We start from the raw sequence: 288,358 nt of genomic DNA on the forward strand, positions 1-288,358 counted from the left end.
ACCCACGCGCCAGATGAAATTTGATTCTTTCTTGTTCCTCATTCTCCCTTCTATACCATATCCAAAATGGTCTCCACTGTGTGTGACTTAGGGCAAGCCCCCAGCTTGCTTCAATGTTCTCATTTGTAAAATGAGCAATTTGGATGAGACCAGTGGTTCCAGCTTAAACAAACAAACAAACAAAAACAGAAACTGAGTGACGAGGTTCTTTGTTCCGACGTAGCTTGCACACAACGGGGCCTCACAGGGGGCTCCTGAAGTGAGTCCCTGAAGCTCTGGGACTCTGAGGGACTGTTTGGAATGCCCCCCGCCCCTCCCACTGCCCTTTCCTGTAGATATTTGCCAAGGCCTTTCCAGCTCCAAACACGACACTTCTCTTATTCTAAGTGCCACCTCTCATGAAACTCTGTCAGTACCCCGGTCTGTGCAGATCCCGTCTTTCTCTGTGCTCCACTAGCGTTTGGGAACACACCACACACACCCTGCCCCGTGTTTGCAAACTGACCTGGATATGAGGATTTGTCTTCCAGTGACGTTGGTGTATCCTTGTGTTTCTTTTGGGAACTGGCTCAGAGTTGCTTGAGAAACCGAATGTAATGGGAAGAACGGCAGGAACTGCGGAGAGAAGTTTTGTTCATAGACTGGGGAAATATGAATTTTTGCCCTCTGGGGCAAGTCTCCTGTGCTGACTGTTCCGGAGCACCTCCCAGGGCAGAGCGGGACCAGCAGGCTGGAGGGTCCTGCCTTGGTGCTCTGTCTAGAGCTTTTTTTTCCCCTGTGCACAGGCTGGCCCGGCTGTGGTAGATGGAAGGTCACGGAAGAGGTCTTTGTGAGCTGGGTGCTGGCCTCACATTTCAGCCTCACTGGGCCAGTTCCTGGAGTGGGAGATTAAGTTATTATTGGAAGCATCACCAGGAGGAAAAAGACTGGGCCAGTCACTTGTACCCCACCCGCCTTAGTCATTTCCTCAGCACCGTAAAGAGACTTCTGCTTTTCTGACTAGAGGGCCTTACCACTCTCGTCCTCACTCTGGGGAGCTGGGTAAATTTTATGGGGCTTAAAAACATACTTCATATGGTGCAATTTCATTCAGGTCTGGCCTTATCCAGTGTGGGGCCTAACCTAGGACAACGTGTAGGGTGAAAGTGTCCCTGAGGCTCAGGTAGAGACATTAATGTGTGTGCGCCATCTAGTGGTGATGAAGAACAGTGTGCGTGAGATGAATGACTGAGAATCTTTCCAATGGATGGAGAGCGAGGTAAGTAGCATTCAGGGATCTTTGATCTCCAAAAACAATTCTGCTGAGAATATGATTTTAAGCAACATTATAATAAGCGTACTAGATTATATATGTAATATATGCAAATATATTATATATATACTAATTATACTAACTATAAACATAATTTTAGTTTTATCTTGATGATTCTAAGAAGGGATGAGTGTCATCATAATGAACGCTAGTTATTTTTATAGAGTGCTATAAATGTGACAGATTGTAAAAATATATAAAACACTTTTTATCTCATCTAAGTTTCTATTTTTAAAAATCTGTACATCCAGAAATAATACAGCCTGTAACCATTAAAGAAAGAGGGTTATAGAAAGTGCTAGTTAAGAGGGGTGCCTGGATGGCTGAGCTGGTTAAGTGTACAGCCCTTGGTCTCAGTGCAGGTCCTGATCTCATGGGTCCTGGGGTCGACAGCCCCCATGTCGGGCTCTGTGCTCAGTGAGGAGTCTGCTTGGATATTCTCTCCTTCTGCCCTTCCCCCACTTGCTGTCTTGCTTGCTTATGCATGCTCTCTCTCTTTCTCAAATAAATAAATAAATTTTACCAAAAAATAACTGGCCAAGAAATATTAAAAGAAGGAAGATATAGAACAGTATCACTGGTGGGGCGCCTGGGTGGCTCAGTGGGTTAAGCCGCTGCCTTCGGCTCAGGTCATGATCCCAGGTCCTGGGTTCGAGCCCCACATCGGGCTTTCTGCTCAGCAGGGAGCCTGCTTCCTCCTCTCTCTCTGCCTGCCTCTCTGCCTACTTGTGATTTCTCTCTGTCAAATAAATAAATAAAATCTTTAAAAAAAAAAAAGAACAGTATCACTGGAATGCTGGATTTCACATGGGAAACAAAAAAATGTATGTATGGAAATACATATATACATACATGTATATATATATATACACACATACATATTTTATGTGTATGTGTATGATTTACGATATAGCAATACATATTTGTTTTGTTATCCTGGAAGAATACCTAATAAACTAATCATTCTGGTGGTCTCCGAGGAGAGGAACCAAGGGATTGGGGAAAGGAAGAAAACACACACACACACACACACACACACACACACAGATGTTTAATTTGTTGATGCTATTTCTTTTTATACCCTTTGCATTCAGGTAAGTAATATGTTACATATCCAAATAAAGAAAAAATTTAAATATAAAGTCTTTAATAGTACTTATTAATAAATAGAAACCATTATTATGATTATTGGTAGTAGCAGTATTAGGAATAGTCATAATATTGACATTTTTCATTTCCTTCTAGCAAAGCTGTGTGCAGAAAATAAATCTGGTTCTCTGAGCTCTCTGGTTATTTGGGTCCTGGAGAAGCGGGAGTTGAAGCTACTTCCCAAACTAATTAATTCAGTTGCCTGGAGCTCAGTGCTAATGAGTCTAAGGAAAGGGTTCTCAGTGACAAGATTCTTAATACCAGCCTATAAATGATCATCATCATTTACAAGAGAAATTTGGAGAAAGAATATAGCTGATTCAGTGGGAACTCACTGCTGAAAAATAATTCAAGCTGCCAGAAGCTCTTTTGAAATATTGAATCTTAGAATCTTTGTGTTGTAAAGGGCCCTAAGGATACTGTAGTCCTTTACTTACTGTGTTCTTGGCCATGGAACTCTTTATCCTAGTGAAATCTTACTTGGCCATCTATATTTAGGTTTATAACCCATAGACTTGGCAAGAAGGGAAGCCATGCGGTTGTCTATAAGCTTGAATTCAATGTTCGTCTGAGGTATGACTCACGTTGCATCACATGGAGTTTTCTAACAAACATACTGACATGTGTACACCTAAATATTATCATTAAATCATCTTGGGAGGCAGTTCCTTTATTCCAATGGCAGATCACTGATCTTTAAATTTTGGGGGCTTCTCTTTTGGAATTGCCTTATTAACAGTTTTCACTGGTGAGGTGAAAGTCACATTACATTATTTTGGGTGACACTCCTTTGGAGCTAAAAACTCCATTAGGCAGCTTAGCCAACTTTCTCAGTCATCAGATTAATCAGAGATTGTCGATTTCTAAAAACTAAATCTCCCCAAATGAGAAGACAATGTTAATGTTGCCTCTAAATCCAAGAGATGCTTCACTTTTGTTGGAGTTTAAGATGCAAGGAAAGGATAAAAGGGCAAACAATTGCAAATAATTTTCACTTAGAAAATGTTCCTCAGGGCTCCTGGGGGGCTCAGTGCATTAAGCATCTGCCTTCAGCTCAGGTCATGATCCTGGGGTTCTGGGATCGAGCCCCGTGTCAGGCTCCTTACTCAGCAGGGACCCTGCTCCCCCCTCTCCCTCTGCCTACTACTCTGCCTACTTGTGCTCTCTATCTTTCTGTAAATAATCAATCTTTAAAAGAAAAAAGAAAAGATAATATTCCTCATATGAGGTTTTAAGCTAGTGGAGTGGGTAAGTCTGGGATGGGTGGAGGGGCTGTCTGTGAGAAAGTCTTTATAAAGGGGGCCCCTGCTCCTTCAGGATGCTTTTGGTATAAGGTATAAGACTGTAGAGAGACAGACTTGGTTCCTATGGTGACAGAAGATGCAAAAATTAAAAGGCAAATATATCCTTTTCTTACCTTCATAAAATATTCAGCATGTACCAAGCAGTTTGTCAAGGTTAAAGGCAGATCCAAGTTAAATCTAGCATGTGGTCGTAGTATTACTCATGGCACTCTTTGAACTGATATTTGTTTGTTTAGTTTAGGTGAGATAGGGAAATCAGTTTGGTAAATATAATTTAAATAATTTGAATTATTTTACATAAGCAACGTATATCAATATTGATTTTAGATCTGCGCTCAGCTGTTGAGGGATTAAGCATGTGGGTTCTGAACTCTCCTGCCCAGGTTCAAATTCTGTCTTGACCTGGGGCAAATTCCTTAACATTTCCTGTGCCTTCATCTACTGCTCTGTAAAATGGGGAGGTGGGGGGTAATAAAACCTGCACTGTCTTAAAGGCTGTGGTGAAGAACATGAAGGAAAAGGTTCTGCTGGCCATGGTGCTGGCGAAGGAGAAATCACAAACCCCATGTCTTTCTCACAGCTGGCTCTGACCAGCTGGAGCTGATAAAGGACCAGGACCTTGTATTGACCTTGAGACCCCAGACTCTTAGTGGTCCTAACTGAAGGCTTTACTAAGGAATGAGCTTGGAGTATGGTTTGTTTCAGCCAACTGTATTTAAACTCCGTGGATTCCTTCTGTCCTCTCCAGAGTACTAGCTTTTATGCCTTAGTCAGCAACAACCACAGGAACACCTCCCTACCCCCAGGACTTTAAAAACTCTGATTTTTCCCTCTCAGTGAACCCTGACTTACTCAGTGAATTTTTTTCACTAGCCTGTGCTCCTTTGTCTGGCAAATCAGTAGACTTAGCTTTTTTTTTTTTTTTTTTTTTTTTTTAATCTATTCATCCATCCATCTGTCTCTTCTCCACTTCTTTATTACTTCTAATGGTCTTTTTAAATTTTTTTTAAAGATTTTATTTTCAAGTAATCTCTAATCTCTACATCAAATGTGGAGCTTTAATTTACAACCCCAAGTTCAAGAGTTGCATACTCAGGACACCTGGGGGGCTCACTCGGTTGAGTCCAACCCTAGATTTCAGCTCAGGTCATGATCTCAGGGTCGTGGGATTGAGCCTTGCATCAGGTTCCATGCTCAAGTCCACTTGAGACTCTCACTCCCTCTCCCTCTGCCCCTCCCTGCTCACGTGTGTGTGTGTGTGTGCACGTGCGTGCACGTTCATGCACATGCATGTGCTCTCTCTCTCAAATAATAAACAAATCTTAAGAAAAAAAGGAGTCACATGTTCACTGAGCCAGCCTCGTGCCCCTTACCTTTGATGACCTTTGTTTTACTTGTTGACGGGCACAAATAAATAAATGTATGTAAAGCACTGATATGTGACAACGGTTATTATCTTATTCACTCATGGTATCTTGTGTATAATAACAACATGTCACTGAGATATTTTAATTATATCTCTGTAAAAGTTTACATGAATAATAATGCGTAGACTTTAGATGGTAGAATGTTTCTAACTCAAAGTATGGGGTGCTTGGGTGGCTTAATCTACTACACATGCAACTCTTGATTTCGACTCAGGACATGGTCTCAGGGTCTTGGGATTGAGCCCTGCGTTAGGCTCCACACTGGGCATGGGTCCTACATAAGTTTCTCTCTTTCCCTTTCCCACCCTTCTATGGTTACCCCCCACAATCCCATGCATGCATGCACACACTGTTGCGTGCTCTCTTTCTAAAAAATAAATTGAAAGTATGATATAGTATTTAGGAGCAGGAACAGGAACCTCCTTTAGCATGGAGAGGAATGGATAATAAGATTTTGACCCTGACCAGTGGGAATAAGGCTAAAAATTTCAGGCCTAAGTTCAGGGTCAGACACTGATATTCAAAAGATTTGTCATTCTGATTCTTTCTAACTTATGAAACTTAGAAAATTTTAACTCTGAACTCTTTAAGGAAACAGGGTTAAGAGGTCATTTGTTGGTATATGAGCATCTGCAAAAAACCTGTTTCAAAAGCTCAGCACTGGCGCGTACTCACACGTCATAGCCTTGGCCTTTTGCTGTAGACAGCACAGCACACAAGGACGTGCCTTTGTTACCAAGGAAATGACTTTCTCAGAGCAAAGAGATATTGAGGACACTTCTCAGTAAGCAATACAGAACAAGGCCCTATTGTTTCTTAGACCTGCTATTCTCTGTAACATGAAGCTCTGTGTCCTGTCCCTGTCCACCTGGCCCATTGCTGCTACAGTGGCAGTGGCCAAGCCAGGCTTTCCTTGGTGAAGTCCACCCTGTAGCTGACAGTCCTCCTTCTCTTCCTACTTGCTTGGGCAATTGTGGCATGTGTTTGAAATGAGCAATGAAGAAACGTCTTAGGCAATTTTGAATCAGTCTCCGAGTGCTGCAGAAACTTCAAACACAGATGTGAACGGGGTCACTGAGGCCAGGACTCTAGATGTCATTGCTCTGTGGTCAGATCAGCTGCTTCTGCAGGCCAGGTATGGGACCACTGGGTGACTATATGGCAAAAATGACAGTAGGGACATTCAGAGCCAACAATCCACGCCCCCACGAGCTGGGAACCAGCTTTGCTTCACATGTGAGTTCTTCCTCTTTTAATTGTCCTTTTAATTGAAATTAATTAATTAATTATTTGGAATCAGAACTTCCTGACAGTTGCCCAACTGACATGGCTGAAGCTCCTTTCCCCAGATCAACCCTGAAGAAACTACAGAAGCAAGAAAGAAACATAGATTTTAAAAATTATGAACAAACTACCCACCTCCATAGTGCTTCTCCATAAAGGGGTTGCAGATGGGAATAGGGGCAATGGATCTAGTGCTTGGGTGCATGCCTCTTTTTCCTTAAACTCTATTCCTGATGTGCAGTATCAGAGGATAGCTGATTCCCCCTTTCAGTATGAGCTCAAAGGACAGAAAGTACCCCAATTTGGACAATACATACTATGCAAGCAAAAATACTAAAATGAATAGAAGGAAGATATAAAATGAGCTTGTTATAAATATCCTGAAGAAAATGACAATATATTAGTAATTTGAAACAAGCATAGGAGATCATGAAAAGATCTAAATAGAAATATTAAGTATTAAAATAGCTGAAATAACACAATATATAAGGTACATAGTAGGATAAATAGAGTTGAAGAATGAATTAGATAAGGTTAAGGGAACTTTCCCAGAAGGGAGCAAGAAAGGATAAAGAGACAATAGTATGAAAACAAAGCTAAGACATAAGGAGGAAAGAAGTAAAGATGTTAACATCCAGACCACAGAAGTTCCAGAGAAAGAGAAAACTAAAAACCAATACAGGAAATATTTGGGGAAATCATGGAGGTACATTTCCAAGAATTAAAGAACTTTAAAGGTCTCAGATGAACTAGACTTGTGGTGTACCACATGGAGAGATAAAGAAAAACCCACACCAGACAAATTGTAGAGCAATTAAAAGTTTTATAAACAAAAGTTTTAAAAACAAAAGAAAAGTCTAAAAGCTGCTAGAAAAAGATGCTACCCTCTTGTAAAGGAGCAAGAGTCAGATGACAGCCGACTTCTCACAGCAGTACTGGAGGTAGTCAAGAAATGGAGCAGCCCTCTTCCAACTTAGACACTTATATTCCAGCCACATTCAAATGGGAGGGTATTCTCCAAAAGAAGAAGGAGGTTCAAATCCTGGAGGAAGAGGGTGAATGACAAACGTGCACTTTGATAGCTTTGGCAAGTTTCTTTAGCTCTCTGAGCATCATTTCTCTAGGAAAGACAATGACCCTTTAACTCATCCATCCAACCATCCATTCATCTATCCATCCACCCAGCCATCCATTTATCCAGCCAGCCAGCCAGCCAGCAGCAAAGGTTCATTAAGAGCTATTCTAGTTATCTCTTATTTCATAATGAACTACCCCAAAGCTTAGTGACTGAATTAACAATTTTACTGTATCTCATGGTTTTGTGAGCTGGGAATTTACACAGGGCTTAGTTGAGTGATTATTCTGCTCTATGTGGAGTCAGCTGGGGTCCTTTGGGACAGGCAGATGGTGGCTGATCTGACCTGGATCGTTCAAAATGGCGCCATGTATTTGTCTGATTTTTTGGCAAGTTCGCCTGGAAGGCTGGGCTCAGTTGGGCTCATCTCCCTCTCCATGTGATCCCCACATGGACTCTCCAGTAGGGTAGCTGGATTTTGTATGTGAACACTCATGGCTTGAAGATACCAAGTTCTCCTTAAGACTAGGCTTGGAGCTGGCATAATGCCACTTCCACTCTACTCCATTGCTCAAAGCAGTCATAGGCTAACGTTACCAGATTAAAAGAAGGAGAAATAGATTGCATCTCCTGGTGGGAGATGTCAAAAAATTTGCAGCTACCTTTAATCCAACAATGGGCCAGGCATACATAGGCCATACGAAAACAAATAACACATGGCTCTGTCTTTGAGAAGCTCATAGTCACATAAGGGTCACATGGCAAATGAACAAAAGAAAGCAGGAAATGAGATCAATGCAAAGATTCACTGTAAACTGCAAAACACCTCTACTATGAAGATTTGCTCTAAAACTAGAATATAACAAACTCCTCTGATGCTCTCAAATACCAGTTACCATTTTTTGACCGGTTTGCCAGGAATCAGGAACTCAGTGAAGAGCTTTCCTGGCTTAACCTTCCCCAGTCCTCAAACCAGTACTACAACTAATTTCTATATGATTCTCCTTGCTTAATTATACAACATCTTGGGATCTTGTCTTATCTCAGCACCCATTACTCTCCTGACAGTCAATGCCATTTCCTGGGTGTTTCTAAAGATGCCCAAACAGGCGTCTGGCTACTTGGAAAGAGACTTTCAATTCACAGAGACCCATCCAGCTCATCCTTCAAGGCTCTGAGCCCTTTCTCTAACAATTTTTATTCGAATCTGCTGTCTTCTGAGCCGTGAGGCAACAAATTCTTGGGCTCCAAGGCTGACAGAGGTGATGACATATTTAAAGGTGCTTATGTTTTACAAGCAAAATTTATTAAGTTCCTACTGTGTATAAGGAACTAGACAACCAAACTCTTGGAGCAAATACATTTTCTGTCACAGAGACTGCCCACCCAGACAAGAATGTAAAACTGTACATTTATTTTTCCCAGTTGGCAAAGTGATATACATAGGTAAAAAGAGATAAAGTTAGAATGTAGAAAATTTGAAGAGTAAAAATAACAACAACAAAAAAGAAACTATTAATAATCTCACCATCCAAAAAACAGTACTGTTAGCATTTTAATTTTTTCCTTCTGGGTTTTCATTTATTTGTTTTTTAGTTTGCTAACAAAAGTAAAATACTATTCTTTAGAACAGTTTTAGGTTCACAGAAACACCGAACCAATACTACATACTTCCCATGCATACAGTTCATCCTGTTATTAATATCCTGCATGAGGTGTACAGCTGTTATAATTGATGAACCAATATTGAAACACTATTATTAGCTGAACTGCCTTCTTCACATTAAGGTTTATTTTTGTGTTATACAGTTCTGTGGGATTTGACAAATGCACAAGTTCATGTGTCCACCATTACCGTATCGTAATGATCACCGTCATCATTTATCTTTCCTACTATCTGACGCCACCGTAAGATAGTTCCGCCTGTGCTTTTCTCTATGCTTTTCTGTTAGAGCCTGACACAAGCCTTCCTTTACGTTATGGCTCTTCTCTCTGTGTTAATAAGCTCTTGTAAACATTATAGACTACACCAGCCTCTGCTTCACCATTCCCCTCATGGTAGACATTCATGCTGCTGGCGGTTTTTCACGTATCATAAGGTATTTTAAAATACCTTATGATATTTTAAAATCAGCTCATGGAGATAGCTTTCCAGGACTTAGATAACATTTAGGAGGAAAAAAAATCAATTTAGAAAGAAATATGTTGTATGGCGTCCCCCAGCACCTCCTAGACAAAAGACTTTTGTCAGAAGTCTTGAGGCTTGCGTCGCCTAGACTTCCAGTGTCCTTTTGGCCTGCACTGATGGGCAGATTGGGCCTTCTTAGGAGGGCTGGGAGAGAGACCAGCTGGGGCTTAGTGCCCTGCTTCCACAGGGAGGCCCTGGGCTCTGGCATTCACTCCCCTCTTCACTTCGTCTCTCCAGCGCTCCCCAGAGCCTTTTTTTCTTTCTTTTTTTTTTTTTAATTTTTAAAATTATTTTATTTTATTTATTTTTTAAAATTTATTTTACTATGTTCAGTTAGCCACTCTATAGTACATCATTAGTTTTTGATGTAGTGTTCAATGATTCAGAGCCTTTATATGTACACCTGGCACTATTTTTGTTTGCTCTTAAGACTGGCTCAATGGGGGAAGATAGCACTGCTTTTAGTAGACGTGAACTTGGGCCCCATAGGACGCTTTTGATGAACATGTCACTTGGGTTAGCCGGGCAGGTCAAACCACCTCACAGAAATCTCCAAGTGTATAATTGCCCAGAATTTTTATCGGAGGGCAAAAGACTGCACAGATAATATCCCTTTACCATTTCTCCAACAAGCACATGCCAGAATTAATAAAATATTTGTTTTGCTGTGAAACCGATAACCATACGTTCACTGTATCTGCAGAACCCTGGGGTCGACCAGCACCTTCTCACACACTGGGTCGCATGACCTGATGCCAGTTCAGCATGGAAGTCATTAATGCCACTTGAGAGTGAGAAGCTTTGGCCTATGTGAAGTTCTGGGAGATGACGCTGCCGAAGGCTGCCCTTCCTGGCCGTCACACAGCTTCCCTGCTGGTATGTGGCAGAACAGGACGCTGAAGGCAGGACAGTGTTTTCCTCATCCACCCCAGCTGCCTAAGAATGGGGGAGGCCACCTTTCACACCCTGTCATCCCAGCCCAAGACATGGGTGACAGCCCCAGCCTGTGGGCCCCCAAAAGGCACAGAGAGCCTTGTTTGTTTTGGCCCTGGGAGTCCGGGTCTGTCCTCTGACCTCTGATCTAGAACTATTTGTTCCAGCCATTCTTGGTCTGTCATCCTGGCTCAAAACAAAATGAACGAAAGTTCTTTCTTCAGGCCCTGCTTGGGTAGTCCAGGGGTCAGTGAAAATGACTGGTGTGGTCATGTGGTTGATGAGTCATTTTGGCCTTGAAATAACAAGTAAAATATACTATAGTTCACTGCCTAGTATGGCACTAACAGCTGGGAAGCAGTAAACATTGGCAACATAGTCTTTGGGCCAGACACATTTGGGCTTGAGTCCTATCTTTACACCTGATTTGGGTAAACTTAGGCCACTTAAACTCTCTGGGCCTCAGTTTCCTCATGTGTAAAGCAGGCTAAGCCTAGCGCTTATCTTCTAGAGTAGTTGTGAGGATTACAGAAGAAAAGAACAGGTAAAGTACTTATCCTACTGCCTGACATAAGGAAGCCCTCGCCATACTATTGTTTATATTATTCAGTCACCAGGAAAATCCAGAAGACTCAGTCTGTTGGGTCACTCCCTGGTGTTTCTAGGACTGTTGGTAGACACTGCTATCTTGCTAAACAGTGGCTTCTTCATGAAACATCTTTACTTTTGTCTTTCAGGCCTCCTGCTTCAACAAATATCCACGGCTTTAGGTCAGGAACCTCTGAGGGAAAGTCACCTCATAATTGTGACATATGTGAGTATATCTCTGACAAAGACCCACACGCACAGGTTTTCTGACACACCCGTTACAGCCTGTTGGAGGTGGCTGAGTTTTGACTTCAGATTTTTTCACACAGCTGGCTGGAGTTTACTTCCCCTTGGGGTGTGCTCTGGATCTCCTCCACAGTGATGGCCGGTGCCACCTGGCTGAGGGATTGTGAGTCTTTGCCTCCATGTGGGTGAAGTTGCTTGAGAGGGGGGAAAACTCATTCGTTTGCTGTCATCCTCACACGTGATGAGGTTATGAGTAATTCTTCTAGAGCAGAACCAGGGTGAGAGGGTTTTATCCCCTGCACAGAGTAGTAGGAGATTCATTGAGATAATTTATGTGAGAGTAGCTGCCCTCTGTAGAGCTCCTCACAGATCCAATACGGAGGATGAGGAGGATACACCTTACCAACCTTTAAGAGATCACCTCTGGACCCACCCAAATGCACAACCACACTATACCTTGACACACAGGCGTGTGCACACACACCACGTCTATAGTCGAGAAAGGATCGCGTGTGCCCCTGAGGGTGGGTTGGGATCAAGAGTGCGTATTTCTGCTAGTGTTTTTGTTCTCCTTCCAGTCAGGTCCGGTCGTTGCCTCAAAGCAAACAGGGCACCCATAGGGACTCCGGGGAGTCCGCGGTCAGCTCGGGTGCGGCTCTTCCGGGTGGCGTCCAGCAGGTGGCGCTGCACCCCGCGCGATCCCGGCCGGTCGGCCCACGCTCTCGGGGAGGCACCCCAGTTACTGGGAAGTCGGGAAGTAGGTTTTCACGCACCCTAAGCTGCAGCCGTGGCGAATGCAAGTGATGACACACCGGCTTGACGAGGGCCTTTGTCAGAGGCACGGGGGATCTGGCGTCACCGCGAAATGGAAAACAAAGTGCTTCTGCTTGCCTGGCCAGAGTTTGCTTTGCTCACCATTGGTTCTGGGGCATTTACAGGCAGAATGAGTTCATGTGAAATTTCAGGACCTCGCCATGACTCAGGTTCACTTTCTGTAAACCAGTCAGCATTGACCCTTTCCCCCTCGCTTTGGACATTGACTCAGACTTTTAGGGGACCAGTTGTATTTGTGCTCGCCGAAGTTATTTGAGTATTTCATAAGCACATCTATTTTTTCCAAGGGCACTTTTTTTTTTTTTAAAACCCAACTTGGGACAGATTTGTATTTTGAGATTTTTGTCACTCTTAGCTCCAAAAATAGGTCTGCCTTGTCTATTATTTATGTGTTCAGAAGTATGCTGTTTAGAAATTCAAGTGAAAACTGTAAAACATTATTCTGGCAGGAGGCCCAGGATGGGATTGTTCTTGGAGACCGTGAGTTGGTCAGAGCAGGAGCTGGAAATGTGGGTGAGGGGAAATGAACTGAGGGGAATCTGCCCAGAGTTTTGGTTTTTTGGGGGTTTTTTTGTTTGTTTTTTGTTTTCTGCACCTAGGAAAAAAATGTAGATGACTAGAGTTTATCTGTTCTGAGGATTATGGCAGAATTTTGGTGTTGGGGAAGAGACACAAGATGGTGTTAGAATTGGAGAGAAAACAGACCTGGAAAGTTCTGAAAGGTTTGAGCCTGACCAGGGAGCCTGAACGATAGCCTGGATTTGCAACAGAAGCACCTGAAGAGAATTAACTTGACTGGACTTGGGAGGGAGGAGACACAGGCCTGGAAAGCTTTTCACCTGCAGGAGGGGGATGGGAGCAGCTTCTGGCCTGGACATGAAGGTAAGCAGGGTAGGCAGGGTAGCGTCTGGACCACACAAAGCTGACTTTGTCACCTGACTCTCCCCAGCATGTTGCTCTGACTCTTCTCCCACATTTAGAGGGAAATAGATGCCAGAGAAGATACCCACGTCCTCATTCCAGTTTCAGCTAGTTGTTCTTCCGGGATTTTTCCTACCCGCGTCCAATCCCCTTTCCCACCTTGTGTAATCTCAAATCTCATTGTTCCCTCAAAGTTCTCCTACAGAAACCTCTATGCCTCGTTAATTTTTGTGTGTGTGCTTTTAATTGGGCTTTGTTTCTGGCTTTTGATGTTTGGTTCTTGAAGGTTTTTACTGAAAAAAAAAATGATCTTTGGGGGCTGGAGAAGTTAGGAAATACATGGTTTCTCTTGATTGCCTTTTTCCTTCCAGGGCTCACTGGTGGGGGATAGGGCGGGGGGGGGGGTCTCCAGCTGTCCCAGGGTTTCTGGCTTTAGTGGAATTGGGTGGGGGCCCACGGGAGTGAGGGGCGTGATGCAAGCACTGAGCACTTTCCAGGCACAGGAACAGGGACATTTCAGGTGAGTAAGCACACAAAAGCTTGAACACCTTGAAAACCAAGTCCAGCAGAGTTTAGCTTAGTCTAAATAAACTCACCCCTATCCTTACCCCTTAGGGCACACGGGAAGAATGATGCTTGTGTGTGTAATATATTCTCATGGATGCATGCAATATTATGAGTAATTCTTGGCTTGTGTTGTAAATTCTCTCCTGTTCTTGCTCACTCAGAGAAATGTACGGAAATTGAAGAAAATGAAAGAATTCGGAGTCTTTATTAGCGTGTGTGTGTACGCATGCGCGCGTGTTTTATGCGAGAGAGGAAACAAATGCAAAAGGAAACTTTGCTAAGAGATTATGATTGATCCTGAGTTATGAGGGTAGTAGATATGAATAAAGCCAGAAAACAAGAGTTCTTCACTCAAAGAACCATGCGCTGGTCTGGCATTTTTAATATGTGACCTTTGTAGAATAAAATAGGTAAGGTGAATTCACATCACTTTGGAGATGGTGAAACTAAGACTCAGAGAGGGCTTATGTGAATTTTTTAAGATCACGGGATATCACAGGTACAGTGAAGTACCCAGCTTCCAGTTCATGCCTTTAAACACCTCTTCCCCTCTGTGAGGTGAGTGGGGAAGACCAGGAGCAAATCTGATATGTGCTCATTCCATTTTCAGAGGGGCTGAGCTCAGGTGTCTCCCACCAGTCAAGAGGGCTTGCTGAGACCATGGCTACATCCCCTGATGCTCAGGTGAGTGTTCTCTCAATCCTATTACCCGAGGAAGCCACCATCTGTGAAACACGCAGGCTGAGAGGCTGGCGAGAATGTCGTTCGGTAGTCCCAGGTTGACAGCTTTGGTTTTGTGTAAATGGGGAGGTGTGTGGCCTGTTGGCTGGGGTTTTATCACTCACCCCCTTTGACTTCCTGAGAATTGTTTGTGTTGCGGAGATTTCCTGTCTGTATTTTTAGTGTCTGATTCTCCACGGTTGCTCAAGATCCGTGGCCATATTCTACTGACTCACCAGAGGCCCTGATGCCCCTCATCAAACCGAGGGCCGCTGCGTGGAAAGCACTCTGTGTGGAAAGCCCAGGGCTTGTCCCACAGCTTGCCTTAAGGGTTCCAGCTGATTTTTCACAACAGGGTTTGCTGATAGCTTCCCTTTCAGGATTACAGTTTCGTTGGTTCGCTTTCTCAATGCTGAATCAGAGAAAGGACATGTTCTGGGGGTGGAGCAAAAGGGAATGGGTGCAGTGAGTGGCCACACAGCCTTTTTTTTCTGTGTCCCCGCTCTTTGTGGATGCTTTTCTGCCATCTGGGCTTCCCAAAGCCCTGCGTCTGTGGGCAAGGCTGCGCAGGGAAGGAGCTGAGTCACAGCTTTGCTTCTCTATAATTACACGTTTTATCACCTCATCTGACATAGACGGGGTGTTGGTTGGAAATGAAATACACATTAGGAATAAGCTCTTTAGAAATAGAAGGGAAAAAAAAAAAAGTGAAAAACCCGGCTTTCACAATGTGAAGGCTTTTCTCCAGTAGCTAAGGTCATGAAGAGACAGAACAGTCATTTCTCCTTCTCACCCATACAGTCAGGAAAATGAAAACCTCAAAATAAACAACACTGTAAATTTCCCCTCAAACCCTCTCCTCGTCATTTTGTTTCGTGTCCTCGTTGTGCATGTCTGGCTAACACACCATGCCAGGTGCTCCCCACCCCATCTTTTCTCCCATCTTCTTTGCTATCGTGTCTCTCAAGACCTTATTCAAAACCACCTTCAGTATGAAATCCTGTCTCCCTAGGAGACATTATTTCATGGTATGTTATTGTGCTTCCGAAACCTGAGGATGGCTCTTGGGTCATTCTCTGTGTTCATCACATCACCAGCAGATTGGAAGTTCTTCCAGATGAGACGCAGTGCCTTCTGACGCCTTTTTTTCTCCTTGTGCTTCTTCCTTCCTCGGGATAGTCCACAGTATGAGTAGCATCCAATCTCAAGCCTCTTTTCCAACTTAGCCCAACCCAGCTCCCCCGCCTGCCAAGCTAAGAACAAACTCCCTTCCCAAATGCATGTGTAATCAGACCCCCAAAATAGCCAGGACATGCAAACTAATGAAGTTTCCAGTCCACCTCTACCCAAATATGACCTTGTTGATAGCATCTCCTTTTAGATGACAGATCTGGATGTTTCCATTGCTTGGTTGCTGTTTGCCACATGCTTCCTGGACAGGTTTCCAGGTAACCTTAATGGCTGTGCTTCTGGGGAAGGAGGAGTAGAAAATAATTCACCTCTTCAATAAGTGGTTGTAAAAATATAACAGCATTTAAAAGCTTTTAAAGAGCAGCTCTCTCCTTCCGGTGGCTCAGGCCCTGTTAGCTTTGTGCTAGGAGTCCCCATAATGCTTTGTGCTTGGCAACCTCTCAGTAGGACAGAAGGTAGATTTAAAGGTCAGGAGATTGATTTTTTTTTTTTTTTTTTTTTTTTTTTTTTTTGGTGGAGGGCTTTCCATGAGGGGTGTGGGAGAGGAATCACTCAGGGAAGCAGTGGTCAGTGAGGCTTACTTCTCCATCTGCTCCTCATTCGTGTGTGAGACTCAACAAGCTCCTTGTCCAACAAGTGAGAGTCCCAGACCACAGAGGGGAGCAGTTTATCCTAGAGGTCCCAGGGGAAGGGGGGACCTGGAAGGAAGAGGTAGGGACTGTCACTCCCTCTCCTCCCACTCACATTCCCATCAAAACTTGCAGGGCGAATGTCCCCAAATTGCATGTGTGTTTTGCTTTGATGTGGCCACACCGTGGCCACCCAGGCTTACTCTGGGGCAGCTGAATCCCATGGTTCAAACTAGGCCTGACTGTCCAATTTTGGAAACTGGGAGGCGTTTTCCCCGTCTGCCAGGCCTTGCAGTTTACCTTCCCTAGAGCATTGAGTAAGAAACTCATGTTTATAAAATCCCAAGCCCCATGATTTCGCCCTGCCAGGGCTGGAGAAGTGGTAGGCACATAATGTCAGTCAGACCCTGCAACTGCTGTCCCTTCGTTCCTGCCCAGCACAAAGTTACTGGGGGAAAAGTAGGGATACGTGGGGTGCAGGGATGTATTGGTTGTTTGAGCCCTGAAAATATAATTTAAAAATTGTCACCACCAATCAAGTCATGGGATCTTCTGCCTGTAATTTTCTTTTTTCTAAAATGATTTCTAAAAGCTATGTATAAATTAACTTTTAAAACCTACACTGTATTTTAAATGCTCTGGGTAATGGTTTTTTTCTTCCCCCCTAAGAATTCTTGTTGTGAGTCCTCTAAAAACATACACTATCCATGTATATATATATACATGTATATATACTTTTAATAAGTTTTTAAAAATCAAGACCTTAGTATTTGGCAGTATCTAACAGTTGCTAAATCAACTCCAGATCTTCTCTAGGTCATTTGTCCTTTGGTGTCACCTTGAGCAGAAAACCATTTTTGCATAGTAGCCACGTGTCCATCCGTGTTGACTCTCACAGACATACTGATGATGGGCTTTTCCACCATGACGTACAAAATGCTTCTCCTGGTTCAGAGAGAGCTTGGTTAGACAGCACCTCCTAGGTCTTAAAATTAAAAATATCAATGTCCATTTTATATAATGGGACCCAATTAAAATGTGCACTAAGTCCTTTGTAAGACATGAAAGGCGGGGGTCGTGCGATATTCTGTCTGTGAAGACATAACCATGTATATATTTTGGTGTCCATCAACTCCCTGAAAATGAAGATTCCAAGCCACCACCAAAATGTCATTTGGCTCTGAAGATGGAAAGTAGTGAGTTTCTACAATTTCCAGTTACTTGGGGGCATGCAAGGGTACAACGACAGGAGTGGAGAAGTTCATGTGAAGGCAGATTGAGGCTCACCACGTTCCACATTTCCAGTGGGGCTGAATTCTCTGAGTCATGTTGACTCTGGGTGGAAGATTCACGGAGGAGTGGGGCAGGGCAAAAACCTGTCTGTAGGACGCTAGGAAGTAGAGGCTGATGGTGACCCAAAGAGTCCCATGAGTCAAAAAAACTTTAAGATTCCTTCTCCAGCCCCTCTGCACATAATTCAAAATAGGCTATTCAGAGTCACGTCATAATTGTAAATAATTCTCCCATGGCAATTACCAGGTTGATTAAAATACATTTTAATTTTTCCTTTGTCCTTGAATTGCTGCCACAGTAAGCACGTGTTTGATCAGCCTCTTAGCTACCTTAGCACGCCAGCAAGGCTCGGGGGTACGGGGAAGGGCAGCTGTGGAGGTGGTCATTTGAGAGAATGACTAGAGGGTCATGTTCCTGCCAGTTCACAGGGCAAAAAGAATAAAGACCCAGCCCCAGCAAGAACTCTAGAGCGGGTGGATTTCAAAGTGTGTAGAGGAGCCCCTTGTAGGTCTCAAGGACTGGGTACTTTATAATTTGCACACATTCATTTTCTGGCTGGAAGGCTGGAGGCAAACAGACAGCTCATTAGGAAAATAACCGAAGAGCTAAATATAATGGAGGAAGTAGTCAGCAGCTTCCAGACAGAGGAGCATGGCTCACAGTCCTTCACGGAGATCAGAGGCCAAGCCAAACCAACCTGTCCATCCCTCAAAGGTCAGCCATCTAGGGCTTTGTCAGACCAGGAAGGGAACAGAGTTTCAAAGGGCCTTTTGTGGAACACACACAGCTCGGGCCCCTGAGATTCAAATCAGGATCTGGAAACCTGTGTAGCAACCGCTCACGTGCACAATGTTTAGAGACCAGTGGGGCCCTCCATCCTCCTTTTTGTTTTTTTGTGTTTTTTTTTTTCCTTTTTACAAGCATCAAGCTTTCCCTGTAGTTGGGTGAGAGAGCATGAGAAACAAAATAACCCAAAAATGAAGTTATTTACTTATTTTTGAATAAAGCCCAAGAATGTTACATAATTTTTGTTGGCTATTATTCAGAAAACTATATAGGAAATGTACTTAAAAACCATGGAAGATATTATTTGTACCACAGGTCCTGTTGCCTTGTGGGTAATACAATGTACATATATTATGCTTCAATGTATATGAACAAAAACTAAACCTATGAATAGATAAGCAATAACCTTTTAAAAAATTGAAATATAACTTCAAGTAGATTCTCAATGGTTTTTGACCTCCAGTTTCCTTTGCTAAATCCTGTCTTCTCTATGTATTACCATTTTTGTTGTTGTTGTTTTGCTTCAAATGGCCAACAATGTTTCCCTGTCCTTTTCGATCTTTGGTGAGTGTTATAAACATTAGGAAGTGCTGATGTTTACTGTTTTTCTCCTGAGTCTCATTTAGTTTTCGGCCACTATATAGTTCTATGTTTTGTTTCGTTTTTCTCAAGCAGTACCCCCGAGGACACTAGGCTTTTCAGATTTTGTGTTGTGTGGAGAAGTCCTGCCAAGAGTAGGGAGTAGAGGGCCTAGCCCCCTGGTCTGGCTTAAACCTCACTTTCCAATATGGGGCCTGTGGCCTGTCCTTAATGTTTTCTGAGATACAGTTTTTGTAACTGTTGGCTGGGTTCGAAGGACCTTGAACTGAATAATGACTAGACAAATCCCACTCACATGTCAATTATGTGCTATTATTATTTAAGTTTCTGTTTTATTCCAAGACAAAGGGCCTCTGGCAGTCATTCATTCCCTGTACAGTTTTCCTTTTATTCCTATCATCCATTCTACGTGCTTTCCCTTCTATTTCTGTCCCTGGCTCCCTTCAAATTTTGTAAGTTTAAAATGATGTCATCATCATTTGAGCCATGCCTCTGAGTCAGCCGTGGAGAATATGAATCAACTGAAATTAAGGGAGGAGTCATCTCAAGTCTGGCAGGACCTGACACTATGGAGTCAGCTTCTCTTGAAGACGAAGAATCATCTTCCGTTGTAAAGGTCTAATTGAAACCCTGAGTCAAAGGAATGAGCTAGAACTTCTAGGGCGAACAACCAGGGAGCTCAGTAGGCAATGAAGAAAGAGTCAGAGGAACTTACAAATAGCCACAGAGGACAGTTTTGAACCTGCAGGCCTCGTAACCTATGATCATTCTTGAAGACAGGGATATCATCATCTCAGCAAGCTGGATAAAGAAGGCCAACCAGCGAATCCAGCCTATGGTTATGCAATGGCTTGCTCTGCAGTTCTGAAACGCTTGCTGACAGCGGGTTCTCTTTCTCTCCGCCCTTTCATTGAAGTTTCTTGACCCAGGAGGGCTGAACACTTGTTAGAAGCCCATGCCTAAATCACATTTCTCGAGCATTAGTCATTATTGTTTGCCGTGCTCCCACTGGGATGATGTATATATAAATCGGCAACTCAAGGTCATCTGTAAAACCCTAGCGCAGGGAGTCGCGTTCTTTGATTTTGAGCCACGGCCCTGTTTGGAAGTCTGGTGGAGCCTGTGAACCACATCTTAGAGTGATGTTCTTGAAAGGAAAAAAAAAAAAAAGGATACTAAGGGAACCAATTATGTTGACGAAAATTTTAAAAACAGATGTGGTATAGTAATATAGGTGTTTCTTTATTAATACATTAAATAAGATCTGGTGGGTTTAGTAAGTGTTACACCTTCAAAGTAGGGATGAACGTTAATGATATTTCAAGGTACTGGCAACAACTAATGGTGACAAAGTCATAGGGAACCATTATAGTTTGTTGCCTATCTTCATAGTTAAAAGAAAAGCAAAATTTCAGTCACAGGTTTGGAAAATAAGTGTTTTTTTTCCTTCAAATGTATAGACCCGTGAAATTCTATCTAAGAGCCATCTGGGTGTTTGTGGGCCCAAGGGTAAGCACCCCCTGCCAGAGTGGCTTCTTTGCTCTTGGTTCTAAGGACAGCCATGTGAACTAAGAGCAGCTTTACTTATGTCTTCTTAATGTATCTACTTAATGAAATTCAACTTACCCAGTTCATTCCCAAATGCCATACTTCTGTTTAATGGCAAGAAATGAAGGTAAAATTCATTTGGGAACTAGAGTCAATATATACTTGTTTTGTGCTTTTGCTACGGTGATCAGATATCCCTACAACAGGGAGCCAAGGTTTCAGAGTACTTGACAAAACAAAGTGTTAGGGTCATCTTGATGTTATTTGAGTGTTTCCAGACCCCATAGGAAAGCCAAGGAGATCAGTACAAAGGTGGGCTAACAGCCAGACGAAGGTGAGTGAAGGCCCACATTAAGATGCGACATGGAAGTGGGAGGTAGAAGAGGCAGGAAATGTCTGAGCTCAGGCATTGAGATAAGCCTGGGCTGGGCATTCTCGTAACTCCAGCCCCCAAGCCTGGGTAGCCACAGGCATTTTTACCAGTTTCACAGCAAACACATACATAGTCACTTCCCCAGCATGAATGGAAATACCACATAATGGAAGTAAACACAAAACCTACCATTTCTTGGTTCAGGAGAATTGGGGTTTTTTGGGGGGGAAGGGAGGGGTGGCTAAAAGGAGGCAGAAATGTACTGATATCCACAATTTAGCAACATTAATATAGAGTGTGTGCTCAAGGAAGCAAAAGAATATAATAGATCCTAGAAATAACATGCTCTGTTTCATCTTTTCAGTGACATAGTTTTCCATTTCATTATTTTTGTTTCAGGAGACGTTACTACCATGCTTTCTTTTAACGTGTATGGTTGTTACAGATTATATTAGCATCAACCAGATTTTATATACGCACATAAATATGTACATGTATTACACATGCATGCATGTATGTAGGTAGGTATAGTTTTTGTTAGCAGATACCTGGAAAACATCACTCTTAGAAAATAAAGGACATCATCCCAAAGGGATGATACCTGCGTGCTCATGTTTCCTTGTTTCCTGAGTCACATACACAGTATTTCCAGACAAATGTCTGAGAGAGTGACACGTGCTTTGATAATGGCTGAGTCAAAACTAGATGAGGCAACTGCTATGAATAGAAAAAGGGAATTCAAGTTGTGTGGTAGCCTTAGGAAGTGTGGAAATGAGCTCATACACAGGGAACAACAAATGGTGAAAATAACTGCTTTTCTAAGATGGAGACTGCTGTGTGGTCTAGCCAGTGGCCAACACTCAGGGTGATGGAGGGCCTGCCAGTGTCTCTGGGAAATGGACTTCGTTGGCCGCTGCTGCAGGCAGAGATCTGGGAGCAGCTGGTGTTCCTCACGAGCAGCGGGAGCTCTGAGGAAGCAAGGAGGCAGCTTTGCAGGTTGGCCTCGCTGTCGTGTGTGTGTCTCATTCCACCCCACATCTCCTGTGGCGGTCTGAGGATGCCCCTTGGCATTCTCAGAATTTGTCTTCATTGCTGGGTTTCTGAGAAGTGCTGTCGTCTCACTCTGGTCCCCGCGTGGTGGTCACTGGATTTCGTGGGAACTCTCCAGCTGTGTTGATATCACCCTCTGCACAAGGTGTGGTGACACCAGCCCGTGGCATCCTCTCATTTGCCATGCTCTGTCACGGAGGGCTCGTGGTCCAACTTCCAGCCAGGGTTCTGTCCAGGGATGTAACTTCAAAATTTTTAACCACGGCAAGTAGACCCACATGAAGTTTCCCTCGAACTCCTCTTTATAGCGTTTTAAACCGAATTGAGAAACATGCAGGGTCCTTCGCTCTCATGAAACATCTGTTCCCTGCTTTTCTTTATAGAAGCCATTTCCTTCCCAGAACATTTCAAAACCCATTGCACACGGCGTTCTGGGAGCTGGGGGAGGATTAAGAATGACCTTTAGCTAAGGAAAGAGGCAGCACAACCAGAGGAGATTCTGACCTATTTTCTTTTTATGTGTATAATGTTGCATATCCACGGAAAACACTGGCAAGATCCCAAGCCAGCCTCCAGCAGACTCTAAATATTCTCAGAGAAATAGCCTTCGATCAATAGAGAAATTGTCTAAATGCACAGCAGGGTAGAACCCAGTTCGGGTCTGTTAAAGGTTTCTCCCATTCAAAGGGGGGCTGGGATGTTGTTTTAAAGGCCGAACCTAAGATAAGGTCGACAGTAATACTATTTCCTTACACTGGCTATTACTTAACAGTTTGTGGAGTACTTTCATGATTCTCTCTTTTGGATTTTTCAGAGAGAGAGAGAGAGAGTTAATAGAGCAATGATAATCGTTAAGAATTATGCAATTATAGGGGCACCTGGGTGGCTCAGTGGGTTAAGCCTCTGCCTTCAGCTCAGGTCATCTCAGGGTACTGGGATCGAGCCCCACATCCGGCTCTCTGCTCAGTGGGGAGCCTGCTTCCCTCTCTCTCTCTGCCTGCCTCTCTGCCCACTTGTGATCTATCTCTCTGTCAAATGAATATATAAAATCTTAAAAAAAAAGAATTATGCAATTATATAGCAGATAGAATTAACAAGGGGAAAGAACACTCAACACACACACACACACACACACACACACACTTTCCAGGACACCTGTGTGGCTCAATCAGTTAAGTGTCTGCCTTTGGCCCAGGTCATGATCCCAGGGTCCTGGGATCGAGCCCTGCATTGGGCTCCTTGCTCAGCAGGGAGCCTGCTTCTCCCTCTGCCTGCTGCTCACCCTGCTTGTGCTCTCTCTCTCTCTTTCTGACAAATAAAATCTTTCAAAACAAAAACAAAAAACTTTCCTGTGTGTTAAGTAGTTAATATAACAGCTATGGCAATTAAGGGATGAAACATGAACAGAGTTAATTCAGCAAGAAAATAAATGTTTTTGAAACAGCTACTGTGAGCCTGGCCCTGTGCAGGGATCATGACATGCATTATTCTGCTTGGTCCTTACAACAGATTGGAGGTATTGGGCATTTTACCAAAGCAAAACGGACAGAGGAGTGGTTTCATTGAGTCAGTACAGTAATTGTACAATCCGAGAGGTGAACCCACCTCCGTATGACTCCAAAGCCCAGTGTCTTGCTGTCATGCCACCCTCCCTCAAGTTACTTAGCATGAATGTTGCTCATCATTTCTTCTTTCCTTTTGATTTGCATCATCACTTCAGTTGGATGTGATCACACCCTCCATAGCTCTTTCCATCCTCACGATCACATCCCAATGGTAGAGATGATTCACTGACCTCATTCAATGCATCTAACTATGGTTACTTCGAGATCCTCATCTCACGTTATACCATAATATTCCTTGAAAGTAGGTCTTGACTCTTACTCATTTTTATATCTTAAGCAGCATCTTACATACTGTTCTGCATCTAATATTTACTCACTAAATTTTTAAGTTAGTAGTGTAAATGATTCGTGCCAACTTCATAATTCTACTACCGATGATTTGTGCTGGGGGAATGGAGCTTTCAATAGTATAATAAATGTTTAGCAAGTGATTTTGAATGAAACTAAGAGAAGCAAAATGCTCATAAGTGAGGGAGTAAAGTTCTGGTGTAAAGTTCTGTTGTCTTTATCCCATCCATGAAACCTACAACATGAAGTTTAAAATGGATGAAGTTTTATTATTTTTTTTTTAAGATTTTATTGATTTGACAGAGATCACAAGCAGGCAGAGAGAGAGAGAGGAGTTAGCAGCAGGGAGCCTGATGCAGGGCTCGATCCCAGGACCCTGAGATCATGACCTGAGCTGAAGGCAGAGGTTTTAACCCACTGAGCCACCCAGGCGCCCCCAAAATGGATGAAGTTTTGATAGGAAAAGTCCATCTGCATCAAAACTAGGAAGTAGCTAAAATCTCAGAGTACTTTATCCTCCAAATGGTGAATCTGAACTGAGTCAAGGGTGGCTAGAAGGAGCTGAAACATGCCTCTTGGGTTCCAATGAGGACTCTGAATTTTCAGAAAGTGTTACAAGGGTCCAGGTGATGCTCTTTTACTTAGTGCAAGGGCTGAGGGGGTTTGTTCCACACTGCCGAGAAGAGCGGGTGGTCAGACTGATGGAAGGACGTTACTGGGCAAGACGTGTTTATTTCCCAAAGTAGAATTCCTCTTTAGGAGGCGAGGCAGGGAGGGGGAGAGGGTGGAAGTCGGCTTAGTGGTGGTCGACTGATACAAACAAGCAGCTCCAGGTAAACATAAATCATCCAAATAAAAGATTAGAGAGCTAGGGGTCTCCCCCATGATGCTTACACTTTGCTGGGGCCATATGCTCACTCGAGAGGTCAGAGAATATGGCAAATACGGTTAAAAGCTACTGAAGCCCAATAAAAACCCAGTTTGAAGCCTGCCACTGTTCCACCTTACCCCTCGACTCCTCTCCATAATTCAAACAAAGAGCAGGTCAGGAGAGAGCCACATTTCCTGTAGAGCAGGGTCTATGTTTTTAATAGATGTAGGTCATTAATAACGTCAAAAGCGAATAAAAATCACAAAAACGAGCAGAGAAACTCAAAAACCAAAAGACAAATGAAGAATACTACTCTTAAGCAGAATTATCCTAGCAAACCAAGGAATTTCAGACATGTATTTGTCCACACTCCCAATTTTAAAAATACAGAAGGTCTTTGTGAAATAATCCTGAAATGAAATATCAGATCAAAGAAGAAGAGGCAAAAGAAGACAAAGTGAGCTAAGAGTGATGAATGAAATTGCAGATAATACAACTATCCTAGAAATGAAGATCACATTAGAACAGATATTGCTGAAAACATATTCAGTGAGGCAGAGGTCAGGCTGAAGAGAATAAAATGGCATTTATTGGGGAAGGAATCTCCAAATAAATAAAAACTAAGTATGAGATGACAGTCAGTCAGACAACAGTCAGCATATGGGATGACAGTATTCCTGAAGTATATAACAGAACAAATGACCCAGAAAATAAAAATATTAAAAATAAAATGAAAGAAAACTCCACGGGAATAAAATATGATCTGTGTGCTTTGGAGGAGATCTTAAGGGGAAGAAACTTGTAACAGATTAACACAAAGACACATGGTCAAGTTAGTTGAGCTTTAAGGACAATATAAGAATCCCATGGGCACGTAGGCAGAAAAAGCATGTTTCCTACAAAGGAGAAAAGAACAGACTGACCTCAAATTTCCCACTGGAGATATTTAATTAGGAATAAAAGCACACAACAAAATCTGGTAAACTATGAGATGAATCAAAATAAAGTCTCAGGAATGGGAAAGGCTTAGAGTCAAAGAATTAGTAGTGTTGAATCATTTAATTATAGAACTGAACCAAATATACAAAATTATGGTTAAAGAACAGAATGTAACTATTGTAAGTCCTCCTCATCATAAAATTTTAGTATGAATATAGATTAGTCCAAAATGGTCACTAGGGAAATTAGCTTTTTTCTTCTTTCCCCATTCATAGCATGGAGCCACAGCTACCATCAAAGGTCGTTGAACTTAAAAAAAAAAAAAAAGTTTGTTGAACTTAAGACTTGATCACTTTTAGAAACTGATGAGCAATAATATTTAAGTGTTTTGCATTTGTAAATGATTTCTGAACATCCTCTAAACAGTCTTTCTATTTTATATTTCTCTCATGCTTTAAGAGGATTTGGTGAGTAAGGCAAGGTAAGGTAGAGATTGTCAGCAAGGTTACTGACTAAAATGTCACACCATTCAGTTTAAAAAGAGAATTTTTTCCTCCAGGGGCTCCTGGGTGTCTCAATGGGTTAAGTGCCCAACTTTTGGTTTCAACTCTGGTCATGATCTCAGGGTCAAAAGGTTGAGCCTTTCATGGGGCTCCATACTCAGTGCAGTCTGCTTGAGAATCATTCTTTCTCTCCCTTTGTCCCTCTCCTTGCTTGTGTGCACTCTCTCTCTAAATAAATAAAATCTTTTTTTTTTTTTTTTTTAAATTTATGTGGTCGTTGGTGATTTCAGTTTTTCACTGTTAGGGATAATCCTTTGGAATCTTAAGAGTGATTAGATTATGAAATTATAACCCAAGTGCTAGAATACCATGCAGCTGTTAAAAAGAAGGACATAAATCCACAGGGACTAACATGGAATGATGGTCAAGCAGTGTTATTAAGTAAAAAATTAAGTTGGAGACTATAGTTTGATATGCTATTTGAACCAAAAAGAAGACTGCATGATACTGTGCATGTTTTGTGGCTACCTCTGGGGCCTGGTAGATGAGTGAGAACAGGGGACTTTTGCTTTTTATTTTATTTACTATGTACTATTGGACATTTTTGTCAAGAGTAGAAAGAAGTGTTGTTTTGTTTTGTTTTACCACAGATTAAGAAAAAGACTAAGGACAAATTTTAATATTTTATTGGATGACCATAACAGTCATGATTGGGGAGTTAGAAAGAAAATCTGGCGAAACTGACTTAGGCGTGTCATTTAAGATTCTCTTCCCATTGCCAGAAGACTTACTCTGGCTACGATGGAGGGCATCCCACCTCCTGGTAGAGAACAGGAGGAGGGGATGGTTAACAGCAGTGGGTGGGAGCTTGGAAAGGACACCCGTGATATGGAATGGCCTGAACTCAAGGGTGGTGTTCCAGAATGAGGCAATTTCATAGCAGACTGAACTGTTTACCTGGTTGAAGAAGCCAAGGCAGATCATAGACGGGGATCAAAATTTCTAAAAACAGGGGTTTAACTTCAGCACTTTTAGAGGAGAAACTAAATTTCAGGGAGGCAGAACATGAGTTGGCAGGGAGGAGACCTCGCTGGGTCCCCTTAGTAACTAGGTAGATCTTGGGGAACAGCACCAAGTCCTCAAGGGCAAGCTTCTGAGGTGTGCTGACAGGAAGTGGGGTATAGTAGAGAAACGAGACTGGTATTACTTGTCCTAGTGCTGGTACCATGCAACCCCTCTAGGCCTATTTTTTTCTGGGTGGGATATCCCATCTCATGCTAAAAGGGTTTAAAGGGAGGATAGAGAATATGTGGAAAAACAAAAAAAAGCCTGGAAGAGGCACAAAGCACTGTATGCCATAAAGTGGTCTCTCAAAATATCCACCTTGCTTCCCAACTTCTGCTCACATCGATTCCCAGAAGTGCTCCTTTTCAGCTTCTCTGACCTTTTGGCATCTTTCTCCATCCCTCTCTTTTGGGTTTCCTCTCTGCCCACCATTTACCTCCCCAGAGTCGCACCACACAGATGGTCTGGCGATGTTAATAGTCCAGGTGTTATTTCTTTTTCTCAGAGAAACTGCCTCCGGCTGATAGGGCTCTATCCCTGGGGCCATAACTTCTCACTGCAGCCCAGAAACCTTCACCAGTGCTCGGCACTTGGCAGGCTTGGCTCTTTAGGCATTCGTTCATCCTGTACTCGCCTCCAACTTCAGGGGAGAGGGTGGGCCGGCTAATTTCTGGGAAAGGCCGGTCACTTTCCTCCCCAGCTCAAACCGCCATGTGAAAGTTCTGGGACCTGGTTGGAGATCAGCAGGCCCCTAAACTGATAACAGTTTCTTTTGGAAACTTCCCTCAGAACTATTAGCAACGTGAGGAGGCCACGAGATAAGAACCCCAATGCCTGTGATAAGGCAGTAACTTCAAGTGCCTAGACTTCAGTGGGGAATCTTGTCTGGGCTTCGTCTCTGCAGAAATGCTTGGTAAAGGCAAAGCAGCAATTGAGAAAACAAGTTCAAGAACAAAAAAGCCAGACCTGAAATGCCTTTTGTTAATGAGAAGCCGTCTGGATAAAGAGGCATTCCATGAGGGCTAAAGGCCTTCTTCTCAAGGCTTTCCCACATGCTCACTCTTTCTGGTACAGTCTCCCCTCATCCAGTGCCTACTCAATCTCCAGCTACTAGTTTCTGTGCCATGTCCCCTGCTCCATTCCCTCACTGCCCGATGTCCCCATGTTATTCATTCTCACAGCTGCCCTTTCATTTTGCAGCACTTACCACAGCTGGAATCAAAGAATTTGTGTCATTTGCACGGGTCTGGTTCAGTGGTAGATGCTCACTGCCCTGCACAGTGCCTAGATGCACATGAATATTTGTCGGATTAACGCACCAGTGTTCCACCAACAGATATCGTGGGGTTTAAGGTGGGACTCTGACCACTTCAGCAGATGTTGCCAGGCAGTAGGCAGCTGTATGCCCACAACTGTAAAGCAAGATGCTGGACCACACACACAGGGCTGCACAGTGTCAAAAGACCCAGTTTTGGGACACCTGGATGGCTTAGTGGGTTAAAGCCTCTGCCTTTGGCTCAGGTCATGATCCCCGGGGTCCTGGGCTCGAGCCCCGAATTGGGCTCTCTGCTCAGTGGGGAGCCTGCTTCCCCCAACCCCTGCCCTGCTTGCCTCTCTGCCTACTTGTGATCTCTGTGAAATAAATAAATAAAATCTTAAAAAAAAATAAAAAGACCTAGTTTTGCTCCCCTTTGCTTCTGGCTCCACTCACTGGCAAAAGGGCTTTTAGTTGAGAAGTCCGCTGACGTGGGAAATCAGAGGGTTTCTCCAGAGGGTCGAGAGTGTTTCCCCTTACCACAGGCTAGTGAGAGATGATAGCAGCTTCACGAAGACCACATAGATGGTGGCGTGGACGTGCCGTAAAGGAAATCTGGGCCACTGCTGGTGGGAGGGGAGGCTGGAGCAGCCGGTCTGGAAAACTGTATGGAAGTTCTTTTGAAAATTAGAAATGGAACTACCATATGATCCAGTAATCCTACTTTTGAGTATTTATCCAAATAACTTAAGTTCTTCAAGAGATAGCTGCACTGCCACACTTTTCACAATAGCCAAGTTAGAAAAACAAGCTAAATGTCCATAGACAGAGGAATGGGTAGAGAAAATGGGCTATACACACACTCACACACACTGGAATATTTCAGCCTTAAGTTGAAGTCCTGCCATTTGCAACAACACGAATAGACCTGGAGACATTATGCTAAATGGAATGACCCAGACCGAGAAAGATACTCAATTTTGTCACTTGTATGTGTAATCTGAAAGAGGGACACTCATAGAAGCTCAGCAGAATGGGGGTCATGGGGCCTAGTAGGCGGGGGAGATGGCGAGGTGTGATGGTCAGAGGGTACCCAGTGTCAGTAGACAAGTTCTGGAGATTCGCGATACAGCACAGTGCCTATAGTTTGTCGTACTATATTGAGTACTTGAAATCTCTGAAGAGGGAGATCTTCTGTTAAGTATTCTTACCACATACACAAAAATAATGTGAGAGGATGGTTTGGGAGGTGGCTGGGTACATCCACAGCCATGATGGTGGCAATGGTTTTATAAGTGTATCCTTCCCCCAACTCACTGAGTTGTATGTATTGAATGGGTACAGCTTTTTACATGTGAGTCATATTTTAATAAAGTGGTTTAACTAAAACACCCCTGATTTGTTATTCCTCATTCTTGGGGGGCCCAGAAGCTGGTATCTGCCTGAAAATACATATAAAACAAAACACCCCTACAGTACAGTAAAGGATGCATTCAGTGCTTCTTTTTGTTCATGGCTGAGGTGGGAGGGTGGACGCGACACTTGAAGTCGCCATGCTGGCATGGTCCTTTAGAAAGAGGCCCTGAGCTACTAGCTTCCTTCCTGAGGAGGGGCGCGTCTGTGTGCATGCGTGTGCACGCGCACACACCCGTGTGCTGTTGGGGCCTGGCCAAAGGAGAGGTCCTGTTAACACCCTGAAAAGACTGGAGGAGCTTAGCGGGGCACTTTCTGAGGAACCCAGGATGGGTTTTGAAGGCGCCTGCAGGAAGCCAAGGCCAGATTCCAAAGGTGCTAGGATCTCTGTGGCCCTAATCTCTCCTCCTCACCCTCTCCTCCATCAACCCAGGGGTGGCTGTACGGTGGGCCAATGGGAAGCCTGGCAAGAATCACATGGCTTCCAGTGAGTCTAAGCTGGAGGAGAGGAGAGACTTTAATTTTTTTTTAAGATTTTTATTTATTTATTTGACAGACAGAGATCACAAGTAGGCAGAGATGCAGGCAGAGAGAGAGAGAGAGGAGGAAGCAGGCTCCCCGCCGAGCAGAGAGCCCGATGCAAGGCTCCATCCCAGGATCCTGGGGTCATGACCAGAGAAGGCAGAGGCTTTAACCCACTGAGCCACCCATGAGCCCCGAGACTTTAATTTTAAATGAATTTCAGAGTTTTGGCTATTATAGAAGGCTGGACTTCCTAGTTATGAAAAGAAACTTATGCTAGGAGTGACCACAGGACTTATCAAGAACAACTGTCCTGGAGGAATTGAGACCTGCCAGAGATTTCATTCCCGAAGGCAAGGAAACAGCCACCGAAGTGTGTTTGCAGGGGCTTGTGTGAGAGTAAATAGTTTTCTTCATCATTGCCCCGCCCAGTCCCTCTCACTGAATGCACACTCTGTTTAATCCTTGCATAACTATGGAATATAGGTATTATCCTAGTTCATCAGAGGTATTGGAAGGAAGAGCCAAGGGATTAGGCAAATGGCTCGGGGTCACCGGTAGGTAAATCTCAGAACTAGGACTCCAACCCAGGGATACTTCTATTCTTTATTCTTTGTACCGTATACCAAAGCATTTTCAATTTTACTTCCAAGACTTTTCATGCTTTGCTTACAGGTTCTTGGTTTTGAACTGGCTTTCTCATTATCTATAAGCCAAGTCATCTGTAACCGAAGACAGGAGAAATGATAAGTTACACATCTCAACTGAAGGGAGGAGCCATAATAGTTCATTCAGGCGAGAACAGTGAGTTAAGAGGAGGGAGGAGCAGATGGGGTGGTGATAATTGGCTACCACGCAATAAAGACTTCTCATCAGGGGCAGAGGGAGGAAGGAAGGATGAGGGAGGCTAGGCGGTGGCTTTGCCAACAGTCCCTAGTGTCCCCTTATAGCCTGTCCTCAGCTGCAGAGCTCTGAGGCTCAGGTGGCCACAAGACCCCTGGAGACCCTCTTGGCACTGGTTTGACAAGGCTGACTTAAATGAACTCTATCCTTGAGAAGAGAAGGAAAAGCTTACAGGTGTAAGAGAGTCATTTCCACAGCAGGATTTTCCCCAAAACATCTTACCTGAAATGAACTGTGCCAGCCCCCTCCAGTACCTGCATGGGCGAGAAGCACTCAGGCTTAGAGACCACAAGGCAAGGCTCTTTTAAAAATTCCCCTATGAAGACAAGTGGAAGAGAGGATTAATAGAATAGTCAAAGTGAAGCTCAAGTTTGGGACAAGTGCATCAGCACTGTTACTGGTAGCCATGATGTTAAGAGATGCTATGTGATACCTGGAAAGATTTACAGAGAAAACTTCCTTCACAAAGCAGTAAGGAGCAGGGCCTTAAGAATGTTCTGGATTGTGTTTATCTTACCACAGGGACTCAATCACAGTGATGCAAAAATCTAAATAAACCCCATAGGCTTTTTTGTCCTGGTTGGCTGCTTGTTTGTCAGGTTTATTGTAACAGAACTCTCCAAATCCAAATGAAAGATGGAAAGAAATAATTAGAAAATAAGCATATATATATATATATATATATATGGACACTAAGTGCCATGCACCATCCTGCCCATACATTATCCTAACGCCCTGAGGAAGGCCCTGCCCACTCGTGGCTCGGAAGCTGGAGCTGCAGGGCTTTATAAACCTGCCCATGGTCTGTAGTTGGTGAGTGGCAGAGCGGGACTCTAAGCCAGGCTGTCTGGCTTGCCTGCTCCAAACCACGTGTGTATGGTGCGTCTTGTCTGGCTGTATGACTCCATCTCTGGATTGTTTGCCATTGGTGGCTGCTGGGCTGTTCTTGCCCCCACCCCCCGAACCCAGGAGGGTCTGTACGCTCCTAGGGTCTCAGCCTGTCTGTGTGGCCATCATTTAAACATCTTCATTTCATCATCTATGGAATCCAGACAGTTGTTCTGGAATCAGTGGATGGGCTCTGCTAGCTCTGTCATTACAGGAATCCCACAGTCCTTCGATCATCCTCAACATGTCTATGCTTGGAAGGTGACAGAAATGCTAGGAATAAAACAAGTGCCCACCCCTTTTTAAAATCAAATTTAAAGAAATGTTAAGCTAAAGATGCTTTAATGAAGATAGAAAAATGATATGCAACATTATCTCTAGACTGCTGTCCTCTACCACATCTTTGAGGAGTGGGAGAAAAGCTACAGAAAAAAATACCGTAGGAAATAAAATCAGAACCCATCCGTTAATGATAAATAAAAGTCACTTTCAAAATAATTTAATTTTATATTACAAACCATTACAGACTATTGAGATGCCCATGTTCCAGAAGTGACTAGAGGTATGAATGCCAAATTGGAAAGACACATCCCCTTGAAGGTGTCCAGTTAGTTAATCATGGCAAAGGGACTCCCAAAGGCAAGTCAGTCCGCCATCAGCAACTAAATTCTAAATCATGACTTTGGAAAGAAATGGCAAGGCACGTAAACCTAAATGACACAGCAGGCTCTTGCAGTAATCCAAATCCTCTGGCCACATGAATCTTAAGTAGGACATATATGAATAACCTTCCTCATTCCTTCTTTGAATAAATTGTTACTGAGCACCTTCTCTGTGCCAGGTACTAGACGAGGAGCTGGGAACACCCTAGAGAATGAAACAGTCTCCACTCTCATGGAACTTAATACATCTAGTAGTTAAGTTCTAATTGGGATAAATGCCATGAAGGAGAAGTAGAAGATGAAACAGAGCATAGAACAGCATGACCTGAGTTCGTCAGAGAGGTTAGGGACAGCTTTCTGGAGAAGGTGATGTTAAGGGGAGATCTTGAGGGTGACGAGGACTTAGCTAAGTGAGGAAGGGGTGGAGGACGGATCCGGGAGTACAGAAGAGACAGCAAGTATTGAGTAAGACCTTGGGATAGGAGGAGCGGGGGTTACTGGAGAATCCAAAGGCGACTGGTGTGCCGAGAGAGTAGGTGCAGCAGGTGATGAGACTGGCAAGGCAGAGCATGCCGTCTGTCTACACCACAGTGGAATTCTGTAAGCCCTTAGAAATCCACGAACTATAGAAAGGCAGGTGGCCATTCCTCTAGAAGTCCCAGCTTTAGAACTCAAGTGTGGTGGCTAATCACGTGGGTTCATCTTTAGGAAGCACTCTCATCCATTTCACAAACCCAGAAATGGAATTCTTATCTTCCATCTACAAATGCCCATATTGTACCAAGGATCTAATTACAGTTAAGACAAACCAGCCTGGCTGGCCAGTTGAATTCAGCAAGCAGCAGCTGTAAATACACATCTCTGCTTCCACACAGAGCAGGATCATCTGACCCCAGCTTGAGAATTGAGCAATCACAAAATATCAGAGCTACTTCCTGCCACTGCCAGCCTCCTGTCCCAATCTCAGAAAGGTAAAACCAGTGGAGCAAGTCTGTGTAGGTCTCAGCATTCAATAAAACAAACCCCAAACACTCCACCTTGAAACCCTAAGCCTCTCTCTGCCTTTGCCCCCTCAGCAATCAGTCCAAAAGGATTTGTTCACCAGGAAACTAATGCTCCGACAAACTCTCCCTATTGCATCCAGCAGACAAGCCATAATTTAGAGAGCAGTTTCTCATGGAACTCCCCAGTGCGTTACAAACAACGATGAAGCCTCTTCCATGCCTTCAGTAAGAAGTCATGTTTCCACTTTACAGCTGAGGAGAAGAATGTGTTAAATGACCTGTGGGTGAGGGCTGGACACAATGATAACATTAGGAACTTCATTCACTCATCCACGAGGCTCCTCATAAACCTAACCAGAACCACTCCTGGCTCTGATCCATCGTTCCAGGTTTTCTGTATCAGTGTTTGGTTGAGGACTTCATCTTTCCCCTTTCCACTATTCCTTCAGAAAACTTGCAGAAAGCAGAGGTTGAGGACCCAGCTAGGAGAAATATTATATCTGTCTAATTCAGACTGGACAGTGCCTAAGCTGGAGTCTGTTACTGAGATAGCCTTTTACTACGAAGAGGAGACGGTGTGATTCTAGGACTGTACCCTGCCCTGAGCCTCTGTCTGCACAGCCCACCCTCCCTGCAACCCTGCCCCCGTCTTGCTCACATAGCCTGCTTGTTATGACTGCACACACTTGAAAACAAAAACATATTTTTTCTCAAAAAGTATTTTTGGCCTCTCTTCACATTTATCCATCATTTCTGAAAAAATCAACTCATTGAAAATAATCCACTAGATATTACCCCACCCCTCACATTCTAGTCTCCTTTGAATCTAGAGTCTGTCTAGCTTGTGTGGAGTTGCTGGAATGGTCACTGTGTGAAGCTCACGCTAAGGTGCCAGCATTATGAGGGGCAGAGGCGGTGAAGGACACAGACGCTGGGGTCAGGCTTCCCAGCTTCCACTGTTTACCAGCTGTGTCATGGACAGGTCTCTTAACTTCTCTAAGCCTCAGTTCACTCACCTATAAAATGGTCTAACAGGGCTGTGGTGAGGACTAATGGGACAGTGCATGCACTAAGTGTGTAAGCCACAGGAAACCCTTACATGGTAACTGTGATTATTGTTTTCCAAGTAGATGTTGCCTCTGGAGGGCATGCCATACACTTAGGAAACAGGCAGGATCCTGGAGTAAATACCCAGCACCTATGTCCTGGAGTCACCAATAAGTATCTGTGTCCCAGGAGGATCACTTCCATTAGAGCATCAGAGAGCACTTTGTTGTGGGTTCTTTTCTTTTTTTCTTTAGAGAAATTTAAGAGCCTTGAAATGAGACAAAGGAAAAACAATTGCCAGAATTGCAAAGTTAACATTTTTATTGAACTGAAATTGGTGTAGAACAAAAGGGACCACCACAGCTGCCAAGCTTAGTTACAACTGAAAAGTCCCTGCGACATTTTACCTTTGAGCATCCTAACATGGTTTGGGTGGAACAACTAAGAAACAGTGTAGAGATTATATATATGTGTATATATGTATATATACACACGCACATACATATATATACACACATATATATATTTTTAACACTTCAAAATATTTTGAAATGAGCCTCACAGCCTTGTTTAGTTTCAGAGTACAAAGAACATTGATAACATCTTCTGTTGCCTTCATTTAGTAGAATCAATTTGTGTCCTCTCACAAAAGTTTCCTCAAAATGCTGGCTATAATTCCCCCCCCCATCCAGTATACATAAGAAAAGGATTTAGTAACACTTAGGCAAGTAATAAACCGTAGGAACTTCAAAAGTAGTGAGGGCGGATACCAAGCGTACATGACTCAACACTCACACTGCCAGAAACACCATGAACTGGCCCAGGAGTTTCAGCCAAGTTCCAGAAGCAAAGACTGCACTAGTGGAAGGGATAAGGCAACCCAGGAGAGTGTCAGAACTATTGGACCACTTGTGTCTAACCCTCATTTCAGCATCTCGCTTCCAACATGCAGGTATGTGTTTGTTTTACATAATAGGGTGAAATACTTTAAGGGACAAGAAAACTATAAAGTTTAAAAGATCAATCAGAGATGAAAGGAAATACTGAATTTTTTCTGATCAGTGTGTGTGGAGCAATGAGATAAACTGATCATACCAGTTACTTTTGTGAGAGCAAGTACTGAACTATCGCTACTCAGAGCTGGAAGTTATTACCCCCTCTCAAATATTCCATGGGAAAAAAATGACAAGATAGGAAACAGAAACCCTACTTAAAACAAAACAAAAGCATATCTAGTCAATGTTCCTTTTGGTTTGTATTAAGTCAGATGCTAATTTAATCTAGAGCTAATCTGCTGTTGGTAAAAATTTTCAGAAGTCCTTCAAATTATTTTAGATGAAATGTGACCAAAAAAGTAACACAACTCATTGTCTCATCTTGATAATGTGTTTTATACTTGTGTCTCTCAAAACAACTAAATAAATTCTACCAGAGTAACTGGTACTAAGTGGCCACTCATTCCTGCAGCAGTTATTTGAGAGAATGTAAAAATCTTGCAGTAGGAGATAAAGGACGATTGTAAATATTTTAATAGGCTCATGCCCATCTTCAAAAGAGATGCAGCCTCAGGTAATAGCAGATTCAGAGATTTGTAACTCAAATTTGCAACTGATAGATACACATTTCGCAAGGATCTGCCCAATGTATACAACAAACATTAAAATCAAGGCTTTTATAGATAGGTGGTCAAGTCCATGGATGTGCAATGCTGAATTTTTATAATGTATCTCCAGTTTCCATTATTACCCAATTTGTAAACCAGAATATGTGCTGATGTGTGTGGGTGGGAGCTCCAAGGGCTAAGAACCAACTGGAAGCCTTGTTCATAAACAAGTTCTGAGATAAGGGCTGGCAGTGAAACAGTTGCGAGGTGCCTCAGATCACGTAGGGGACAGAGGGATTTGTGCCTGCTGACAGGGATGGGCATAAAAAAAAGCAAATAGTTCAACTTTAGTTCAAGACTTTGAGATTTAGAGACCCAAAGGTTTAACGCCTTATCTAAGCCAATGGTTCTCAAACCTTCCCTTGCAAAAGTCACCTGGAGGCTATTTACCGAAGCGTGGATACCTGGGCGCTATCCCCAGAGATTCTAATTTGGGTGAGGCAAGTGGTCCAAGCACCTTGCTTTTGAGAAACACTGTTCAGAGCAAATAGCAGCAGAAATCTCTGATTAAAAGGCCAAGCTGTCCAAGAAATAACACCAGTGAGGTCATCACCTACAAACAAATCCCTTAGGAAACTCCACCATAATACGAGGAACAAAGTTATCCCCAATTAAGTTTCCTTTCCTATCTTTTTACAACTCAAAGTTTGAAATCAGTGAACATTTAGTAATGATTGTTCCAATTCTGAGGTAAAAGGAAGAGCACCAGGGATCTCAATGCTAAAAGAAACCAATTCCTTAAGAGGTCCATGCTACACAGAATCTAATTTCTGTAGTAATGTTATAGAGTTCTAGTGCAGTCTTGTACCAGTCTTTGTACAGTCTTTTTACTTTTGTATACTCTTCGATATTATCTACTCTTTCCAGTTAGTGTTTTTAGAAGAACCGCCAAGAGGAAAGTTCGTCTATATGCTCTTTCTGGTTTTCCAGATGCCAACATTTTCTGGTCTACACTGATACACAACAAAGTTATTTTTTATTTATTTATTTTTTGGATGCTGGAGACAAACATCTTTATTAAAGATACTACCAAAATTTTGGCAAACATTTCAAAACAGATTTGTAAACATAATGCTTCCCTTTTCAACTGGCAGCACTTTGAAAAGACAATACGGTAAGACAACACAAATTGAATCAACATTAGTTCAAAATCCTTATATTTTTGACCACATAACTTATGTTCCCACATGATAAAACAAATGATAGTTTAAATCAACGTCAACAGATAAACTCCATGAAATGAAAGTTTGTGCTGTTTGATGAATCACAGTATGTTATGGTTAAATATATCTGCTCTTTTTTATATTCCTGGCTCCCAGGATGAAAAAAAAAAAAAAAATCTTTAAATATACATTTCATGTAGGTAATAGCTTCTTTGCATATCTCTCTTCAAAAAATACTTTATAGCAGTATATAAATAGGTTACCTACATGTTTAATTTTATAATTTTGCCCCAAAACTATAGATCTGTTTCATTTTCATAACATATTGATTTTGCCCAACATTAATAAAGCTGACAAACTGTTGAAATGGAAATGCTTTTGTCTTCCACAATAGAAGTAGCAATTTGACAGGAAAAAAACAAAAACAAAACAAAAAAAAACAACAACCCCTACAGTAACACTCATCAGTTGTTTAACCTGAGCGTTTGGCCTACTGAGAGTAGCAGCTTTTGTCCTCCATGCACGCTCACATCCACACCACCTCTGCACACACACCGGTCGAGCACACGCTTTCAGACGCTGGTAGGCCACGGTATGCTTCCCATTGCTCTAACCAAGTGGGAAGCAGTGTAGCTAATGATTAACCACACTATGTACACAACTAGCAAACACCTTAAGGCAACCATTGCAATGGGGGGTTAACTTGCAGGGCAGATTCACTGTCTGGATCAAGTCAGCCTGTATATACATATGTGTGTGCTTATTTGTACACATACACATATGCCTTTCTATTTCTTAACCCTCCAAAACAATGTTTAAATTTTTTTTTTGTATTTTGTGCAAATTTCTAAATATTCTACCATTTAAGGCAAAGAGTTTGCATTAAGAAAGATCAGAAAATAGGCTTATGTTTATCCAAAAGCATTTCACCTTGCACATTACTGTTTTTTTTTTTTTTAACACACATAACTTTGAAGTATGGACACTGGATCCCCAATATCTAAAAAAAAAAAATCATTTCTAATGACAAATACAAGTTTTTAAGGAAAAAAAAATTGATTTGAAGTATAGACACCGGATCCCCAATGTCTAAAAAAACATGATTTCTATTGACAAACATAAGTCTTGGGGGTAGGGTCGGGGTGGGGAGAAGGACCAGAAAAAAGGAGCTTCAAAAATGCAGGGAAGCAAAGTAAAAAGGGGGAAAAAATAAAAGTAAATTAACTCAAGTTTACTAATACTGAAACTTTCAACAAGCAAAGTTTCATTTTTTTTTTTTTTTAGAATCTTAGAACAACTCATTTGGAATTTTAAATAAATAAGCTTAAGTTTATTCACATCTTCTGGTCCAAGCAGATTTAGTGCCATGACTCTGCTTGCTGTTGGTCAAATTCACCTATTAGTCTTTTGATGTGAGCCAGCTTGTTATGAAGATACTCGCATCTATATTTTTCTTCATGATAATTGGGACTGGACTGCAGAGGAAAAAAACAGGGAGGAATTAGGTTGCAGAATGTGTAATACTTCCCAACTACGGGTCAGAAAACCCACAGTGATGATTCCTACCTGCTTGATCTTCTGATATTCTTGTAAGACTTCTTCGTGAACATTCTACAAAATGAAAATTAGAATCAGAAGGGAACGACTTTTCTTTTTCTTTTTGGCAATATAAACAGCTAAGACCCACTCAGTAAGGGTGTTGGAAATACTGATGATGGGAATGTAAACTGGTACCATCTTTAAGGAAGGCAATTTGGCAACTGCTATCAAAACAGCAAATGCAGAACTGACTCAGCACTTCTGTACTTCTCTTCCAGATTTGCTTGTGCCTGAGTGAAATGCTATGTGTACAAGGTTACTTGCTGCGGTAGCATGTGTAAAGCAAAAGACAGTACACAAAATTTCATTGTCCATTAATGCATGCAAAGGGATCCAAGGAGGCCATTAAAAAGGGGAAGTGCTTCATGCATTTATATAAAGTTCTCTAAGGTACATTATATTGTTTAATGAATAAAGCAAAGTACAGAATGATTTATACAGTTTGATATTAGTTGTTTAAAAGGGGGAAATAGAATAAGTCTAAGAATTTCATTACTTCCAAGATGCACATTTCTTCTCATTTTATTTTTTTTAAAGATTTTATTTATTTATTTGACAGAGAGAGATCACAACTAGGCAGTGGGGCAGGCAGAGAAGGTAGGGAAGGCAGACTCCCCGCCGAGCAGGGACCCTGATGTGGGGCTCGATCCCAGAACCCTGAGATCATGACCTGAGCCGAAGGCAGAGGCTTAACCCACTGAGCCACCCAGGCGCCCCATTTCTTCTCATTTTAATGAGATCAGATAAATAACGTATCAGTTTAGCTTACTGGGACAGAAGACCATGGTACATACTGCGATTGATGACATCTTAAATTCAATTACATATGGCACATACATGAATCTGCTTGTGTATATACATCTCACAAACACATACACAGACCTTTGAAAAAACACACTGGAAACCAGTACTACTGATTGCCTCTAGGGAGGGATATTAGGTGGCTGGAGAAAATGGCTAATATTTATTTAACCTTATATACCATGGATTTAGGCGGTTTCCAAATGCTTACATTTACTCGGCACAACTCTATAATCACCTTATTTATGGAGGGGGATTTTGAAGCAAGTAAGGTAACTGCCCAAGTCACACAAATATTAAATGGTACAGCTGGGAATCAAGGCCAGGCAGTCTAGCTCTGGAGCCTCCTCCTAACCACTAAGCAGTTCTTGGAATTACATTTTAGTTTAAATATAATCATGGTACAACGGTAAAGAGCTATATCTAAAAAAATAAACCCCAAACCACCATAACAAGAGCACCCTCAGACACTAATTCCTCTGAAAAATCTTCTGTAACTCTAGGCAGCCTGTTTAAAGATTAAGGCCCACTAATGAAAGACACCTGAGTCTTTCAGATCTGAGGAAGAGACCGGAGTCTTTTCTGTGCCTGTGAGCACAGATGCTCTCAGGCTATTTTCCCCACTGGGGGAAACCCATTCATTCTCTTATGCAGATTCCTGTCAGAAAAACAGTAGTAGGCCAGATGAAGGCACCATCTATGGTTGTGAAGTGTGACAAGTTATGTGGCCCACACAAAGAGGGAAACCTTCATTTAAAACATTAAACAGTTAAACATTTTGCTTGTTAACTATGAGAACAACCAGTACAGGGGTCTGGCTGGCTTCTACTGGTTTGTCAGCTGTGGTAATACTACTACTTAAAGTCACGAAGTGAAAAGAGATTACTATGTATTAACTGTCAGTCTTTGGAAGAGCTGGAAATACCAAACTTTTCACTTAAACCCCAAATCTCTGGAGTATTAAACCCCGTTTGTATTTTATGTCTGTATCTTCCCTATTCTATGCCAGACTGAGGTTTTTTTCTTTTTTAATGTACTTGAAATAGCAATTTTGGGGAGCAGCACCAGAACTAGCAGCTATATCTGAGTGGGCAGTTCAATCAAATATTTCAGTGAATCCCCAATCCAACTTTTTTTCCTAAAAAATATTTAGTTGTATTTGCTTTTTTCCTTGATACTCTCTTTAGTATGTTACAGTAAAGATTAAGCATATATTACATATTTTATACATACTTTGCCATATAAAGTTATTTTTTCCACTGACCGGAAAACAGTTCATTGTATTTACTTAGGTTTGAGAACTAGTTCAAATATTTAGTTTCCTAGCTAATTTTAAATGAAGACCAAAAGCTGAAGAGAGCCTGGTTTTGCCAGAAGACCTGCTCTGAAGGCCAGCAGATTGCCTGGGAATGGGCCAGGCAGAGAACAAAGAGGGTAAAATATGGAAGTCAGCCTATCTAGAAGCAAACATGTTTACCTGATACTCTTTTGAGCCTGGAGAAAGCCGCTTTCGTTGTGCATCTAGTTTGATAAATCTTCTAGCTACAGTCTCCATCCTGGCATGCAAGGCCCTGTACTCATCATACTCTGCATTGAAGTCATCCTTGTAATTTTGGCGTTGCTCATAGGAGACGATAGCAATATATTTTCTAATAAGAAAAAAGAAATAAGATAAATGGAGAGAGACTCTAGAATCAACATGATGCATAAGCCGGATATTTAAACCAAAAACTTGGAAACCATATCCAAGCACATATCCCAAGACTGAATGCTGCCTTGCCACTGTTTGCCCCCATGTCACTCCTTCAGATGACTTCCACGTGAAATTATCCCACAGGAGAGCTTAAGACCTCCAGTGAAAGAAAGGAAATATGAAAAAACATGGTGGCAATGGAACTGAAGTGTGACTAGAAAACACCACTTAACACAGATTTAGCTTTCCAAATCTTTCTTTATCCAAAATAATTCACTACCACACTAGTGGCAGAGGCCAACCCATCTGTCACGAGTCACATGGAAACAAAGAGAAGGCCTCCATGGGTAACATGAAACCAGGAGGGTGTTACACAGTCACTCAGTGCTGAAGTCAGAGCTCTCTGGAGATCTGCTGCTTTATGAGAGGAGGTCTGTCTTTCAGCAAGGTGCCTCTGGCTTGTTCCCTATACTTCTTTCCTCCCACGTTTGACTAGGCAAATGTATAAAATACAAAAGAGTAATTGTCTTCTTTTGAAATGAGAGACCAAGGGGGGAAAATGGGGCATATTTCTAGTTCTTTTCAACACTAAAATATCACAGTCTGTGTAACTGAACATCAGTGTATACTATCATTCTAATTTACTTTCTTAATTAAAAGGCCATAAATCTGTTTTACTTCAGGTAGTGAATAACTTAAGGAAACTGGTAAGTGAAGGCCATTTTCCCAGAGTGTCAAGTTTATTCAGTGGTAAGCAAATTAAAACAGCATTTTAATATTAAAACAAAGTTAGTATTATTTGTTTGTGGCTCTGGGAAGTGGGACCACACCAGGGTCTGGCCTGGGTCTCTGTTCTCCATTCCTGTCGTGGGATGCAAAATTCCCTCGACTTTTTGAGATAAAAATTGAGATTTCAAAGCAATTTCAGGCAAGTAGCAGGTGCCTCAGCATGCCTCAGGCATGCACATATATTCTTGACTGCAGGGAAAACCCTGGAGTTCAGTCCTCTACAAAAATGGATTCAGATAATCTTACCAGTTTTATTCAAAACGAGAGGGCAAAATGTCTAGTTGGAAATGTGAGAAAAGTGATGCAACTGTGCAACCGTAATGTCCTCATTAATATTTTTATTCATGCTGAGTTAGACACTGTGGAGGTTTATTTTTCTAAGTGTAACTGAGACAGCAGTAGTATGCTGATTTAGGGCGCCCTGCTGGTGTCTTTGCTGTAAAAGGAACGGGGCCAGCCAAGCAGAGAAGCAGTCCTCTCCTAGACAGCGCTGTCCTGACTGCACACCAGAGGAAGCCCAGGGTGGGAAAAGAGATTCCTGGGAATAAGTTTATGTAAGCAAAATGGCTAAACTGCTCATGAAACTCAGGCTTCATTTATTGTATAAAATATCCTGCTTTCTCAAAAATCACAAACAAGGCTACACACTCGGTATTTTAATTAATTTCCTTAGGGAAAAATACCAAACTGGCCAACAGTTGTGTTGCTATTATATAAGATTATTTGGTTATACTGGCATTCTAACAAAAAGCACTTCACTATTAAAAAAACAAACAAAACCCCCCCCCCCAAAACTGTTATGGTTCTCTAATTGGTTCCTACTGCAGGGATGGAGTAAAATTTTAAAGGGCTTGGCTATTTCACAACCACAAGTAACAGAAGTATTCTTATTATACAAAAATTAGGAATATTGTGGTTTAAGTATGAATTATTCAGAGACTGATCATTAAGGTTTTATTGTATATCTTTTTGGTTTTCTTCTGAAACAACTGAAGTTTAAGTTCTGTAATTTCGGTGTTTTTGAAAATTCATGCTTTCTCACCATTTTAAGAAAATTTGCTATATTTACATCAGATAGTCTTGGGATAAAATAAGTTAAACAATCACAGAGGTTACGTACTTTCATGATTTTTAAAAGCCAGAAACACAACAAACATACGTGCTGAGGAAGATGTAGCAACCATCCTTAGATGAGGGAGTTAAAAACAAGTTTTTAAATATAGAACTAACTGTTTAAGTCGACAAAACACAGCAACATCCTGAATCCATGGGGAAAGGGTTAGAATTATTTTTTAGTCTCCCCACATGATTTTGTCACATATAACTAGTCTGTGTCATTATTACAAAAAAAGGGGAATTCAAAATCCATCACAAGAGAACAAGAGCACAGTACTGCAGATGTCATTTGAGGGGGCAACTTTCACAAGACTTTTGAGGAGAAGTGGGTTTGCAAAAGGAGAGGTGAACTCCCTCATCAGTGGAGCCCCGCAGGCGCTGTCCCTCAACCAGCCCTTCCTGGGCCAGTTCAGTGGTGGCTGCTTTGCAAAACTCCCTCTCAGAACTCTAAAACTATACCACCATCTCAGATGAGAGAGGATTGAGCATGGTTTCTTGGCATCTTTTCAGTTAAGAGATGATAACGAGCATTATGGTTTCATGCTGTATCATTCCCCATTAAGTACAGCTTTCACACTACTGTTAAGCAAAAGTAACACATTTTAAGTATAAAATGTTCTCCACTTTAGAAATGAACATTTCGTGGTACACGGAGGGCTAAACAGCACAGTTTAACTTTGTCCACCATGCTACTAAAAGAGGAAAAAATGTTCATAATGCTCAGAGTTCATTTTCCAGTCTACATTCAAATTATTTTGTCCATTTGTTAATTTTCAGAGCTATCCTGCAGTCATATCTGTTCGCTCTTCCGCTCTCCATTTTTCCAGGCTCTTGCAACTTAATTATTTCTTCTTACGCAGAAGCCTCTGAGTCTATAAAAAAGCTAGAATTATGTGTACAAGTTATAATTTCTGTGATAACCAGTTACAAAAATGTTCCCAGCTCAGCATTTAGCCACTTATTGCCATAACAAGAAAAACATTAATAACTGGTACTAAAGTGAAATGATCAAATCTTACCATTCTCTCCTCTTAAAATTAATTCTATGGCAGAGCTTTATTTAAATGAAAATCAGTCTATCTCTACTTTGTACTAACTGTGGAGGTTTAAGCTCTTTATCAGTAATAAACTCTCTTTGGGGGCAACAAGTGAATGTGCACTGACAGACTGTCAGCTTTGAAGAGTCAGATCCCTGAAATCTTCCACAGTCAAATGCCTGGACTGGCCTCGGAACAAAGGACAGGCTTCTCTGTACTTAAAAGGCCATGGAGCAGAGCTCAGAGCAGGGAGAGGCACAACCTGCTCAGGCAGACAGGGGTGGATTTGGAATGAGAGGCTTAATGGCAGCCTTGCAAACGCAGGGGTGGCTCCAGGGCTCTATTTCTGGAACTTCTTTTCTTGATTTGCAAATTATGGGAAAAGAATTTGCAAACTTTCTAAAATTAAACAGTTCTCTCCCATTGGCAGATGTCTGAACTTACATCAAATAATCTGGGAGTTCAATTGTTGAAGAAGGCTCCGTGGAGGCAGTGCATCCCTCTTTAACTCCTATAACGAAGAAAAATGCAAGCTTTCACCGAACAGTATGGTTATAAAATGCCTATAATTCTAAAATAGACCAGAAACATCTGGAACACTCTTCCTCAAATTCTATTCTTCCATCTCAATAAGCAACAGTGAGCAAGGAATACAATTGAACACGAACAATAGAGGCCCTATGACCAGGGCCAGCAGAACTGACCCAGGCATTGAAAGCGCCCTGGCTACTGCAGTGTCTGCACAATAAAGGAATTCCATCTTAACCCAAGGTCAGTCTCCGATTCTTTCCAGAGCAGTTGTGGCATCTGCCCAGCAATTCAAAGACTGTGGTGGCAGATGCAGCCAGACAATGCAAGACACAAATTTTACATCAACATCTACTTTTCATAGGATTCAAACAAGGCAGATGAGACAATGAAGTCAGGTAGCAGACTGCTGCGGTCACTGTATTTTATTGCTACCCTTTTTGTATGCAGACCGCGGAAGCAGTGAAGAAGTTTCCCCGTTTATCAATTTAAAGTAATTCAAAATAAGGCATTACTGAGTCACGATTTATACTCCTCCCATCTCTATGCCTCATAATACTACAGATTTGTTTTTAAAAGGACAAAATAAATAAACAGACAAAGAGACTGCCAGCCATTCAAGGCTATGCTAAGTGTGTAAAATCCCTCAGTCAGTATTCTATTTGTGTGAATGCACCATTTCCTGAGGGTATGTTTAGACTTTATAGGGTAATTTTTTTATCATTTATAGTAGAATTAAATTAGTAACTCAAGTCCTAACCCTGCCTGCTGGCAAAACATGCATGTCGAATATAAAACAAAAGTGAAAATTTCATAATTTCTTTGTTTAATATTTTAAAAGACCAAGTATAGTAAATAAATTATGCAGACTCTGTGGGATTATTGTTTGTTTTTGTGTTGACTCACGCCTGAGTCTGTCTTTTTTTATGACAGCCTGAGTCTTAAAGGAAAAGGCATCAAGTGCATGTCACCTGGCTTTTTTGCTACAAACACCAGATAAATTCCAATAGATTCAAGGGCTGTGGGTCTGGATCTATCCTCAATATTCTGTGATAATCTCAACTGGCTTTGAGAGGTACTACATCCTCAGTGGAGGATTCAAAGACTAGGTTTGCTTCTCCAGGCCTCCAACTCGAACACTCAAACCCTGCTGTAGGTTTCCTAATACTGGGACCCAGTTGCCCCAACACCAGCCTGACTCAGGATTACCATCTCAGAGTGGGAAGTGTGGAGGCTGGGACAGAACCAGGAACGTGGCTTGCTAACTCTGAACACAAGGTTTCATTACCTCTTGCCATTTCCTGACCTGGCAAATTCAAGTACAGTAGTACTCGAGGGAAAAAGCTTACCCATACATTTTGGGCCACTATACAGTACCATACGGATTTCAGTGTTTCAACAGGTCAGCTTTGATGTGCAGTACACTTGACCCAGTGAAGGCATTGCATCATACTATTCTGCAAAGTTTCTCTCATGTGGTAAAAATGGTCAGTTAAATCTAAGGGTTACAGACTTGCAGTGTTATGGGCGAATTACAGAAAAGACAACACTCCTTAAATTCTACTCATTAAAGTAACTTTTCTGAAGTTGTATTTTCCTAGGGAATTTTGCTTTAGTTAAGCTGGGTTTAAAACTGGAGGCAATGCTAAATGATGGGCTTGAATCTCTGATATCCTGGCATGGGGGACGTTAAGTTTTAGAGGACAACTTTTTTTAAATAAGAAAAATAGAATTTTTGTCTCTGTGTTAAAGATCATTATACCTCAGGTAAGTGGTCTTTCTACTGATTAGCTTTTCTTCAGAAATAAAGCATTGTAATAAGCTTCTTTGCATCTCTACATATCTGGCTTTTAACAGTTTCTAAAAGCTTGAAATGGTTAAATTTTGCTAACAATTAATACTAGTTTACTAAAACAGTGTTCTTAAAATTGAAAAAGAATTCTTAAGCTCTGTCATGCAAATTGCCAATAGCCTTACATAAGACAAACTGCTTTCACTCTGAGTAACGATGATGTGATGGATTTCCATATGCAATCTTACCTTGCCTGTCTTACAAAGAATTTGACATTTCCCCTGTGTTAATATTAATTAAGAGAGGGGTGACCCTGTTTCTTTGGCAAAGAAGGAAAAGAATTATTTTTATCGCTAATTGTGTGTCTGGTTAAATTAGTTCAAGACTGGCACATAATAATAGGTCACATTGAGGTTGCATAGTACCCTGGCAGTTATGGGAAAGAGCAACACAGTCTACCTTCTAGAAGGGGCTCTCTGGAGGATAATAAAGTCATTTTCAGATGTTACCATCTTATTCTCAAGAAACTGTGTTTAATCGTTGGCTAAAAAGAGATGGAAAATGACTGCTGTTAAATACAAGAAAAATATCTGCTCTCAAAACCGCAACACTATGTAAGATTAATAGCAGAAAGTCAATGGATAAAAAAGCACTAGTAATCATAAACAGCATAATCTCACACTCATGATGAGTTTGCTCTGCCCGTTCACTGAACACGTGCAGCTGGTTTTACAAATGTAAAATATACCTTCATTGGAATCTGGACTGGAGTTGTTCAGCTTGGCAATTTCCTCTTCTCCTTTAAGGTTCTCTTCCTTTTCTTCTGTCATCTCAATGTCGTGCTTTTTAATTTGGTCCTTTTCCTTGTGTTTTTTAGACTTCTTTTTGGACTTTTTGTGAGACATTGAATGGTTTTCTTCCATAGGCTTTGGACACTTTAGTAGAACTGAACCAGGGGGTAAGGTTTCCAGAGAAGTCCTAGAGGTATATTTATCTTGCTGGTCCTCATAGATACTACTGTTTTGACTGAAACTGTCAACAGGTAGGTCTTGAGTCCCCCGGCCTTCTGGAGTGCTGGGGGAATTGGAGTTAGAGTTTACAGTCTGAGGAGGATTGGAGACGGGCAGGTGGGTTGGAGGCAGCGGTGGTGGGGTAGGGATGGCAGCAGCTGCAGGGGGCGGCAGGAGGCCTGCAGCAGACTTCTCACTGGGGGGATTCAAATGGCCATTTAATGTTGGCGGAACTCTGTTTGTCAGGTGAGATATTCGAGCTTTTTTATTCATTAAAGGATCGATGAAATCTGAATCTAAAAGCCGTTTCTGTGGGGAGGAGGGAAGCAGAAAAAAAATGAGCCAGTTCGTATGAAACCTCAACATCACTGGTTTGGTTACCATATGAACAACTGAGTAATTTTACTCATTCTTAAGTTTATCACCAGCATTGTGTCTACCACTCTGCAAGCTTAAGCAGGAATAGACAATCCACAGAAACAAAAGGGAGAATCTGGCAAATATGTTTTCTGAACTTTCTGATCCTATAGCCACACGCTAAGTTCTTTGGGAGACCATGCCAACTTATGTGGACTATAGCACTTCAGAGAGTATTAAATAGAGGTACCCTCCTTCCTCTGTGGGCCACAGCTGACCCAGTTACATTGAGAGGAGAAAGCAGTTTGTACCATTTCACGCTGTCAGGACTAAGAAGGGTAGGGAAAGGGCAATAAGAGCCTATACTTACTTAATCTCCCCTAATGTGCTAAGATGCTCCAGTTATGAATACTCTGGCTGTCATTTATTATTTCACCTGTCTTAAAATGAGAACAGCTGGCACCTTCTCTAAGTATCTCCATCCCTGCTGAAATGCTGTTCAATTTCTTCCCTGTAAATATACCTCTTCAATGGATTGGAAAATAAGTCTTAATGACAATGAGTCCGCAAAAATGATATGGAATTAATGTTTCAAAAATTTTAAAAATTATGCTTATACTAGCCAATCCAGCAACAGGAATATTTAAATGGAAAAGAAAATTCTGATAGTTGAAAAGTATGAAGCATATATCCAGTGTAATGAATGATGTGGCCTAACCTTCAGCCTGGAGGAAAGTAATAGTTAATCATCCCATCAATTTATTCTCTTTTCAGTTTAGCATCATTGATTTGGCAGCCATTATATAATTAGATCAGAGTATAAATAACTCCATGGTAGTTGGCACTAAAAGTGAGGCTTGTAGAGACAATGTCCATGCAAGGACAGAACTGCTTTTATTTTGTCCTTCCTCTGTTACTCACAATAGGTTTCTAACTTTTTTTGATATACGAACAGCCTTTTGCCCAGAGCATGCTTACCATTCTCCACACATCTGTCCCATCACCCCAGTCCTTGGGAGGATGGTCCAGAGAGAGGAGCATTTTGTCGGTAGCACTGGTAGATAGGTCTGCCCCAAACCAGGGAACCAAGGAATCTCTTGGGGGGAACTTAAGCTGGAAGGAGTGAGGTCTAAGTGGAGTATTCTGATTGGGATCTAACCGAAAAAAGTACATTAGAGAGACATGTCTGAAAATGACGGAATTTTTTCTTTGCTTATTTTAGAAACATTTTTCCCCAAGAAAAGTTTTCTCGAACATCTTTCAGATAATATTAAAGATCTTCAATTTTCTGTATAATTTGAGACTGGATATGGGACTAGATAAGTCTTCTAGTTAGTGACCTAATAGAAAAGTAGATAATCTTATAATACATGTAAACTTTAAATATGGAGAAGCAAAGCAGATATTAAGCACTTTGACAAGCAGTGCTGTGTAGGGAAAAAGAGGTCTGGGCTGTGAGCTGGGACCTGAATTCTAGACAGAGCTCTGCCACGATAACTAGTTATATGACTGGGAAGGCAAGCTATGCAGCTTCTTGGAGCCTCCTTTCTCTCATGCATAAATCAGACCACCTGAACTAGGTGGCTCCTGAGGTTCACTTCAGGGCTATGATTATGTAATTTTGTGAATACCTGAGGAGAAGATGCAGCATCTCTATTAGAACATACAGGAGATTCTGAACGGCTGGTGCTGGCAGCATTCTGAGATGGATTTAGTTTTCTGTAAAGGGGACACAAGTTCCAGTTATGGGGAGAATTTTCAAATGTTCCTGACAAAAAAGCTTACCTTTGTTTTTTCCTTCTCAACACTTAAGTAACAATGACTAAAACTTTTTTTTAAGGAAAAAAAAAAAAAAGATTTACCTTGAGAGCACGGACTCTAATGACCGTCTGTCTATTTCACTGTATCCAGGCCAGTCTCTTTGAAGCTCTTTAAAAACATAATCCTTTAAGGTATATGAGAGGTCCTTTGGATTCAGATTAGCTACCTGGTACATAGTATGAAAACAGAGCATTAGATCTTTTTGCTACTTCCTAACCCAAAATAGGCAGCATTTTGCTTTACACTGAAAACAACTGTACCAATTGGCCCCAAAGGACTGCTAGTTTTGCATATGCCAGATCTCAATTAATGCTATTTGACTTCATTTGGGAAATTTAAACTTTATATAAGTAGCTAAATATTTTATCCCTGAACATACACTGTATGTCATATTTCTATTCAAAAAGCCTACAGTAGGCAAAAAGTAGAGGGAGGTTTATTTATTTTATTTTTTTTTTTACTTTTATTTATTTTTTAAAAAGATTTTATTTATTTATTTGACAGAGAGAGAGAGAGAGAGAGATCACAAGTAGACAGAGAGGCAGGCAGAGAGAGAGGGGAAAGAAGTCTCCCTGCTGAGTGGAGAGCCCAGGACCCTGAGATCATGACCTGAGCTGAAGGCAGAGGCTTACCCTACTGAGCCACCCAGGTGCCCTCTTTTTTTTTTTTTTACTTTTTTTAAAGTTTTTCTAGTCTAAGGAGTGAGGTTTAAGAACTTCATTATTTACTTCTGGTCATTAACTCCATTACTTTTGAATCACAGTAAAATCCTTGGTCATTTGTATTAAGTAGAAACCAAAGAGTTCCCAAATGCTAGGTTATAAACTTTCCCTTCAGTAATCAGCAGAAATTATCTCCATAAATAGTATCAATTCTGATGCCCTTGTCTGTCATTTTCTTGGCTTGCTAAGCCTGCTTCTTGTGACTGCCAGTTCTCCTGAAGAACCACTTATTCAAAGTCCTTGAAATTCCTGAAAACCAATAAAAAGAAATAACCCTCAAATTACTGTTATTAGTCAACCAGTTTATTCTTAAGTGTAATCTTTTCCTACCATATAACTGCAATTCCTAGAGTGTCCAGGCCTCGATCCCACGAACAATACAAATATACGGATTCAGGTGCCAAACCAAGAGTCATTTTTAAGGCTGGCAGAAAGATATTTCTCCTGTCATTCTCTACTGGAATGGTCTTTTTTAAACAGCTTCACTTCTTTCTGTGTCCTTCTAAAGTAAAGTACTATCAAATGTATTATGGTAGTTTATGCTTTTCTTACAGTAAGGAAAGCTATAAGAAAAGCATTAATAACATTAACGTTAATGTTGTTATAAAGTAGAAAATGGTAGGCTTAAGATTCAAATTTGCAAATACATTAGAATGAGACACAACCAGATTTCTCAAAATGGAAAAATCGCCACAATGCTTAGCTTTCCTATTATCCTTGGGACGACATAGAGTTAAGACCCCATTGCTTCTCTAGGCTTCAAACTGGGATATTCTCCTGTTTTCCTCCTCCTCCCTCTTTTTTTCTTTTATTTTGTTTTGTGTGTGTGTGTGTGCACTCTTCTATATGCTAGACTGCTTAGGAGCTATCCTCTGTTTTCTTCACTGTCATCATCTTCACCTAAGATTATTTCATTCAGCCCTAAGGCTTTCTTTATCTTTTTTTTTTTTAAATTTATTTAAGTAATCTTTACACCCAACGTGGGGCTCAAACTCATGGTTTTGAGATCAAGAGTTGTATGTTCCTTCAAACTGAGTCAGCCAGGTGCCCCAGCCCTAAAGTTTTCTCGGTAGACAGTCCATATGTTGCTATCTCCTAATTTATAATTCCAGCTCCAACTGTCTTCTGAACACCAGACCCTTACATGTACCTAATGAATATCTATCACCACTTGGGTATGTCTAACAGACATCTTCCAAACAGAATTCCCGATTGCCGAACATACACTTGTTCCTTGCTCTCCCTCTCATCTCAGTCAATGGCTCAGTATCCATTTAGTTGCTCCATGTAGTTGATCTGGGTGGGTTAGAATCCAGACACTGGCGTTTTATTAAAGTTCCACAGAAGATTCTAACGTGCAGCTAGGATGAGACAATGCTCTAGATTCTGCCACATGATCAGTACTAATGACACTCATGTCCCATTTGCTGCTGAGTTAAGCACATCTACACTTTAAAATCTTCATGTCTGTATACATAATCACTTCACTACTGACATCACCAGTATCCTCTGTGTGAATCAACTGCCACCATTTTGCCATCTTATCCTCTAGCCTAGGAGGTTAACTTACAACTTTTCTGGAGATTCAGTCACCAGGTATTTTGTGATTTGTAACCTGAACCTCCCTCCTTCCCCAAATAAAAAATCGGAAACATATACACTCTCACCCTTATTCACATTCATCCTGTCTTTTGAGCTCTTAAAACTGTTATGTGACATAAGGATTTAAATTAAGTTTTTCCAAAAAGTACTCAAATAATTTAGTAAGATCCTTGAGACTGCCCAAGACACTTGGAGATTGGTTAACCCAGAACTGGAGATTTTGACTTTATTCTTTCATAATATTTAGTATCATGACTTGAATAGGAGAATAAATGAAAAAACAGACTTAAAAGTATTATTTTTTGAATAATTAATGAAAACATGCAGGTTTATATTTTTTAATGGCGAAATTTAAGAACTTTGGAAATGTTACTGCTTTAGAAAAAATTGCATTTGAATGCTATAACATTTATGACCCAAAATCAATACAAAAAATATACAGTTATAGTCTGACAAACTAGTACTTCAACAAAACTAATGATCTACTTTTATACTTAAGCTTTTGATTTTAAGGTAATTGATCGAAGTTAATACACACTCAAATCCCTTAATGAAGACAAGTGAATGATCTCAGCATACTCAGTGGTAGAAAAAGGCAGAGTAAAGAGCATGCAAGGCAAGACACACTTAAAACTTGTAGATAAAAATACTCTAGCTTATACCAACCGAAGACTGATAAAAATAAATTGTACAACTTCACCTATATAAACGAGTAAATACTACAGCAATAGTTTAGGTGATTCAAGACCAAAAAGAGACAACAGAAACTTATTTTTATGGAATTTCAGAGCAAAATTTGTTTAATTCAAATGACGATAATGACTTGATATTTACTTTTTTTAAATTAACAATTCAGTAGCCTCTAACTTATAAAACCTACTATAAATGCTACAGTTCAATTAGTTTTTTAATTAAATGTTTAAAACAAGATGACTTAATATTTAAGGACTTATAATTCATATACCATCGATCAAGATGATCCTGAAATTTCTCTACCTCAAATAGCAACAACAAGAAGCCTTCTTACATGAGCTTCTCAACAAGAAAGTACAAGGAAGGAACTCTCTCCAGGTATCTCACCTGCTGTAGAATTGCTCCGAGGGAGTTCTTGTCTTTTTGATTGACACCATCTTTCTGCAGTCGAGCCAGCAGCTCAGGTTTCTTGTAGGCCTTCAGTGCCAGTAAGTGAATCACTCTGTCCCTGTATGGCCGCTGAGAAACACTGCTGCTGCCATGTGTCTTTCGAATCGTATTTGCAGGGTTCATGGGGGTTGACCGTTTCCTCTCGGGTACTGCATCTGAAACAGCTTGAGGCGCTTTCCGAATCTGCACTCTTTTCCCTAAAGTCCAGTGGAAATGACACTGTTACACATTTGCAGTTAAGAACATAAGGAGCATCTCAGTTTCCTCAACTCTGATTTAGGTACTTCTTCATTTCTGGAGGGAATTAAGGCCTTTTTATTTCAGTTTTTACTCTAAAGAGATCTATAAACAGAAAGCATTTTGAATAAATGGCCTAAAATTATGGATTTGAAATTGTTTTGATAGAACTATTTACTGGAATAAATATGCATATAGAATTATTCTGGTCACTTAGCTACATATGGTACATTAGTGACACACTGTAGCAACAGACTGGAAATCTTAAGGTCATAGGTAGTTCATGTTAAGTGGAAATTTAATAATTTCTGTGTTTACCTGTGCTGTTTACAGAACTTATCTACATATTATATGTCATTTCTTTGGCAGACAGAATATAGCAAATGTGAAACGTGAGAAATACCTGTTGGCTCTCACTGAGACCATACTTTTGGCTGAGCTGGGGAATTATCTTAATCTCACAGATTCAGGAACCATGAAAAGGGGGTTCAGACATAATTTGGGATCAACATTCAGAAGGACGTCCACTAGATATTTTCCTTTTCAATAGGCCATACCAAATTTTAGGAGTCAAAAACCAAAACCAAAACTAACCAAACTAAAAACAATCTAAGAGGGCCAGACAAGCAGACATTTCCACTGCAAGGCTGAGGGTACACAGGTGAATTAGACCAACAGAAAAATGGTAAAAAGGAGGCCTTCACATCATTCCTGCCAGGCAAGTGCCATTTGGTAATTAACCCACTTTCTGCTTAAACTTAACATTGGTAAGTGGCAAGTGGCTACTTCTAGAAAGTATCTCTGGGCTGAAGTGACCAGGATACTGCATGCCCAGAGCTATCAGGACATAGCTGATCACTGACAAGACCAGAAAAAAAAAAAAAATTAGAATGACACTGTAGAAGACGCTCATTTTATCATTTCTGAGGTGAAATCTTTTAGCACCTTTAGTACACTCTAAACCTCCAACTCTGTGCCCTCTGGGCAACAGGTGGGGAGAACTGGTGATGACATGCAATGTGGGGCAAGTGCATTAGGAACAAGACTAGCAACTAGAAACAGTGGGTAATTCAGAGCAGTATCTTAAGTGCTATGGTCTGGTCTGGTCTGGTGTGAAAACAGCTTAACTGGGCAGGAGCTTTAATAATAATTCTGTCCATGCTGGGGTCCTGAGGCCTAGCCAGAGGGGCTGTCTACACAATCCTGCCTAGAAATAAAGGAGAAAGGACAGATATCTCACTGACTCTTATATTTCTCTACTGTCTGGACGTAATGAGTTATTAATATCAGATCAAAATATTGCACAACAAAGGAACTCAACATTAAAGGAACACTGCCTAGTAGTAGGAAAAGCTATTAAAGGTGTGATTAAAGTTTTAGAGATAGATCTGGTTTCTGTATTTTTATTAATGTAGAGATAGCTTACCCTAGTGCCAGATGGGCAGGGAACTAATATTTACCATGAACCAATTAAGTGGTGGTGGTGGGGACACCGTGCTAAGATCTGTACACACACTAAGTCTGTAACCTGATGAAACAGGCATGGTCGGTCACTCATGGCAGTCTCACATGGCACAGGTGAGAAAACTGAGGCTTTCTTTCTTTTTTTTTTTTTTTAATATTTATTTATTTGACAGAGAGAGAGATCACAGTAGGCAGAGAGGAAGGCAGAGAGAGAGGGGGAAGCAGGCTCCCTGTGGAGCAGAGAGCCTGATGCGGGACTCGATTCCAGGACCCTGAGATCATGACCTGAGCCGAAGGCAGAGGCTTAAACCACTGAGCCACTCAGGCGCCCCAAAACTGAGGCTTTCAAGGAGATAAACTCAAATGGTCTAAAGTGCTCACTCAGCACTTAGAAAGTTCTGTTATTAGTATGTGACTTTTCTTAGATGTATTTCTTTGTAGGAAAGGTTTTATGAACAAATGCCTCATGTCTGCCATTGCTTCCTGTTAGGTTAAGCTCCATTATGCGTAGGCTGTAGCCACTTTGTTGACAAGCGGACTTTGAATCAGCATTTGATGACTAGCAAAGTGTCAAAGTGAATGGCAGTGAGAGAACAAGTAAACAGCAGAGGAGCCAGAATCAATGTGGTCTGTATGTCCCCACATTGCGAGGATGCCAGCGTCTGAAGAAACACCGAAATTTCTAATGTGGCAACTGCACACCCTCCAATCTACCACTTCTCAGTTGTAACAGTATCAACAAACAGTACTGTTCCTTGAAATTTTAATAGGAACTTGGTCGGGGGGGGAAGCCAGGGTCACAAAAGTTTAGGAAATGTTATGAATTCCACATTCTGCCCCTTGAAACCTGTTTAGCTTACACTTCCCCAAACAAAGCTGGAGCCCTCCCAACCACTCTTCTCTAGGGAGGGGAGTAGACAGTGAGTTTTTTAGCTAAGCTCACATGTACCATGATTGATCATTTAGAATGAACTCAAGCCAGCAAGGAAGGCAAATAAAATAAAAACAAAAAGCCACAGTACTACCAGTGTGTTCCAGGCTGCCCTACCTCCTCTGTATGTCTGACCCACCTCTGATCCTCAGTCTCTGGAGAGCCCCAAGGTCTCATGAGTTTACCGCCACTCCTCCCTGAAGCAAGCATAGGGCAGACAAATAAGGGAGGCTCATTTTGCCCCTGAAAGGCGTATGATGTTTGACAAGAAATTAGAATCTGTCAGGGATATGACAGTAGTGGAGTCTCACCTGGGGCCTAAAGCTAGGCTGTTACTCATACATGAATTTCCTACCCCCGGTACATTCACTTTACCTTTATCTCATTTTTCCTTTACTCATTTTTTTCCCCTTTTTTTTTAAAATGTAAGCTCTATCCAACTTGAGACATGAACTCAGGACCCTGAGATCGAGTTGCGTGCTCAACTGACTGAGCCACCCAGATGACCCACTCTCATTTTTCCTTTAAACAGCCAGTTGTGGGAGTAACCCACTTCTTTTCAATGCTGACAGAGCAATCCAGACACACCGGGTCCCCGAGTTTTACGTAAAGATCACTTGCTTGCTGCCTCCCCCATCAGTCTGTGCCTATTCAGCCAGGAAGGAGTCCTCTGGTTTAACACAAGACAGGCTACAGGTGAGAAAACATCAGTGCTCTAAGTAGTTATGGAACTGAGAGGTTAAAGAAGAAAAATAGAAAAAAAAGTAAAGCAAGAAAACGGGAGGTTCAAAGTTGGAAGAAGAAAGGCTTTATTTTTATTTTTTCACATTTGCCTCAGAAAAGCCCTTTTAATAAAGCCTGTGGGAGAACCTAATTCTCTTCCCAGACTCAACTGCTAATCAATTCCCTGGGCTCCTTTTATAAACAGCAGCAGTGGGTCTGACGGAGATGTGTAATCTGGGACTATATCTGAACCGCTATTTCATAACAAGGAGTCCACTTCTAGCGTCTCCATTTAATATGAGATTGTAGAAGTATTTATCCCTTTGTCTAGTGGCTCTGATTAAACTCTCTGAAAGGAAGGTGTTAAATCAGTACATCAGAAAGAGCAGGGGCTGTAGATTATCTTCTGCAGTGGTTTTTCTGTTCTGTGGAACCTGACTAGAAGCCCTGGCAAACCAACCCAATGCTTTAAAAAAACACTGGCAGGATCTTGATGATGGGGTGACTGTCATGATTTAATACGTAATCCACTGCAGTGGAAACCATCTCCACCATTTGGCACTTATGCTCTTTTGTTTCAAAAGGTTTATTATCCAAATACACACACACACACACACACACACACACACACATAATGGTCACAAAATTTAGAACTACAAAGGACCTTTGATATTACCCAGTTCAAATACCCCTTATCTAATAATTGAGAACATTAAGGTCCACAGATGTTAAATGATTTGTCTAAGGTCATTTAAACATGTATCAACTCATTATAAATAAGGAGGATGGGGCAGTAGTTGGGAAAATTGGAGAAAGAATTCTAGAAATTATACTGGTTGGGTTATTTTATACATTTAAGTAAATATTAGCATGTATTAAAAATTTACAATTCAATAAAATTCCAGAATTTAGGTAACAATCAGTGAGTAGACATACACTGATAAAATGGAGCAGTGGTTCCTTCAAGTGATTCTTGAGGTTTTTTTTTTTAAAAAAAAAAACAAGGTAAAATGATTGTAACACAACAGTGCTCACCACTGATATAAATTTCATGACTAGAAGCATAAATATTCTGAAGAAATAATGATGTTTCATAGGTTAAAGACTCTCCTGCTCTTCTCCAGGCAAAATAAGTTGTTTTTTGTTTGTTTTGGTTTTTTTTTTCAGTCTACAAAAGGATCTCAAAAGCTTCTATTCCTGGGTGACTAGGCCAGGTGACCCAAAGGAGTCACAGGAGGGCTTGTGCCCCAATTCAGCTGCCAGAGGTCTGGCCTGGCATTATGCCAGCACAACCCCTCACCGAGACCAGCATTATTCCCATTTGTCCTCTATCCAGGCTGACACTCCCGAGAGAAGGCTTGTTCTGCAGGTACTTCTAAGGTGGCAAAGGTGAGCTTCTGGCATTATTTTATATGATATATTCAATTATGAACTGAAGAGGTATCTCCTATTGTCTTATGAAAATAACACAACTTGTTAAGGGGCCAAATCCATATCATTTGCTATTTGTTGATACCAACTAGGTGATATGTAAGATGGAGAGGTAATCATAACCTCCCTTACAGGGTGGTTTTGAGATCTAGAGGAGGAACTGCATGTAAAGTGCTAACCAGTGTCTTGTGCACAGCAAGCACTCCAGAAGTGTTTGGTAATATTAGTACCAGAGAGTGAAAGACTGCATTTGAAAGAAATGAGTGAGTCAGATAGTTCTGAAGTACTAAAAAAGCAGGAAGATACAAACAGAGCCACCTAAAAGGAAAGAAATATGGTAAAGGTCTAGCAATGGATAAGATTAAAATCAAAAGGTCAAAACATACCATAACAAAGCACAGTAAAAAAATCAAACACTTAAGGTTTGAATTCTGAGCTGAAGAAATGGAGGCAGTCCAGAGGAGAGCAATAAAAATAATTAAAAGGTTGGGATACAGCCATCTTAAGCAAAGTTAAAAGGAGCTGGGGTTATATGACCAAAAGTATAAAGGCTGAAGAGGTTATCGACAAGACTGAAGCCCAGAGAACACTGTACCGTGCTGGTGAGTGGCCAGGGCACAGAGGACCCAGCAGAGTGGGGTGTGCAGCCTGGCAGGGTCACTGTAGAGCTCTGTGGGGGCAAATGTATGTGTGCGCAGAGGGAGGCCACCCTGTCTGAGAATGGCACGGATGTACTCTGGCTCAAATTTAAACTTTAGATAACCTCAAATTTTACATGGTCACACCTAAAAAATGTAAATAAGTTATCTGTAGTGCCTATAAGAAAATTCAAAAGTTTGAAAATTCCTGCACTTTAGGAATCGTATGAGTTATATGATTCTGGGTGGTGTCAAGTCTGCCATGTAACATGCTGTGCAGATAAACTGCACCTGACCCTATCAAAACAAACACACACGCGAACGGAGGGGGACACCATGGATCATTCAATGGGAACGTACAGTGATCACTGCTGATCTGCAAACTTTGGAATAAATCAAGGTAAAGTTTTTCAGTCAAGAGGCAAAATAAATAAATAAATAAATAAATAAATAAATAAATCATTTTGGTGTTTTTGTTTTTTTTTTAAGATTTTATTTATTTATTTGACAGAGATCACAAATAGGCAGAGAGGCTGGCAGAGAGAGGAGGAAGCAGGCTCCCTGCCGAGCAGAAGCCAGAAGTGGGGCTTGATTCCAGGACCCTGGGATCATGACCTGAGCTGAAGGCAGAGGCTTTAACCCACTGTTTTGGTGGTTTAGTCTTCTAGTCCTTTGTCAAACACACCAACTTGCCTCACTGTTTATAAAATGGTGATACTGGACAGCGTAAAAAGAATACTTTCAAAGCAACAGGGACAGCAAAGTGCGGCAGATCTTGTGTGTTTTAAAAACAATTTGAGATTTAGCCTACTACAGAGAAAGTTAAGTTACTCATGAGGTAAAAGAGAAAGGAGGATGGAAGTTGTTACCTCACTCAGCAGGAAAGGGAAGGTGAAAAATCTCACTGCTAGTAACTTACTGGTTGGGACTGGGCCGCATGGGTACAGATACCTGGGGGAGCCATGAATTGTTGTTAAACCAAACTAAATGTATCTAAGCTAAGCACTAAGTCCCAGGAGCACTGGCTTTGTTCCAAAGAAATACTTATTAAAGACACCAGTGGAGATTCTCAAAGCTGAATGTACTATAGCTGGGTCAGCAATGGGAAAATACAGAAGTAAAATTATACCAAACCATAGAAGGATGTTGATGAAAGAATCTGGTTATTCACAAGACTGTTTTTGTGTGCATTTACATTTCCAAATTTCTATCTTTTCATCATTTACTTATGATGACTTATGTTATTAAACTGACCAAGGCCTCAAAGAGCTCATCCTCACTCTTGATAATTCTTCCTATTACTATTAATAGTCACTGCCAATCAACTCTTTATTAGGGCCAACTGCTCATAAAGGAGAGACTCGTCTTGCTGATCCAGTCTTACTTCTTCAGTCTGATGGATATTTGAGTGAGCTGATGAAGATGATAAAGATGATGGGGGTGGGCAGCCTCTTAATTAATGGATAGATGAGGATGAGAATGCATGAATGATATCACAATTGAGGTACCAAAAAGGCATCACCCTTTTGCTTTAAGCATATTTTATATTTTGCAATAAAAATTCCATGTGCAAAGATCCTCTGAAATTCTACTAATAGATTTTACTGTAAAAATAATCCTACAAAAATGCCAAAGAAAACCTATACTGTCCATCATTGTAATGATATCCAGTGTCCAAGAATACACAACAGTACCACTATTACAACCTCACATAGTAAAGTAACATGACCAGAACCCAGTATTGTAAAATAATAACAAATAGCTGACAAAGGATCCGGGATTTATGAAAGAAGTAAAACTTTTCGACCATTATTATTATTCAAAATGTTCTGTAAACTAATTCTGGGTTAACATTAGGTTAATATTACCAGTATTTACCTACAGTGGTCTTGAATTATTCCAATCAATCTGAGAAGGAAAACGATATCTATACAAACCTACATATGGTCCACCAGGTTTGATAACTTTTGTGCTTCGGTTGCGGGATTCCTCCTCTGCCTGGGTCATTCTTTCTCGTGTCATCTGATACGAGTCGTTTGTTGCACACACTGTAATTTTATCTTGTATAAATCCCAGACAATTGAGCTGGGAGGCTCCAGAGCTGTCAAGTAAGATGGTGGCTTTGTTAGAGATGTCCCTCATTTTGCAGAACAAAGGCAAGTGAGAAATGTATAATCTTAAAATCAGTAGCCCAAATAATGGCCTTGCAATCTGGGAATAACTAATATTAATAATCTGAAGTGTTGAAATTCAAAATTATTTAAATTCTTCTCCTTCATTTCATTATCACGTTTTAGTCATATTTTGAATAGAATGGGTAAAATGAACTCTCAGAGACCAAATCGGTAAAATTCTGAAAATAATTAGTATTTGTATTGAAGACCAGAGGAGTCTCAATGAGCACTGTAGTTTTACTTTCATTTTATAAAAAATTTTCTACCACTGATATGAAAAATGTTTAAAGTTTTCTTTTGGAGTAACCATAATATGCATGCTTTAGAAATGACTAGAAGAAACAGACCCACTGTGATGTTTTAATTTTTAATGAGATAATTCATTTTAAGGCCAAAATATTGCTGAACATTAGGATTTATCATAGCCCAAATATCCTAAACATTTGTAGCCTTTTATTTGCCATTTTGTTAAATCTCTACATAAGATGACCTATTTGTGTGGCAAATACCGAAGAAAATACTGGACAAGAAATTTTTGTAAATCTTTTTTGAAAAATTTTTATTAAAAAAAAAATCATGAAAATTAACTTTGGCCTGGAAGATGGCTCCATTTCAAAGTATTATGCTAATATTAGGAGATCTTGGTAGCAGTTACACTGGTATTTTATTTATATATTTATTTTAAAGATTTTATTTATTTATTTGAGAGTGAAAGACTGCGCAAGAGAGAGAGCATGAACAGGGGCAGAGGAAGAGGGAGAAGCTGACTCCCTGCTGAGCAGGGAGCCTGACACAGGGTTCAATTCCAGGACCCTGGGGTCACAGGTAGACACTTAAGGAACGAAGACGCTTAACAAACTAAGGTACCCAGATGCCCTTATGTTAGTATTTTAAAAAGAAATTACTATGGCCTTAAAACAGACTGGAATATAGAAGTAATGAAAATGTCACTCTACCTCTGCTACTCTATTTCCAAACTAGCTTTGTTATGAGGCTAAGAAATAGGGTTGATAAAATTTCTGTAGATTCCTAATAACTGTACAAATGCTATTTAAGAAAATAAACCAGTTCATTCATCTCATAAATATTTATTAGGCAGGGACTGCACACCAGGCAATATGTGAGGGTCAGACTGAGACAAGGGCGAAGACAGATGTGGCCCCTCATTCAAGAGGCTGTCTAATGGGTGACAAGCACTCTGGAATTCATGACACAGTGTGACAAATGGCAGGGAGGCAGGGAATCCCTAGGAAGGTACTTCACCTGGATTGTGGGCAAGACTAAAACTTCCTGGAGGAAGTGATGCCGAAGGTGATCTACAGGGATGTCTACAGGGTGTGTGTGTGTGTGTGTGTATGTGTGTGGAAGCAGGGGAGGATAGAAGTTTTCTGGGAGGAGAACCAACCTGTGTGGGGCCCAGGGGAAGCAAAAGTTTTCAGTATGGCCAAAGAAAGCTGGAAAGGACAGTTACAGATGAGACTGAAGAGGGCATGAAAAGTACATCATACAGGGCTTTGGAGGACTTTAGACTCTGTCCCAAGAAAAAGAGAGACTGAAAACAGGGGAGAGAAAATACTTATTTGTACTGTGAAAAGGTCAATCTGACGGAAGAAGGGACTGGGAGGTTGGGGGCACAAAAGTGAAAGCAGGAGACCGCTCAGGAGGCTACTGAAGGATTACTGGCAAGGAGCAAGAGCTTGAACTACTGTGGGGTAGTGTGAATGCAGAATAGTAAACAGAAAAAAAAAAAAAAAAGAATAGTAAACAGATTCCAGACACAGTGAGGAGGTAGAATTGACAGGGTTTGATAAGTGATTAGCCACTGGTGGAAACAGAGACAAGTTAAAGATAATACCAAGGCTACTAGGTGTACCTGTCTGAATGCTACAAGACTAGTGAAGGAAAGGAGGGAGGAAGGCTTAACCCATTAGGGGAAGTGGGATGGAGGAGGAGGAAAAACGGTAAGAAGAGACTACAGTTTGAAGTTTTGGTGGGAGGAAATTTGAATTTCAGCATCTCCCCCAGAAATTACTTATTAAGTAATTTAAATAGTGAGAATAAGCTAAACCTTTGCCAACCACAATGAAGTTACAGCTTATACCATTCAAAGTCAAAAAGACATCTTTCCACTAAACAAAATAAAGCTAAAACCCTGTAGGCAAGAACGGACTCCCTGGAATTGTCTACTCATCCCTTTTCAACTGAGTCACCATAAAAGTACCTTAAGAGTACCTTAAATACTCTGACATATAAGCATTTGACATTTGACATGTAAGCATTCCTAGAGCCTTTCCCTAGCCTAGCTCAGTTTCCTACAGTAGACTGTGCATTACTCTACGGGGCTGTCTGCCCTGAACCATGTATTTCCAAGAGGCCTGTGAATGGACAGATTTAAGGAATTTTTGAAAGGTAATTTTAACCTTGGGATTTCCTCCATTTTAGATATGATAAAAGTGACCTTCAGGGAGAACCTAAACTATAGTAGAGACAAGAACCAAGGGAAAAATAAAAATTCAACTGAATAGAAAAGGTGGAATGAAATTATAAAAAAACAAACAAACAAAACTTGCTTGCCAGGTTGAGAACTGAGAGTTTCAGGGCTTTTGTTTTCATAGTGGCAATTTCAATTTATACCCATGCAAGACCATTTTATAAAGCACCTTAAATCATACATTTATAATTGGATCATACTTTTATAAAACACACTTGGCTCGTACTAATGTATTTGCCCCAATTTTCTCACAATAACTGTTTCATTTCTCTTGCTGCATCATGTAGCATTTTGTAAGTGACTTTAAATCCTTTTCCAAACAAGCAAGGTAGGAAAAAACACACAGGGTGTTTATGATCTAAGGGAGAAACCTATTACCTATGGTGCTATCACTGGTTTTGAAGACGGGACTGTTTCTCAATAAAATTCCTAATGGGACATAGTTCAATTTGATGTCTAACTGCTTTCACTATAATAAAATAATTCTCTAAAGGCAAGCATTCTAAGTGAAAGCACCACAATTTGAAATTGGTGTGCTCTATGGTATGTAAAGAATACTGGTCTGGGAGTTAGGAGGGCCCAGTTTTTATTCAGCCTTATCACCAACTCACCAGCTGGATAACTATGAATACGTCATCTGTGCAATGAAGGGGCTGAACTACACAATCACCACAGACCCTCATGCTTGATGCTTTTGTAATCTTCTGCAGTGCTGTCCCACATCTCTTTCTACAATTGTGAAAATGTTTTGTATCTGTGCTGTCCATTATGATAGCCGCTAGCCATGTGGCTACTGGGCCTATAATATGTGGTAAATGTGAATGAAGAATGAAATTTTAAATTCTATTTCACTTTTATCAACTGAAATGTAAACAGCCATATATGGCCAGTAGCTATCACAGTGGATAGTACAGAAAAGTCTATATGATCTACAACATACACAATTTATACCAAGAAACATAAATTTAGGCGTGTGTAACTTTTAAAAAGCAAAATTAACATTTACTCAGGAAAATGGCATATTAAGATAGAACAGAAAGTTATTTAGTCACCCTAAATGTGAGTAGAAATTCAGAACTCCTTCAGTGAAGTGTCTTATTTTGTATCTCTGCCTCCCATGCTCCCTTGCAACACAGCTTTCCTTTCCTTTCTCCCACATACAGCAAGCGCTTACACAGTTTCAAGTACTGCACAGATGAGAGATAGGGATGGATCATGGCCTGGGACACTTTGGGCCCATTTCAATGTTCTCAGAATGCTGGGGGTTCTAAGGCCTTGTCTTTATCCAGGGGCAGAACAAACTCCCCCTACTCAAGGGGCCCATTCTTTAATCAGAAACAACCACAGCAAAGACAAGTCAAACAAGTAGCTTATTGTTTACAGAGGACCTAAGTAGATAAGTGTTCCATGGTACCCTGGGATGTGGGTGTATAGTCTTGTCTTCCTTCCTCCTTTTTTTGTTGTATTTTTTTCCCCTTTAAAATTAGAAGTTACTGCTCTACTGGGGTTAATTTCTAGTTTCCATCATGCTGCAGCATAAAAATTTCTGAAAATCTATCTTAAAACAAGGCTTGCACAGGGAAGAAAGAAAGGGATATACAAGATACACGTATTTTTTTTAAATTCCTTTACTCTGGAGTGTGAACGTTGAGTATATAATAAGGCACTCTTACTTAAATACAGTGAATAAAAACTTTTAAAAAATTCTTAAACTTGTCTTTAATTAAAAAAATAATTTTTTATAGATAAAAAAATCTGTACCTTAAAAGTTCTTAAGGGCAAGAACCTTAAAATTTTTATGATTATATCCCACAGTGACAAACATAACTGTTAGCACATAGTAGGTATTCAATATTTCTTAGTAAAAGAGCTCTATAATTCAATTCATAAACATTTATGGAATGACTACTATACATTTTATTGTTTAAGTGAAAAAAAAAAAAACCTCAAAGAAAAATTATTCTCTCTTCAGCATTATCTTGAAACATACTTACCTGGAGAATGTTTGCTGGATGCAGTCAAAGCTGCCCTGAGGGTTGTCTTTACCCACATTTGACAAATAGAAGTTAAAGGTATGCGCTTCATTGGGGGGATCATTTTTAGGAATTTTGACAAGCTAAAGGTAGGGAAAAAGAGAAACATCTCAAATTATATATTTGACAAACAATGATCTGATGACTCACTTAACTGTTTTTCAAGTGACACTCATTTTATAGGCAACCTCTCTTGAGCATTTAAATTACCAAATCACTGAAGGAATCAAGCATGTATACCTAAAAATCAAATCACTCATTTCCATTTTCTACCCTTAAGTGTCAATAATCACTTCTGATCAATAGTTTAAAGAGGAAACCTCTTCATTTCAAACTAGCAAATGATTATAGTTCACACAAAAGAGTCATTAGTGAATTTTCTAAAAAGTAAAAAGCTTTTCCTCTTTAGAGCTACACAAGGTTCTGTCTCTGGCTGGCATGTCGCCCTCCCCAACCCCACCACTGAATAGCTTCTAGATATTTCAATGATCTCTGGGACAGAGACTATATCCTAAACTTCATCCTCTTACTATATATACGTTTCATTTTCATTTTTGCTTCTCTGAGTACAGTTTTGGAGATGACTAGCAACATAAGGTGAATGCCATAGTTACATTCACAGCAAAATGCGGAGGGGTATTTCTCCATGCCTTAAGATTCTCCTACCCTCATATTTACAGAATAGGGTCAACAACCTGGAGAGAGGATTCTGTGGACTCTAAAGCTGAGCCCATTACAACACTGTGGAAAAGGCAAATGTTTTTTATGCTCTTACTCAAGGTCTAGGTTTTCTATATCAAAAGTGAAAGGATGGGGTTGCTCTAGATCACAGAGCCCCTGTATTAGGCACATTTTCCTGGTACATAGTAGGATCTCACTAAACATCTGTGAACAAATGAACTGAAAACTTCTCACTGTCTTTCAATGGTTCCACCCTTTGCAGCTCCTAAGACCTTGCTCCCCTTGGGCTTGCAGGGGCTACCATGGTTTTAGGTGATAATTATGAAAAGGATTCACTGGCGAGAATATAAAATATGACTTCCTGCTTTCCAGCCCCCAAATACATAGTCTTAGCAATTCAGGAGATGAGTAGGAAGTGGGGGGTAGGGTGGGGGAATGTTTCCCAGTTCTCATTCTTTCCCCACCAAATCTGCCCTTTCCAGTATGGTAAGGTGAAGATTCAGAACTAACTGGTTGCCAGCCAGCCAGACAGACAGACATATTCATGAATGTGCTAGTAAGCATAAACATGTGTCACTTCTGCTTGGTCAGGAAGGACACCCTGCAAGCAACTCTGACTTGCTCACTGAAACACACCAAGCTTCTGACCTAAGGAAGAGAATTTTGTTTGAAACTACCAAGCTACCAATTCTACAACTCCCTGCCACCCCACAAAAACCAAAACAAAAAAGTAAAGAAAGGCAAGAAGGGAGATAATTTGCAATGTCTAGTGCACAGCAGACATGTAATAAATGTTGAAGGAATGAATGAGGTAGGAATAAGTCAAAGAAAAACATCTTACTTATATGGGGTAGAAATAAATCAAAGAAAAACATCTTTTCAGAGGAGATTCAGAAAACGCATGTAAAGCTTGAGAGGCCAAATTTTACCAAAGATGTTGAGTATTATATTACTATACTCCATAGAGCCTCTGTCGTCTGTGAATTTAAACTATCTCTGACTCCTTCTTTTAAATTAGTTTCAAATTGCTAGGGTGATAAGTTTCTACACTTATTATCTACTTTATAAATTATACCTTTTTTGTTCCCTAAAGTTACTTTGATTTCTCAAATTTCACCCTAGTTCTAAAGTGCTGGAACTTTGAGAGCAAGTCTTAATTTACTCTGGGAGGACTCATCAGGCTGTATTACTGGGTGTGCAAAGTGAATGCCTAGTTGGCACACATACACTGGTGAAACAGAATGCTGTGTTTTACTTCTTAATTCTGTATAGGTATGGGAGAGCAGGAGCCGAAGGAATGCTGTGTGAGATAAAAGGGAACAAAAAGTCCATCCTCAGGCACTGAGTGTAACAGCACTCACTGACATTTGTCTGCTTTTATATTTTAAAGAATAGCAAGGTTCTGCTGCTAGAGAAGGAATGTGCCCTGTAGTTAAAGCCTCCTTGAAGACTTAGGAGAGAAGGTGGACAGGTAAAGACAGTGTGAACACCTGAATGCAATCCTCTCCTGCTCTAACTCACTTAACTTCCATTTTCCTTCCCCCTTAACCCTCACACAGATCTGTGGAGCCTGGGCGGGGAGATTTTCACAGTGGTGACAGGCTCATCTGCAGGCTGGGCTCTGGTTTCACTTGAGGTCTGAAGTCCTCGTTCCTGTGCAGCTCAGGTCTGGGAAATGCAGAAGTACTTCACCCAGCAAAATATGGAAGACTGTCCCTTTCGGGAGATTCTAAATCACATTTTTAAAAAGTGGAATTGTAGAGTTTTTTCTATCTTTATTTTTAAGAGTGACTAGACTTTTTACTCAAATTCTGTAAATGTTCGGTATTCTTTCACTAAAAACTTTTAATTATAGGAATTCTCAAGCTCAGACATACACTAAACAGAGCACTTCAGGGAAGCTCTTATCAAACCTTTATAATAATTAAATGTAGATTTTTTTCCTTTCTCATCCTCTAAACTGTGATTCTTCTGAAGTAATGCTTATACTTTTTAAGGTGAAAAATTATCTTCCTATACATTTCAAAAAATTTTAAACACACACAGTGTCTTGTGTAAATCTGGAAAGTTCAAAATACAAAAATATCTGGTATGCATTACTGTGCACACTCCTCAAAGTAATAGGGTCTGGCCTGATGGTGGACACAGAAGGTTTTCATATTCTCTTTAAAAGTGTCTTGGAATAGAAAACAAACAAACCAACCAATCCTACAGTCATTTAAAAAATATCACAAACCAAATAGGAAAGAATCAGATTAAAAAGAAAGTTAAAAAGAAAAGCACACACAACCCATGCCATATCCCCATGGAAGTGTTTGGAAGCATGTGTTGTTACACATAGATCAGAACAGCTGCTCTCAACAAGGGGAAGTTTTGCCTCCAGGGATGTTTGATCTGGGTGGGTGCTTCTGGCACCTCCTGGAGGGGAGAGATACTGTCCAACACCCTCTAGTGTGCGGGACAGCCCCCACAACGAAGGACTACCATGACATTCTAAAATGTCAGTGGGGCCAAGGTTGAGAAACTATGGATTAGAAATGGACGTGGGTTGGGGCGCCTGGGTGGCTCAGTGGGTTGAAGCCTCTGCCTTCATTCAGCTCAGGTCATGATCAAGCCCCAGGTCGTGGGCCTCTCTGCTCAGCAGGGAGCTTGCCCCCGACCCCCCACCCCCGGCCTCTCTTTGCCTACTTGTGATTTCTGTCAAATAAACAAATAAAATCTTAAAAAAAAAGAAAAGAAAAGAAAAGAAAAGAAATAGACGTAGGTCAATCTCTTAGAAGAGTCAGAGAATTCCGACTTCAGTGATTTCTGAATATTAATGAAATAGAAGGAAAAATAGTATCTTAAAAAAAAAAAAAGTCCCAATTAGTATCAAAGGGAAGGAACGGTTTTAACTTATTTCCAACACTATTCCATGTTTAAAACTTCTGATCATAAAAATATCGAAGGCAAGTAAGTGCACCGCACCGTATTTAAAGTAAAGAGAGTCAGAGAGAGAACGAACATTTAAGTACCTACTGCAAATGATTTTCTGCAACTTCCAAACGTCATGAGGTCAACAAATAACCAAATAACCAAAACAAAAACATAATGAAAGGTAAGAAGGGAGATAATTTGGGACCCAAAGGTGAATCTTGATGTATATCATAGTATTTCTTCCAGCTGTGGAGCTGCAGTGGGGTTGGAGGTTAAGGAATGATGACAAAACAGAGTTCTGGGTTTCTGTGTCACCTTTCCTCAGTGGTTTTCAGTGCAGCACCAATGCAGATGGTACAGCCTGGCTTAATCTCAGGCTTTTCCTGTAAAAGATCTCAGAGCAAGGTGTTGCCAAGCAACTTTTACATCTTTAATATCTCAAAAGCTTAAATTATGCTGTCTATAGATTTAGTGTGTCTCATATCCTGCAGGTAGTATAAATTAGGTACAAATTTTATTTGTATCAATAACTATGCTCTAAAGAATGAAAAGGATGTAGGAAGGAGCTCTTATGTTCACAGCTGGCAAATCTGCCTAACAGTTCGGCCCCCATGGGCAGTAAAGCAAGAGACTTAATGAAAAGAGCAGGTTGTGTAATGACAATTAGGGCAGGTGGGGGTGGGTAAGTGGGAACTTCAGAACTAAACTATGGGGTACCTCCTAGTGGACCAGAGCCTCTGGGACTGTTAAAGGCCACAGCTACAGTGGGACTCAAGACCTTGCCAAATCTAGAGCCATTTCAGAGACTAGACTTTCAGGGGAACTTGGGGATACTTATCACTCCTCTCTCTGATATATAGGAGCCTACTGCACAGCTTATCTAGATAGTGAACCAGTAGTTAGTTCCTTATTTCAGAATGGTTACAGAGCATTTTCTTATGAACTGGCCTTTAAATTTAGGAAATATGAAGGGGTGGGGGGATGAATGTGAAATGACTATTACTGGGAGCCCTCGCGTCAGCTTCTGGGGAATGAGGAAAAGAAATACTGAGGTCTGATTTAGAAACAATCTTGGAAGAGCATCCGTTTGTGTGACAGGAACTTCTCAATTTTAATTATAGTATTGTAGGCTTTTCCTGCAGGTCAGTGGAATGCCATTATATTTAGGGACACACGGTCTACTTGAAATTTTTAGCTAAATGCTTAAAGAATATTACTTAAAAAAATTATCAAAGACTATGATTCCAAACAGTTTCTTATTTAAGACAAATAATATAAAAATATGCCACCATATTCTGGGCAATCGGAAAAGTAGATTTTAACTTTCATTCCAAAAATGGGGGGCTAAAAATCAAAGGCTTGGGACCACAATCCATAGCCCACCTTCCAAATTCTAGTCTGTCTCTGATAAAAAGCTACAAAGTTTCAGAAAACTTCCAGACATTTATAATTAACATAAACACTGTATACCAAGATGTTTAAGTCAAAACTTCTAATTATTCTGAGATACAAGCTCAGGCATACAGCAATGGAATACTGTCTAGAAGGTCATTTCAACATCAAAATTTACACAAAGACGTGGGGCAGTAACACAATGTGCACACTGCTGCAAATTTTCATGCAGATATGCTAACATCTGCTTAAAAGCCACTGGTACTTTACAGCATAGGTTTCTTACCTTTGAGTACTCTGTACTCAATATTGGATTAAGGTACACGCTAGATTAAAAACAGGACCATCATGGGTTTTTTTTGTTTGTTTGTTTTTTGTTTTTTGCATTTATTTAAAAAGAATGAATGCTTTGTTCTTTTGTGGGTATTAACAAATGATTTAAACTTTTCCAACCTTGGTGATTATAAATGCTCAGTAAGATGCTCATGGCCCAGCAGTAACACAGTTGGATACACCTCTTGGGTGATTAAAGTAAACCCATAGTTCTGGCAGACCCTTTCAGATCAAATTAGTTGAATTTCTTCATTTTATAGATTAGGAAAACAGAGACACTCGATTGCTCAAGATTATGACTATTTAAAATTGCAACCCCTGTACTCCTGACCCCCTGACCTTGCTCCATGTTTGTCTAAAACACTTAGTAACTGTACTACTTACAGATTATGTTTACTGTCTTTCTCCTCTGATCAGAGTATAATCCTTGGAAGGACAGAGGCTTCTCTCTAGTTTGTTCCCTGAATATATCACCAACATTTCAAATAGTGGGTGCCATGAAATACTCCATACATGTTTGTTGAATGAATGAAAATGTTGACTAATGCCTGAGCCAGGACTAGAATTAAAGTATCTGCTTTTTTTTCCACCAGTATTTCCAAAGTATGCTGAAAATTTTCCTTCCATGAAAAGGTTCTATCCTGAAATAAATTTGGGAAATGCCAGGTTAAAATAATAACTGTTTTTGCTTTGTAGGCCCTTTCATATTGAATAATAGTTTCCCATTTTATAAAACCTCAGAACCTACCTCCTCCATTTCTCTAGTATCTTAGGGGACTAGCTGGTCTTTTAATACTATATTACTAATATTTCTATTATTTCCCCATATATAATCTATATGCCTTAGCTAAGATTAAAAAAAATTGCTACCAACATTCAAAACATTAGGATTCTCTGTTGTTCTTAAACCCTTTCTAAAAGAATTTTAATGATTCTATGATTTCCTAAAAATATTGAAAATTCAGTTTAGCTACAGAAATGTATTTGCATGTACTGTTCCAGAGTTAAGGTGCAGAATGAATAATCTAGAATCAGAACAGAAAACAGAAACCTCAACCTGAAACCCATAAGTCCTATTTTTCAAACCAGAGAGGCAGTTATGACTTTAGGCCTAACATTATGGGTTAGGGAAAAGAAAAAAAGCCTGTCAGATCAATCCAGATGTGAAAACCAACACCCGGGTGGATATGGGGGAGTAGGGAGGGGAGGCTATCGTTCACTGGCAATAGAAAACGTATTAGGGAAATCAGCTAAATATTCCTACTGACATAGAATAGCAGGGGTTGGAGAAGATCCCATGCATACTAGATAACATCTGAAATACTCACATGATAGATACTGTACTGAGGAGAGTAGTGCAAAATGCTAAATTTATCTAGCACAAAGAGAAATATTTGGCAGTTATCCAAAAAATTCAGGCCATGTAACAATTAATATGAATAATTCAGGACAAAATAAATCCATTTATTTCTTTCATTCTTGCTCTCTGTCAAGATGTTATAGAAAAAAATAAAGTAGCTTTCCTTATTTTTCTTCATATAGCTGCTTCAGATCCAGTATTAGAATTTCTTTAAAAGTTCTTGATGAAAGGGTAGAGTAGGACAATATTGAGCTTCCTTGGTTCTATTACTTCTGTGGGATAGTCTTTTTTTCCCCCCTTTTTTCTTAAGATTTTATTATCCGAGAAACAGCAAGAGAGAAAGAGAACAAGCAGGGGGAGGGGAAGAGGAAGAGGGAGCAACAGGCTCCCAGCTCAGCAGGGAGCCTGATGTGGGACTCATCCCAGAACCCTGGAATCATGACCTGCGCTAAAGGCAGACGCTTAACCAACTGAACCACCTGTGCCCCTGTGGCATACAGTCTTATTAGAAAAATCTTTCCTGAGAATTGCATTCTCATCTCTAATATATCCTTTTAAATTTATGGCCACCTTGGGGAAAATATCATTGACAGGAACATTTCAAAACTAATTTTAATTGGATACAAGTAAGCAACAACATATTAATTGAGTGCCTACTATGTCTACATTTCTGTGACACAATCATGAACAAAAGCTACAAAGATCCCTGCCATTACAGCACATATGTATAGAAATCCAGGAACGAGACAATGGTGGGTTGGATCAGAAATAGGGAGAAGTAGAGGGATTCAGGATATATTTTGCAGATAGATACAGCAGGATTCCTAGATATACTGAGTGTGAGGAATGAAAAAAAGAGAGAAATCAAGGATGACACCAAGGTGTTTTTCCCTGGAAGAATGGAACTGTTTTAGAGTATGAGTGTGCATGTGTCTGTGTATATGTGTGTATACATATACATATATACATGTACACATATATTCATATACACATATATGGTATCTTTGATATATGATGAGTACCTTAATATAACCCAATTCATATTATCTAGGTGCACTAAAAGACAACTGACCAGTGCTGGTTTCACCAACTAAAAAGAGGCTTCAAACTGAGTTTTGTTATGACTCATTTTGTAGCTTCATGGTTAAAAATTTAGAACAGACCAGGTGGCTGGGTATAGTTGGGTGGTAGCTGATTATTTCCAAGAAGAAAGGAGGGATGACAGTTATTGGCAGGGGAAAGATGCAAATAGCAGGTACTGGAGATACTGTATGAAGGAAAAGGTATACAAACTATGCAGCATAACAGAATAGAAAATTTAGATTTAAAAATGACTAAAAAATTGAGAAATGTCAAAGAAGCTTTTAGAAGAAAAATGAGAGAATCTAAGTTTTTTCAAACTTCATGGCTGGGCTAATCCAAAAGTCCTCCTTTGGCAGCAAAAACTAAAATCTCCCACCGAGTTCCAGAACTCTTATCATAAAACTGCTTTTTATTTTCCTCTTATTAACCAGTCCCTTCTAATATTTAAATATATTCCACAGAATCAGTACTTATGTAGAAAAGAATTCTCATCTTATCCCTAAATCTGCCCACCCTCCCACAGTGTTTATTTCCCAGTTAATAAACCACCATTTATCTAGTTACTGAGGTTATTGGCAGCCTAGGGAGTCAACCTTGACTCTTCTCTCTCTCACACCACCCCACCTCCTTCAATATCCAGATAATCACAAGGCACACTGCTTTCACTTCTTAAATGATCTCTCAAATATATGTCCTCATCTCTGTCCTCTGCTTTGGCTCAATACACCTTTTGCTTGGACAACTTGTCTTTCAGCCCCTACTTTCCTCCGTTCTTGAGCTCCTTCTTTAACGATCTGGCTGCCAAAGCTAGTTTCATAAAATGCCAGTCTGACCATGTAATTTCCAAGCATCATTTATTTCTTCATGATTCTCTCCTACCAATCATCTACCACCCAGTCTAAGCTCCTTAACAGGACACATGAGGTTCCTTCCCAACAGACCTGGCCCTCACTCTCCACCTTGTATTTGATGTCCCCACTCCTTGCCTTGGCTTGTGCTAACTGACCCCTCATTCAAGACTCAGCTCAGGAGCAGTTCTCTCAGGGAGTCTTTCCTTCTCCAGTGTGGTGAGTTTCAAGCTCCTTTTCTGGGTCTCCACAACCCCCTGGGCTCACCTTTAGTGCTGCCTTTACTATACCGCATGCTAAAGTACTTGCTTATGTATCTTCTGCCTCACTAGTTAGTTAGGGGCAAGGACCATGGTCTTACTTCCATATGTATCTGGAAAACAACAGATACCTAACAAATCTCTGTTGGATCCTTCTCACTTGGTACTGGATCACGTTCATTTAGATGAAGCCTTATGCCAGGGAGACTAAAATATTAGAGATGTATCTGAAATAGGTCACTACAGCCTGTGGAAAACCAGAGCTCCCCGGAGCACGCAAAAATAAGTAACAAAATGAAAGATGGAAAACAAAAAAGTCCCACACAGCTGCATGCTGTGTGGTACAAACATCAGGATGAGAAGATTTCTGGCCTCTCTTGTACTATGTTTAGCCCTGAAACCCAGGCCAAGTGGCTGCCTGGATCTGTGGAACTTAAATTTACATTATTCATTTTTCTTCTTAAAAAGTATCTTCATCTTTATTAAAATACTCACAGAATACTCTGTCCTTACCAAATTCCATTTGAAAATATGACTGTCTTTAAGACCATTCTGCATTTTATTTTTATTTTTTTAAAGATTTTATTTATTTATTTGACAGAGAGAGATCACAAGTAGGCAGAGAAGCAGGCAGAGAGAGGGAGAAGCAGGCTCCCCGCTGAGCAGAGAGCCTGATGCGGGACTCAATCTCAGGACCCTGAGATCATGACCTGAGCCGAAGGCAGCGGCTTAACCCACTGAGCCACCCAGGTGCCCCCATTTTGCATTTTAAAGAACTTAGGGAGACCGCACTAATTCTAAGTTTAGTCATTGTCTTGGTCAAGTAGAAAGCAGAATTTTGTTTAAAAAAAAAAAAAAAAAAAAAAAAAAAAAAAAAAGATTTGTTTCTCAGAAACAAAGCCCAAACCTGAATTCTACAAGAAAGAAAACAACAACAACAAAACAAAACAAAACAAAAAAACCCCAAATATAAATGCTACTTTCCAAATTCATCGCCAATCTTCTTTCCTTTTTGCTCTCCTGGAGTCTTAAGGAAAAAGCACTTTTTGCAAATGTCAGGAGGAACCGCTGCCAAAATGTGAGTGAGAACAGAATTCATGCGTGGCCATCAGCAACAGTTGTGTAAGTCTAGAGGGGACTGGTACTTAGCAGAGGTGAATCCTCAACATCAATATAAATTGCTAATAGTGGCCAATGCCCTGAATTTCACGGAACATTAAAATTTTACATGGTTTTATCCCAAACCAATCAATGTTACCGTGAAAGCTCATTAAGTTCAAAAACAAACAATATCAAAGTCTGAGAACTATTTTCATGTAGATTTGGAAGTATCTTCAACTCTTAATTCTCTCTTTTTCAACGCCAAGAATAATCATTTTTTTTAAAGCTAAATCTTTTTCAGAATAATCTTATGGGGAAACCCACCAGGTATTACAGGCAGAATCAGCATTGCTCTGGTTGAGGAAAGGAATGATGAAGGACTGGGACTGCTGAAGCAGCCACTGTGGTGACATCACAGAATCCCCAGACTCTGGGGACCCAAGACACACAAACCAAGGCTCTATGCCAAGGAAAGAGAAACAGCAACAAGATGTAGAACAGTTGGGGGCTATAATCTTATTAAATTTTAGTCACATCTTTAATGACATTACAATAGAGTGTACAAAATATAAACTCTTATGTGCCATTTTTTGAAGAGAATTAGTGTCAAATATTTGGAGGATACGAAAGATAAAAAATGGTGTTCTGCTTCTTTGTTCTCTTTGCGTTTTAAAATGTTTTATTGGATCCCTTTGTATTTCCAGATGTAAGGTAGATTTCCTCAAGCTTTTGAGAAGAGAAAAGTGGAACTCTTTTACACACAGAGCAAAAGGGAACAGTGCAAACAGCGTATCTCGTGTGCTACATAACGAGTTCTGGAGCATGCTGCCCAGTTTCTGACTTGGTTCTGGACTCTACCATCTGTGTTACCTTGTGCAAATAACTTAACCTTATTAATCCCTAGTTTCCTCATCAGCAAAATGAGGATAATGATATTCACCTAACAGGACTGCTGTTAAATTTAAAGAAATAACCCTTCTAAAGGGGCTTGGCACAATGTACGGCCCATAGTATGTGCCCCAAAATGTTCACTCTGGTGATGTAAAGACACTATTGGGGGAGCTCCCACTCTGATTTTAGCTTGTTTGATGCAAACACATATGTAATGATGTATTTGATTTTTGAAGTAATTTTCAAACGGCAGAGACATATAATAAGTGTCCTGTGGATCATCAAAAGCTGATAATACGGAGAGAAAAAAAAAGCCGACAATACTTATTTTGAATCTTCAGTATTTACAAAAGTAAGACACTAGAAACCTTCAAGGTCAAATTTTAGCGTTAGCTTAAATACAAATGAGAGAAACTATCTGAGAAAACAAACAGCCAAAAAGACTAGCAGTATTTCTAAATGTTTCAAACTCAAAGTACAGAGAAATTAGGTACAAGAACAAATCAGCTACAAGTATCCATGGAAGGCTGAAAAATTACAGATGCCTGCTGCTACCCTAGAAGGGGAGCAAACACTGCTTCCCTAGTGCCCTCTCTGTTAAAAATATGCTGTCTTCAGAGCCCTAGATACTAGCTACAGCACAACAAAGAAACAAACAGAATTAAGAGGTCTCATAAACACAAGGATTTTGTTACTTGAAAGCTTACAATCTTCATAAATTCAAACAGTATTTTAAAGTTTGTAGGGGGGCGCCTGGGTGGCTCAGTGGGTTAAAGCCTCTGCCTTCGGCTCAGGTCATGATTCCAGGATCCTGGGATGGAGCCCCGCATCGGGCTCTCTGCTCGGCAGGGAGCCTGCTTCCTCCTCTCTCTCTCTCTCTCTCTCTGCTTCTCTGCCTACTTGTGATCTCTGTCTGTCAAAATAAATCAATAAAATCTTAAAAAAAAATAAATAAAGTTTGTAGGGATTTTTAGTGTCAAATCTATAGGAAGCCCTAAAAAGGAATAAAGCCTATATAGTATTTTAATTTTTATGGATCTTCCTAAACACCTACCCTGAAAATACATTTCTGATATGGGGTCCATTTCATAAAATTTAGTTCTGTTCAATCTGCATAAGTCAAATTCATGTGCTAATTTTCTTCGGGACTCTAAAGGGAGTAAAATTATTTAACATGTAAAGCTATTGATATACTACTGATATATACAGTGCATCAAGAGCTAAATTAGAAACTGCAGCTCTGATTTCTTAGAGACTTAGCAGTCTAATGTAAATAAGAGGACCTGTCAAGTCTCTTAGATAAATTGATTTGTAATTTTTTTAAAAGATTTTATTTATTTATTTGATAGAGATTACAAGTAGGCAGAGAGGCAGGCAGAGAAAGAGAAGGGAAAGCAGCCTCCCCGCTGAGCGGAGAGCCTGATGCGGGGCTTGATCCCAGGACCCTGAGACCATGACCTGAGCAGAAGGTAGAGGCTTAACCCACTGAGCCACCCAGGTGCCCCTTGATTTGTAATTTTAAGAAATACAGGACTAAAAAGATTCATTTTTAAGGACAGTATGCTTGAGCTATTGGCAAAGCCATCAAACCTGCCTTCAAATAAAGGAATATAACTTGGCAAAGAAAGGGCAAAGACTTACCCTTTGCCATGGACAATGGACCATTAATGACTATATCTGGGTAATTTATAGCACAAAATTGTTGCTTAATTATCTTCTAGCTAGTTATGTAATTCTGCTAAGAGGCAGAACCACACACTATAAGTTCCTCTAGAACACTGAAACTACATCAAGTAGCAAAATATTTTTATCCCCTTGCCAATAATTTACTGTACTGCCCCCTAAAAAAAGATAATTCATATAAGCAGATTTCATGAAAATCTTGTAAAATCTTGCAAAATATTCTTTTAAGAAAGACCGGCATCCAAAGACGAGAGAGGAAACTCAAAAGCACTAAATTACTACAACCATCAGCAGTGGTAAGAGAAATGGCAAAATAGTAAAATATATACAAAGAGAAATAAGAGTAATTATTTTAAAAAGTTAGAGGAATAGAGTAGTTAATTCAAAGAAGGTCCTTGAATTACTAAAATAAAAACTTCTGCCCACTATATTGGGAAAAATACATAATTAAATGAAAAAACTCAAACCACTCCTAGTAATATCAGTGGAGACAGTAAACATGACAATACTTCAACAATGTCTTAAATGCATTTTACCTATGCCAGATATTATCAAGCAAATCACAATGTCAAACAGTTTTTAAACATTAGCAAATGATTTTTTTTTTTTTTTGAAATTAAGAAAAATGTGTATTCAGTATTGGCCAGGGAAAAACACGGGTACTTTCAAACAGCTGTGGAAATAAACAGCAAGAGGCCTTCTGAGGGTGGAGGAGAGCATGGGGGAGCAGCAACAGTTATCAAAAAATTTAAAAACATTCATACTTTGACCTAGTAATTCCACATCTAGGAATCTAGCCTGAAGAAATCATTAGAAATTAAATAAAGATTTACACACAAGATTTACTGTTAATTGTTACACAGAAACTATGTAAGTAATAGGAGGACTACTAAAGAAAAAAGCAGAATATAAAAAAGCAATAAATACGCTTATTTAAATGAAAAAATGTATTTAAAAATGTATTTGTGAATATGAAATTTCACATGTATTAGTGAATATGAACATTTAAAAAATTTTTAAAAAATTGTATTTGTGAATATGAAAAAAAAAAGACTTAGGAGAAATCCAACAACACTAGCTGGTTTTCATTGCTAAGACATTTATTCATCTTTGTCCTCGTATGTATTTTACATACAATTCTATAATGTACATTCATTAGTTTTTCAATCAAAAACAACAGACAGCTTTAAAAAAAATAATTAGATTTTAAATTATCACTATGACATTGGCCTTTCATGACTCAAATTTTTTTTTAAAAATTAGAAGTTTTTTGGTTTGTTTGTTGGTTTGGTTTGTTTTTTTACAGAATCAAAAATAGTGAAACATAAGACTATCCAAAGTTAATCCTGGATTCATAATTATCTTATGCTTCAAGTTCTCTAAGAAGGAACAGAAACACTACCTTAAAAAAACAAAACAAAATACCAAGCATCCCTAGAACAAAGTTTTTCTTTACAGCCAAATATAAAACTTTTAAATAAATGTGGAAACACATCAAATGCTACCCCTTATTTCTAGTCTGTAAAGACTGACTTTCATGAATTACTAGCACAATTAGATTAAGAGAAAACTAAAAAGCATTCAGATTAGTCAAATAATTTCTTGGTATTGATTTGTAGAGTATTACCACATTGGTGAATATGTCTATGCCTTACATTCTCAGTCTAAAATATCCCCAATATAACTTACTGAATTATTATTAAACACTAAGCATTTTAAGATTGTCCCTTTTCTATGGCTAATTAAGTACGAACCCTCGTACTGTGGGCCCAACTTAGTTATCCTTAATCAGTTTTATGCATTCTGAATTTCATTACCTATAAATCCCTAAGAATTTTAACTTTTTAAATTCAGCTGACTACTACTTTCATTCCCATAATTTGTCCTTTTTAGAGTAGACCCATTCCTAGGGCACATCACAATACTACTGCTCCAAAATGTCAACTGTTTACTCAAAAAGAAAAGTGGCCTTTCCTCTCATATCCTTGTTAACACCAGTAACTCTGCTTGTACCTTCCTTCCAATGGGGAGAAAGATCACAGATGGGGAGAAAACTTTCTTTCTCCATTGATAGATGACAAAGCAACTCTATCAAGTCTTTGACTAGCAAGATATTTAGCTCGTGTCCAGCACTAGATAACTTCTTAAGACCTGCCTTCTCTATTTTCACTGTCCACCTATTTTTTTTTCAACCTTTAATATTTAGCCTTTCTCTTAGATTCTTTACATATTTAAACTTGGCATCTCAAAACATTTACATGTACAGAGCAATCAGGAATGGAGACCAACAAATATATATGTAAAAAAATATCTCATATAGATTACCAGCAATGACATTTTGGTCTAGCGCATTTCATTATTTACTTCGTAGGTTTATATTTGTGTTTCTATATATTTTCTAAAATTAGTATAATGGTATATATATGTCCTTTACCTACTGATTAATCAGGGAGATGAAATGACAGTTTTAAAAGTTACTTACCTAAATGGACAGTCTTGCCATTTACCACTTACATATTCTCTTATACCTACCAGGAAAGTAATATAGCTCTTTAGACATATCTAGAATAACATGACCTATACTTAATTTTTGGTACTTCATTTTGGTAATTTTTTGTTGCTACCATAAATGAGATCATTTTTACACTGAAACACTAATTGCTAGTGCTTAAGGAGGCCAGTTATTTTTTAAAAATTATACTTAATAATTTATTGGGCATGTTCCATATGCCAACACATTCACAAGCTCTAACATTTAAGACTTTGGCCTATGTGTTTTGACTTTAGATCGAAGATATAGCCAAAGAAGTGGTCTAACAAACAACAATAATTTCAAAATCCGCACTCATATACATGTCTTCTTACCAGCTACCACAGATGAACTTTCTTTGCTCCTATCTAAAGCCAGTCTCTTATCAGATACCATTTCTCCAACCTACTCAGGGACATTGCTACAGCAAATCTTTCCCTCTCTCCTACATTATCAATTTTTGCTTTCTACTGGGATCATACTCCCATCAATTAAAAAATATCCTGTTTTTTGGGGGCAACTGGGTGGCTCGGTCTGTTAAATGTCCAACTCTTGATTTTGGCTCAGGTCATGATCTCAGGGTCAACTGGGAGTTCAAATCCTCTGTGGGGCTCTGCACTTGCGGTGGTGCAGGGTCGGGGGGGAGTAGTCTGCTTGAGATTCTTTCTCTCCCTCTTTCCCACCAGCTTGCACTCCAATAAATCTTAAAAAAAAAAAAAAAAAAAAAAATCCTGCTCTTTCTTTCATTTTGAGAAATGTCTTGTCACACCAGCCACCCAATATTAAGCCAGTGATTTTACAAGTTCTTTCTGAAGTTGACTACCTTACTGAAAGAAATCCTAAAGTTTTTCACTTGTGTACTTGGATTATCTGCAGATACTGGCAAACATCTATTATCTATAGCTTTTATTTCATTTTCTTATCCATTACTGAGCATTCTCAGAACAATGCTAAACTACAGAGTTGACAGTGGGCATGTGTACTTTATTGCTAACATTAATAAGATATTTCTATTGTCTTATCATTAAGTATGTAACTGGCTATTAGTTTCATAGAGACTTTTTTTTATCATGCTAAGAAAGAAATCTTCTATTCCCTACTTACTTATTTCCTTAAGTTTTTATTCAGATTTTATATGAATTTTTATCAAATGCCTTTTGGCATCTGTTGAAATATGTTCTGGCTTTTGTCATTTAATCCCTGAAGATAAGATGACAGATCATATTTGAAGTTAATGGTAATGAGAACAATCTTTATGTGATATTTATTTCTACAAAATAAATACAGCTGGATGATTTAATGAACACCTATGAACTCACTGTCCAACTTAAGAAATAGAACATTAGCAATGATCTAACCATGTGCTCCACTCCAATCCCTTATGCCTGCCTTTTTCTACCAAACATAACAACTACTCTAACTTTTTTGATGATCATTTCTTGTTTTCAATAATTTTATTGCATATGTGTATACCTACAATGTATTAGTTCTGCTTATTATTCAACTTTATAAAAACAGTGTGATGCCATGTGCAGTCTTCTGTCCACTTGAGTTTCCACTGTTATATTATTCTTCCACTGAAACAGTATGCACAGTTTAGTGCCATTATTCTAAATTAGTGTGAACAAAATTTGGCAAAAGGAGCTTTAAATTCCCTAAATGTTAATAATTAAAAGTACTAACACTCATTAGTTAAGTATTCATAAGTCAACCAGTATTTTTAACAGTTGAAAAAAAAATAACTCCTTAAATACAGCTTTATATCAGAATTCCATCAGTAAATACACTATTTTTTCCCCCTTCTTACTGCTAAACTTCCATGTATAATTAAATCCTATGAAATGTCCTTTGGAGTTGTTTCTTGAAAATCCTTTTGCTCTAAACTCCCAGATGCCACTGCCTCCCGGACAGCTCCATCTTGACAGATGAGAGATGGAGTGTTACCTAACCCCCTCACGTACAGCATGTCTCAAACAAAACACATCCCATGCCTCCTGCCTCAGTGTGTTTTTCATCTATTTCGGATTTAATAGCCCCACCATCCAACCAAATACTCATCATAAATACGGAGCCATCCTTGACTCTTTTCTTTTCTTCCTTCCAATATAAAAGGAATGACTAAGCTAGGGGAGCTACTGGATAAGCATGTTAAAATGCAAATCTGACCACATGAACCCCTGGGTAAAATTTTTTAAATAGATGATAATTTCCTGCAGTGCTTTTTAAAACCATGGACTATGATCCACTGGAAGGTCATGACATTAATTTAGTGGATTATGACCAGGATTCTTTAAAATGAAATAGAATATATCAGACTCTACTGATGAAGAAACAATATTGTGCTGTGAAATTTCTGTTTTAAGCTGGGTAAATGTGTATACCTATAGTGTAGAGGGTCATAATGTGAAATGTTTTTTCTTACCATGAATTGTTTCTAAATATGTTTGAAAGCACCTACTGCAATAGTTGCCACCCAGAAAATAATGAAAGTTGTGAACCTTCTCCTGAGAACAGAATGTATATACACCTATATATCTATATATCTGGATATTCTTATAATGTTCTTAATTATAGCAAACCTAGCTATCGTAAGAAAGCCTAGGGGAAAATATTTTAAAGTTGTGCTTCCCAGACCTCATCATAGACTCCTGGGAAAAAAATTTTTTTTTTTTAAAGACTACATTTTTTGTTTTTGTTTTGTTTTTTTTTTTTAAATATTTTATTTATTTATTTGACAGACAGAGATCACAAGTAGGCAGAGAAGCAGGCAGAGAGAGATAGGAGGAAGCAGACTCTCTGCTGAGCAGAGAGCCCGATGCGGGGCTCGATCCCAGGACCCTGGAATCATGACCTGAGCCGAAGGCAGAGGCTTTAACCCACTGAGCCACCAGGCGCCCCTCCTGGGCAAATTTTTGTAAAGAAGAAGTATTGATCTCCAAGGTGAAATTCAAATTCACTAAGAAAGTGGGAAAGTTTGACAAACCTGCTTACCACTTTGCTCATGCTGGACTATTGGACTGAAAAGCATTTTCTTCCTCTTTTGATCAGCCAACTCCTGGTAATCCGTCAAAGCCCAGTTCAAACAGCATTAGTTCCCTGAGACCTTCCTAACCGTTGCTCTTCCTCTTGCTAGTGGGAGAGGTACTGAACAGATGTTTACATGAATGTGAGAATAATTAAAATGCTTACTGAACATTTATTACAGGCAGGTGGGGATCACTGTAGTGATGAGAGCAGGCTCTGAAATCAGATATTAGAGTGAACTGTAGGCTCTTTTACTCTCACTGACTGTGTGAGCTTCAAAAACTAACTTCATGTATGTATACATGTATGGCATGTATACACATCAGCAAAATGGGAGTATCTGCTTCACAGCATTCCTGTGAGGATTAAGTGAGAATAATGTGTATAAAGTACGGAGTTCTTGGCATGTCATAAATATTCAATTAATTTTAGCTGTAATCATTGAAAAGTAACTGGAATCTAACAAAATAATCGAATAGATAACTGTTCCTTTATGCTAAATATGGTATAAATTGTAAGACTAGGCAGAGAGATTTGAGACTTCTTAGCCTGATAAGGGCAAATTCATTAGCCTCAAGTCATGTCTGTGGACTTTTGAAGTCTTTAAATCCACAAAACTCTTCTAAACTTGTTTTCAAAACAAGTTACTTTTGTAAGTAAAGGTTTTAGCTTAAAAACTAATTTGAGAACATTATAATTTCATACTTTTGTTCTTTCCAGTTAGATCACAATTCCAGAATGGTTATAAAAATATACCTTCCCTGTAAATTCTCCCAGATTTAACATATGGAGCTTACCAAGCAAGCTAGTCAAGGGTGGGGTCAGGAAAGAAAACTTTTGAAAAGATTTTATTCAGATAAAATCTTATCAGAACACACAGACTGTCTAAATACTCCCACTGCACTGCTGTATTTCATGGACTCTCCGATGCCAGCAATTGCTAAGACTATGATTTTATGTGCAACTGCATAACATAAAATGCTGACCAACTACGACACAATACCAAGATGCACTTATAATGAGAGGCACTCCAATTCCAACGACATTAAACATTAAACGGAAAAAATCTAGGGCTTTGGCATATTCTGCTAAATTTTTCCTGCTTACTTAAATTTCGACTTTTCTTTGTAATAAAAGTCTTCATAAGCTCATCTTATGTGCCTAGAACAGTGTCTTGACATAGTTAGAGGTCAAAAGATACTCAAGTAATGCTCATGGTAAGGCATTAAAGAATGGTAAAATACTATTTTCCAAGCTTAAATAAGTGAGTGCTATTAAAGTGACAATTTCTGTAACACTGGTGACTCAATTTCACAAGTTTCAGTTTTTGGTGAAAAACAAAAAGGCAATGCCATCAGTGGCAGATTTTATTGACAAACAGATACTGTTAGGAACAAGAGCTGGCATTTCAAAGTCCTATTTACCTTTGTCTATACAGTGTCAACCACGGTGCATGGTACACAGTGAGTATTCATGATGCTTGCTGAATGTAGATAGTAGGCTTAACTCACTGCTAAGAACACAATTTATGGCATTTGTGGCTGCTTCAGATTTCAATCACAGTTCCAACTGCAGCCTTCTAAAGTGACTGCAGTGTGGTAAAGAACAGAGCAGAATGCCTCAGGTCCTGTTGGTGATCATATTTTGGGAGGCTTGTCCTTTGTAGCCCACACTGACTGAATTTGTGTGAAGGTGTGCTCAGCAAGTACTCTGAGACAGTTTCTGCAGGCACCACAAAGAGAAAGGCCAAGTCATCCTCCCACCCTCTGCCCTTTGCACTCTTCCAAGGCAGAAGAGGGGCCTGGACCCCTGGTGCCTGTCCTGTTACTTAGCCAAGGTGTGAAACAATGGATGGTGAATTTAGCTCATTGCTCTCCTTTAGAAACACCACTGCTAGTTCTGATCCAGAAGAAAAGGAGGGCAGAGGGCTATGAGGATAAAATAGACCAATTGGTCAATTTACAGGAGCTTCAGACTATGATTCAATTATTGTTTGAGATAAAATGAGTTTCTACGATGTCAGCCCATACTCTTGGCCAAATGAGCTTTTATATATATATAAATTCTATGTTATATATTATAGGATATATGAAATTATAATATGTTAGCTATATCCTGGATATATACTGAAGTTAAGTATTTCAAATTAGGCCATTTATTGTCTTGGGCCATTATTGTTTGACACCTTAGTAAATCAACACATGGTTAAAGAGTTATGATTCAATGCAAATATTAAAATGTTATTTATACATGTCAACCACTGAAATATTAAAAAAATTAAAACAGAACTGCCATTACAAAAAGATATAATTCTAAAATCTTTCTAGTATTAATTATATTCAGGGCTGAATGTTTAAGGGTAGCTATTAGTAGTCAGCAACCTTTGAGCAGACTGACTAAACATAACCATTGGCAAAATCAGTGGGCTAGCCAAACCAAAAACAACAGGGGAAAGCAGAGTACAGGCATATCATCTACGAAGGAATGGCAGTGTTGGAGATTTATTTTTATCTCTGCTGCTGTTTCAAACGGATAGTTATCTTTGCTTCCCAGGTATCAAGTAGGTTAGAGAAGGGTAGTCTGCAGAAAGCATCTGTAGGTGGGTTGAAATTGCCTACTAATTTCAAATACTGTATAATTTAGTATTTCAGACCCAATCTTCTCCCCAACCCTGCAAAGCAAACCAAGCATTGACAAAATATTTCTGAATGGTTACAAGAAAAATGCAACCCTCTGTTCTTTTTAGTTAATGACTCTACTGTAAGAGTTTTACAGCATTATTCAAGCCTTTAAAAAGTTAGCAGTTAAATGATGTATCTAAATCTTCAGAAGGTCACAGTACCTTTTGGAAGACATACATTTAAAACTTGTTTGGCTGGTTATTCCTTGTTCATTCCTGGAAACGCACGTGTGACTCACTATTTTACAGGAGACACTATATGGTACTTACAGAAAATATTTTCTATTTTCAGTCCTCTTCTTAAAAATAATTTCTAAATTATATATGCCAAACAAACTTCTATTTTCTAAAGCCTCTGGGATTGCTAAGTCTGAAGTAGGCAATTAAATTAGAAAATTCTGGAACAATATTCTCATAAATACTGAGGTCTGGTTGGAATCGCATTTACTGTGACAAAGTTAACATTATTTCTCACTGCCCTGGGACACTCATTCTCTGGACAGGAGTCCTGAGGCTGCAGACAAGTGCACTCTGCAAGGCCACAAAAGGCCAGCAGATGCGGCCATTATTTGCTGTTGAAATTCAGTTTTTATTTAAATAATACCACAGATTTACGTTTTTGTGTATGTGTATACAGATTTTAATAGGCCTTCAGGAATTTTACATATCTATCACCAGGATGTATTTTGCATCCATTGACATCTTTATTTAAAATGCTGATTCAGGGATGCCTGGGTGGCTCAGTTGGTTAAACAGGTCATGATCTCAGGGTCCTGGGGATCAGGACCCATATCAGGCTTCCTGCTCAGTGGGGAGCCTGCTTCTCCCTCTGCCTGCAGCTCCCCCTGCTTGTGCGCACACTGCTCTCTCTCTGATAAATAAATAAAATCTTGGGGGGAAAATGCTGATTCATACCGATCAGAAATAACACATAAGCCTTGTTCCTGACAGTGCCATTTACATAGAAATTCTGAGTGGTGAGTTCTGGATAAGTCCTACATTATTAATTTTTTCCTGTAGTACTAGTCTCTATGTGTTTGTCAGACTCTGAGTTCCCTGAGGACAGAACCCACGTCTTACACATCCCTGTATCTACACACTAAGCACTTAGCAAAGTACTTGACACCAGTAAGGACTACCAAAATGTTTGTGAAATAAATAAGAAACAAATATAACAACAAACCTATTAGCACACCATTGCTTAGGCACCTGTTTATAATTTATTGTAAAGAATAACTAGGTCAGTAGATAACTGCACTAGTAACAACTGCCATTACTTGAAAATGATGAGTTCAGTTGCTTCCAGTTCCTGTCCCTTCCAAGCTGTACAGTATACTGAGGGGAACTTTCCTCTGGTAGTGTGAAGACATAGACTATAATTACAGCTCTGTCTCTATTGTGTCTTTAGACTAGAAGCCTCAGCAAACATAAAAATAGAGTGTAGTTATAAAAATTTTACTGGAACACATATTTTTGGAAAATTTTCACCTGCTACATTTTCAGTATACAGTTAAAATATACAGAACTATATTTCTGTAAATATACAAATGATCTGTGTAAAGTTTACCTGACAATCAAGAGGCAGCTTCTGAAAACCAGGTGCATTATAACAATACACCCCTCTGAACACTGTAATTCAAAACACCTTATTATTGTAGGCCCTATGAGTCTCACCAGCTACCTTTTCAGTCAATTAGAATGATCTATAGAAATTTATAATCCCAATAAACCTTCAGTTATGAGTGTCCTAGATGTGTTTAGGACTGTGAGGATAACTGATTGACCCTTGAGAGTCCACAAGGCATGTTTGGCTGATTCATTCAGCTCCCAATATTCATGAGTTTAGAAATCATACTCAACTGCTCCCAAGATATTTCCTTATCTTTCAGATTCCAGAAAATGCCTTCAATGACCACTCAAATTTACTGAGCACCGTCTTCCACTAAGGGAAAAGGGTGAGCAGGAATGTGAAAGACAGAATTTATACTTTTTTATGCTATAAAAGCTGCAGGTCAACTGTAATGATAAAAATCTAGGGAGTCAATGGTTCTCAGCAATTTCACTTGTTAACAGCATACTGCTATAGTTTGTTTAATGTTCCAGGCTGCATTTATTTAGAGGAAAACTTCAACCTAAGAGAACATGTTCAGGCACAAAAGTAAATAAGCTTAAAAGCTAACCTGCCAAGACCCAATCTCTGACCTTCTAAAGACATTACTGAAGCAAGAAAAATCCTATAATTAGTAACAAGAAACACCAATAACCACACAGTGCTTAGCATCAGGGAAACGAAATACCCTTAACAGTCTCTTAATGGTCACTTTTGAAATGATTTTTTAACAGTACTCCAGTTATGTTTCAAATATGCCTATATGACTATCATGATAGTTAATGTCTATTTCTGATCACATTTGATGTAAAAAGACTGTAAATTTTTTAGATTTGCCAAATCCTTTCCAGAAAAACTTACAAAATTTCTGAAACAGTGTATTAAAATTTCTTATTAAGAAAAACTAACTTTTGTGGGAAATCTAAATTTAAGCCTTTAAAGCCTTCTTAAAAGTCTTGAACATTTTCCACCCCAGAAAACTGTAAGCATACTTCTTCAGGGCTTTTAAAGCAATCAGCAAGGCAAGGTTAAATTATCATGGCTCTCGAGAATAACAGAAGAGCACTGTACAGAAGACCCTCACATTTGTGGCTCTGCATATTCCCTGTAGGCTGTGCCAACCCACTCTCTCCCCTGTAATAACTCTTTGTTTTTACTAAGTCCCAAAGGGCTGGTGAGAGCTCTGCAAAGAGAAGGTGGGGGGAGGGTGGATGGAATGCAGCTGCAGGCTCAGAAACAATGCTGAGTCCATATATTTTGTTCCCAGTTAGAATAATAAAAAGGGGGCTGGGGGTGGGAGTTGGGTGGGGGGTGTAGAGGAGAGGGCAAGCAAAGTAAGGAAGGTAGGGCCAAGTATTCCATTGCTCTCAGTCTATAGCCTCCTGCCCCTCCTCCCACTCTTCTAAATACAATAATCATCCCTTTGGGTTAAAAAAGGTTATCTGTTAAAATTCAAACACCCATTAAGATTTAAACCTATCAGTCATTTACATCTAAGTTATCTTTATCAGTGAACTACACCCAGGCAAGGAATGGAGTAGGAAGGGAGAATGAAGCTTACGAAGATAAACTGAGGAAGCCTGGACACGTGACACAGGAAAGCCTCGGGGAGGTAGGTAGAATTGAGAAAAGGTCTTCCAAGGTCTCAAATATCAACCACCAGCTTTGCAATGGTGCCTGGGGCCTTTTGGGGGTGTGCCAGAGAAAACCATACTCTTTCTAAGCCTGCTAAAAGCTGCTGGTGTCTGAATCAAGAGTTTGGAACTCTGCATATGTTGGTTTCTCATTATTCAGTCTAACTTGGTACCTCCTAAGAAAATGTTCTTCTCTTGCATTTCCCTAGCCTTTATGTCCTAACTGGGAAAAGAGAAAATTAAGTGAAGAGGCAGGTCCTAAGCAAGGTTAACAGCTGCTAGTGAGGGAAAAGCTCAAACCTTACTCTGGTCTGCCAGGTCTTCAATTCTCATTTCAGATAACCCTTTACTGAAAAACACTGGGGCCCTCCAGGGTTCACAGACTCAGGCTTGCCTCTGGAACATCCTTTCAGAGATTACCGATGCCATTAAATTTTGTGAGAAAACTTAAGAAGCCTGATGAAAATAACCAAAACCAACACCTCGAAAATAGTGCCAGGAGGTGCTAAGGACTACGTAAAAAGTGATAAAACAAAATGAAGAAGGATGCTTGCTGCAGTTAGGATCCCATTCATAAACACTCAGTTACTAGGGAAGAAAGAAAAAAGACTGCATTGTAAAGCTATCATGTAGAAGCAGAGCTCTGACATCCACACACTAACATCTCCTTCAAGTTAGCATTATTTAGAAGTACTCTTAGAGATGGTATTGAATGATATACAATTAAACTCCACTCTTGAAATGTTTTCAAGTTATAAAGTTAGAAAGACTGTACTGATTTACATTGAATTTTTGCATTTTTTTGACACAATAAACAGATTCACAAATGTAGATTTATAATAAGCAGAAATATGATCTCCCCTCAGCTTGCCTTTATTCCTAGAGCTCTAAAATCCATTTACAGATATTCCAAATCTCTGTGCTACAGTCCAAATATAAACACAAATTCAGAAATGCATATTAGAGGAATGATTAAGACTTTCTATTAATATTAAATATTTATAGTAATAATTTAATAATAATTCTGACACTAATCCTATAAAGTTTATCATCTATTTTAAACACAGAATTCATAGGTGTATTTTATTGGGAGTTTATCATTTATTACACTTTTAAATGCAGCAATAAGATACACAATATTTATTCTGCGTACTGGAAAAACTCAATTTTCTATTTACACATTTCTTAGTATGTACAATCAAATTAAGTCTACAGACAGCAAAAGTTCATCAATAGTAACAACAATCACATAATCATAACTTGACTGAAATTAGCAATTCCTTATGGTTAATTGTAAAAAAATTCTCTTAATACTGTGACACATATTATACTTCAAAAAAAGGTAAAAAATGCAATTATTCATGATTTGGGGAAAAACTATTCTTCAATAAGTACATTGGAATTATTTTCTAAATAAATCAGAAAAAGATAATTCAAGTGTATTAAGGTATTCGAAATTTACATTTGGTCATAAAGTTCACAAAATATGAGCGACCTTATATTGAGGCACAAGTAAAAACAAATTTTAAGAGTTTAAAAATAATAGTATGTAAGAAGATTAGATTTTCTTGCTGAATCAACAAGAGTACTCACCCCTTGGAGCCCTTGGAACTGAATCGAAGGTCGAAAAGGAATTAAATTCTATTGAAAGAAACATAAAGAAACACATAAGTCAACCTTCATTACTGTGTCACAGAACTAAATGTTTAAACTTTAAATCTGTGCATCTGTTCAGTGCCATAGTCTGTGAAAATATCTTTTCATTATGTAACTAGGTTTACATATCATCATATTAAGACGACTTAATGAACAAGGTCATACTGCTGACATTTCTCTGAATCACACAACCACAGGTACGTTGGGGGCAGTGTAGGCAGGTTTTTGAAAATGACACAATTTGGCAAAAAATGATTAGTATACTAACTCAATTTCACATGAAAAGAACACACTTTTGCTTAGTTTCTTAGTATATTTTTAAAAGGCTAAAGGGAGGGAAGAGATAATTGGAGGAACTTTACAAAACTCTATAGAAAATTGAAGTATTTGATAATGAACTGTGGTTTCCAGTTTCTCACATTTTATCATACGTTAGTTTCTAGTGGAGCGTCAAACAGGTTACCAGTTTTCTTATATGATCTTCACCAGGAGAAATGTAATTTCTAGAAGACTGTTTTGTTTTGTGACAAGCTTTGTCCTCCTCATAACTAATATTTTGTCACAGAGTTGTGTATTTAGAAGAAATGCTATAAGTATCTACCACAGTCTCAGGCACGATTTTCTATATCCAAAGACACCAATGTTTGTCTATGGGAATGCTTGTTCCAAACTCCTTTGAGGCTGGTTATACTTTCCTCCCTGACTTTTTGCAACTCAGAAGCTGTCTTCAGCTCACCATTGGAATTTGAAATTCTCTATCAATTTCATCAATTCTTCTTAGTCAAACAAATGCTAACTTTTCTCAATTGTCAAATGGCTCACTTCTCCCTGGATGTCATAGATTCCTTACACCAGACACCAGTCCTCTTAGCTCTTCTATCATGCCCTTCATTTCAAAAGCTAGCACCCTTCATTTCAAAAGCTAGCGCCCTTCACTTTGCTCTCTCTACATCCACATCCTCCTGGAGGTTCACTTTGCCAGTTTGGTGATGCTTTTTAATCTCTTCTCTATTTGTCAACTCCTTTCTCTCCACAGCCTTATCATTGTCTGGGGACATTTTGCATTAGAAACTCAATGGCAGCAAAACTGGCAAACGCTATACTAACTGCCCTTCCCCACTCCTCCCTCAACCAAAATGGCACCTCCTTCCTACTTTTCTGGCAAGCATACTTCTATCTTTTTGGTTTACTGGGCTCACAACCTTAAATTAATTTACAGTCTCTTTTCCCTTACCCCTAACCATATTTTCCCATTATACACTGCTAGAATTACAGAATTCTGAATCTTAGATAATACAGTCAAGGCAAGCATGCCAGTAGTAACTAAGCTGGAACCAGGAACCCAGGACTCAATCCTCCTATTCTCCCATGCCGCTCTTCTTCTACTGCCTTGTGCTCCACACACACCTGCTGTGGGACACTCGAAAGTATGATGGGGGCCTACTCCTTCATGCCAGAGTTCACATGTTAGTTGGGGAACACATGAGAATGATCAAATACTAGGCTAAGTAACTTTGGGGAGCGTCAGTAAGAATTCTAAAAAGGGAGAGAAGAATACAGGTTAGAAGAAACAGGAAAGCTGAAGGGCTTATGGAAAAGTGGATCTCAGCAGCAATCTTGAAAAGACAAACTCCAGGGAAAGGGAATGCCCTGAGCAGAAAAGCCAGGAGATAGGAATGGATATTGTGTAAGCAAAGTTAGGTCTGTGTGTGTGTGTACAGAGTTCTTTCACATTTGAAACACAACACAAAGGATAAGAACTGGACTTGGCCATCCCTGCCTAATCTTTCCTTGACCTCAAAATTTGTCTTCAGCTTCTATACACTACAGAATAAATAGGACAGTAATTTAAATTTTAGATCTCAGGATTTCAAAAGGTTTATCACCCTGTGAAATAACCCTGCCCTAATCTCTTCTATTACCCCCTCAGGGATGGCTTTTAAGTCCTGCCCTTGACATGATAAACAATTGGAAGGGGCTTCTGATTTTTGGAATAACAAAGTGAGTGGCTGAAAGAAGTGTTTTCAGGGAGAGCAGCTCCTTTGGTCCAGTGTAAGAAAAAGGGAGAGAGATGGATTGGGGCTAGGAAAAAGGATTTAGACATCAGCTCCAGATGATGCTTTATTTAGAAATACTCTAGTGATAAGGCTTAAATTAGTATGACTTCCCCAGAGCAAACAGGAGATGGTGGAATGAGCAGACTTTCCCCAGAAAGAATGATAAAATGTGCTGAAAGCTTTATTATCAGGCACCAAAGAAAAATGATGCAAAGGTGGCTTCACAGCTCTGAATCTTTATCTTTGGCCAGTCAGCCCCAGATTCCCTCAAATTAGGCTCTTAGTCTCTATTTTGAAAACCTCTGGACTGTTTTAGGCCCCTATTACTGAGCAGCTAGATAAAGGCCTGCCTTCTTCCCTTCAGTTCCTTCCAAATACTGCCCATCATTCAAAGAACTATCAGAAACTCTCCAATACCACCTTAGCAGTCATGAGAAGGTTCCTTCCCAGTGGGTTCTATCAGAGCAAAGCAAACTCCTCCACATGGAAAAGAGACCTTCCATCTACAGGACCAACCAATTTCATAATTTCATCTTCCACTGTCTCCCAACGGTGCTTCAGCTGTGTTAACCCTTTTTGTTTTATAAACATTTTCCTATCTTTTTTAAGATTTTATTTATTTTTATTTATTTTTTTATTTTTTTAAAGATTTTGTTTATTTATTTGTCAGAGAGAGAGGGAGAGAGAGCGAGCACAGGCAGACAGAATGGCAGGCAGAGGCAGAGGGAGAAGCAGGCTCCCTGATGAGCAAGGAGCCCGATGTGGGACTCGATCCCAGGACGCTGGGATCATGACCTGAGCCGAAGGCAGCTGCTTAACCAACTGAGCCACCCAGGCGTCCCTAAGATTTTATTTTTAAGTAATCTCTATATCCAACGTGGGGTCAAACTCACAACCCCAAGATCAAGACTCACATGCTCCACCAGCAGAACCAGCCAGGCACTCCTTCCTATTTCTACTTACTTCTTTTCCTTCAAGCTGGTATGCCTTCTCAGACACTATTTTGTCAATCCACACTAATAACTTACTTTTAACATTCTAGTTTAAGATTAGTTTCTTCAGGTGGGCCTTTCTTTGGATAAATCAGGAATCAAACACTCAATGGGTTTAAGGACCCAAGGCAGGTAAATGTGAAAGAGACTGATGTAAAGCAACAAGGAATATCAAGCACCTGGGGAATAAACGCAACTGAAAAAGGATTCAATTTTTAAAATGTGAAACCCTTACCAGCCAAACCACTGATGCCACCATTTTGCTAACTCTGAACTATGCCCACTTTTGAGTTAACTCTCCTTAAGTATTGTTTTTCCAGATGCCTGTGTCTAGGGTTCCACTACATTGGGGGGTATATTATTTTCATAGGTTGTCTTACTCCTAGTTGTTAGGATAGGGCCTAACATATATTAACCTAAAAGTATTTATCTACATTATGCTCAGCTAAAGAAAAAATCTGTTTTAAAATTATTTTGGCCATGTTTTTTTATACTACTTTATAGCAGTATATTACTATACACATCTACTTTACAGATTACTATTTATGGTTATATAGACAAAATAATAGAACCACACTTTATATTAGTTTAGGAATTTCCAAGGTAATTTTGACTTTAACCAGTTTTTTGTTTCAGGACTTGAATTTAGAACCTAACCTCCTGATATGTTTACAGTTCTATCTGTACCTCTTGATTCCTAAACAGAAGAAATTTTTGTTTATGTAAGTGTTGTAGTAGACAGGGCATTTTTATATCCATTGTCTCAAGTGAGCTCCTAAAACCAGCTCTGGGTGGTAGGAAGGCATCATTACCACCCATTTCAGAGGGAGATAAATGGCTCTCCAACAGGTAAAGGGTATTGTTCAGGAATACCAAGCTAGTGATTAGCAAAGTTGGACTTCAAAGCCAGCTCTCTGAATCCTAAATACTGAACACTTTCCTTCTCTTGGCTCTCTTAACAGGTTACTTCCCAGTGCTGAACATCTGAAAGTCCTTGACTGCTCAATTCAGTTCTGGCATTTTGTTTTTTTCTTTTCTTTCTTTTGTTTTTCTTTCTTCCTTTCTTTCTTTTTTCTTTGTGGCATTTTGTTTGCAAGGAAAATGAATTTCATAAAATCATTACAATTCCAGACTTCAGCTTCTGCTTAAATAAAATCTAAACAATAACTTTTTTTTTTTTTTGCTAGAAGGACCGTGTATAACAAAGGAACATATATAAACGTGTTCCTCATTTAAAAAGTAATAAAACGCTCATGTATGGAATAGTTATGGGTGCTTAGGACAAACAGGATAAACTAAGATCACTGTTACTAAAAAACTCCTTTAAGATTATCTGACAATCCTGAGGCGCCTGGGTGGCTCAGTGGGTTAAAGCCTCTGCCTTCGGCTCAGGTCATGATCCCAGCATCCTGGGATCGAGTCCGCATCCGGCTCTCTGCTCAGCGGGGAGCCTGCTTCCTTCCTCCTCTCTCTGCCTGCCTCTCTGCCTACTTGCGATCTCTGTCAAATAAATAAATTAAAAAAAAAAAAAAAGATTATCTGACAATCCAGAAGAGAAAAATACATGAAAGAAACTCCAATGCTTTACTGATGTTAACTGCAGTTTTAGACAAGAAGATGTTAGTAAATTACCAGATGTTACTAGTTCTAGAATGCTTTAAAAAAATGCAGTAAGAGGAGACAGCTGGAATTCTATACCACTTATCATGCATCTGACCACTGTGTTAATAGGGTAGCTACCAGGAATAAATTCTAAAAGTCAATACCATTACATGCAAATGTTTCATGCATGTCAGTTTTTTGTCTAAATGTTCGTTAGCCTAAGTTTAACTGCACAAACATGACCTCAACTCATTGTATATATATTTTTAATTCAATTTTAAAAGATAACATAATTACAGGTGATAAGGTATATTTTAAAATAAATGTTTAACTAAGTACATTCCCATTACAAATGAGTTTCAACAAGGGCTTCAATTTTTTATTTTTAGCTTTAATTAAATATTTGCACCAAGTAGCTCTTTTGAAAATCAAGTAACTCTAGAGTTTAACAGTTGAGCTATAAGTAAGAATGATCTTGCATATTCATACAGCCAAGAAACAACACAGACTGAAAATGGCTAGAGAAACTCCTTTTGACAAATGCTTCAACAACCTCATAAAGGTGGTGTTTTGTAGTCAAAAGGTTCTGTTAAACTCTTAGCTGTTTCACAGTTTTTAGAGCTCCTTGAATTAACCCTCTGTATCTCTTAGGAAATGTAAGACATTCTTAAGCACAGAACGTAGGCAATACATTTTGCACAAGTTTTGTTACATTCTTGACATTTACCGTTCCAAGACAACTTTACTGCAACAAAAATTACTCTATGACCAAAGAAATCTATGTCCATTTATTTCCAGAAACTCTTCCTCACAATTTATCAGGACTATAAAAGTAATATGTAATTTTCTAAGTAATATTATTAAGTAATTTTAATTTTGCTGAGTAATAATAATTTCTGATATGATACTTAGAGGGTGGTAGAGAAGGAGCAGAGCTAAAGTTTTCTGGGGTTGAATAGAAGAAAGTTATTTATCCTATAAAAGTTATTATAACTATCTCTTGATTATTTACATACTGCTTATCTATTTAGACAAATTAAATCTATGGTTACTTTGACTTTATCAACCACCATTGGTTTTAGGAATATACAGACATAACAAATAGCATTCTGGGCCTAGAAAAGAGTGATTTCTCTAAGAAACACACTATGGAAGGTCTAACTTTATTCCCTCAGTTTAGATATATTCTTCAGTTTTCCTTCTAAACCCATCGTGGAACTCTGACGTAACTCAAAGTTAACTTCAAATATTTATTCAATCAACAGGCATTTATTAAATATTTGGTATTTATCTGAGTGCCTAAGCTGCAATATAAATCATGATAAAGATAGCGCAAAAAAATTTCCAAAGTCAAATATAATTTTGGAACTTTGCCAAAACCAGAGGCTTTTCTAGAAATGGTGATGGGTCAAGTCATTGCTTTAAGTGGAATTGCTTATAGCTACTTAGTTACTATTTATTGAGTACTTAAAATATGTCAGACACTATAATCATTTTTACTGTCACCTCCAGTAATTCTGAGAACACCTTTGTGGGGTAGATATTATTATTTCCAATTCTCACGTAAGTCCCTGAGAATTACAAAGCTAGTAAGTGGCTTGGGACTCAAACCTGGTCTTAATTTAGGAAATGTGGTCTTATACACCACTTTACACAGCTAACCTCTCCTGCCACTCCTTAACAATGGTTACATAAAATGTGAAACTTCTTAAAGTTATAAATTTAAGAATCAATAAGAACTGGTAAGCATTGATAGTTTTTTTTGGTTCTGCACTATAGCTTAAGAAAAGTATCAGGTACTTGAATTTGCTGTCACTTATACAAGTAAATAATAAAAAGTAAAAGATCCTCTTTCTTTTTTTTTTTTAAAGATTTTATTTATTTATTTGTCAGAGAGAGAGAGAGAGAGAGAGAGAGAACGCGAGCACAAGCAGACAGAGTGGCAGGCAGAGGCGGAGGGAGAAGCAGGCTCCCTGATGAGCAAGGAGCCCGATGTGGGACTCGATCCCAGGATGCTGGGCTGGGATCATGACCTGAGCCAAAGGCAGCGGCTTAACCAACTGAGCCACCCAGGCGTCCCTCCTCTTTCTTTCTTAAAAGAAGTACTATACCAGTTTAAGAATTTGTGGTTGTGGTTTTTTTTTTTTTTTTTTTTTAGAAAGTAATTTTATTCTGTTCTTAAAACATTACCTGATAGAGAAACCAAAAATCACTTAATTGTATTTTAACCACTGTAAAAAAAAAAAAATATCTAGGCAGGGAAAGAAGACACAGAAAGAATATTGGAGCTAAAGCAGGAAATAGTGCAGGAAATCAGACACTTGATTCTGAAGAAATCAAATATATTTAGCTCTTGTCAAAAGCTGGTAACATTTAGAATGAGAGCATAAATGAAAAATTTGTTGATAATTGATAATCTAAAGCTACCTTAAACAGTGTCTCCTTCTTGCCCCAGCATTTTACTAGATGATAAGAAAGAGTCATCAGGTTTCACAAAATCTAGTATTTTGCTTTGTGAGTAATCCAAACTCACACATATGAGAAACTTCTCTATAAATTTGGAAGAACCAGACTAAAGTGCATGTGCAATAAAGAATAATGCATTTCTATAATTACAGCATAGAAAAGAATGAAATATAAAAGGATTGCCAAAAGAGTAGTGAGAAGAGGTAAAAAAAAAAAAACTAATTTATTTAACATAATCCTTGTTTTGAAAGATAGCTTCTGGAAAACTGTATCAATCTGATGCAGGCCAAATTAAAACACATACACAACACATACACACACACACACACATATATATACACATATATATACTATTTCAAATAGTTCTTAAAGAGATGTGGAAGGCAAAATCTAAACTGAAGAATCAGCTAGAAAGTTAGTTACTGTGAACCAGGCTTTAAAATAACAATACTTGAAGCATAATATCCCATCTTTTTTTTTTTTTTCTTTTCTGAGAAGGCTTTGTGATTATATAAAAAGCTTATGTGTCAAATCTGACTATAAATGCAAATGAAGATTTCTTCTTTGGGATCATAATCTCTGGAACATAAGGAGAAGCAGTAAAATTAATGTGGAATGGAAGACTGAGATTATTTTTAAAGTAGAAGAAATTTATAGGGGCGCCTGGGTGGCTCAGTGGGTTAAGCCGCTGCCTTCGGCTCAGGTCATGATCTCAGGGTCCTGGGATCGAGTCCCACATCAGGCTCTCTGCTCAGCAAGAAGCCTGCTTCCCTCTCTCTCTCTCTGCCTGCCTCTCCGTCTACTTGTGATCTCTCTCTGTCAAATAAATAAATAAAATCTTTAAAGAAAAAAAAAAAAAGAAGAAGAAATTTATAAACTAAACCATCTAAATCATGTTTACAAAGGGAGACATTAGAATGCTTGAAACCAGGAAACTACATGAATATACTAAATGTTTTTAAAAGATCACTGGCTGCTGTGTGGAGAAGCACGGACTATGGGGGTAAGACTGGAAGACTTGGAAGTCCATGGAAATCCTTGATAGGGGCGCCTGGGTGGCTCAGTGGGTTAGGCCGCTGCCTTCGGCTCAGGTCATGATCCCAGGTCCTGGGTTCGAGCCCCGCATCGGGCTCTCTGCTCAGCAGGGAGCCTGCTTCCTCCTCTCTCTCTGCCTGCCTCTCTGCTTACTTGTGATTTCTCTCTGTCAAATAAATAAATAAAATCTTTAAAAAAAAAAAAAAAAAAAAAAAAAAGGAAATCCTTGACAGATGACTGGGACTGGAGCAGTCGCGAAGGATGGGGTTAGACTTTGGATGTTTGGAGTTCACAGACCTGTTGACCTAGTAAGTCAAGAAATGAGGAGACAAATCAAGAAATACTAGTCAATTACTAAGCAACTGGTGACAAGATACTGCCACTTACCGAGATGGGGTACATTTCTGAAGAGGTAGGTTTGATGAGTGAAATCAAAAATTCTGTTTGTATTTGTTAAGACTGAGAAGACTGTTAAACTCTGATAAGGAGATGAAGTATTGTAAATAAGTGCCTGGAGTTGGAAGGTCAGAGCTGGAGATCAGTATTTGCAAGTCATTAACATATAGATGACATTTAAATCTATAAGACTAAATGAGCACACAGAGAGAGAATGAACAGATAAAGAGAAGGGAGTTGGAATCTCCAACATTTAAACACCAGTCAAACAGAGGATGGTCAACAGAGGAGACTGAGAAAGAATGGGCAAGGAGGTAGGAGGAAAATCAGTGAGGTATTTCATAACAGGAAGGAGTGGTTAACAGGATGGAATGCTGCTAAGGTCACGTAAGGGAGGAACAGAGAGATGACCAATGAACTTGACAGAGAGATGACAAGGAACCTAGTCAGGTGCAATCTCATAGGTGTGGTAGAGACCACCCAACCAGAGTGATATGAGCAGAGGACATGAGGTAAAGAAACAGACACTGCTTCTCAGAAACATCCTTAAATGTAATCCTTCTCGCTTTAGGTGTCCCCTTGAACAAAGACTTTATTGAAATTATGTGTTCACATGTCTGCTGCCTGTTTCTACGAGAAAGCAAAAGCACTTTCTTGATGGGAGGGACCATCCAGGACTTACTCAGATATGAGTATCTCCAGTGTGTAGTTCTATGCCTGGCACATGTCAGATAGAACAAGTGTTTGCTAAATGAATAAATAAGTATTTGGTTATTATAATTCTGACTCCTACCTCTTAATCTCTTAAAAATCTTAAGTTTTTTTTTGCCACTGAGTTTCTACTACATGGATATGTTTTCTGGTCCTCTGAGGCATCATGATTTCTGATAATGGAAATCAAAAGCAATGATATTAAATAAAAGGTATTTTAAAATATGCTAACACTTAAGTTTCCGGGTAAACATATCTAGATCCTGAAGTATCTCAGTGAATCTTACCAGTAAGTTTAAGCCTGGTTTCACCTTTGAATAAGCTCACTGTCAAGTGGAAATTCCTCAGACAAAATTCATCTCTAAGGACCATGAACTCAGCACCATTCCTGGTCCATTACAATGTATAACAAAAGCTTTATGTAGTTACATTATTTTTTTCCCCAATGAAACTAACAACAACAAAAAGAGGAGAATCAAAACACCAAAACAGAAATGGAGGTAATTTGGAAGTGAAGACATTGACTCTTTCAAGGTCTCCAGACTCATTTCAAAATGGAGCTTGAAATGTAAATCCAGGCACTTTTATATAGAGTTACTTAATGTATCAATAATCACTACGGACGGAAACAACAGAAGGTCTAATCTCCATGTTAGACTCAAATTATATTTTCATATTATCTGTGCTTGATGCTGGTCTTAAGTGCAAGTTATAGAGAAGGTTATTTTAAAAAGTCTATAAAAATACAAACAAAAAATCCCTACACAAAAGCAAAAATTTCTTTCACTTAATTTTAGCATCCGTCCAAATATCACCAATATTCTAAAGTTCCATCCAAATGTCAGAGTTAGTAGGAAACATGTCAACAATATAGCACTGTTCTAGTCTAGCCTCAGACCTCCAAATAAACTTCTTAAATATAAAAACAATCAAATCTAAGTGTCTTGATCACCAAACAAAAGACTGAACGTTCACTAAAATGGTACCCATCATCTTATCTTCCCTCTCTCCATCCCACTCTCCCAAATGCCTCTAATTCCCTCCCCCCCTTTTTTTTAACTAAGAATACCTTTAGTGCTGATGGCTAGAAATCTCAATTCAATCCTATTTCTTTCAAAACCTGCTGAAGTCTATAGATTGTATTCATCTCTAATGTCTCCCACAGCATCCTAATTTAGATTCCAAGCATCTTTAGCCTGAACCACATACCTCCTCTTAGCTTGTCTACTTCCTTCCAGATTCACCTTATATTCATTATGGAACGCTGAGGCCAGGATAATCCTAAAACACAGCTCAAATCACTTTATATTTCTAATCAGTATCTTCCCAGTTTTGACAGAATAAAATTTAACCTGCTCTAATCTCCCTTTCCTCTCTTAAATCCAATTGACTTCAGGTTAAGTAGAACACTGTATTCCATGGGATTCTCAGACCCAGCCCTAACTTTTCTACAGCTGTCCCTCCCTGTGCTGGAGAGGTAAATTCCCATCCAGTCCTTGCCTGTTAAACTCTTACAAAATCCTTTAAGATCAGAGGATGTTTTTTAAATGCTCTGTGAGTTCAATTCCAGGTGAGTTCAATTTGACTCATGAATGTTTAAGGAGCATATAGCCTAATTAATAAGATTCTCTCTTCTTATATCCTGTATTATTGCCAGCCATGGAAATACTAGGTTTGGCCTTTACTAGTAAAGTTAGTGGAGACACTTAAACCAGTTTTTCTTATTAAACATTTAACATAGAGCTCAAGGGCCATAATGCCACAATAGAAATTATAGATAGGGAGATAAATTGGAAGGAAGGGAGAGAGCAAAAGAAAAGAAAGAGCAATTTTCCTTGGTACATTTGTCCTGAGTTATGCTTTTTTTTTTTTTCCAGCTTCAATTTGGCTGTGGAAATACGGCCATTACTTTACTGTATTCTACTCCAGACCTGCTTCGTTACATTTTTGCATTAAGTCATGGAAAATGCAGTATGGAACTGAGGTAAGCAAGACAGTCAAATGTGGGGTTATATACAATATTTTTTTGTATAAAACTTAGCTGATCTTAAATAGAAATGCCCATATCATCACATTTTAGGGACATCTTCTCAAATTCTCCAAATACATTTGGCCCACTGGGCAAATACATGGGCTGGACCCTGGTGCAAGGCTCTTGAGCTGAGCCTCTCTGTAGCCACTGCAAATTGTTAAAAATGACCCAGCATTAGTTCGACTGAAATTCTAATTTTCCTCCCTCTGCTGGCTTTATCACAAATTACTTAGTAAGCACTATGATGAGCACTGCCTTCATGGTTTTTTGTTTTTTGTTTTTGTTTTTTTAAAGTACAAATGGAGCAAATGGAAAGGCTGGATCTGGTGACTATCTTCCATAAGCTTTCCTATAAATCATTCCAAGAATTCTACGCCCTTTTCCTTTTAAACACTTTTCTTGAACATGTTCCAATCCTTCACATATGTTCTTTCTTTCTCCTTCCAACTTGGGTGCCAAAGTTCCCTGTCTCTCTTTTTAGGCAATCTGGCTACTGCTTTTCACTGGGATGGGCACCCTTCTTTGTACTGAGCGCCTGATCATTTGATAAAAAGTTTCAAACACTTACTGCAACATGAGGTACAAATTTGACTTTATTTGATAAAAAGCATTTAAAATCAAGTTCAGCCTGAAGAAGGATCTAAGGGAAAAGTCAGTAAGATTAACGTTTTAAAATTAAACCTGACGACATTTAAAATATGCAGGAAAAAGAATCTGACAATGCAGTTAAATTAGCCAACATATAGTATATCATTAATTTTTGATGTAGTGTTCTCTAATTCATTATGTGAACTTAAAAAAAAAGTATCTGACAATGCAAACCTCTTTGTTTTAGTTAATAAACATGTCCTATGGCAGTGGCAATTCTGTGCTGACAGGTCTGGATGCTTGAGTGATGCCTTAAGAACAGGGTCTTCTGTATTTTATATGAACACATACACACATTCTCAAAACTGTTTGAGGACAGGCAGAAAAATGGAGATAAAGAAAAAGTAAGGTAGGAGTCTTTTCTGTACCTTAACCACAATGAATCAAATGCTAAAAAGTTCAGCTGATAGACAGCTGAGAAGTCATCTACCTCATGACCTATGGAATCAGTTATTTTAAAAGACCAAATAACACACAAAGGGAGCTATTGTGAACGACAGTAACTTTGTGGAGATTTATGCTTTGATTAGAAATAATTTTATCTGGTAACAGAGAGAAACTCAGTTCCTTATGCAAAATTAAATATAAGTGTATTTGTACAAATTTTCAAAATACTATCATCTTCCTAGAAGACACTTATCAAAGAAGGAATATGCATTTAAAGCCAATTAATTAGGGTTGACAAGAGAATGTGTTAACAGAATCCTTCTTAAACACATCTGCTTCCTCATCTTTAGGCACAGAGAATGAAAGGACTTGCCCCAAACATATCAAGGCTAGGTTTTTTATGTAATAGGTAAACATGGTGATGTTGTTTGAGCCACCATCTTTGAAACTTTAACCAAACAATTTTTAAAAAATAAATTAACAGGCTCAGCAATGACAAAATCTGCTAAAATATTTTGGTAGGATTTTTGTTACTAAAAATGTCAGAATAAGCCAGCCACACATTACTGAATTAGCTAAACTATATTGTAGAATTTGGGGTTTTAATTTTAAATACAGTTTTAGGATACTTCTGAGAGAAATACATAATTACAGTAATATATGTTCACTTAAAGTATGTAGCGCTTATATAGACCATGCAATCACAAACATCAATTTAGAATGAATATAAAGTTGTAACTTCACAAAGTTACAATTTGTAACTTTATTTAGTAACTTTCCTCTCATTTAAAATTATCTATAGTTAACAAAAAAAGTAGCTTTGCAATATATCCTAAATATCTGCATTAGTATGTCTAAATTTACTTTCCATTTAACACTTTTTAATATACAATCAACTTGAAACTGTTTCTATTTTCACACTGAGTGGAAGACAACTTTTAGGAGGTATTCACTCCAACTCTAACTCGTATTCCTGGACTCACAATGCCTCCTCTCTCCCTCAACCCAGTCCCTATTTTGGAAAGTTCTCAAGTTAGCATTTTTCGTTTCTCTAAAAATAGAAAACTTGAATAATGATAGTCAATTAGATTTGATTGTCTTTTCAAACAGTGAGGAATTGTTTCCTTTCTTTTTTTTTAAGATTTTATTTATTTATTTGACAGATCATAAGTAGGCAGAGAAGGAGGCAGAGAGAGGAGGAAGCAGGCTCCCTGCTGAGCAGAGAGCCTGAAGTGGGGCTAGATACCAGGATCCTGAGATCATGACCTGAGCTGAAGGCAGAGGCTTAACGCACTGAGCCACCCAGGCTCCCCTGAGGAATTATTTCCAATTAAAGATTCTGTTTCCATGAACCATTAACAATTTCGTGTATTTGTTCAATTCTATCTAAAGAACTTCTGTGTTGTGTTTAAATCAAAGTTTAGTAAAATCCCTGAACTTACCTCCCTGAAATCTTAGGTCAAGTGGATTAATTTAGAATAAATCTAGTGGGCAAAGTAATCTGGATAAAAATCACTTTCTGATGCTTAATTTAGGAAACTGTTGAAATTTCTGGCTCTTAGAAGGTCATAGAAGACGAGGAATAATAGTCATAACCTTGTACAGGCCAAAGCCACTGAGCCATTTGTCAGGCATCAACCTTCCATCTGGGCACAGGAATGGTGAAGGCAGTCTTAATGAAAATTAAAGCCATTCTTCTCCAAAGGGGAAGAGGCTTGACCACCAGAAACTTCTTCCCATTTAGCCAACATGTGTCAACATATTTCCTAACAGCTGGTACAATTTCAGGTCATAAGCTCAACTTCTGATAAGGGCCTAAGGTATAAGAGACCAAATAAGTTATCTTCCAACTAGAAGATAAAAGCTCAGACAGATGCCTACTGTTAGCAACTCCCTGATGGGGAAGCCTGGTCTGACCTGAGCCAGGAGGAAGGTCACCGAGAACACATTTGTAGGAGACTTAGCTGAATACACCAGAGTAAGTACAGTAAGTACCAATAAGTACCAACAGTGTAGTCACCCAAAAGGTGCCTCATTTGTTTTTCTACAACCTCTTCCCACTTCTTAGCCACCAGAGATGAACATTCTCACCCCAATTCCTGCTTTTGCAAGGCCCTTAAAAAGTATTTTGTAGCTGAAATGACAGTGATGCCTAGGGTGAGAAGTTGGTTAGGTCAGAAACAAGGCAGCGTCCAGCTGCAAAGGCCAAGTCAGCTTATTTCTTCCTCTCTTTGCATGCCACTGCTTCTACCATCAGCTTTTCAGGAATACCAGAAAAGGAATACCAGAACTAACTCAATCTACCTGGGTCCACCCTCAGAAAGATGGAAGGACTTGGAAAAGTCCTCCCTTTCTCTTCTCTGCTTCTGTACAGAATGACCAGACTCATTAATTTGCATGCACAGAGATGGAAAAATGTAGTAATGACATTAGTTGGCAAGAGAAGTAGTTAGTGAAAAAAGCCATGGACTTCAGTACCTTTGACTATAAAAAGTACAAAGGAAAAAAAAAATGAAGAACTAAGTGGCGGTTTGGGAGAGAATTTTTGATCTCCTGTTTCTTGGAAGATAATGGCTTATAAATGTGAGAACTTCAGGAATCAAAGCACTCCAACCTTAATCCCAAGCATGTCACAGTAAGATCTAGGAGGCATAATGAAGGTAGAAAAACAAATACTCTTTGTGGGCTCTAGCCCAGAAGCCCATTGAGCACTGGAGGCCTCTGGCACTTCACTCTCCCTGGGCACCATCCCCCTCCTCATTGTGGGTCTCCTCACCCTCCTCTTCCCTGCCAAGTGTATGGTGTCTGTCAATTTTGTTGTAGTCAACTGTACAGTCTGCCTCTTGTTTCCCCCAGGTGGTTGGTGACCTACTGTCCCCAGAGATGAATCTACGAATCCTCTATGTGTCAGTCTTTCTCTGACAGAAAGCTGGGCTTCTCCAGCTGGTTTCTTCCTCTTCAGTCTCTGTGTTTTTCTCTTCACACCCCTGACCTACCTTCTTCAGTGTCATTCCTTCCCACGCCCTCCCTTTGGAACTGGCAAGCTTATCTCTTCATCTTGCAGGGCTGAGTTTCTCTCTATCGTCTGCCTCTGTCCTTCTGCTTGCCTATCTGACTTCCCCCATACGGGTCTCCTACTCCATGCCGGTGCTGGTCCCTTCCCTGCAGGTGCATCTGTCTGGGAGCAGCCACTGACATATGCAGTTTGCATTTCTTCTATCTTCTTGCATTATTACTGGGTGTACATTGACTTCCCAGCCACAAATGAGACTTTTTCCCTGGGATTTCAGTGTGCAGGAAGGTATTTTTTTTCCCCCTGTACATACATTCCGTCCTCCCCTCCTAAGTCTGCCTGTTTTTCACCATACACAACGCTGGTGGGTAACACCTGTGCCCTGAAGTGTACATCTACACAGCCAGTTAATCCTGTGAGCGCCCTCCTGAGCAAGTTCACCTCTGTGAGTCTCTCCTGCTATTTACCATCTCTACTATCATGAGTTCACCTATTTCCCAAGCTGTGTACAACTGTGTGCCTCCCTCTGTGGGTGCCTTTATGTAGGGGGCTTCTCTGAAGACGAGTCTCTCCTCACTCAGCTTCATAAGCTCCCACTGAACCAGGTTTCCACCTTTCTCTGGGCTCTGCTTCCAAATCCGGCTTCCTTCTATGCACTTAAAGTACCTGGCACTAGTGGGAGCTCAACAGATGTTAATTCTGTTCTCCAATTTTATCTGAGTAACTATGTGAGTGTGAGTCTGCGTCTGGGTGTCCTTCTGGCCCTCAGTGCCTGTTTCAGTTAACTGAAGCATGCTTCCTCGGTATGGACTGGACTGGGCTATTTGTCAGTACGCCCTGTAGATTCTACTTCCCTGCGACTATCCCTCCTCTCTGAGTAAATATTACCCGTCTCTCATATGATATATTCCTCCCTTTTTACATCCACACACTGCATGTCAGTAAACGGCTTCCCCATGAACCCTGGGTTATGGCGTGTGCTCTCTGTCTCCCCACCCCCAGCTTTTTTATTTATTTTTTTCCCCTCAACGAGGGGGAAAAACCCAGCGTTTCTGGGTTTGTACTCCAATTGCGGCATGTGTGCGTCTACATGAGTCTTAGCTGTACTTGAGTTGTTTGTGTGTATACACGGGTGTCTCTTCGGAACGGGGTGCGGAACGGGCGGGGGGGGGGGGGGCGGCTCTGCCCTGGACGCGGTGTATCTTCCCCCATCCTTACCCTCGATCCATGTCCCATGTCCCTATCACCGGGAGTCAGCCCAAGACACACAGCACGTCTTTTGAGTACGAGGAGCCTCCGCGAACCTTCCTATTGCTCCCGGGTGAGCGCTGGGTGTGTGTGGCTCCCCCGTATACTGTGTTGGTCCCCCTCCGAGAAGGCGAAGCGCCAGTGTTCCCGAATTTCTGGGAGCGCAAGGTGTGTCCCCCTACTTTACGTACACGGAGCGTCGTGTCCCAGCCTTCTCGAGTACATGGTGTGCCCCCCCACCACCACGCGGTGTACCTGGGTCCCCAAGTCCTTGCGAGTAGAACGTGTGTCCTACCGCCATACGCGGAGCTGCTGTGTCCGAGTCTCTGCGGATCCGCGGTGCCTATGTGTTACCTCCCAAACGCGGACGGCTCATGCCCTCGGTACTCAGCATTCGTTACTGGTACGCTGCACCCGCTCCCCCTCCCCCGTCACGGACAGCGTAGTCATCTCAATTTTGTCTCTAGTGCTCCCCTCCCTCCCTGGGACAGAAAACGCCAGGAAACCCGCGGGCGCCGTCGGAAAGTCCCGCAGCGGCGGCGCAGCCCAAGTAGGGCTGCGGCTGCCTCGGCCCTGCCGCCAGGGGCCGCCCGCCTGTCCGCCTCCCAACACCCCGGCGCCCGGCCGATCCGGGACGGCAGCGTCAGCAACCCTGCCCGGCCCTGCCCAGCTTAGCCTAGCCGCCGCGGGCGCGGACGGCAGCTGAGGCGAGCCACAGCTCTGTGGCCCCGCGCCGGTTGTCCCGAGCCCCGGGTGGCGCCACCGGGAGGACGAGCGCTCTCTCCGTCTCTCAGCCCTGCCGGTTGTCCGGCTGGCCCGCTCACCTTGTGGCTCTGGTAGGTCTCGAGCGCCCGGATCGCCGTCTCGGTGAGCTTCACATGCAGTACGGTGATGTTGTCTTGTCCCAGCCGCCCGCACGACAGCCCGTAGCGCTGCTCCTCCCGCAGACCCGCCGCCCCCCCTGCCGCCATCTTAAACTCCCCGGGGTGCCGACGCCGACGCCGCTCGGGCTCTAGCCTCCACTGCGGCCGCGGCTGCTTGGGCTTCTGCAGCCGCCGCCACAGCTACGGCCATCCCGCTGCTGACGTACTGTCATATACTGCGCGCAGCCAGACCTCGGGCTGCCACCGCCGCCACCCGCCCCACCCTCTGGTCCCGCGCCCCGCCCCGGCCTCGTCTCATTGGCTTCGTTCTCCCTCGGCACCGCCTTCATTGGACGCCCTCCACTCTCACGGGGGCGGGGCCCAAAGTCGCTGGAGTTTTGCTCCCGGGACGGGACGTCCGAGGTGAGAGGCTGACGTCGAAGTGACGCGCCAATTTAATCACATCTTACGTCACGTTTGGTCGTCTTGGTTCGTCGGCCGCGATTGGTCAGGCTAGCTTGGGGGATCCCTTGCTAAATGGGTGTCCAGGTTACCTGGCCGGCTTACCTGGAGTCGGAGCTCCGCCCCTTGGGGGAGAGTAGGGGAGAGTCCGCAGAGTAGGGAATCTCTCCCCCTCACCACCTACCTACCCGTGGTCCTTGAAGAGGAAGACCTTCCACCCAAAACTGTGACCAAGTAAGGACTTCGTTCCCCGACGGTTGCGGAAGCTTGTGGGACCCTTCGTCATTTCACCCTAACCTTGAAATTAGTGAGTCGACCCTAGGCTTTAGGAGTTGGCTGGAACATGGGGGAGCATTTTAAGTACAACGTTATGCCTAAGGCTTACGTGCCTTTGCTGTGGTGGGCACAGTACTATAGGAAATTGAGCTTGTAGGTCTTTTTCATGCCTGGTTCTGATCCTAGAGGGACATATCCTGTCTCTCTGGAGCTCGCCACCGGGAATATCTCCCTTTCAAAGGACCATTTAAGAATAGAACTGGGATTGACCTAGATCAAAAGAAACATCCACACCTGTCATTCTTTGGTTCTGTTTGATCTCTGCTCATTTTTTTTTGACATGGATGTGGGAAAACCTAGCTAGGGCTTAAACTACTGGGGGGCTAAGTAGAGGAGATGGGGGTGTGAGGGTGTGCGGAGAGGCCGGGCATACTTTCCATTCCTCGCGATGCTCGGTGTGTAGGCGTGGCTAAAGTAGAGAGCCTAATCAAGAGCCCTCTTCAGGCTGTGTTTGGGTAGACTGGCAGGCTTCCTGTCCGGGAGGATGAATTAACAGGGATTCAAAACACCAGATAAAAACAAACCATTGGAAGGATCGAAACCGTTAAAAGGCAGTGTAAAAAATCTACTTTAAAAAATTGAGACGCTTGTTCTTTCCTTCAGATTGAAAACCTTGTTGCGTTTTATAGGCATTCCCTGGAGAAATTGAAAGGCATTTAAGCGGTATTTCCCATCCTTTTAAATTGGATAGGGCTGTGATTTTCCCGAAAGATCCAAGTGAAGTTTTTCATGATTCATCCCACCCCTCAAGCCCCCTGAATTAATCCCTTCCCCAGCCTAAAGGTTACATTGCCTCTTGATTCAGACCCGCAAGCATTGAATGTGTCTAATATGAATTATAGAACTAATTCTCTTTCCATAGAGTATGGGTTAAGTGAAAACATCTGTATTAACTGTTGGTTACATCACAGGAGAGCATTTTAAAAATTGACTTAATTTCAATCCACTAGAACTTGCTAGTTGTTAAGACATGTTTAACTAACACTTACTAATTCAGTTTACTAAAGTGTAAATTATCTTGAATTCATTGAATAGAGAATAGAGAATAGAGAAATTAAGGAAATCACAAAAAATAATTTCATACGTAATTATTCTTTTCTCCTGTGTGCTTTAATAGACAAGGACTGATTGCTGACCACATATCTAAAACCTTAATGTTTGGGGGGTGAGGGGAGGAGTCTGACCAGAACAAGTAGAACCTGTATCTCACTACTTTTCCTGTGAAAGTGGGTAAATTCCCACCCACATGTCATGTTGGTCTCCTGTTACTCAGAACCTCTGATGACAACAAGGGGTGGGAGAAGATCAAGGGTGATTTTCACTGTACTTTTCAAATGTCTGACCTGCAGCATCTTAGTAGTAATTGATTTTCTTTTCTCAGTTGAGGTGGGAAAATTTTTCTCATATCCTATTTTAATGGGTAACATCATCTTTCACTGGGCAATAGCTTATTATAGTGACTTATTGTTTGTTTATATTTTTTTCCCTTTTGAGCTTTTCAACTAAGAAAGGAAGCAATGATCATATACAAAGTAATACAGTAATTTAGTATTTTGTCTCTTCATTGCATAATGCACATTATGCTTGCCTGAACAGATGGGCAAGTTGTGATGCCCATCTTATCAGGGTAATTATTACCTTATCAGGGTAATTTGTTTGGAGGGGTCTGATGAAAGCTGCTCCTTGGGAAGTTTTCCAGTTTATATATGATACAGTTTATTTTCTGTATTCATTCATAGTAAATAATTAACGAATAAATTGAATTTATTGAATTCCTATTTAGTGGAAAATGCTGTGGAGAATTTAAAAATTAAACTGTATAGTTTCTTATTTAAGGAATTTTCTGTTTAATATGGCTAGTGAACCGATGCACTCCAAGCAAAGCAATTAGAGAATTAGAAAATGCTAGTTTGGGTGGAGGTGGTGATTAGCTCAAAAATTTAAAGGAAGGAGAAGTCTGGAAAGGCTTTGTAGAGGCAGTGGAACTTGAACATCTCTGGAGGGCTGAGTAGATTCTAGATAAGTAGAGATGGTATAGAAGGGGAGAGGCCAACTGAAAATGATCATTCTAGCTGAACACATTCATTTTATGAGTGAATGCACTGAGACATTCATTTAAAAACAACCTGTCTAACCTATTACAACCAGCAGAAGTAGGTTTCAATCAGCTCTTTTAGTCACTATATGCATTAAATATCTCTTTGAAATTAATAACTGAGAAGAAATATGTCTTACATGATAATTCATGATAGTTCAATGCAAGGAAAAAGCCAAAGAGAAGTAAACTGATGGAGGCGCCTGCTCCATTTATGATAGCTAGTGTAAAAAATGGGCAAAGGACTGTTAATATCAGAGTCTTTGCTGATTTTCAAATTCTGGTCACCCTCATTCCTTGTTGCCACGTATTTAATAACTATTTTTCACTTCTCCTTTGGAGCTGAGCTCAATAGTTCAGATGCCTTCAGGGGCTGTGAATACCCAAAATAAATGGAGTAGGCCACAGGGACTGAAGGTGCTGGACTGTGGTAAGCTGGCAGTGTCTAAAGTGTTTAGCAGTTTCCTGGCCCAGCTGATTGTTGCAAGGTGAACATGCAGGGGCCCAATGTGTCCAGTCTTCTATTTTTTAAAGAGAGCTGGAAATCACAGATTTTTATGTGAGCTTTCTGATTTTTACTTTTGGCACCTACCTGAAATTTGCCATAAACATTTTGTGGACATTAAAAAAATTCTCTGGACCTGAGTTAACCCACTGCTTTCTAGTTTTCAGCTTCTGCTTTAGTGACTTCCAGTACACAAGGCCATTCTGTCTTATACCTGTTGTAGTAGTTTTGTGAGTTTTTTTTAAAGCTACCTGTAAAAAATTCCTACTAATGTCTCAATGCATTGGCTTTTTTTTTTTTTTAAAGATTTTATTTATTTATTTGACAGAGAGAAATCACAAGTAGGGAGAGAGGTAGGCAGAGAGAGAGGAGGAAGCAGGCTCCCCGCTGAGCAGAAAGCCCGATGTGGGGCTTGAACCCAGGACCTGGGATCATGACCTGAGCCGAAGGCAGCGGCTTAACCCACTGAGCCACCCAGGCGCCCGGATGCATTGGCTTTTATTAGGAAAAGAGAACACAGAACCTTACAGAGTTACAGCAGAGGAACTTTGGGGAAGTTCTTTTTCCATTTGGAAATTCTTCCTTCTTGGAATTCTCTCTTCCTGATGCCTCTTGTCCCCACTGGGTTTGACCTTGTACCATTATACTTCCAGTTCTGTACAAAAAATCTCCTCCTTTCCTTAGACACTAATGAAGTGGGAGCTTAATGGTTTTAAATTCACTAAATGTTTATAGAGAATAAAAATGCAATACATGTAAGAAGGACATAAATATTTGTTGCCTAAAGACAGATTTTAAGCTAAACAATTATTATATTGCATGTGATTATTTTTTACTCCACTCCATTTAAGTGTAAGAAATACCTCATTGTGTAACTTACTATCATAATTACCATTATCACCACATCTGGCTCTGAGCTCCCTATCTCACTGTGTGGTGGAACAATAAATCCACAGGTGTTACAAAGGTCCCAGGATATATGGTGAAGACTGTCTGGTTTATGTTCATCACTGCTGGATAATCCATTGAAAGCTCAAGAATTTCCCCTTAGGAACAGTTTGTGATTGGTGTAATCTAGATGGAAGGAACTGGATGACCTGAATTGAAACTGGGCTTATGTGAAAAACATACTGGTTTTATTTAGATTGTGTATTTGGCAGTGGGGTTGACAGTGGTACTGATGGGGATTATGTGAAGGAGGCTGAAACTCCCTAAGTACTGGTTGGCGCAAAATATATATGGTGATAGTCCACATGATTTCCTAGAAGGTATAGCATCTGGGAACTTCATTGAGACTGGCAGCTTTGGGTACCAGGTCTAGCCTCCCTTTCTAGGTGTGTACTTTATAGGGGAGCTATAAGGACAGTGCACTTGATTGGCTCTCTTCCGGGAATTGGCAGCCTCTGCCCTTCCTATCCTGGGGGAGGATATACCAGCTCTAGACTTCCACCTCTGCACTCTCTTAGTCTCTAAAATCTTTTCTTCCTCTTAGGACAGTCTGATTCTTTTCAAAAATTGTTATGTGGGAACAAGGAAAGTACCCCCACCCACACTTTGATCCTCCCGTCCAGTTCAGATACCTTCTTTACTCTTGGTGTGGAGCTGAGTAGAGAAGGCTAGGTGGGCAGAGTTGTCACTTACTCTTTCAGATGTATCAAAAATACAACTCTGGCTTCCTAAAATGGTGATACTCAGTATTTACTAACACCTCTCTGCCTTTCTTTCCTTCTTTGTTGCTTGCTTTTCCCTCTTGGAAGACCAATCTCAAGAAAGTTGTACATTCTTTATAAGGGAATGACTCAGGTTGAATTCTCCTGTACACCAAGAAAGTTCTCTCCTTCTATACTGATTGAGAAAAATGTTCTGTCCGTAGAATTCTACGGACACTATAGTGACCAAAATGTCCCTTTCTTGCACATAATTATTTTTATAATTATAATATAATATATAGTATATAATATATGTACTATATTATTATATTATATATAGTATATAATATATATAATACATATAATATATGTATATGTATATGTATATATGGCTTTTCAGTGCAATGCAAGGCACCCTGAAAGGTGTCAGATAACCTTTGAGAAGGGGAAGGGTACTAATGGTGACCTCTGTGTTGTTTTGTACTAAAAAAGAACACATGTATATCTGAATAAACTGAGGTGGTAGGAAGACCAGAGGAGACAAAATACCTCTTCAGCTTTCCACTTTTTTTTTTTAAGACTTTTCTTTTTTTTTTTTTTAAGATTTTATTTATTTATTTGAGAGAGAGACAGTGAGAGAGAGCATGAGTGAGGAGAAGGTCAGAGAGAGAAGCAGACTCCCCATGGAGCTGGGAGCCTGATGCGGGACTCGATCCCCGGACTCCAGGATCATGACCTGAGCTGAAGGCAGTCGTCCAACCAACTGAGCCACCCAGGCGTCCCTCAGCTTTCCACTTTTAAACATGCTAATAGTGAGCCAAGTGTCATCAACATTAAGAATGATATTGATAATAATAGTTTCTTCTTTAAAAATAAAAAAGATTTTATTTTTAAGTCATTTCTACACGTAACATGGAGCTTAAATTCACAACCCCGAGATCAAGAGCTACACTCTCCAATGACTGAACCAGCCAGGTGCCCTAATAATAACTTATTCCTGATGAAACTTTGCAGCTTAAAAACAACAAAGATACATTGTCTCTTGACTTTTCTTTCTTCTTTGTGAGGTAGACATTGTTCTGAGGTAACTGAGACTCTCAGAGACTGTGTCTCACCCAGTTGGTAAATGACAGGGCTTGTCCAAATCTAGCACTATCTTTGAACATAGCTCTAATGTCTGAGGAATTATACAATAAAATTAATGAAGAGAAAATGAGGGGGCATGTGGGTAGCTCTGTCTCTTGAGCCTCTGACTCTTGATTTTTATCTCAGATCATGGTCTCAGGGTCATGAGATTGAGTGCCAAACCATGCTCATTTCAGAGTCTGTTTGGGATTCTCTCCCCTTCCCCCTCTGCCTTACCCTCACTCATTCTCTCTCTTTCTAAAATAAATAAATAAATAATTAAAAAAATAAAGAGAAAATTATTGGTTCTGCCATTTTGAGATGCTTGGGGGTTGGTTTTGTTGTTGATCTTGAAAGACTAAGTCATTTGCATCTCCCTCCTCCACCAAAACAAACATCAAACATCCTATTAAATATAAGATGGAAAATAAAATGATGAATTCATCTTTGGTTTATTATAGCTAGCATATTGACTTCACTGAGACTTATGAAAGCTATTTTTATGTCAGCATAGATAATTTGTGATGTTTTTGAACCCTTGGCATAACAAATATGCATAGTGTATGGATGCCCATTTGAAAATGCTCATATAATCATTTTAAATGTTAAGGATTTACAGTTGTTATCTTTGCTTTTATTGTGTGTTATTCCTATCTATGATTTATTTGATAATGAGTCTCTGTTGAAAAGCACAATCCCCAAAGACATCACTGTTCCTATGGGAAAATGATACCTTATGACCCAGTTTCTAGAACATATTATGGCAAAAAGTATAAAATAAATGTATCACCACCCATGTGAACAATTAAGGCTTTTGTATTTCTACTGACAGAATTAGAATTGCAGCTGCCTTGATTCCATTTTGTTTTCAATCAAGTGTCATACTTTTCATCTTTGATCTTTTGATCTCTTATGGCCTACTATTTTGGGAGCTTTCACCTTTGTGTTGGATTTTGGAAATTTAAGAGTCAACAGTACACTTATAGGTCATATTTACAGAATTAGAAACAAAGCAGTATAGTCTAATATACAATGATATGATATGAGGATAAGGGGTATTAGATGAGAAGTACCATACAGGCACTAATTCAGTGGTATACGAAGTTCTGAATTGCTAGAACATATTCAGGTCAGAGTGTTGGGAAGAGCTTCATGGGAGAGTTAGCTCTGGGACATCAAAGATTTGTAGCTATGATAATGAGAGTTTTGGAACATTCTAAATATAGGGATCCTAAGAGTACTGGTTTGCTATCACAAGATGTTTTGGCAAAAGACTGTAATCTGGTTTAACTGGCATATGGGGCATAAGAAGGTGGTTGTAACAGAGATAGAAGGACAGGTCAAAGACAGATTGTGAAGAGATCTTTCAATATTGGATTAAGAAGTATGGCCTTTTATCTGTGAGCAAGGGGGAACCTTGGAGGCTTCTGAACAGGAAGTGACATACACTAATTCACATGTTAGGATTATCTAGATGATAGCAGTATGGGTAATCCATTGGAATGGGGGAATACCAGAAAGAGGAAGCTGAATTTGAGGGTGAAAGGTAATGAAGCCTGTGCAAGCCTATTGACAGTGGGAACAGAGAAGAGGAGAAGGTTATGAAAGACCCTCTGAAAGCAGAATTGACTGATTTGATAGCTTTATTTGGGTATGAGAGGTGATTAAGCATGAGGACCCAAAAATAAGTACTAGCTTAAAGTTTGTTTGCTCCAATATAGTTATTGATATTAAAAAAAAACATGAGGAAACCAAAAGGAGGAGCTGGTTTAGGTTAGAGTTAGTAGTATAATACACAAGTGAAAATGTTCAGGCATTTGGAAATGTGGGCCTTAGGCTTCAGATTCTATCCCATTGAAATAATAGTAGGAGTCATAGAATTGGACAAGTTTTCTGAGGGAGGTTTTGAGGAAAGAGGAGGAGAAGGGAAAGAACTAGGGAGTATACCCAAACCACACCCACCATAAGGGCTATACAACTCTTTCCCATTGAGAATCATGGCTATGGTGGGCCAGTGTTCCTGACAGGATTATTTTATACCTGAGCTATGTATGTATAACTATATATATTCCAAGATTTTCCTAATAGTAACATCATTCTTGGTCACTTGCCTTTAAATGTATTTTGGAGTGGGAGAAAAAGGGGGTGGAAAATTAACAGTTGTTTCTTAGGCATTGCATTTATTCAGTGTACACCCATGAAGATGTATTGACCTTGGACATTTTATCTATTAGATATGTTATGACAGAAAGTAGGTGTTGTAGGTAATAATGGGGGAGCCTGATGGCACTTTGATGTGAAATGTACAGGAAACACAAGATTATTAGGGAGAGGATAGGCAGGGAGACCAATGATCAGAGGTGATTCTATATTTTGGAAATAATGAACAGTGTGAAGGTAAAGTGATAATGTACAAAAAGAATTTAGTAAGAGGTCATTGCTGTTGGTAGTAGCCACACACTCATTGAAAAAATTTCACTGGATATATACATTGGTATTTAAAGTGATAATGCCCCCCTTTAAGTTGTTGTAGCAAATTAATTTTTTAAAATATTTTATTTATTATTTGAGAGAGAGAGAATGAAAGAGAAAGAGAGAGCATCAGAGGGAGGAAGCTCAAAGGGAGAAGCAGACTCCCTGCAGAGCAGGGAGCACGATATGGGACTCCATCCTGGGACTCCATCCTGGGACTCCGGGATCATGACCTGAGCCAAAGGCAGTTGTTTAACCTACTGAGCCACCCAGGCATCCCATAGCAAATTAATTTTAATGATAATTTAATACCAGAAATGTTTTTGGTTTATGTTTGTGATCTTGAAAGCAGGGCAATTAAAACTGAGAATAAGGTGAGTTGCTCTCTGTTTCTGATGCTGTCCTTCTAATTTTTACTTTGCATAAATCCCTTTTCTTTAGTGTAAAGTAATTTTAGGTGATTTAAATACTCTGGGTATTTGAATTGTGATTTCTCTTCAATATAGCTCAACTACGCCAACGTTAAAAAATGTAAAAAGTATAAGGTATGATATGACTTACCTGCCAAAGAGTATTAGTCTCTAACAGAGACATTCACATTTCTTAAAAACAAAAACTGTTCAGAATGTTAATGATTTCTATAACTCTGACTCCTGGCGAAAATACTGGTACTGGAGTCAGCGGATTGTATTAAACTTCAATAGTACAGAAAGCCAAGCAGCATGATTTAGTTTTGTCAAATGTTGACAGATTGTGCATGGAAGAAGACGTCTGTCCTATGTAATCTTGATTTGATCAGTATCATTGCCTGAATTTTTTTTATGTTCCTGAATCTTTAAAAACAAAAGTTTTTATTTTGTGATTTTAAAGTTAACTTTTTTTAAACATACACACTGTTAAGTATGTATGTTTGAACAGATCCTATTGATGTTATTTTTGAACATTTGTCCAAATAGAAACATGCCATTAGAAATTTACTTTAAAAAAAGAAAATTTGGGGGCATCTGGGTGGCTCAGTTAGTTAAGCATCTGCGTTCAACTCAGGTCATGATCTTGGGGACCTGGGATGGAGCCCCGCATTGGGGTCCCTGCGTAGTAAGAAGTCTGCCATCCCTCTCAACTCTGTGTGCTCTCTCTCTTGCTCTCAAAACAAGACAAAACAAAAAAACCCCAAAAAACAAAAAACAACAAAAAAGACAAAACTTAAAAAAAATGGAAAATTCAAAGATCTTTTTGGTTTGCAATGACAATTATTCCTGAAAATTTACTGTAAAATATTCAAGTGTTAATTCAGAATAAAATCTTTAAAATTTATTTTAACTTATATATGGTAAAATTTATTCTTTTTGTTTTATACATTTGACAAATATGGTAGTTCTGTCACCCCCAGAAAACTCCTTCCTACCTTCTCCTTGACTCTTTTTCTAATTTTATTTTTTAATTAAAAATTTTTTTGAAGGTTTTATTTGTCAGAGAGAGAAAGCACAAGCAGGAGGAGCTGCAGACAAAAGGAGAAGCAGACTTCCATCTGAGCAAAGGACCTGATGTAGGACTTGATCCCAGGACCCTGGGATCATGAGTTAAGCTGAAGGCAGACACTTAACTGACTGAGGTACCCTGGGTTCCCTCTCCTTGGCTCTTAACTTCTAACAACCACTGATGTGGTCTCTATCCCTGTGGGTTTTACTTCTCTAGAATAGCATATAATTGTAATCATACAGATGCAGCCTTTTCAGTGTGGCTTCTTTAACTTAGCATAATGCATTTGAGAGTCATCTGTGTTGTTGCGTCTATCTGTAGTTCCTTCCTTTTTACTGCTGAATGATGTTTCATTGTATGGATGCTCCACAGTGTCCTTAGCCACCAACTGAAGAAGATTTGCATTGGGTCCAGTTTTTGGTGATTCTGAGTAAAGCTGCTATAAACCTTTATAAATGGTTTTTATGTCAATATAAGTCTTATTTCTCTTGGGCAAATACCTAAGAGTGGAATTAACTGCCTATAGGGAGTGTACATTTAATGTCATAATAAACTACCAGACTATTTTCCCAGAGTGTCACTACCATTTTGCATTTGAGTGTTCAAGTTTCTCTGCATACTAACAAGCACTTCATATTGTTAGTCTTTTTGTTTTTAATTTTAGTCATTCTACAGGGTGCATATTATTAGTACCACATTATGGTTCAATTTGAATTTCCCCAATGACTAATAACATAGAGTATCTTATTATGTGCTTATTTCCTATCCTCATATCTTCTTTGCTGAATTGTCTTTTCAAATCTTTGGTCCATTTAAAAAATCTGGTGTTTTCATATTGTTGAGGTTTGAAAATTTCTTATATAATCTGGATGTAAGTTCTTTGTCAGATATGTGATTTGCAAATGTTTTGCTCCACTTTGTGGAATATTTTAAATTCTGTTATAGTGTCTCATGCAGAGAAAGGTATGTCTTTTTATAGGGCAAAAAAACATTTTTAATACTGGCAGAGTCCAGTTTATCAATTTCTTACAGATAGTGCTTTTGGTGTTATATCTAAGAACTCTGCCTAACTAAAAGTCACAACAGTTTTTGCATATGTTTTCCCTGAATATTTTACAGTTTTACATTTCCATTCAAGTCTGTGGCCCATTTTGAGTTAATCTTGGTGTAAGATGTGAGGTATATATCTAGGTACTTTTTTTTGCATAAAGATGTGTACAAAAGATGGTGTTTTCTCCATTGAATTTCCTTTGCATCTATGTCAAAATTAATTGATCATAGTATATATGTGGTTATATTTCTGGACTCTCTATTCTTTATTGATTTGTGTGTCTATCCTTTTGGTGATATCACATGAAGTCCTTATTGTAGCTTTATAGTAGAATTAACTTTCAGACATCTCTGCTAGAAAGAAGTAAGTCCTCTACAGCACACTAGTCAAATTCCTTTGCAATTTTCTTCCAAGCAAATTAATCAATTCTCAACAGTTTTCATTTTTTCTATCTTTATTCAATTTACATATCGATTATAAATTCAGAATAGGCTACAGTCATACTTCTTATATTCCCTTCCCTGGATAGAAAAAGACCCCTATGGACTGACATTCAGTTAGGACTTTCTCCACATCACAATCAAAATGCAAAAATTTGGGGCACCTGGATAGCTCAGTCAGTTAAGTGTCCGAGTCTTGATTTCAGCTCAGGTCATGATCTCAGTGTTCTAAGGTTGAACTCCACATTAAGATTTTCTAGCTCCCTCTCTTTGTGCCCCTTCCTGCCTTCTCTCTCCCTCTCTCTCTCAAAATAAATAAATAAATAAAGCAAAAATTTTCAAAAGTGCCATTTTCTAAGCTACCCATCTGTAGATGTTCCCCTGATAGGCTTCGCCTCCTTTTATAGGCCCCACAACATAGCCTGAGCTGCCCGGACACCCTAACACCCATTGACAACCAGCTTCCTGTCTGGTGGAGTGGCAGTTGGTGGAAACCAGCTGTTATGATTCATCCCATTTAAGAGTTCTGCCTTTTGAGAAGTGACACTAATAGAGGCAGGCTGAATGGTGTCTGATTAGGAGAATTTTATGAAAGAGTTTGATTTCTAGTGACTCAGCAATTGAACTTTTTTATTTTTTAACAGGTACCTTCCAGGTTCCAGAATGTGTATGAGCTTAGTTATATAGATAAATGTTGTTTTCATCAAGTTATTTCTTCCTGTTATTTCTTCCTGAAAAACAAATAGACATGGAAACTTCTGTAAAAAAATGTTCTGGTATTACCAATTCTTTAATTGATTTATAAGCTTTTAGATTTCTGATATTCTCCAAAAGGCAAAAAATTCTTTGCCCAAGGTCTTGCTTGTTACATGTTGGATTTGGTGAAAGAATTCTCAGGTGTCTAAGGGAATAACCTCATATACCATGAGGGTCATTTTGTTAACTCTTATGAATATTATTTAAAAGCAGAATATTAAAAAAATAAAAATAAAAGCAGAATATGTTAGGAAGTTGAAGAAATTTTCAACCATAGGGACAAATTTTTGTTTTAATCTGTCAGTCAATACACCCAAAAGAACAACAGAAGAAAAATACACTGCAAAATATTGATAAGGGAAAAGTGCACTTGGTTTTATGAGTTACCCAAAATTAACATCATCCTTCCTTCTGGGAATACGAGAAAGCATCATGATGAAGGAGAATGACAGTGATTAATTTGGGGCCATACCAGTTGTGGTACCAGTCCTGTGCAGGGGGGTAGGAAAGAGAGCCCTGTACAAGATGCACAAATTTCTATAGCAGTGCTATGTAGCATCTGGCCACATTGTTGAATCATGCCCCTAAATATGAGAAAGTCAAATTGTGGCTGGAATTTTTCTAATGCTAACAAGTGCTGTTTTCATATAGTTAAAGTCATGCTACAAGTTCAACATTTTATAACATTTGGTAGTAACAGGTGATTTTTAGCATTGGATTGGTGATACCCTAGGGCAGAAGTTGTCAAACTTTAGTGTACATAAGAATCCCCTAGGGAACTTGTTAAAATTTAGGTCCCTGGGCTCTAGCCCTCAAAGGTTTGAATTATTAGGTCTGGGGTTTGGCTGAGAATCTGCATTTTAACAACCACCTTGCTCTGTTTGGCATCTTGAGTCATCTCTCAAGAAGTTGCAAAATTCTCCTAGGAAAAACTATTGTTCCTCAACTGATTTTTTTTTTTAAGTAGTTTGAATTCACGACCCTGAGATCAGGACTTAAGCTGCGATCAAGACTCAGATGCTTAATTGATTGTGCCACCCAAGGTGTCCCCTCAACTGAATTTTTAAAATGCTATTTCACTTAGCACAGTACGTGTTATGAGACTTAATCATTGAGCTTCAGAGTTTCAAAGAGGTTAGCAATAACTAGTTTAGATTCCCCAGGTGTAAACTAAGTAAGATATAACATGCAATGAGCAGTATACATAGACTTAAGTTAGATTTCTTTCAATTAGAAATTATTAGTTATACAATTTCCATTTCCAGGTCATCTGTGCCTCCACAGATGGTATTAGATAAGGGAGGTAGACCAAGCACAGATACCTAGGGAATTTCACAAGGTTCTTTATAATCATTTATTGCCTACTGTGCCCTTAATGATGTTACTCAGGATCCCATTAAATTAGCTGTGAATATACTAATTGGTCCCTTGACAATAGCCAGGGGGTGTCAGATCCTCTCCCTCCACCTCATTCTGGTCATGTTGGAGAGAAGATAGAAATTGTTGCCTGTGTAAGGGTGTGTTTCTTTCTTGGGACAAGGCACCTGTGGGCCAAAGGAAATTTCTTAAAATACAGCAGGAATCCCTAGAGAATCCCCCTCTAATTCAGACAGGCACTTACGACCTACTTTTAAAAGTAATTTGAAAATCTCATCAAACATAAGCAATCAAACTCCAAATTCTCTACCAGGTATTCTGTAGACTTAGCATGACATCATTTCCATCTGCTCTTACCAACAGCATAAATATAGTTTGGACATGGTTTTTCCCTTCCTTTGTTGATACTTAGGTAAAACAGAGCATTTCTAGTTCCTGGACTCAAAGCAACTGTACAAATGAATACAATGTGATGTAAATTGGTTCTTTCTGTACATAAAGGGAATCAAATTTGCTAACTTGGTATTGAAATTCCGACAAAATACTGCATTTTGCTGAATTAAAACACCTAAGTCAGACCTTATTTCTCCTTTCTTTGAAGCTCTGAGCTTGTGGTTTATAAATGTACCTGGCTTATATGAAACTTTTTTTAACTTTTCAAAGCAAAATTTTGATAAGGCAAAGAGATTCAGAGAATCTTCCAGAGTTGGAAGGTACATTAAAGAATATCCAATGCCATCTCTCTTTTTTTTTTTAAGATTTTATTTATTTATTTGACACAGAAAGAGAGATCACAAGTAGGCAGAGAGGCAGGCAGAGAGCCCGATGTGGGGCTTGATCCCAGGACCCTGAGATCATGACCTGAGCTGAAGGCAGAGGCTTAACCCATTGAGCCAACCGGACGCCCCTCAATGCCATCTCTTAACTAATTTTTGAATCTCATCTTGCTTCTATTTTAACTCTCCCACGTAATTATTAGCTTCATAAGGAAAAGTTTCCTACTCATATGCATTTTTAATCACCATGAAATTGTATTAATAATCAAATTCTGCTTCTTGCAGAAGAAGGTTTCATTTTGTACTGTTGGCCTGAATAAATGTTTGTGAACTTGATCAATAAGTTGGCAGATGGCTTTTCTCATTCCCTACTTTGCCATTGCGTAGGTTTGGTTGCCACATTGGCCCAGTTCAGATCCTTGCCCTGTGCCTTGTCTCTTTGGGTAAGTTGCTTAACCTCTCTGTGCCTCCTTTTTCTTGGCTGTAAAATGGCCTTCAAAAAAATGATAGTGTGATCCTGATCACTACCAGCAGACCATGCTGTCTGAATTTCAGTCATTTCAGATTTCTGTCATCTCTTCTATTTGCACTGGTACCTTCAGCTAACCCTAAAGTCAGTGTGAATTTTCTGCATTTATTTATTTCTGGCTATATTTTGTCTAATAGAATTCTGCAATATGAAGAATTGTATGGTAGTGCTCCAGGCTCTGAGAAGATGGCTAAAAAGGGTTGTGAGATTGTGTAACATAACAGGCTGTGATGCAGCCTGTTGTGATCCTAGATCTGCCACTTACTTCACTTTTCCTCACAAGCCTCAATTCCTTATAAGTAAAATAGAGATGATAATAGTACACAAGGCATGAGGTGTAGCATTAAATGATTTAACATATGTAAAAGCACTCAGACTGTGGACTAGTGCATAAAATAGATACCATGCCTAAGCTCCATTCTGAGATTCTGATTAAATTGATCTGGGGTGGAGCTCAGGCATCTGTATATTTTAAAACTCTCTAGGGGACTCTAACGTCAGTGAGGACTGAGAACCTCTGGACTAGATGATTGTCACAGTCTAGCCCAGTTAGCATGGTACAGGCTTACATGCTTATGCTTCCTTTCCTTTCATATCCTAGTTTAAGTTCTGTCCAAAAAATACTATGTGAAGACAGAAGTTACTTGAAGGCTGTTGAAAGTGTAACAAATTAACAGTTTCACTGTTATTTAGTATGTACATACTGGATATACTTTATTATGGTAAATTCCTCATGATTCTAAGTCAAGCAATTTTTCAATAGAAACTGTAATAAGGAGATTTTAGACTGCTTCAACTCACTGTCCTACAGCAATTTAATATAGAAATCACTGCTTTAAACAAAAAACACAAACTTCATGATTCAGTTAACAAAGTCAAAATATGTATGCTCATGTAGAGCAGAAGAGGAAATTAATTGGTGTTTAGAGTCTGATATGTTATAATGAATTGGGTTATCAGGTGGTGACTTAATTAGATTGTTGAATGAATTAACACCCCGTAAATGTGGGAAGTTCACACTCAGCTTTTTCACTCCTATCATTGAACTGATAGCAGTATCCAAAAGATTAAGGTGCGTTTCTGGAAAAAACTCCGAGTGGTTCCTATTAAAAAATAGTTAAGTATCAGAGGTATTAGGGCCCTATCATGTAATGGCGCTAATGCCCCCTATAATATTCACTACAGACAAACTGGTGGAAAATATAGAGAAATAGAAAGAAGATGATTAGGGGCACCTGGGTGGCTCACTTGTTAAGCATCTGCCTTCAGCTCAGGTCATGATCCCAGGGTCCTGAGATCAAGCCCCACATCGGGCTCTCTGCTCAGTGGGAAGCCTGCTTCTTCCTCTCCCACTCCCCCTGCTTGTGTTCCCTCTCTTGCTCACTGTATCTCTCTCTGTCAAATAATAAATAAAATCTTTAAAAAAAAAAAAAGAAAGAAGAAGATTAAAACCACCAACAAACCCATGCCCTAAAACAACCATTACTAAGACCTTTATATACCATCTTTTCCTAGGCACAATTATGTATATTTGTAAGATTCAAACTAGGATTATACTATAGATACAATTTTGAAATTATTCCATTAACCAAACTCACTGAGAGCATCTTGCCAGACAAAATAATTTTTAAACTTTGCTTTCTCCTTAGTTATATATGAGATATACTTAATAATATTATTAGTTCAAGATAAAGGATGTAAGTAAAAGGAAGATTGATCCTGCCCAGGGTAGAGAAACAAGACAATGAAAAATAATGTGTTTTATTTCTGAATATCATTTTTATTCATTAATAAATTATTTATGGAAGAAGTGCTTCAGAGAAAAGAGGTTTAAGTTCACCAGTGATCTTTTAGGAAATGGCTCGATAAGTAATAATTGTATGAATGAATTAAGGAAAAATTAAATATAAATACAATCCTTAAAGCCTTAAATCCTTCACTCTCCCCAGACTTACTCCAAAGCCTACTCTTCTCCGCCCCCCCATTCTGCCATTTAGGAATTTTAATTTTTAAAAATATAGGACGTATTACTCTTGGTCATGTCTTCCTTTTTAAAATGTACAAAATATGGAAGCATACCTGGGTAATAGTAGGTTTATACTATTATAAACCTACTCTATATATATTATACACAAAGAATTGGGGGTTATATGTTTACAATTCTTAGTCTTGGCTTATGTTTCATGGTGGAAAGTCTCCTTTAAAGAGAGCTTTAAGCTTATAAGAGAGCAAAGCTTATATTGCTGAAGGATTCCCGGATCCATATTGTAATGAAGACTGCTTTTGGTACCCATTAGAGTTCATCACTGGGCCGTTCACCTGCCGTGCAGGTGCTGGAAGTTTATCTTTTGATTCCCAATGACCTCGGCAGCTCTGAGCATATGATTTGTCAGGGATAGTGCAAAGTGAAAATATGGCTCCCCCTGCTCAAAAAGCAAGAAGATTAAAACATAAAGCTTTTTCCTTTCTTTCTTCCACTATCTTTTTTTCTATCTATAATGGTATTTTTCTTTGGTATTTAATGTTTCATGTCCTCAGGGATGGGGACACTTGCCCAGTGAATGCAGATTCTCACAGGGTCCCATTCTGTGACTAAGCACACATACCTCCCACTGGCTGCTTGTTTTCCCCTCCCACCAGCTGCTGGACTGGCACAGGTCTTGGTAGGAGGTAGGGAAGTCATGCCAGATATCTTCCCTTCCCCTGGGCCTGCCACTTGTGGGAACCCATGGGGGAGGAGGTCCTCTGAGGGTAGTGTGCAGCCTCCCTGCTGGAACGTGCTGGGTACCTCGATCAGCAGTAGGTGAGAAGAGGCTGTCTTCCACCCACCAGTCACCAGCGCACACCCCGTGGTGTTGCCAGTCTGAGTTGTCTCAGGGAGCAAGTGAGCCCTTTGTCTGTGTCTAGATCCCTGCTGGGGCTGGGGGTTCAGCAATAATTGCTGGGTGAGGACATGGAGGAGAAGGATCCCAAAGTGCCAGGGCAGCTGAGAACTCATCTTAGCAAGGTAGGGAAGTATGTTGATTGGCAAGCTGAGGCTCCATGCTCACAGGGCATGCTCTGTGGTCTCATAGGACTTCACTTACAAAACTCAAAGATAAAATTATTGAGAACTTCAAGGTAGAGTATTAAACCTCATGTTGGAAGAAGGTCTTCTAAGCCAATACTTATGGAGCTGAACTGGCTGCATACCCAGTGAAGCAGACCCCAAGCTTTTGGAATAACCTTTCTGACACTGAAATGAAGAAACTCTTTTTTTGACAGAATGAGAAATACTTGAATATCACTTTTATTTCTTATATAACAGTTCTTCTAACCTTTAATGTGTGTAAGAATCATGATATGAGGTTCTTTTTTTTTTTTTAAGATTTTATTTATTTATCTGACAGAGAGAGAGAGAGATCACAAGTAGGCAGAGAGGCAGGCAGAGAGAGAGGGGGAAGCAGGCTCCCTGCCGAGCAGAGAGCTCGATGCGGGGCTCGATCCCAGGACCCTGAGATCATGACCTGAGCCGAAGGCAGAGGCTTAACCCACTGAGCCACCCAGGCGCCCCATGATATGAGGTTCTTGTTAAAATGTGGACTCTAATTTAGTAGGTCTGGGGCCTGAGATTCTACATTTCTAACAAGTTCCCAGTGGATGCCATAGCTGGTCTGGGAATCCCCCTTCCACACCTGCCTCCCTTAAAAACATTTTATTTGGAAATAATTATGACTCACAAGAAGTTGCAAAAATAGTTGACTCCTCTCTTAACTCTCAATGGTGACATGTTATATATAATGCAAATACAATATATGATATGACTGTAATATACTATCAAAGCCATAAATTGACATTGACACTGTCAAATAACAAAAATAATACAATTTACTAACAAGTTTAATGTCTTTTATTCAAGGAAAAACAATTCACGGATTGGAGGAGTATTGGTGCCTCACAAATAGTGGAACATTATCCTGAGACATTTTGGGTAAGAGCAAGTTTTATAGAATGTTGCAAGAGGCAACATGGAAGCAGGGCATGTTTGGCTAGGATGTTGAGGATATCCTTGTAGGGCAAGCAGGTCCTACTTTCTAGGGTAAGTTTAGCTAGCTAAAGCAGAGTTGGAGGATTATCATTGGTCTATGTTAGGCTTCTTTGACAGGTGTTTCCTATGAATGTAGGTTGACTTAGGTGTACATTTGTGACATGGGCTGGGCCACTGGGTTGTCTTCCATTTTATGGGTCCTGAAATACAAATTAACTTTATCAGTACAATATTGTTAACTAGACTACAGACCAGTAGAAAACACTACTGGTTGTGTTTTCATCATTTTTTACTTGGATATATTTGTGTGTGTGTGTGTGTGTGTGTGTGTGTGTGTGTGTCTGTACAGTTATATGTAATTTCATTCCATGTAGAGATTTATGTAACTACTACTGCAGTCAAGATACAGAACTATTGTATTACCAAAGAGAATTAATTTGTGCCCCCCCAGAAGTTGGATATAATATATTGGGAATTCTCAATAATTCATATAATAACAATTCCTTTTCTTTTCTCATTGTGAGAATTGTCCCCAGAATCTAGCAAACCATGAGCTTGGCAGATGTAAGGCCACTGAAGCAAAGATGTGAGATGAAGCTTTGGGGGCAAAAATAACATTGGTCCTTGGAGGAAAGTACAACATTCCTTGTTCTAGTGCTTTGCATCATCCTGGAGTGTACTTTGTATGACCCAAAGTCAAATGCAAACTTGGGGGAATCTTTATTTAAAAGAGATAATAAGGAAAATAAGAACCAGATATACCCAGTAGATCTCCAGTACTCAGTATGGAAATTGGTAAATACTAATTGATAATGACGAAGTAAGATGTTCATCATCTTATTGGATGGACTTGCTAATTGCTTTATCTGTGCATTAGCCTTCAAACTTCACTCATCTTTATAAAATAAGCCTATTTTATAATGCCACTGAAAATAAGATTTCTTACCTATGACATGCCTTGTAATGGCAAAGTACATCAGATGTGGTTAATATGACTCATAATTATCAACTTCTCTTTGTATTTTGGTGGTATAGCATAGTGGTTAAACACATTATTCTTATCAGCTGTGTGACCAAGTAACTTAACATCTCTATGCTCCAGTTTTCTTATCTATAAGTTGGAGATGAGTATAGGACCTAACACACAGGGTTGTTGCATAGGTAAATCATACGCAACAGTGTCTTGCAGAGTGTATACTGAGTTAATGGGATCATTAATATTAGGGCGAGGCCAGCCTTGGATGCCTTCTACTAATAATTGCCCTAGATTTTGCTTCTTTATATCCAAGCTATTGACCCCAACAACTTTTTTATATGGAACATTTAGTATCTTTTAAATGTAACCATTCATTGTACAGACTAAAGCACATAGGCTCTGGGTTCAAGTTCCAGCCATTACAACTGCAGACTAATTGTGGAACTTGGGCAAGGAACTTCCCTAAATTGTAATTTCCTTATCTATAAACAGAGGTATAGTAACAGTATTTAACCCCCATAAACTTGTAAAAGTTGAATAAAACAATTCATGTAAAGCATTTGACATATAATTAGCACTTTATTGATATTTGCTGTTATCTTTTTTAATATAGATTTCTGGTTTTCCCAGTAAGTATACATAGCCCATAGACTTCCAGGGGTACTTGGGAGAAGTGATGTAAAACTAAATATAAGAACATTGCTTCAGCCTGGTGACTGGTCACACCTTGAGGACAGAGAAGTTGGAGCTTCTAATGATGTATATTCCCAGGTGCCACAGAGACTACTAACTATCTGCCAATATCCATCCCCTTATTTATTTATTTTTTAATAATTGATCCTTGCCATTTTCCAGTTTTAGGAGAGCACATGGCCAACAGAGCCAGAGATTTCATTTCCCCAGCCTGTGTCGTAACTATATGTGGCCATGTTTTCTGTCAGTGGGAGTTTGTACAATTTCTGCACTTCCTGACCAATTACTTCCCCTTTCCTCTGCTGAGAGTGTGATAGTCCATGGACAAGGGAGAGGACCAGCTTCTACCATGCAAGCAAGACTGCACCCTGAGAATAGCAGAGCCACAAAGCAACATGAATTTGATTCCTTGGACCACTTTATGGAATAGACCTGCCTTCTTCCCATTGGCCTGCCTGTGTAGTACAGGTCTATTAAATGAGATAGAAGTCAACTTCTATCTTGTTGGTGCTACTGTATGTTAGAGTCTCTTGGTTACAGCACTTTAAATATATATTAACTAAATTATGAGGTCCATCTCTAAAGATGTTGAATGCTGGAAAAGATGCATTTTAATAAGATCCCCCAGGAACTATGACGCCACCAATCCAGGGACTATACTTTGAAAAACACAACACTAATGTGCTCCAAAGATGTCTCCTTATCTCTACGTAAAATAGAAGTTTTGGAAAGGAGTCTAGAATTTAAAAGATAGGAACACCTTTTGTTAAAATTTTATTGTATCTGAACTGAAATTTGTTCAAGAATTCTGAAATAATTAACATGCCACCTCATTTTACATTAGCACTATGATTACATTTTAAGTTAAAAAGATAGGTTTATTAAAATGAGTGCCTAAGATGTTCTTTACAATGTTATTTTTTATAATGACCAAAAGAGTGAAAATACTTTGGTTATCAGGCTATTTGTTCACTTCTGTAACACAGAATTACAAGGATGAGGTAATTCTATATATGTTGGTTAAGATAGCCCAAGATGTATTAAGCTAAAAATGATCAAATACTATGAAAAAAAATTAAGCTAGACATAGAAGAATACATTTGGTATGACTCCATTTATTTAAAATCTGAAAACAGTTAAAGTTATAGTGCTTAATGTTGTGTGCTTAGAAAAAATAAGGAATTCATTACTGTGAAAGGATAGTGGAAACCTTTGAGAAGGAGGGTGGAAGAGGGTGATAATTAGGAGGAGTCATGAGGAGAGCTTCTAAGGGGCTGGCAGTGTTTTACTTTTCAATCTGGATGGTGGCAAGGGGGTTCACTTTGTTATTTTGCACACTGATGTATGTGTATATTAGATTTCATAATAAAAACTGTTGAAAACATATTTCATAACTACATTAAGCATATATATATATATTCTCTATATCTTCATATATATTTATATTATGCATGTGTGTGTATTCCTGTGTACTCAGAAAATTCACAAAGGATACACACACACATACACAAAAGAAACAGTGGTGGGTGTTCGTTATTATCTTTGGCTGGTGGGAATATGGGGTAGGGAACATTTTACTTTGCATTTTACAATTTGCATTTATTTATAATTTATATTTTCTTCATAATCATTTGTTACTTTATTTTAAAATAATCCCTCAAGTATTGCATGTGAATATAGATCATTTTATTTTATTTCTTTTTAAAATACTTATTTGTTTATTTTAGAGAAAGAGAAAGAGTGTAAGCAGGAGAGAAGCAAAGGGAGAGAGAGAGAGAATTCTAAGCAGTCTCCAGGCCCATTGTGGAGCCTGATGAGAGCTCGATCTCAGGACCCTGAGATCATGACCTGAGCTGAAATCAAGAGTTGGGTAGTTAACTGACTAAGCCACCCAGGTGCCCCTAGATCATTTTATTTTACATGCTTCTATATTATTTGAATTTTGTTTATAATCATGCTACCTTAAAACATCTTTCTCCAAGTTAGCGTGTGTATACATACGTGTATATTGTATATACATACTAATATATACTTGGAGGACTGTGGGATGATACTCATGAAACTCTTAACAGTGGTCACATCTGAGGGATGAACCTGGGGATAATTAAGAGAGAGGGGAACTTTCATGTTTTACTTTAGATACTTCTGGTTTGCTTGAATATTTTCTTTTACAATGAACACATGCTACTTTTAAATTTACAGCATACATAATAAAAAAACCAAAATCTTAAAAAAAAAATAGGGGTGCCCAGCCAGCTCAGTTGGTAGAGCATGTGCCTCTTGATCTTGGGGTTGTGAGTTCAAGACCCATTGGGTGTGGAGCCTACTTTAAAAAAATAAAATAAAATAATTAAGTGGAAAAATAGCTGGATCAAGAGAATTGTGTTAAAATTTTTTTAAAATTAAGATAAAATTGTAAATATATAGCATACAACAAAGGTGATATATAGCATATTCTAGCATATTTTGTTTTTTATGTAGAATGCAGTTAGAGGGATAGAAATAGTCTGCTTAAAAATGTGTCCAAAAAAAAAAAAATGTGTCCAAATAGGGAGAAGGTTCATATATAGGAAAAGAGATGCTAGAATGCAAACCTAAAACCCTGCCCCATCACACATATGCCAGAGCCTCTGACGATAGGCTAATCTGATGTAATCTTTGAAATTAAATCACAAAGACAGGATTCCTTAAAGCCAAGCATGGTTCCTGACCTATCAAAAGTATTCAGTAGTGGGGCGCCTGGGTGGCTCAGTGGGTTAAAGCCTCTGCCTTCGGCTCAGGTCATGATCCCAGGGTCCTGGGATCGAGCCCCACATCGTCGGGCTCTCTGCTCAGCAGGGAGCCTGCTTCCCTTCCTCTCTCTCTCTCTGCCTGCTTCTCTGCCTAATTGTGATCTCTGTCTGTCAAATAAATAAATAAAATCTTAAAAAAAAAGTATTCAGTAGTTATTTGTTGAATTTATTGGAGAATAATGCAGTTTCTAAATGATATTTCATCCACTCAGCTTTCACTACTTGTTGATACTTTATGTTTTATAACATGTTAGGGTTTTTTTGTTTGTTTTTTAGTGAGAGGATTGAGAGGTGGAGTACATGATTGATGAGATTCAAATGGGTGATTTCTGGGAAAAATAGTAGTAGCGTTTAGGTCAGTTAGTATTTTAGTCTGGTTTTTAAAAGTATAGGATACTTTTAAAATTGTTAATTAACAGTTTCCACGATGGTAGAGGAGTAGGAGACCTTAGTTTTGCCTGGTCCTAGGAATTCAACTAGACAGCTATCAAATCATTCTGAATTCCTGTTAACTCAGCCTAGCTCTAAGAGAATAATTGCTACAATTGTACAAATAGAAAAGTGACCACTTTCTACAAGGTAAGAGGTGCAAAGTGAATCTGAGGCAATATGTCAGAAGATAAACCATGCAGAGAGATATCAGCAGATCATAAAATCAGAACTTTTAAAAGTCTGCTCTGGGGAGGGACAACCTTTCCTGAAAGGCACTCAGGTGGCTAAGCAGGGCAGAATCCTAGGTGGGACAGTGTGGTCTCAGGATCCTCAGGGTCACAGAAGGAATAGGGGTGCCTGAATGAATGGGGCAGAGTTCCCAGGCATAGGAGTGGGGAAGCTTGCTGCAATCAGTGAACCAGGGTGTGAGCTTTCAACTCCATGTTGCCATAAATCATGAACTCTGGCACTGTCAGGTGACCTGTCTCTGAGCAGAGATCCAGCAAGCGGCAGAACCACTGATAGGCCCCTCCCTCCCTCCCTCCCTCCCTCCCCCAAGAGGAGCAGCGCTGGTGCACACCACAGGAGTCCTATGGTTTGGGGACTTGAGGTGAGGTCATGAGACTGAGATAGAAACTCCTGTTATAGACTGGGTGAGCATGGAGTGTGGATAGAAACCAGGGAGACAAGAGTGATTGACAACTTTTCTCTGAGGATGCACTGAGGAATGAGGTGATGTGAGATTATGGATCTGGGGCTGGAGATTGGGAGGCCTCCATTTTAATTCTTATCCTCTAATGTGGCATGGAAATCCTTCAAGGAACAAAAGCCACATCGAGCAATTGGGAACAGATTACTTAGCCTGGCCCTTTGGCCAGAACAGTGCAACTCTACATGGGGCAAAGATACCTGAGAATCAATGCAACAGGCCCTCCCCTGAGAAGATCAGCAGGAACTGCTAAGACCAAGTTTACTGATCAAACAGAACTACAGAACGCCAGTGTAGGGGGAAATAATATATAGAATGCATGATGTTTTTCCTCATGATTCTTTAGTCTTTAAATTTTAATTTTTTCTTTCCTTTTCAACCATTTTTCTTATTTTATCAACTTTTTTTTTTTAAGATTTATTTATTTATTAGACAGACAGAGATCACAAGTAGGCAGAGAGGCAGGCAGAGAGAGAGGAGGAAGCAGGCTCCCTGCCAAGCAGAGAGCCCGATGTGGGGCTCCATCCCAGGACCCTGAGATCATGACCTGAGCCGAAGGCAGAGGCTTAACCCACTGAGCCACCTAGGTGCCCCTTCTCAACTCTTTTTAAAAGTATTTTTTGGGGCGCCTGGGTGGCTCAGTGGGTTAAGCCGCTGCCTTCGGCTCAGGTCATGATCCCAGGTCCTGGGTTCGAGCCCCACATCGGGCTTACTGCTCTGCAGGGAGCCTGCTTCCTCCTCTCTCTCTGCCTGCCTCTCTGCTTACTTGTGATTTCTCTCTGTCAAATAAATAAATAAAATAAAATAAAGTATTTTTTAATTTTCATTTTTACACTTATACTCTTTCTGTTCATTGCATTTAATTTTTATATATATATATATATATGTACACACACACACACACACACACACACACATATACAAGTTTTTCTTTATTTACAATTTTAGGATTTAGTTTCTTCTAACAAACAGACGAAAGTACACCCAGGATATAGTGTATTGCTCTGTCCTGTTTACCTGTCTGTTTATATTCTTTTTTTTGTGTGTCTTTTAATTTTAATTTTTACAGTTACATTCTATCCTTTCTTTGTATTTAATTTTATTTTTGTACATATATGTTTTTCTTTCTTGGTACAATTTTGAGATCGACTTTTCTAACAAACAGACCAAAATACACACAGGGTCCAGTGTATTGCTCTGTTTTATTCATCTGTCTGATTATATTCTCTCCTTTCTTTAAAAAAAATTTTTTTTTTCAGTTTTGGGTCCTTTCTGATTGGTTTAGTGTATATTTCTCTGGGGTCATTGTTGGATTTTAGTATTTCATTCTTTTGTCCATCTATTCTTCTCTGGACAGAATGACAATATGTAAAATCTCACCTTAAAAAAGAAAACAAGAGGCAGTACTGACTGCCAGCGAAGCTAGTCAGTATGGATATAAGTAAGATGTAGGAAGTAGAGTTCAGAATAACAATTATAAAGATACCAGCTGGATTTGAAAAAAAAGCATACAAGACACTATAGAATCCTATTATAGAGAAATAAAATAACTAAAAACTAATCAAGGCTAAATAAAAAAGGCTATCAATGACATGCAATAAAAATGGAGGCTCTACTGCTAGAATAAATGAGGCAGAAGAGAATCAGTGATATAGAAGACAAAATGAGGGAGAATAAAGAAGCTGAGAAAAAGAGAGATACATAGCTACTAGATAACAAAGGGGGAATTTGAGAGATAAGTGATACCATAAAGCACAACAATATTAGAATAATTGAGAGAATTAATAATATAATATAATATATATATTATTATATAATATAATATATAATTTTATATATATATATATATATATATATATATATATATATATATATAAATAAATGAGAGCTGGTACAGCCAGACTGGAAAACAATATGGAGGTTCCTCAACAAGTTGAAACAAGTTGAAAATAGAGCTACCCTATGACCTAGCAATTGCTCTACTGGGAATTTACCCCAAAGATACAAATGTAGTGATCTGAAGGGGCACCTGTCCCCAATGTTTATAGCATCAATGTCTACAATAGCCAAAGTATGGAAAGACCCCGAGATGTCTGTTGACCGATGAATGGATAAAGAAGTTGTGGTCTCTCTCTCTCTCTCTCCATATATATATATGTATGTATGTATGTGTGTGTGTGTATATATATATACATATATATATATATATCTTTCTATCTCTCTATCCACACTCAATGGAATACTACTCAGCCATCAAAAGAAATACTGCCATTTTCAACAACATAGATGGAACTATAGGGTATTATGCTAAGTGAAGTAAGTCAATCAGAGAAAGACAGTTACCATATGATGTCACTTATGTGAGATTCTTAAATGTGGTATTTAAGAAACAAAACAGAGTATCATGGGGAAGGGAGGGAAAATAAAACAAGATGAAATCAGAGAGGGAGACAGATCATGAAATTCTTAATCATAGGAAACAAACTGTGGGTTGCCAGAGGGGAAGGAGGTAGGAGGATGGGATTAACTGTGTGATGGACATTAAGGAGGGCAGGTGATGTAATGAGCGCTGGGTGTTATATAAGACTGATGAATCAATGAACTCTACCTCTGAAACTAATAATACACTATATGTTAATTATCTGAATTTAAATATAAAAAATAAAGTTATTAATTAATATATACATAATTATATTATATCCTAATTGTTATGAAGTTCAAGGTAAATGATCTAAAATTCAATAGGAATGATTCAGCCAAACAAGAAAAATCCACTCAAAGACTAAAGTGTTATAGAGAAAAAGCACTGATATTAATCAAAGTTCTGATAGTGAACCTAGTGAGTAATCTAAGTAGATTCAACAATTTGTTGCTAATTAGATATTGCCACAATTGATAACCAATAATAATGTTTGGTTGGTAACAGAGGCAATCAAAAGAGAGATGCAGAAGTGAAATAGATTTTCTTTTGGAATAATGTCCCAACACTGGTATAAAACTGTGGTGCCCAAGACAGTAGCAACTAATTAACATGTGGTTATTGAGCCCTAGTCTCAGTTAAGATATCTTCTGTCAAATACACACCAGATCTGAAGACTTAGTTTTGGTTTAAACTGTTAATAATAATATTAAAATAACATTTTAATATTGATTACCTGTTGAAATGTTAATAATTTGGATATATTAGGATAAATAAAAAGTATTAAAATTAGTTTTATCTGCTTCTTATTTTTTAATGTAGTGATTGAAAATTTTTAAACTATCAGTGTGGTTCACACTAATAGCTTACCTACGTTAGAAAGAGCTGGTATAGAAGTTTGAATTAGAAGTGTACCAACAGTCAGCATTTTCAATGCTAGGCAGGGAGAACAATTCCAGAGAGGAAAGTGCTTTCCTCAAAGGCACAAACATAGTTGGGAAGAAGAGTAGAGCTTCCATCTTTTGATTTTCTGTCTTCTTACACACCTGGCTCCTGCTGGAAACTTTGAAGCCAAACAAACTAACTTAGTACATTTACGCATGGGGCATCATGTTTCTTTAACATTTTAAGAGCTAGACAATGATTCAAAACAAAACAAAACACACAGTTCTAGGGACTTGCAATATGACAGAATAGGTAGAGTTTAGAAGACTGTGACTTTTAGTTATACACACCTCTGTGTTATTTTTAAAACTTGGGTGTGTATTACTACTAAGAAAGAAAAGAAAAAAGGCTCAAATGGTGGGTGAAGCAGACAGATAAGGTTCAAAATAAACCATGGTTTGAAATTCAAGTTTAGAGACAATTGAAATGGCTTTTTCTATTATTATCTTCTTTCACATCTCTAGATGCCTTTAGTTAATTCTTTCTGCTCTCTTTGGGTGGTTTACTTTTTACGTTACTAAAGCAAAATCAACTTGTACAAGCTAATTTTTGAGTCTGCAGCTGTAGCTTGAAAAACCCATGTTTTCTTTACTTTCATAAGCAGTAGGCTGGCAAGAATGATTGGTGATTTTGTTTTTAGAGAATTCAAGTCCTCCCTTCCAAAGGACATTTACAACAGACTAGATGTTTCTGTTTGAAGCCATTTGCTACAATCATCCTTGAGATTTTTTGCACATGGCATTCAGAGCTTTTACCTCTAAAGAAATTCTTAGAATACAAGTTCATTTAGCTTCAGAACATATACAGCCTACTTACTGGAGCAGCTGTGCTGAGTTTCTGAATGGAGAGATGATTCCCACAGTGTATTTTATAGCTACACACCATTCCTGAGCATAGTCTCAAACACAGATTATTTTTATTTTTATTCCTTTATTGTAGTAGAGAAAGACATACTTGGCTAGTTTGAGGGGCAATGTTTATAGAAGCATTTTCTATTTTTGTGGCAGTTTCCTTCAGGCCCTTGCTTTGTTGACTTTATTTCTCAACCCCAGAACTTGATTTAGTGATCTCCTAGACCAAGCAAGGATAAGTTCATGTTGCCTGTGTTTATCAGGACTCTTGGAGTATGTATGGATATGACATAAATTCCTGTCTAACTTTTTGTCAGTATTCTCATTTTTTCTTCTTATTTCATCCCTATCAAGCCTTTTAACCTCTGAAACAAAAAATAATCCTGTTTTGGAGACTGATATCATCTTCTCTACCTATTTTTCTGAGGCAAGTGCAAAGGTTTTGAAGGAACATTTATTTAGCTGCTGTAAAATTGTATTTTAAAGTATAAAGTATTTTTTTAACTGTTAAAAAGTTACTCATTCGTGACCCATCTTTATAATTATATTGATTAATTATTTTAATTATATTTGACATTATTTCAGATGTCTTTTCTATTTTTATTGGACACTGAGTTTCTTTTTTTAAAAATAAAAACATTATTTTTATTAACATTTTTGAGTAGAGTTGACGCACACTGTTACATTAGCTTCAGGTATACAACATAGTGATTCAACATCTCTATATCCGGTGTTAGCTAGGTTCACCACAAGTGCAGTTACCATCTGTCACCACACAACGCCATTACAGTATCATAGACTATATTCCCTTTGCTGTGCCTTTTATTCCCATGACTTATTCACTGCATAACTGCAAGCTTGTATCTTCTACTCCCCCTTACCCATTTTGCCCATCCCTCTACCCCCTTGTTCTCTGGTAACTGTCAGTTTGAAGGGATTTTCTGATTTGATTTTTTAGGAAGTTATTCACTAAATACATACCCTGATATCTGAGCCCACCTAGAAGCTGATTAGTTCCAGCCTCTTGAATTCCAAAATCTGCATTCATTCATTTCACAGTTACAATTTTAGGTATATACTCTGTGACAGGGTAGGGTTATATCTGTTAGAAATAACCTTGGCAGAGTGGGGGTACCTGGGTGGCTCAGTGGGTTAAAGTCTCTGCCTTTGGCTCAGGTCATAATCCCGGGGTCCTGGGATCGAGCCCTGCATTGAGCCCCCAGTTGGGCTCTCTGCTCGGCAGGGAGCCTGCTTCCCCCTCTCTCTGTCTGCCTGACTCTCTGCCTACTTGTGATCTCTGTCTGTCAAATGAATAAAATCTTAAAAAAAAGAAAAAGAAAAACCTTGGCAGAGTGGCCCTTGGACCACTCCTTGGGACATTTGGAGTGGCAAAACAAGGGTGGAGAGGACAAAGTTGCCAAGCCTGGGATTGCTGAATGTTCCTACCTCTAGACACAGTCAAATAGCACCTGCGGCCTCTGTCTGCCTTCTAGCCTCTGGATTGCTGCATGGAGCTTTAAATCCCTGGGCTGAGTTTTCTTAACTATTGCTTAATTGGGGTCTCCACCGCTCCAGAATCTGGAACATTTAGATATAACCCATACCTGGGCCTTGGTCTCAGCCTATCAAAACACCAGCTTATGTATCCTCATCCAAGCTAGGAGTTGCTGCTCTTGGCCATTTACTCTGATGCAGAAAAGAGAGGGACTCTTTAGCATTAAGTGTTAACCATGCTTAAGAGAAGAAGTAGAGAACTTCTTTGAGGCTCCCTTTTGGAAACGGCTCTCCAATAACAGAGAGCCTCCGTCACACCAGTTATTACACAGTGGCAGTTTCAGTGATATGTATGTGCCTGGGCCCTGCCCCTGACCAATTAAATAAATTCTGGGAGTGGAACCTGAGAATAAGTATTTTTGAAAAGCTCTCCATCTAATATGCTGCTGGTATTAAAAGCAACTGGTAATGAAAGCATCAGGCCTTGAAAGGGACAGATGTAGGTGTAAAATCTAGAATTTACCACTTATTAATTGTAAATCCAGAAGCCTCTCTGTGCCTTAGTTTCCTTATTTGTACAATGGGGACAAAAATTTTATCTTCAAAGGTAGCTATGTAGCACCTAGCAGGTACTCAGTGAATAGTAGTTATTGAGATAAGGCTATAGGTGTTCAGATATGCTAGCCATTAGCCATATGTGAGTATTTAAACTAAAATTAGATAAAGTTAAAATTTTGTTCCTAAGTCCCACTAGCCACCTTTCAAGGGTTCGATAGCCACATATGACTGATGGCTACCATACTGGGTAGCAGAAATGTCAAACATTTCCTTCATTGCAGAAAGCTCTGTAGGCTAGAAAACACTCGTTTGTAATATCTGCTTCAGTAAAAATGTCCATTTAAAATCTGTTATGGAAAACCTTCTGTATTTGTTTCTGTTAAATAAATAGCAGGCCTTTTGGCTTGAGCCGGGAAGTGAAGAAATACAGGAACCACCTCTTTGGAGACTTTTTTCATGTCCCTATATACCTGCAAATGAGTATACCTCACGTAAACAAACAAGTGGGATCATTCAATCAATTGTTCAAATAGCAAGGTCTCCTCCCCTTCTTACCCCCCGCCAGTTCTGAGGCCACACTTAACCATTTAGTCCACTTTTGAAGTAGAATATTAACTTTTTCCTGCCCTATTTTTTAGCACTATAGGCACTATCAGCAAACCTGCTGGGATGTGTGTGTGTGTGTGTGTGTGTGTGCGCGCGCGCGCAGTAAAGGGCAGTAGCTGAGAGAAAAAGCTGGCATTGGTAAGGGAATATCAGTCAGTGGGAAAACAAAGGTCACAGATAGGATGTGTTTTATGACTTTATTATCAGGAATGTTTATTTCAGGTATTTTGATAATTCTTCTGAAAATTCTATAGTGTCATTTTATTTTACCCATAGTGGATAAGAGCCAGGCTCTGAAATCAGACCTCCTGTGTTCAAACCATATTACAATATGAACTAGCTGATTGATCTTGGGCAGGTTACTTAATCTAAGGCTGTTTTTCCATCTGCAAAATGAAGATAAATGTTAGTATCTGCACTTCATTATATTATCACAAGGATTCAAGGAGAGAATATATGTAAAGTCCTTCATACAGAGCATAATACCATATAAATGATCAATGAATTTTTTAAAAATTAGAGAAAAGAAAGAATATTTCATTTTATTTTCAGTAAACAAGTGATGTCATACTTTTAACTACAAGTATAAGCTAAATATATTCTTAGGAGTTTTAAATCTGTTTTAAAATTTAATATTCTTATCCCTTTGTCATATCTTCTAGAATAAGTAGGCCTCTTTGTTCCTCAAAGAACATTTATAGTTTCTGTGTTACATAAATGTTCCACTTGTGCTACTGTACTTGTTTGGTTAAGCTTAGGCCTAGCAACTTGGGAAGTGTCAAAGTCTGAAGAGCAAATGCATTGTTGATTTGAGCTACCATGTGTTAAACACTGCTAATACAACTAAGTGGCCTTAAAAACAAGGAAAGTCCTGATTCTTTTTTTTCTTTTTTTTTTTAAATATTTTATTTATTTATTTGACAGAGAGAGATCACAAGTAGGCAGAGAGGCAGGCAGAGAGAGAGGGGGAAGCAGGCTCCCTGCTGAGCTGAGAGCCCAATGAGATCCCAGGACTCTGGGATCATGACCTGAGCCGAAGGCAGAGGCTTTAACCCACTGAGCCACCCAGGTGCCCCAAAAGTCCTGATTCTTGATGGGAAAGGACCACAACCTACCTCTTACACTCACTTTATATTCATTTTGTCTTCCTGCAATGATGTTTTTGTTGGCAAAGTTACTTTATTATTATTTTTTTAATCCAAAAACATGGCATGTCTTTTGGGTATTTTATTATTTAGATGTTTCACACTCTTTTGTTTTGTTATGCAGTGTGACAGTGTGACATCCCTAAAGACTCACTCCCCAGTGAGTGGAAAGTGCTATCATTTATTTTTAGTAAGAAAGCTGTATTGGTTCATATAGCTGCTTTCCCAGCTGAAATAACACAGCAGATTGGTGCTGTTTGAACACTGTTAATTGTTGAAAGTTCTTAAACTAGTAAATGGCCTGATTAGCTGGAATCCAAACAGTAACCCAAACAGACCAAACCACTTTTGATAAGATAAACACTCTGCTAACCTTAAACATTCCCTCTAGATTAACTTCCTGTGGTATGAAATGCTAAATTAAAAACGTCTTGTTTTGTTTTTCTATGTAGAGAGACATCAGGAAAAATTGTTTGGGATATTTAAAACTAAGTTAAAAATCATTATGTCCAGTGTATGATTTAGTAGATAATTAATCAGCAATGCTAGTACCCTATCATTAGCTCATGAGAGTTGAACAGTAAAGGTGGACTAGTTATAAGAGAAAGTCCTGATGTAGAAGATCATGTTGTACTTTGTTGTTTATGTTTGGGGAACTACAAACACTAGTAACCGTAACAAGGCAACAAGGAGCTTTTTCACTAGGCATCTTAAATCTCATATCTGGAAATTTTTTAGAATAAAACCGCACTTTTATTCAGCATTTGAAATATTCATTAAAAACACAACTCTAAAATTCCTTTCATTTTCCAGGTTCTAGAGCATTCATATTAAAGTTAAGCTTGTTTGAGGCTAATAATTTAAAAAGTGTTTTAATTAAATATTGCTGATGTGACCCATGCCTATTTCTGTAGCCTTAGAAATGACAAAAATGTCCTTACCAATGAAGTATGGAGGGTGTTTCTGTACTTGAAAGTTTAGAAAATTTCTAGATTTTCTTTTTTCTTTTTTTTTTTTGGTAAAGATTTTATTTATTTATTTGTCAGAGAGAGAGAGGGAGAGAGAGCAAGCACGGGCAGACAGAATGGCAGGCAGAGGCAGAGGGAGAAGCAGGCTCCCCGATGAGCAAGGAGCCTGATGCGGGACTCGATCCCAGGACGCTGGGATCATGACCTGAGCTGAAGGCAGCTGCTTAACCAACTGAGCCACCCAGGCGTCCCAATTTCTAGATTTTCTAATTCAGAAATTCAAAGTTAAGGTAAATTTTCATAAGATTAAAAAAGGATATTATTGTTTTCTTGGCTCACTATTATGAAAAATAGCAAACAGAGAGAAGAAAAAGAGAGCATCTATAGTTCCACTAGCCATCACTAAGAATATGGTATATTAGCTTCTAGGCTTTTCTCCTATACTTAGAAAAAAAATTAGAGTGGAGCTCACACAGCATATATATTTGTTTAATATTATAGGGTTACTTAATATTATAGGGTTACTAAAGCTTGTGGCTGTGTGAATATAAGAATTTCTTATTAGACATTTAAGTAGTATCAATTTTTTTTTCATATTATAAATAACACTTTGGTGGAAATCTTTGTGCATAAGGATCATTCTTCCCTCTGACTCTCTCCCTCTGCCCTTCCCCCAACTTATGCTCACTTTCTCTCTCTCTCTCGTTCTCCATCTCTCTCAAATAAATAAATAAATAAATAAATAAAATCTTTAAAATAAGCTTATCAATTTCTTATTTTCTTTAATAAACTTTTTATTTTGGAATAATTTTAGATTTTCAGAAAAGGTACAAAGATAATATGGAGAGTTCCCATAAACTGGTCACCCAGTTTCTGTTTCCCAATGTTACCATCTTATATTACTGTGGTACATCTGTCAAAACTAAGAAACCAACATCAGTACATTGCTATTAACTGATGGCCTAATTTGGATTTCCAAATGACTGTGTTTAGCATTATTTCCACAGGGCAGAGTCTCAGAAGTGGGATTATTTGGTCAAAGTTATGAATAATTTTAAGGCTCATATGCATTTGATTTCCAAAAGAGTTAGTTAAAATTATATTACCATTAAAAATATATTGCTCTATGGAATTATGCCCATTTTACAACATCATGGATCGCTTTGAATAATTTTAAGATTTTAATATGATTCTGTGTTTGATCTTTTAGAGTTTAGAATTTTAACTAAGTATGAAGTCATAATTCCATTTCGTTAAATTCATTTGGCACAGATAAAAGCTATGTTTCGTGATCATAGACTGTAGGTCTGCTAATTGGTCATGAACTTCAAGTACAGATTACGATTAAGATTCTAGTCTAAAGGTATTTTAAGGATAACAGTATAAATATAAATTATTTTTCCCTTTCTACCTTAAAAAATATCTGAGGTAGTGTTAGCTTTTGCTTTCAGCAGCTGAATTAGGTCTCTACTGAGCTGACCTTTTCTAGGTTACAGCCTATAGACTCTGGATTATGTGAATAATAATAACCATAAAAAGCAACGATTTGAAGGTACCAGAGAGTGGACAGAAACAGATAGATCCTGGTGTGAAATCTATGCCTGGAGGAGGTAAGGGAGATTAAAGAATGATTTAAATAAGTAGAGAGATAAATCATGTTTATGGATTAGAAAACTAGAAGTTAATAAGATGGCAGTTTTTCTGAACTAATACACAGTGTCATTAGGATCCCAATGAAAATAGTAGCGAGCTTTTAAAAAAAAAGAAAATTGACTTCAAGGCTAACCTTAGTGATGCCTTGTGGATAGTAAATATCTCCTAACATTATGCGGTGAGAAGTATACTGAACCTCTGTGGCATTCTTTCTGAAAACACAGGAGTACAGTCTAATCATGAGAAAAACATCACATAAACCAAATTAGGGGACACTTTATAAAATACCTGACCAGTACAACTCAAGGCCATTAAAGTCATGCATGAAAAACAAGGAAATGTTGAAAACCGTCACAGACTAGAGAGGAGAGGGAAGACATGGACATGGTGATTAAATGCAATGTGGTATTCTAGACTGGATCCTGGAACAGAGGACATTCATTTAAAAACTGGGGGAATGCATATTTCCCTGATCTCAGACCTCTCAGCTTCCAGACTGTGAGAAATTAAATTTTTGTTGTTTATAAGCCACCCAGTTTATGGTATTTTTGTTATAGTAGCTGGAATGAGTAAGAAAGCTCCTAATTTCTACGGATGACCCAGATCTGGTCAATGAGGCAATTGCTTACCTTTAGCCCCCTGGTCAACATCATAAGCAGGATAGCAGAATGGCTAAAAGCCTAAGTTCTGGAGATGGACTGTGTGGTAGACATATGATATTGCAGCAGTTTAGTATCTCTTGACCATCCACTCCATGTTTTGATAGTTCCCTGCATTATGAATTTCCCCTCCCCAAGGTAGCATAAAATCAAAAAGTGACTTTTCCAGTCTCCCCTGCAGCTAATGTTTAGATAAGAAACCTGAGTGCTACCAATTTGATGCACTAAGGAAGACTTGAGTCAGAAGTGAACTGTGGAAGGAAACAGGCTGGTCACAAGGCATCATTTTGCTGGCTATAGAGCGGATGGTAGAAGCCAACCCTTTGTAGGATCGGTGGTAACAGCAGTTTCATCGAATTCTTGAGTGTAATACTGACAGAATCCTAAGACAATGCCTTAAAACTGACTGGCCCAGCTTAAAGTTCTAGTCTTAAGACCCAACTGAAACTTTTTTTCTAATATTCTTGACTCTGGTGACTCAGTCTCATTCTCTTTTGTGCTTTCTTTAACAGTAATAATTAATTTCATAATATTTATAATTTTATAGTAGTTTCTTTGGAGACTTCATTCTAAAAGCTCATGTAAAAATTCCTGGTACTGAGAATACCATACAAGAGCATTCTGGCACATAATTACCGCTGAATCTAATGGACACCATCTATTTTTCTACTGTATTATACTTGTTTGTGATGTGAGTGAGTCTTTCTGGGACTCATCACAATGATTCTTAAACCTCAGTGTGTACAATCACCCATAGAGCTTGCTAAGATGTATATTCCTGAGCTCTATCCACAGAGATTCTGATTCATTTGGTTTGATGTGGGGGCCAGCAATCTGCATTTTCATAACTTTTCAGGTGATGTAGATACAGCTAGTCCACAGAATATAATTCTATAAACATTGGACTATGGTTGAATCCTTACCCATCTTTTATATGTATTTACCCTCATTCATCATTGTTTGCCCAGTGTCTGACCCATGGTAGGTACTCTGTAAGTATTTACTTAATGGCTGAATCTTTTTATTGCATGATGAATAATGAAAGACAGAAATATTAAAAATAGTCACACTTTATATATACGTGTTGCTCAAAATCTAAGAATGCTTTGGAATTAAAGAAGCAAATTGAATATTTTTCCATATAGTGATTCAACAGATTCTCTACGGTCAAACCTCTGGTTCACTGGGTTTCCTGCTAAAGCCAGGATTCATTTTTAATGGTCAAACATGAGATTCTACATACTAATTTTTAATTTACATATTTATCAGGGGAAATTGTATACATATGTTTTATATGTTTGTTACTAAACAAAGTGACTTTTTCTAAAGCTCTAATGGCTTGAGTTTTAGCAGGACTTCCCCTCCTACTTTTCTAGCCCTGCCATCTGTGACACTGTCTCTGGTGTCAGGAGCTTAAGTTTGAGAAAAATAGCATTTGTGAAATAGTTACTTCTGAGACACAATTATGTATTGATTATATAGAGATGAAAATCACAGGGCTCAGGTGAAAGTTCATGTATTTCTTCAGCTTTGGTTCTTTGTCTGCCAAAGTTTGATTAGTTAGGCATGATAATAGAGCCAGTAGCAGATAAACTTTGTTTGAGAAGAGAAAGATGAGAAAGATCTGTAGCTGAAAACATTCAGAATAGGTGTACTCACCACTGGCCCTGGTCGTGGAAGTCTTGTACTGTTCATTCCGCTTATAGGGATTCTGACTGTCATGCATTGTTTCATTCAGATGACCCCTCTTACAGAAAGTATTTTTTTGGTTTTTCCCCATCTGCATCCAGTAGGATCTTGTCAGGAACCTCTATTTCATAGTTATTTCTGTACATCCTCTGTCTCTTCTGTCAAACTGTTAGCATCCTGAGGGCAAGATAACTAAACTGAATAAAGACTCCATAAAAATGTGAATGAGCTGCTTGCTGTAAATGGAAGGACTGGGACAAATATGCTAAAATGTACTGAAGGCTTTTGGAGAGTTTTTGTTGGAGAGTGGGGTGGGTGGGGAAGGAAAGTAAGAATCTTAAAAATAGGGGAGTAGAGGGACGCCTGGGTGGCTCAGTTGGTTAAGCGTCTGCCTTGGACTTAGGTCACCATCCTAGGGTGTTAGAATCCAGTCCTGCTAAGCTGGGAGTTTGTTTCTCCCTCTGCCTGCCGCTCCTCCTACTTGTACTCTCTCTCTCACAAATAAATAAATTAAAATCTTTTAAACAACAACAACAAAAAATTGGGAGTGGAGAACTTCTGGAAATTGGTGGTGTATTCATTTAATGGAATGCTAGACAACAATGGAGAGAAGGGTCTTTGCAAGGGGTATAAATGAGGCAATGATTCATTCACTTTTCCTTTTTAAAAACAGCTTGGTGAGGAGTACCTGGGTGGCTCGGTTGGTTAAGCGGCTGCCTTCAGCTCAGGTCATGATTCCAGGGTCCTGGGATCAAGTCCTGCATCGGGCTCCCTGCTCAGCAGACAGCCTGCTTCTCTCTCTCCCTCTGCCTGCTGCTCTGCTTACTTGTGCTTTCTCTCTGTCAAATAAATAAAATCTTAAAAAAAAAAACAACAACAACAGCTTGGTGAGATGTATTTTACATATCATTAAATCCACTTCATTAAAACCAACAATTCAATGATTGTTAGTAACTTTACGGAGTGGTGCAACCATCACCATAATTAGTTTTAGAGCATTTTCATTTTCCCAACGAGATCCCTGATGGCCATTTATAGTTATTCCCATTAATATTCCCAGACCCAGGCAACTACCAATCTGTTTTATGTCTATAAATTTGCCTTTTTTGGGCACTTCATATAAATAAAAGTATGTAATATGTGGTCTCTTGTGTCTGGCTTCTTTCTCTTTGCATAACATTTTTGAGGTTTATGTGTGATGTAGCATGTGTTGGTAGTTCTTCCTTTTTATTTTCAAAATAGTATTCCATTATATGGGTGTACCACACTTAGTGTATCCATCTACTGTCTGATTGACATTCAAGTTGTTTCTGGTTTGGGACTATTACTAACATTTCTTTATTCTGAAATGAAAATTTCCATACCAGTCATGGTATAGACATATGTTTAAATTTTCTTATATCTATATCTAGGAGTGCAATTGCTGGGTTATTTGGGAGTTTTATGTTTAGTTTTTTGAGAAACTTCCAAACTGTTTTTCAAAGTGTTTGTGGCATTTTATATTCTCACTAGCAATGTGTGAGGGATCCCACACAATGTGTAAAGGGTCCCATTTCTCCACATCCTCACCAACATTTGTTATTGTCTGCCTTATTTATTACAACCATTCTAATGGATGTGAAATTGTATCTCATTCTTATTTTAATTTACATTTTCCTAATGACTACAAGTGTTGAACATCTTTTCATGACTTTATTAGCCATTAACTATTTGCATATCTTCTCTGTAGTGAAATATCAACTCATATATTTCACCCATTTTTAAATTGGGCTGTTTTGGGGGGTTATAGGGTAACTCAGTTGGTTAAGCGCCCAGCTCTTGGTTTTGGCTCAGGCCATCATCTAGAGGTCATGAGACTGAGCCCTGTATAGGGGGCTCCATGATCTCCATGATGAGAGTGGACCCTGCTTGAAATTCTCTCTCTCCTCTCTCTCTGCCCCTCTCCCACCCCACTGACGTGCACAAACTTTCTCTCTCTTAAAAAAAAAATTTGGAAAAAAAAATTGGGGGGGGTTATCTTTTTATTATTGAGCTGTAAGAGTTACTTGTATATTTTTGGATATAAGTTCTTCATGAGATATGTGCTTTACGAATATTTTCTCATAGTCTGTTCCTTGTCTTTTTAATTTTTCTTAAAGCTGTCTTTTGTCATGCAGAGGTTTTAAAGTTTGTTAAGGTCCAGTTTATTAATTTTTTCTTTTATGGATTGGTGTCCTATCTAAAAATTTTTCCCTTACTTAAGGTCTTAGAAATTTCCTCCTATATATTTTTCTATGTAGCTCTTACATTTAAGTCTGTGATCCGTTTGAGTTAATTTTTGTATATGATGTGAGGTAAGGGTCTAAGTTCATCATTGTGGATATCTAGTTGTCCTTACTTGTCTTATAAACTGACCTCAAATGAGAGCTTGGCTTGGGGTAGGCATTGGTGATATAAAAATGAATGATATGATTTCCAATTCCAAGTATAATCTAGGGAGGAATATAACATAACTAAGGAGTATAGAACAGAGGAACACATCAACTCAAGGTCTGGTGACATTCAGGAAAAAGGACTCTGAGGTAAAATCAAGGAGGTGGCTTTGGTGTCTTCAGGGAAAAGATCCCCACCAGATGCTTTTATAGAGAGGAATGAGAAAATGAATCATTAGAAGATAATGCTGCACATTTTAGGTTACTGATTATGTTATGATTTCCCTGGTCTAGAGATGCATATCTCTTCTGACATGTGAGTTAACTGGGGAAGATAAAACAAGAAGGAAAATGATTTGGAAAGTTTGGTAAATGATTCCAAACATGAGCTTACAGAATATGCTCTGTAGGAGAGAATTTCCATGTTAGAAAAGTTCTAGCCTATATAACTGCAACCTACCTTTGGACAATGAAATTTCTTTACATTGTGGTAAAAAAAGTATATTTGTTCCCTAAGAGATGTAAAAAGAAAAGTTATATAACATTCGGGATTACATAAAGAACTTGATAGATATTGGGTATATAATTCTCTTTATTGCTTTGAAGATTATAATGGATATTTCTTATATTTCAGGTTTTCCTAAAGAGCAAAGCCATAGTATGAGACATTTTGTTAAGAAGTATTTTAATGTAGTACAAGAACATGAATGTGATATAAATCAACTTCATGTCCCTATTTTCAAGACTCGTCTTTCAGCTTCTGAGTTACATTCTTCAGTACATTTTCTGAACTTCATTTACTGAACAGTATCTTCAGACTTGAACCTAAATTATCTAATAGTTTTTTTGTGTAATGTACAGACATGAAACCTCTTACTTTTGAAAAGGTTTTCAGGTTAGGGGGTGTCTGTGCTCCTTTGGCCCGAGTTTATCATCTTATTCTCACCCGTTTACCTCCAAACACATGTATGCTTTCTGTTTTTGACTGTAGATAGTTTGGTTCCATTTGTATGTGAGTAGTGGCACTGTTTGCAAGGTTATTAAAAAAAAAAGCTTAAATTCTGTTCCATTCATATAACTTTATAATCTTTACTTGGCAGATGTACCATTTATGGGCAACCATAGTTCCAATGTACTTAGGTATGCCTTAACTATGCATTGTGTTTTGAAAAGGCCTTATCTTTGTCTATTGGTCAGGATGCTTGGTTGGTTGCAACAGACAGAAATTCAACTCAAACTGTCTCAAGAAAAAAAAGAATTTATTAGCTCTTTTAACTAGAAAGTCCCAATGTGGAAGTGGCCTTAGCACGCTGAATCCCGAGTCAACAGATTTCTAGGCTTTCTTGACTTCTGTCACTTAATTCAGTATTCCTCAGGGTATTGACATCATTCTCTAGCAGATTCTCTGTGTGTGGTAGTCAGTGATGGCCACTGACACTGGCACCTCCAGACTTCTCTGGTCTTTTATAAGTCAAGGTGAGAGGAAGAGAGAATCTTTGGGGTCCATATACAACCTCTCATTGGGGGTCTCTGATTGGTTCTGCTTGGGTCATATATTCACCCCCATGTACCAATCTGTGAATAGCAGAAGGTATAAAGATTGACTAGCCCAGGAGCTGTCCCAGTTCATGAAGTTAGGTCAGAATAAGGCTCTCTGATTGACAAATTCTCCAGAGCCACACGGGGTGAAAGAAGAACAGGTCCCTAGAGGATGCCAGGAAGACACAAACAACAGATGTCCACTACATTTGGTAAGGTGTTACTAAACACTTTTAAGTGCAAGGAGCACTGGCTTTTATTTGCCACAAAAACCCAAAGCTGCTGCTAATCATGTTACAATATGTATTTATCTTTGACACCTCAAATATTTTAGACATCTATTTAACTCGAGAGAGAACTTGATCTTACTTACAGTAATAAAATACCTTTTTACTGAATTGACATTCAGTGTCAGTTCTTAAAGTTAATTTCAAATCTTATCAAATATTTATAAATATTCTCACTGCAATTACTTGCATAAACTGTATTTATTTCACAATAAAAAATCACAAACATTTTACTTGAGAGAATTTAAAAGGTAATTCCTCTTAGATAATTTGGGTGTGTTGATGGTGTTTGGTTACTTAGTTAAAGAAAATTTGGATGGAATTTATTTCAAATAATTATTTAAAGACTAGAAAAGAGTTTTTAAGTGACCAGTTATAAGCTTCCAGTAAACCATATTTCCTTTCCTTTTAATTCTCAGATCTTGACCCTGATAAGGTTTCTATTAGGGGAAAATTCCAAAACACACATGAAGGAGAGAATTACATTGAGGCGTTTTAAATAGCAAGTCCAAATACAGTAGTCTTTTTTTTTTTCTTTTTCATACTCACAAATTAGGACAGCTCCAGCTTTTAAAATAGAGTAAGAAGAAGGGGTGGCACACATACAGAGCAAACCAACATTTAAATATAGCACATTAGAATTCTTTGCATATCAAAGATGAGTTATAAAATGTAAGTTGGTTTTGGTTTCAGAAAATGTTCTGGATTTTGGCCGTGTTGCCATGCTCTAGAGCTTTGTGGGGTCTGCATTATGGGAAGAAAGAAGATTACTAAAAGGCTCTGCTGTATTGTTATCGTTAATACATTCCAAAGTTTTAGACCATGTTCCAAAGTCAATATACATGCCATTAAAATTAATAATCGAATTGACTATACATTTAAAATATTACTTCACAGGATTTCTGGTAAAATGTGGGCATGGAGTTATGAGTGGAGGAGAGATTCAACACCATCTTAGCAAATAGAAAGCAAAGACTAAGATGCTAGAACATGAGTCTCCACTTTGGAAGGGTCCACTGAGTGCCTAGCACAGTGAATGAAAAGGAACACTTTTAAAGCAAATCTTGATAAAATTTCAGCACTGTAGAATTAAAGAAGAAATGTTGGGAGACCATGTCACGTACAATAGCTAATAGAATGGCATAATACATCTCAGTGGAAATTTTGGAAGGTAAAAGACAACAAAGTAATGCCACTAGAATTCTGAGAAAAACTACTCTTCAGCCTAGAGTTCTGTATTCAGCTAATCAATCAATTGTGAGGGTAGAACAGAGAAAGTTTTGATAAACAAAGTTTTTTAAAAATCCTCCTTGGAGTCTTTTCTTAGGAAGTGACTGGAAGATCTATTCCAACAAATTGAGGGTGCAACCCAAGAGAGATCAAGAAGTTCCAAGGCCCAAGATAAAGGGTATCCAACTTAGGTGATTGATGAAGGAAGTTTCAGCTTTGCGTTGAGCCTAGGGAGCTACCACCTGCAGACTGTAGCAAGAGGATACAAGTTCCATAATGGAAACAGTGGGAAGAAATGAAATGGATGGATTATTTGATTACACTAGACTGTTTGGCAGTTAATTTTGATGGGATGGTGATCACTATGATGGAACATTTGGGAAAAAAATTATTAAACTTCTAATAGTGATAATTTAAGGAATTTAGGTATAAATATATTATTTAGAAGCACAGAAGTTAAATAACTAGAAGAAATAGTTAAAGGATAAAAGTGGTTATTCATGGGGAAGGATGCAGCTAGATCTGATGAAGTTGATTATCAGCTTTTTGGTACTATTTGGTCATATTATCAAATATATTAGTATGTTGATTAAAAATAAGAATCAAATGGAGATTAAAGTAATTCAAACTAAAAACATGTAAAAGTGTTAATAATAGGGGAAACTGGGTGTATGGCATGTGGGAACTATTCTTCACAATTTTTCTGTAAATCTAAAACTGTTATTCTAGAAGATAAAGTCTTAAAAACTAAACTGCAGAAATATGAAAGATGAAGGAAAGAAAAGAGTACACTGTGATGCATATCATATATTAAATATAGTACAATAAAATTAATGTCAAAATATTAAAAAATTTTTCATTACTGATTTTCAAAACAGATTATGAAAAATAAAATATTACATTACTGTTAATAAATCTTGTCTATACATATTTGTCTTACATTTTGAATTATTCAGTATTACCAGTCAACTTATTCTTTTTCATGGAAACTTGCAATTTTTTAAATGGTGAATGAATATCCCTGTTTAAGATTAAGTGGTTGACATATTTTTCCAATCACTGGACTAATTAGTTTTGGATTATAATTATTAAAGTTAACCTCTTCACCCCCACTTAAGCATCCCAAACCAGTAAGAGCAGACTGCACTAGAAATTGTATAGGACTAGTTGGGGTTCGTGTAATAAATGAGCATATCTGGCTAGGCCACTTCTTCAAAATGATGCATTATCTATAGTCAGGCATTATTGCTCCCCTTTTCCTCTCCATCAATTTGGCTAAATGGTAGTTTAGTTTTATAGGGATTAAGTGATTTACCTACTGATCTAGTGGTAGACTGAGACTTAGAAATCAAGCCCTCTGTTGCCAGGGGGAGGGGTATAACTTTATCCTGGGGCATCAAAGATAGTGGTATCTCCTGTTTCTTCATCATAGTAGGCACTAAACATGAAAGTGTAAACTTCAGGATGGTTGACCCTGAAGCAACACTAAGGTGGGCATATAGTGATTGAACTGGGGTTGGTAGCATGTTTTAGGGTAGGTTTACTAATTTCCTTATTACTTTCTATACGTTTAAAATCCCTTTTTGTATTACAAAAACTAGACATTGTAGGAAACTCATACCTTGTTTTCTTTCAGTAGATCCAGCAAATGAAAACGACAGCCCTGCAATAGCTAAATATCTAAGCTAAAACATATTTTAAAAGCTCTAATTGGTATAATAACCTGTAATTTTCTTTTCTTTTTTGGCATCACCCATTTTGTATCTTGCATTTCCAGTTTCCCTCAATCGTGTATTTATCTGATATTCTTGTGGATTTTAAAAGGTGGTTTTGGTGTCATATTCTTCAATTAATTGACCAGTTTACTTGCATTAAGTGTAATCTCTTGTGCTTTGACTTCCTGCCTATGGGACACTTGAGTTTAATAAAACCTTTGGAGGCCTTTTTCCTAACTTGTTGACTTTAATACTAGTTCCTGGTCCAAGTGAAAAACACTGGAGGTGGTGCGGAGAATATTCTTCTGTGTACTTGCAGATTAAGCTTCACTAAGAGGAATGCTATTTTTGGGTCCATGATTGGATTGACTACCTTGGTTCTGTTTGTTTTCATTGTGTGAATAATGGCTAGATAAACTTCTTTTCTTTGGGCCATTCTGTTGACTTTTGAACTTGGTTACAGCTATTTTGTGGACTGTTAGAGACTGAATGTTTGTGACCTGTCAAGATTCTTATGTTCAAGCACTACCCCCACCAATGTGATAATATTTCACGGAGGGGGGGGGTTGGGAGGGGTAGTTTTAGATGAGGTTATAGGTATGGTACTCCCATGATGGAATTAACACCCTTATAAAAAGAAGAAAAGACATGAGAGCTAGCTTTCTCTCCATGAGCACACAGTAAGGAAAGGCCATATGGGCACCCTTCTCAGGCAGCTGCCTACAAGCCAGGAAGGGAGCACTCATCAAGGATGAACTCTGCTGGAACGTTGATCTTGGACTTCCCAGCTTCTAGAACTGTGAGAAATAAATATCTGTTGTTTAAGCTGAAGATCAGCTTATGGCATTTTGTTATAGCGGTGTCCTGGCTGTCTGAGACATAGGCCTTTTCCAGTTTTTGGATTCAATATAAATAGAACAGGGCAATTAAATCTTAACCAGTATTGAGTATATGGAAGTGATAATAATTCTACTTCCTTTAGACCTAACAATGCCCACTTAATTCTCCTGGCACCATACTTTAAAATCAAATATAAAAATTGATTATTTTTGGAGACAGTATCTTTATGTTTGTAAGCCTTTTATTTATCCTTTCATTTGGCCATATCTAGCAGTGTTGGTTTTTTTTTTTTTCTGTCAGCATTCTAGATGAGTCCTGTAATGTAAATATCTTATTTTTCCTTTCTGTGGTGTCCATCCCCTTACAACCTGATTATAGTGCCATGTTTTCCTTGGAAATCACCTTTCCCCCTTTTTACTTCCCAGTCCATGGGACTGAAGGGAGGCTTACTTCATCCATGGCTTCAGGAATGAATGTGATATTCAGATAAGGACAATCAGAGAACTACATCTCCCGACTGCACTGATTGGTTCTGAGATGGACATATGATTCATTTCAGGCCAATGAGAGATAGGCTTAAATCTTTTGCTGAAACATTGGGACAAAGGCTGAAGTCCATAAAGAGAAAAATGATGCTGAGAGAGGATGAGTACCCAGGTGGTATTATTTGATTACCTGGATTCTGTTGTATCTGAATCTACCCTGGACTTTTTGATCATGTAAGCCAATACATTTTTCTCTTTGACTTACTCAGTTTTAATTGAATCTTTACTAATTATAACCAAAAGAGTGCTAAATAACAAGATTGCCAAATTCACAGACAGTAAGAAACATGAAGAGATAGAGAATATATTAGAATATATTACAGAGTGAAAATCCAGAAAGATTTTAGCTAAAAAGAAGAGCAACGACTAATAAGATACAATGTAGTAGTGATAAATGTAAAGTCCTGTGTTTGTTCGAGATCATCAGCTGAGCAAAATGAGGGTGAGGCTGACATGGATAAATATGAAAAATATTTAGTCATTTTAGTGAATTCTCAGCTAAGTCATAATTATTAGTGTGAGAAAACCCTCAAGAATATGTATGTTCTGTTCCATTAATCTATTCACCTATCCTTATGCCCATGCCACACTGTACCATATTGTCTTAAGACAATAGCTATACTGTAAGTCTCAAAAATTAGGTAGTATGACTCTGCCAAATTTGTTCTTCTAGACTGTTGGCTATTCTATGTCCTTTGCATTTCCATATAAATAAAATATTATGAGTTTACCCAAATTAAAAGTAATTAGTTAAGAATTGCATAATTTTTCAAGCTAGTAGACAGTGAATTATAAATTGTTTTTAATGCCTTATCATTTGAACTGGTTAAAAAAATGATACTCATTATACTTTAACAGTTTTCTTGGAAAATAGGTTTGAATTATGCCAGGTCTTCAGAAATACATACTTAAGATGCAAAAGACCTGTATTTTTATCTTTATAAACATGGTATATTTATGGAGAAATATATAAGAAATTACTAACAATATTTTGCTCTGGGGGGGGGCACGTGGCATGGTTATCTGGTAAAGGATGGAGATTTATTTTTTTGTATGGTTGTGAATTCTTTTAAGTAAAAAAAATCTAATAAAATTTTTCAAAATAAATATATAATATGCTTTTATTATTCATGTATGTTTGAGTTCTATCTATAAATGACAATTCCTTTGTATGCATGAAATCTGTTCTGATTTATGATTGTGGGTGCTGTTTTTAGTTAATGTCACTGTGGTTTTCCTTCTTTATTTCCTGGCTTAGTCCATCACCTGGACTGTATGGAACTTTCATCAATCTAGTGGATCTGCATTTAACAAATTCTTTGATGTACCTCTTAAGATTTTTATGAATGTTCTTTACCCCAATAAATGATAATTATATTTAGGGCTTACAGCTCTTTTTAGTGCTTCTTGTTTTTGCTCAAGTTAACTTACAGTTTCTTGTGTATCCCAACTGTACTTAATTTATCCAGGCCTCAGTTGCCTAATCTGTAAAATGTGTTGGCTAAAGTGTGGTCCAAAGTCTCTTCTGGTCCTGTGAGTTCGTAAGTTTGTCTTCCTTTCATTTCATTCGATTCCCTTCATGGTCCAGATGGATGGCGATAACAAAATCATCAAGACAAGACATGACATTCATGGAGTATTCAATCTTTGGGAAAGTTATGCCTGCTTTTTGCTACTCTTTAGACCTGTGATTCACAGTTCTAGTTTTAGAATATTCAGTATGTCTGTAGTTACTAACAGGTGTGATAGAATGAATCATAGACCCATCCCTGCATCTGCACTCCTGCCATGGCTTCCTTGTGGGCATAAGGTACTTCCTCAATCCTTCACGTGTTTTGGCTAATGATATATGAGCAGCAGTTGTGTCATTTTTCAGCCTAAGACTTTAGACGGCTTGTATGCTTCCATTAGTCATCTTGTTCTTCTTGTTTCTGCACAAGAATGAGAGGCACAGGGAGCAGATCTGTGGATCTGAATGAGAAGCAGAGCCTGTCTATGGAGCCCAGCTTGGATCAGCTGAGTCTCAGCTGACCTGTAGATCTTCAAGAATAAATAATTATTAAGTCTTGGTGTTGTCTGTGACACAGCATTTTTGTGACACAACAGGTACCATTGACTTCTATCAACATGTATTTTTAAATAGGGAACACATTCACATGGTTCAAAAATAAAAATGTAAATAGGCATATAGTGAAAAGTTTTGCTCTGTGCCCTGTTCACTGTTCACCTGGGTCCTATCTAAGTCCTACCACCACAAGGTGCCCATTTGAGGGATGCCTGGGTGGCTCAGTCAGTTAAGCATCTGTCTTCAGCTAAGGTCATGATCCTGGGGTTCCTGAGATGGAGTTCCATCTCTCTCTGCCCCTCCCCCTGCTTGTGCCCTATCTCTGACAAATAAATAAATAAAATATTCAATCAAGGTGCCCACTTGATTAGTTTCTTTTGTATCCTTTTAGAATTTCTTTATGTAAATGCAAACAGACAAGAATATATAATCTTGGCTCCCATTTCCATTTCACACAGTTTTATACTTTTTTTCATCTGCTATCTTATATATATTTGCGTATCAGTATATAGAAAGCTTCTTTATTCCTTTTTACAGCTGTGTTGTATACCATAATAAAAAAGAATACATTCTCCTATTGATGGTCACTTGTTTTCTATCTTTTGCTGCAATGTAAGTATATCTGTGGGATAAACTCTCAAGAAAAAGAAGATGTATACAGATGGAATAGCTACTGCCAAAGTGTCTTTCATAGGGGAACACATTAATTTTAATTGGTAAGATATTGTAAATATCTAACAGCATTTTCCTTTAATCTACAGGACCAGTGTAGTATTTCACACAGGAAGCCATCCTACTGACATTCCAGGAGGACATGAAGTGATATTTTCAGAGACCTGACGCCTCTATACCAGGAAGCTTCAGCACTTTATAGGTGTCAGCTTCTTAAATCCTCACAACATCCTGTAAAGGTACTGTTACTACCCTTATCTTAAAGATGAGAAGATTGATGTGGAGGGAAGCTGAGTGACTTTCCTGATTTCATTCAACTAGGAAGCAATGGAGCTGGGATTCTAACTTAAGTAGATTTACTCCAGGCTAAGACAACTAAACCATAACTTCTCTAAAATCACTTTTAAAATAAAGGTATAATTAAACTAATATTAGTATAATATCCTAAAATATTTTCCCTGACTTGTCGTGTTTTGATAGTATTCATAAATTATAAATTATGTGTGGGGGGTAGGGGTGTGTGTGTGTGTGTGTGTGTGTTTGTACCTATGGGAATCTTATGAATTTCCACTTATTAACCGGAAGATGTATTATGATATATAAGAAACCATTATGAACTTGACTTCCATGGTTATAATTGTTGGGTGTATTTTTAAGAAAATTGTTTTTTAAAATGGGTTTTGAAAAATATAAGTGTCTATAATTTGCTAAGCAGATAACATAACCTTTGGCACAATTAAAAATATCACCTCTAACTTATATTCATTTAATATTCATATCACTCCTGTGAATTATAGTTATTAATATTCTGATTTTACAGGTGAGGAAACTGAAGCTCAGAAAAAGGGGTTGACTTACTCAATATCACCCAGATAGTGTGGATGATGATAATGAGTAATATTTACTGAGTATTTATTATATACCAGGTACATTACTAGGCCCACTTTACCTGGACCTATTTAATCTTCACAACAATTCTATGAGAAGTTGCTCTTACAGCTTTTCAGATGATGAAATAGGATTTAAAGAAATTTAGAAATTTTCAAAAGGCCATCTAGCAAGGAAGTGTTGGGCAATTAATCCAGGTTTGTTATGATGGTCAGTTTGATATGTCAACTTGGGTAGGCTTCAGTTCCCACTGTAACATTCAGTGGAACCTAGTCTAGGTGTTGCTGTGAAGGTATTTTATAGATGTGATTAAAGTCCCTAATCAGATGACTTTGAGTAAGGTAGATTATCCTAGGTAATCTACATGGGCCGAAATCAGTCAGTTGAAAGGCCAGAAGACCAGAGCTGAAGCTTCCTTGAAGAAGCTCTGCCTGAGGCCTGCAGCTTCAGCTGCCTGTGAGTTGCAGCCTGTGGTTCCTGATGGTCTGCCCTTTGGATTTCAGACTTACCTAGCCATCCCCCATAATCACACAAGCCAATTCTTTGCAACAAATCTCTTAATATGTATCTCCTATTAGTTCTCTTTCTCAGGTTGAGCCCTGATACATTTGTCTAAATCCAAAGCTCAAGCACTTGCCAGAATGCTATACTCATTCTTTGTATACAGCAAATTAGAAATTTGAAACCAAGTCCAGGGCTAAATCTATGCTGCATATGCTTCTGAACCACACACTCTACTTATTACTCACTGCCTCAGTATAATGAGGTAATAAGCTTTTATATTTTGCACCCTCCAATTTGATAAGCATTTGGATGGCAGACATCAGGTTTTACTTATCTTATTTTTCCTGTACTGTATGTCAGGCACACAGGATGCATGTGTCACGCCTACACACAGACACATGTCACACCTACAAACAGACACGTGTCATTTGTCTTCTTGCTTTTGTACTCTCAATTTGGAGGCCATCATTATTTTTTCTCTAACTTTTCTGTTTTAATTATTAACTTACGAGCTTTTAGGAACTTAGAATTTTAGTCAATGTTGCCATCCCTTGTCTTATCAATTATTAGGGTTTGTCATGGGTAATGTAAAACCTTAGCGGAAGAAAAGAGGTAATAGTCTGTCAGAGTGTCCAGTGATGTTTTGGCTTAGCTGTTTAACCTGTGCTGCAGTCCTTTCTGGGCTGGACCTCTGACAGATAGTGACAAGAAAAATTAAAAAATTTTCAGTTCCCCAATGAATACAGTTGGAATAGAAGGAACTTGTTCTTTACTATAGATAAGCCCTAAATCTGAGGTCAAAATGTTATCCAAGAGCAGATCCTAAGAGTTAAGTGATTGGTCCCAAAAGATACAATTCTCTTCTCTATTTGTATTGTTTTTTTTTTTTTATTATTTAAATTCATTTAATTGACACATATTGCCTTATTTGTTTCAGGAGTACACGTCTGTGATTCATCAGTCTCCATATAATACCAGTGCTCATTACAATATATACCCTCCCCAATGTCCATCACCCAGTTACCCCATACCTCACCCTCTCCCCTCCAGCAAACTTTAGTTTGTTTTCTATGATTGAGAGTCTCTTATGGTTTTTCTCCCTCTCTGGTTTTGTCTTATTTCACTTTTTCCTCTTTTCCCCTATGATCATCTACCTTGTTTCTTAAATTCCACATATCAGGGAGACAATATGGTAATTCTTTCTCTGATTGACTTATTTCACTTAGCATAATACCCTCTAGTTCCATCCATGTAGTTGCAAATGGCAAGATTTCATTTTTTTGATGGCTGAGTAGTGTTCCATTGTGTGTATGCATATATACATATGCATACACATATATATGTATATATATATCACCACATCTTCTTTATCCATTCCTCTGTTGATGGAGATCTGGGCTCTTTCCATAGTTTGGCTATGGTGGAGATTGCTGCTATAAAGACTGAGGTGCAGGTGCCCTTTTGGATCACAACATTTGTATCTTTGGGGCAAATACCCAGTAGTGCGATTGCTGGGTCATAGGGTAGCTCTATTTTCAACTTTTTGAGGAACCTCCATGCTGTTTTCCAGAGTGGCTGCACCAGCTTGCGTTCCCACCAACAGTGTAGGAGGGCTCACCTTTCTCTGCATCCTCGCCAGCATCTGTCATTTCCTGACTTGTTAATTTTAGCCATCCTGACTGGTGTGAGGTGGTGTCTCATTGTGGTTTTGATTTGTATTTCTCTGATGCCAAGTGATGTGGAGCACTTTTTCATGTGTCTGTTGGCCATCTGGATGTCTTCTTTTATTTTATTTTATTTTATTTTATTTATTTATTTGAGAGAGAAAGAGAAAGAGAGAGAGAGCATGAGAGGAGAGAGGACAGTGGGAGAAACAGACTCTGGCGATCAGAGAGCCTCATGTGGGACTCGATCCCAGACTCCAGGATCATGACCTGAGCAGAAGGCAGTTGCTCAACCAACTGAGCCACCCAGGAGCCCCTGGATGTCTTCTTTGCAGAAATATCTGTTCATATCCTCTGCCCATTTCTTGATTGGATTATTTGTTCTTTCAGTGTTGAGTTTGATAAGTTCTTTATAGATTTTGAATACTAACCCTTTATCTGATGTGTCGTTTGCAAATATCTTCTCCCATTCTGCCAGTTGTCTTTTGGTTTTGTTGACTGTTTCCTTTGCTGTGCAAAAGCTTTTGATCTTGATGAGGTCCCAATAGTTCATTTTTGCCCTTGCTTCCCTTAGCTTTGGTGATGTTTCTAGGAAGAAGTTGCTGCGGCTGAGGTCGAAGAGGTTGCTGCCTGTGTTCTCCTCAAGGATTTGGATGGATTCCTTTCTCACATTGAGGTCTTTCATCCATTTGGAGTCTATTTTTGTGTGTGGTTTAAGGAAATTGCCCAGTTTCACTTTTCTGCATGTGGCTGTCCAATTTTCCCAACACCAATTGTTGAAGAGACTGTCTTTTATCCATTGGACATTCTTTTCTGCTTTGTCAAAGATTAGTTGACCATAGAGTTGAGGGTCTATTTCTGGGTTCTCTATTCTGTTCCATTGATCTATGTATCTGTTTTTGGACCAGTACCATGCTGTCTTGATGATGACAGCTTTGTAATAGACCTTGAGCTTCGGCATTGTGATGCCACCAGTTCTGGTTTCTTTTCCAACATTCCTTTGTCTATTTGGGGTCTTTTCTGGTTCCATACAGATTTCAGGATTATTGTTTCAGCTCTGTGGAAAAAGTTGATGGTATTTTGATAGGGATTGCATTGAATGCGTGGGTTGTTCTAGGTAGCATAGACATTTTAACAATATTTGTTCTTCTAATCCATGAGCATGGAACGTCTTCTCATTTCTTTGTGTCTTCTTCAATTTCTTTCATGACTGTTGTTTAGTGTTCTGAGTACAGATCCTTTGTGTCTCTGGTTAGGTTTATTCCTAAGTATCTTATAGGGTGCAATTATAAATGGGACCTACTACTTAATTTCTCTTTCTTCTGCCTCATTGTTAGTATATAGAAATACAACCAATTTCTGTGCATTGATTTTTATATCCTGCCACTTTGCTAAATTCCTGTATGAGTTCTAGCAATTTTGGGGTGGAGTCATTTGGGTTTTCCCTGTAGAATATGATGTCATCTGCAAAGAGAGAGAGTTTGACTTCTTCTTTGTCAATTTGGATGCCTTTTATCTCTTTTTGTTGTCTGATCACTGAGGCTAGGACTTCTAGTGCTATGTTGAACAGCAGTGGTGATAGTGGACATCCCTTCCATGTTCCTGACCCTAGGGAAAAAGCTCTCAGTTTTTCCCCATTGAAAATGATATTCTCTGTGGGCTTTTCATAGATCGCTCTTATGATATTCACACTGTGAAAAGTTTTATCAAGAAAGGATGGCATACTTTCTCAAAAGCTTTTTCTGCATCGTATCGTCCTTGTCCTTTCTTGTATTTATGTAGTATATCACATTTTTGATTTGCAGATGTTGAACCATCCTTGCAACCCATTGAGCCACCCAGGTACCCCCCTCCCATTTTTATTAAGCATATCTGTTAATTCCATGACTTGAACAGAGGGCAAGTTTGCCTTGAAACTATGATTTCTCCAACATGACAACATTTAAGTAAGATCTGTTAAAAAACACTTTTCCAAGGAGAGAAAAAACTCTCTAAAGGATGTCTTCCCCTACTCACTCTCCTTGATAGGTACACAACTTAGAGACTTCTCTAGTCTTTACTCTAAACTCATTGTTTTTAGGATGCCTGAGTTTGAACTCTCCTCCCCTACTTTCTAGTTACTTGATTGTGCTAACAGTTATTAGGGCTGTTCACCGATATTTTGGTTTCCTCATTTTAGTACATGGTAGGTTTGTACTTCTCCTTGAAAAAGCTCATGGCCACATGACCTCCAGGAAGGAGAGAGAGCATAAATCACCATCTTTCTCTTCCTCCTGCATGGTAGCCAGCTTCATAGCAGACAACAGATGGTCCATCACTCTACCAAGAATGGAGTCCTAGTCAAGCCACAATAGTCAGGTAGCATGAATGAAAAATAAAGCTATTGTCTTTTTTTTTTTTAAGGTTTTATTTATTTATCTGACAGAGATCACAAGTAGGCAGTGAGAGAGGAAGGGAAGCAGGCTCCCTGCTGAGCAGAGAGCCCGATGTAGGGCTCGATTCTGGGACCCTGGGATCATGACCTGAGCCGAAGGCAGAGGCTTTAACCCACGGAGCCACCCAGGCGCCCCATTATCCAGAATCTTGAGAGCTAAATATTATATATATATATATATATTTTTTATCTTTTGAAAATATTATATATTTTAGGGGCACCTGGGTGGCTCAGTGGGTTAAAGCCTCTTTTTTGGCTCAGGTCACGTTCTCAGGGTCCTGGGATGAGCTCCGCATCGGGCTCTCTGCTCAGTGGGGAGTCTGCTTCTGCCTCTCTCTCTCTGCCTGCCTCTCTGTCTACTTGTGATCTCTCTCTGTCAAATAAATAAGTAAAATCTTTTAAAAATAAATAAATAAAATCTTTAAAAAATTTTTTAAAAAAGAAAATCTTATATATTTTAAAAATTCCCCAAGTTTACCCCTTTTATATCCAGCCTTTCAAAGAATTTTTTTTTCTTGCACATCTTTTTAAAATATATCACATCCTTTTTAACTTAAATAGAATTCTTAAGGACTTAGGGTCATTATTATAAATGTCAGTTATTATACTGTAATGTAATATAGTTCAGGAGAACATTTGAAGTCTGCAAGGCATTTACTCTGATGTTTCAGTGCATTTTCATAGCAGTTTTTGTTCTTTGTCACTTCTTTGCTGTTCTCAGTATACCTTTGACAATCTTTTAAAAAATAATCTCATTGACCAAATATACTGCTTTCATTCTGCTACAAATTTTGGGAAGATGTTAACCAGTTTTTTTAGAATTATATATAACTTAAAAGAAATTAGCCTGAAGTAAGTCACCACTTGGTAAGTATACATTGATGAAATTCTTTGTAGTAGCGTACTGATGTTTTTTCAAAGAAGAAAGAATTTCATCGAATTGTTACTACCGGAAAAGTTTCAACTTCACTATAATTGAGAAGTTAAACAGACAAAATTGGATAGTGTTTGAATTGAAAAGTGATTGAGTCACTTTTACCATTCATCAGAAGTATCAAGTAGATTAGCATCTCTAGTATACTTCCCGTGTCAACAGATGAGCGTGGGCACCTGTGGAGGTTCAGGGTGCCTCTCATTCATTGTTCCTTACCTCAAAACCACATCTTATGACTATTTGGTACTGGAAGATCCTGCTAACATTGCTGCTACTCTCAGAAACCAAAGTGGCAAAGACCAGGAAAGGTAGAAAAAGGGGGTAAGGAAGGAGAGCAGATTTTCCCAATGCACTCCTAATGTACAAGTAGAAATGGAAATTTGTCATTACCACTTCCAGGAGATGTCAATGTATTTGAGAGTATTGCATGTTTACTTACAATTCTAGGTTCTCTACTATTATTGTGAGTATGTGTATGTATGTGTGTTTGGGGGCATTAAAGAAATAACATAGTTCTTGACCCTTATAATTTATCCAATATACGTGATTATGTACAGTTATCAGGGCATACGATTTATGAAGAACAATAAAAGACAGTACCTTTGTACATAGAAGGTATATGTTTTCTCCTTTGCATTAGTTTCTCCTTCCCCTGTAACAGCCTTTGGACTTTGCTTTGGCAGGCAAAACACAGGTGGAACTGTAGCTAAAGGTCTACTTTTTCTCAACAGATCTAGACCAATTAGACATCATCTCTTGGAATTTGAATCTTTAGTGACAAAATGACTGAAATACTTGGAATGGAATCATTGTAGCAGCAAAATCCTAAAGGGGGGGAGAAAAAAATCATTAGTTTCTGCTATTTAGAACCTCAGAACTGCCTAACTCCTGATTTTTTCCAAGGCTTCTGGGACTCTCTGGTACCCAGAAATTCATTTTCTCATTTAGTACATTTCTGTTGCTTATCACTAAAAAACTACACAATTAACTTTTGTGTTTTATGTTTCATGGTGAGCATTAATGTAAACAGACATTTTAAATGCTAGTTAGTTTTTAAGTATATTGAACAAGAAGATACATTTTTTTTAAGAATAGAATTTTAGGGCACCTGGGTAGCTCAGTGGGTTAAAGCCTCTGCCTTCCACTCAGGTCATGATCCCCGGGTCCTGGGATCGAGCCCCGCATCGGGCTCTCTGCTCAGCGGGGAGCCTGCTTCCCCTTCTCTCTCTCTGCCTGCCTATGCCTACTTGTGATCTCTGTCTGTCAAATAAATAAATAAAATCTTTAAAAAAAAATAAGAATAGAATTTTAATGATTTTGAGAAAAGGCAATTTCTAAAATAGGACATTATGTACCATTTATAAAGCATGTGCTACTTGTCAAAGCTACTTACATGCTAAGTGTCACTCTGTGTATGTACAGTTATTTAAAAATCTATATGTATAAAACTTTGTCATTACAATGACTTAGTGAGTAAGCTTCCTATCCCTATTTTATATATGGAGAAACTGAAGCCTATAATGGTTAATTCTGCAGTCACATAGCTGGAAAGTGGTGGGGGTAGGATTCATAACCAGATCTGGTTGACTTAACCACTGTAATATATTGTTTCTTATTTCAGAAATAATATTTTTTGGATCCAATTATAAGTTAGTACCGGCTTAGAAATTAGGCATATCTTTTTTTTTTTTTTCACTAGGGCTCTGAGAACGTAGCAGAATGAATGTTAATAAAAATAAGCTGTGAAAATGATTGTAAATATCAGTCCTCTTATCCAGTACCATTTCTACATTTGTCTCACATTCTGTTTTCAAAAGAGAGATATTTAGGGTGCCTGGGTGGCCCTGGGATTATGACCTGAGTGGATCAAGTCTTGCATCAGGCTCCCTGCTCAGTGGGGAACTCTGCTTCTCCCTCTCCTTCTGCTGTGCATGTGCTTGGTCTCTCTCAGTGTCAAATGAATAAAAATCTTTGAAAAAAGAGAGAGAGATTGAGATCAATTACCCTAGATAATACTAAGGTTAGTCAGAGGTTTGTATTTAAAAATCTGTGATATAGATTTTAATTAAATTAGCATTTTGTTGCCTATTTTGTTTGTTATAATCTAGTATTTTTCCTGTTTTTTTTTTTTAAATATAAACTAATGTGAATCTAGAAAGTATATAATCTGCTATAGAGCAGGGAAGTGAGATTGTTCAACTAAGAGTCATTATTAACTTTAGTCACATAGAATGGATGGACAAATCATGATCAGTATAACTGCAGGCTTTCTGAAATTTCTAAACACTCTATGATGAAAAATTAGTTGACATGATGGAACTTTTTCTACACAAAAGAATAATTTAAAAAATTATAGATGCCTTTCAATATTTAGGATTCTAAAAGTGTGCTACAAGAAACCATCTTTGTGCCTGAAGAGCCCCCTTGTTCTGTTGTTTCAAGCTAGTAATATTTACAAGATCCTTATCGATCAGCATTTTCCACTTTTCACAATTCAAGAGGTTTTTTTTTTTAAGTTTTGTGCAAAATTTTCTAGGAAATGTTTTCTTTGTCCTAAAAGAATTACTGGTTTTCAATTACCTTGAATGATCTAATTACATATAATTATAACAATACATCCAAACCTAAGCACTGTTGAAACGAAATGCCTAAGTGCCAAGATATATTGTCAAAGATAATGGATTCGTATGATCAAAAACCTTATTCTACCATAAATATTTATTTGTTAAAAACATTGAGGCAGAATTGTGAGACCTTGCCTTTAGTACAATACAATTACATATTTAAAATGAGGCAAAAAAAAAAAAAGGTATAGAAAAGGTATCTAGTGCACTGGTCCCCATGTATACATAGCCAAACATGGGAGACAGCTATGTTCTGATTTTCTCTAGGAATCCTCCCAAGTTTAAGGGAAGTTCTTAGAAGTGAACTTCTCCAACATGAACAGGGGTATCTATTCATAGCTCCTCCTGTTAGCTCACAGGCTCTGTATCCGTCAGGGTTCTGCAGAGAAACAGAATCAATATGTATACTAACTAATTTGTTTTCAGCATTGGCTTATGAGATTGTAGGGACTGACAAGTATGAAATCTATGGGGCAGGGAGGCCTGCAGGCTGGACACTCAGGAGCTGATGTTTCAGTCTTGAGGCAAAATTCCTTCTTCTCTAGGAAACCTCTTTTTGCTTTTAAGGACTTCAATTGATTGATGAGGTCCATTCACCTTACTGAGGGTAATCTCCTTTACTTAAAGTCAAGTGATTGTAGATATTAAGCACATTTACAAAAATACTTTCACAGTAACACCTAGACCAGTGTTTGATTCAATAACTGGGTACTATAGCATAGCCAAGTTGACACACACACTAATCATCCCTCAATCTCTATGTGACAACTGTGCTGGTGGAAGGAAGTCTCTGGAAAATTTTCAGACACAGCCCAACCTCTGTTCAAGGGTGGCTGGGAAAAGGAAGTAGAACAGGTGTCACCTCTTACCCCTTCTTCCCTCAAGACATCAGCTGCACTACTTCCCCAGTGATTGTGCAGTCATGGTGGTGGAGCAGAAGGGTAGTTGTGCTCTAGATAAGCTAGAAAATGATGGTTTCATCATTTCTGGGAAACTTGGGGGCAAGAGGTCAAGATGTAGGTGATTTTAGGATGGCTTTCGACAAATAACTCTTGTGGGGTTAAGGTGAAGGGCATCATTTCCTGGTAAAAATGATAGCCTTGGTTTCACTTTGCTGAAGAGAGTCTAGATAAGATTTTACTTTGAAATGCAACTTATGGAAGCTGTTTGGGCCTCTCCCCTATCGTGGCACAAAATTGTAGTAGTTGGTAATAAATTAATACTGTTAGATGAGCAGCTAGGCTCAAGACCAGTGAGAGATTTGAGGTATCCATACCTCTTTTGCTTTCAGAACCTCTGAAATATGTTTTCTTCTTATGGCTGCTTTATGCTAAAAAAACCTGTGAACTGGGACACAGAGAACAGGAACAGTAATGGAAAGATTGGATCCTGGATAAGCATAAAATTATTCACTATTTAAAAGTCTTAAAGGTATAATCCAAAATATGGGTCATGGAAAATTTTAGGACATGGCGATGTTATGAGACATTCTTAAATAGTCCTGTTTTGTGTAACAGGCCAGTTAAATAATGAAGGTTAGAAATAAAAAATAAGACTTAGGCAGTGTGATAAGGGGATGAAATTTTGCTTCCAACTTTACCTTTGGAAACATGGATGGCTAATAAGATCCTGTAGAAATTACTTTCACGTCTTTACTCAATAAAATCTGAGCAATGAAAAAAATGTAACTTATAACCTACTAATGAAATAGTTACAAAATAAACACAGACTTTCCTTCATTTTGGACTAATTTCAGCCAGGAAATGAAATAGCTAACAAAAGCCACAGAGTTATCATCCAATGTAGACAAAGCATTTACTAAAACCATATTCCCTCAAATTGATATGAACTGAAAATTGTGCAGAAGAATTATGCAGTATTTGCCCCAAGTGACTTTTTAGCAGTCTCTATCTCTGGAACACCATTCAAGTGTATTTTAATATTTTAAAAGAAAATATTTCAGTTTACTAATATTGTGTCAGGAGCAGCACTTAGCGAGTTCGGTTGTTTTAAAAATTTACCTATGATTAAGAAATAACTGAAAAACAAACAATCCAAAGGTGGGAGTTGCGGGGGGAAGAAAGGAAAGAATACTTACAGGATGCTTTGCAAAGGCAAAAAGTTAAAACATTTCTGCACTGGAAAATAATTGAAAAATTGTAGTAACGTTTCACTTCCCAGTTGAGGCTGAGAGGAAGCAGGGTGGCAGTGCTGTTTAGAATCCCTAGGGATTGGACACACCTTCGGAGGACTCCTAGTTTGGCTCCCGTCAACCACAAAGAAAGTGCTTTGTTTGCTCCAAAGAGAATTACACAGAATCTCAGCAGGAACATCTGCTGTTCTACAGCAGATAAAACTCCTGAGGTATGTCTTTTACAGCTAGAAGCAAGATAATAGACATTATTGGGACCTCACTTCCATTTTATTACCTGATAAAAACAGATGAATTAGGCTCTCTGCTTAAAACATACTACCTTGATTCAAAACAGAATAATGCTATTTTGTGTGAAGTAAAGACCTCAAAGCAATTTTAACATTGTTTTCATATGAGTAGGAAAAAAAAGTGTCTATTTTCCCCCTCTGTGTCTAAGTCCACAGAGTCAGGGTGTCCAGTGCTCACTTTCTCAGAACTTGATGGTACACTTTTTTTGCCAGGTTATTCTCATTGATTCCAAATGGGGACTGGGCCTTTTGGCATGGTTAAATGCCATATTCCAGGTCGTATTTTTGCTAATTTCTTAACACATTAAAAAATTATTTTTCTTCTTCTGAGTCTCACTTAGTAAAGCTTCTCTTATGGATTGAGCCGAAGAACTATTGCTTGATCATTTGAGTCTGAATGTAATTAGTCTGATGCTTTTTCACATTTCCCCCAACTGAGTTTAATAAAATCCTTCTCTGCTCATGGGACACTTTAGGTAGAAAGTTCAGTTGTTTGAGACAGAGCTAGCCAGTACCCCAAGGCCACATGGACCCTCAGTAACTCATGAGAACGAAGTGCCCTGTTTGACTGTCTCTAACTTGGCTCACCATTTCCAAGTAATTATGCCATGTCTTAAAATAGATGAAGACTCAAATGAGAGAAAAAAAAAATTATGTACCGAAAAACTTTCACTGCTGATTCAACTTAACAACAGTTATTTTGTGGGTTGTGATGTCAGTGCCTATTATAGTCCAATTGTGCTGTCTTTTCTTTTAAAATACAAAGAAAATTGTTCAAAGAGGCAGAGACCAGATATCCTGAAAATGTGTATGGGAAAACTGAAGAGGCAGGAAGCAAAATAAAAAGTTTGGTCCGTGTCCACCAGATATTGAGAGTAATGGGAAAATGTAGAGAGACACTTTATCGTCATTTGTTGGTTCTTCTAGTTTTTCAAGTTCTCAGCAGAACCAGGATGAAAGTCATTCTATAATAAACAAATGATTTCATGGTAATGGAGTTAGAACTTACAAAAAAGGAGTCAAGAAACTTTCCAGAAATATTTGTTTGTGTTTCCCCAGCAGCTTAGTGTCTAGGTAAATCTGAATGCTGAAGATAAATCCTGAACTACTTCAAAATAATGTGATCATATTAGAAAATGTACTTTCTGGTTCCCATGTCATTGTTCAAAGTAATTGATTTTGAGAAGATACACTTATTGCTAAAATTGACCATGCTCTGTGGCCACACTTAAGATTTTGCTAAGCCAGTGGAAATATTTCTAAGATTGCTGTAATGCACATACCCTCCATGAAGACAGTCTTTTCAATATTCTATTTTCCACAACTTTGGGGAGAATCCACTGGAGCATGGGTGCTCAGGTGTAAACACATGATGTGAAATCACATTAGGAGGCCAAATGAAGTTTTCAATATTTTCTAATATAAGAAAATAAGGGGACTTGAATTTGTCAGAGACAGCTGGGAAAGCTTTCCTAAGAAGACACTATTAAGCTGAGATCTGAAAGCCAAATAGATTTTCTTTAGTCACACGATTTGATCAAGGTCTAAAAGCAAGGAAGAAAATAGAGTGTAAGATGCAGCTGATGAATGGCTCCCAATTAATTAAATCTTGAGTGTCTTCTTTGTGCAAAACATAGCCTAAGCTCGGGGGATATAATAGTGAATCAGGATACACTCAGACATGGTCCTCATGTCAGTTCCTCTCTATGGAGGGAGACAAATACTAGTCAAATTACAGATATAAATATGACATCATCACTCTGTTAAATAGACGAAAATGCTGGGAGAACATATACAAAGGAACTGTGAACTAATTGTGGCTGCCAAAGAAGGCTTTTCTATGGAAGTTACAACTGAGCAGAGATCTAAATAAGAGTTAAATAGCTGAAGAGAGGAGTGCACAGTGTTTCAGGCAGAGGGAACAGCATGTACAAAAGTTCGACTCCTCATCCTTACTATAGGACTTCCGTTTTCCTCACAAATAATGCTTTACAACATGTGAAAGTCTGAGCTTTTTCTGTTCCAATCCTAAATAAATTCAGAGTAGCTGAAAGAGTAAATTAATCAGGGGCTTAAACTGGGCTATGGTGGAGGAGCAGTGGTTTTTGATGTACAGTGAGGCAGTGGATTAAGAAAGGAGTAGAGGAAATATGGAATGATGAGCGCAGTACCATATCTCAGTCTGAGAAAAAGAGGCTCTGGACTCTGGGCTTCAGAGGGCTCTCAAATCACGAGTATATACAACATATAAACAGTAAATTATTTAAAAAACCATAGGCTCTTCTTTCACTAAACATACATGCTTGTGGACCAACAGCCATCAGGCTACAGGGAACTGCTTTCCCACATCTTTCAACTACCTCCAAGAAATAAGAAATAATTACATCTGAAAGCTGTGACATATTGTGGGTTATGCTACCTCCAACCTGAGAAAAGGAGAATGCTTCAGAGTCCAGGGCGGATTTGAATGGCAGAAACACTTAAATAAGAGAAAAGACAAACTAATTAACTTGTCAAATCCTTCTTCTCGCAGTGTGAATACATTAGGTATCGGCATAATGAAGTTTTATTTCCCACTAGTGCTAAACATCCATTTTCTTGCTTCCCTCCATATAAAGCAATTTATGGTTCTGGACTTTCTCCAGATATCCTCAGTATTTGCAATTATTGTAAATGATGGCTGGAGAGTATTTTGCAATATTAAACAATATTAATATTGCTCTCATACTGGTGTGCATCTATGTCTAGATGTAATATGCTTAAAGTGTGATACCAACTCTGAAATGATGGCAATTAGATGGATATTGAATGCTAGAAATGCAAGTAGTTTTATTAAATGTTTAATGAGAGTATTTAAATTTTCAAAAATTAAAATAAAAATTCAGCATTTAGTCTTGCTTTATAATTTGATATTCATTATAGTATATATTTTATCTTTTTATTTTAATAATTTTGTGTATTTTAGAAGAAAGAGAGCTATTAACATAGAAGTTTTCATTTTTCTGCATTTTAAATTTACATTTCTGATTAAAATATATTTAAAATTTTATACCCTTTATACAACTACATTTTACTTTTTAATCTTTTAGATCCTTGAAAATGAGGGCCAGTGAAAAATAGAAAATTTTGATAGAAACAGGGAATTCAAAAGTATGGATTAGAAAAGAAAAAAAACTATAAAGAAAAAAATACAGAATTTTCAGAGTGAAGGTCTACTTAAGTTAAAAATAAAAATATGGGGACAACGAAAGTGAGCAGACTTCTATTGAGCATGGCCCTAATAGAGTTTGCAAACAAGAGATAACAAGTTCTTTTCTAAAGGAGATGTAACCAATGATCAAAACAATGCAAATAACGAGAAAATTATTCTCATCAATCCACAACTTAAATAGGTCAGATAAGAACCTCTCTCAACTCTCTCTCAATGTAATTCTTTATTAAATGAAGATTTAATCACTAATGAAAACATTGAGAATGAAAAAGAGAATCAATTTTATATCCATTTCATAACCCAGAAACAACAAAAGCAACTCTGGCCTGTAAATTAGAAGTTGGTGAATGAACGGTCTTGAAATTAGCAAATAGAGGAAGAATACTCCAGAGCATCTGACTAGATGATGATCTTAGAAATGGCAATGCTATGTCCTTCTGACAGAGTTTCTAGTAAAACACATTCAGGTTTGAATTAATGATTAGAATTTCCAATGCAAGAACATGGCAGAATTTTTAATATTTCATTTGATTCCAAAATTCTTTCAAGTAGGAGGTAGTAGAAACTGGTTTTTATATTCTCTACTTAGGAACTACTTTGTTATCATTTGTTAATATGTTTCACAACCAATCTTCATGATTGGCTGGAGCCAATGAATGTATTTGTGATAAGAAACACTTAAATTCTCAACTAAAATGCCATGAAATGTCACTTGAACACAGAAAGGTTCAGATGTAATTACTAAAACTAGAAAAAAAAAGTGCCAAGTAATCCCAAACAACCAATAACATTCCAGAAATTATATGTCAAACTAGTCCATGGGCATAATGTTCTTTACAGAATAATGTTGTATATTCAATATTCATCTAAGCTTAATATTGATAGGACTTAATGGCAGATATCTAGGATTGGTAGAAATGATCTTGAAATTTGAAGACAGAATGACCAAAAATTTAAGATGGGTAAAAAATAATGAAACAAATGATGACCTTGGTACTGAGAATTAAAAAAAACAAATGAATAAAGAAAAAGAAGAAGACCTGAAAATAGAAAAAACTGAGGGAAGAGCAGTTGGGGAATGAGCAAAATGGATGAAGGAGAGTGGGAGCTGCAGACATCCATTTATGGAATGAATAAATTGTGGGAATAAAGGGCACAGCATAGGGAATTCAGTCAGTGATATTATAATAGTGTTGTATGGTGACAGATGATTGCTACATTTGTGGGGAGCATAGCATAATGTAGAGAGAAGTTGAATTGTTGTATTGCATACCCGAAACTGATGTAACATTGTGTGCCAGCTCTACTCAAAGAAAGAAAGAAAGCAACAAAGCAAACAAGCAAGCAAGCGAGTGAAAGAAAGAGGAATCTTATCTGAGACTAATAAAAACATTACATTAAAAAAATAAAAGATTGTTGAAGGCAAAACTATGATAGTGGTGCTAACATGGTTAGGTGATGAAAAATTCAGAAAGGTGATTTTGGTGAAAAATTCAGAACAATTCTTTATGTAATTTATGGTACATAATTTAAACTTATTACTGAGAGAGATTGCCTTGATGTTGCTGATGTTGTTGACATTTTTTGGAACAGCTTAAACATTAGATACAGTATTTTCAGGATCTGTCCAAAGGTGGAACATCTTGAGATAAACATCAAATTTGACCCTAATACATGTGGTTTAGCAATGTTTACTTGCGATTAATATTAGCAAAAGCTTAGAAAAAAGCGGATTTAAGTTTGGCTACTTTACTTTTAAAAAAAGATTAAAAAACACTTAGAATTTAAAGAAAATAGTTTTTAATAAGTAGAAACCACAAGTGCAATATGCAACAAAAGTAACAACTTGGAAAAAAAAGTTAAAATGAAGAAATAAAAATGGTCAAAAATAGCTACAAAGAAAATTCATATACTCACACGAAAAATCCCCGAACTAATTCCTATAAAGACTATTTCCTGGCTATTAAAGACCAAAAAAGACAAATTGAGCAAATGCTGCTGCTTTCCTTTTTTTTTTTTTTAATATTCCAGAATTTAAAAATGTAAAAGCAGAAGAATTAGGAAAAACTGTATGAATCTAGATATTATTTTAAGAGATCCTGAAAAATCATGATATGATAGCAATGTATGTGATGAAATTCAAATACATAGTAATATTGTTTTGCAATAACAATGCATCATATGCAAATCCACTATAATAGGTTTGAGCATCTGTGAAGTAAATATTCACTTCTGAACTGAGTATCGTTTTAAAAGTGTTATTGACAATTCCATATGTGATTATTTCAGCTGAGCTAAGTTTTTCCAAAGGGAATTAATAAAAACTTTGAAATAATTTTGACCCAAGAAAGGTTGTCCAGTTTAACATTTCCTGTCAGTAGAACTCAAATTATGTGAAAATCTTGTTTTAACAACATCATTAGTAATCTTGGTAAACCAAAGGCAAGAAAATATATTTCATAGAATAAATATATAATATTTTATGAATTGTGGACATCTTGATTGCTCATCCAAGTATTACTCAGGTACAGTAACAATTGAGTTCAGTAGTCTTTGTTATTTTGTTGACTTTTAGTTGCATAAAACCCATAGCTTTGCACACATTTAAAAAATTTTGTTGTTTTGAAGTTGTCAAGATAGGAAGATAAGATATATTTTAGTTAACAATTCTGTTAGCCTGATTTTTTAACTTTTAAGTATGAGCCTTCATTTATATTCTTGCCTCCCATCCTACAAATGTTAGAGGTATAATGGGATGAACTGCTTTTCTCACATGTATAAGATTTTCTAGATAGAAGGCTATGCACCTGCCCATTGGACAGCACCCTGAAGGTCTGTGTTTGGTCAGCTTCCTTTGGTTAATCATTGGTAGGATGGGATCGTGAACAGCTTAGAGGTAAACCATAAAGATAGACAGTAAGCAATACTATTGCTATCGCATGAAAGATTTAGAGCAGGATGGAAAGAGCTTGAGAATCCTAGATGACTGGGGATGAGAGTAAGGGGAAGGAGTTTACTTTTAAGTAGTACTCTTTACCAACTCTTCTCCCTTCATACTCCACCCCAATTCTGGGATTTGCCATACTAAAGGCAAGTGCCCAAGGTCTAGATGATATTACCTGAGCTTATTTCTAATGCTTACAGAAACCTCTTGTGCACATAATCTAGCCTGAGTTTCCTCACTTAATAATTTTGAGTTAGAATATTAACTTATTATACCATATTGCTTTGATGGTTAGGAGGTAAAAGTAATTATAAAATACTTGACAAAAATAAAGCCAAAATGAGTGTGCCATGCTAATATTTTCCATCCCTATAATACACTGAACTTATTTATCAAATAGTGAATTGTCCTCCAATTTATTTCTATGTGAAATATAATCAAAATATTACTTTAAGACTGCTGCTTTTTTGAGGCTGCTTTGTTTATTCCCAAATAATTTATGATTTATCCAGAGTAAAGTGGTTAATATTTTTAAACAAGAGTAAATTCTTTAGTATTCTTAAAATATTTAGAATGATTGCACAGCACACAGAAAGTGCCCCAGAACATTAAATGTTACTTATTTATTGTTACTTTTGCTTACATTAAAGGGTAAACCTTTGTTAGGAAACCTCTTATCTGGCTTTAAAGGTGTGTGTAGTTATCATAGTAAAAATTAGAGTGGTCATATAGTCAAGTGACCAAGACTATGTTTTATATTCTCTTAGGTCTGGGTTCACATTCCAACCCTGCTCCTCACTTGCTGGGTAACCTGCAAGTTACTTAATTTCTCTGAGCCTCATTTTATCCTCCTAAAAATTGGACCAAAAGTAGCTCATAGGAGTAAAAATTAAATAATGCTCGCAAAGGCCCAGATTCAATGCCTAGCACAAAGTAGGTGTTCCATCAAGAGTAATTATATTATTTTTAAGCTGTATGTTAATTTAATTAGCCCATAAAAGACTGGTCAAATAAATCAGGAATCCATGTAAATGACAATGTATTTTGTATCAATTTATGTATTACCTATCCAAAATTTAAAATTTTATATACATATATGTGTATATATATACATATATATATGTAGTTAGCAGATCATATTTGTTCAAAGTCAACTGTCTTCTTTTAAATTTATAAAGCAACAAATTGCCCAATGCTGAGCAGTAAGTTAAAAGATATACCTATTTGTTAGAAGATCAGTGTCATAAAATTTACCTCAAAGTCATTGAAGAGCTTCAAATTGATATTATTTAAAACTGAGTAAAGGAACTGAGAAATAGTGTTATATGAATCCATTTAAATATAGTAGATTTTAAGGAATAAGCCAATACTAATGTTTTAATTATTATGATGGGATCCTTTTGGTTGCAAGAGAGAAAATCCAACTAAAATAATTTTCTCATTTAACAGGTCTGAAGATAGGGTGGCTGGTGGCTTCATCCTATCCTTTTTTAAAAAAATTAACATATAATGTATTATTAGCCTCAGGGGTACAGGTCTGTGAATCGTCAGGCTTACACACTTCACAGCACATGCCATCCCCAATGTCCATAAACCCACCACCCTCTCCCTCCCCCACTCCCCCCAACAACCCTCAGTTTGTTTTGTGAGATTAAGAGGCTCTTATGGTTTGTCTCCCTCCTGATCCCATATTGTTTCATTTTTTTACCTTCCCTTCCCACCAAACCCCCCCACGTTGCCTCTCAAATTCCTCATATCAGGGAGATCATATGATAATTGTCTTTCTCTGATTGACTTATTCCGCTCAGCATAATACCCTCTAGTTCCATCCGCATCATTGCAAATGGCAAGATTTCATTTCTTTTGATGGCTGCATAGTATCCCATTTTATATATATATATATATATATATATATATATATATATATATATATATACAACATCATCTTTATCCATTCATCTGTTGACGGACATCTAGGTTCTTTCCATAGTTTGGCTATTGTGGCCATTGCTGCTATAAACATTTGGGTGTACATGCCCCTTTGGATCACTCTATTTGTATCTTTATGGTAAATACCCAGTAGTGTGATTGCTGGGTCATAGTGTAGTTCTATTTTCAACATTTTGAGGAACCTCCATGCTGTTTTCCAGAGTGGCTGCACCAGCTGGCATTCCCAACAGTGTAGGAGGGCTCACCTTTCTTCACATCCTTGCCAGCATCTGTCGTTTCCTGACTTGTTAATTTTAGCTATTCTGACTGGTGTCAGGTGGTATCTCATTGTGGTTTTGATTTGTATTTCCCTGATGCCAAGTGATGTGGAGCACTTTTTCATGTGTCTGTTGGCCATCTGGATGTCTTCTTTGCAGAAATATCTGTTCATATCCTCTGCCCATTTCTTGATTGGATTATTTGTTCTTTCAGTGTTGAGTTTGATAAGTTCTTTATAGATTTTGAATACTAACCCTTTATCTGATGTGTCGTTTGCAAATATCTTCTCCCATTCTGCCAGTTGTCTTTTGGTTTTGTTGACTGTTTCCTTTGCTGTGCAAAAGCTTTTGATCTTGATGAGGTCCCAATAGTTCATTTTTGCCCTTGCTTCCCTTAGCTTTGGTGATGTTTCTAGGAAGAAGTTGCTGCGGCTGAGGTCGAAGAGGTTGCTGCCTGTGTTCTCCTCAAGGATTTGGATGGATTCCTTTCTCACATTGAGGTCTTTCATCCATTTGGAGTCTATTTTTGTGTGTGGTTTAAGGAAATTGCCCAGTTTCACTTTTCTGTATGTGGCTGTCCAATTTTCCCAACACCAATTGTTGAAGAGACTGTCTTTTATCCATTGGACATTCTTTTCTGCTTTGTCAAGGATTAGTTGACCATAGAGTTGAGGGTCTATTTCTGGGCTCTCTCTTCTGTTTCATTGATCTATGTGTCTGTTTTTGGACCAGTACCATGCTGTCTTGATGATGACAGCTTTGTAATAGAGCTTGAAGTCTGGAATTGTGATACTACCAACTTTGGCTTTCTTTTTCAACATTCCTCTGGCTATTCGAGGTCTTTTCTGGTTCCATATAAATTTTAGGATTATTTGTTCCATTTTTGTGAAAAAATTGATGGTATTTTGATAGGTATTGCATTAAATGTGTAGATTGCTTTAGGTAGCATAAACATTTTCACAATATTTGCTCTTCCAATCCATGAGCATGGAACATTTTTCCATGTCTTTGTGTCTTCCTCAATTTCATTCATGAGTACTTTATAGAGTTTTAAAAAATATTTTATTTATTATTTATTTGGCAGACAGAGATCACAAGTAGGCAGAGAGGCAGGCAGAGAGAGGAAGGGAAGTAGGCTCCCTCTGAGCAGAGAGCCAGATGTGGGGCTCTATCTCAGGACCCTGGGATCATGACTTGAACCAAAAGTAGAGGCTTTAACCCACTGAGCCACCCAGGCACCCCACTTTATAGTTTTCTGAGTACAGATTCTTTGCCTCTTTGGTTAGGTTTATTCCTAGGTATCTTATGGTATTGGGTGCTATTGTAAATGGGATTGACTTCTTAATTTCTCTTTCTTCTGTCTTGTTCTTGGTGTATAGAAATGCAACTGATTTCTGTGCATTGATTTTATATCCTGGCACTTTAATGAATTTCTGTACAAGTTCTAGCAAATTTGGAGTGGAGTCTTTTGGGTTTTCCACATAAAGTATCATATCATCTGCAAAGAGTGATAGTTTGACTTCTTCTTTGTCAATTTGGATGCCTTTAATTTCTTTTTATTGTCTGATTGCTGGAGCTAGGACTTCTAATGCTATGTTGAATAGCATTGGTGATAATGGACATCCCTGCTGTGATCCTGACCTTAGCGAAAAAGCTCTCAGTTTTTCTCCACTGAGAATGATACTCACTGTGGGCTTTTCATAGATGGCTTTGATGCTACACTGTGAAGAGTTTTGATCAAGAAGGGATACTGTACTTTGTCAGATGCTTTTTCAGCATCTATCGAGAGTATCATGTGGTTCTTGTTCTTTATTTTATTAATGTATTGTATCACATTGATTGATTTGTGGATGTTGAACTAACCTTGCAGCCCTGGAATAAATCCCACTTGGTCGTGGTGAATAATCCTTTTAAAGTACTGTTGGATCCTATTGGCTAGTATTTTGGTGAGAATTTTCTCATCTGTGTTCATCAAGGATATTGGTCTGTAATTCTCTTTTTTGATGGGGTCTTTGTCTGGTTTTGGATCAAGGTAATGCTGGCCTCATAAAATGAGTTTGGAAGTTTTCCTTCAATTTTATTTTTTGGAACAGTTGCAGGAGAATAGGAATTAATTCTTCTTTAAATGCTTGGTAGAATTCCCCTGGGAAGCCATCTGGCCCTGGGCTCTTGTTTGTTTGGATATTTTTGATGACTGTTTCAATCTCCTTACTGTTTATGGGTCTGTTCAGGTTCCATTTCTTCCTGGTTCAGTTTTGGTAGTTTATATGTCTCTAGGAATGCAACCATTTCTTCCAGATTGTCAAATTTGCTGGCATATTGTTGCCCATAATATATTCTTATAATTGTTTGTATTTCTTTGGTGTTGGTTGTGATCTTTCCTCTTTCATTCATGATTTTATTTATTTGGGTCCTTTCTCTTATCTTTTTGAGAAGTCTGGTCAGGGGTTTATCAATCTTATTAATTCTTTCAAAGAACCAGCTCCTAGTTTCATTGATTTGTTCTACTGTTTTTTTGTTTGTTTCTTTGTTTTTTGTTTTAGTTTCTATTTCTATTTCTATTGGTTTCTGCTCTGATCTTTATTATTTCTCTCCTGCTGGGTTTAGGTTTTATTTGCTGTTCTTTCTGAAGTTCCTTTAGGTGTAGGGTTAGGTTGTTTATTTGAGACCTTTCTTGTATCTTGAGAAAGACCTGTATTGCTATGTACTTCCTTCTTAAGACTGCCTTTGTTGCATCCCAAAAGCTGATTTTGAACAGTTGGGTTTTCATTTTCATCTGTTTCCATGAATTTTTTAATGCCTCTTTAAGTCCTGGTTGACCCATTCATTCTTAGTAGAAAGCTCTTCAGTCTCCATGTGTTCTTTCAAATTTCCTCTTGTGATTGAGAGCCAGTTTCAAAGCACTGTCACCTGAAAATATGCAGGGAATGATCCCAATCTTTTGGAACCGGTTGAGACCTGATTTGTGACCTAGGATGTGATCTATTCTTGAGAATGTTCCATGTGCACTAGAGAAGAATATGTATTCTGTTGCTTTGGGATGGAATGTCCTGAATATATCTGTGATGTCCATCTGGTCCAGTGTGTCATTTAAGGCCTTTATTTCCTTGTTGATCTTTTGCTTGGATGATCTGTCCATTTCAGTGAGGGGAGTGTTAAAATCCCCTACTATTATTGTATTCTTGTCGATGTGTTTCTTTGATTTTGTTATTAGTTGGTTTATATAGTTGGCTGCTCCCACGTTAGGGGCATAGATATTTAAAATTGTTAGATCTTCTTGTTGGACAGATCCTTTGAGTATGATATAGTGTCCCTCCTCATCTCTTATTATAGTCTGTGGCTTAAAATCTAATTTATCTGATAGAAGGATTGCCATCCCAGCTTTCTTTTGATGTCCCTTAACATGGTAAATTGTTTTCCACCCCCTCACTTTCAATCTGGAGGTGTCTTTGGGTCTAAAATGAGTTTCTTGTAGACACCATATTGATTTTTTTTTTTTTTTTGATCCATTCTGATACCCTGTGTCTTTTGATTGGGGCATTTAGCTCATTTACATTCAGGGTTACTATTGAGAGGTATGAATTGAGTGCCATTGTATTGCCTGTAAGGTGACCATTACTATATATTGTCTCTGTTCCTTTCTGCTCTGTTGCTTTTAAGCTCTCTCTTTGCTGAGGACTGCTTTCAATATTTCCTATAGAGCTGGTTTGGTGTTTACAAATTCTTTTAGTTTTTATTTGTCCTGAAGCTTTTTATCTCTCCTATTTTCAATGATAGCTTAGCTGGATATAGTATTCTTGGCTGCATGTTTTTCTCATTTAGTGCTCTGAATATATCATGCCAGTTCTTTCTGGCCTGCCAGGTCTCTGTGGATAGGTCTGCTGCCAATCTAATACTTTTACCATTGTATGTTACAGACTTCTTATCCCAGGCTGCTTTCAGGATTATCTCTTTGTCACTAAGACTTGAAATTTTACTATTAGATGATGGGGTGTGGACCTATTCTTGCTGATTTTGAGGGGGGTTCTCTGTGCCTCCTGGATTTTGATGCTTGTTCCCTTTGCCATATCAGGGAAATTCTCTACAATAATTCACCTCAATATACCTTCTGCCCCCGTCTCTCTCTCTTTTTCTTCTGGAATCCCAATTATAATAATATTGTTTTGTCTTGTAGTATCACTTATCTCTCAAATTCTTCCCTCATGGTCCAGTAGTTGTTTGTCTCTCTTTTGCTCAGCTTCTTTATTCTCCATCATTTGGTCTCCTAATCACTAATTCTCTCTTCTGCCTCATTTGTCCTAGCAGTAGGAGCCTCCATTTTTTATTGCACCTCATTAAAAGCTTTTTAAATTTCAGCTTGATTAGATTTTAGTTCTTTTATTTCTCCAGACAGGGTTTCTCTAATATCTTCCATGCCTTTTTTTGAGCCCAGCTAGCATCTTGAGAATTGTCATTCTGAACTGTAGATCCGACATATTACCAATGTCTATGTTGATTAGGTCCCTAGCCTTCGGTACTGCCTCTTGTTCTTTTTTTGTATGGTGAGTTTTTTCGCCTTGTCATTTTATCCAGATAAGAATATATGAACGAGAGAATAAAATACTAAAAGAGTGGCAAAGACCCCAGAAAAATGTTTGCTAATCAAATCAGAAGAGACCCCCAAATCATGGGGAGAAGAAAGAGAGTAAAAAGAAGTTTTTGAAAAAAAACTAAAAAAAAATATATATATATATGTATATTAGACTGGTGAATAGAACAGAGCCACCCATTTGATTTTGGGTGTATTTTGGTCCCTTAGAAGAAACTACCTCCCAAAATTTTAAAGAAAGAAAGAATACACACACACACACACACACCAAAATAAGGGTAAACACAATAAAGGGATGGAATATGACTGTAAAGATGAAAATTTTTTAAAAAATTCTAAAAAAGGGGGGGAGGAGTCAAGATGGCGGAGAAGTAGCAGGCTGAGACTACTTCAGGTAGCGGGAGATCAGCTAAATAGCTTATCTAAAGATTGCAAACACCTATAAATCCAACGGGAGATTGAAGAGAAGAAGAACAGCAATTCCAGAAACAGAAAATCAACCACTTTCTGCAAGGTAGGACTGGCGGAGAAGTGAATCCAAAGCGACGGGAAGATAGACCGCGGGGGGAGGGGCCGGCTCCCGGCTCCCGGCGGAGCAACGGAGCACAAAATCGGGACTTTTAAAAGTCTGTTCCGCTGAGGGACATCGCTCCAGAAGCTTAACTGGGGTGAAGCCCAGGCGGGGTCAGTGCGGCCTCAGGTCCCGCAGGGTCACAGAAGGATCGGGGGTGTCTGAGTGTTGCAGAGCTTACCGCTATTAGAACAGGGAAGCCGGCTACAGAGACAGAGCCGAGGAGTGAGCTCTAAACTCGGGGTTGCCTTGAACCGGTCGCAGGCTCGGTCAGCTCGGAGCTCGGCCAGAGGCCAGGGTGACGGGAGTCATTGGGCGCTGTTCTCTGAGGGCGCACTGAGGAGTGGGGCCCCGGGCTCTCGGCTCCTCTGGGCCGGAGACCGGGAGGCCGCCATCTTCACTCCCGTCCTCCGGAAGTCTACCGAAAGCGGTCAGGGAACAAAAGCTCCCGAAAGCAAACCCAGCAAACCCGAGCGGATTACTCAGCCCGGCCCCGGGTAAGGGCGGTGCAACTCCGCCTGGGGCAAAGACGCTTGAGAATCACTACAACAGGCCCCTCCCCCAGAAGATCAACGAGAAACCCAGCCAGGACCAAGTTCACCTACCAAGGAGTGCAGTTTCAATACCAAGGAGAGTGGCAGAATTCCAGAGGAGAAGAAAGCAAAGCATGGAACTCAGGGCTTTCTCCCCATGATTCTTTAGCCTTGCAGTTAATTTAATTTTTTTTTCTCTTCTTCTGCTAAATTTTTTTAACTTTTACCGTTTTCTTTTTTTAACTTTTTTAAATAGTTTATCTAATATATATATATATTTCCTTTTTATATTTTTTTATGGGCTTTCTTATTTTAATAGTTTCTTTTTTTTTTTCTTCTGAACCCCGTTTTATCCCCTTTCTCCCCCCTCACGATTTGGGATCTCTTCTGATTTGGCTAAAGCATATTTTCCTGGGGTTGTTGCCACCCTTTTAGTATTTTACTTGCTCCTTCATATACTCTTATCTGGACAAAATGACAAGGCGGAAAAAATTCACAACAAAAAAAAGAACAAGAAGCAGTACCAAAGGCTAGGGACCTAATCAATACAGACATTGGTAATATGTCAGATCTAGAGTTCAGAATGATGATTCTCAAGGTTCTAGCCGGGCTTGAAAAAGGCATGGAAGATATTAAAGCAACCCTCTCGGGAGATATAAAAGCCCTTTCTGGAGAAATAAAAGAACTAAAATCTAACCAAGTTGAAATAAAAAAAGCTATTAATGAGGTGCAATCAAAAATGGAGGCTCTCACTACTAGGATAAATGAGGCAGAAGAAAGAATTAGCGATATAGAAGACCAAATGACAGAGAATAAAGAAGCTGAGCAAAAGAGGGACAAACAGTTACTGGACCACGAGGGGAGAATTCGAGAGATAAGTGACACCATAAGACGAAACAACATTAGAATAATTGGGATTCCAGAAGAAGAGGAAACGGAAAGGGGAGCAGAAGGTATATTGGAGAGAATTATTGGAGAGAATTTCCCCAATATGGCAAAGGGAACAAGCATCAAAATCCAGGAGGTTCAGAGAATCCCCCTCAAGATCAATAAGAATAGGTCCACACCCCGTCACCTAATAGTAAAATTTACAAGTCTTAGTGACAAAGAAAAGATCCTGAAAGCAGCCCGGGAAAAGAAGTCTGTAACATACAATGGTAAAAATATTAGATTGGCAGCAGACTTATCCACAGAGACCTGGCAGGCCAGAAAGAGCTGGCATGATATATTCAGAGCACTCAACGAGAAAAAGATGCAGCCAAGAATACTATATCCAGCTAGGCTATCGTTGAAAATAGAAGGAGAGATTAAAAGCTTCCAGGACAAACAAAAACTGAAAGAATTTGCAAATACCAAACCAGCTCTACAGGAAATATTGAAAGGGGTCCTCTAAGCAAAGAGAGACCTAAAAGTAGTAGATCAGAAAGAAACAGAGACAATATACAATAACAGTCACCTTACAGGCAATACAATGGCACTAAATTCATATTTCTCAATACTTACCCTGAATGTTAATGGGCTAAATGCCCCAATCAAAAGACACAGGGTATCAGAATGGATAAAAAAACCCCATCTATATGTTGCCTACAAGAAACTCATCTTAAAACCGAAGACACCTCCAGGTTTCAAGTGAGGGGGTGGAAAAGAATTTACCATGCTAATGGACATCAGAAGAAAGCAGGAGTGGCAATCCTTATAGCAGATCAATTAGATTTTAAGCCAAAGAGTATAATAAGAGATGAGGAAGGACACTATATCATACTCAAAGGATCTGTCCAACAAGAAGATCTAACAATTTTAAATATCTATGCCCCTAACGTGGGAGAAGCCAACTATATAAACCAATTAATAACAAAATCAAAGAAACACATCGACAAGAATACAATAATAGTAGGGGATTTTAACACTCCCCTCACTGAAATGGACAGATCATCCAAGCAAAAGATCAACAAGGAAATAAAGGCCTTAAATGACACACTGGACCAGATGGACATCACAGATATATTCAGAACTTTTCATCCCAAAGCAACAGAATACACATTCTTCTCTAGTGCACATGGAACATTCTCCAGAATAGATCACATTCTTGGTCCTAAATCAAGTCTCAACCGGTATCAAAAGATTGGGATCATTCCCTGCATATTTTCAGACCACAGTGCTCTAAAGCTAGAACTCAATCACAAGAGGAAATTTGGAAAGAACCAAATACATGGAGACTAAACAGCATCCTTCTAAAGAATGAATGGGTCAATCAGGAAATTAAAGAAGAATTGAAAAAATTTATGGAAACAAATGATAATGAAAACACAATGGTTCAGAATCTGTGGGACACAACAAAGGCAGTCCTGAGAGGAAAATATATAGCGGTACAAGCCTTTCTCAAGAAACAAGAAAGGTCTCAGGTACACAACCTAACCCTACACCTAAAGGAGCTGGAGAAAGAACAAGAAAGAAACCCTAAACCCAGCAGGAGAAGAGAAATCATAAAGATCAGAGCAGAAATCAATGAAATAGTAACCAAAAAAACAATAGAACAAATCAACGAAACTAGGAGCTGGTTCTTTGAAAATATTAATAAGATTGATAAACCCCTGGCCAGACTTATCAAAAAGAAAAGAGAGAGGACCGAAATAAATAAAATCATGAATGAAAGAGGAGAGATCACAACGAACACCAAAGAAATACAGACAATTATAAGAACATTCTATGAGCAACTCTACGCCAACAAATTTGACAATCTGGAAGAAATGGATGCATTCCTAGAGACATATAAACTACCACAACTGAACCAGGAAGAAATGGAAAGCCTGAACAGACCTGAAACCAGTAAGGAGATTTTAACAGTCATCAAAAATCTCCAAACAAACAAAAGCCCAGGGCCAGATGGCTTCCCGGGGGAATTCTACTAAACATTTAAAGAAGAACTAATTCCTATTCTCCTGAAACTGTTCCAAAAAATAGAAATAGAAGGAAAACTTCCCAACTCATTTTATGAGGCCAGCATCACCTTGATCCCAAAACCAGACAAAGATCCCATCAAAAAAGAGAACTACAGACCAATATCCTTGATGAACACAGATGCAAAAATTCTCGCCAAAATACTAGCCAATAGGATTCAACAGTACATTAAAAGGATTATTCACTACGACCTAGTGGGATTTATTCCAGGGCTGCAAGGTTGGTTCAACATCCGCAAATTAATCAATGTGATACAACACATTAATAAAAGAAAGAACAAGAATCATATGATACTCTCCATAGATGCTGAAAAAGCATTTGACAAAGTACAGCATCCCTTCCTGATCAAAACTCTTCAAAGTGTAGGGATAGAGGGCACATAACTCAATATTATCAAAGTCATCTATGAAAAACCCACCGCAAATATCATTCTAAATGGAGAAAAACTGAAAGCTTTTCTGCTAAGGTCAGGAACACGGCAGGGATGTCCGTTATCACCACTGCTATTCAACATAGTACTAGAAGTCCTAGCCTCAGCAATCAGACAACAAAAGGAAATTAAAGGCATCCAAATCGGCAAAGAAGAAGTCAAACTATCACTCTTCACAGATGATACGATACTATATGTGGAAAACCCAAAAGACTCCACTCCAAAACTGCTAGAACTTGTGCAGGAATTCAGGAATGTGTCAGGATATAAAATCAATGCACAGAAATCAGTTGCATTTCTCTACACCAACAACAAGACAGAAGAAAGAGAAATTAAGGAGTCCATCCCATTTACAATTGCACCCAAAACTATAAGATACCTAGGAATAAACCTAAACAAAGAGGCAAAGAATCTATACACAGAAAACTAGAATTTACTCATTAAAGAAATTGAGGAAGACACAAAGTAATGGAAAAATGTTCCATGCTCCTGGATTGGAAGAATAAATATTGTGAAAATGTCTATGCTACCTAAAGCAATCTACACATTTAATGCAATTCCTATCAAAGTACCATCCATTTTTTTTTCAAAGAAATGGAACAAATAATCCTAAAATTCATATGGAACCAGAAAAGACCTCGAATAGCCAAAGGAATATTGAAAAAGAAAGCCAAAGTTGGTGGCATCACAATTCCGGACTTCAAGCTCTATTACAAAGCTGTCATCATCAAGACAGCATGGTACTGGCACAAAAACAGACACATAGATCAATGGAACAGATTAGAGAGCCCAGAAATAGACCCTCAACTCTATGGTCAACTCATCTTCGACAAAGCAGGAAAGAATGTCCAATGGAACAAAGACAGCCTCTTCAATAAATGGTGTTGGGAAAATTGGACAGCCACATGCAGAAAAATGAAATTGGATCATTTCCTTACACCACACACGAAAATAGACTCAAAATGGATGAAGGATCTCAATGTGAGAAAGGAATCCATCAAAATCCTCGAGGAGAACACAGGCAGCAACCTCTTCGACGTCAGCCGCAGCAACATCTTCCTAGAACATCACCAAAGGCAAGGGAAGCAAGGGCAAAAATGAACTTTTGGGATTTTATCAAGATCAAAAGCTTTTGCACAGCAAAGGAAACAGTGAACAAAACCAAAAGACAACTGACAGAATGGGAGAAGATATTTGCAAATGACATATCAGATAAAGGGCTAGTGTCCAAAATCTATAAAGAACTTAGCAAACTCAACACCCAAAGAACAAATAATCCAATCAAGAAATGGGCAGAGGACATGAACAGATATTTCTGCAAAGAAGACATCCACATGGCCAACAGACACATGAAAAAGTGCTCCATATCACTCGGTATTAGGGAAATACAAACCAAAACCACCATGAGATATCACCTCACACCAGTCAGAATGGCTAAAATTAACAAGTCAGGAAATGACAGATGCTGGCGAGGATGCGGAGAAAGGGGAACCCTCCTACACTGTTGGTGGGAATTCAAGCTGGTGCAACCACTCTGGAAAACAGCATGGAGGTTCCTCAAAATGTTGAAAATAGAACTACCCTATGACCTAGCAATTGCACTGCTGGGTATTTACCCTAAAGATACAATTGTAGTGATCCGAAGCGGCACGTGCACCCGAATGTTTATAGCAGCAGTGTCTACAATAGCCAAACTATGGAAAGAACCTAGATGTCCATCAACAGACGAATGGGTAAAGAAGATGTGGTATATATACACAATGGAATACTATGCAGCCATCAAAAGAAATGAAATCTTGCCATTTGCGACGACGTGGATGGAACTAGAGGGTATCATGCTTAGCGAAATATGTCAATCGGAGAAAGACAACTATCATATGATCTCCCTGATATGAGGGAGAGGAGATGCAACATGGGGGGTTGAGGGGGTAGGAGAAGAATAAATGTAACAAGATGGGATTGGGAGGGAGACAAACCATAAGTGACTCTTAATCTCATAAAACAAACTGAGGGTTGATGGGGGGAGGGGGTTGGGAGAGGGGGGGTGGGGTTATGGATATTGGGGAGGGTATGTGCTATGGTGAGTGCTGTGAAGTGTGTAAACCTGGCGATTCACAGACCTGTACCCCTGGGGATAAAAATATGTTTATAAAAAAATAAAATTTAAAAATGTAAAAAAAAAAAAAAAACATTTCAGGAAGAAGAGATTTTTAAAAAGAGAAAGGAAGGCAGAGAGGGAAAATAAAGCTTTAAAAATTAAAAAAAAAATTCTAAAAAAGGAATTGATAAGTTAAGCTGGTTAAGAAAAGAAATTGAAGAGAATTTGCTCAGGCTGGAGACTAGAACAAAGCCCTGTGCTAGATTTAGGATATATTTTGATCTATTAGCAGAAGTTGTATCCCAAAATTTTTTAGAAGAAAAAACCCTATATGTATACAAAAATTAAAGTTAGATAAAATGAAGGATAAAATATGACTATAATAATGAAGATTTAAAAAGTTATTTTTTTAAGAAAGGTATTGTTAAGATAAACTAGTTAAAAAAACATTAAAAGAGGAAAGAGGAAAAGTTAAAATATTAGAATAAAAAAAACTAAAATTAAAAAAATTTAACTTTGCAAGATTGAAGAATCATGGGGAAAAAGCCATGAATACTTGCTTTCCCCTCCTCTGGACTTCCCCTGTTCTTGATCAGTGAGCTTTGTCTTGGCTGGATGTTCTTGCTGATCTTCTGGGGAAGGGGACTGTTGTGGTGACTCTCAAATGTCTTTGCCCAAGGTGGAATTGCACTGCCCTTGCACGGGCCAGGATAAGTAATCTGCTTGAGTTCACTCTTGGGAGCTTTTGTTCCCTAAACGCTTTCTGTAGAGTTCTGGAGGACTGGAACGAAAATGGTGGCCTCCCAGTCTCCGGCCCTTTGAGAGCTCGGGGGCCCCACTCCTCAGTGTGCCCTCAGAAAAGCGCTCAATCACTCCTGTCTCCCTGGTCTCTGGCCATGCTCTGAGCTCACCCAGCCTGTGACCGAGCATTTCTGTCTCTGGCACACAGCCTCATTTGGAGTCTCCAAATCCAGCAGATTCCTGCCACTGTGCTTTTCTGGTGGCTCTCCCCGGATCTGCCACTTGTGGGATCTCTGTTCAAAGAGCAGTGGTCTGATTGTGCCACGGATCACAGTTTAAGGTAATCCCAAGCTGAGAGCTCACTCCTTGGCTCTGTCTCTGTAGCCAGCTTACCCACTCTAATACCTGCGAGCTCTGCTATACTCAGACACCCCTGATCCTTCTGTGACTCCACAGGACCTGAGACCTCAATGTCCCCACAAGGGCTGCACCCTCGCTTAGCCTCTGGAGTGATGTCCCTCAGTGGAGCAGACTTTTAAAAGTTCACATTTTTGCTCTGTTGCTCCACCGCTTGCTAGGAGCCAGCCCCTCCCCCGACGGTCTATCTTCCTGTAGCTTCGGATTCACTTCTCCACACATCCTACCTTTCAGAAAGTGGTTGATTGTCTGTTTCTAGAATTGCTGCTCTTCTTCTCTTCGATTTCTTGTTGGGTTTGTAGGTGTTTGGAATGGTTTGGTAACTATCTAACTGAACTCCTGCAACCTGATGTCATCTCAGTCTGCTACTCCTCTGCCATCTTAACTCCTCTCTCCATGCTATTCCTTTTCATCTTTCACCCTGCTCCCTCCCTGTCACAATATAGCTGCAGTAGTTCAAGCTATCATGATCTCACACCAATGTCTAGAGGTAGGAAAAGAGAACCTCTTCCTTGTGTTTCTGTAGAAAAGCCCAAGAAACCTTATCAGAAGCAACCTCCCACTATTCCATCCTACTCACACTTCTCTTCAAGTTTTGTTGGCCATAGTAGGGTCATAATGGAAGTACCATGACTTGTTGGATGATATAAATGTTACTTATGTGGGTGGGGCTAGAGCACTTGGCCAATTGGGTGAACACAGATAATTGTCAGGATGGAAAAAGAGGGGAATGGTGTTGAGTTGACAGAGACCCTGCTACACTGAGAAGCACCATTCCAAAAAAATTGGAAAAAAGAATTCAATTGGTGAATGCATGTTATTAAATATTATGCATTGATTAGAGGGAATATGTGTAGAAAAACATAGGTAGATCATAAAAACACAGTACTCAGTGAAAAACAGTGGGAAAGAGAACAAAATCTATCATACAAAATATGGTGTTTCAAAACACATGAACACTGGAACTTTCACATATTGCTGTCAGGGGCATAAACTGGGTACAGCAACTTGGGAAAAATGTCAGGTAGGTTCTACTAATGGTAAACAAAAGCAGGCCCTACTTCCCAGGAGATTGGTCTTCTAGCTGTATAAATGTGCATGTCTGTATAAATGTGCACCAGATATGTCTGGGAATATTCAGAGCAGCACCAGTCATAGCAGTCCCAAACTGGAAACCAGCCACCCAACTTTCCATCAACTAGAGAATAGATAAATCCATGGTGGTATAATTCCACAGTGGAAAACTAATGGAATACAGTATTCACTGGAATGCTGTACAGGGATGACAGCAAATGAACTACTATTATACACCACAACTAGTGAAATGAGTCCGTTACCCAAGAGTTTTAAGTGTACACTTCCACTTACATAAATTTCAAAGTTAGGTAAAATGAATCTGTAACAATAGGACTCAAGATAGCGATTACCTGTTCAGGGAGGGTCATAGCTATTGGGAGGGGACTCCTGGTGGGCTGGTAATATTTTATTTCTTAACATATGTGGTGGTCTCATGGATTTATTTGCGAAAATTCACTGAGCTGTACAGTTATGATGGGCATTTTTCATTATGTATGCTATACTTAAATTTTTTTCCTTAAAAAAATGCGCATATGCAATAGCACTCATTTGGGGTGCCTGGGTGGCACAGTTGGTTGTGTCTGACTCTTGGTCTCAGCTCAGGTCATGATCTCAGGGTGGTGAGATTGAGCCCCATATTGGGCTTCTGCACTTAGTACCAAATCTGCTCAAGATTCTTTCTCCCTCTGCACTTCCTCCCACCAAGGATGCACGCTCTCTCTCCCTCTCAAATAAATAAATAAGTCTTTAAAAAAAAAAAAAAGGAAAAAGATCTCAAAATAGTATTCACTTAATTAATATTCAGTGACTATTTCTAGGCACTGTCTGGACACTGAAAATACAAAGGGAACTCGGTCCCTGCCTTCATGGAGCTTAATCTTAATAATAAAAATAAATGTAGTGATGATAACAGCAAATAATACTTACATAGCATAGATTATTTTCTGCATAAAATTGTGATGGTTTGAGGTAGATACTGTCATCCTCGCAATTTTAGAGCTGAGGAAATCGAGGCACAAAGCTGCCTGCTGAAGATCACAGAGTGAGTGGTAGAGTGACAGTGCAAGCCCAAGAACTAGAACTCCAGAGTCTGGCTTTGAACCATGATGCCATATCGCCTCTCATTCCAGTGAGGGGAGACAGACAAAGAACAAAAGTAGGTATGAGAAGAATTTTAGGTGGCAGGTACTCAAACTGAGAAAAAGCACGGTATAGTACGGAAAGTGACAAGGGGATTGCTGTTTTAAATAGAATGATTAGGGAAAGTTTTTAAAAATAAAGTGACATTTGAAAACTAGACATGAAGAAAGTGAGTGAGCCATTGGATAGCTGAGCAGTAAGTGTTTCAGGCAAAAGAAACAGCAAGGCCCTGCCTAGAAGGCCATGATGGCTAAAGCAGAATGAGATGGACGGAAGTGGGAGGGTATGATCTAATGGGCACAAGATCATGCACGGTCTTGTAGGCCAGTGCTTGTTTTTATAAGGATATATACCTATCCAATGACAGATATAGTATGCTTATTAGAGTGAATGCTCACCATAGGGAATAGCTGAAGGGATCTTGAATAAAAGAAATAAATGCAAAGTTAGTACCAACCTATTAAGCTAGAGTGTCATAAGTATTATTAACTCAGTTTTATTTTTTAATTTTTAAAAACACAGTGTTAGATTAGTTTCAGGTATACAATTGAGTGATTTAACAATTCCATACATCATGCGATGCTTATCACAATACCCCCTTTCACCCCTGTCCCCCCATCCACCTCCCCTCTGGTAAACCATTAGTTTGTTCCCTATAATTAAGAGTCTGTTTCTTGATGTCTCTTTTACTCTCTCCCTTTCACTTTGCTGGGCTTTTTTGTTTCTTAAATTCCACATATGAGTGATATATATGGTATTTGCTTTCTCTGACATGTTTCACTTAGCAATATACTCTCTAGTTCCGTCCACTGTCAGTGCAAATGGCAAGATTTCATTCTTTTTTATGGCTGAATAATATTCATTGTGTGTGTGTGTGTGTGTGTGTGTGTGTGTGTGTGTGTGTGTATACCCCATCTTTCTCCGTTGATTAATCGATGGACACTTAGGCTACTTTCATAGTTTAGCTACTGTAAATAATACTGCTATAAACAAGGGGTGCATGTATCCCTTTGAATTAGTGACTTTGTATTCTTTGGATAAGTACCCTGTAATGCCATTGCTTGATTGTAGGGTAGTTCTATTTTTAACTTTTGCAGGAACCTCCATACTATATATCTGAATTGTGGGGTAGAGGTGGAAACAACTCTGGCATAGTCTTTAACCAAAGAGGAATCTATACTCCATCTCCACACCACCATAAATTATCCCCAAATTAAAATGATTGCATCAAATTTCCACTTCACAGAAGAAAGGTATACCCTATGTATGTTAGGACTTCTTTATTACTCACATGAGTGGCAGTATCTACAGTGGATAGCACTGCCTCTGGCCTGCAATGTAGCAAGAGTCCTCTTTTCATCTTAACAAATAATCTTACCAAAAGAGTGACAAGACATACTTCTTTAAAAAAAATGAAAATCAGTCCTCTAAAAAATACATAACCTATGGTCTTGTTTTTTTCTGGGAATGTCAGACACATTGACGAACTATATGCATTGATGTTTAAAATACTGTGATTTCTTCAAAACATCCTGCTTGTATATCAGTATACCCCAAGAAGCATCAAGCCTTATTATTTGTATTTAAAATTAGTTTATTTCTTTGCCCAGAGAAAAAGTATGCACTTTGTTAGTTGTATGAGATCTTGCTTTAGGTTAGAAGGTTTTGATTTTATTCAGGGCTTATTATTGAAAATTCTGTCTCCTTCTTTAGTTTTGAGTTTTCAAAATCCAGAAAAGTATCTTCTAAAAAAAGACAATTGTTCTGTAACAATTCAGATGAAATAATATTTAAAAGGAGTTCAGAAATTATGCTTTAGACTTCATCAAGAAATTTCAAAGAAAAAAGATGAGTAGAAAGGGAAACATCTTCTGTGATTTGATTCTCAAATGAACTTCTAGGTTTCAGGCCTATATAAAGAAGGAAATGTAAAAAGACAGACACTCAGTACAATAATTTATAATGCATTTGTTAGTCTGTTCATTATTTGTTGAATGTCTCCTGAATGTCAAACCCTGTGCTAAGTACCTGAGAAATACTGATGAGGGAAAAGAGACACAGTCCTGCCTTCATCATGCTACAGGCTCAGTGGACATCACTAATTACATAAGCGTATAAAACTGTGAGTGTGATAAGTGCTATGGAGAAGAAGCTCATGGTACAGTGAGAGGCTGTAAGGAAGACTTTGGACTATTGAGGTTATTTAGAGAAAGCTGTTCTGGAAACATGATGATTAAATTCTGATCTGAAGGAAAAAGGTAGGATTAACTTGTTGAAGGAAGAAAGGAAGAAGGTACAGAACAGAGGGAAAAGCCAAGTAATGAGAGGGAACGTAGAACTGAAAGACAGTCAAGAGGGCTAGAATTCTCAGAGAAAGGAGGACTATAGATGAAAGTCATACTTATTTATTCACGTAATCCAAATGTATTATATGCTTACTCTGTACCAAATCTTAGTGTAGGTGCTGAATATATTAGTGTTGACTTGTCACGTAAGTAAAGACAGGACATTAAAAAGTTTTAACCATGCGGAATGGGGGGTGGATGTTGATATGATCATATTTGTGTTTTACAGAGCTAACTAGCTGTAATATGGAGAAAGGATGAAAAGAGGCCAGAGTGGATTGTGTTGATCAGTGAAGGGGCTGTTACAGTAGTCTAGTTGGGAGACAATAATAGCTTGATGAGGAGAGTGGTGCCAGAGATGCCAAGAAATGGATGGCTTCAAGAGATAATTTAGGAAGCAAACTAGGATGTTGTATGTAGTAGGTCGAGGGGCAGAGAGGAAAATGTCAAGGATGTGTCTGAGGTTTCTAGCTTGCATAGCTGGATAGGTTAGCTAAAACAATGGCAGTAATAATATCACCAGCCACTTTGACCTGAGTTTGGAGTGGTGAGCGACGGTGGGTGGGAATTACTGAGGTATAGTCTTTCATCAAAGTAGAATCCTTCCTCCAAATCACTGTATATAACCAAGCATGATCACCTCAAGTCTCTACTTTTTTGGTATTGTTGTTTCTGTTTTTTTCTGGACAGAGTAGACATGTTCTACATATGTTAGAACTTCATTGGTTCTGATGCTCCATGTGAACAGTGAAGGCTTTTAAGAACTGTACTATTTTGGCCATGCATGTTGCCAAGAGCCTCTTTTTTGCTTTAGTCACAGCATGTTCTGAAAAGAGCAGTAACACTTCGTTCCCTAAGAGCAATGCAAGAATGCAATGGAAGAGGTAGATCAGGGAGGGGAGGATTTACCCCAGCTTCTCAGTTGGGAGCTAGGTAAGATCAAAGCCCAGAGCTAGGAGATACAGTCCATGAGACTAGAGTGTGGGGTGGGCCATCTGGCCTGGTAGGAGATGAGGGTGAAGGAGTGGGCTGAGGTGACTTCCCAGAGGGCTCTCTGTATTTTGCTAAGGTTTGACTTCACTGAAAGGGCAGTGGGGGGTGGACTTTGAAAAGGTTAGGAAAATGTCAGGAGCAAGGTTAGATTTGCATTTTACAAAGACGACTTTATAATAATTTAAACTGCTCTTATTGTATGTACTTTTTCTGGACATGTGCTGTTTTCATAATAAAATAATTTTTTTTAAAAAAAGCTGATTTTGTCTGTGGTATAGATTAGATAAGACTTGGAATGTGAGATGAGATGCAGGGAGACCAATTAGGAAGCTGCTGCAACAGGAGGTTGCTAAACTGGAAGAAAAATGTAACATTTGGAGCCAGGAAGACTTAAATTTGGATGGACCCTGGCTTTGCCACTTCTGGATTGTGTGAGTTTGGACAACTATTTTTCTTCTCTAGGTCTTAGTTTTTTTTTTAATCTGTGAGAATACAGGGAGCAATACCTCCTTCCATTATTCTCTGTTGTGAAAATTAGGTATACTAAGTTCTAGCATATAGTACTGTCAGTAAATGTATTTCTAGTTTTAATAGAGTGAAAAGTATGAATTAAGACACAGGCAATGGGAATGGAGAAGGAGGAATAGATGGCAGTGATTTTTAAAAAAAAATTTATTTATTTGACAGAGAGAGAGACAGCGAGAGCAGGAACACAAGCAGGGGGCATGGGAGAGGGAAGGCAGGCTTCCCGCTGAGCAGGGAGCCCGCTGTGGGGCTCCATCCCAGGGCCTTGGGATCATGACCTGGGCTGAAATTAGATGCTTAATGACTGAGCCACCCAGGTGCCCCGATGGCAGTGATGTTAAGGATGTAGATTATATAAGCCTCAGAGACTGATGGAATGATGTTGGGGAGCTGCCATACTTCCTGGGAATTCTACTTGGATGGGATTAGGCAGATGGTGATTCCATTCACTTAGAGAACATAGGAGGAATGTCAGGGTTATTGGTTGGATGAAGGGGCAAGGTGGGAATGAGGGGAATTATGAACTCAGTGTGGGACTTGTTACACTTGAGATGCTCTGAAGTCAGTTGGCTCTTTGGGTCTTTAGCTCTCTGGGAGAGTTAGGGCTCCATGATGGATAACGGGGGAGGTGGTACTTTCTAACGAAAATGTGCTCAGAGTAATGAGTAGAGTAGGCCATAGGGAGCATGAGTGTTTTAAGAGGAAAGCAATAGAACAGGAGACAAAAAGAGCAGGGGAGAGGGGATGAGAAAAGAAAATGGTAATATATGTTAAAAAGGAAAACAGGAGTTTATAAGCCAAGAGAGAAGAAAATTTCAAGAGGGAGGTAGTAATTAATTATGTCAGCTGGCACAGAGAGATCAGCTAAGGTTGACACTGAAAAAAATGTATTGGATTTAGCAACTGGTGGTGGGAGGTAAGGCTGGTGTCACGGTTTTGCTAGAGATTCTTGTGTAGAGTGCTAGGGCCAGAATCCAGATTGTAGTCTGTGGAAGAGTGGACAGGCAGTAAGAAGTGGGCATGGGGTGGAATTGTCCTCTATTCTTTTTCTGAGGGGAAAGAGAAAAATAGAGATGGTGGTGTTTTGTGTGTTGCTTTTAAGAAGCGAATGCTTGGGTGTATGAAGTAGCCAAAATAGAGAGAGATAGAATAGGGTGATTCTGAACTATGTGGGAGGGGGTGGAATTTGCCAGCACAGGTGAAGGAATTAGCCAGAAACCAGAAAAGGGAGGTCACTTCCTCTAGAATGAGGGTATAGATAAAAATAGAGCTTGGGGGACGCCTGGGTGGCTCAGTTGGTTAAGCAGCTGCCTTCGGCTCAGGTCATGATCCCAGCGTCCTGGGATCGAGTCCCACATCGGGCTCCTTGCTTGGCAGGGAGCCTGCTTCTCCCTCTGCCTCTGCCTGCCACTCTGTCTGCCTGTGCTCAGTCTCGCTTCTCTCTCTATGACAAATAAATAAATAAAATCTTTAAAAAAAAAATAGAGCTTGGGTTGGAGAGGTGTGAAATATTGAGGAAGTTCATGCTGATGATCTTAATAGTCTTTGTGAAGAGGTATGTGGAGAGAATGGCACCACTCACAAGGCATGAGGATTAGGAAGAAAGATTTGCTTTTATTAAGCTGTTTGGGGGGCCAGTAACAGTTGCTTATAAGTGGGCTCTGGAAGGGATTGTTGAGTAGTACTCTAGAATCTGTTGGAGCTGAAAGTAATTCACTGGCTGGGTGTCTTCCGCCAGTGTTCTCCATTGTACCCGCAAGACTCAGGAAGGGGCTGACAGAAGCAAAGGGGCATTACTCAGTGTATGGGGTGTTGAATGGGAGGTGAGGGTTGAAGGGAGCTCCTGGATCCTGAGGATGTAGGCTATGGTGGATAGTGGGACTGGTGAGTGTGTGTTTAGGAATAGAGAGGTCAAATGGCCTCTCTTCCTCCTCCCCCTAACACCTATAATCTGAATAGAAAAGCACAGGGTAGGGCACTGAGTTATCTACAAAGCTATTTTTACTTAGCCTCTAGTGGGGGGTTCCTGTTGTTTTTTCTTTCTTGGGAGGAGGCAGCAATTTTTAAAAAATGAATTTAAAGGAAATGATTTATGTAATATGAAGTTTTACACAATGGGAACACTGAAAAGATTTCAAACACTGGTGAGACGAAACAGTATTTCCAGAGGGATTACAAATAACTACAAGTCCTATTCTTAATTAAGTTAAAAAAATAATTACAAGACAATGCATGAATTATCCTTTCTTTCTTTGTCTTTCTTTCTTTTCTTTCTCTCTTTCTCCCTCTCTTTCTTTCTCCCTTTCTTTTTTCCTCTTTTATTCTTTCTTTCTCTCTCTCTCTCTCTCCCTCCCTTCTTTTTCCCTTTCCTTTTCCCTTTTCCTTTCCCTTTCTCCTTTCCTTTCACTAAATTGTCCTAAATCTTTTATGTCTTACCTTAGTAAGAGGAAATAAAATGGGTTATAACTAGCTGTTGATACTGGACTTTTCATTCAGGCCTGTGTGTGTGTTGTGTGAGTCAAGGAGTCCTCTCTGCATTTTGTGGTATTAGATGTCAAGTATCAGGGACAAATAAGAAAATCTGTGGGAGTTATTATCAGTAGCTAAAACTCTTTTTGCAGTTAATTTTTTTAAATGATAGGAATAAAGTATTGAAATCAAAGTGTTCAAGAATATGTAATTCACGTAATAATATCTTTAAAATTCTGGCAGGAGATGGGCAAGGAAGCAGTCAGTCTGGGGTTGGAGATAGGAGGATAGTTTTGGAAGGGGTCAGTTATGCCAATAAATGCTCACTCCAAGTGCTGCCTTTTTAAAGCCATGCTTGCCCTTTTTATAGGTTCCCTCTCTACATTGCCTTGAATTAGTCTGGTTGGGGGAGATAGTGAGGAAAGAAATTAAGTCTTGTAGGGGAGCCCATCGATGACTCTTGTGGGTGCTGAGGTTACTCTGAGGGCAGCCAGATTTCCTGCCAGAAGTTGCCGTGGTGCTATGAAAATGTCAGGAAGTGTTCATAATACCACTGTTCTTAATAGCTCCAAAATGGAAACATAAAAATGCTGACCATAGGAGAAAAAAGTAAATAATTGTGGCTAATTCTCATGATGGGATATTTACTTGCAATGAGTGAAAGTACAGATAACAACAAGATGCTGAGTGAAAAAGAAAATCCCAGAAAACTATATATAGTACAATACCATTTTTGTAACATTCAAAAACAAGCAAAGGAAAAATAAACACAAAGTTTGGGATAGTGGTTACTCCTGAGGTGGCAAGGGTAGAGGGCAGACAGAGGACGGGCATGGAGAGAGCATATAAATAGGTATAAGTTATTGTTAATATCATTGTTCAGGCTAAATGGTCTATTCATAGGTGTTTATATATTATTGAAATAAGATAAATAAAGAGAGCCATAAATGGATTAATGGAAATAGTACTTGAGAAACCAAATAAGTATACATTTCAAGCAGCATGACATTGTAAGCCAAAATATGTTGTAACATGGGCCCAGTTGGCAAGCACAGCCCTTCTCACCTGGTAAGCAAGGCTCAAGAGACTCTTCCCACATGGGTTTAACTTCTAGTTTTGATGGACTGCAAATGAAGGAGTTCAGAAAGTTGTTAAATACCATGAAAACAAAAACAACAATATCTTTTTGAGTTGGTATGTGTAAGTATGTTTCTAGGATAGATACCAAGAAATAGATTAATTAAAGGGAAGAGTATGTACATTTAAATTTTTGATAGATACTGCCAAATTACTCTCCAAAAAATGTGCTAATTGATATCAACACAACTTTTTTTTTTTTTTTAATGTATATATCTTTGCCAATACTGGCAATTACCAGTGATTCTCAATCTTCTGACTTAGCCGACTGGAAAAATAGGATATCTCATTTTTGCCTCAAACAACCAATCTGTAGGTGAGCTTCTGGTATGGGAGTTATTAGTGAATTGAAGACACTGTGCATATTTTTGTTCCATTATTGGTGAAAGAATGGCTGTAGTTATATTTGCCTAAAAATTCTTTTTTTTTTAAAGATTTTTATTTATTTATTTGATAGAGATCACAAGTAGGCAGAGAGGTAGGGGCGCCCCTATTTGCCTAAAAATTCTTAGGGAAGAGTTTTGACCTGTGACTGGATCTGTTACTCCCTAATCCATTTGAGCAGGAAGTAGTACTTACCTGAAGCACTTTCAGGGATGGAAGAAGAGGAAAGGGAGATTTATTTGTCAAGTAGTGGGCTACTTTTATGTGTCAAGTAGTGGGCTAGGGGCTTTTGCATGTTCTCTCATTTAGTGTCTTCTTCATGGCAGCCCTCTGAGAAAATCTGGAGGCTCAGAGATGTGAAGACTTGTATTAGTCATACAGTTAGGAAGTGATTCAGCTAGCTCTCATTTCATTTTTCACACTTTTCTTCCCTTAAGCCTAAAGAAGATAGCACCATTTTAAGGATCTGGTCTTTTAATGGTTCTATTCCAGTGGTTCTTAACCTTGGCCATACATTGAAATTGCCTGGGGAACCAGAAAAAAATATTCATGGCTAGGTTCTATTCCTGGAGATTCTGATGTGCTTGGTCTGAGGTGTAGCCTAGACATTGGGATTTTTAAAAATCTCACAGAGATTCTCCTTTCAGCCAAGGTAGAGAGCCACTGGTCTAATTCAGTGATCTCCAGACTTCTTTTTAGACTTTCATTACCTATAATTTGATTTTGTGATACTGTCTTACCATCTTATCTCCTGAAAGTTTTGCAACTTTTTTCTTTGGTTTATTTTGAGACATTTGGAAAAATGCCATCATAGACTTTGGAGTAATTGCAGCTATCCTAGTGTGAGATGGGTAGAAGGACTGCATTACTAAATTGAGGTCAGAAATTGCTGACCTAATTATTTCTCAGATCTTTATTTTGCAGTTTTTAAAATCAGTAAACCAACTGCAGCATGACATAAGCAATCTTCTTCTTGAAGAAGAGTATCAGCAAAATATTAGTTTCACTTATGACTTTTCACAAATACGTTTTAATCTGTTACTGAACATCAAATAGGGCAGGTCAGGGAGTTCAAAAAAGGAAATATGTCATCTGTAATAAATGAAATCTTATTCAAATTTTATTCATTTTTTTCTGGGAATATTTACTCACTGCCCTATAAAAATAAAATAGCTTCTGATTGTCTTCCACAAGTACTTGATGAGCTTAGTTGGTGAAAACATTTTTCTCATCTGGATATCAAGGTGCCTTCCCCAACCTTCAGTGCAGCTTTGGAAGAACTCGCATCATTATTTTGGCAGCTCAAATGGGACTCATAATGCCTCTTACTCATTCATTTGTTGTGGCTTATTCTTTTAACTGAAGTGTTGTTAACACACCGTGTTGCATTTGTTTCAGGTGTACAACGTAGTGATGCCACAGCTCTGTATATTGTGCTGTGCTCACCGCAGGTGTAGCGCCCATCTGTCACTGCACAAGACCACTACAGTACCACTGACTACATTCCCTATCCTGTGCCCTTCAACCCCATGACTTACTCATCCTATAACTGGAAGCCTGTTGTGGTTCATTCTTACTGTATGTTGGTCTTTGACACCGCATTTCTTTGTGACTCAGGCAACAGTTGCAGGAGAGCCATGCAGAGATTCTGGCAAAGACCTCGTTCTTTCCTTTCCAAAGCACTTATTATTGTTGTTCATATTTTAACTGGTAGACTTTTTCAGACCCGTTTAATGTAACTCTGGCTATGGGATCCTATTCGAATTCTGTGTGAACTGGGAGACTTTCTCCTACCAGTCTTCTTTTCTCTAAGTCTCATTCATCATGGCCTAGTCCTAGGATCAGCTTTGCAAAAACCATGCAGTCTGGCAGCATGGGAAAAGCAGAGTTGGTGGACTTTGCTTTTAATTCCATCTCAACAAGTTCCTATAGAATTTTGAGTTATTCTTTTTGAGTTATTCCTTAATCTATAAAATGGAGATAGATAATAGTTCCTGAGGAGCAAACAATAGACTGTGCATGAAAGCACTTTGAAATATAGAAAGTATAGCATAGTTCATTATGATTTATTTTTTACTGGTCTATTTTCCTCCTAATATCTGCCAGTAAGTAAAATAAACAAAACCATCTTGAAACTGCACTGTGGTGTATGCTGAGTGTGTGAGATTGGAGGTCGAAGGCCTGGTGTGAATTGGGGCAAATCATTTCATCTCAGCCCTAGTTTCCATCTTTAAAAATGAGGTTACTAGATGGACACCATCTGAGCAGGTAGCTGGATTAAATGCTATCAAGAATATGAAAATACTGGGGCGCCTGGGTGGCTCAGTGGGTTAAGCCTCTGCCTTCGGCTCAGGTCATGATCTCAGGGTCCTGGGATCGAGCCCCGCATGGGGCTCTCTGCTCAGCAGGGAGCCTGCTTCCCCCCCTTTCTCTCTGTCTGCCTCTCTGACTACTTGTGATCTCTCTCTCTCTCTGGCAAATAAATAAATAAAATATTAAAAAAAAAAGAATATGAAAATACTTTGTAAGTAGGAAAGCACCTAACAAACATTAGCTAATTCTTTAAGTTTGGGTGTATGACCCATTCTTGGACTCATTAAGATTTATCCTTTAAGTCACCCCCAAGGTGAAGAACCTCATTCTACTTCCAGAACTCCCACTCTCTCCCATTTTGCTGCTCTTTTAGTAGGTGCTCCCATGTGGACATCACTACCTTCTGACCTTTCTCTCTTTCACCTGCTTTACTTCCAGCCTTCTCCCACATTATGTTGACATTTTCTTTCCCTGGCTTATATTTTCTTTATTATGAAATTACACTTCTTTTCATATAGGTGAAAATTACACTAGTTTTCTTAGCAGCTGATTTATAGCAGCTTGTGGCTAGCATTTTAAGTGAATAGCTAATTATTGAATTAATCCAAACTAAATGTTTAGATTGTGTTGTTCCTTCAGGGAGTATATTGTATTTTAGAGGTGATCAGAGTACCAGAACCCACAGTAATAACAAATGTATATATTTCGGGTCTGTGTTAGATGTGAAGTAAATGTTTAAGGAAAAATGTGCCTTTGGTTACCATTCAAAGTATACTTTTTAGTCAGTTCCTCACTATATTAAACTACAGTGCTGCTCTTAGATGGGAAAAAAAATCACTTTTCTTCCTCTTTTGGGGTTCAGATAAAAAATTAATAATACCTTCACTATATTTTAAAGAATTTTAATAATACCATATAATTATTTATGTTTAATTCTTCAAATACAAGATGATAAACTTTTAAAATATCACACAAATACTGAACACATATATAATATGGCATCCCTGTCTTTAAAAAAAGTGCCCCGGTCAGTTATGTTCTGATTTTAATGGTATTGCACAATGTTTTCTTCCAAAAAAAATAAAAAAATCCTCCGTATATTCTTTTTTTTAAAAAAAAGCATTATTTCTAAGGAGGATGTTCTGCTAAGTACAGAGTTCTTAAAATCAAAATCAACTGACTTCCTGCTAGTCATGAATACCTAACACTGAGCAATAGATTTTTGAAACATTTCTGTGAACTCACAGGAACAATTAAAAAGTGAAAAACCAAACCAAATAAACATTTCTGATTATCCTAGAGATTTTTCTTCTCTTCCTTTCTCTCTCTCTCTCTCTCTCTTTCTTTCTTTCTTATGTTATGTTAGTCACCATACAGTACATCATCAGTTTTTGATGTAGTGTTCCATTGTTTGCATATAACACCCAGTGCTCCATGAGATACATGCCTTCCTTAATCATCACCGGGCTAACCCATCCCCCCATCCTCCTCCCCTCTAAAACCATCAATTTGTTTCTTGGAGTTCATAGTCTCTCATGGTTTTTCTCCCCATCCGATTCCCTCCTTCACTTTTCCCTTCCTTCCCCTAATGTCCTCCATGCTATTCCTTATGTTCCACAAATAAGTGAAACCACATGATAATTTTCTTTCTCTGCTTGACTTATTTCCATTAGCATAATCCCCTCCAGTTCTATCCATGTTGATGTGAATGGTGGGTATTCATCCTTCCTGATGGCTGAGTAATATTCCATTGTATATATGGACCACATCTTCTTTATTCAGTTGTCTGTTGAAGGGCATCTCTGCTCTTTCCAGAGTTTGGCTATTGTGGACATTGCTGCTGTGAATATTGGGGTGCATATGGCCCTTCTTTTCACTACATCTGTATCTTTGGGGTAAATACCCAGTAGTGCAATTGTTCAGTCATAGAGTAGCTCTATTTGTAAATTTTTAAACAGCCTCCACACTGTTTTCCAAAGAGACTATACCAACTTGCATTCCCACCAACAGTGTAGGAGGGTTCCCCTTTCTCCACAGCCTCTCCAACGTTTGATGTTTCTTGCCTTGTCAATTTTTGCCATTCTAAATGGTGTAAGGTGGTATCTCCAGGGAAATTCAAATCAAAACTACATTGAGATTTTTCTTCTTTCAAGTTCTTTATCTCCTGCTTTCTTCTAGGTGTTTTACTAAGTCATAAATTCCAACAGTGAATCTTCTACAACTGCTTTTGTAAAGTCAGGAAAAAAATGTGGCTTCTCCTGAATACATAATGACTTCTAAGGCATTTTTAATAAAAACAATACCTTCTTTCCTTTGGCTATGGGACTGTTCAGGCTGAGAGAGATTGAGGGATTATTTCACTCCAACGGCTGTATTTATTCCCAGATGTGGGAACTGGGCCCCAAGGAGGTGACAATTTACTTGAGTTCACACAGAGAACTCACTTTATTGCAGAGTTCTTGAGTAAGAATATAGATGGGCACATCTAGATATGAGATAAGAAATATCTTAGTTGTATTGGTTTATTAATGAGCTATTTGTCATTTTTTCATTTATTCATTCATTTACTCATTCATTCATACATACTTCTGTTTTCTTGGGAAGGTGAAATAATAGAAGCAGGACTCCTGTCTTATTGCTGAGCTTGGGAGAGTCTTAGGTATAGTAGAGATGTTTAAGGAAAAGTAAAGGAAAAATTAGCCTCTTTTTGAAATGTATACCTTCTCTAGCCTGATGCGGTCTTAGTTCTCAACCCCTGGTCTTAGAAAAATAAAATTTTAAAGTGTTTGTCAGGGTGAGGCAGGGGGTTACCCCCAGCATTCCTGAGAAGAGCTTTGGCCTTAGGCATTTTGAGGGCAGAGCCATTGCTACTAGTTCCATTGTCAGCTCTAATTGTTTGAAAGTTTTTCATTATATTGAGTTAAGATCTGTTCCCTGTAATTTCTGCCTAGAAATCCTAGTCCTTCTTTCTGGAGAAACCCAGACCAATATATTCAATTGACTCCCTTCTTCCCCACAAAGGCCTTTCCTTTCTGGAGTAACCACCCCTTACCCTTCAGCTTTTCTCTATAGGGCATTATTTTCAGACCTCTGATTGCTACTATTGGGACTCAGTCTGGTTTTGAATGGTGTCTTTGAAAACATGAAACTGAGAGCTGAGTATTACTCCAGATGTGGTTGTCCATTATGGGATATATGGCAGAACCATAGCATCTGCTGGTAATACTATACTTCTATTAATAGAGACTAAATGCACTTGCTTTCTTGGTAGTTGCCTTTATACTCTAGACACCTATTAAGTTTGGAAACAACTAACCTCCCTACATATTTTCTGTGTGAAATGTTATCATATCAGGTCTCTTCTAGTCTATGTTTGTGCAATTAAATAATTTGAACTGACATTTATCTGTATTAGAAGTAATGTTTTGGTTTCATTGTGTCAAGAATATTTAAATTCTTGATCCTGTCCTTGATTGAAATCATTGTGTATTTTTCTTGTGGTAAAAGAACAGTTTTCAGCATTTTGAAGAATGGGCTACCTTATTTTTCTTAGAAAAATCTATCAAAAGAAGCATTGTTTCTAGACTTTATCCTAGGTCTCATTACAAAAAGAAAAAAAAGTGTGTGTGTGTGTATGTGTAGTGTGAGTTTATACTACATAGTGGGTACTGTATACTACTATCCAGATCTCCCCTTTCAAACCAGGTCACTAATTTTCCCAGTAACTGAGAAGGTTGGAGACTGAGGGCCCTAAGCTAAGTCCCTCCCTGGGAATTGTCCCCCACCAAAGGGTTGTCTTACACTAGATCACACCACTTTCTTAGAGGCAACCTATATACAATGACTGGTCAGGCAGAGGAACAAAGGCTGAGTCTCATTGCTTTGAGGAAGGGCCACCCCAGCTCCAGAGATTTCCAGTGTGACAACTGAATCCTTTGTTGTGACTGCATTGAAGTTCAGTTCTTGCTGTCCACACCTACTTCCTTTATGCCCCCACAGGTGTCAATTTGAAGGATCCTCCTCAATAAACTTTATGCACTCAAAACTCCTTCAGAATATTTCCTAGGGAAACTGGCAAGTGATTTGGTACCAGAAGTGCTCTGAGGAAGCTGACTCTAAAATAGGATTTTGGAGCTGGGTTACTGCAATTCACTGGCAATGGCATTTAATCCCTATCATGAAGTAGTTATTCATTTGTTTCACTTGTCACTGGTGATGAACTAGATGGGGAACCCATGGAAGAGAATGAACTAGATGGTGCAACATCTCAGGCTTTTGAGAGATGAGAGTACTAATGCATTATAAGGATAAGGGAATTCTTTGCTTATGCTGAGTGTCTTTAAGGTATAAGAGAAAGACAATGATTAATTACTACTCAAAGAAGAAGTATGGAAGTTGGGATCTCCTTAGCCACAAATAAAGAGACTCATCTGCAGCTTGAGGGCAGAAAGCACTGAGGACCACAACAAGATTTAACTTTAAGAATAACACATTTGGGGGCTCTGGGTGGTACAGTCATTTAAGCATCAGACTCTTGGTTCTGACTCAGATGGTGATCTCAGGGTAGTGAGATCGAACCCCACATTGGGCTCTGTGCTCAGCGTGCTGTCTACTTGATATTTTCTCTTCCTCTCCCTCTGCCCCTCCCACTCGTGTGCACTCTCTCTTTCTCTAAAATAAATAAATAAATCTTAAAAAAAAAAGAGAGAGAGAAGGAAAGAAAAACAATTGCACATTTACAGAAAAGGTTAAATTTTCAGCCCCAGCAAATTTGCTATGCCAAGGACATATGACAAATTTCGCTATGCCAAATTTTCCTATTTTTGGAAAAGAATAAGACCCTAAAACTTGAGGTGGGAACATCAGTGTCAAGGAACTTAATTAACTATCCTTGAACTTTTTAGGCTTGCAAAAGTAGCCTTTTCTTTGTTAGAGACTCGACCCCCTATCTGAAGGCAACACAGCATTTGCCTTAAAAAACCATATAGGCCACCCCTCAGATCCTAACCAATAATTAGCTAGTTTTAAGTCAAATTTAATGTGGCCAGGGAAGTGCTGAGCTTGCTAAAGAAGGAAAAAAGGATCTAAACCCAAAAGGAGATGCAGAACCTAGCAGGATGGGTAATCAGGAAGCTGAGGACAATTGCCTTAATAAAAAGGCACAGTTCTTTGCCAGCATTTTAGATCTGAGCCAGTTTTTAGACTTAGAAACCATAAATTGAAGGAAAGAGTAGGTTTTAAGGAAGAAGCATCCTGCGACAGCATGTCAAATGTATGTGGTAATGGTTCTTCCACTAATTCCCCAAAGGAACTAAGACCATGTATTTAGATAACTATATAGTGGGGAAAAGGGAATACTTAAACATTCTGAGGACTGTTGGAGGCAGGGTCTTGGTTGACATGAATGGTTAGAGACCTATGGTCCCCTTCTGTGGAAGGGTGGGTAGGGTGTATGAAGGCCAGTAATAAATGGAATTCTGACTCAGGTCTGACTCAGAGTAAGTCTGCTGGGTCCACAGATCCACTCTGTGGTCACTTTACTGGGTTCAGAATGTATAATTGAAATGTGTATATAGGTAGTTGGCAGAATTTCCACTTTGGTTCTTTGGCCTAGCAGTTAAGAATTATCATATTGAGGAAGGCCCAATGGAAGCCTGTGAAGTAACCCTTTAGCCCTAGCCAAGAGAGTAAATTAGTAAGAATAGCATATCTTGAAGGCATACAGTTTAGTGCCACCATTAAAGACCTAAATGATAGAGGCAGTTCCTATCATATCCACATTTCATTTACCAGTCTTATCTGACTTCTTCAAAAAGCATTCAGATCCTGGAGGATTAAAGAAGATTATTGCAAAATCCACCAAACAATATAGGCCGTTTGCCGCTGCTGTGCCAGATGCAGTATCTGTGTTAGAACAGATTAACACAGCCTCTTGTACATGGTATATAAGCATTAGTTTGGTGTTTTGTTCTTTTCTGTTCCTAACAGGAAGGGAGATTAGAAACAGTTTACATTAACTAGAATGATAATAGTTTGAGGATTATATTCATTTTTTCACCCTTTAACATAATATAGTCCAAGGGATATATGCTCTCTGGACATTGTGTGGTATATCACCTTCATCCTGTATATTAACAACACCACATTCATTGGACTGGATGAACAAAACATGGCAAGTATATTCTAAGTGTTGGTAGATACTTGTGCTTTAGATGGTTGAAGATAAACCCTATAGAGATTCAGGTGCTCACCACAATAGTGACTTTCTTCAAGTACGTTGATTTGGGGCACACTGAAATATCTGTCCAAAATAAAGAACAAATTGTTGCATTTCAAACCTCCTAGCACCAAGAAGTAAGTACATTTGCTAGGCCTCTTAAGTTATTGAGACAATATATTCTAAACTGGGAATATTTCTTCAACATATTTCTACATGGTACAAAAGACTGCCATCCTCGAGTAGGGCCTATAATAAGAAAGTGTTCACTAGTTCTAGGTTGCGGTACAGGTGACCTTCCTGCTTAGGCCATATGACCAAGCAGACTTTTTGATAGGAGGAGTATTGGTGGTGAGAAAAGACACTGTGTGAAGTTTGTGGAAATCCCCCTATATTAGTCTGCTTGGGCTGCCATAGCAAAATAGCAGAGACTGGGTGGCTTAAGAGAAATTTATTTTCTCATAATTCTGAAGACTAGAAGTTCCAGATCAAGGACCAGCAGAATTGGTTTCTGGTGAGAGCTCTCCTCTTGGTTTACAGATGCCTACCTTTATACCTTGTAAAGCCTCTCTTCGGTGCATGGGCAGAAGGAGATTGAGCTAGATATATACAGAGAGAGAGAGCGAGTGAGCTCTCTGGTGTCTCTTCTTCTTCTTCTTCTTTTTTTTCAAGACTTTTTTTTTTTTTATTTGACAGATAGAGATCACAAGCAGGCAGAGAAGCAGGCAGAGAGAGAGGGGGAAGCAGGCTCCCTGTTGAGCAGAAAGCCCGATGTGGGGCTTGATCCAAGGACTCTGGGATCATGACCTAAGCTGAAGGCAGAGGCTTTAACCCACTGAGCCACCCAGGCGCCCCTCTGGTGTCTCTTCTTAAGAGAACATTAATCCTATTATGTCAGGGATCCAACCTCATAACCTCATCTAACTTTAATGACTTTCTTAAAGGACCCATCTCCAAATATAGTCCCACTGAGTGTTAGGGCCTCAACATATAACTTTTGAGGGACACAAGCATTCAGTCTTTAACAACCACCTAAGGAGAATCACAATGCAGACCCCTAGCACATGCCATCTAGAGAACTGTACACCATCCAATGAAGAGCTCCTGGGGTGCTACTGGGCTCTAGATTATGGGATACCAAATGACCATGCAGCCAGAATTGCCTATCATTGGATCACACAACCAACTCTAAAAGCTGGTGAGCCCAGGAATTGTCAATAAAAGTTGTATATTAATGAATCCTATGTCATTCAGTATTGTTGCACTGAGACTTCTTTCTCAGTTCACACAAAGTGCTGCTGGGACAAAGGTCCTTATGACCAGCTAACAGAGGAGAAAATATCAAGCACTCAGTTTTTTGTTTAAAGTTAATGCATGTGAAAATGGATACATAAGAATATTATTTTGAATCTCATATAATCCCATTCTTAAGATTATATTTTTTATTTACTTCTAATTTTCCTTTTATAATTGAACCTGACATGTCCTATTGGCCATGAGAATGAGAAAGAAAATGATAGCAAAGGAACAGTAGTTTTTTCTGTTTTGATTCCAGTATTTTTTGACGCTATTGGTTACATGGTAGTTGGAGGCTAGGCTTAGCTCTCTTGTTGCCATGGGCAATAGTGAACGTTAAATAGAAATTATGTCAGGGAGTGGAAAAAGTTAGAGACCCTCCTGAACTCAGGGTCTCAAGCTTTTATCTAAGTTGCTTTGCTCAAAGCTAGCTTTGGTCATATGGTACATATTGCAAATAACATAGCCATTACAGTACCATAGACAGCTGTTGAGTGATGGGCAAAAGTATGTAACTGTAGCTCTCATAAAGATTTCATCTTTGTATTTTCAGTAAGTTGATGATGATTAAATTTAAGGACTTCAGCCTTCGCTAATTGCAGAATGTACTTCAAAACCTGACCATGGAGGTAGTTATTGTGGTGAGGTCTCTTGGTGCTATCTGTCTATAGTTTGTTGCATTTGTGAAACTTCTCTTCATTCTGCCTGATTTTCACAAGTGATATTTATTGTCTGTGGTTTGTGTTATGTGGCCTACGGGGGGGGGCGGAAACAACACTTGCTTAACTATTTAAATAGTCATAAGTCTATAGTTTCCTGAAATAACCCAGTCTAACTTTCTCAGAAAAGTATGAAATTCCCTTTTCTGGGAATTGTTTTTTGCTTCTGATTCTTCCCCTCAGTGACATCTATGCTGGTATCCTATTTCTATGCTAAACAAGATTAAAGTTAAAAGCATAAAAATTAACAACAACAGAAAAAGGAAAAAATAACCAAGCCAGCTATCCCCTTGCTCAATTCCCTTTGTACTTTTTCTGCTGACCTCATATGTTGGTGATGGCTATATCGTGGGGCATATTCCTGGGTTAAATTTTTTTAAAGGCTAATAATTGTCTCCTGGTACTTGTTTTTCCTGTTATCAACATTTCTTACATATGATTTTCTTCTAAAAGTATTTTAAAGAAATTCCTAATGAGTGAACTCAAAAGGCTGGAGTTTGATGAGAGGGGTAGTACATTTTTTCCTGGAGAAACCATGATCACTGGTAATCTTTTTTCCCGTTTTTCCACTACTTCGTGAAACTTTGAAAGCATATCACTACTTGTTAAAACTGAAATTTTGAAATAAACATCCCCAAACATTAGTGGATTGAGTATAGCTGAGAGTTATTGTCTCTAACTTTAATTTTTATTTTTAAAAAAGTTTCAGTGCTATGAGGAAAAGAATTATTGAGGGGAGGAGTACAAGAGAGTCTTTGGGGTACTGGAAATGCTTTATATTCCAATTTGGAGTGGTGCTTGCATAGGGTTATGTGTGTGTGTGTGTGTGTGTGTGTGTGTGTGTGTGTGTGTGTGTGTGTGTTTGTATTTAAATATATGAATTCACTGAGTTGTATGCTTAAGATTTGTGCTTTATACTGTATATATATTATAACACGATAAAGCAAATTAGTATTTTCTAGTTTTCAAGGGTGTTTTATTTTAAAGCATTTAGAACATGAGACAATATAAAAGAAAGAATTTTTAAAGTATGAAGTGTTACGGGAACCATGATCTAGAAATATAACTGGGATATTTGGTATACAGAGTGAATTGTCTTCCACCCTCTAGCCCTGGATCTTTTAAACTTTGCTTTAGTCCCTCAGCCAGCTGCCAGAGCTGCCAGGTGCCAGGTGCCAGGATAACTCTTTTTTTTTTTTTTTCTTTTGGTGCCAGGATAACTCTTACCTCTGACACTGCTGTGGAAATTAAAAATTTATTTTTAAGGCAATAAACTTACAGATCTTGCTCAAAATCTGCCACCTTACTATGACTTAGTGAAATAGCACATATTATCCCTCAGATGAACATGGACAAAGTTTCCAAGACTTGGAGGAGAATTCAATGGAGTCAGGGGCTGCATTAAGGAAATCTATTCTAGGTGTAGAGAGAACACTTCATGAGTGTAATAAGCATGAGAACAGGATAGACCGTTTACATTGCTGTTAACACTTTGTTAAGCATTTTGTGATAGAACTGTTAGTGCTGAAAATTAATGGAGAACTCTTTAGAGTTTCAAACAAGGTTCATCGTGAAAAGGTTCAAATGTTACTTGGACACTGTCAGGATATAGTACAGGTGACTTTTGGACAACATGGGTTTGAATTACAGAGTCCACTTATACAAATTTTTAAAAATAAATACAGCCCAGTATATAAATGTATTTTCTTATGATTTTGTTATTAACATTTTCTCTTCTTTATTATAAGAATATAATGTATAAGGCAGATCACATACAAAATATATAATTGACTATTTATGTTTAATGGGAGGTTTCCAGTCTATAGGAAGCTCTTAGTAGTTAAGTTTTGGGAAGTCAAGGTTATATATAGATTTTCAACCGCATAGAATCAGCTTGAACAATAGGGCCATGAGAGCCCACCTGGCTGCCTTTTGCTACTGTGGAGTTTGATCTCATATGATTATGATCCCTCTGACTCTGTATTGTTCCATTTGTTTCCATTGCCTGCTATTTGATGATAGCTTCTCTAGGTAGCTCCATTTCTTCCCTTCTATCTCTGCACTTTGCCCCTTTTTCCCTCCCATTTTTAAGTCTCCTTGGACTTGTTTCAAGCCTGCTTAGGAGCAGATTCTTGCTGTTCTTCCTCTCATCTGTCTCCTTCAACAGCAAGCTCAAGTTTCATATCTCTTACCACTTCAGCCCATCCTGGTCTCCCGTTTCCTGTTGTACTTGCCATCTGTAACTCTCTATGTGGCAACTGTATGATTTCTGACCTCATTTCTTAAGTGGTTCATATGAATGGTTTATTTCTCCAACTTTCTTGGAGGGATAACATCATCTTCATCTCATATCCACTTTAGAGGATAGCACAGTGCTTTAGAGGTACCAGGGAATCACAATATACCCGAGGAATGAACAAATTCTGTATTCAAGTCTTCAGTAATATCAAGCACTCAATTTTTCTTTAAAGTCAATGCTGTTTGAAAATGGGTACATAGGAATATTACTTTGAATTTCAAATAATCTCATTCCTAAATTACATTTGTTATTTGCTTTTAATTTTCCTTTTACAATTCAATCTGACAAGAGGGGCCATTTGTATATGTGTAGGGAAATCTTTTGCCCAATATAGGTTTCCAGTAAATACAGGTTTTAAATAATGCAGTATGGATACAGCTCATCATAGTCTCTAAATAATTACCGGGTCCCTTCAATAAGGGAAATACTTTTCTGATGGATCATTAGAAACACATTTGTGGTAGACTTTTAAACCATTAATAATCATAGAGACTGTCTTAATTGCTTTTGGAAAGAAGAATTCTTTCGTAGTATGGAGAACCACTTGCTAATTCATCTGTTTTGCTAGACTGGATTTTTTTTTTTTAATTGGCTTGCTTTAAAATGGGCATACTTGCACTTTAAAAAGCTCCAGAGACCTTCCATCTATATACAAATACAAAAATAGCATTAACGACTGACAGTCACCCCCCCTTTCCCTCTGTCAGTTATGGGGACTATTTAAGGTTCTATCTTTTTCATGCTCTAGAAGTAATGTGAGGTTTACATTCAACTCCCTTTAATCTGAAACACTGACTGAGCTCCAAACCACTTAACAGCCTGCCATTTTTCAATGGGAGGGGAAAGCAGCAATGTAATTTACTGTCCATATTTTATAGTTTTCCTTTTTAAAAACCTGCTTATATAGTTCCTGTATTTGCAGAAACTAGAGAATGACATGGCTTTTAAATGTGGCCCAGTCTGGGCAATGCTGGGAAGCCCAAAGTGGCTGACTGGCCACCAAGGTTGGTATATGGTAATGAGAGATAAGGGGCTCTGGGTATAAAGGTGTCAGGGAGAGTATGAAGGAAGATGTAGGCAACACAATAGGTTTGATGAACAAAAAGGGGAGCACAGTATGGAAAGGACGGAGGGCTGGGACTGGCCTGTGCTACTGAACTTAGGTGCACAACTAGATAACAATTATGTGATCATTTTAGGCAGGCTCCAGCATTTGCTGGGCACTGACTCACTGCTTTGGAATTCCTTCACCACTACCCTGTCTGAACCCTGGTCTCTTCAAGATTCAGCCAAAAGAACTTCTGGCCTCACATACTGTCTTTATTACTGAACAATCACTGTCTTCCTTGGGCTTTGCCTAGGAAAACTGGATAAGAGGTGGAACTTCTGAGCCCTTACCCTCAGGGTACTGTCCACCCTACTAAGCCTTTCCCTGCTCTCCTAGTCCCTGTACTCAATTGCCTCACATTCTTCAGCAGTTTTCATCTCCTATTATTCACTTCATTCATTCATTCACTTCCAGCTCCATCCATTCATGAAGTAGTTACTGCACCTCTTCCATGGGAGAGCACATACTAGAGAGAGATTGTATTAGCTAGCGTTCTCAGAGAAACAGAATCAATGGGAGATATGTAAAATATATGTAGATATGTTTATCTACACACATCCCCCCCCAACCTTTAAGATTGATCAGTTTATCTACTTATCTACCATCTATCTATCTAGGTTATTTTAAAGAGTTAGATTGTGGGGGTACCTGGGTGGCTCAGTTGATTAGGTGTCTGACTCTTGATTTTGGCTCAGGTCATGATCTCAGGGTTGGGAGATAGAGCCCTGCATTGAGCTCTGTGCTGGGTGGGGAGTCTAGTTAAGATTCTCTCTTTTTCCTCTCCTACTGCCCCTCCCCACCTCCCTCCCACTCTTAAAAATTTTTTATTAATTAAAAGAAAGAATTAGATTGTGAAGGGTGGCAAGTCCAAAAATTCAGGTTGGCTGGAGACCCAGGGAAGAGTTGATGTTGAGGCTTGAGTCTGAAGGTGGTCTGTAGGCTGCCTTCCCTCTTGCTTGTGGGGAAGTCGTCTTTTTTCTGTTAAGACCTTCAGCTGGTTGGTTGAGACCCATCCACATTATGAAGAGTAATCTGGTTTGCTCAAAATATCCTGGTTTAAATATTAATCTCATCTAAAGCATACTTTCACAGCGATGTCCAGACTAGTGTTTGACCAAATGCCTTGGTACTATGGCCTAGCCATTCACACATAAAATCAACTGTCATGGGTACTATGAATCTTACAAAAGAGAGTAATATAGGTCATTGTCCCCAATCAATATCTGCTTAATTAGAGAGATATATCAATCTATCAATAAGTCAATAACTGTAAATCAAGTTATGAACCTTGTGATGGGTTCTGTATCACCTATAAAGAAAGAGCTTGGGGAATCTAGAGGAAATAATGAGTAATCCTGACCAGGGGTCATGAGAAAGGCTTTGTAATAGGAATGCAAGTTGTAGTGGATGTTGAAAGCTAGGTAGAATTTTGCTAAATGAAAAAAGTAAGGGCTGGGGGAGAGGAAGCCATTCTATTCCAATAACATCAGAATTTGGTCATAAGTTTATATATTCTTTAAATTTTTAGCAAGTGCAATTTACATGACTTACTGTTCTGGGTGCTGATGGAATGCAAAGAGAATGTATCTCTGCTCAGAAGGAATAATGGTAATGGTCACTATTTGTTGAGTGCTGCTTGCCACAGGTCGGGTACCTTGCCAAGTGTTTATACTCATTATTTCAATTATTGTTCTACTGCCCTATAGGAAAGGTTCCCAGTGGTGAAGCTCAAACAGTACAGTGTGATATCAGTGGACTGTGAAAGGTCTAGTGAGCACACTCCTGGGGCATAGGAAGGATAGGAAGTTGGCCAGGCAGAGAGGTTGGGGCTGAGGGACATAGCTTATTCATTGCTAGGCTGGACCTGGAGCAAGCAAGACTTGAGTCCCGCATTAGCTCACGCCACGGATGATTCTGCAGCTGTTCTGGTATAGATGGAAGCTTGTGTGACAGTACCTACGAGAATGAAATCTATAATAATTGTGTCTTTGATTCTTTGCTGAATCTGCTTTCACTAATCATTCTCATTATCACCAGAAAACTGAGAATTAGAGAGGTTAAGGAAATTTTTTCATTGCCTGATATCAGAACTTGTGCTCTTTCTACCAAGCCCACACTGCCTTAACTCCTAGGCTAATGGGCAAACAGTGATTGCTTTGGTTTGAATATTTGTGTTTCCCGACCCCCAAATTCATATGTTGAAGTCCTAATACCCAATGTGATGTGTTAGTAGGAGGTAAGGCTTTGGGGAGGTGATTAGGTCATGAGGGTGGAGCCTTCTTGAATGGAATTAGTACAGTTGTAAAGAAACTCTACAGAGTTCCCTCAGCCCTTCCACCATATGAGGACACGAGAAGTCAGAAATCTGGAAGAATTTCCTCACCCTAACGTGCTGACACTCTGATCTCACACTTTTAGCCTCCAAAACTGAAAAATTAATTTCTATTATTTATAAACTACCCAATCTGTGTTTTTTTATAAGTTTCAACCTGACAGACTAAGATAGTGATTTAAGCAAATAACTCCAAAGAAGTGGGGTCGATGCTACAATTGTATGTTTAAGGCACAGTTAATGGAGTGATGAGTTCCATGGGAGATATCATCAAAGGAATATACATTGCAAGATGTTCTGAAGCAAGTGGGCCTGGGAGCTGAGGCAGATGATGAAGCTAGAATGAAGATGGATGCAATGGGAAAGGAAAGAAGAGACTTAACATCAGAATATTTTTGTATATCCAGAAGACAAAACTTAGTAACTGATTGTAGGAAACTGGGGCAACTTAGGTGTCAAGGTGCTAGTTGCAAGGAATATCCTCAGTTGCAAAGGAACATCCTCAGCTAATAAAGTAGAAAAAGGATTATGGAAGGATATTTCCCAGGTCACAGATTTCCGGAAAATCTATAGAGTTAGGCCTGGGAGCCACGCAGCCAGGAACTATGGTCACACCATACCCTGGGGCTTCTATGGTGAAGAGTACACTGTTGCCACCCCTGGACACTGCATTTCATACCACAAGTGACCATTGATGCTGGACTTGGGATACCAGAACCTCCACCACTGCTTGCCCCAAACTGCACAACTCTACATCTGACCTCATGAAAGTGCATACTGCACAGCTGTGCCTTCCTCACTGAACCCTAGCTGTAATGGAAACTAGGAAAAAGAGGTTCTAGCTTCCATTTTGGATGGTTTGAAGAATTTCTCAAACATAGAATAGACATTCAAAAGAATGCTGGTGACCATAAACATGCCTACTCCAGGTGGTGAAGGAAGAGTAATCAAAACTGATACTAAGGTTTCTCATTTAGCAAATGGATGATTGGAGTTGTTATGACCAAGACAAGGAAAATGGGAGGATGAATAGAACCGTGGAGCTTAAAAAAATTAGTTTCTGAATACCATGGATTTAAGATATCTGCAGCACACCAATATGGAGTCATTTATACAATATGTAGTTAGAAATTTGCATCCTGGGTTCAAGATGGCAGATAGTGCTAGAGATGTAGACTTGGGAACCAACATAGAGATGAGAATAGATAAGATTGATCAGTATATATATAACCCTGATGAATGTTGCCTTGGAAGGGAGATAGAAGAGGAGGCTGAGCCACCTAAGGATCTTGAGAGGTACAAGTTGAAGGTAGAATGCAAATCCAAAGGTGGAAAACTAGAGTATCATGAAACTCAAAGTTGGAATGGAAATAGATGGTGATCAAGACAGTGAAATGCTGCAGAGAAATGTGTGTGAGGGCTAAGGTCTCTGAGTTTCTCAGAAAGGAAATCACTGGTAGTGTGCAGAAGTTATTTTGCCTGAGGCCAATATCACAATCCATTTAGGGTAAATAGTCACATACTCTATACCTCTCCTCAGCCCTCAACCAATATACAGCCTTTATTTCTTTGTCCCCCCCCCCCAGTCTTCACCTTCTCCTCTCTTAAAACACCCAGTGTCCCTCCTCAAGACCACCTTAGCCTACATTCCTAACAAACCCTTTCCAAATTAGTACCCCATTTTAATCTCAGTCTGCAGCTATGCCTTTCCCAGTCTCTCTGTTCCCTCAGCTCCTACATTCTTTTCCTTCTCAACCCCATTTTCCCAGTTCTCCTCGGTGTTTCTCCAACTGCAGGATCACTTACCTAGCACCCAGTGTCAGTTCCTAGGCCTGAACCAGTTCCCCAGTTTCCACTCTTCCCATCCCTATTTGTGGTTGTATTTCCCATCCACCAGTGGCATACCCATTTTCCCCAAATTTCCACTGAACTTCATGTATCAGAGCCTTTATCTGTACCCACCAGTTTTCTGGCATTAGTTGTATTGTTCTCAATCCTTGGAGACTTGACTTGCCAACTTTTATCCTACTTTTCTCTCCCTGTCTCATTTCTAGTTCCTTCTCACACTGTAGATGTTGTTATTCTCTCTAGACTATGGTCCTTCCTTATTCTGTACCTGTCCTTTTTCCTTATTTGCTAATTTCAAAACAAAAGTATGTCTAAAAAGTTGTTATCTTTCCAGAGACACATACTGAAGTCTTTATTGTTGCAATTATATGATGACTGGGTTTTGTTTTTTTTGTTTTTTTTTTTTTTTCAAAATATTTGGGATGGGGGCAGGTGGGTGGGTATAAATAAAAAAATGACTGGTTATGAGTTGATAATTTTTGAAGTTGAAGAGTACATGGGGCTTTTTACAATATTTTCTACTTTTTGTATGTTTAAAATTTTTCATGAAAAAGGTTTTAATTAAAAAATTTCAATGTATGTAAGTAAATCAAATGAATTGATATAAAGAAAACTATTAAGTAATACTAGTACTGATATGGCAAAAATATATTGAAAAAAACATGAAGGTGATATTTGAGTAGCTGAAGAGGGGAAAAAACTGAGATAATAGAGAAGGAGTTTAGAATGAGTGCAGATACAGAGCAATAGAGCAAGCCTGAGGAAAGAGGAAAAAAGTCTAAGCAATTCCATTGTTTAGGCCTGACTTTCTTGGTGAAGAAGTCCATATGCTCTCCAGGAAGTAAGGGAATGGGGATCAGGTAGGACTTACATGAAGAATGAGATAGCCATTGTGGGAAAGGGGAAGGAAGCCAGCTAGAGGTAAGCTGCAACTGAGATTGGAGAATGTGAATCTATAGTAGGATTGCTCTCCGTTATCTTAGCAATCTAGTCTTCCAAGTGACTCTAGGGACCCTCATGTATGCTTCAGGTTTTCTGCAAAACATGTCTTTTCTGTGAATCAGTGAAAATGTAAACTACCAGTAGAACTTATTTGTCTAGAAAGTCTGTTTTATATACTTGGCTTAAGGGAGGATTTTTATGGAAAAAAGTTCCACTGCTAAAATGGACTAAATACGTGCTATCCCCTGGCATAGGTATTTACTTTGTGGTGTGCTATGCACTTGCTGCTACTTTGTTGTAGATGTTAATGGGATATACTGTACAATGATGAATATTGAGTCTGTCTCAAAAGGAGGACAATTTTGAAAGTGGCTGTTGCTCTTTGGAATAGCTTGCAGGGTTTTATCTGCTCCCCATTGGTTAGGCAGTGGTTTTCAACCTGTGTTTGTGTGCACATGTGCACACACACACACAATTTTGCATAAAATTTCAAGGGGTTCAAAGACCAAAGATCCCAGTTAAAATTCCAGATTCAAGCTATGTGGCAGGAGACCTTAATGAGGAACATATCCATTTATGTTTAGCAAACAGAAGAGGGTTTATTTTTGGCTCTTAGAAATGACTCTTGGCTCTTAGAATTGTCACCAAGATTGTATATTCGCTAGGCCTCTAATGTTAAAACTTGACCTTCTCACCTTAGTCCAGGAGGATTTACCAAAAGTTAAACATTTAAGCCTGCTTCAAGGCCCGTTATCCCTTTGATGTCAGATAATTGCCTAATATATAAAATATTTATAGTGGTATAACATGTCCACATAGTACAAGTTGTATTTTATTTTTATTTTTTTAAAGATTTTATTTATTTATTTGACAGAGAGAGAGAGAGAGCATACAAACAGGCAGAGTGGTAGGCAAAGGGAGAGGGAGATGCAGACTTCACACTGGGCAGACAGCCTAGGACCCTGGGATCACAACTTGAGCCAAAGGCAGACACTCAACTGAATGAGCCACCCAGTCACTCCTACTTTGTATTTTTAAAGTAAATTCTGTGTATACAGATTTATATAGCCAATCAGCAGGAGGGAACTAACATTTCTTGAGCATTTAGGACTTATTTGCTGCTCTGTATGTAACTTGTGTAGTCAGTGCAGTATTGCCCTTAGATATTACTTTTCTATTTGAATGATGCAAAAATTAAGGTTCAGAAAGTCTAATATATTGACCCAAGGTGATGAGTTAATGAGTGGTTGAGCCAGCATTGAAATGTTGTTTTCTTCTAAATCTTTGCTTAACGGAGAACTCTGGATATTTGTTGGGGTTTTTTGGCTATCTTGAATCCATTTCTCTCCTTTATGGAGAATTACTCTCTCTTTTGCCCACCTTCCCCAACCCCATTCTATGATGTGCTCTTAAAACTATTTTTTTTTTTTTAATTTGACAGATAGAGATCACAGGTAGGCAGCGAGGCAGGCAGAGAGAGAGAGGAGGAAGCGGGCTCCCTGCCGAGCAGAGAGCCCGATGTGGGGCTCGATCCCAGGACCCTGGGATCATGACCCGAGCTGAAGGCAGAGGCTTTTGTGCTCTTAAAACTATTAAACAAGGTACCCTGCCTATGACTCAAGCTAGGATAATCCCATTCTCTTTGAGTTGTTTGACTCTTGCTACCTAGCCCACTGAGCTATGCTGCTGGTTTGTTAGATTCTCTTTGATTCTGTGAGTTTTTCAATATCCTTGAATAAAGGATATTTCTTTTGTAGAGCTATAGACTGAACTGTGCCCCCCATCCTCACCACCCCCCACCACAAATTCATATGCTCTAACCTGCAATTTGATAGTGTTTGGAGATAGGGCCTTTGGGAGGTAATTTGGTTTCAATGAAGTTATGAAGGTGAAGCTCTCACGACGAGATTGATGTCCTTATAAGAAAAGATACCAAAGACCTTGATTCCTCTTTCTCTGCCATACTAGGGCCTAGTGAGAAGGCAGCTATCTGCAGGCCAGGAAGAGAGCCCTCAGCAGGGAACTCAATTGGTCAGTACCTTGATCTTGGACCTCCCAGACTCCAGAACTGTGAGAGATAAATTCCTGTTGTTGAAGCCACAGAGCCCATGGTATTTTGTTACAACAGTCTGAGCTGACTAATACAAATAGTTTTTGTTGCCTTCTACCAAAGAATTGACTACTATACAAGATGAGTAGTAAGAAGACTCATTTCAGCTTTCAGTACTTTAGTTCTGACAGATTGAAGAAAGGACAAAAATCAAACAAGCAAGTTTAGGGACTTACTGTTATCTCTTGGGAAAAAGTTTGTGAATAAAGAGGAAGTTGAAACTGTTTCATGGAGTGGGATTTGGGAATTATTTATGGATGATACTTATTCTGAATTTCCTTATATCTTGTTTGCATATTCCTTATTCCTAACTTGTTTGTGATTTAGATCTACATTGTGATAACCAGGGCTGAGTGAGAAAATAAATTAGCCCTGGATAACTTCTCTTTCAGGCTGCAGAACTGGTATAATGAAAGCTAATCCCTAGAAACTGGTCTGCCAAGAAGAAAAGCTGCACTGAAATGGGCACCTAATTTTTATTTGTTTTGGTCTTAAAGAATGTAAGAAATTCCTACTGCAGGAATTTATTCACTGGCTCCCAGTTACCTCTTCCTAACATAGGTTCATCTTTTATTTTTAGAGCTTTGTTTTGACCTATATGTCTTTTGGCTCTGAGTAATGCATTCCATGAGATGATTCAATTCTGAGAAATCAAGCCAGGTAAAGATGAAATATAAGGTTTCACCACCTTTTCAATACTTTTCATCTGCTTTTAAGGATGTATGCCTTTCTACCAGTATTTCTTGGTACCATCTGTATTTTTTCCTATCAATTACAGAGCTTTTTGAGTTTGATGGCATCGTAGCAATCATGCCGTTCATCCTTCATATCTTACAGATGAGAAAACAGAAACTTATAGAAGTAACTGGCTTGTCAGTGATTATGTAGTTAGTAACTGAATAGGGACTTGAACACACTTTTTCAGATTCCCTGCTCACCGTGTATTCTTCTTCCATAAGCTGCCAAGTAATTGACTAACCAAAGATAACAAAAGCAGTTCCCATTTAACCTGAACTAAGGAAGAATGTGGAAGAGAAGAAAAAATAGAAAGTTTTCAGAGTTTGAATTTCATCGAGCAAAAGGGGAAGATTTTGAGCCATGTGGAGGAAAGAGGCAGAGAGGTCGTGCTTTTAAGGATTGTTTTTAAGCCTACTGTCAAATTGCTTTATTCTCTGGGCAAGTGTCTGCATGTTTATTTCCATGGGTTAAATTATTCCTTTAAGGTGAATTAAACACTGTCTCATTTCCATGTGAATTAAAGTTTTTAAAAGAATTTTTTTCCCTTGGGAATTTGTCACATTAAATCCACTTGGTTTGTGCATCTATGTCGCAAACAGACTAAGGGGAACTGGGACTTCATCTTTTTCTCTAATTGGCTTCTGGGCCTTCCTGTCTTGTGAGAATTGAGTGTTGTTTATATACCCCTCTCCTTTTTCAGCTCAGAGTGAATATCCAGTGTCTGCTTGGTAGTTTGTCTCTTTTGGGATAACCACACCCTAGGTCAGTATAGTTTGTTTTCAGTATAGGGCCAGCTGTTCCAGGATTACTTTTTCAGGGTTGGAAGCATCCAGTTTGGAATTTGGGGGAAAAGGCTGAGAATAAAAATGTAAAGAGGAAGGTCAAATAATACTTTGTCAGATTGTTGACTTTCTGTTTTGAATCAAATCTGTCTTTAGTGTTCTCTAGTATCCCTGCTCTAGACATATTGCTCCAAAGAACAGGAGTGAAAACACACCCTTCTCCTTTCCTCTAGGCAACAAAAGCAAATACTAAAAAAGGACTAGAACAGTGAAATTTATAATTTTTCACCTGAATAAAGAAGTATTTCTTGATAACACTAAGGGCTTAGGTTCTGGGCCTGAACTCCCATGTCCCTCTGAGTATAAATAAAAAGCAGTGATCAAAGCAGACATTTTAGTTGGCAAACAGCTTAAGAGCCATCCTTACCACAAAGGACTACTGAAGTTGAGTAATTAGTAGCTACAGAATTTAGAGCAGAGGTTTAGGAAGTTGGTCTCTGTAGCTGAAAGTATATGCCATGTCATAAGATTTTGTTATGTCACAAGAGAAAACTGGGGGCATCACGTTGCCTGAGTTCAAGCTTTACTACAAAGCTGTGATCACCAAGACAGCATGGTACTGGCACAAAAACAGACACATAGACCAGTGGAACAGAGTAGAGAGTGCAGATATGGACCCTCAACTCTATGGTCAAATAATCTTTGACAAAGCAGGAAAAAATATACAGTGGAAAAAAGACAGTCTCTTCAATAAATGGTGCTGGGAAAATAGGACAGAGCTATGTGTAGAAGAATGAAACTTGACCATTCTCTTACACCTTACACAAAGATGTACTCGAAATGGATAAAAGACCGCAACTTAAGGCAGGAATCTATATCAAAATCCTAGAGGAGTATAACATAGGGAGTAACCTCTTTGACGTCGGCCACAGCAACTTCTTTCAAAGTATGTCTCCAAAGGCAAAGGAAACAAAAGCAAAAATGAACTTTTGGGACTTTATCAAGATCAAAAGCTTCCGCACAGCAAAGGAAACAGTCAACAAAATAAAGAAGCAACCCACGGAATGGGAGAAGATATTCACAAATGACAGTACAGACAAAGGGTTGATATCCAAGATCTATAAAGAACTCCTCAAACTGAACACACACAGAACAGATAATCTTGTCAGAAAATGGGCAGAAGACATGAACAGATATTTCTCCAAAGAAGACATACAAATGGCTAACAGACACATGAACAAATGTTCATTATTACTAGCTATCAGGGAGATTCAAATCAAAACCACATTGAGATACACCTTACATCAGTTAGAATGGCCAAAATCAACAAGACAGTAAATAGCAAGTGTTGGAGAGGATGTGAAGAAAGGGGAACCCTCTTACATTGTTGGTGGGAATGCAAGTTGGTGCAGCCACTTTGAGAACAGTGTGGAGATTCCTTAAGAAATTAAAAATAGGGCTTCCATATGACCCTGCAACTGCACTACTGGGTATTTACCCCAAAGATAAAATGTAGTGAAAAGAAGGGCCATCTGTACCCCAATGTTCATAGCAGCAATGGCCATAGTCACCAAACTGTGGAAAGAACCAAGATGCTCTTCAATGGACGAATGGATAGAGATGATATGGAGTATTATGCCCCCACCAGAAAGGATAAATACCCAACTTTTGTATCAGCATGGATGATTATGAGATTATGAAAGAGATTATGCTGAGTGAAATAAGTCAAGCAGAGAGAGTCAATTATATGGTTTCACTTACTTGTGGAGCATAAGGAATAACACAGAAGACACTGGGAGGTGGAGAGGAGAAATGAGTTTGGGGAAATCGGAGGGGGAGACAAACCATGAAAGACTGTAGACTCTGAGAAACAAACTGAGGGTTTTGGAGAAGAGAGGGGTAGGGGATTGGGTGAGCCTGGTGGTAGGTATTATGGAGGGCACGTATTGCATGGAGCACTGGGTGTGGTGCATAAACAATGAATTTTGGAACACTGAAAATAAATTAAATTTAAAAAATGATATTCACTGAATTCTTTGAAACAAAGAAAAGAGAAAGTAATAAATATCAAGCTCAATAATTAAAATTTGTATTTCATAAAGTTGGCTATTTTTTCTCTTATAATTAGATTATATTTATAAACCTCTAAATCCTAAATCCCTGTGATTTTTAATAAAGGTCAACAATAATATAAATAAACATTTATAAAAGCAATTAATTTGTAATCATATCCTATATAATTATACATACTGTTGCATAGTAATTTCTAGTTATTTTCATAGGTCTATGTACTCTATAATATTTATAATCATAGTATTTTAGATCACACTTTTTTTCATGAAACATTCTACATGTCTAGTCAACATTAAAAATTCACATGTTTTTGTTTGTTTGTTTTAAAGATTTATTTTTCTTAGAATGAGAGAGAGAGAGTGAGGAACAGAGGGAGAGGGAGAGAATCCCAAGCAAACTCCCTTCTGAGTGTGGTCCTGACATGGGGCTCGAACTCAAGGCCCTAAATTCATGAACTGAGCCGAAACCAAGAGTCAGATGCTTAACTGATTAAGCCACGCAGGAGCCCCCAAATTTCCCATGTTTTTATATTGTACTAACAATTGCTATTTTAAATGACTGCATAGCATTTCATACTATTTATCTTAATATGCTAACTTCTATCTAGTATTGGCCACTTAGATTTCAAAGTGTTTATGTAATATGACCATATGACTTCTACATTGTTATGTCTATTGGGTACTATCATTTGCTTGTTTTAATTTGTATTTCTTTGAATATAACTGGAATGAGTACTGTCCATTGTGGATGTTGTTTTATTTATTTTACTAGGTATATTTATTTGGATATTAATTGTCTATGACAGTTTAACAACTTATTTTTTCCTGACTAATAGTTTCTCTGAGGAACAGTACACTTCGACCTCTGGACACTTGACTGTCTATTCTAAAGTGATCTTTGGGCCAAGAACATTAAGATAGTTTTTTCTTAGGTGAGATTTGTGTGAGACCAACTCATTACATTTTAGTTAAAGTAACTATTTATACCATGAGGAGACTATCCCACTTTGTCACTGTGCCCTCACGTGGCAGAGAGAGAACAAGTAGCTCTGTGATGCCTCTTCTTATAAGAGAATTAATCCCCACCCCCAAAAAAAGAGAGAATTAATCCCATTTTAGGGCATTACCCTTATTATCTCTTCTAACTCTCATAACCTCCCAAAGACCCTATCTCCAAATGTCATCACATTGGAGGTTAGGGCTTCAACATAAGAATTTTCAGGGGAACACATTCAGTCCGTAACATGGCCCTTCACCCTCAGGTTACTGCAGCTTCTATCCAAGTTCACATCCCCCTAATTAAGAGGAACTTGGTGAGTATTAGAGGTAAAATTTCATGAACACCTGATTAAACTTTAAAAAAAATGTAATCCGTAGATAAGGAACAAAATGAGACAAACTAAGCGTGGAAAGAAAGTAGTCGGACAGTTTATGCCAGGGCCATTCACTAAGTAGGATTTGTCTTGTGGGTATTTATGGTGGCATATGGTATGTGTTGAGATTTAAGAGGCCTTTTGGAAAAGTATTTTTATGTCTTGTAACTCATGAATTCTGAATTTTGAGTCCCTGTCTTGAATGATAGGGACTAAGGTTCGTAATGCAGGGATCTTAGCAGCACTGGGAATTACCAATTTGGTACCTTCTCTGCCCCTTCCCCCACATGCCCTTCCCTTCCTTTCATTCCCTACCAACATCTCTCCACCTAAGCTCCCACATACCAACTGGCATCAGGCTAGTTACATATCTGGCTAGTTCTTTATTTTCTTTCATGACTCACAAATGAATCAATATCCTGGCAAGGAGTTAAGCAGGCTGGTTCATTCAAAGAGTATTTTGTAGGTAAATACAAATAGGATAACTGGAGTGTTTAAAAATACTTTTAAGGGGCACCTGGGTGGCTCAGTGGGTTAAAGCCTCTGCCTTCGGCTCAGGCCATGATCCCAGGCTCCTGGGATCGAGCCCCGCGTAGCGTCGGGCTTTCTGCTCAGCAGGGAGCCTGCTTCCTCCTCTCTCTCTCTGCCTGTCTCTCAGCCTACTTGTGATCCCTGTCTATCAAATAAATGAATAAAATCTTTAAAAAAAATACTTTTAAGTAACTACGTTCTTTAATTATATGATTCTTAAGCTTGAATATCTTCAGATTTAAATAAATCCCATCAGTTGACAATTTAAAAAAACACTTTGTAGAATCTGAGTAAGTCTTATTTGTGCATGTTAAAAAATGCAAACATTACAAAAAAGTGTGCAGTGAAAAATAAGTTTCTTTCCACCCCACATTCCCAGATCCTTTGCCTCTCTTTCCTCAGAGACATCCACTACCATTTCTTGCTAATGCCCTCTAGAAATACTTCTTAGCTAATCAAACTATTTATACAACCCCCTTGTAAAAATCCCAAATATGAAATACTATGTATACTTTGTTTTTATTATTACTTTTTTTTTTAACTTTTAACTTAACTGTGTCTTGTTTCTTAGAGACTGGATCATATTAGCTTATATAACTTTCTTCCATTTTTTTTTACTGACTGATGAAAGTATGCAATAATTTATTAATTTAGCCCCTTATTAGTAGGTATTTAAGTTATTGCTAGTTTTTTTAAAAAACAAGGCCCTCTCAATGAGAAGCCTTGTATATATGTATTTGTGAATTTGTGCCAGTATATTTGTGATATATTTGTAGGCTGAATAACAACATGAAGAAAAATGTGGTGTTATTGGGTTAAAAGCATGGATATTAGAGTTTGTTATCTACTACCTGCTTCCCAATTAGTAGACATATAACCTAAGTTATATGACAAGTTACTTAACTTTCTTTGCATTGGTTTCCTCATTTGTAAAATAAGTATAAATGTTAGTACATACCTTGGAGATACAAATATAAGGGGAGCTAATACAAGTACAGCATTACTAGAGAGTTATTGGAGAGTAACTTTTTTTTCCCCAATCTTGATGAAGAACTCATTCCTAAACTTGTTACAAGTATTGATACAATTGATACTTAATTTTGGCCAAAGGAGATATCTGGGAGGGCAAATTGAGAGTAGGAGTTCCTCCTATAGGTAGATGTGGGAGGCTAACTGTAGTCACGTTTGTGTTCAAACTGTGGATTAAAAGTCAGCATCTGGTGCCTGAATATCTTTGTCTCTGATATGTGGGGATTAGATTAGATAATCCCTAAAGTAACTTCTAATTCAATTATGTGTGTGCTTAGTCCATTCTCAATATGAGATGTTATTTAATATGGTTTAGATAATTGTGAGAGATAAATTTAAGTCCTGATTCATGTAACACTGTCACTTTGCATTTATTCTTCCCTTTGTGTAGAATGACCTTCCCTTTGTCTGACTGTGTAGTTGAGCTCTGACTCATCCTCAGAGACTTAGATCTGACTCAGCCTTCACTGTGAAGCCTTCCCTGAGTGCCTTGGTTGAGTTAGGCACTTTCTCCCTTTGAGGTGTCTTAGCCTCTGTGTTCTGTGGCGAGAGAAGAGTTTTCAACTATTAACTGATAGCTTTTATTTGTCACCCCAGACTCAGCTTTGATATTGCACTTTTTGTTGCATTGAGGCAGGGATGACATAGTCTTTTCTTGCATTTTAAGTCCCAAAAGTCTGGGCCCTTCAGGAAATGATAAAAGCAAGGTACGTAGAAAAACCAATTGCCAGGAAAAGACAAGCTGAGCAAGTAGAGTTTCTATGCTGCAGAAGAAAGAAGTACCCCAGCCAAGGGAACACAAGGTGTGAGTAGACAAGGTGGGCCTCTGACAAAGGGTGAGGCTCCCTGATCTTTCCTGAGCTCAGCGCAGGGATAAGGAGAGTGACAGAAATCCTCTAGAGGTATGCAGAATCGGAGCACAGAGGGAGCCTAGGTTTTCTTTCCTGGATAAAGCCCAGAGAAATGAGAAGAAGCTGGAGTACAAATGGCTACACAGAGCACCCACCTGGACAGGCCTGAGGAAACTTATAACAGGTTCCACAGAGCCTGCCATGGTATGGAGGCAGGGACAATATTCCCATGCCCTGAGAGGACCATGGCAATGGTAAAAGACTGAGGATGGTCCTGCTGACTTTCCTGGGGCCCAGTGTACTGTGGGAGCCACAGAATGGACCATGGTACCTTAAAGGGGCAAGGGAGTTAAGGAGAGTTCAACTCCAAAGTACTGTTGATAGGGAACATCAACAAAATCTGCAGAGATCCACAGGGACCAACAACTGAAGGCCAGATGGGGAACATCTTCGCTGAGATGCACAAATTCAACTGAGATCCAGTTTTCACAGCCTAGAGAAATAAGAACTCCATGGTAGAACTTGTTTGTTACACTTCTTGAAAACTTAAATGCAGAAGGATTTTTAGTGCCTCTAATATTACTCTACTGCATCATAAATATTTGATTCCCTATCTGCCTCTCTGGATAATAAGCTCTTTGAGGGAAAGCACTAAATCTTTCTTTTCCATTTTATTTGTTCTTGTATATTAGAAGCACTCACACATAGGACGGGTGCAGGAAGTTTTCCGAATGAATAGGTGGACATTTATTTGATGGCTCTTCTGTGTCACAACCTATCCCAGGTCCTTTCACAGCCCTGTGAACTAGGTGCTGTTATTGCCATTTTGCAGTTGAGATTTACTAAAGCAAGGGATCCAGTAGAACCCAATCGTGGGCAGTAGGAGGGAGATCTGCATCCACACTCTAGGTCCTCCAGACACCAGACTACCTTCATAGGTAAAAGTGATTCTTTTCTCTTACTGTCTGAATATAACTATGGAATAAAGATGTAAATTAGTTGTTCACTTATTTTAGTAAATGTTTACAAATTTCTTGCTTTACTACTTTCAAAATAAAGAGCAGAGTGCCCTCCTTATTTTACCTCTATTATTAATTACACATTAGGTAAAAGTAGCCAGTAAAGTATGACTGTGACACCACAAGATCCTTGTAAAGCTTAATATTCTTGCTAATACTGCCTTGTTTATTTATAAAAGAAGCATATCTTCTTTGTAGAAAGTACATAAATCAGAGAGTAGAAGAAGTTAAAATTTACTTATAAGTCCTCTTCCTACAGATATCCACTATTAACTTTCAGTTATATCTTACCCTTATTTAAAAAAAAAATTAGAAAACTGGTATTGGTACTTTGTTCGTTTGTCATTATATCATGAGTATTCTGTCTAGTACAAGGTGTTTAGTGTTCCTGGAACAAAATCTATGTAGATCATACTGTTCATTGGGAGAAGTTATTGGAGTTAGGACTTCACAGGTAAAGTGAGACACTCAATATACAAATTTTTGCTTTAAATAGTCTCCCAGAAAACTTTTAAAGATTTAAGGAAAGTAAAAATGTATATATAATCCAATAAGACTATCCTACAATAAACTTTAATTGCAGTTTGAAATACCAAGAAGACAATAAAAAATCGCCTTAAGCTTGGTTTATGAATGGCCAAACTATCCTGCTGAAGTGAGGAGGGGCCTCATGACCAGGAGGGACTTGACAGTGTACCCTTTCTATGCATGGACAGATTTGTCTCTTCATCTCGTTTCTTGACCTAAAGAGAGAGAGGTTAGGAAGTCAGCCAGAAGCACAACAGTGATTGAGCAAGTATAGCAACATCCTCCCTCCCTCCCACTGCCAAGGTGCTAAACCCTTGGCTACAAGAAGGAGTGAGAAGTTAGCACTTAGATTTGCCTTTCAAACTCTCTGGAAAATTAACATGTCTGTTTCAGGCCAATTAAAGAAGAAAGGCACCTCCCATCCAAAGTATGAGAATCTCCTCACTGGGAATGGAAACCACGGCAGAATTGTTTTGGCTTATTTCCACGTTATTTAAGAAAGCAGGCCTGGAGGGCACTCTAAATTGACTTGATGTTTTTAGGTTTTTGACATGTGGGGACTAATCTTGTTTCCATGTCAACGTACCCTGTCAGCTGCTGCAGATTAAAATATGATTAGTTCTTCCCTCTAATTGGCCATGTAATAAACCCATCATCTCAAAACCATGGCTTGGGTTCAAAGCATAGACTTAGAGCCACACTACTTACTTTTGAATCCTGATTCTGCTCTTTGTGGGCTTTGAGACTTGGGGCAAACTATTAAAAATCTTTATGCCTCATTTTTTTTCCTATGTCCTTATCTCAGGTAGTTTTTATAGAGGATTGAATGAGTTAGTGTATGTAAAACATCTCAAATAATGCCTTATGCAGAGTAAGAACTATAAAGGTAGGAAATAAGAAGTAGTGTAATTAGGTTCTTCCTTTGTGTTTGCTGGTGAACCACAGGTGAACAACTAGCTGGGAGTGGGGTAATGATGGATGTATGGCTGTCTTGGAAATCTTTTAATAACGAAAGAGTGCCAATGTTTTTGTCACAGGGTGGGTGGATGGTTAAGCAAGAGACGGGGAGGTTAGGGCTGGATACTGCAAGGGCCTTTAAGCTCACTGGGTTGCTTTCCCAGGCCGGGTATGTTGAGGCTGGTCTGGAGAATGCGAAAACTGGGTTGTTTTATAAACAGGTGGGATATTTGAAGGGGGATTGGCATTTCTTAGATACTTACCTGGACTATGAGTGAGTTTCTTAAAAGAAGTAAATTGAGCCTATGAATAGATTGAAGATATCCAGTTATTCCTTCTTGCTAGGCTTTTGAATAAACCAATAGAATTGTAATCTGCAATTCACTGTTTTCTGTTACTATTTGTTGGTTGCTAATACATAAACTACTTTTGGCTAATTGAATCAGAGAAGTAATTATTGGAAGGGGAAGCTCAAACAACCAAGCAGAAAGGCAAGGCAAAAGGTGTAGAATGATCAGGAAGTACAGCCCTTGGGGGACTGGAAGCAGGAACTGCAGGATGTTCATTTCAGGGTCAGTCAGCCTCTTGTCTCTTGTTCATATTCCAGAGAGAGGAATCTGATCAGCCTAGCTTGGGTCAGGTGCCCACGCCTTGACTAGAGGAGGGCAGAGCATCTAAACTGGCAACCACACCTGACCGTATCTGATGAAAGAGTTTCTCCAAAACAAAATCAGGATACTATTACCAGAAGAAGGAGGAAAGGAAACAGAATGGGCAAAAACAACAAATGTCCACTACTCTATATTGCTTCAAGCAACCAGTGAGGAAGACAAAAGACATAAGGAATTAAGGAGACCTGAAAACTTTGATTTTTAATCTTTCTCCCCATTTGCCTTCTCCTCTGACCTTGAAGCTAGATTCCAAAGCCTGGATTTATACCAGAAGGAATCCTCATACTCTGATGGAATTTTCTTCTGATCCTACCACAGTCTGATTTAAACAGCTCAAAATATTAAAGAGATTTTTATGTAAATGATGATATTCTTCCATTATATACTTGTCTACTATCTATCAGTAAAAGACAAACCCCATCTCCTGCCTTTCAGAAATATGTAGTTAGGGTGATAAAATAGACATATAAACATATATGACATGACTTATGAGGTAGTATGGAGAATAGTACGGTAGAGAAATAAAATAAGGCACAGTTAAATCTGCTTAGGGGTTTCAGTGGAGGTGGTACTTCAAACTAAGCCTTGAAAAATGAATGAGTATTTACAATTTTAAATTGAGACGTTTAGTATAAAAACAAAATTGTGACCCCCAAGTTATAAACATTATTCACACCTCTGTCAGTGGCACCAGTTTCATCTACTGGCAGCATAAATATTCTTCTTTGGTCTTCTAAGGCTAAGCAGTGAGCTCATAAGTAAAGCCTTGAAAGTCAAAAGCTGAAAAACAAACTGTTGCATTCTTAAACTGCAACTATTTGTAAACAAAGCCCAATTCTTAATAACTGTAGTTTCAGGAACTTAACTAGATGTGAAATGTACCATGACTTCTAGGACTTCTGGAACTCCTCAGCAGCTGTCACTCATTGGCTAGGCAGCTTGAGGGTCAGAGCCTCTCCTCTGCAAGGGTCCTGTGTCAGCTACTGACTTTCTTAGTTCAGGGACTATTTATGCATTTAACATTTATATCTTGGCTACAAATCATTTCTAGTATGCCTTTGGGTCTAGATCTCAATCTTGTCAAAAAACTGTAAAATAAGAGTTAGGAATATAGTGGTAACAAAGAACTCAAAATTAGTATGGAGAAGAAGAATCTCATCACAAAATAAAGCCTCACAGATTTGCAGATTATTCTCAATTAGTAAGAATACTGTGAGAATTTCTTACAAGGGGGGATGTATTTGCCTGTGGCAAATAATATTTCTGAAGTGTTGGAAAATACTTTTTCCTTTTATGTTAACATGCATGCTTTATCTTTTTTCATGGCACAGATCTCTCTAAACTACCTCAGATCACATTTTAGATCAAGGTGGGAAAGCAAAGAAGAAATGAATCAATAAATGAATTAATAAAGAAGCTCTAAAAAATAAGGTCTACTTAAAAATTGCATTAATTACTCAATTTGAGTTAATGAAAACTGTCTAGAGTTCCATAAATTGTGTCTGTTGGTCCCATTAGTTTGCCAAAAATAAACCATGAGTTAGAAGACCTGAGTTGTGCCTTGGCTCTGCTTCTACTTACCTGTGTGAACCTAGGTAAAACACTAGGATGGCCCCAATGGATTAATTGACCTCTGAGGAAATTTCTGCATCAGATGTTAGCTCTACCCTTCTGAAATCCCTTCAAGTCACTTATCAGTTTACCTCAGGTGCCCATTACTTAAAGTAAATCAGTGCAAACCATATAATTTGTGAGATATTCATGTAGACAAATTTTCATTTTAGTAAGCATTCCTATTATCTGCTTTGGTTAAAACCTCACCTTAAGCATAACATTTCAATATATTTGATATATATATTAGATTATTTTTTATATTAGATTATTTTATTATCAGAGGTTTCATTTGCATTTTCCCAGTTGTCTCAAGGTATATAACACAGAAGAGCTAAGAGTATACATTTATTTGTTTGTTTGTTTATTTTAAAAAGTATTCCACCTAAACCTTGCAACACCAAGTTTCTTAGGTAAAATTTGAACTTCAATTTAATTATTTCCTTATTTTTTAAAGATTATATATTTTCTTCATCTTTCTATTTTTTTGTAGATTGTTGTTCATTCTTGCCCATGAAACCTTTTCTATACCAGAAGTACATAACAGAGGAAGGGTTCAGTGGAATAGGGCAAGAGAGATAATTTTTGAAACTCACATTGAGCTAAATGGCTCCTGAAATACAATTTGAAGAAGAGTGTTCCAAATTATTTTTTTCTGTTCAGATGACAGACTAATGAGAGAATCAGTCAATCAATCAGTCAATCAATCTCAATCAATAAGAGGAGCAAAGCTCATCTGAGTGATGATGGATGGTACTTAAAAGTGAATTAGTGACTGATTTGGCAAAATTTCAGGAGTAGAGCTAAGAGTGGCAAATTAAGCTAACTTGTATGTATTGCTGACAGGATGTGGGCTGGACAACAGTAAATTCTATCCAACAGCCTCCAACTGCCTGTGAGGCTGACCTAGAGGCTGCCTCAGATCTGATGGATTAAAACAAGTCCATCTGAAATCATTTTTTTCAGCCCTGTAATTTTTGTAATGATATGTATCAAGCCCAGAAACCTATATTTAAGCACCTGAATACATCCAAACAGAGGCAAACAATTCCCAACAATATCTCCACAACAATATGCTGTTGGTTGCTAATTGGAAAAAAAGCACAAGTTGTAATTAGAAGGCATTCTGTTGTTTGCTGGGGAGCTCCACTCCTAAATGGTTAAAATATTCAGCTCTATAGGGCAACCACCTGGTTTAAATTTTTGGCAGGAGATGTTAGCAATGCATATTTACTTTTTTTTTTTTTTTTTTTTTTTTTGTAATATAATGTTTGTGCACCAGCTTAAAAATCAGGCCATGCTATGAATGGTTATTAGTATGACCACTGCTGGGCCCTCCTCACCCTCTTTAGAGACAAAGTCCCTCTCCCATGTCAATTCACCTATCTATGCCTATCTAAGCCACTGCCCTTCCTTCCAGTCCTCTCCAGGCCTGGTGCCAGCAGGCTCTTTTCCCCGGATGTTGACAATCAACCCTTCAAACAAGGTGATTGCCAAACAGAAGAGGAACATTTTCTAATGCATCCTCAAAGAATGTCAAATGCAGAAGTTTAGCAGATTCAAGTAGACAAAACTAAGACAAAGAGAAAGCGTGTGCTTCAAATTCTCTCAGCCTTTGAACCCCAGGATTCCCGCCAGGATCCTATGGTTTTGATTGGACTGCACCACCGGATGAAGATATGAGCGTTCAAATCCGTAAGTATTTATTCACTGTAGGAAGGTTTTATACTGGAAAGTGTAACTACAAGGGTGTTTTTATTTTTGGCTAGATCCATTCTCCCCCTCATTTCATTGTAGTTAGGAAACAGTATTCTGTACTTTGCACTCTCTTTAGTCTTGTTTCTGATGTTCTTCCCCCACACGCTTTTTCCCCAAGGAGCAGAGGCAGACAGTCAGTTTGAATGTTTCTGTTTGTGGCAGGCATCTTTTTCCTAGCTCACAGCCTGCTTTGGCCTTGTTAGGCAGCAGGCTGTTGGAGTTACCAGGATACCCAGAAGTGACTTCTGTGGCTTTGATAGTGCCCTGGTGGATTAAGCTGATTAGTCAAAGCCAACTGCTTATTTTCAGGGACATATTCTATTTTCCTATTTTACCAATATCACCTAATTGAGGACCAGATGCTTTTAGTCAACATCTTCTGCGGTTCAAGGAGCTCTAAAAATCTTCCTCTACTCCAGGAATCTAATGCCCAGTCTTGAATAAATCAGTTCTCCCTGCTCACTCTGAAGAAAATATGCAGCTTTTAAAGGAGCAGGGGAACATATGGGTGCTTTTCTTTTCACTAGAGAATGGGAATGTCTGGAGACACACAATATTTTCTAGACAGTGGTGGAAGCAGGCATGAGTATATATATATATATATATATATATATATATATATATATATATTTTTTTTTTTTTTAAAGATTTAATTTATTTATTTAACAGAGAGAGAGAGAGAGAGATTACAAGTAGGCAGAGCAGCAGGCAGAGAGGGGAGGAAGCAGGCTCCCTGCCGAGCAGAGAGCCCAATGCGGGGCTCGATCCCAGGACCCTGAGATCATGACCTGAGCCGAAGGCAGAGGCTTAACCCACTGAGCCACCCAGGTGCCCCAAGCATGAGTATATATTTTAAGGATTGTAATTTGGTGCACACTTTCCTGGAGACAATTTAGTTCTAACAAGTTTTAAATGCACATACTCTTGACCAAGGCATTTCTTATTTGTTTATTTATTTATTTACTTTAAAGATTTTATTTATTTATTTGACAGAGAGACACAGCAAGAGAGGGAACACAAGCAGGGAGAGTAGGAGAGGGAGAAGCAGCTTCCTGCAGGGCAGGGAGCTGCATGCAGGACTCAATCCTAGGACCTTGGGATCATGACCCCAGCCAAAGGCAGAAGCTTAAGGACTGAGCCACCCAGATGCCCCAGAATTTCACTTTCAGTCATTGTATCTCCAAACTATACTAGCATATATGTTCAAGGAAGACTATATGAGGATATTTATATGGCACTGTTTATAATAGCAAAAGGTTAGGAGCAATCTAAATGTCCATTTAATAGAGGACTAGTTAAATTATCAGACAGCCATACAATAGATTCTTTAGCAACTATAAAAAACAACTGTAAAAATTGTTTAAAGAATGAAGCAGGGACATATGGGTGACTCGGTTGAGTAAGCGTCTGCCTTCGGCTCAGGTCATGGTCCTAGGGTCCTGGGATCGAGTCCTGTAATGGGACTTCTTGCTCAGCAGGAAGCCTGCTTCTCTCTTTGCCTGTCGCTCTCTCTTCTTGTGTACTCTATCTCCCTCTCTCTCTCTCTGACAAATAAATAAATGAAATCTTAAAAAAAAAAAAAAAAGAATGAAGCAGATCTATAGGTACCGATATGGAAAATTTCCAAGATATACTAGCTATTGAAGAAGGGACAGTAAATAAATAAAGGGGCTTAATGGGTACCTGCATGGCTCAGGCAGATAGGCAGATTATGCCTCTGCTCGGGGCATAATCTCCAGATCCTGGGATCAAGCCCTGCCTCTGTTGGACTCCCTGCCCAGCAGGCAGTCTGCTTTTCCCTTTCCCTTTGTGCCCCCCCCCCACCTTGTGCTCTGTCTCTCAAATAAATAAAACAAATTTTTAAAAAGGGGGGACTTTATGTATACATGTGTATTTTTGCGTATGTGTAGCCTATCTTGACATACTATTATCAGTAGTCACCTCTGGTGAAGGGAACTGGGGAACTGAGAAAGAAGGGTAGAAAGAGTCTTATTTTCACCACATGCCTTTTTATAAAGCTTAAAATGTTTTCCTTGTATATCTAATTCCTACTCCTATAAGCAGGTAATTAAACAGTAGATAAAGATGTTAATTTTTCATTTTCCCATTAGGATTTCTTCTTACTATCTGTTTTCCACAGAAAGGATTCTCTTCCTGGTCCTTGGGGTCAAATAGACCTTTAGTTCTGGCCCCCACTGACTAGCTGTGTGAAACTCAGCAAATGATTTAGAATTATCCAGAGCCTCACTTGTTTTATTTTTTTTTCCTCCTGTAAATGAGATTATTAATATCTCAAGACTTACTGGGAGACCTAAATAATGCAAGGTGCCTCGCATAATGCCTAGGCCAAAATCCATAATGGGACCATGATAAAAGCTAACTCTCTCCCCCTTCAGGAGGTAATGCTGGCAGGATAGGCATTTGTAGCACCTTGCTGCAGCCAAAATATTTTTTCCTTTACCTTTCTTTCTATGAGAGGCAAGTCTTCCTCTCATAGCCCACTAAAGGTTTTATGGCCTACTAGGTTAAAACAAACAAAAAGACAAGAAGATACCATAACACAAATAAACAAAACTTCTTTCCCACTAGTGTTGTGATTCAAAACAGGTCTCCAATGAGGGCCACAGGCTGGCATTAAAGCAGATGGAGCTGCCATCCCACTGAGCTTGCACCATCCTCCCCAGGGCCCCTGAAGTTTTAAGGTTTTTTGCTGCTGTGACCCTTAGTCCCCCCTGGAGTCTTCTTAGTTCTGGCAGCTGCTCAGTCCACGAGGACCAAACAGCCTCTGAGCTACCCAGAGTCATTTTTCCCCAATCTCCTGGGGACTATACTTTCAGAAAGTAGTTGGGTTTTTTCGTTTAGTTTTTAAACATGCATAAAGAATTGTTTCTGTTTTGATGGGGAAAGAGGGTTCTTTTAAATAAACTACTTAGTCTCTAGGGGAACTGCTGTGGCAATGGAGTGTTTGTGCCTGTGTGTGTGCACACACACTCTTCAATTCAGCGATCAGCAGAGACTCTGAAGCAACTGCAGTGTTTTGTGTTGGTTCCCACTGTGGCCTTGGTCTAGTTGTCGTATACCACATCCTGGGTAGTCTTAGACACACCAACTGCAGGTGCTGCTGAAGCCAGGGTCATGGGCGTGAATGCATGGACAAGGCCAGCATTCTTTTGAGCTCTGGGGGGAGCTGCAGAGGCCCTAGTACTATGCACCTGTCTCCATCACCATTTACCACATTGCACTGCCTACAACAGGTCTGTAGTGTAGGGTTGAAGGGGGGCGGGTGGGTGATAGCCCTGGAGCCAGTCAGATGTGGGTGTGAAAGCTAGCCTTATTCCTTTCTGTCTGGGGAGACTTCATGTCTTAGCTTGTTTTAGCTGCTATAACAAGAATAACTTGGGTGGCTTACAAACAATAGACATTGACTTTTCACAGTTCAGGAAGTTGAGAAGTCCAAGATCAAGGCATCCACGGGTTCAGTGTCTATCGAGAGCCCAGTTCTACATAGACAAGAGTGCCTTCTTGCATGCAACCTCACATGGTAGAGGAAGGGATGAAAGATTTCTCTGGGGCCTTTTTATAAGGGCACTAATCTGATGGCTTCTGCCCTCCTGACCCAATCACAGGCCCCACTTTGCAATATCACCATATTGAGGGTTAGGATTTCAACATATATATATTGGGTGGGACAGAGGGCAGGGGCACAAACATTCACATCATAGGATTTGGGTAAATTATTAAATCTCAGAAAGCTTTAGTTTCTTCATCAGTGATCCAGGGATAATAACGGTACCTGCCTCATGGGGGTGATGTGCCTAGCACAGTGCTTGGCTTCAGTCTGAGCCTTCAGTCAGGGGCACTGCTAACTCGGACCCTGGCTGTCTTTCTACTTTATAGTGAGTTCTTGCAGGACAGACACTTTGTCCTTCCATTTATTTTATCCCAAGTGCCCAGCACATTGCTTAAGCCCTTGACGAATAAATGAGATCCCCCCAGAACAGCATCACAATGTGACTGATTTTGTGATGCATTTAGCATTTTTTATTTGACTGGCATTCTTAGAAGACCCCCTTTTAACGTCATTTTTTTTTTCTTGACTTCTCCTCTGCCTTTGGCAAATTCTTCTATGTGTTGTTTTCTAAATTATCTTCCATAGGCACCTTATTATAACTTGTCTTCTGGGTGTTTGTTTGTTTGTTTTTGTCTTAAAGAAAGTTTCTCATCAAGAACAGTAGAAAAGAAAAAAAAAGAAAGTTTTCACATATATATGACAAATTTTGTCAGCATTCCTTGTTATTTAAAATATGTATTTGGCTAGAAAGTAGGAAAGGTAATTGCTTTTCAGAATTTTACATACAATTCTGTTAGATCTATATGGTGGCATTCAGCATGTATCTTTAGACTCTTTCCTATCCAAATTTGAGCTGGACCTCTTTTAAATTTTCATGCAGCTTCATGATGTAGCTTCATGATACCCAAATTCAAGATAAGCCACTACTGAGTTGGTTCAAAATATGTATGATGACTTTCAAAAAGTGAAAACTAACCAGCTGCCTCTTTTGTATTTGACAGAGTATTATTATAACATACTATGTAATAAAAGAGCACAATTTGATATCAACCTTCCCCCCAAATATTAATATTATGATTATAAAAGAGAAGGCACTGGAGCTTCTCTATTTCCTGGAGAGAAAACACTTCTGCTTTTTAGACATGACCAACTAGGCTCTGATGCCTTTGTTGTCAGCTTTGCAGTCACAGAATGAAAGAGCTGGAAGACCATAGAGGTCACCAGTCCAACCCTTTCATTTTGCAGAGACACTGTGTAGCTTAACCCTGGATCACAGGGCTAGTTAGTAGAAGGATGGTACTTAGAAACCAGATCTCCTAAGTCATTTTTTAGTGATTTTTCGAATCCACCTAATGCCTTTCTCCTATACTTAAGATTTATGCATTTAGTGATGCATATTCTAATAGTGTTACTCTTTTTTTTTTTTTTAAATTTTTTTATTTTTTTTCAGCATAACAGTATTCATTATTTTTGCACCACACCCAGTGCTCCATGCAATCCGTGCCCTCTACAATACCCACCACCTGGTGCCCCCAACCTCCCACCCCCCACCCCTTCAAAATTCTCAGATCGTTTTTCAGAGTCCATAGTCTCTCATGGTTCACCTCCCCTTCCAATTTCCCTCAACTCCCTTCTCCTCTCCATCTCCCCTTGTCCTCCATGCTATTTGTTATGCTCCACAAATAAGTGAAACCATATGATAATTGACTCTCTCTGCTTGACTTATTTCACTCAGCATAATCTCTTCCAGTCCCGTCCATGTTGCTACAAAACTTGGGGATTCATCCTTTCTTTTTTTTTTTTTTTTTTTACAGCTTTATAAACATATATTTTTATCCCCAGGGGTACAGGTCTGCGAATCTCCAGGTTTACACACTTCACAGCACTCACCATAGCACATACCCTCCCCGATATCCATAACCCCACCCCCTCTCCCAACCCCCTCCCCCCATCAACCCTCAGTTTGTTTTGTGAGATTAAGAGTCACTTATGGTTTGTCTCCCTCCCAATCCCATCTTGTTTCATTTACTCTTCTCCTACCCCCTCGACCCCCCATGTTGCATCTCCTCTCCCTCATATCAGGGAGATCATATGATAGTTGTCTTTCTCCGATTGACTTATTTCGCTAAGCATGATACCCTCTAGTTCCATCCACGTCGTCGCAAATGGCAAGATTTCATTTCTTTTGATGGCTGCATAGTATTCCATTGTGTATATATACCACATCTTCTTTATCCATTCGTCTGTAGATGGACATCTAGGTTCTTTCCATAGTTTGGCTATTGTAGACATTGCTGCTATAAACATTCGGGTGCATGTGCCCCTTCGGATCACTACGTTTGTATCTTTAGGGTAAATACCCAGCAGTGCAATTGCAGGGTCATAGGGTAGTTCTATTTTCAACATTTTGAGGAACCTCCATGCTGTTTTCCAGAGTGGTTGCACCAGCTTGCATTCCCACCAACAGTGAAGGAGGGTTCCCCTTTCTCCGCATCCTCGCCAGCATCTGTCATTTCTTGACTTGTTAATTTTAGCCATTCTGACTGGTGTGAGGTGATATCTCATGGTGGTTTTGATTTGTATTTCCCTGATGCCGAGTGATATGGAGCACTTTTTCATGTGTCTGTTGGCCATCTGGATGTCTTCTTTGCAGAAATGTCTGTTCATGTCCTCTGCCCATTTCTTGATTGGATTATTTGTTCTTTGGGTGTTGAGTTTGCTAAGTTCTTTATAGATTTTGGACACTAGCCCTTTATCTGATATGTCATTTGCAAATATCTTCTCCCATTCTGTCAGTTGTCTTTTGGTTTTGTTCACTGTTTCCTTTGCTGTGCAAAAGCTTTTGATCTTGATAAAATCCCAAAAGTTCATTTTTGCCCTTGCTTCCCTTGCCTTTGGTGATGTTCCTAGGAAGATGTTGCTGCGGCTGACGTCGAAGAGGTTGCTGCCTGTGTTCTCCTCGAGGATTTTGATGGATTCCTTTCTCACATTGAGATCCTTCATCCATTTTGAGTCTATTTTCGTGTGTGGTGTAAGGAAATGATCCAATTTCATTTTTCTGCATGTGGCTGTCCAATTTTCCCAACACCATTTATTGAAGAGGCTGTCTTTGTTCCATTGGACATTCTTTCCTGCTTTGTCGAAGATGAGTTGACCATAGAGTTGAGGGTCCATTTCTGGGCTCTCTATTCTGTTCCATTGATCTATGTGTCTGTTTTTGTGCCAGTACCATGCTGTCTTGATGATGACAGCTTTGTAATAGAGCTTGAAGTCCGGAATTGTGATGCCACCAACTTTGGCTTTCTTTTTCAATATTCCTTTGGCTATTCGAGGTCTTTTCTGGTTCCATATAAATTTTAGGATTATTTGTTCCATTTCTTTGAAAAAAATGGATGGTACTTTGATAGGAATTGCATTAAATGTGTAGATTGCTTTAGGTAGCATAGACATTTTCACAATATTTATTCTTCCAATCCAGGAGCATGGAACATTTTTCCATTTCTTTGTGTCTTCCTCAATTTCTTTCATGAGTACTTTATAGTTTTCTGAGTATAGATTCTTAGTCTCTTTGGTTAGGTTTATTCCTAGGTATCTTATAGTTTTGGGTGCAATTGTAAATGGGATGGACTCCTTAATTTCTCTTTCTTCTGTCTTGTTGTTGGTGTAGAGAAATGCAACTGATTTCTGTGCATTGATTTTATATCCTGACACTTTACTGAATTCCTGTACAAGTTCTAGCAGTTTTGGAGTGGAGTCTTTTGGGTTTTCCACATAGAGTATCATATCATCTGCGAAGAGTGATAGTTTGACTTCTTCTTTGCCGATTTGGATGCCTTTAATTTCCTTTTGTTGTCTGATTGCTGAGGCTAGGACTTCTAGTACTATGTTGAATAGCAGTGGTGATAACGGACATCCCTGCCGTGTTCCTGACCTTAGCGGAAAAGCTTTCAGTTTTTCTCCATTGAGAATGATATTTGCGGTGGATTTTTCATAGATGGCTTTGATAATATTGAGGTATGTGCCGTCTATCCCTACACTTTGAAGAGTTTTGATCAGGAAGGGATGCTGTACTTTGTCAAATGCTTTTTCAGCATCTATGGAGAGTATCATATGGTTCTTGTTCTTTCTTTTATTAATGTGTTGTGTCACATTGATTGATTTGCGGATGTTGAACCAGCCTTGCAGCCCTGGAATAAATCCCACTTTGTCGTGGTGAATAATCCTTTTAACGTACTGTTGAATCCTATTGGCTAGTATTTTGGCGAGAATTTTTGCATCTGTGTTCATCAAGGATATTGGTCTGTAGTTCTCTTTTTTGTTGGGATCCTTGTCTGGTTTTGGGATCAAGGTGATGCTGGCCTCATAAAATGAGTTTGGAAGTTTTCCTTCTATTGCTATTTTTTGGAACAGTTTCAGGAGAATAGGAATTAGTTCTTCTTTAAATGTTTGGTAGAATTCCCCCGGGAAGCCGTCTGGCCCTGGGCTTTTGTTTGTTTGGAGATTTTTGATGACTGTTTCAATCTCCTTACTGGTTATGGGTCTGTTCAGACTTTCTATTTCTTCCTGGTTCAGTTGTGGTAGTTTATATGTCTCTAGGAATGCATCCATTTCTTCCAGATTGTCAAATTTGTTGGCGTAGAGTTGCTCATAGTATGTTCTTATAATTGTCTGTATTTCTTTGGTGTTCGTTGTGATCTCTCCTCTTTCATTCATGATTTTATTTATTTGGGTCCTCTCTCTTTTCTTTTTGATAAGTCTGGCCAGGGGTTTATCAATCTTATTAATTCTTTCAAAGAACCAGCTCCTAGTTTCGTTGATTTGTTCTGTTGTTTTTTTGGTTTCTATTTCATTGATTTCTGCTCTGATCTTTATGATTTCTCTTCTCCTGCTGGGTTTAGGGTTTCTTTCTTGTTCTTTCTCCAGCTCCTTTAGGTGTAGGGTTAGGTTGTGTACCTGAGACCTTTCTTGTTTCTTGAGAAAGGCTTGTACCGCTATATATTTTCCTCTCAGGACTGCCTTTGTTGTGTCCCACAGATTCTGAACTGTTGTGTTTTCATTATCATTTGTTTCCATAAATTTTTTCAATTCTTCTTTGATTTCCTGATTGACCCATTCATTCTTTAGAAGGATGCTGTTTAGTCTCCATGTATTTGGGTTCTTTCCAAATTTCCTCTTGTTATTGAGTTCTAGCTTTAGAGCATTGTGGTCTGAAAATATGCAGGGAATGATCCCAATCTTTTGATACCGGTTGAGACTTGATTTAGGACCAAGAATGTGATCTATTCTGGAGAACGTTCCATGTGCACTAGAGAAGAATGTGTATTCTGTTGCTTTGGGATGAAATGTTCTGAATATATCTGTGATGTCCATCTGGTCCAGTGTGTCATTTAAGGCCTTGATTTCCTTGTTGATCTTTTGCTTGGATGATCTGTCCATTTCAGTGAGGGGAGTGTTAAAATCCCCTACTATTATTGTATTCTTGTCGATGTGTTTCTTTGATTTTGTTATTAATTGGTTTATATAGTTGGCTGCTCCCACGTTAGGGGCATAGATATTTAAAATTGTTAGATCTTCTTGTTGGACAGTTCCTTTGAGTATGATATAGTGTCCTTCCTCATCTCTTATTATAATCTTTGGCTTAAAATCTAATTGATCTGATATAAGGATTGCCACTCCTGCTTTCTTCTGATGTCCATTAGCATGGTAAATTCTTTTCCACCCCCTCACTTTAAACCTGGAGGTGTCTTCGGGTGTAAGATGAGTTTCTTGTAGGCAACATATAGATGGTTTTTGTTTTTTTATCCATTCTGATACCCTGTGTCTTTTGATTGGGGCATTTAGCCCATTAACATTCAGGGTAAGTATTGAGAGATATGAATTTAGTGCCATTGTATTGCCTGTAAGGTGACTGTTATTGTATATTGTCTCTGTTTCTTTCTGATCTACTACTTTGAGGGTCTCTCTTTGCTTAGAGGACCCCTTTCAATATTTCCTGTAGAGCTGGTTTGGTATTTGCAAATTCTTTCAGTTTTTGTTTGTCCTGGAAGCTTTTAATCTCTCCGTCTATTTTCAATGATAGCCTAGCTGGATATAGTATTCTTGGCTGCATGTTTTTCTCATTTAGTACTCTGAATATATCATGCCAGCTCTTTCTGGCCTGCCAGGTCTCTGTGGATAAGTCTGCTGCCAATCTAATATTTTTACCATTGTACATTACAGACTTCTTTTCCCGGGCTGCTTTCAGGATCTTTTCTTTGTCACTAAGACTTGTCAATTTTACTATTAGGTGACGGGGTGTAGACCTATTCTTATTGATTTTGAGGGGGGTTCTCTGAACCTCCTGGATTTTGATGCTTGTTCCCTTTGCCATATTGGGGAAATTCTCTCCAATAATTCTCTCCAATATACCTTCTGCTCCCCTCTCTGTTTCCTCTTCTTCTGGAATCCCAATTATTCTAATGTTGTTTCGTCTTATGGTGTCACTTATCTCTCGAATTCTCCCCTCGTGGTCCAGTAGCTGTTTGTCCCTCTTTTGCTCAGCTTCTTTATTCTCTGTCATTTGGTCTTCTATATCGCTAATTCTTTCTTTTGCCTCATTTATCCTAGCAGTGAGAGCCTCCATTTTTGATTGCACCTCATTAATAGCTTTTTTGATTTCAACTTGGTTAGATTTTAGTTCTTTTATTTCTCCAGAAAGGGCTTTTATATCTCCCGAGAGGGTTGCTTTAATATCTTCCATGCCTTTTTTAAGCCCGGCTAGAACCTTGAGAATCGTCATTCTGAACTCTATATCTGACATATTACCAATGTCTGTATTGATTAGGTCCCTAGCCTTTGGTATTGCCTCTTGTTCTTTTTTTTGTTGTGAATTTTTCCGCCTTGTCATTTTGTCCAGATAAGAGTTTATGAAGGAGCAAGTAAAATACTAAAAGGGTGGCAACAACCCCAGGAAAATATGCTTTAGCCAAATCAGAAGAGATCCTGAATTGTGAGGGGGGAGAAAGGGGATAAAAAGGGGTTCAGAAAGAAGGAAAGAAAAAAAAACTATTAAAAAAAAGAAAGCCGATAAAGAAAAAATATAAAAAGAGGAAAAAATATATATATATTAGATAAACTATTTAAAAAACGTTAAAAAAAAGAAAATGGTAAAAGTTAAAAAAAATTTAGCAGAAGAAGAGAAAAAGAAAAAAAATTGAAAAAGAAAAAAAAAAATTAAATTAACTGCAAGGCTAAAAAATCATGGGGAGAAAGCCATGAGTTCCATGCTTTGCTTTCTTCTCCTCTGGAATTCCGCCGTTCTCCTTGGTAGGTGAACTTGGTCCTGGCTGGGTTTCCCATAGATCTTCTGGGGGAGGGGCCCGTTGTAGTGATTCTCAAGCGTCTTTGCCCCAGGCGGAGTTGCACCGCCCTTACCCGGGGCCGCGCTGAGTCATCTGCTCGGGTTCGCTTTCGGGAGCTTTTGTTCCCTGAGCGCTTTCCGTAGAGTCCGGAGGACGGGAATAAAGATGGCGGCCTCCCGGTCTCCGGCCCGGAGGAGCCGAGAGCCCGGGGCCCCACTCCTCAGTGCGCCCTCAGAGAACAGCGCCAAATGACTCCCGTCACCCTGGCCTCCGGCCGCGCTCCGAGCTGACCGAGCCTGCGACCGGTTCAAGGCAACCCTGAGCTGAGAGTCACTCCTCGGCTCTGTCTCTGCAGCCGGCTTCCCCGTTCTAATACCGGTAAGCTCTGCGACACTGAGACACCCCCGATCCTTCTGCGACCCTGCGGGACCTGAGGCCGCGCTTACCCCGCCTGGGCTTCACCCCAGTTAAGCCTCTGGAGCGATGTCCCTCAGCGGAACAGACTTTTAAAAGTCCTGATTTTGCTCAGTTGCTCCGCCGCTCGCCGGGAGCCGGCCCCTCCCCCCGCGGTCTATCTTCCCGTCGCTTTGGATTCACTTCTCCGCCAGTCCTACCTTGCAGAAAGTGGTTGATTTTCTGTTTCTGGAATTGCTGTTCTTCTTCTCTTCAATCTCCCGTTGGATTTGTAGGTGTTTGCAATCTTTAGATAAGCTATTTAGCTGATCTCCTGCTACCCGAAGTAGTCTCAGCCTGCTACTTCTCCGCCATCTTGACTCCTCCTAATAGTGTTACTCTTAATTTAAATAATTTGAGGAATGATGGCAGAAGATTGATTTCCTTGAGGAAATTATGTAGTCAGTTAAGGGTATGCCTAATTATTCAAATGAGAGAAAACAAAAATGAGATATCAAACAGAATATATTTAGGATCATATTTGTCACAAAAACCAGGATTTTGTGACCTAACTTACTACCTAGTCATGGAGATGAGTCTAATGCACATGAAATGAGTGATGTACAGATGTTTTATGAAATGATAGATTATATGGTACAGAGAAAATGTTTAGTGAGGACTTCAGGAGTGAGAGAAGGCTTCATGGAGGAGATAAGACTGCATCTAGGCCCTGAAGAATGAGCAGGATTTGGATATGCAGCTAGAGAATCAGGGCATTCCACACAAGAGCTAGAAGCATGTGCGAAGCAGTAGAAGGGGTAATGGAGCAGTGTGGGTGTGTGTCTTAGGTATTCATGAGAGCATGGTGAGGAAGCCAGTCTGACTGGAAAAATAAGGATAGGCCAGTGGGGTGGAGTCATATTATGAAGGACTTTGAAAGTCAGGTAGAAAAGATCAGACTTGAAGACCACAGTGAACTTACTTGGTAATTTGAGCTGAAGCATGGCTCATAGTGGCTTTTTGAGACTGTTACTTGGGCAGTTTGGTTTGGAGAGTCTGGATGGCTACTTATGAGGCATTTCAGTATCTAAGCAGGAGATGGTAAGATGGCAGAGACAGTGGAGATAGAAAAGAAGAAGAAGGGGTGCCTGGGTGGCTCAGTGGGTTAAAGCCTCTGCCTTCAGCTCAGGTCATGATCCCAGGGTCCTGGGATCAAGCCCCGCATCCGTCTCTCTGCTCAGCAGGGGCTCTGTCTCTCTCTCTGTCTCTCTCTCTCTGCCTGCCTCTCTGCCTACTTGTGATCTCTGTCTGTCAAATAAATAAAATCTTTAAAAAGAAGAAGAAAATATAAAGACATTTCAAAGGAATAATCACTGGGTTGACTAGTTAGATTTGGTAGATCAACAGAAGAAAATGTTCCAAGTTGGATCCAAAGGTTTTTACCAAGCTCAAAAAAGTTTCTCTGAAGTTGATTTCCTCCCAAGATTAGAATTTCAGCTGATTGTTCTAATAGAAACAATTTCTAGTCAGCAATCTTTCTCTCCCCACATCTATTCCCTTGTTTTAGGTTACAGAGTTCTTTTATTAAAGGTGTGTCTTATTTCCCCTAAGGAAAAACAATATATGTAAAAAAGTTGCTTGGTTTCTTGCACCTGCCTTCTGATTATTGTTCACTTTGTCACTTAGTTATCTCACTGTTAAAATATATAGTGAAGGATCCCTGGAACCCATTAGTTCTCTGCAGGTGAGAATATATTTAATCTCTGTGAGAAAACAAAATTACTTACGTGGACTATTTGTTCTCTGACTAATAATGTGGTCACATTGATCCACCCTCTATGCCAAATGAGTTCCCAAAGGTTTTTGTATGGGGAGGCATTAGAAATTATTTATTTTCCATATATAACTAGGGGAGCCAGTGGAAGAATTGGATATACCTAGTAGGTGACTGATTAAATTTTAACAGTTTTTAGGGTGCAGATGCCTGCAGATTTGTACAGAGAGTGACATTTTTTCTGGTTCAAGGGATATTCCATTCTTTCACTGCCATGTCTCCTTTGTCCTAAGAGAGGCTGAAAAAGAAGATGAGCTAGAAGAGCACTGTGGTGCAAGTTTTCCTAATGCCAGCAAACATATATGTAGTAAAATGTTATTGTTACCATTATAATTACTTAATTTCACAGTAGTCTTATGAAGTATTTGATTGATTGATTGTTTGATTTAGAGAGCACGTGCATATGTAGGCAAATGAGCAGGGGAGGGGCAGAGGGAGAAGGAGAGAATCTCTTTTTTTTAATCTTTAAGATTTAAATTCAATTAATTAACATAGACTATATCATTAGTTTCAGATGTAGAGGCAAGTGATTCATCAGTCTTATCTAATACCCAGTGACCATTACATCACGTGGTCTCCTTCATGTCCATCACCCAGTTATTCTATCCTCCTCTCCGGCAACCCTCAGTTTGTTTCCTAGGGTTAAGAGTCTTTTGTGGTTTATCTCCCTCTCTGATTTCATCTTGTTTTATTTTTCATCTCTTCCCCTATGATCCTATTTTGTTTCTTAAATTCCATATATGAGGGAGATCATATGATAATTGTCTTTCTGTGATTGGCTTATTTTGCTTAGCATAATACCCTCTGGTTCCTTACACATTGTTGCAAATGACAAGATTTCTTTTTCTGCTGGCTGAGTAGTATTCTAATATATATATATATATATATATATATATATATATATATATATAATACTAGTGTGTGTGTATAGATATAGATATACATATACATATACATATAGATAAAGAAGGTAAAGAAGATGTCTTCTTATCCATTCATCTGCTGATGGACATCTGGGCTCTTTCCATAGTTTGGCTATTGTGGACATTGTTGCTATAAACATTGGGGTGCACGTGCCCCTTCAGATCACTACATTTGTATCTGGGGGTAAATTCCCACTCATGCAATTGCTGGGTCATAAGGTAGTTCTATTTTCAACTATTTGAGGAATCTCCATACTGTTTTCCAGAGCGGCTGCACCAGCTTGCATTCCTACCAAGAGTGTAAGAGGGTTCCCCTTTCTCTGCATCCTCACCAACATCTGTCATTTCCTGACTTGTTAATTTTATCCATTTTGACTGGTGTGAGGTGGTATCTCATTGTGGTTTTGATTTGGATTTCCCTGATACTAAATGATGTGGATCATTTTTTCATGTGTCTCTTGACCACTTGAATGTCGTTGAAGAAATATCTGTTCATGTCTTCTGTCCATTTCTTTTTTTTTTTTTTTAAAGATTTTATTTATTTGTTTGACAGAGAGAAATCACAAGTAAGCAGAGAGGCAGGCAGAGAGAGAGGAGGAAGCAGGCTCCCTGCTGAGCAGAAAGCCCGATGTGGGGCTCGAACCCAGGACCTGGGATCATGACCTGAGCCGAAGGCAGCGGCTTAACCCACTGAGCCACCCAGGCGCCCCTTCTGTCCATTTCTTGATTGGATTATTTGTTCTTTGGGTGTTGAGTTTGATAAGTTCTTTATAGATTTTGGATACTAGCCCTTTAATTAATATGTCATTTGCAAATATCTTCTCCCATTCTGTTAGTTGTCTTTTGGTTTTGTCAACTGTTTCCTTTGCTGTGCAAAAGCATTTTATTTTGATGAAATCCAGTAGTTCATTTTTGCCTTTGTTTCCCTTGCCTTTTGAGGCATGTCTAGCAAGAAGTTGCTGCAGTTGAGGACACAGAGGTTTCTGCCTGTGTTCTCTTCTAGGATTTTGATGGGCTTTTATCTCACATTTAGGTCTTCCATCCATTTTGTGTCTATTTTTGTTTATGATATAAGAAAATGGTCCAGTTTCATTCTTCTGCATGTGGCTGTCTATTTTCCTGACACCATTTATTGAAGAGACTATCTTTTTGTTTTTTTCCCATGGGATATTCTTTCCTGCTTTGTCAAAGATCAGTTGACCAGAAAGTTGAGGGTCCATTTCTGGGTTTCATTGATCTGATCCATTGATCTATATGACTGTTTTTGTGCCAGTACCACACCGTCTGGATGATCACAGCTTTGTAGCTTGAAGTCCGGAATTGTAAATGAATTGAAGTCTGCAATAATGCCACCAGTTTTGGTTTTCTTTTGCAACATTCCTTTGGATATTTGGGGTCTTTTCTGGTTCCATACAAATTTTAGGATTATTTGTTCCAGCTCTGTGAAAAAAAGTTGATGATACTTTGATAAGGATTGCTTTGAATGTGTAGATTGCTCTAGGTAGCATAGACATTTTAACAATATTTGTTCTACCAATCCATGAGCATAAAACACTTTTCCATTTCATTGTATCTTCCTAATTTCTTTCATGAGTGTTCTAGAGTTTTCTGAGTAAAGATCCTTTGCCTCTTTGGTTAGGATTATTCCTAGGTCTCTTATAGATTTGGGTGCAGTTGTAAATGGGATTGATTCCTCAATTTCTCTTTTTTCTGTCTCATTGTTAGTGTGTAGAAATGCAACTGATTACCATGCACTGACTTTATATCCTGCCACTTTGCTGAATTCCTGTATGAGTTTTAGCAATTTGGGGGTGGAGTCTTTGGGGCTTTTCACAAAGAGTATCATGTCATCTGTGAAGGGTGAGAGTCTAACTTTTTCTTTGTCAATTTGGATGCCTTTTATTTCTTTTTGTTGTCTGAGTGCTGAGGCTAGGACTTCTAACCTGCTTATGTTGAGCAGCAATGGTCAGAGTCGATATCCTTGCCATGTTACTGACCTTATGGGAAATCTTCTCAATTTTTCTCCATTAAGAATGTTATTTGCGGGCGCCTGGGTGGCTCAGTGGGTTAAGCCGCTGCCTTCGGCTCAGGTCATGATCTCAGGGTCCTGGGATCGAGTCCCACATCGGGCTCTCTGCTTGACAGGGAGCCTGCTTCCCTCTCTCTCTCTCTCTCTCTCTCTCCGCCTGCCTGCCTCTCTGTCTACTTGTGATCTCTCTCTGTCAAATAAATAATAAATAAAATCTTTAAAAAAAAAAAAAAAGAATGTTATTTGCTGTGGGCTTTTCACTGATGGTTTTTATGATATTAAGGAAGGTACTCTCTATCCCTACACTGTGAAGAGTTTTAATCAAGAAAGGATGGTGTACTTTGTTAAATGCTTTTTCTACATCTATGGAGAGGATCATATACTTCCTATCCTTTCTTTTATTAATGTAGTGTATCACATTGATTGGTTTACAGATATTGAACAACACTTGTAGTCTGGGAATAAATCCCACTTGGTCATGGTGAATAATACTTTTAATATACTGTTGGATCCTATTGGCTAGTATCTTGGTGAGAATATTTGCATCCATGTTCATCAGGGATATTGGTCTGTAATTCTTCTTTTTGGTGGGGTGTTTTTGTGATTTTGGAATCAAGGTAATGTTGGCCTCATAGAAAGAGTTTGAAAGTTTCCTCCATTTCTATTTTTTGAAAAAGCTTCAGAATAGTTATCATTCTTTTTTAAATGTTTGGTGGAATTCCCCCTGGGAAGCCATCTGGCACTGGACTCTTGTTTTTTGGAAGTTTTTGATTACTACTTCAATTTCCTTGCTGGTTATGGGTCTGTTCAGGTTTTCTATTTCCTCCTGGTTTAGTTTTGGTAGTTTATACTTGTTAGGAATGCATCCATTTCTTCCAGGTTGCCTAATATCTTGGCATTCAGTTGCTCATAATATGTTCTTATAAGTGTTGGTATTTCTTCAGTGTTTGTTGTGATCTCTCCTCTTTCATTCATGATTTTATTTATTTGGGTCCTTTCTCTTTTCTTTTTGATTAGTCTGGCCAGGATGTTTTTCGATGTTATTAATTCTTTAAGAGAACCAGCTCCTAGTTTCATTGATCTGTTCTACTGTTATTTTGGTTTCTGTTTCATTGATTTCTGCTTTAATCTTTATTAATTCTCTTCTCCTGCTGGGTTTAGGCTTTATTTGCTGTTCTTTCTCTAGCTCCTTTAGGTGTAGGGGTAGGTTGTATGCTTGAGACCTTTCTTGTTTCTTGAGAAAGGCTTGTATTGCTATGTACGTCCCTCTTAAGACTGCATTTACTACATCCCAAAAGGTGATTTTGAAGAGTTAGGTTTTCATTTTCTTCTGTTTCCATGAATTTTTTAATGCCTCTTTAAGTCCTGGTTGACCCATTCATTCTTAGTAGGATGCTCTTCAGTCTCCATGTGTTCTTTCCAACTTTCCTCTTGTGATTGAGATCCAGTTTCAAAGCATTGTCATCTGAAAATATGCAGATTTTTCTGCATATTTCTGCTCTCAATCTTTTGGTACTTGTTGAGACCTGATTTGTGACTCAGAATGTAATCTATTCTGGAGAATGTTGCATGTCACTCTTCTGTTTTGATGATCTTCTGTTGATCTTCTGTTATGATGATCTGTCAATTGTGGCGAGGGGGATATTAAAGTCCCCTACTCTGATTATATTATTATGGATATGTTTCTTTAATTTTGTTATTAATTGGTTTGTATAATTGGCTGTTTTCATGTTAGGGGCATAAATATTTACAATTGTTAGATCTTCTTGTTGGATAGACCCTTTATGATGATATAGTGTCCTTCCTCATCTTTAATTACAGTCTTTGGTTTAAAATCTAATTTGTGTGATATAAGGATTACCACCCCAGCTTTCTTTTGATGTATGTTAGCAGTATAAATGGTTTTCCACCCTCACTTTCAATCTGGAGGTGTCTTTGTGTCTAAAATGTGTCTCTTACAGACAGCATATTGATGGGTCTTGCTATTTTATCCAATCCAATACCCTGTGTGTTTTGATTGGAGCATTTAGCCCATTTACATTCAGAGTAATTATTGAAAAATATGAATTTAGTGCCATTGTATTACCCGTATTGGCTCTATTCCTTTCTGGTCTATGTTACTTTTGGGCTTTCTCTTTACTAAAGGATCCCCTTTAATATTTCTTGCAGGTCTGGCTTAGTGATCACAAATTCTTTTAGTTTCTGTTTGTCCTGGAAGCTTTTTATCTCTCCTTCTATTTTGACTGACAGCCTTGCTGGATGAAATGTTCTTGGCTGCATTTTTTTTTTCATCTAGTACCCTGAATATATCATGCCAGTCTTTTCTGACCTACTAGGTCTCTGTGGATGGGTCTTCTGCCAGTCTAATATTTCTACCCTTGTAGGTTATGGATCTCTTGACCCCAGCTACTTTCAGGATTTTCTCTTTGTCTCTGACGTTTGTTTGCAAGCTTCACTATTATATGTCAAGGTGTTGACCTATTTTTATTGATTGGGAAGGGGGTTCTCTGTGCCTCCTAGACTTGAATGCCTGTTTCATTCTCCATATTAAGGAAGTTCTCCACTATAATAACTCCAATATAATTTCTGCCCTTGCCTCTTTTTTCTCTTCTTTTGGGATCCCAATTATTCTAATATCATTGCACTTTATGATATCACTTATCTCTTGAATTCCCCCCTCGTGATCCAGTAGTTGGTTCTTTTTCTCAACTTCTTTATTCTCCCTCATTTAGTATTCTGTATCACTAATTCTCTCCTCTGCTTCATTTATCCTAGTAGTTAGTGCCTCCATTTTTATTGCATCTTATTAATAGCTTTTTTGATTTTGACTTGATTAGATTTTAGACTTTTTATTTCTCCTTAATGGGATTCTATAATGTCTTCTATGCTTTTTTCAAGCCTAGTTGGTGTCCTTAATATCATTATTCTGAGCTCTAGTTCCAACATCTTACTTATATCCATACTGATTGGATCCCTGGCAGTCAGTACTGCCTTTTGTTCTCTTTTTTGAGAGATGTTTTTCCTTCTTTCATTCTGTCCAGATTAGAATAGATGAACAGAGAACAAAATACTAAAATGGCAAAAATGACCCCAGAAAAATAGACATTAAACAAATCAGAAAAGATCTGAAAATTTGAAAAAAATCATTTAAATTTTAAAAGAGAGCAAATATAATCAGACAGTCGAACAGAGCAGAGCAGTACACTGAATCCTGTGTGTATTTTGGTCTATTAGAAAAGTGGATCCCAAAATTGTTAAGAAAGAAAAACTTAAATATGTACAAAAATAAAATTAAATACAATGAAAGGATTGAATGTAACCGTAAAGATGAAAATTAAAAGAGGAAAGAAAGATTAAAAGAAAAAAAGAAGGAATATAAACATACAGGTGAACAGAAGAGAACAATACACTATATTCTGAGTGTATTTTGTTGGTTTTTTAGGAGAAAAATAATCTCAAAATTTTAAAGAAAGAAAACATACAAATGCGTGCGTGCGCACACACACACACATACACACATATATGTATAAACAAAATTAAATACAGTGAAAGGATAGAATGTAACTTTAAAGATGAACTTTTAAAAAGGCTTTAAGAAAAAAAGAGTGAATATGGTCAGACAGGTGAAGAGAACAGAGCCACACATTAGATTCCAGGTCTATGTTGGTCTGTTTGTTAGAAGTAACTGCATTCCAAAATTATTAAGAATTTAAAAAAAATTGATAAAGTAAGAAATTGGTTGAAAAAGAAAAGAGAAAGAAAATTAAAATGGAAAGACTAAGGAATTGTGGGGCAAAAAAACCATGAATTCTACATATTATTTTCTTCTAGCACTGAAGTTTTGCAGTTCTCTGTGATCACTAAACTTGTCTTAGCAGGATGTTCTTGCTGATCTTCTGGAAGAGGGGCCTGTTGAGTTGATTAGCAAGTATTTTTGCCCCAGGAGGAGTTGCACTCCCCTTATCAGGGGCCCAGCCTAAATTCATGTTTCTCTGGATTTCTCTATGTGGCTTTTGTTCCCTAAAGGCTTTCTGTGATGAGATGAGATGAGAAGGATGAGAAGGAAGGGATGAGAAAGATGAGAAGGAAAATGGTGGCCTCCCAATCTCCAGCCTCAGAGCTGAGAGCTTGGGGCTCCTTTCTTCAGTGTGCCTTCAGGGAAAAGCAGTCAGTCACTCCTATCTCCCTGGTCTCCATTCACACTCTGTGCTCACCCAGCCTGTGACTGACTGTTTCTATCTCAGGCTCATGAACCCCCCTTTGGGTCTCCAAACCCTGTAGATTCATACAGCTCACAGTAGCACTGCAACTCCCAGGGAAGGAACGGGGTCTCACTAGTTCTGCTGCTTGTTGGGCCCCTGCTTGGAGAGGGGTTGTCCAACCAAGTCTTGGTTCATGATATATGGCAACTCTGAGCTGAAACCCACTCCTAGGTTTGCTGATTGCAGCTGGCTCCCCCACTCTGATGCTTGGGAACTCTGCTGCACTCAGGCACCGCTGGACTTCCTGTGACCCTGAGGATCCTGAAACCACACTGTCCCACCTAGGGTTCTGCCATGCTTTGCCACCCAAATGCATTTTAGGCAGGGGCATTTCTCACTAGAGCTGACTTCTAAAAGTTCTGATTTTATGCTCTGCTGCTATATCACTTTCTGGTAGCTGGCTTACAGAGCTCCCTCCCTGCATGGTTTGTCTTCTGATATATTGCCTCAGATTCACTTCTCTGCACCTCCTACTTTGCAGAAAGTGGTCACTTTTCTCTTTGTACAGTCTCAGCTATTCTTTTCTTAGGTCTCTGGTTGAGTTTGCTGTTGTTCAGAATGATTTGATAGCTACCTAGCTAAATTCCTGGGACCAGATGAAATTAAGCTCTCCTACTCTTCCACCGTCTTGGATTCATATCCAGAGGGAGAATTTTAAGCAGTCTCCATGCCCAAAGTGGAACCCTATTTGGGGCTTGATCTTGTGAGGTAGATTTAGTTATCATCCTCATTTTGTAGATAATGTCACTGAGGAAGTCTGAGAGAGGTAAAATGAATTGGGTGTTAAACCAGCTGTCTGACTTTAAATCCTGAATTTTTCTCACAGTAGTGTGGAGAGCATGGGCAAGAAGTCAAGATCCCAGAAACTACCAACTTATTTACATGTTTTAATTTTCAATTATGTGACATTAGTTCTTTATGGATTGTTTGGACTTGTCTATTACAATAAATAATTCAGAGAGTTGTATGCTTTTTTCCATTGGCTATTTACTCCTGTGAACTAATTATGCTACATAAGTCATCCTTACAGCTGTTTAAATTATCCAACCAATCCAAATTCTTGTTTTGCTTCTTACAAGGTCCTGCCTGACTTGGAAAAAATGGATGTTCCATTTCTCTCACTATGTTTAGCTGCCTGGAATGGTAACTTCTACCTGCATTTTGGGACTTTGGCTAATAGCCAATGTGGTTACACAAGAGAAGGGTAAAGTGGCTGGACTGAGGTTGTATTTTGTGTCAGCCATTTTTATAAGGGCAGTATTTTGAGGAGAATGTTGCCACATGGCTGGAGGAAATGTTGGGTTGTGAACTTGGTGTGGTTTGCTATGATTTTACTCATTATCTCCCCATTAGGCTGTCTTTATTGGCTTGTCTTTTGGATACCTGCTGCTCTAAAATAGAGTTCTGTGAATGGTGGCATGTTCTGTGCTTAAACCTTTGGCAAATCATCAACATTGCTCCTCTTTTTAAATTCTAAGAAGATATGCTAGGCACCAAGGAATAATTGGCTTGATTTCTTCTGCTTGTGATATAATCATTTTGTTCCTTGACTGGGAGAGATTTTGAGAGGTCAGCTTGTTCTTTCTACCTTGTCCTCATCTTCTTGACATGGATCCACTAAAAACATCCTCAGAAAAGGCATTACATTAGCCCCCTGAAGAGAGTCCAACTTCTTTTTATTATTAATTCTAGTATTTATCAATTTAGACTGTGTTTAAATAACAGAAAAAGAGTAGATGATGACAAAGTTGACCAACTCTGTTGTCCTCTTCCTGTTTGTTTTGGCCCAATACGTAACCAGTTGAATTGACCATATAAACATCAGCTATGTACATGGAAGAAAATACTGGACTGGATTATGTGATACTCAGGTGAAAGACCTAACCGTATTATCAGCAAATTCATCCTTTATCTAATTTCAATCCCTGAGGGTAAAATTCAAGTAAACCTCCTCTGAAATAGTCATAAATGGAGGTGGAACTAGCTTCTTGCCATTTGCTGTATAAAAAGCCTCCATATATACTGGAAAATAAAAGAAAGAAACTTTGGACCCTTAGAATAAATTGTCAGAATTTTTTGCTGCTCAAGTCATCCTAGGGAACCTGAAGTTGCTCATTAAATATTAAGTTGCTTATAAACAATTTAGGACAAAACCCAACAGTTCTAAGAATTTGGTAAAAATTAACTATTATTTATGTATTTATTTATTTATTTTTTTAAAGATTTTATTTATTTATTTGTCAGAGTGAGCACAGGCAGACAGAGTGGCAGGCAGAGGCAGATGGAGAAGCAGGCTCCCGCTGAGCAAGGAACCCGATGTGAGACTCGATCCCAGGACGCTGGGATCATGACCTGAGCCGAAGGCAACGGCTTAACTGACTGAGCCACCCAGGCGTCCCGAAATTAACTATTATTTAGAGAAAGCGGTCCCAGGGTTTAAAATGAGCCTTCCACACAGAGGAGGACAAAGGAAGATAATAGACTAGACCAATGTGATAGGAGCAAAACCAAGCTGTTAGCCTGATCATTTCTGCTGAACAATCATCATAACTTTAGGGTAGAGACAGCCTCAGTCACTACCCAAGCATACCTCTGTGCAATACTGCAGTGTTGCTTCCATTAAACACCTACTAATTTGTTTTCCATTTATCCACAGTTGACCTTGTCATTTTCAAATCCTCTTGTGGCTGGCTTAAGATCCTACTCCATTACCATCTGAAGCAGAAGTGTCTGAATCAGAATGCCTCTACCATTGGAATGAAGGGCAATATATTCCTGGTTGGGGCCAGAAGATGCCTAAAGTATCTGATCAGACAATATGAGGTGAGAACCCCACACTAGCACTCTGAGCAGGGCGGCAGCACTAGACTCGTTTGGCAGTCTTCTACGTGTGTTTAAGCAGATGAGTCATACAGATTACCAAAATTATCCAGGACACTTAAAAAAAATATAATTTCCTGTGCCCTATTACCTGATATTCTGATCTTGTAAGTTTGAGATTGGACACCGACAATGTTTTATAAGCTTTGTAGTTGATTCTTGGAGATGTTCCTTCAAGTAATTGAGCTTTTCCAAAGAATCATTTATCTTGAATGAATGGGGGAAACTCTTGGAGCTTTAACAGTTTGCTAACCTATCTAAAAATGTAATATTTTACAGGGCTTTGGACAGCTCTTCTTTAGTTTTATTATTAACCCTTATTGAAATAGTTATATCTGCAGCAAAGTTCACAGAGGACACCCAGGTCTTTATTGGGATTTCCAAGTAGGACTGGCTCTTCTTAAATCACCCCCAGTTTCTGAGATGTGAGCTGGTGGTCTGTGTGAGGGGTTATAGAGCCTAATTAGCCCATTTTCCCAGACCCCCCACTGTAGGATCAGCATCTTTTCCCCCCAAGGTCCTACCCCAGCCTGGAAGTAGATCATTGGCTTATTCTTTATTTTCCTGGGCCTGACATGAGTCCTGCGGCACTCAGGTTGTATCTGGTGTGCTAGATGATGTGAGTGTTGTGTGACCTCTCTTTTGGAGCCTCTTCTCCTTACATGCTGACTTCTGCCTCATTTACCAGTATAACTTTCCACTTCTTCACTTGATCTGCAGCCTACCTTGAGTCTTTGCCCACTACACCAGCCCCCTACCTTACGGCCTGGCTCTGGCCTCATTTTTCCTGTGGCCCGTTCTCTGGACCCTACTGCCTAATTCTACAGTGCATAGAATGGAGTATCTTGTGAGGCCAACAGTGGTTCCCTAGACTTAAACAGCCTTCGTTGGAAGCTGGCTCTAGCACCTTCTAGCTGGGTGAGTTTGTGCAAATGACCTAACTACTTCTTAGTTTCTTTACCTTATTTTCTTCATCTTTCTTCTTGTAGATTCTTCATCTGTAAAACAGAGAAATAATAGTATCTATATCACAGAATTGTAAGAATTAAATGAGGCAATACATGTAAAATACTTAGAAAGTATTTGATAAGTGGAAGCTGCTGTCATGATTATTATTGGCCTACTTGGAGTCATGAAACCATTGGCTGCTTGATTACAAATTTTGTCTGCTACATGGAGTTTAGTTTATCACGTCCTTTGGACATTGCCTCTGGTGCTGCCCAGTACATAAGTTCCCAGCTACTTATCCACCCCCTGCCCCCTGCAGTGTCTGTGGTGTTTCTGGGAATCCTGTTCAATGCTTGCCCAAACAGCCTCATTTATGACAATTCATTCTCTTTAGTTTTCTTGACCTTTTTTGGGCCAAATTAACCAAGTCCCTCAACTTCATAGGCTTTAATTTCCAATCACTTGGTCATCTTCCTGCCTCCACTTTAAACGTTTTCCAAATTCTTTTCTCATTTAGTTGCTTAAACCAAATGCAGCTTACAAAGGCTTACTTACATACTAGGCTGAGGATTCAAAGATTATCTTGGGGTTCCTATACCTATATACTTTCCCTAATTTTCGATTCAGAACCATGCTAAAAACTGTTGAACCTCAGAATGTAGCTGTTCTTTGGCTGCTGATATGCTCTCACTCATACTGAAAATTTTCTGTGCCTTGTTATACTATTGTGCAAAAATTAATAAGATCTCAAGAAACTGCTGATCTGTTATCATGGAGGGCTTAGTGGTGGGCTGCCTCTTTTGTCATGGTAAAGATAAGTTAATAATGATGGAACAAGAAGAGAAAGAATATTGCTATTTATTCAGTAAATATTAATTAGTATCTATTTTGTGCCAGGCATTGGTCTAGGTGCTTAGGAGAATACAAATGAATAAAACAGACACAGATCTGTCATGGAAATTTTCCATCAAAGATGGATACAAAATCAATAGTTGTATTTTGATTAAAATTTAAAGAGAAGTATTAGAGTTTAAACAGATCATCAGAGTTTCAGAATTATGACATTTTATAATATGCTTTGCAAAATGCATGTGTTATTAGTGATATTTGAATTCGTAAACAATAAATATAATAAATAACAAATGTAATCAGCATTTACTTTGATATTTTTCACACTTTCAAAAGCTAAACTGAATATGAAAGGCATGCAATTTTATCCTGGTAATCAAGAATCTTCTAGAAAATGTTGATGAGGCTGTGAGGCTCCAAGGTAAATTGTTTGTGGCCAAATTTACAAATACAGTTTGGCGGTGAACAGTCATCCTCTAAGAGGGATTGGCAATCTTCTGGATTAAAAAAATCAGATCTTCATTTATTACAATTTTCTGAGTAGTAGCAGGGGTGATGTCTCTGTCTGTGGAGAGGTAAGGTTGCCGGCGGTGAGAGGGCAGGCCTGGGTGCCTTAAAGATCATGTTCTCCACATGTCTTTGAGAGGCTGTCTGGTGGGTGTAAGGGTTATTTCAGGACATTGTGGGGGCAGCAAAACTGACAGAAGATACAGAAAAGTGAGGGTAGTTTTCCCCCAGACTTTAAAAATAGAAATCACATGGAGAAGAGTCATATCTTAATTCTTTATAAACTAACATTTTAATATCATGGAAAAGAAAATTACATAAAACTGTGTTTTAAAATGGTTCTGATATTTTAGTATATTTAAATTATATGTTAAAATATTAAAAAAATAAAGCATAGCTCTTAAAAGAATTAGAGTGGAAATTTAGAAATTTGGAGCTAATTCAACAAACTGTATTTGAAAATCCAGCCTGTATTCAGCATTTTCCCCAAGGCTCTGTGAATGCAGCAGTCGGCTGAGACACATCTCTAGTTTTCAAAGAACTCACAATATAGAAGTAGAGGGTGAGGGTGACACACGCAATATCAAATGAACACTATTCATTGTTTTAGACGGTCTATCAGACTAGATCCCCTCAAATTACTGTGGGAGGCGGGTGGGCTGGATCTTGGAAGTTTTATTATCAAGTTTTCTTTCTCTTTTTACTTCTGTGATTTTATGGTTTAATCATAACTGTGGCTTTGTATGCAAATCATCTCATATCCTTTTGAGAAGTAAAAAAAAAATGTCCTTCAGTAAAGATAATCCTCTGATAAAGCAAAATATGGATACAAAAATCAGACAAGAGATCAAAGTTAGAGTAATCTTAAACCATTACATATAAAACACCCCTCAAACAAATAGGCTATTTGGAAAAGTCTAAGAGTGAATGTGCTGGAGGGCTTGTCAAAGGTCATGTTGTTTCCTGATTAAAAGAGATTATCACTGGGGGATTTCCTTACATTCAGCAGTCTCCTTATTCTTTTTACTCTAGTTGAGTAAAGGATGACAAAGAATCTGGTCAGGATTGGGAAGAGAGGGCAACGGTAAAGATGGAGGATTCTCCAGATGGGAAGATACAAAATTCTAGTTCTGGGGGATTATAGGAGGGGAGAGGCCTGCCTAGGTGATTAGGAAGAAGATGGTTTTACTTGGATTCTGTATCTGATCCCAGGAAGCAGGTTGAAGATACAGGCTTTCATTCGGTAGCTCCAAAATACAGTCAGATGAGTATAGTCTAAATGTTTCCAATTCTAAAAGTCAAGATAGGGAGAAATATTGTTTGGGCCCGAGAAGCAACATTGCATTAAATTAAACAGGTAGTGATAGCAATTAAAGAGTCATGATAGAAAGCACCACTTTATTTGCATGGGTTTGCATTTCTTTAAATCTTATTTTATGTAGTTTTAAAACTATTATTTTGTATTGTTTATAATGAGCAATGTTAATGAGTAGTTTTCTATTTGTATTGTTAAAACAGTAAAAGCTTCTTTTATACCAAAAAGAAAAACTGACTCACTTGTATGCTAAATAATCTGAGAGACTTGTCTGGTGAAAACTAGCCTGGAATTTATAACTTAACTGAAGACTCCATTGTGTCTCCTAGTGTCAATGACACAAATCACGAGCATAGCAGTCCTGCCCAAGAAAAATTAACCAGCCTTGTAAATCCAAACCTACAGAGTAATGGTAAACAGCAAATCATGGCAGGGATTGGCTGGCAACCATTTTAAATTAAGAGTGGAGCATACTGCATTGTCATTGCTTACTTCTATTTGGTGATAAATTTTTTGAGTGTAGGGACTGTATTTGACTTAGCGTTGAATCTCTGGAGCTTGAAAGAATGAGATGCATAGTTGGTATTTGGGAAAAATTATGAAATGAATTAGAAACTAGGGTGAGGAGTGAGAAGGGAAGCCAAAAAGGGATGTATGAGGATCTCGAAATTGAACTGAATTTGTTTTCCAAATTTGCCTAGAATCATCCTTGGCTTTTCCTATGAGCCATAGATGGTTTACTTCATATAAAAGGGCTTATTAGGTACCAAACAGAGTCTTAATTTTAGTTTTCAAACTGTAGACTTGTCTTTCCATTGACAGCATGTATCTTAACAACAATGGTAGCAATTTTTTAGATTCTTTGCAGTCTTAGAATTAAGACTTAAGGGCCAGTATGTGAGATCTCTGGCCAAAATATATTTTCTGTCACCTCCAATGCACCAAATCAAATATTCAGAGAATTCTTGACATTCAGGCCCATCTATTTTATAGAAGAGTGTATAATGTAGCCCCTTTATAAAATTGCCTGTTTAAGTCACCTGAATTAAGTGAGAACAACAAACAGAAGAGTTTTAACCGCAGAGATAAAGTAACTGAATTGCAAAGCCAAGAATGAGTGCAAGTTAATGGATTTGCATTAAGAAAGGCTTAGGAGAGCACATTACAACAGGCAACTGCAAAAATACAAAGTGGGATTTTGTGAAGAATCTTCTCCATAAGGATTAAGGATTAGTGCTTTGAAAATATGATAGCACACAGAAAAATAGCATTAGGAACTGGAAAAAAAAAAAAAAAAACTACATTTTCTAAAGCAGCCGTTCTCACCCGGAGCGCAAAAGCCCCCTTTCGGCTGGAGTGGCTTTTACTGTTTCCTGGTGCCAGGCCGCTGCGGCTTCTGCAGGCAGCTCCACACAACTCCTTTCCTCCGGGAGTGCCGGCAGGTTGGAGCTTGCAGAGCATGTTTGCACAGGGGACCAGAGAACTCAGGTTCTGAGGTCTAAATAAGGAGATTGATTCTGACCAAGATTCCTTCTTAGTCAATCCTTGATGACTCCAGAGACAAGTAGCCTTGTTAATTTCACTACAGGATTTAAAAGAATGTGTTGAGAAAATGTTAATAGGACCTCATGATTGATTATACACATTATACCACAAGATAAGGTCAGTTTTTCTCACACTTGGTCATCGTCAGGCTATTCCATAAAATACCGCTAGTCAGACTTCCTAGGCCCTCCTGGAATTTCAGTGAACACTTCTAGACAACCAAGAAACATTTTTTTCTTTTTATAAAGGTACTATTTTTTAATAGCAAGCATATGAAAATAAAAGCAGTTTGACCGTCCCCTCTTGGTGGCAAAGGTACAACATTTTTAGACAGTAAATAAACAGAAGGTTGTTTTAAGGAGCAGTAAACCTAGGCAAGGAGACAGTCTGGAGATAAATGCAAGAGCAAGAGGGATGGTAGAAAGGGAAGAGAACATCTTCCTGGGTGGGATATCCTCCAGCCCTGTGACTCCAAGCATCGTCTGTGGGCCAGGGACATCTGCCACTTCTGGCAGAACCCGGGTCACCTCTACCCCTGACAGACAGAATCAGAATCTCATTGTTAAAAGGATCCCTGAGGTGATTTATATGCATCGTGAGGTTGGAGAGCTCCGTTCTAGAAGTCCTGAGACTCTGGGTTCTGTGTATTTCTACAGTTGCTAGAGCTCTCCAACTTTTGTATTTATGAGAAACACTTGGGGAAGTTGTTAAAAAGTCAAGTTCAGGGCCCGGATCAAAGAGGTTCTGATTCTGTAGGCTTGTGTGGTACCTGGAAAATCTGTATTTCCAACAAATTTCCCAGGGATTCCAGCACAGGTGGTCATTGGGCCACATTTTCAGGCATCTCTGCCACTGATAGGAAGATCTGGCAGTGGAAGGCTTTGCTTACTGAATAAAATCTATTGCAGCATATGGGGAAGAAAAGAAAAATAAAATAAGATAAAAAGAGAGAGGGAGGCAAACCAAAAGAGACTCTTTACTAAAGGGAACAAACTGAGGGTTGCTGGAGGGGAGATGGGTGGGAGATGGAGTAATTGGGTGATGGGCATTAAGGAGGGCACTTGATGTAATGAGCTCTGGGTGTTATATACAACTGTTGAATCACTAAACTCTACCTCTGAAACTAATAATACACTACATATTAATTAATTGAATTTTTAAAAATCTGTTGAAACAGTGGATCATGAAAGGTTTCTTGTTTGGGACTAGTGGAAGGGAGTTCTCTGTCAGAGACGTGACTGATTGTAGGACCCAAGCCCTCATCTCCCTACCTTTATCTGTATTCTAGTCATACTGAGCTCCTTGCTTTTTCCCCAAACTTGCTGTGTACTTCACCATTTCAGTCTTTGCTATGCTCTTTTTCTCTGCACAGGTTTCGGAGTCTGAAAGACTGTGTTTGGATTCTAGTTTCAGGCATGTACTAGTTTGGTGACCTCCAGCAAGTGATTCACAATCTCTGACACTCAGTGTCCTCTGTGTATAAGGGGTAATATAGTACCTGTCTTCTGGGGATATTGTGACAATTATAAGAGAAAAGTCCTGTGTAAAATATATAGCACAGTGGACAGAGTTTAGCAGACATTTAGCACATTATCACAAATACTGTTGTTACTCTTTTTTTTTTTTTTTGTAAATTAGAACACTCCCTTTTCTCTTCCAAGACTTAGTTACTCTTCTTTTTTTCATTTCCTTTTATTTCTTTTCAGTGTTCCAGCACTCATCGTTTATGTAGCACACCCAGTGCTCCATGCAATACATGCCCTCCTTAATACCCACCACCAGGCTCTCCCAACCCCCCACCCCCCTCCCTTCCAAAACCCTCAGTTTGTTTCTTAGAGTCCATATTCTCTCATGGTTTGTCTCCCCCTCCAGTTTCCCCCAACTCACTTCTCCTCTCCATCTCCCAAGACTTACTCTTTGTAGCTTTCCTTGATGAGCTATCCTTACTGCCACCATGAATTGCTCACCCATCTGCACTCTCATACGTATTTTAATACTTCTCTTTGTGTCCCGTTTTGACATGTGTTTTTAGTGTGTTCTGTCTCTCAAGTGAACTGTAAACTTACTGAAACAAACAAATGACAACAAAAACAAACCCTGTCTTTCCCCCTTCTGTGGTTTTAGCACGTTAAACATAATTATAGTTAAGGCAAGGTGCTTGTTTCTGTGTTTGGCACTGGTCTAAATACTTTTAATGTATTTACTCATTTAATCCTCAAAACAACCCCATTAGGTAGGTATAGCCATTATCTCCGTTTTCTAGACAGAAAACTGAAACATGGTAAGGTTAAGGAACTTGTCCAAGGACACACAGCTAAGCAGTAGACCTGTAATTTGAACTGAGGCAATCTGGTTCCAGGATTCAAACCTTAGCAGACCCTCTCAGTGAATGCTCCATTGAATTGTATTACATTGTGAATGAATCAACTTCAGGTGAGGGCCTTCCTCTTCAGAAAATGGGGTCCTGAAGATAACAAAAGAGCAAGTTAAATCATTGTTCAGTTTCCTGATATATCTTATTAAATTGAAACAATACTGGGGCGCCTGGGTGGCTCAGTGGGTTAAAGCCTCTGCCTTCAGCTCGGGTCATGGTCCCAGGGTCCTGGGATCGAGCCCGGCATGGGGGGGGGGGGGTCTCTGCTCAGCAGGGAGCCTGCTTCCTCCTCTCTCTCTGCCTGCCTCTCTGCCTACTTGTGATCTCTGCCTATCAAACAAAAAATAAATAGAATCTTTAAAAAAAAAAAGAAACAATACTAAAACAAATCACAGATATAAAATATTTAGTGTGTTCCTTCTGAAAGGAAACCTCAAATCTATTAGGAAATTGGGATGACAAGTGTTTAGCTTATTTCAAAGAGCAAGATTTTGTAGAATAGCGGAAATAACTGACACTCCTTTTTTCAGCTTTATTGAAGTGTCATTTACATATAATAAACTTGCTCATCTAAATGTACAGTTTGAGAATTTTGGCAATTATGTATAGCTGCAAAACCTCCAGCATAATCAAGATACAGAAAAATTCCATCACCCTAGAAAGTACCCATGTGCCCCTTGTAGTTAATCCTCAACTCTGACCCCTGGCTTCAGGCAACCATCGATCTGTTTTTTGTCACTATAGTTTTATCTTTTCCAGAGTGTTGTATAAATGGAATTATACAATATGGTAGTCTTTTGTGTCTGGATTGTTTTACTGAGAATAAATGTTTTGAAATTTATCTATGTTGTTGTTAGAGTTTTATTTTTATTTAATTTTTTAAAATGAAGTATAATTAACATTGGGTTATATTAATTACAGGTAAATAACATAATGATTAAAAAATTCTATACATTACCCATTGCTCATTTTGATAATTGTGCTTTTAATTCCCTTTATCTATTTTACCCATCCTTCAACCCACCTTTCCACTGGCAACTACCAGTTTGTTCGATGAATTTGAGAGTCTGGTTGTTTGTCTTGTTTCCTGTGTGTTCATTTGTTTTGTTTTGTAAATTCCACATATGAGTGAAATCATATGGTATTTGTCTTTTTCTAACTGATGTATTTCATCTAGCATTATACCCTCTATGTCCATCCATGTTGTTACAAATGACAAGATGGCATTCTTTTTTTTTTTTTATGCCTGAGTACTATTCCATTTATATATGTATACATATCACGTGTTCCTTTTCCATTCATCTATGTATGGACACTTGGGTTGCTTTCATAGCTTTGCTATTATAAATAATGCTTCAATAGACATAGGAATGCATATATCTTTTCAAATTAGTGTTTTCAGGTTTTTTTGGTAAATATCCAGTGGTGGAATTACTGGATCACATGGTAATTCTATTTTTAAATTTTCGAGGAAACTGGCTATATCGATTTGCATTCCCACCCATAGTGCATGAGGCTTCCTTTTCTCCACCTCCTTGACAACACTTGTTATTTCTGGTCTTTTTGATTCTAGTCATTCTGAAAGGTGTAAGGTGATATCTCACTGTGGTTTTGATTTGCATTTCCTTGATGTTAAATGATGTTGAGCATCTTTTCCTGTGTCTGTTGGCCATCTGTATGTCTTCTATGGAAAAATGTCTATTTAGGCCCTCTGTCCATTTTTTAATAGGATTATTTGTTTTTTTTTGGTATTACAGTGTGCACATTCTTTATATATTTTGGGTATTAACCCCTTATTGGATATATCATTTTAAAATATTTTCTTCCATTCAGTAGGTTGCCTTGTTTTATTGGTGGTTTTTTTTGTTTGTTTTTGTTTTTGTTTTTTTTTGCTGTGCAAAAGTTTTTAGTTTTGTGTAATGTGTGTTATTTTTAATCAGTTTTTCTTATTGATAAGTGGTATTACATATTGTAGAAGTACCATGATTTATCCATTTACTAGTTGATGGGCATTTGTATTATTCTTTTTTTTTTGTTGTTATTATGAATAATGCTGCTGTGAAAGTCTTTGTGTGAAAATATGCTTTCATTTCTCTTGGGTAAATACCTAGGGATGATTTTGTTGGGCATGGTAAATCTGTGTTTAACTTTATAAATGGCACCTTGTACTGGACATCTGATATCTTCTATTTTTGACAACACTTGATATTGTCAGTCTTTTACCTTTTCCTATTTTAGTGAATATTTAGTAACACCCAGAGCTCATTGAAATTTCAGCTTGCATTTTCTTGATGACTAATGGCGCTGACTATCTTTGCTGGACCTATTAGCCATTTGCATGTCTTCTTCAGTCATTGTCTATCCAAATCTTGTTTTAAGATTTAAAAATTGAGTTGTCTTTTCTTTTAATTTTTAAAAAATTAGGTTGTTTGTCTTTTCCTTATTGAGTTGTATGTATGTTATCTAAAACAAAAAGATCTGAATATAAACTTTTTATCAAAGGTAGTTGCAAATATTTTGTCACAGTCTATGACTTGCGTTTTCATTTTCCTAATTGTGTCTTTTGAAGAGCAGACATTTAAAATTTTAGTTAACTTGTTTTGTCTATTTTTTCTTTTTTGTTTAAGAAATCTTAAGCAAAGGGGGCACCTGGGTGGCTCAGTGGGTTAAGCCTCTGCCTTCGGCTCAGGTCATGATCTCAGGGTCCTGGGATCGAGCCCGGCATCGGGCTTTCTGCTCAGCGGTGAGAGATCTCTCTCTGCCTGCCTCTCTGCCTACCTGTGATCTCTCTCTCTCTCTGTCAAATGAATAAAAATAAAAAAAAAAATTAAAAAAAAAGAAATCTTAAGCAAAGATATTCTTCTAGAAGTTCAATAGTTTTTTTACATTTAGGTCTACCTTAATTTCAAGTAAATTTTGAGTTTCACATAGACATTTAAATCCTGCTTTTATTGGCGTTCTCTCTTCTTGGTGATGTGCCATGTAGCTCATCATATAACCCTTTCAGGTTACACATGGCCATGTGGAAGCTAGTGTAAGAGAGTGTGTGGGTGTGAGACTCAGGGAAACCTTTATAGCTGGTAGCTGTTTAATTCTTAAGTTCCATAATAAATAAGTTGTTTAATTTAGCTTGTGATTTTTTTGTGGGGTATGTAGAAATAATGAGAGGGAAATATCTCATGGTAGATACAGAGTTTGAGTAATTTTTTTTTTTAACCCTTAATCCTTGGACAGATGGATATGTTCAAATCAAAGTAGAATAAGGTATGACTCTAGTGCTATTAATGACTCCAAGTTTTGCTGAATCTTCTAAATGTGAAGCCAAGTGATATTATTTTTCTTGTTTTTTAATTTTCTGCCCATTTCCAGGAAGCATAGAGTTCTTATTTGGTAAGAACAAACATCTTGCTCATCGCTACAAACCTGTCTGAAACAGGGAAAGACCAATCTTGGGGAAAAATTTTCAGCCTGATGTCTTTTTTCCTAGCCTGCCTTTTGCCCATAACCACTCCCACATGCCCTGTTCCTAAGATAGTCTGAAGTTTCAAAATGCCAACAAAAAATTCTCTGTATTTAGGTTGTTTTGGATTGTTAATTATTGGTGGCAATGGATGAGTGTTCAGCACCTTGGAACTTTTGCAAAAGAAACTTAATAAGGATACGTTTGCTGTAGTTGGAAAAGTATTTGATGAACAGCTGACCTTTCAAATGTTTACATGAGTTGAATCTCTGAACTGCTAATGTGAGGAAGGTCCAAATTCTAATTCAGTCAGACACTGAATCCCTTTGTGAGGAAAGCTTTTAAATATCTTCAGTTTTTTCATTTGTTTAGAAAAAAAAAAAAAAAGGCTGACTTCACCTACTAATTAATTCATTAATGCTTGTAAATGTTTTGGGAGCCTGAAAAGCACTTTTTTAGGGCAGTGCCCTATTGTTCCCTATCATGATTATGGTTTGCCACTCACCTGAAGTAAGTGGATAAGTCATGTGCCAAGTTTGCATTGTAGAAAGGAAATGATTCTACAGATCCTTAACCATGAATTAGAAAAAGATGTTTCTTTCACGTGAAGCTTACGAATAAAGGTTCCACTGTTCTAAGGGAAAAAATGTAAAAAGAAGCCTAGTTGTCTGGATTAGGTCACTTATAAATACCTTTAAAAGTATTTACATAAATCTCCATTCTCTACAGCACGTTTCATAAAAATTTCTTCTCAAGTAATTTCTTTTGAAAATTCATATGTTTGGTATGCGCCACCCGCCCACCAATGTGTCAGTCTGGTGTTTACATAGTGCTTAGTTGACTTAAAAAAAAATCAATCCAGGCATCTCAAAAAACTAGGGAGATAGACCAAGGAAGAAAGTTGGGATGGAGGAATTGGGAAGGGCCTCCTTTCTATTGTGGGTTTTTTGCCCCTATTGTACTATTTTAGCATGGTTTTTGCTTACCTTCAGTGGCTTTGTTGCTTGAGTTCCTCTTCTAAATGAACTCCTGCGTCTCTCAGCAACTGCACGAGTCACCGAGGCTGTCTCACCCTAAGCAGTTCCAGAACTCTCCTTTTGTGGTTCTGATATTGCACAGGAAGCAGCAAGCCAGGGCATATCTGTATCTTCACTGGAAAAGGTCATTTTGAAATTGTTCTAAAATCACTAATCATTTTGGTTGCACTTGAAGTATGAAGGGAATTTTCAGGGAATCACATGCCGTAAATGTAATCTGATTTCCATGAAAGAAAGATAAGTGTCTTCTTGTTATTGAGACCAGTAAAAAGAAGTCAAGGCATCTGATCGCCTCTGTTGAGGTCTGAGCATACCTTGAAGGTGTCTGGAATGGAGAACAGAGGTCATTTTTAGGGTTCAAAAACTGAAACAAAAGACAACAGTTTCCAGCAGAGTGTTAAAAACCGAACAGACAAATAAACAATCCCACCCCAACAAAGTTTTCAGCACTTAAGACTTAGAGGTTTCTCATAAAAATCTGGAATCCCAGCTGTTTTGGAAAAATTGGGAGATCTGGTGTCTCTGGATATTGCTTTCAGATTTGACAAAATTGATTAGATTGGAGCACCAGCTACCCCTTGGAACATCTGAAGGCTCATATTACCAGCTTGTTTCCTGGAAATATGATCTGCAGGGTTTACATGTTCAGAATAAAAGTCCAAATACATACTCTTAAATCATTCTTTTAACTCTCTCTTAATAGTTCCTATCCTTTGAACAGGAAATAGACATGGGAAAGCATGATAAAGAGAATGAATGGCTCTTTATCATGCCCTCCCATGTCTATTTCCTGTTCAGAGGAAAGGAGCTATAGAGAGTGAAAAGAATGTTTTAAGAGGGTATATTTGGACCTTTATTCAGCTGTTATTAGTCAATACTTCACAAGGTTATCCAAATAACTCAAATTTAAATATACAGATTCAAATATACTTCCTTGGAGTTTTGTGAGGGGAAGATATATATGTGTTATGAATTATGTAGGCTTAAAAAGAAAATTAAATATTTTTCAAAATGGTTTATCTGATATTTAGGGCCTTTTAAGCAAACATTTTATTAGCATAACTACTTAACGGCAAAACAAACTAATCTCCACTATAGTCTAGTAACTACCACCAGAATTATATTTATATCCAGAATTATATTTATATTTATAATAACAATCAGACACTGGTACCTCTTTACTGAAAAGTCTGGGTGATTTTCTGAGACCATATTTATTCTAAGATATATTTTGTTTAGAATTCTGTCTTTTTCCACTAGACATAAATTGCTTCATAGATATTCATCCTTTCTTCCTAATAGCATCCTGATTTTCTTCTGTGGTGTTATCTTTCCCATCTATTGCGGTCCCAGGGTCTGAAGGGTCCCAAGGTCCAAACCACCTTGGATTCCCACTAGAGAAGCCTTTGGTTCTTACTCTTACTGCTGGCTATAGGCATGTGACTCAACTTGGAAAACTGGATCCTTGATTACTTTTTCTCTGGACAGCTGCTTTAGCTCATTCTCTCACCTTGAGATTTTGCTCAAATATTGCCTATGTAGTGAGACCTTCCATGACCACTGTATTTACAATGTAAAGACTTTCTCACCATTGGCATTTCCTACCTATTTCTCAGATTTTTTTTTAATTTAATTTTTAAATGTTAATTAAATTTTAAGTTTTAATTCCAGTATAACTATACATCCAGTATAGTTAATAGACAGTATTAGTTTCAGGTGTACAAAATAATGATTTAAATTATACATTACTCAGTGCTCATCATGATAAGTGTACTCTTAATCCCCTTAACCTATTTCAACCATCCTTCCCCAATTCCCCACTCATCTCCTATCTGGTAACTATCAGCTTGTTCTATATACTGAAGAGTCTGGTTTTTGCTTTCTCTTTTTTTTGTTTGTTTTGTTTCTTAAATTCCACATATGAGTGAAATCGTATGGTGTTTGTCTTTCTCTGACTGACTTATTTCACTGAGCATTATACTGTCTAGACCCATCTGTGTTGTTGCAAATGACAAGATTTCATTCTTCTTTTTAATGGCTGAATATATATATCTATATATAGGTCTACATATATAGATGTATATATATATAAAGAAGATGCCATATATATATACACATACATCTATATATAGATGAACAGATAAAGAAGATGTCATATATATATATATATATATATATATATATATATATAAATAAAATGGGACACTTAGGTTCTTTCCATGTCTTGGCTATTATACATAATGCTGCATTAAACATAGGGGTACATATATATTTTCATATTAGTGTTTTCATTTTCTTTGAGTAAATATTCTTTGGCAGAATTACTAGATCATGTGGTAATTCTATTTTTAAGTTTTTGAGGAACCTCCATTTTGTTTTCCATAATGGCTATACTAACTGATTCTCTAAATCCTTGCCAATACTTATTATTTCTTGTCTTTTGGATTCTAACCACTCTGAGAGGTGTAAGGTGATATCTCATTATAGTTTTGATTTGCATTTCCCTGATTACAAGTGATGTTGGGCATCTTTTCCTATGTCTGTTGGCTATCTGTATGTTTTCTATAGAAAAAATGTCTATTCAGGTCTTCTTCCCGTTTTTAGTAGGATTATTTGGGGTTTTTTGGTATTGAGTTGTGCAAGTTCATTAACATATTTTGATTATTAACCACTTATCACATCAATCATTTGCAAATTTATTCTCTCATTCACTAGGTTGTCTTTTCATTTTGTTGGTCCTTCACTGTGCACAAAATTTTTATATTGGTGTAGAACCAATAGTTTATTTTGGCTTTTGTTTCCCTTGCCTCTAGGAGACATATCTACGAAAATGTTGCTGTAGCCAATGTTGCGAAATAACTGCTTATGCTCTCTTCTAGGATTTTTATGGTTTCAGGTCTCACATTCAGGTTCTTAATCCATTTTGAGTTAATATTTGTGTATGGTGTAAGAAAGTGTTCTAGTTTTATTCGTTTGCACATAGCTGTCAGTTTTCCCAACACCATTTTTAAAAGAGACTCTTTTTCCCATTGCATGTCCTTGCTTCCTTTGTTAAAGATTGATTGACCATATAATCGTGAATTTATTTCTGAACTCTCTATACTGTTCTATTGATCTATGGTCTATTTTTTGCCAGTACCATACTGTTTTGATTGCTATAGCTTTCTAGTATACCTTAAAATCTGGGATCATAATACCTTCAGCTTTGTTCTTCTTTCTCAAGATTGCTTTCGCTATTTGTGGTTTTGTTTGTTTGTTTGTGGTTCCATACAAATTTTAGGATTATTTATTATATTTCTGTGGAAAATGCTGTTAGTATTTTAATAATGATCACATTAAATCTGTAGATGGCTTTGGATATATGGACATTTTAATAATATTTGTTCTCTCAATCCATGAGCATAGTACATAGTACATCTTTCCATTTATTTGTGTCATCTTGAATTTCTTTCATCAGTGTTTTATAGTTTTTAGTCTTTCACATCCTTGGATAAGTTTATTGCGAGATATTTTATTATTTTTGGTATAATTGTAATTGGGACTGTTTTCTTAATTTCTCCTTCTGCTACTTCATTATTAGTGTATAGAAATACAATGGATTCCTAAATATTAGCTTTGTATCTTGTGACTTTATTGAATTCATTTTTCAGTTTGAGTAGTTTTTTGGTGGAATCTTTATGATTTTCTATATATTATTTCATGTCATCCGCAAATATTGAAAGTTTTACTTCTTTCTTACCATTTTGGATGCCTTTATTTCTTTTCATTTTCTGATTGCTATGCCTAACATTTCCAGTATAATGTTGAGTAAAAGTGGTGAGAGTAGACATCCTTGTCCTGTTAATGACCTTAGGGGAAAAGATGTCAGTTTTTCTTCATTGAATATAATGTTTGCTATGGGTTTTTCATATAAGGCCTTTACTTTGTTGAGGTATGTTCCTTGCAACTCTACTTTGTTGAGGGTTTTTATCATGAGTAGATGTTGCACTTTGTCAAATGTTTTGGGGTTTTTTGCATCTATTGAAATGATTATGTTTTTTTTTTTTCATTTCTCCTATTGATGTGATACACCACATTGATTGATTTGTGAATATTAAACCACTGTTGTATCCCAGGAATACATACCATATGATCTTGGTAAATGATTGTTTAAATGTATTATTGGATTTAATTTGCTGATATTTTGTACAGGATTTTTGCATCTGTGTTCATTAGAGATACTGGCCTGCAGTTCACTTTTTTTTGTAGTATTTTTATTTGGTTTTGGTATCAGGGTAATGTTAGCCTCCTAGGATGAATTTGACTATTTTCCATCCTCTTTTGGGGGGGGCGGGAGAATAGTTTGAGAAGAATAAATATTAACTCTTCTTTAAATGTTTGGTAGAATTCACCAGTGAAGTTCTTTGGTACTGGACTTCTATTTACTGGAAGTCTTTTGATTATTGATTTGATTTGATTTTTTAAATTTATTTATTTATTTCTTTATTTGACAAGAAAAAGAGAGCACAAGTAGACAGAGAGGCAGGCGGGGGGTGGGGGGGAGCAGGCTCCCCGTTGAGCAGAGAGCCCGATGCAGGGCTTGATTCCAGGACCCTGAGATCATGACCTGAGCCAAAGGCAAAGGCTTAACCCTCTGAGCCACCCAGGTGCCCTGATTTGATTTTATTGCTGGCAATTGGTCTGTTCAAATTCTCTATTTTTTTCCTGTTTCGGTTTTAGTAGATTATATATTTCTAGGAGTTTATCCATTTCTTCTAGGTTGTCCAATTTGCTGGTCTTTAATTTTTCATAATATTCTTTTGTAATCTTCTGTATTTCTGTAGTGTCAGTTGTTATTTCTCCTCTTTCTTTTTTTTTTTTTTTTAAGATTTTATTTATTTATTTGACAGAGAGATCACAAGCAGGCAGAGAGGCAGGCAGAGAGAGAGGAGGAAGCAGGCTCCCTGCGGAGCAGAGAGCCCGATGCGGGGCTCGATCCCAGTACCCTGAGATCATGACCTGAGCCGAAGGCAGCGCTTAACCCACTGAGCCACCCAGGCGCCCCTCTCCTCTTTCTTTTTAAATTTTGCTTATTTGAATATTCTTTTTCTCTTTTTTTAATTAAAAATCTTTTTTTTATGAATCTGGCTAAAGGTTTTTCAATTTTGTTTATTTTTTTTTCAAAGAACCACTCCTGGTTTCATTGATCTGTTCTATTATTTGTTTGTTTGTTTAGTTTCTATTTTGTTTATTTCTGCTCTAACCTTTATTGTGTACTTCCTTCTTTTGGCTTTGGATTTGCTTGTTCTTCTTTTTCTAGCTCCTCTAGGTGTTAGGTGACGTTGTTTGTTTGAGATTTTTCTTGTTTCTTGAGGTAGGCCTGTCTTGCTATAACCTTCCCTTTTAGAATAGCTTTTGCTGCACCCCAAAGATTTTGGACTGTGGTGTTTCATTTTCATTTGTCTCTGGGTATTTTTTGTTGTTGTTGTTACTCTTTAATTTCTTTCTTGATCCATTCATTGCATAGTAGCATGTATTTGTGTTCTTTCTAGATTTTTTTCTTGTGGTTGATTTCTGGTTTCGTAATGTTGTAGTCAGAAAAGATGCATGGTATGACTTTAATCTTTCCGAATTTGTTGAGACTTGTTTGTGGCCTAGCATGTGATCTATCCTGGAGAATGTTCCATGTGCACTTTAAAAGAATGTGTATTCTTCTGTTTTAGGATGGAATGTTCTGAATATATCTGTTCAATCCATCTGGTCCAAGGTGTCATTCAAAACCACTGTTTCCTTGTTAATTTTCTGTTATGATGATCTATCCATTGATGTAAGTAGGTGGTAAAGTCTCCTACATACAGTATAATTATATTTCTATCAATTATTTCCTTTATGTTTATTATTAGCTGCTTTATGTATTTGGGTGCTCCCATGTTGGTTGCATAAATATTTATAATTATTATATCTTTTTGTTAAATTGTTTTCCTTTATGATGATATAGTCTTTCTTTGTCTCTTGTTACAGTCTTTGTTTTAAATTCTATTTTGTCTGATATAAGCATTGCTACTCCAGCTTTCTTTTTACTCCCATTTCCATGATAAATGCCTTTCCATCTTTTCACTTTCAATCTGTATGTGTCTTTATGTCTGAAATGAGTCTCTTTTAGGCAGCATACAGATGAGTCATGCTTTTTTACTCATTCCATCACCTTATGTCTTTTGATTGGCATGTTTTATCCATTTACATTCAAAGTAATAATTGATAAGTATGTATTTATTGCTATTATATTACTTGTTTTATGGTTTTCTGTAATTCTTTTTTTTGTTTGTTTGTTTCTTCTCTGGCTCTCTTCTCTCCCAGTTTGCTGGCTTTCCTTAGTGATATACTTGGATTCCCTGCTATTTATTTTTTATATATCTGTTACTGGCTTTTGATTTGTGGTTACCATAGGTTTATATATAACATCTTATTCATATTGTAGTACATATTAAGTTGATGGTTGCTTAAGTTTGAATCCATTCTTTTAAAAATCCATGTTTTATGTATATGCTATCTTATTTTATATGTGTTTATTTATTTATATTTTAAAAGATTTACTTATTTATTTTAGAGAACAAGAGTGCATATATGAGCAGGTGGAGGGGCAGAGGGAGACGGAGACAATCAGATTCCTGCTGAGCAGGGAGCCTGCTGCAGGGCTCAATTCCAGGAACCTGAGATCATGATTTACACTGAAACCAAGAGTCAGATGCTTAACTGATTGAGCCACCCAAGTATCCCTCCTTTTATTTTTTTAATTCCTTGGCTGATTTTTTTTTTTTTTAAGAGAGAGGGTGAGAGATAGTGGGGAGAGGGATAAAGGGAGAGGGAAAGAGGGAATCTTAAATAGGCTCCATACCTGGTGCAGAGTCTGATGTGGGGCTCAATGTCACAACCCTGAGATCATGACCTGAGACTAAATCAAGAGCTGGAACTTAACTCACTGAGCTGCCCAAGCACCTACCCCCAAGCTTGGACTGATTTTTATAGACATACTTAAATTATTGCTTTTGTGCTTCCTACTTTTCATACCCTTATTTATAGTCTTTCCTTTGTACTCAAGGAATCCCTTTTAACATTTCTTGTGGGGCTGATCCAGTGTTCATGAATTCCTTGAACTTTGTCTGGGAAGCTCTTCATCTCTTCTTCTATTCTGAATGGTATCCTTCATAGATAGAATATTCTTGGCTGCAGGTTTTTTTGTTTTCTTTCCTCACTTTGAATAGATCATGCCACTCCCTTCTGGCCTCCAGTTTCTGCTGAAAAATCAGCTGATAGACTTACGGGTTTTCCCTTGTATGTAACTTTTCTCTTGCTGCTTTTAAAATTCTCTCTTTATAAATACTTTTTGCCATTTTAATTACTATGTGTCTTTGTTTGGACCTTCTTGGGTTGATTTTATTGGAGGCTCTCTGTGCCTCCTCGATCTAGATTTCTGTTTCCTTCCCCAGACTTGGGAAGTTTTCAGCTATTGTTTCTTCAAATATATTTTCTACTCCCCTTTTTCTGTCTTCTTGTGAGATCTCTATAATGTGGTTATCATTGCAGTTGATGATGTTGAGTTTCCTATATCTTTTTTCATTTTGTATTTTTTTTCTCTCTCTCCTGTTCAGCTTGATTGCTTTCCTTCACTCTGTCCTCCAGGTTACTGATCTGTTCTGCTTCCTCTGGTGTACTATTTATTCTCTTTAGTATACTTAGTATATTTTTAATTTCAGTTATTGAGGTTTTGTTTTTTTTTTTTAAATCTCTGGTAGGTTCTTTTTTATGTTTTTTATCTCATTGTTAAGAGTCTTACTGATGTCCTCAACTCTTTCCTCATGTCTTGTAAGTATCTTTTAAATTGTACTTTAAATTGTCTACCAGGCACATTACTAGTCTCTGTTTTGTTTAAGTCTCTTGTCCTGTTCTTTCATTTGTGACATATTCCTTTATCTCCTCATTTTGTCTAACTCTCTGTGTCCATATTTATGTTTTAAGAAACTCAGCTATGTCTTCTGTTCTTGAAGGTAATGTGGCCTTATGAAGAAGAGGTAGTGTGGTGCCTTGTAGTGCAGTGTTTGCTGTTCACCAGAACCTTGTGCTTTAAGGTTTTCTCCTGTATGTGTTGCATGTGCCCTACTGTTATAGTTGAGTTGCCTTTGCCTTCAGTTCAGTTGTCTGAAATGTCTCTCTTTGCCTGTTGTGGGTAGGGTTTGGTTCTTACGTTGTTAGTGGGACAGTCTGGGTCTGCATTGGTCTTGATTTATATCGGGCATTTGCCAGAGATGTGGCATCACCAAACATTAGGGCTTTCCCTATGTTGTTCCTTGAGACGCTTTCATGGGTGGGCAAGGTCTATAGTCAAACCTGATGTCTGTCCTCATTTCACTGCTGGTACTACAGTGGGATTGGTGTATATGGTTATCTTGCCCTCTCCCTGGGCAGGAGTCACTTTAGAATGGGACAGATCCCTGTTGGGACTGATTACACACTGCCAGGCTTATGACACAATTTTGGATGAGTTCCTACCATGCGTGTATGGGTAGGGGTATCAGGTCTGCAGGAGAATACAGAAGTGGGGCATGCTGTTAGCAAGTTAGGTAGCAAGTATTGGTTCTGTACTGATTCTTGCAGGTATATATGTCTAGACTGCATCATGGGGAAGGGAAATAGAGCCCTCCAGCAATTTTGTTCTTGGGGAAGTCTCCCAAAGATCCCTGGCCCTCCAGTACACACTCTGAGATCAGTAAATGATCTCCTCCCTAAATATCCCAGGCATTTTTCAAACTGCTGCTTCTATGCTGTATCCCCATAGGGCATTTTTTTGTGCTGCCACTTTAAAGGTGAGAACTCAATTTCCTATCACCCTTCTGGCTGTCCCAGAGTGGAGCATGCTGATTTTTGAAGTTCCAGGAGTTAAGCCACATTGATTGTTGAGCTTCTCTGGTTTCACAGCCAAATATTATGGGCATTTGTCTTCCCCATGCAGGTTCCCCCCTCTCTTCATGCCTCAGTTTTCCTCCTTCCTGTGGACAGTTCCACAGGTTTGTTTAGTTTCCAAACATGTCTCTGCCCTTCCTTCCCTCTTTACTGTGGCCTCTTCTCTACATTTAGCTGTGGAGATTTTATTCTGCCTGTCTTTGGGTCATTTTCTGAGTTATTTAGTTGATGTAGGTATTATCTAGTTGTATCCATGGGATGAAGTGAACTTAGGGTATTTCTATTCTGCCATCTTCCCTTAAGTGCCAATTTATTTTTAAATTTTATTTTATAGAACTTTCTTTCTCATCATCTAAGAAAACCATGTGATTTTCTAAAAATTGCCTATCTATGCCCTTGGAACATAATCTTCAACAGGCCATATAACGTTCACTTCTATATCCTTAACATATAGAATAGTGCTTGGCATGTTAGTTCATTGTATAAATGATGTGCACCTTAGAGGAGCAGTTATTTTTTTTTTAAGATTTATTTATTTATTTGAGAGGGAGAGAGAGAGAGGCAGAGGAAGATGGAGAGGGAGAAAGAGTCTTAATCAGACTCCATGCTTAGCACAGAGCCCAATGCCAGGCTCGATCTCAACTGTGAGATCATGACCTGAGGTGAAACCAAGAGTCAGGCACTTAGACTGTGCCATCAAGGCACCCCAGAACAGTTATGTTTTATTTGCCTTGTGTCATTAGTATCTGGCACAATTCATAGTACAGGGTAGGCATATAATAAGTATTTGTTTTTGTTGTTGTCCATTGCTGTTATAACTGTTAAATAGGACAGAGTCCTCAAGATCTAATCTTTCCATGGTTACACTCTTTTGGATAAGTAGTTTGTAATAATCATAGGGACTAACTCCACCTAGTATTTGAGCTCATATTCATTTTAATAAAAACAAAACAAAACAAAAATGACAACTTGATCAGGACAGAACTTGCTTAAAGAAAGACTCAGATTAGTTTCAGCAAGCTTACATAGTCAGCATTTTGGAGGTGAAGCTCTGAGGTTGAATCAAGCCAAGAAATACAATTGATCACCCTAGTCTGCAAATTTCATTTGTAAGTTCAATTGAAGTGTAAGTGGAATGGGATCATGTTATTAGTTCTCTTAGAGGCACAGATTTCCAGGATAGGAAAATGTGTCTGTGCCTGCCTGGTCAGTCAGCCATGGGCTGTCAATGCAGTGTTCCCAGGGACACTCCTTGGAGGGAACAAAAAGACATAAGAAGAGAACTAAAGAGAACTAAACAAAATGTTTTGATCCTTCGATTCTCTTCTCCACACTCCCCCATCCCCAAAGCACACCAGTTAAACCAAATGGTTGTGGTATTGTGATAAAAAGATAAATATACTTCTAATCTAAATTTAGTGTATTTTTTCAGTCAGAATATTTCTTGTCTTCCTTTTGCAATTAAGCTTTCTAATTTTCTTTTCCCTCTCCAAAATTTTGTCTTTTAGGTTGGCAGGGATTCAAATGGTATTAATCATTATTTCTATTTAAACTATTTCAATGACTGAAAAGAATATCTATGATTATATTTTACTGTTGAATAATGGGTTCCTTTCAAAATCTCATCGGTCAGTTTCAATTTAGTTAGGAAAGAAATCACAAAGACAAAAATATAAGTTTTGAGAAACTACATTTTTAGCTACAAGCACTAGCTTGCATTATTTTTACCAGAATGGGGGAAATATTTTGCTGCAAACTTGGGAGAATACTGCTTACTAACTTTTTTATAACATGATGAGATTTTTTCCTTCCTGAGCTTCAGGAATTTTGAAATGTCAAGATACTCTCATTTTTCCTTTCAACTCAGTTCTGAAATCCAGAATTTCTTCTTTGGATTGTGAATTCGCACACCCCAAGAGAATTTTGAATTTCTTTTCTTTTTCATAAAAATAATAAATGACACTTGAAATATTCAAGTTAGATAAATCCCAGGTAAGGCCAAGTTTACCTTTTTGAAACCTGCTATTCAAATCAAAGCCACCTGAAGCCAGAGTGGTTCTGTTGCACCCATGTATTTGAGGAAATCTTACTGGGGATTAAGAGTTGACTCTCATACTCCATGTCCATATACCACTTGAAGAAAGAAGATAATTGTCTAAAGCCTTCATGTAAGATTTCATTGGAGTTTTTTACAGTTGTTTGTTTTTTGTTTTAGTCAAGCTTACATATTAATGGCAGTGGGATTTTTGTTTGGCTTTTAAATGGATATTCAGATGACAGCATCAGTTTTTCATTTTTATTTTATTTTGTGTTTTCTTCAATAAATACTGTTATTGTACCTATGAAGCCAAATAAAGTAACTGTTCAGCTCAAACAGTGTTGTTATTTTCATTATTTATAAGGTAATGTGCATTTGTAATCAGTGGAGCAATTATAAATTCCAGATGGCAAGGACCATTCCTATTAATTTTTCTATCCCTAGAGCTTAGCACAGTGCCTAGCACATAATAGGTCCTCCACACTTGCTTAATGTGAATCAACTGAGCTAATGGGATGGTTTGTGATCTAGTTTTTTGACCTATAAAAGTGGCATCAATTATCTCTTTGATATGTTCTATTATTATTATTATGCCATTTAGAAGTTCTTCATAAGGACATATCAGGCTCATAAGAGTAGTTCCTTGAATTTGAGTAACCTTGTGAGAAATACTTATATCCATTATTTTATTGTGTTCCCAGTACATCTCTGTTAAGTCAGGAGGCAAGGAAGCCTAAGGTTTAAGAGATTGTTTATCATTCTTTATTTCAACCCCAAGCCAGTTCTCTCTTTTTCACTAACCATATGGTGGTCATAATGAACACATTATTAACTTTCCATTAAAAAATTTCCTTCCTGGGGTGTCTGGATGGCTTCAATTGGTTAAGCTTCCAACTCTTGATTTCAGCTCAGGGTTGTGAGATCAAGACCTGCACTGGGGTCTGTGTTCAGTGGGGAGTCTGTTTGAGATTCTCTCCCTCTCCTTAGCCCTCTTCCTTCCCCCACTCCAGCATGTATTCATCTCTCTAAAATAAATAAATAAATATTTTTAAAAATTTCCTTCCTAAAGACTCGTTGGTTGACAGTGTTAAAATAATGACGGGGAACTCAGAAATCAAGCTTCTGATATCTTTACATTGTTGGCATGAATTTTAGAGTTTTATTTCAAGGACCTATTTTCCAAGTTGAAGCTCACCTTGATGGAAAAATCAGCTCTGGGCTATCTGCTTGAGGATTGTTTACTTAGTGGATTAATAAGACAGTTGTTGGTTTTTTCCAAGGTTGGCTTCTCAGTGGGGATCCCTGAAGGATCCCTGTGTTGACAGGTCACAAAATGGTTTTAATAACAAATTCAACATAATGAAAATGCCTTCTGAATTATTAGACTAGTGTACCTATTGTTCGCCTCCCCAGTTGGAGGAATTGAGAGATAGTTTTATAAATACTTGTACATTAAAAGTCTTATTTAAGATTACAAACATATTAGCAAAAACATGGCCTATTGTTTCTTAAAATTGTCTACTTCATCTTTTTTTTCCCCTTCCCTTTGCCTATTTTATGTTTTTAATTCTATTCTCCTCAGAGTCCCGAGGCCTGAGATTCTATTCAGTTTCCTCTTCTTTTCAGAAACACTTTCTCCAGTTGGTTTTGTCAATAAGCAGGCAGTATTTACTTGGCTGACTGATTAATTTTTCAGAATTTTAGATATGAAAAAGTATTAAGTTTCTCACAAAAATGTAATTATTCTGATCATCAACATTGTCCTTATGTTTGCCTAGATAAAACTTTCCCCATTTCCTTTTTTTTTTTTGTAGAGCTAGTGTTTATTAATGCTACCAGAAAATTTTAAGGTAGTTCAGTTGCACTTTCTGTTTTTCTCTAAATAATCTAATCCCAAATCTTTAAGCATTTTTTATTCATCTTCCTTTTTAATACCTTCTACTTCTAAATATCATCAAGTGTACACTAACTATATGGTTGACTCATGTTGAAATGCAATTCACTGCAAGTTTCACCTTTGTTCATCTAAATGTGCAAACTTCTTAAAGGCAGAGACCTTATTTTCCCTATATTCCTCTTTTTATTCTTGTCACACATGCAGTGCCTGTTACCTTCAAAAGAGGAACGTCAAACATGGTTATTTGCTTAATAAGAAACCAATAGTAGTCCATATCTGTATTTCTTAGTAGCAACAATAAACACTTTAAACATTGATCTCATTATAAATGTTAGATAAGTTAGTAAGAATGGTAACAGAACAATGCAAATTGTTTTATTGAAATGAGGACTACAGCAGCTATTAATGCATAATGTGTACTGAAGGTATTGATAAGGTTATCTCAATTCCATTTTATTTTATGTCCTATCACCTTGTTTACCCTGTCCCTTGATGTTTGAAGACCACATCAATTGACTTTAATGACTAGTATTACAGTTATCTTCTTTTTTTCCCTATTTAACTTTTTAAAAGACTGTCCCCCATTCTTAGAACAAAATGTCATGATAGGGACATGTGTATCCTAAACTTCCCATATGTTATCAAATCAGGTTTAGATTCTGTGCAGATCATTCTGAGCCTGTTATTTGACTGGGAGGATTTTGCAACCTTTAACAGCAAAGCAATTATTGGATATGTATGCTCCAAAGTTGATGATAGGTTTTTGCTTAACATTTTACATGGTATCTAAGGTGCCCTTAAATTTAAAAAATGAACCTTTGGGTTGCTAGCCCAGTGATTAAGAACTCTATAAATGTCTACCTATAAATGTCGTATTTCACGAATAGGTATGAATAATTGTAACTTCTTATTGACAGTGACCTCAGTGATCTCCCCCCAGTGGTTGGGCAGGCATCTAAAGGTTAGCTCTTTAAAATTCAAAGCTAACTTAGATGGTGAGATACTGGATCAGTTGTGTGAGTGGAGTTTTTAATCTGGTGCAAGTTTTGTAAGAGAGCTTTGGAGTTAGACAACCTGCCTTTGAATCCTGTCTCTGCCATTCTCCAACCATGTGAAAGTACTACCAAATTATTTGACTTCTTTGTATGTTTCCTTATTGGCAGAAAGGAAATAATAATAGTACTTCCCTCAGAAGATTGTTATGAGCTTGAAATTAAATACTTAAATTGCTCAGTTAGCACTTAATAAAGATCAGATATTATTATTATTCTCTTTCTACGATCTGTCTCCACTTTTTTTTCTTTTTTCTTTTTTTAAGATTTTATTTATTTACTTGACAGAGAGAGAGAGAGAGCACAAGTAGGCAGAGAGGCAGGCAGAGAGAGAGCGGGGAGCAGGCTCCCCACCGAGCAGAGAGCCTGACGTGGGGCTCTATCCCAAGACCCGGAGATCGTGACCTGAGCCGAAGGCAGAGGCTTAACCCACTGAGCCACCCAGGCGCCCCACCACTTTTTTTTTTTTTTCCATCTACGTGACTTTAGCCAAGAATTGCCTGACCTTGAGGACCATTTCAGAGTCTATTCCAGATTATTTCCTGTCTCTTTCCCTCTCTTCCTCTTGTTCCCTTTCCTCCCTTCCAGACTGGCAGTGTTGTGGAATGCAATCTTCCTTATTTGTGGCCCCTTTCATTTTCAGAGTTTTAATGATATGGCTTAAGAGAAAACAGAGTTTAGCAAACATGGCGTGGGGGGTGATAAAGCTTAAACTGTACTGAGTTCTTACAGTTATGATTTCTAGTGTAATTCTTGCCTCTCTTACAGAGATGTTCTCCATTCGTTCAAATTATTTAAGATTTTATTTATTTATTTAAGAGATAGAGAGGGTGAGAGTGGAGGGAGGGACAGAGGGGGAAGGACAAGCAGACTCTGTGCTGAGCACTGAAGCTCACGTGGGGCTCCACCTCATGACCCTGAGGTCCTGATCTGAGTAAAAACCGAGAGTTGGATCCTTAACTGACTGAGCCATCTAGGTACCCCTCATTCCCATTATTTAAATGTAAAAAGTACCTGCTTTTTCCTTCTATGAAATTCCTTTTCCAGATGGACTAGTATAGAAGTCAGTGGGTTTGTTTGATGAGATATTTGTCTATTATAGATTTCTCCTGCATGCAGGAATGGTGCCTTTGGGGAATTCTTTGCAAACAGGACCAAGACTATTAGATTATTACTTTCTTAAATTCAAAAAGTGTTTTTGGTTGTTAGTATGGGATTTCTGATTTTATTTTTAAAATGTGTCACTGCAATTTGGTGGGATGTCTATATTAAGAAATTCTGTGAAATGTATCTTTTGTAAGGATATTGTCAAGAATACTTTTTATTCCATTTGTTGCCCTCTTTTGAAAAACTCTTAGAAAAAATTCCTGCCTTACTTCAGTGTCAGTTAAGTTAATCAATTGTTGATTTATTTTCCTAAATGATCATTCTGTTTATCTTAGAAATTGTACTATATATAACTGATAAAGCTCATCTTTTCTGACATTCTATCTTTTAAAAATTAACCTCATCTTCTTTTTTGTGTATGTGTTTACATTTTGATTTAGTGAGTTTGTATTTTAAAGATCTTTGTAAGCCACCTTAAAATTTCCTGAAACCAAGGTAGTGTGTAAAAGCTGATATGTTGGTAGTTATTCAAACTATTGCATTCTAAACATTCTTTATTTCCACACAAAAATTATAGTTATCATTTTTTCATCTCTATCTTCCACAAACTGTGCCAGACACTGTAAATCAACTCTTTTAATCCCCATAATAGTCCTATGTGGAGGAATTTTTACCTTTTATTTATTTATTTTTTTTTTAAAGATTTTATTTATTTATTTGACAGAGAGAGATCACAAGTAGACGGAGAGGCAGGCAGAGAGAGAGAGAGAGGGAAGCAGGCTCCCTGCTGAGCAGAGAGCCCGATGCGGGCCTCGATCCCAGGACCCTGAGATCATGACCTGAGCCGAAGGCAGCGGCTTAACCCACTGAGCCACCCAGGCGCCCGAATTTTTACCTTTTTATGGGTGAGAAAACTATAGAGAAATTAAGATCATAAAATTAATTAATTAGGAAGTCAGGTTTTGAACTCAGTTGGATACAAAACTTGCTCCTACTTCCTATCATATCTAATTGAAGAAGGTGAGTCAGTGTTCCATGTTTTGAAAACTTAGTGATTAATGTTAGGGGACTAAATATGTGGCTATCCAAATCTTTTATTGGCAGTGGCATTTGAATTATTCAATGTCCTGGGCCCTTAAAATATGGTGAAATAATTTAGCATTTTTGTCAAATGTCAAGTTACAGATTAAGGAAGCCCTAGTAGACATTTTTATTTGCAGTCACTTCCAAGATAATTGTACCTGAGCTGATTTAAAATCTGTGGAGAGTGGTCAGAGGAAATCATTAGCTGCATTACTGCAATTATGATTTTTGTGAAATTGTGAAATTCAATAATTCCTTGTGTGAAGACAGGTACTCAAGGGGTCAACTTTTATTGTTGTTGTTGGTTTTAAGAGTGAATTGCAAATTCATCTAAAAATGAGATAATACACTTAAGTGTTGCTGCTTGCTATTCCTAAAAGCTGGAATGATTTATCTCAGCCATACCTCCTGGTTGTACTGATTAATTTTAAAGGAGAGAGAATAAGGGCAGCCTGCTTTCTTCTGCCCTTGACTGAGAACTCCAAATATCTGTTTCTTTTTGTTGTTGTTGTTTGTTTAGTTTTTTTTTTTTAATTTTCAAGTACCCTTTATGGTCTTTCTACAGACTATTAAGTGAAAAGAAGGTTCTTTTTATCTTTTTGTTCCTAGTTCCTTTTACTTATTAATTTTTTTCATAACAGTTTTGGAAAGCATGCTCCTTCCAGGCATTTAAAAGCTTTTGTGGCATCTGATGCCACTGGTGTTAACACTGGCAATTGGCGCAATTTACAATAGTGTATTAAATATAAATCTCATTTTACATCACTTGCATAAAGTACACTTATGATAAAACTTTGCTAGTAATGATAGATGTATATTATGAATTAGTGCATGTTCAGTCCATGCACTTGAACTATATAGAGGTAAATAATTGTATGTTTACTTAAGAAATGTTAATGTGTCTGTGTAACTTAATTTTTGTCATATCTTTGTCAGCTTTGAAAAAGGCCATGATGAGTTTCTGTGTCCTTGAGTTAGGTAATTTCCTTTCTGGGAAAAATTCACCGAGGATTTAGAATAAACGATTTTAAGCCCTTTTTAGAATTATAAATTAACTTCTGACATAAACCTTTCTCATCTATGTGACTTCTCAGACTTGAGATTTTTTTGTGTCACACCTTATTCCCTTTGTGGGATTAGAACACTGTTTGTAGGATATGTGAACATGTAGCAGTTTATCTTAGATGTTTTGGGACCCTCTGGGAACTACAGAGAAGTGCAATATTTTCTAAGCTTTTCTGGTCTTTTTCCTTGAATGGGTACATTTGTTTTGGTTTCAGCTGCACTGTATTTGATTTTAGTCTAACTGGTATTTCAGTGGCTCTGGCCTCTGCATGCTTCTGTTTTCCTTCGAGCGCTCACCTTTAGTGAATCTAACTTTTCTCTTTTGAGTCCTTGGTTCTCCAGAGACTCTCTGGCTTCTGGTTTATTTTTTGTTGTTCTTGGGTTTGTGCCTTTACAAAATTAGATCTTTCCCCCAATTAAAACTTGCTTTTAGGGGCACCTGGGTGGCTCAGTGGGTTAAAGCCTCTGCCTTTGGCTCAGGTCATG

The 288,358-nt window shown here is 38.5% G+C and overlaps 1 protein-coding gene and 4 long non-coding RNA genes across 7 annotated transcripts; 2 read left to right on the forward strand and 3 right to left on the reverse strand.

The window, feature by feature from the left end:
- Positions 1-10,412: 10,412 nt before the first annotated feature.
- Positions 10,413-16,966, forward strand: LOC125101101 (uncharacterized). Of its 2 annotated transcripts, none has more exons than XR_007127767.1 (4): positions 10,413-10,615; positions 11,410-11,486; positions 11,590-11,687; positions 12,085-16,966. It is a non-coding gene; the product is annotated as an uncharacterized LOC125101101 (long non-coding RNA). The 2 variants fall into 2 exon arrangements; XR_007127768.1 differs by having other exon boundaries at positions 11,590-11,669.
- Positions 16,967-35,306: 18,340 nt separating this feature from the next.
- On the reverse strand, positions 35,307-109,369 carry ELL2 (elongation factor for RNA polymerase II 2). The gene is made up of 12 exons (XM_047729384.1): positions 109,054-109,369; positions 91,580-91,627; positions 65,923-66,044; positions 61,201-61,364; positions 53,777-54,036; positions 50,414-50,538; positions 50,183-50,270; positions 47,933-48,503; positions 45,309-45,375; positions 41,707-41,878; positions 39,396-39,440; positions 35,307-39,304 (listed from the first exon to the last, which is right to left on the reverse strand). The coding sequence occupies exons 1-12, from the start codon at positions 109,198-109,200 to the stop codon at positions 39,188-39,190; spliced, it is 1,926 nt and encodes a 641-aa protein (XP_047585340.1). The 5' UTR covers positions 109,201-109,369; the 3' UTR covers positions 35,307-39,187.
- Positions 109,370-109,627: 258 nt separating this feature from the next.
- Positions 109,628-235,353, forward strand: LOC125101046 (uncharacterized). Of its 2 annotated transcripts, XR_007127742.1 has the most exons (4): positions 109,628-109,788; positions 128,043-128,114; positions 158,154-158,303; positions 235,089-235,353. It is a non-coding gene; the product is annotated as an uncharacterized LOC125101046 (long non-coding RNA). The 2 variants fall into 2 exon arrangements; XR_007127741.1 differs by lacking the exon at positions 235,089-235,353 and having other exon boundaries at positions 158,154-158,459.
- On the reverse strand, positions 194,084-200,666 carry LOC125101049 (uncharacterized). Its single transcript, XR_007127745.1, has 3 exons — positions 200,518-200,666; positions 199,867-199,925; positions 194,084-194,379 (listed from the first exon to the last, which is right to left on the reverse strand). It is a non-coding gene; the product is annotated as an uncharacterized LOC125101049 (long non-coding RNA).
- On the reverse strand, positions 214,630-223,498 carry LOC125101047 (uncharacterized). Its single transcript, XR_007127743.1, has 4 exons — positions 223,454-223,498; positions 222,929-223,098; positions 218,795-218,797; positions 214,630-214,718 (listed from the first exon to the last, which is right to left on the reverse strand). It is a non-coding gene; the product is annotated as an uncharacterized LOC125101047 (long non-coding RNA).
- Positions 235,354-288,358: the final 53,005 nt, after the last annotated feature.

The sequence above is a fragment of the Lutra lutra genome, chromosome 5 (genome assembly GCF_902655055.1).
Source record: "Lutra lutra chromosome 5, mLutLut1.2, whole genome shotgun sequence".
Lineage (NCBI taxonomy): Eukaryota > Metazoa > Chordata > Mammalia > Carnivora > Mustelidae > Lutra > Lutra lutra.

Excerpts from the sequence above, each read along its gene's own strand:
- ELL2 (XM_047729384.1), bottom strand. The coding sequence starts at position 109,200 with ATGGCGGCAGGGGGGGCGGCGGGTCTGCGGGAGGAGCAGCGCTACGGG. Across the intron at positions 54,037-61,200 it reads ACCTGGTGGACCATATGTAG|GGAAAAGAGTGCAGATTCGG; the intron begins GTTTGTATAGAT and ends ACTGGACTTTAG. Across the intron at positions 50,271-50,413 it reads TTAGAGTCCGTGCTCTCAAG|AAAACTAAATCCATCTCAGA; the intron begins GTAAATCTTTTT and ends TCCCCTTTACAG.